This window comes from Salmo salar, chromosome 02, assembly GCF_965601325.2.
Source record: "Salmo salar chromosome 02, fSalSal1, whole genome shotgun sequence".
Taxonomy (NCBI): Eukaryota; Metazoa; Chordata; class Actinopteri; order Salmoniformes; family Salmonidae; genus Salmo; species Salmo salar.
This window is the reverse complement of record NC_138292.1, coordinates 95,544,771-95,833,128: the sequence shown is the minus strand read 5'-3', so window position 1 is coordinate 95,833,128 and position 288,358 is coordinate 95,544,771. Positions and strand designations below refer to the sequence as shown.

General features: G+C 41.5%; 9 protein-coding genes and 2 pseudogenes across 9 annotated transcripts in view; 4 read left to right on the top strand and 7 right to left on the bottom strand.

Annotated features, from left to right (window-relative positions):
• The window catches only part of LOC145863925 (uncharacterized), a 12,403-nt gene extending 3,383 nt beyond the window's left edge, over positions 1 to 9,020 (bottom strand). Inside the window, exon 1 of the mRNA XM_082968355.1 lies at positions 8,402 to 9,020. Coding sequence (XP_082824481.1) covers positions 8,402 to 8,801 — 400 coding nt within the window. The 5' untranslated portion in view covers positions 8,802 to 9,020. The remainder of the gene's footprint in view (positions 1 to 8,401) is intronic.
• Positions 9,021 to 51,317: 42,297 nt separating this feature from the next.
• On the bottom strand, positions 51,318 to 53,781 carry LOC123738878 (uncharacterized). The gene has a single exon (XM_082968350.1). It carries the CDS (start codon positions 53,368 to 53,370, stop codon positions 52,660 to 52,662), a length of 711 nt encoding a protein of 236 aa, XP_082824476.1. The 5' UTR covers positions 53,371 to 53,781; the 3' UTR covers positions 51,318 to 52,659.
• A 7,165-nt stretch (positions 53,782 to 60,946) lies between these two features.
• Positions 60,947 to 75,314, bottom strand: LOC145863737 (uncharacterized). Its single transcript, XM_082968349.1, has 2 exons — positions 74,671 to 75,314; positions 60,947 to 63,767 (listed from the first exon to the last, which is right to left on the bottom strand). Exons 1-2 carry the CDS (start codon positions 75,083 to 75,085, stop codon positions 62,809 to 62,811), a joined length of 1,374 nt encoding a protein of 457 aa, XP_082824475.1. The 5' UTR covers positions 75,086 to 75,314; the 3' UTR covers positions 60,947 to 62,808.
• Positions 75,315 to 78,854: 3,540 nt separating this feature from the next.
• On the top strand, positions 78,855 to 234,060 carry LOC123723896 (uncharacterized). The gene is made up of 6 exons (XM_082968345.1): positions 78,855 to 79,514; positions 81,452 to 81,862; positions 93,578 to 94,201; positions 99,359 to 99,367; positions 229,974 to 232,060; positions 232,125 to 234,060. Exons 2-6 carry the CDS (start codon positions 81,571 to 81,573, stop codon positions 232,455 to 232,457), a joined length of 3,345 nt encoding a protein of 1,114 aa, XP_082824471.1. The 5' UTR covers positions 78,855 to 79,514; positions 81,452 to 81,570; the 3' UTR covers positions 232,458 to 234,060.
• LOC145863705 (uncharacterized) lies at positions 185,678 to 187,775 on the bottom strand (annotated as a pseudogene).
• Positions 188,686 to 194,508, bottom strand: LOC106590910 (uncharacterized). The gene is made up of 2 exons (XM_082968346.1): positions 193,536 to 194,508; positions 188,686 to 190,162 (listed from the first exon to the last, which is right to left on the bottom strand). Exons 1-2 carry the CDS (start codon positions 193,876 to 193,878, stop codon positions 189,546 to 189,548), a joined length of 960 nt encoding a protein of 319 aa, XP_082824472.1. The 5' UTR covers positions 193,879 to 194,508; the 3' UTR covers positions 188,686 to 189,545.
• Positions 197,745 to 218,475, top strand: LOC145863673 (uncharacterized). Its single transcript, XM_082968347.1, has 2 exons — positions 197,745 to 198,367; positions 214,127 to 218,475. The coding sequence occupies exons 1-2, from the start codon at positions 197,989 to 197,991 to the stop codon at positions 214,600 to 214,602; spliced, it is 855 nt and encodes a 284-aa protein (XP_082824473.1). The 5' UTR covers positions 197,745 to 197,988; the 3' UTR covers positions 214,603 to 218,475.
• A 2,280-nt stretch (positions 234,061 to 236,340) lies between the features above and the next one.
• Positions 236,341 to 237,319, bottom strand: LOC145863721 (uncharacterized; annotated as a pseudogene).
• An 889-nt stretch (positions 237,320 to 238,208) lies between these two features.
• LOC106590909 (uncharacterized) lies at positions 238,209 to 243,876 on the bottom strand. Its single transcript, XM_045712180.2, has 2 exons — positions 242,888 to 243,876; positions 238,209 to 239,685 (listed from the first exon to the last, which is right to left on the bottom strand). Exons 1-2 carry the CDS (start codon positions 243,228 to 243,230, stop codon positions 239,069 to 239,071), a joined length of 960 nt encoding a protein of 319 aa, XP_045568136.1. The 5' UTR covers positions 243,231 to 243,876; the 3' UTR covers positions 238,209 to 239,068.
• Positions 243,877 to 246,488: 2,612 nt separating this feature from the next.
• Positions 246,489 to 267,282, top strand: LOC145863689 (uncharacterized). Its single transcript, XM_082968348.1, has 2 exons — positions 246,489 to 247,105; positions 262,930 to 267,282. Exons 1-2 carry the CDS (start codon positions 246,733 to 246,735, stop codon positions 263,403 to 263,405), a joined length of 849 nt encoding a protein of 282 aa, XP_082824474.1. The 5' UTR covers positions 246,489 to 246,732; the 3' UTR covers positions 263,406 to 267,282.
• LOC145864282 (uncharacterized) lies at positions 263,441 to 285,060 on the top strand. The gene is made up of 3 exons (XM_082969804.1): positions 263,441 to 263,724; positions 278,608 to 278,658; positions 280,085 to 285,060. The coding sequence occupies exons 1-3, from the start codon at positions 263,441 to 263,443 to the stop codon at positions 280,914 to 280,916; spliced, it is 1,167 nt and encodes a 388-aa protein (XP_082825930.1). The 3' UTR covers positions 280,917 to 285,060.
• Positions 285,061 to 288,358: the final 3,298 nt, after the last annotated feature.

Here is a 288,358-nt window from a genome sequence, read left to right as displayed (position 1 = left end):
TCTGGGAATGAGGAAACCACTAGTTATGGATGTAGTAGATCTGGGAATGAGGAAACCACTAGTTATGGATGTAGTATATCTGGGAATGAGGAAACCACTAGTTATGGATGTAGTATATCTGCCTGGAGCAAAAAATGGTGAGCAAAGATTTTAGTTTTTCACAATGTATTCTGAATATTACAGCGCAAGATCAGGAGTGCTACTCAAGGAAACTCACATTAAGCTCTGTGTCTATTCACTAATTCACCACCGTGGGGGAAACTCAGGGGAGTTCTCATAGGCTGACAGCAAATATCGCCTCCATTTTCAGGTTGATTATGATTATCATTTGTTGTTGCTTATAAGTGCATTTCACGTTACTTTTGGATTTTAATTGTAAGGCTCGCTTGAATCCCCTGCTTAATATGTTTGTGTTACTGTCGCAAATCAACTGCTTTATACTTAAACACTTCAACTACAAAAATGCTCTTTGGCTAGCTTTGCCATCAGCCTGACAATAAGGGTTTGTACACTAAGTTTTTAACCAATTGGCCCTTAACTTCACCTAACAACAACATAGACCTACTGTAGGTCCCATAACTTCACCTAACAACATAGACCTACTGTAGGACCCATAACTTCACCTAACAATAACATAGACCTACTGTAGGACCCAAAACATCACCGAACAACATAGGTGAAGTTATTGGTCCTAACAACAACATAGACCTACTGTAGAACCCATAACTTCACCTAACAACAACATAGACCTACTGTAGAACCCAAAACATCACCGAACAACATAGACCTACTGTAGGACCCATAACTTCACCTAACAATAACATAGACCTACTGTAGGACCCATAACTTCACCTAACAACAACATAGACCTACTGTAGGACCCATAACTTCACCTAACAACATAGACCTACTGTAGGACCCATAACTTCACCTAACAACATAGACCTACTGTAGGACCCATAACTTCACCTAACAACAACATAGACCTACTGTAGGACCCATAACGTCACCTAACAACAACATAGACCTACTGTAGGACCCATAACGTTACCTAACAACAACGTAGGACCCATAACTTCACCTAATAACAACATACACCTACTGTAGGACCCATAACTTCACCTAACAACAACATAGACCTAGTGTAGGACCCATAACTCCACCTAACAACAACATAGACCTACTGTAGGACCCATAACTTCACCTAACAAGTCTCCGGTCACAACTTGCAGACTTGTTACGTGCTGCTGTGCGTTTTGTTGCTAATCTTACTTTGCTACCTGACAACTTTACGGTTTTTAGCTTTTTAATTACGTTTATATTGTTAGTTTTTCCCTCACTCAACTTTTTATTTTCATTAAACTTTTTCACTCCGGACGCTTTGTCAGGACTTCCACCAGCCGAAGCTAAGTAGTAACATTAACATGATGCCTTCTAATTGCAGTCGCTGTACTCATAATATACAGGAGAACGATCGCCTTACAGCGAGGATAGCTGTGCTGCAAGCCCAGCTTCAGACGCAATCGTTAGGCAAGGGTAACTTCAGTGTAGGAAAGGATGAAACAGCGTCTGTGCCACCAGCAAGTACAGATAGTAACGTTAGTATAAACCCCCTCGCACGGTCCCCGCAGCCGGACAACTTTCTCATGGCTTCTGGAGGGAAATGCTGTAGGAATGCTCAACCGGTGTCACTTATTCAGCCGACAGAAACTTTCAACCGGTTCTCCCCATTAAGCAGCAAGTCGGAGTTAGAGGCCGAGCGGGGTCTGAGACGCCGAAACCTCCCACCATTAGCTCTGACAAATTGAAAACCCTAGTCATTGGCGACTCCATTACCCGCAGTATTAGACTTAAAACTAATCATACACTGTTTACCAGGGGGCAGGGCTACCAACGTTAAGGCTAATCTGAAGATGGTGCTGGCTAAAGCTAAAACTGGCAAGAGTAGAGAGTATAGGGATATTGTTATCCACGTCGGCACCAACGATGTTAGGATGAAACAGTCAGAGGTCACCAAGCGCAACATAGCTTCAGCTTGTAAATCAGCTAGAAAGATGTCGGCATCGAGTAATTGTCTCTGGCCCCCTCCCAGTTAGGGGGAGTGATGAGCTCTACAGCAGAGTCTCACAACTCAATCGCTGGTTGAAAACTGTTTTCTGCCCCTCCCAAAAGATAGAATTTGTAGATAATTGGACCTCTTTCTGGGACTCTGATAGAAGAATTTGTATGTTTAAGATAATGACTAAAGTATTCCACCCTGAAACCATATAATTGTATGAAATGTGTTAGAGTCATAATCCAATAATGTGTGTGACTTTTTAAAACTAGGTCATTGTGTTACTATTTTGCAATACGAGATAGTTGAGACATTCAAGGACAGCTGAACTGTCGACTTGTGATAACGGTGAAACTAATAACTGGAAAGAGGCCTCCCCAACCTAGGGAGGAGAGAAACTGTTAGAAACGGCTAGGCTTGCAGAAGATGATGAAACATATTGCAGAAGTGTGATAAACAATGTATGTGAACTGTGGAAAAATACAGTCCACCTAAAGAGAGGTGGAGTTTCTACTGATGCGAGTTCATTTGTGTGTGTGCTATAAAAAGACTGTTCTCATTTTGAAGACAGAGCGCTCTCTGAATAATGAATTGATCTATTGCAGGCTGAGACTGTCTATTTCATTGAACTGGAGATTTACAACCTTCAGGAATTAGACAGATATAAAATAGTTTAGTTAGAACATTGGGATAGAAATTTGCGTGACAGACTCACCCACAAACAGGACCAAGCCTGGCCTGTTGAGGAGTGACGGACTCCATCCTAGCTGGAGGGGTGCTTTAATCTTATCTATGAACATAGACAGGGCTCTAACTCCCCTAGCTCCACAATGAAATAGGATGCAGGCCAGAAAGCAGGCTGTTAGCCATCCTGCCAGCTTAGTGGAGTCTGCCACTAGCAGTCAGGGTAGTCAGCTCAGCTATCCCCATTGAGACCGTGTCTGTGCCTCGACCTAGGTTGGGCAAAACTAAACATGGCGGTGTTCGCCTTAGCAATCTCACTAGAATAAAGACCCCCTCCATTCCTGCCATTATTGAAAGAGATTGTGATACCTCACATCTCAAAATAGGGCTACTTAATGTTAGATCCCTCACTTCCAAGGCAGTTATAGTCAATGAACTAATCACTGATCATAATCTTAATGTGTTAATGTGATTGGCCTGACTGAAACATGGCTTAAGCCTGATGAATTCACTGTGTTAATGAGGCCTCACCTCCTGGTTACACTAATGACCATGTCATGAAATCTATGCAGCCTACTCAATCACTTTTTATAGCTACTGTTTACAGGCCTCCTGGGCCATATACAGCGTTCCTCACTGAGTTCCCTGAATTCCTATTGGACCTTGTAGTCATGGCAGATAATATTCTAATTTTTGGTGACTTTAATATTCACATGCAGGTATATCAGCAGGTACATCTCACTGGTCATCCCCAAAGCCAACACCTCCTTTGGCCGCCTTTCCTTCCAGTTCTCTGCTGCAAGTGACTGGAACGAATTGCAAAAATCGCAGAAGCTGGAGACTAACATTTCCCTCACTAACTTTAAACATCAGCTATCTGAGCAGCTTACCGATCGCTGCAGCTGTACATAGTCCATCTGTAAATAGCCCAGCCAATCTACCTACCTCATCCCCATATTGTTTTATTTACTTTCTTGCTCTTTTGCACAACAGTATCACTACTTACACACCTTCATCTGCTCATCATCATCTGCTCATCTATCCCTCCAGTGTTAAGCTGCTAAATTGTAATTACTCTGCTACTATGGCCTATTTATTGCCTTACCTCCTCATGCCATTTGCACACACTGTATATAGACTTTCCTTTTTTCTATTGTGTTATTGACTGTACGCTTGTTTATTCCATGTGTAACTCTGTGTTGTTGTTTCTGTCGCACTGCTTTGCATTATCTTGTAATAAAGTAATAAAGCCTCTCTTGAAAAAGCCAAACCTTGACCCAGAAAATATAAAAGACTATCGGCCTATATCGAATCTCCCATTCCTCTCAAAAAAAATTGAAAAAGCTGTTGTGCAGCAACTCACTGCCTTCCTGAAGACAAACAATGTATACGAAATGCTTCAGTCTGGTTTCAGACCCCATCATAGCACTGAGACTGCACTTGTGAAGGTGGTAAATGACCTTTTAATGGCGTCAGACCGAGGCTCTGCATCTGTCCTCGTGCTCCTAGATCTTAGTGCTGCTTTCGATACCATTGATCACCACATTCTTTTGGAGATTGGAAACCCAAATTGGTCTACACGGACAAGTTCCGGCCTGGTTTAGATCTTATCTGTCGGAAAGATATCAGTTTGTCTCTGTGGATGGTTTGTCCTCTGACAAATCAACTGTATATTTCGGTGTTCCTCAAGGTTCCGTTTCAGGACCACTATTGTTTTCACTATATATTTTACCTCTTGGGGGTGTCATTCGAAAACATAATGTTAACTTTCACTACTATGCGGATGACACACAGCTGTACATTTCGATGAAACATGGTGAAGCCACAAAATTGTCCTCGCTGGAAGCCTGCGTTTCAGACATAAGGAAGTGGATGGCTGCAAACTTTCTACTTTTAAACTCGGACAAAACAGAGATGCTTGTTCTAGGTCCCAAGAAACAAAGAGATCTTCTGTTGAATCTGACAATTAATCTTGATGGTTGTACAGTCGTCTCAAATAAAACTGTGAAGGACCTCGGCGTTACTCTGCACCCTGATCTCTCTTTTGACGAACATATCAAGACTGTTTCAAGGACAGCTTCTTTCCATTTATGTAACATTGCAAAAATCAGAAATGTTCTGTCCAAAAATGATAAAGAAAAATTCATCCATGCTTTTGTCACTTCTAGGTTAGACTACTGCAATGCTCTACTTTCTGGCTACCCGGATAAAGCACTAAATAAACTTCAGTTAGTGCTAAATACGGCTGCTAGAATCTTGACTAGAACCAATTTTTTTTATCATATTACTCCAGTGCTAGCCTTTCTACACTGGCTTCCTGTTAAGGCAAGGGCTGATTTCAAGGTTTTACTGCTAACCTACAAAGCATTACATGGGCTTGCTCCTACCTATCTTTTCGATTTGGTCCTGCCCTACATACCTACACGTACGCTATGGTCACAAGACGCAGGCCTCCTAATTGTCCCTAGAATTTCTAAGCAAACAGCTGGAGGCAGGGCTTTCTCCAATAGAGCTCCATTTTATGGAATGGTCTGCCTACCCATGTGAGAGACGCAGACTCGATCTCAACCTTTAAGTCTTTATTGAAGACTCAACTCTTCAGTAGGTCATACGATTGAGTGAAGTCTGGCCCAGGAGTGTGAAGGTGAACGGAAAGGCACTGGAGCAATGAACCGCCCTTGCTGTCTCTGCCTGACCGGTTCCCCTCTTTCCACTGGGATTCTCTGCCTCTATTACATTATTAATTATTATGATTAATTATTATTAATTAATCTATTATTATTATCTATTACAGGGGCTGAGTCACTGGCTTACTGGTCGTCTTCCATGCTGTCCGTAGGAGGGGTGCGTCACTTGAGTGGGTTGAGTCACTGACGTGGTCTTCCTGTCTGGGTTGGCACCCCCCCCCCCCCCCCACCCTTGGGTTGTGCCGTGGCGGAGATCTTTGTGGGCTATACTTGGCCTTGTCTCAGGATGGTAAGTTGGTGGTTGGAGACATCCCTCTAGTGGTGTGGGGGCTGTGTTTCGGCAAAGTGGGTGGGGTTATATCCTGCCTGTTTGGCCCTGTCTGGGGTATCATCGGATGGGGCCAGTGTCTCCTGTCCCCTCCTGTCTCAGCCTCCAGTATTTATGCTGCAGTAGTTTATGTGTCGGGGGGCTAGGATCATGCAGTTATATCGAGAGTAGTTACCCTGTCTTCTCCGGTGTCCTGTGTGAATTTAAGTATGCTCTCTCTAATTCTATCTTTCTTTCTCTCGGAGGAGGACCTGAGCCCTAGGACCATGCCTCAGGACTACCTGGCATGATGACTCCTTGCTGTCCCCAGTCCACCTGGCCGTGCTGCTGCTCCAGTTTCAACTGTTCTGCCTGCGGCTATGGCACCCTGACCTGTTCACCGGACGTGCAACCTGTCCCAGACCTGCTGTTTTCAACTCTCTAGAGACAGCAGGAGCGGTAGAGATACTCTCAATAATCGGCTATGAAAAGCCAACTGACATTTAATCCTGAGGTGCTGACCTGTTGCACCCTCGACAACTACTGTGATTATTATTATTTGACCCTGCTGGTCATCTATGAACATTTGAACATCTTGGCCATGTATTGTTATAATGCACAGCCAGAAGAGGACTGGCCACCCCTCATAGCCTGGTTCCTCTCTAGGTTTCTTCCTAGGTTTTTGGCCTTTCTCGGGAGTTTTTCCTAGCCACTGTGCTTCTACACCTGCATTGCTTGCTGTTTGTGGTTTTAGGCTGGGTTTCTGTACAGCACTTTGAGATATAAGCTGATGTAAGAAGGGCTACATAAAAACATTTGATTTGATTTGAAATTTGATTTGATTTAACAACAACATAGACCTACTGTAGGACCCATAACATCACCAAACAACAACATAGACCTACTGTACAACCCATAACTTCACCTAACAACAACATAGACCTACTGTAGGACCCATAACTTCACCTAACAACATAGATCTACTGTAGGACCCATAACATCACCAAACAACAACATAGACCTACTGTACAACCCATAACTTCACCTAACAACAACATAGACCTACTGTAGGACCCATAACTTCACCTAAGATAATATATAATTTAATATTTCAGGTGAAACAAGGAAACTAAAATGTCTTTGTCATGATATTTCATAACCTGATCACCAGATAATTTGGTGAATAATCCCACTAGGCTACTCTGTAATGTGTTGTCATTCTAAATGTCCTGAATAAAGGAAAATAGCTCTGTGTGTTGTACAATAGCCTATCCATCAAGGAACAGTTCTCTACACATTATGAGGTAAGTATCTCTGTGTCCAAACAGACTAACGAGTCCCTACTGTAAATCAACCAGACAATAACACATTATGAACATTGATTTGTTTGGGATGTTGGATCCAACATAGAGCACGGCATAACTGTCTTTACCAGAGTAATGAATGAAGAAGCACTTTGGTTGTTGTTGCATGTCGTGATGTTTGTCATGTGACTGTCATTCAGAAAATGATTTCCTGGATCAGCTGATGATAGTTGAACATGTGACTGTAACTAAAAAGCTACAGTATTATGTGTAATTATTGAAGAACCGCGTTAATGACAGTATCCATTTGGGTGTTGTCAATAAAGTTAAGGTGACTCTAGGTTAGAACCATTGGATTTAGCAAACTCTGAAATGATTTAGGATTTCTGTTCCCATTAAAACTATTTTCCCACCGTAACATAAGGAGACACTAAATGTTACGTAGGTAGAGAGCATTTCAGAGATCTGAATACAAAAAACTGTCCTAACAGGACAATAACCTAAACCACAAGGCTAAATCTACACTGGAGGAGCTTACCAAGATGACATTGAATGTTCCTGAGTGGCCTAGTTACAGTTTGGACTTAAATCGTCTTGAAAGTCTATGGAAAGACTAGAAAATGGCTTTCTAGCAATGATCAACAACCAACTTGACAGAACATGAATGATTTTAAAAAGAATAATGAATATTCACATGAAGATCAGTCTCCTATTGGATGACATAACGACTTCCCATCAAGCCAACTCCTTGGAGGCCTTACTATGACATCACTCACTCCGTCTAGTTTGCAGTTGTCTAAAAAAACACTATTTTGCTCAAAACATTTATTTGTTTCCTTTTAGTGTGTTTATACTTCACTGTATTTATATATCACTTTTCAACAGGAAAAGTTTTTTTTTAAATCACTGGAGGACGTCATGAACAATTCCGACAGTACAGAAACATATTCAAATGTAGAATGCCCTTTTAAAAATCACACATTAGTTCAACAACTGCAGAGTTTGTGTCCCTGTTTTATAAGATAGTACTCACTGTATTTACTGGTGTTAATCAGATCAATGTCCCTGTTTTATTAGATAGTACTCACTGTATTTACTGGTGTTAATCAGATCAATGTCCCTGTTTTATAAGATAGTACTCACTGTATTTACTGGTGTTAATCAGATCAATGTCCCTGTTTTATAAGATAGTACTCACTGTATTTACTGGTGTTAACCAGATCAATGTCCCTGTTTTATAAGATAGTACTCACTGTATTTACAGGTGTTAATCAGATCAATGTCCCTGTTTTATTAGATAGTACTCACTGTATTTACTGGTGTTAATCAGATCAATGTCCCTGTTTTATAAGATAGTACTCACTGTATTTACTGGTGTTAATCAGTTCTCCAGTCTTCTCTTCTTCGTCCTCCTCTAATGTGACAGTAATCTCCCCCTCTTCATCCTTCATTCCAAAAACGTGTTCATCTTCTTTCACTTCATCCTCCACTCCAAAAACTGCATCCTCCTCCTTTTTATTCACAGTAACATCCCCCTCATCTTTCACTCTGAATGCTTCTTTCTCTGTAACGTCTTTCTCTTCATCTTTCACTGTAACAGCTTCACCCTCTACTTGTCTTTGTAGTGTGACATCCTCCTCTTCCTCTTTCACGACAACGTTGAGCCAAAGTCCCTCTTCCTCCTCCTCTTTCACAAGAGCTTCTTCCTCCGTCCAGCAGACCTCCTCTTCTTTAACAGGAGGAGAGTGGCTTAGTGAGCTCATGGTCGGGGATAACAGCTAGTTAGCATTAGCGACTAGACTAGTGCTAACTTAACCAGCCAGCTAGTTGACTTACAACGTAAATATTAAATTAAATGGGGTAGCTAGTTGTTTCCACATAAGTATGTTTAAAATAAAGTGGTAAATAAACCACGAAATTGTCTAAAGAACTTGAATGTTCCGACTCTGTCAGCTAGCGAGCTACCGAGGTGGCTGCAGTTGTTGAAGAAGCGTTCCGTCCACTAGATTATACGTCACACTAGAAACATCGCCTGAAAGACACTTATCGCCATCTGCTGTCTGGAGGGAGGAAACGCAGTTGAGGAGGGAAAACTATTTTTATTCTTCATTGAATTATAATATTATAAAGCAGTTTAGGGAAACGTTTTTTTATCTCTATTAAATATTAATATTATATCAACACTTACAAAGAGCAACACGTGTTGTTAGATTAGTTCAGATGTTTTATGAGAATTTAAAACAAACGTAACCTCTACTCCACATCTGTATTTCTGACTCAGTCAAATAACTAGATATCAAAATAAGCACCGAGTTATTGATACCCTTGATAAAGATGAGCAAAAATTACTGTATAAAATAAATAAATAAACTTGACCCACTACCAGGATATTTTAGCCCAAAACCTGGTTACCTCTCTGCTAGGAGGCTGAAACTTGGCCATAAGTGGATCTTCCAGCAAGACACATCAACATCCACAAAGAACTTGTTCACAAAATCAACATTTTCAATGGCCATTTCAGTCTTCAGACTTGAACTCCATTGAAAACCTGTGGTTTGAATTGAACAGGGCAGTCCACAAGCGCAGACAAAATAAATCAAGGACATGGAGAGATTCTGTATGGAGGAAGGGTCTAAGATCCCACCCAATGTGTTCTCTAATCTCATAAAACATTTGAGTGTCGTTATCCTCCCAAGGGGAAGGTGCTGGAGTATTGAAAACATGGGTGGCAATAATTCAGACCCCAACGTTTTGAGAATTACATTTTAAACTAAATCTCTTTCTCTGAGCAATTGTATTAGTATAAAATAATATAATTTCCTTTTTTGTGTTGGTGTAACAATACATCATGTAGATGTATATAATGAACAGACTAGGTCTATACTGCTCCTACATGGTGTAACAATACATCATGTAGATGTATATAATGAACAGACTAGGTCTATACTGCTCCTACATGGTGTAACAATACATCATGTAGATGTATATAATGAACAGACTAGGTCTATACTGCTCCTACATGGTGTAACAATACATCATGTGGGGCTTTAAGGCGATGCTGTTGGTGTGACGTATAATCGAGTGGACGGAACGCTTCCTTCAACAGCAGCAACAGTTATTCAGCCACCTCGGTAGCTTGCTAGACAAAATAGCCGAACCAATAAAGCTCTTTAGACGCTTTAGTGTATATTAGCCACTGTGTTTTATACCCACTTCTGTCGTCTAGTTAGTTATCCGATTTAATTTCATATTTACGGTGTTGTTGTTATTAGTCAGCTAGCGGGCTGGTTAAGTTAGCATTAGCCTAGCTAGCTAACATTCCCGACCATGAGTTCACTAAGCTACTGTCCTCCTGTTAAAGAAGAAGAGGTCTGCTGGATGGAGAAAGAGGGTCTGTGGCTGAACGTTGTCGTGAAAGAGGAGGAAGAGGAGGATGTCACAATACAAAAACAAGTAGAGGGTGAGGCTGTTACAGTGAAAAATGAAGAGAAAGACGTTACAGTTAAAGAAGAGGAAGACGTGTTCAGAGTGAAAGAGGAAGAGGATGTTACTGTTAAAGAAGAGGATGAGAAAGAGGAGAATGCTCTTTTTGGGATGAAAGAGGAGGATGGGGAGATGACTGTCACATTGGAAGAAGACGAAGATGAAGAGGAGGAAACTGGATATCTGGGCCCAGTTTCCCAAAGGCATGTTAAGGCATCCAATGGTTCTAACGATGAACGGGCCCTGATTAACACTAGTAAGTACTGTCTTAAATACAGAGGCACAAACTCTGCAGTTGTTGAACTGATGTTTGGTGTTAAAGGGGAAATATGCAATAGCTACATCCATATTTAGACTTTTAAATTATTTATAGCCATTGATTCTTGAAGAATATAACACATGCCTCACGAGCTTAGTTCAACTGTTGTACCCCATCAGAACCCCACATAAGCTTTTTTTACTCCAATGTTTAGAAACAATTGAAATGATAAACAAACACTGTAAACACTCAACATGGTTAAAACTATGTTGATATCATGGATGGTCAGTCCTTGCATCCGTAGGTCTGTCTATGAATTTGAGAGTAGTTACATTTCTCCAGCCCCATCCATCATCTTATAACCAAACTAGTGGTAGAATGACAGCTTTGTTATTGTATGAACTGCAGATTGGTTGATAGATGTGCTGCTATTTTATAGGGGTAACCTAGGATTTAAATAGTAACAAAATCGGCTGCCCAGAGGCTTGGTTTGGTAAACAGCTGAGGGATGGGGGCTGGAGAAATGTAACCACTCAAATTCATAGAGAAAGCTATTGTAGCAACCGTAACCCAACACCTAGCGACCTCGTCAAGAAGTTCAGACATCTTGGCATAACAGTTATAAGGTGTTGGCTTGACAGTCGCTGGACCCAGGTTTGAGTCCAGCTCAGGACTACCCCCTGAATTGACTACACTATAAATACAAAGACTGGCAATCCATAAGGTCAAAAATGTTTAGTTTTAAACAAGATTTCAAGGCTATACAGTGCTTGTTTACAAACAGTGGCATTATACGAGCTTATGTTTTGGTTTCTGGTGGGGTAATACAGTTGAAACATTTGAGGCATTTCTAAGTTATATTCTTCAAGAATCAATGGTTATATAGTAAATGGGTCTTTCTATAACTGCCAGTGTATTCTATAGATATGGACTTGAAGTTTATGTCAATCAATGCCAGGGGGATACGTAACCTGTTGAAGAGAAAAGCTTTTTTTTTGTTTTGTAAGGACTGCAACGCAGATCTTGTATTCGTTCAAGAAACACATTCATGCAAAGAGGACTATAATTATTGGAAAAATCAGTGGGGCAGTGACATTTTTTTGGCCCACGGGACAAATTATTCAGCTGGGGTTGCAATTTTAGCACACAATTTCAAAGGGAAATTTTTGTTTACTCAAATGGACTCCAATGGACATTGGCTAGTAGCGGTCATCAACCACATGGACAGATTATTTGTGTTGTGTAATGTATATGGATACTGTTCTAGTCCTCCAAATAACTTACTTCTAGAGGAAATTGAAGAAATTCTTAAAAATCTTCTGAGAAAATATCCATCCAGTCAGATAATAGTTGGTGGAGATTTTAATATGGTTTATTCTAATGAGACTGATAGATTGCCTCATAGGCCTAACATTGGTGTGAACAAGTTGGTGAATTTCTGCCAAAGCCTGGACTTAATTGACATATGGAGAGTAAAAAACCCTGGAGAGATACAATACACATGGAGTAATAGAGATCGTTCCTTACAATCAAGAATTGATTTGTGGGTGATAACCTCTAGTCTTGTGCCCAACACTGTAGAGGTAAAAATACTGCCTGCAGTCCTGACGGATCATAAAGTCATATGGTTGATTGTAAGAATATGCAGTAATGATGGTAAGAAATACTCTGGTGGTTACTGGAAACTAAATAACTCATTGTTATTGCATGATGATTTAAAAAATGTGATTAAGAATCTAATTTCTGTTTACTGCTACATCTAATGCAGAATATGGGAAATATTGGGAACTGCTGAAATTTAAAATCCGCTCAGCCTGTATTACTTATGGAAAACGGCTTGCTTTAAGAAGGAGATGTGAGGTAGCTGAACTTTCTAAGACAATTGCCGATATCACAGATATTGAGCATTTTGATCTTAATGAGAAAGCTAAATTGAATGATTTACAGAATCAACTAGATACATTGTATGAGGAAAAGGCTAGAGGAGCTTTCATAAGATCTAGAAAACAATGGCTTGAAAAAGGTGAAAAGAACAGTAGATACTTTTTTAATTTGGAGAAGAGGAGAGGGGAACTCAACACACTTCGGAAACTTAAAATTAATGGGGTTACCACTGAGGATAGAGAGTTGTTATCAGAATTTAGCACTAAATTTTATGAGAATCTTTACTCCTTAGATAACAATTTGTGTGACTCTAAGGATCTCCTTGATTCTATAGAGAATGTTAATTCGATTAGTGAAGAACTCAATCAGTCTTGTTGCCAAGATTTATCCATTATGGACATCCAGTACGGGGTTGCTCAGTTAAAAAAGAACAAATCTCCAGGTTGTGATGGATTAACCTCTGAATTTTACAAAACCTTCTTTGAAGAAATAGCACCTTTTTTACTTGAAACCTTTAAGGAGGCTATAAAGAAGGGAGAACTACCTGCCTCTCTGAAGCAAGGGGTTATTACTCTTATACCTAAACCACACAAGGATCTCCTAAGTATTGATAATTGGCGTCCAATCACACTCCTAAATAACGACTACAAAATTATAGCCTTAATCTTTGCAAAAAGGTTAAAGTCTTGCTTAAATGATCTGATTGATGAATGTCAATCAGGGTTTATGAAAGGGCGCCATATATCTAATAATCTGAGGCTGATATTAGACTTGGTTGAGTATCGTGATCTATTAGATGACTTCCCTGTTATCCTATTTCTGGATTTTCAGAAAGCATTTGATACAGTAAGTCACAATTTTATCTTTGATTGTCTTAAGCATTTGAAATTTGGTCGTTTCTTTGTTGATGCTATTAGAACTCTGTATAATGGTGGCAATAGCTGTATCAAACTCTGTCATGGAACATCCTCAAGATTTAACATTTACAAAGGAATACGACAAGGTTGTCCAATTTCACCTTTTTTATTTTTGTTAGTTTCTCAAATGTTATGCTCATTAGTTCATAAAAGTCCATTTGAAGGCATTACATTCCAGTCCAGAGAGATCAAGATATCCCAACTGGCGGATGACACCTCACTTTTTTTGAAAAATGTATCTCAAGCTAGATTAGCATTGGATATCGTGAAGCAGTTCTCCAAAATCTCAGGCTTGACTTTAAATCTTTCCAAATGTGAGTTGTTTGTTGTGAAAGGAGCTGTCAACCCAGCAGATTGTAACATCTCTGAAAAAGATACTGTAACCTACCTCGGTGTAAAGATCACCAAAAATCTTAAGGCTATGAATGATCTTAATTTGAACCCTGTAACTGAATCTGTCCAAAAAAAATTATCCTCATGGTTAGGGAGGGATTTAAGTCTTCAAGGAAGGGTGCTTTTATCCAAAGCTGAGGGGCTATCTCGTGCATCCTATCTTTTTTCATCTATTGACATTCTCAAATCCACTTGCTGTACCTTAGATAGGCTTTTGTACAACTTCATATGGAAAAACAAGCCACATAAGATAAAAAGAGATGTTATCACCAACAGGGTTTGTGATGGCGGTCTAAATGTCTTAGATTTCACTGTCTTCAATCAGATATCAAAGGTCAACTGGATTAAAAGGTACATAAAAAATCCTCATAGCTTCTGGAATATTATACCTCATTTTGTTTTTCAGAAGTTCGGCGGGCTTAATTTTTTACTACAATGTCCATATATTGTGGGTAAAATTCCTGTGAAACTGGCGGTTTTTCACAAGCAGGCTTTAATGTGCTGGGCTTTGTTGTATAAACACAACTTTTCACCTCATAAATGTTTTATTTGGAACAATGGGTCAATATTACATAGAAATAAGATGTTATTTAACCATAAATGGTTCTCGAAAAACATTGTTCTTGTCAGCCAATTGGTTAATAACAGTGGGAATCTATTTACACGGAGAGAATTTATGGAAATATACAACTTTGAGGTTTCAAGCAAGGAATATGACACTGTTATTAAAGCTATACCTAGTGGGATAAAAACTTTACTTCAGAATAATGCATATTTTGGAATATCTCCGATTGTAAGCGATATTCAGGTGAATGGCATTGGTCTACTAGATACGAAATTCAACAATCGTTTAATAAGGGATATTTTCTACAGGAAGTCTATTCCCTCTGCGATATTTTGTTGGGCTTCATCGTTTGATGTAAACTGGCGCCGTGCTTGGCTCACTCCACACAGATTTATGGTGACCAATAAAGTAAAGGAGATCTCCTTTAAGATAATCCATAGATGCTATCTGTGTCATAGCTTGATTTCTAAATATATATTTGACGTTACCAGTGAATGCAGTTTTTTGTGAACTAGAAACTGAATCTATTGAACACTTATTCTGTAATTGTTTATATAGTGAAGTGTTTTGGACTGATGTAAAACTATATCTTAGCCGCAAATTGCATACAACCATTGATATTACTAAGTTTGACATATTATTTTACTACACTGATTCCACAATTGAACGTGAGTATGTCATAAATCTCTTTATTTTATTAGGAAAATCTTTTATCCATAAATCAAAATTTATGAAGAAAAAGCCCCTTTTCTTAATTTTTTTATCTGATTTGGAACAGTACGTAGAATCTTTAAAACGTATACAAAACAATATGTCAAAAAAATGTATTCGATATATGTCTGTATTTGATTTGATATAATAGTTTTTTTTTATTTTTCTCTAATTTCTTTGGATTCCCTCTGGCTGTTATGTTATGTTATGTTTATGTTTTGCATGTTACTGTTATTTACAGCAAGTTAAATAAAGATTTGTGCAAACTTAAAAAAAATAAAAAATAATAATAAAATAAAAATAAAAATTAAATAAAATAACTGCCAGTGTAGATTTCCTGTGGGCGTCAAATTGTTAGAGCTGTTGATAAGTCAATACTCATACTAACCCTACTATTTGTGTTGTTAACTGAGTATATAGTGTGCTTATTGGTCATAGTATGATGTAGTTAGTATGCCAAAAGTTCCCGGATGTCGTACTAAATTCGCCTTAATTTGACGTAAACACGCAGTACGTTAGGGCCCATAATGCAATTCTTCAGGAAATGGGCGTGGCTTCATATTGTTTTTAGATTGGAAGAAAATGGGGGAAAATATTCAGCCGAAGTCCAACGAGAGCCGATACAAATTCATTGTTTTAACTAATTATGACAAATGTTAAGAAAATGTTGAGCAATGTAATAAAATAATTACTTTTCAAATAAGTTACCTTACACAATATTTTGGCTGACAATTTGTTAGCATGTTATTACAGCAGTATGTACCGGTATTTAACCAGGTTCCTCACGTACATCATACTTGCCAGTATATGAACTATATTCTATCTAACTAACTACCCAACGTTTATTGACTTGATTATTCCCGTCATTCTTAGCTTAGCTAAATGGTATAGTCGTTGTGCTTTCTCAATGGACATTCGGGTGCTTTCATAAATTCACTCTGACTCTGACTATCTACTCTGATTTCAGAGCACTCTCGTCTGAGTACCAGAGAGCAGAATAATGAATTTACTAGCGCTCAACACCCGTTGAATATGTCCAGGTGTCAGTAAACGTAGGCAACAAAAACCGTAATTAAATGTTTTCCAGCAGCACAGTTACAGTCACTCTGGATAACATGAAAACTGCCTAACCAGCTCTGCTAGGGCGAGTAAAATGGTCAGAGTCTCATTTGTGTCTGGAAGTAGCTAGCAAGCTAAGGTCAGAACGGTCAAATCAACCCAACTCCTCGGCCGGAGTGGCCAGTGGCTCCGAGAGCGAAACGGTCTGAATTTACAAACAGACAATCTGACAACGGTCTGAATTTATGAAGTACTCTGGTATTCAAGATTGAATTTAAAAACACACCTGAAGTTGTAAAATGTCTAACTAGTAATGTGTTATGCTAACTAGCTAGCAAGAGGTTGCATAGCAACAGCATAAACTTCCGGTAGACAGGAGAAGAGCGCTCAACTGAAAGGAAACGGTTTGGTTACAGTTTACTACAATTAACTAATAGTATGTAGTATATACTCATTAAGTATGTAGTATACAGTATACTACAATTAACTAATAGTATGTAGTATATACTCATTAAGTATGTAGTTACAGTATACTACAATTAACGAATAGTATGTAGTATATACTCATTAAATATGTAGTATACTACAATTAACTAATAGTATGTAGTATATACTCATTAAGTATGTAGTTACAGTTTACTACAATTAACTAATAGTATGTAGTATATTCTCATTAAGTATGTAGTTACAGTTTACTACAATTAACTAATAGTATGTAGTATATACTCATTAAGTATGTAGTTACAGTATACTACAATTAACTAATAATATGTAGTATATACTCATTAAGTATGTAGTTACAGTTTACTACAATTAACTAATAGTATGTAGTATATACTCATTAAGTATGTAGTTACAGTGTACTACAATTAACTAATAGTATGTAGTATATACTCATTAAGTATGTAGTTACAGTATACTACAATTAACTAATAGTATGTAGTATATACTCATTAAGTATGTAGTATACAGTATGTTAGTATGGGTATTCAAACACAGCTATTCGCCTTTTTTCAATTTATTTTCAATGCCATTACATTAAAGGCAAAACATACCTACATTCAATAACATTTATGAATTGTTTGAAACCTTTGTTTTAAACCCTTCTTAAAGTTGGTGTCTTGCCGGATTTGTAATAAAAAATAATACAAGACTACTTGACTTTCCTTGTATTTATGGCAGTGTAGTTCCCTTAAGGGTCAGTCAACTTTGGTACAACTATGGGGAATCGCGACTTCGGTTGAAGGATCTAAAATCACACCTGAAAAGGCCAATGAAATATTACGCTGCTAAATCCAATGGTTCTTACCGAGAGTCACCTTAACTTTATTGACAACACCCAAATGGATACTGTCATTAACGCGGTTCTTCAATAATTACACATAATACTAAATACTGTAGCTGTTTAGTTACAGTCACATGTTCAACTATCATCAGCTGATCCAGGAAATCATTTTGTGAATGACAGTCACATGACAAACATCACGACATGCAACAACAACCAAAGTGCTTCTTCATTCATTACTCTGGTAAAGACAGTTATGCCGTGCTCCACGTTGGATCCAACATCCCTAACAAATTGATGTTTATAATGTGTTATTGTCTGCTTGATTTACAGTAGGGACTCGTTAGTTTGTCTGGACACAGAGCTACTTAGCTCATAATGTGTAGAGAACTGTTCCTTGATGGATAGGCTATTGTACAACACACAGAGCTATTTTCCTTTATTCAGGAAATTTAGAATGACAACACATTACAGAGTAGCCTATGGTTATGAAATGTCATGACAAAGGCATTTTAGTTTGCTTGTTCCACCTGAAATATTAAATATATAGTCCTAGGTCTATGTTGTTGTTAGGTGAAGTTATGGGTCCTACAGTAGGTCTTTGTTAATGTTAGGTGAAGTTATGGGTCCTACAGTAGGTCTATGTTGTTAGGTGAAGTTATGGGTCTTACAGTTGGTCTATGTTCTTATTAGGTGAAGTTATGGGTCCTACAGTAGGTCCATGTTGTTGTTAGGTGAAGTTATGGACCAATTTGTTAAACACTTAGTGTACAAACCCTCATTGTCAGGCTGATGGCAAAGCTAGCCATATAACATTTTACTGGTAGAAGTGTTTTTTTAAGTATAAAGCAGTTGATTTGCAACAATAAAACAAACATTTTATTAAGCAGGACATTCAAACGAGCCTTACAATTATAATCCAAAATAGTGTGAATTGCACTCATAAGCAACCTGTAAATGCATTCAGCCTATGAGAACTCCCCTGAGTTTCCCCCACGGTGGTGAATTAGTGAATAGACACAGAGCTTAATGTGAGTTTCCTTGAGAAGCACTTCTGATCTTGCACTGATGGTGCGCTGTAATATTCAGAATATATTGTGAAAAATGAAAATCTTCGCTCACCATTTTTGCTCCAGGCAGATATACTACATCCATAACTAGTGGTTTCCTCATTACCAGATATACCTCATCCGTAACTAGTGGTTTCCTCATTAGCAGATATACTACATCCATAACTAGTGGTTTCCTCATTACCAGATATACTACATCCATAACTAGTGGTTGCTAGATGTTGCTACTAATGTGAAAACAAGACAATATGACTATTGTTGCTCACTTGACTGTCTTAAACCTGTTGAGGACAGACGTTCTGCTAGCGGAACCCCTAGCCAACAGCCAATGGAATCGCATGGCGCGAAATACAAAAACAACCAAAATACCACAATTCAATTTTCTCAAACAATCAACTATTTTACACCATTTTAAAGATACACTTCTCCTTGATGTAACCACATTGTCCGATTTCAAAAGGCTTTACAGTGAAAGCAAAACATTAGATTATGTTAGGAGAGTACATAGACAAAAATAATCACGATAAAGTTCATATTTATATCCAAAAACGGCATTTTACATTGGTGCGTGATGTTCAGAAAATGTATTTCCCACCAAAAACTTCCGGTGGATTTACAAAAATACTCATCATAAACGTTGACAAAATACATAACAATTATTTTAAGAATTATAGATAGACTACTCCTTTATGCAACCGCTGTCTCAGATTTTAAAATAGCTTTACGGAGAAAGCACATTTTTCAATATTCTGAGTACATAGCTCGCCATCACAGCGAGCTATTCAGACACCCGCCAAGTTCGGGGCAACCTAAACTCAGAATTAGTATTAGAAATATTGTATTACCTTTGCTGATCTTCGTCAGAATGCACTCCCAGGACTGCTACTTCCACAAGAAATTTTGTTTTTGTTCGAAATAATCAATGTTTATGTCCAAATACCTCCGTTATGTTCGTGCGTTCAGGTCACTAGCCAAAGGCTAACGCGCAATTCGAGACACAAAAAGTCAAAATGTTCCATTACTGTACATAGAAGCATGTCAAACGCTGTTTAAAATCAATCTTTATGGTATTTTTAAGGTAGAAATGCGATAATATTCAAACCGGACAATAGCATATTCATTCAACGAGAAAAAGAAGGAACAGCGTGCTCGCGTGACCTCACATATCCAATCCCTTTGTTGCCAGGCAGGCCACTCAGTAACTGAGCTCCTATTATCTGCCCAGTGACAGGAAAAGGCTCAAACCACTTTCTGAAGGCTTTAGACAGCCAATGGAAGCCTTAGAAAGTGCAACGCAACCCCACAGATACTGTAGTTTCTAAAGGGACTAGAAAGAACTACATTTCTCAAATCCTCCACTTCCTGGTTGACTTTTTCTCATGTTATACTCACAGACACCATTCAAACTTCAGAGTGTTTTCTATCGAAATCTACTAATAATATGCATATTCTAGTTTCTGGGCAAGAGTAGTAACTAGTTTAAATCGGGTACGTTTTTTTCATCCGGCCATGAAAACACTGCCCCCTATCCACAACAGGTTTTAAGACAATTGTCAAATAATTTTAACATTCATTAAAGACTTCAGTTGTTCTACAGCATTGTGGGTACGCTCTGGGTATCACCTTTTGCAGTGGATTTCTGTTGTTGTGGGCCTTTAACCATCTGTCTGACTTTGTTGTTCACACAGGAGAGAGACGTGACTATCGTGGATCCTCTGGGGAGCCTCAACAACATCATGATGCTGACGAGGCAGAGAAGAGTCTCTCCACATCAGAACACCTCAAGAAACACCAGCGGAGACCCACAGGGAAGAAATCTCACCGCTGCTCTGACTGTGGGAAGAGATTCACCTCCTCAGCAGGCATTATTAAAATTCATCAGAGAATCCACACAGGAGAGAAATCATATAGCTGTGATCTATGTGGGAAGAGTTTTACTACATCTAGCCATCTGACTGTACACCAGAGAACGCACATAGGAGAGAAATATTTTAGCTGTGCTCAATGCGGGAAGAGTTTTACTACATCTAGTCATCTGGCTGTACACCAGAGAACACACACAGGAGAGAAACCTTTTAGCTCTAATCAGTGTGGGAAGAGATACTCTGATAAAAGAAATCTGATTACACATCAGAAAATACATTGTCAGAACAGAAATGACAAGATGATGCCATAATGCAGTTATTGCATCAGAATTGGGGGTTGTTAGATGGGTTCTTAGAACTCTCATCTGTGTGTTTAACAGGAGATTTAACACAGTGGATTTTTTTTTTTTTTACAAAAAGTGACAAACAAAAGACTTGTTACACTTATCGGGTTGGACTTGAATCAAAATGTATCTAGCTGTTTTCGACAAGTTGTCCTCTAACCAGCGATGTAAACATTATTCCCAGATTCTGTGTGGTTTTTGAGCTGTTAGTTTTAACAGGACGTGCAACCTCATCTCCTCTCGCACAATTGATTTTAGCATGATATTGATGAGTTATGACAAATAAGTGTTGTGTTCCTTTGTTTAGCGACCTCTACATTTAAATGCATCACTCCAAAATGTAGCTGACTGTCTTCTGCAGGTTGTCTTCTAACCAGTGAGGTCAAATATATCTCCCATTTCCATGTGTTTTTTTTTGTTGTGTTAGTTTCAACAGCATGTACAACCTGATTTCCCCCCTAATGGATATCAGTGATTTATTGCTACTTGTCAAAACAACAGTGTTTCTGCTGCTTGTGCAGTTTATAAGGTGCTTGTTTAAAAAATTACAAGTAATATGATTATTGTGGCAGATGTTTGTGTACATAGCACATGTTATGTTTAGGTTTTCAATTTATCACAAACTGTTTCTGCATGTTGGTTATTGATTTAGACACGTTAAAACTGTGTTTTGACATTGGGGCTATCCCACCTCGCAAAATGTCATTGAAAAGATGTTGAAAATAAGACTATGCCCGACATCCAATATACTTTATAGTTGAAAGTGAAAGTTGAAAATATGTATTTTCGGGTAGTTTTTTCAATGACCTCAAAATAACTTAATTTCAACTTCATTGCAGGTAGCCTAGTGGTTAGAGCATTGCGCCGTCATTGTAAATCAGAATTTGTTCTTAACTGACTTATTTATAATATTGACCTACCGGGGAACAGTGGGTTAACTGACTTATTTACAATGATGACCTACCGGGGAACAGAGGGTTAACTGACTTAACAATGATGACCTACCGGGGAACAGTGGGTTAACTGACTTATTAACAATGATGACCTACTGGGGAACAGTGGGTTAACTGACTTATTAACAATGATGACCTACCGGGGAACAGAGGGTTAACTGACTTAACAATGATGACCTACCGGGGAACAGTGGGTTAACTGACTTATTAACAATGATGACCTACCGGGGAACAGTGGGTTAACTGACTTATTAGCAATGATGACCTACTGGGGAACAGTGGGTTAACTGACTTATTAACAATGATGACCTACCGGGGAACAGAGGGTTAACTGACTTATTAACAATGATGACCTACTGGGGAACAGTGGGTTAACTGACTTATTAACAATGATGACCTACCGGGGAACAGTGGGTTAACTGACTTATTAACAATGATGACCTACCGGGGAACAGAGGGTTAACTGACTTATTAACAATGATGACCTACTGGGGAACAGTGGGTTAACTCCAATTTGTAAGTCGCTCTGGATAAGAGCGTCTGCTAAATGACGTAAATGTAAATGTTAACTGCCTTGTTCAGGTGCAGAACGACAGATTTTACCTTGTCAGCTCAGGGATTCAATCCAGCAACCTTTCGGTTACTATTAAATGAAGGTTAAAATAAATACACTTGGACGCAGTATAATAAATTGGTCTATAATCAATTTTATTAACAATCCTACATCACTCCAGTATTTCTTGACAACATTCAAGCGCGATTTGTCTTTATTCCACTACTGAAGAAGCATGACTCAAATCACCTCATATTTCAAACATTCAGCCTGACAAAATATACATGTTTTATTATTCCATGCCTCACCATTAAGTTAATTATTGCCAATACATATTAACAAAGGGGTGTACATTTGGTCACAATTCATTTTGACTGCACGTTTTTCCGTATTGGAGATTAGTTTTGTTTGGACTCGTTCCAAGTGGAATAGAAGCTAGTGAGTTTTAGGAAAACGATAGTTCTAGAAGCTAGTGAGTTTTAGGAAGACGAGAGTTCTAGAAGCTAGTGAGTTTTAGGAAGACGAGAGTTCTAGAAGCTAGTGAGTTTTAGGATTCTATAGAAAGAAAAAGGAGAGAAAATAAAACTATTGTATATTATTATTTAGAAATACGTGTTTTTTCTGGTTTTTAATTGTTGACAGCCAGTAGACACCATGTTTATATTGTAGAAGGTGAAGCATTGTAGTTGATTATAATGTGAAATAGAAGTTGTTTTCTGTTGGTGGCGAGCAAACTTGTCCAACAAAAATATAGGATATATTTGTTGTCTTAAGGGGGAAGGTGTTACAGGCTTTTGGTTTTTCCATTTATGTTTTGAGGTTGGATTGGTGTCGCCTGGTTAGTCAGTATGTGTTACAATTGGATGCAATAATCAACCATAACGAGATGGACAAGCCAGCACAGGTGTAACACATTGACTAACGAGGTGATGTCATTCAGTGCGTTCTACGTGCTAACGAGCTAGACGCGCTAACGAGCTAGACGCTAGACGCTCTAACGGGCTATACGTGGTAACGGGCTATACGTGCTAACGTCCAACCTCAAAACATAAATGGAAAAACCAAAGCCTGTAACACCTTCCCCTTAAGACAACAAATATATCCTATATTTTTGTTGGACAAGTTTGCTTATAATTTCTATTGAATCCTAAAACGCACTAGCTTCTAGAACTCTCGTCCCCTTGGAACAAATTAACCCAATGACCAATGACCAATCAACAAATATGTGCAAAAGCAACACATATCTTGGTATGAAAAACTGCATAAATTCAGTATTTCTTCAACTATGTCAAAATAGTGCATGGTATGTACGTTTAGTATCACTTTTCAACCAACACAGTTCATTTGTTGAAAATGAAATATGTTGAATTTAACAATACATCAAAAGGATTCAATTACTGGAAACTGAAACAAACAAATGGATCAACCAGATCAATCCCACTTTTCCAGCCTGCTGAAGGCGTGGTGGTGGTGCCCGGCTCTACCAGGGGCTTGAGGTGGTCTCCCACAGCTCTGCTTATGTCATGTTCTGTGGCCTTGCTGTTCCATTTCTTGACTGTCCCTGCAACACAGAAACACATTTAGTCATATTATATAAAACACTCAAAGTAATGGATATGGAGCATCTATGGCCTCAGTTACACCTGGCACCTAAATGTGACTTCTGTCATCTGATCACTCCAAGCTGCATTAGGTTCAGATCAACCAGGATGGGCCTTTGACATAGTCTGGATCCAGTCAGGCCACTGAATATAAAGAGATGGGGTGAATGAGTGGGGAAAAGTACATTTGACACAAATGACCTTAATAATATCAAAGAACATATGTGTGTGTCTGAGGGGAAATTAACTTTCGTTCAGCCAAAAGGGGTGAGAAATTACACCAATATCAGTGGACAGTTTGCACTAATGTAAATAAACATAGATGATGGAACATATTCCCTTTTGCTGACGTGATGAACCGCTAAGGGGACATAAATATTTACCATCTAAACCATGTGTGACCTCTCACCTCTCTGGCTGTAGAAGTGTTCTTCCTAACCAGTCCCTCAACAGCTCTCTGACTGAGCTCCACCCTCACTGGGTCTTCAGAGGAGAGGAAGGCTGAGGAGGGATGGAAGGATGAATGGATCAGTCAATAAAGTGTAGAGCTGCTGTCTATGCTGTCTGACAAAATCACTATTTTAGTAGTTTATTAAAGTAAATTAGGCTTTATGACTGCTGAATACCAACTATCAATCACTTAGATCATGTATTTTCAGGTAGAGATACATCCTTTGGACGTCCCTAGCCCGTTGAAGTTGACATTTAAAATGGTTAAGGTAGGTGTTAAGGTTAGGGTTTAGGGTAGAGATGTCCCAAGGATTCCAGATAGCATTGTGCATTATTCTGTTTCTTTTACATAGCAGGTGTAAAAGAAACACAGACAAGACAAGTAGGCACGCAGTGCATTATGGTCATTGTAGTTTAAAAAAATAGCATCTAATTATGCCAATCTGTATGTGGGGTTGTTAGAGAAGAATGTGATTGTCAGCCCTAACAATCCATTCTAGCAGCTCATCAGGCTATGAAAAAGTCTTCATTGATGACGTGTTCCATCTATTCCAGGGGACAGCAGAGGAACTTAAACGATTCCACTCCTTCATCAATACAAGCAGTCAACATCTGAAATTCACCCTCACCTTTGATACGCATGAAACAAGTTGTCTGGACATTTTGATTAAGAGGGAGGGGGGTGGTTTTAGCACAGACCTATACAGGAAGCCGACGGACAGGAATTCCCTGTTACACGGAGACAGCTTCCACCCTACACCCCTAAAAAAACAATTGTAATACTTGAGTAAAGAAAACATTTAAAATGTACATTTGTAATTTTAATCTTTTAAATTTAAAACATAACTGTTTGTACTTATAGGGAACCAGATCGTGACTACAGCTCAGTTACTAAGTCTTTAACCACACTGTGTTGTTACACTGGTGAGTAAAAACTCATGCTTCCTACACTTTAACTTGTTGTCTGAAGATAAAATGTACATTTTACTGAACTGCGTCCAGTCAGCAGATGGACTAGATGCCTCTTAGGCCGCCCATTGTGACTCCATCAAGAATTCAGCAGAGCAAGTTTGTATGAAGGTCTGGTTATTAAATGGGTACATAGTTCAATAGTAATATCCTCTAAAACACTCTGGTGACAAACTTTGCTGCCCTGTTTCCAGTTGTCCACATGGCTGGGAGAACCTATTCAAGTAAGTAAGTAAATAGATTTAGAAAATGTTTTTAAAAAAACGATGCATTATTAGCTAACTAGCTACAGTGCAGGCTAACTCAAATGAGCTGCTAAATGAGCTAGCTATCTAGCCAACTTCAAATACTGTATAGATAGATAGCTAGCTAAGTGAATTAAATATCACCAGCTACCTAACTTCATATTAGCTAGCTATCTTGATGTATTTATCACTGTAAAAAACAAACTCCTAATGCATTTGTAGGTAGCTAGCTAACAGCCATGGAGGGTGAAAGGATAGCAGCCCCAACTGTCAGTGAGAGAGGAGGCTATTCTGGATAGGGCCGGTACTTTTGTGTAGTTCCTGTCCCTAGAAGTGAGGACGGAGATAATAGTAACATAATATTCAGTGTGGTGTAATTTGACTAAAATGAAGTCTGTTTCTTGTGAGGTTTTCTGTCCTCAGATAAAGAGCGCTATGAAAGCCAGTCTACATATGAAGAGGTCCCAATGAAGAGCAGTGGTTCTCAGTCCTGGGGACTCAAAGAGGGGAACATTGTTGTTTTTGCCTTCACACTGCACAGCTGATTCAAATGATCAACTCATCATCAAGCTTCAAGTGGTATTTATGTATTCATTTGTGATGCCATCCTTGATATGATCCTGTTATTGTCACATGCTACACATGTACATATGTGTGCCCATGCATCTATCAATCCAATGTTATCATGATTTGTTATCAGGGATATTATACTTTAGTAATCCACAATGACCTGGTGATGTAACAGTCTAATAATTACATTGTCTTCCATATTCCTACAGATACCTTGTAACTGGAGATTTCTTCAAAACGATTGCCTACAGTTACCGTGTAGGGCACTGCAAGGTTGGGTGACCAGGGTCATCTGGGACTGCCTCCTGGAGGAATTCAGGTGTGTGAAGGCTACCTATGTCCTGCGTAACTTCATGAGGATGGACACGAGAACCAGGAGGGGATCTGCAGCTCGTCGCCGTGTGCCAGAGGAGGAGTCTGCTGCTCTGCAGGATGTTTCAAGGATGGGGTCCAACAACGCAGCAAGAGAGGCAATCCGTGTGCAAAAGATCTTCACCTCCTACTTCTTCAAAGAGAGTGCTGTTCCCTGACAACACCACAGACTACACTATGCACAACCAAAGGCTCTTTTAAGAGCCATTCACATTGCAATAAGAGTATTCTTCCATTTACTGAGCTATGTCAACTGCAGTTATTCAATTCAAAGTTTCTCTCCCTTTGATTTCTACTTCTTAGGTGAGGGTGCTGTGTAGGTAAGGGTGTGATGTCTGTGCAAAAACAAAACAGGCTATTTTAAATCACCCATATTGAAAAAATGTAGAACAATTAGACACCCTATAACCCACACCTACACACTCATGTATCAATCTGATTGATGGATTGTGTTGTGCAGTAAGCAGGTTCAGGTGTATAACTGTGGCTCCTTCCACCTTCAAAGAATAGGCAAGAGGGCCAACCATGGAGAATAGTAAGACACTTCATTATTTCTATAACTATGCTATAATGTTTGTCGTTGTGGGTCCGTTCATGTTTTTCAGCATAAAGTACTCTGCAGCCACTTAGTGTGGTGTGGACACCAGGTGAGGCCACACACAGATTCCTGTTGAACACTGTCGCTTTAACTACCTTATTTTCTCAATAACAGTCTCTCTCCTTCACTTCATCCCTCTCTCCCCTTCTCCCTAAATCCTCTAGGTTATATCAGCTGTGTCGGTGAACCCCTCCTGCATCTGAACTGGCTACATAGAAGGCACAGCATGATCAGAGGTGAGAGGTCACTTGGTCAGGTCAACAGGAAGTATTATTAAAGAGATGCTTTACATTGAAATACAGACAGAGATGCAGTAGTCCCAGAGTTAATGATCCCAGGTCAGTTTATATTACATTTGTCATAAGAAACTAGCTCCCTGGTATACAGAAAATACACGAGCTCTGAAGCAAGCTTCCAGAAAATTGGAACGGAAATGGCGCCACACCAAACTGGAAGTCTTCCGACTAGCTTGGAAAGACAGTACCGTGCAGTATCGAAGAGCCCTCACTGCTGCTCGATCATCCTATTTTTCCAACTTAATTGAGGAAAATAAGAACAATCCGAAATGTCTTTTTGATACTGTCGCAAAGCTAACTAAAAGGCAGCATTCGCAAATGGAGGATGGCTTTCACTTCAGCAGTAATACATTTACGAACTTCTTTGAGGAAAAGATCATGATCATTAGAAAGCAAATTACGGACTCCTCTTTAAATCTGCGTATTCCTCCAAAGCTCCATTGTCCTGAGTCTGCGCAACTCTGCCAGGACCTAGGATCAAGGGAGATACTAAAGTGTTTTAGTACTATATCTCTTGACACAATGATGAAAATAATCATGGCCTCTAAACCCTCAAGCTGCATACTGGACCCTATTCCAACTAAACTACTGAAAGAGCTGCTTCCTGTGCTCGGCCCTCCTATGTTGAACATAATAAACGGCTCTCTATCCACCGGATGTGTACCAAGCTCACTAAAAGTGGCAGTAATAAAGCCTCTCTTGAAAAAGCCGAATCTTGACCCAGAAATTATAAAAAACTATCGGCCTATATCGAATCTTCCATTCCTCTCAAAAAATTTTGAAAAAGCTGTTGCGCAGCAACTCACTGCCTTCCTGAAGACAAACAATGTATACGAAACGCTTCAGTCTGGTTTTAGACCCCATCATAGCACTGAGACTGCACTTGTGAAGGTGGTAAATGACCTTTTAATGACGTCAGACCGAGGCTCTGCATCTGTCCTCGTGCTCCTAGATCTTAGTGCTGCTTTTGATACCATCGACCACCACATTCTTTTGGAGAGATTGGAAACCCAAATTGGTCTACATGGACAAGTTCTGGCCTGGTTTAGATCTTATCTGTCGGAAAGATATCAGTTTGTCTCTGTGAATGGTTTGTCCTCTGACAAATCAATTGTACATTTCGGTGTTCCTCAAGGTTCCGTTTTAGGACCACTATTGTTTTCACTATATATTTTACCTCTTGGGGATGTCATTCGAAAACATAATGTTAAATTTCACTGCTATGCGGACGACACACAGCTGTACATTTCAATGAAACATGGTGAAGCCCCAAAACTGCCCTCGCTAGAAGCCTGTGTTTCAGACATAAAGAAGTGGATGGCTGCAAACTTTCTACTTTTAAACGCGGACAAAACAGAGATGCTTGTTCTAGGTTCCAAGAAACAAAGAGATCTTCTGTTGAATCTGACAATTAATCTGGATGGTTGTACAGTCGTCTCAAATAAAACTGTGAAGGACCTCGGCGTTACTCTGGACCCTGATCTCTCTTTTGAAGAACATATCAAGACTGTTTCAAGAACAGCTTTATTCCATCTACGTAACATTGCAAAAATCAGAAACTTTCTGTCCAAAAATGATGCAGAAAAAGTAATCCATGCTTTTGTTACTTCTAGGCTGGACTACTGCAATGCTCTACTTTCCGGCTACCCGGATAAAGCACTAAACAAACTTCAGTTAGTGCTAAATACAGCTGCTAGAATCCTGACTAGAACCAAAAAAATGGATCATATTACTCCAGTGCTAGCCTCCCTCCACTGGCTTCCTGTTAAGGCAAGGGCTGATTTCAAGGTTTTACTGCTAACCTACAAAGCATTACATGGGCTTGCTCCTACCTATCTTTACGATTTGGTCCTGCCGTACATACCTACACGTACGCTACGGTCACAAGACGCAGGCCTCCTAATTGTCCCTATAATTTCTAAGCAAACGGCTGGAGGTAGGGCTTTCTCCTATAGAGCTCCATTTTTATGGAATGGTCTGCCTACCCATGTGAGAGACGCAGACTCAGTCTCAACCTTTAAGTCTTTACTGAAGACTTATCTCTTCAGTAGGTCCTATGATTAAGTATAGTCTGGCCCAGGAGTGTGAAGGTGAACGGAAAGGCTGGAGCAACGCCCTTGCTGTCTCTGCCTTGCCGGTTCCCCTCTCTCCACTGAGATTCTCTGCCTCTAACCCGATTACAGGGGCTGAGTCACTGGCTTACTGGTGTTCTTCCATGCCGTCCATGGGAGGGGTGCGTCACTTGAGTGGGTTGAGTCACTGACGTGGTCTTCCTGTCTGGGTTGGCACCCCCCCCCCCCCCCCCCCCTTGGGATGTGCCGTGACGGAGATCTTTGTGGGCTATACTCGGCCTTGTCTTAGGACGGTAAGTTGGTGGTTGGAGACATCCCTCTAGTGGTGTGGGGGCTGTGCTTTGGCAAAGTGGGTGGGGTTATATCCTGCCTGTTTGGCCCTGTCCGGGGGTATCATCGGATGGGGCCACAGTGTCTTCTGATCCCTCCTGTCTCAGCCTTCAGTATTTATGCTGCAGTAGTTTATGTGTCGGGGGGCTAGGGTCAGTCTGTTACATCTGGAGTATTTCTCTTGTCTTATCCGGTGTCCTGTGTGAATTTAAATATGCTCTCTCTAATTCTCTCTTTCTCTCTTTCTTTCTTTCTCTCGGAGGACCTGAGCCCTAGGACCATGCCTCAGGACTACCTGGCATGATGACTCCTTGCTGTCCCCAGTCCACCTGGCCATGCTGCTGCTCCAGTTTCAACTGTTCTGCCTGCGGCTATGGAACCCTGACCTGTTCACCGGACGTGCTTGTTGCACCCTCGACAACTACTGTGATTATTATTATTTGACCATGCTGGTCATTTATGAACATTTTAACATCTTGACCATGTTCTGTTATAATATCCACCCGGCACAGCCAGAAGAGGACTGACCACCCCTCATAGCCTGGTTCCTCTCTAGGTTTCTTCCTAGGTTTTTGGCCTTTCTAGGGAGTTTTTCCTAGGGAGTTTTTCCTAGCCACCGTGCTACTTTCACATGCATTGCTTGCTGTTTGGGGTTTTAGGCTGGGTTTCTGTACAGCACTTTGAGATATCAGCTGATGTACGAAGGGCTATATAAATACATTTGATTTGATTTGATTGATATTATACAGGAAGTATTATTAAAGAGATGCTTTACATTGAAATACAGACAGAGATGCAGTAGTCACAGAGTTAATCATCCCAGGTCAGTTTTGCATTTCACCTCCTGATTGATGACTAACAATGTTAGAATAAAAAATAAAAATACAAGGTTTAAACATGCTCTCTCTCTCTCCATCTGTCTCTCGTCTGCAGATATGTTTTGATGTGAGAGGATGCCAACCCCCAGTCCCATCATCGCCACCTCACCTGCTTTTAAGAACCTTTGGGCCGACGAGAGACACTATTATGTAATTGTGATGAACTGAGAGAATATTTATGTAGCACTGTGATTCATTAATCATGTGCTGCCTTCCCTGCTCCTATGTGCTTACCTCTTTCCCTTTCTGTCTTTTACACCTCTCTCACCACCTCCTCTTTCTTCCTCTGTTTTTATAATGCACAACAGATGTGCATTGAAGTACAGAATAAACTTGTATTTATAACACTTGGATAATGAGCTTTTCAATAAAGCGTTTCACATTCTCTACTGGTTGAAAATGAAGTCTAATTTGATGAAATACTCCACCTATCCTGTGTTTATCAGATCAATGCAGATGAAGGGCATTAGATGTTGAGATGAACCAGTGTTAGAGTATTTACATGATGCATAGGAAGTGTAGTGTTCTGTTTTTTAACATTATATTTCTGTATATATGAATTAACTAGTTAAATCCTGTTTCTAGTCTATTAGTTACAATGTGTAACCATTGATGTCCCAGGACCAAGATTGGTAAACACTGTTGAAGTGTATAATTGTAATACATACATGCAGACTCAGCGTCATTCAAAGACTGGAATTTGATACTCCTGGTATTGGATATGACTGAAAAATAATCTCGAAGACATTCATACCTAAACTGCACCTTTATTTGCCAAGGTAGAGTATATGATCAGTGAATATATTTTTTTGTTTTATTTTTTTATTTCACCTTTATTTAACCAGGTAGGCAAGTTGAGAACAAGTTCTCATTTACAATTGCGACCAAGCCAGGATAAAGCAAAGCAGTTCGATAACATACAAAAACACAGAGTTACACATGGAGTAAAACAACATACAATCAATGATGCAATAGAAGAAAAAATAAAAATAAGACTATATACAATGTGAGCAAATGATGTGAGATAAGGGAGGTAAATGCAAAAAAATGCCATGGTGGCAAAGTAAATAAAGTATAGCAAGAAAAACACTGGAATGGTAGATTTGTAGTTTGAAGAAAGTTCAGAGATAAAATATAAATAATATGGTGCAAAGGAGCAAAATAAATAAAATAAATAAATACAGTAGGGGAAGAGGTAGTAGTTTGGGCTAAATTATAGATGGGCTATGTACAGGTGCAGTGATCTGTGAGCTGCTCTGACAGCTGGTGCTTAAAGCTAGTGAGGGAGATAAGTGTTTCCAGTTTCAGAGATTTTTGTAGTTCGTTCCAGTCATTGGCAGCAGAGAACTGGAAGGAGAGACGACCAAAGGAGGAGTTGGCTTTAGGGGTGACCAGAGAGATATACCTGCTGGAGCGCGTGCTACAGGTGGGTGCTGCTATGGTGACCAGTGAGCGGAGATAAGGGGGGACTTTACCTAGCAGGGTCTTGTAGATGACCTGGAGTCAATGTGTTTGGCGACGATTATGAAGCGAAGGCCAGCCAACGAGAGCGTACAGGTCGCAGTGGTGGGTAGTATATGGGGCTTTGGTGACAGATATTAAATGTACAGGCTACAATGTGGGGATCTCATGCATGGTAATAACCACATGTATATACGACTTGCATCCTTGGCACAACATGATATTATATTCTACTCAATCCATAGGCTTCATTAATGTCATTCAGGCTGTTTTGAAGTTGATACAACTGGCTATGATAGCTGAGGTTCATAGGTTCTGAACTAATATGTATACCAAACGTTTGGGTCCATACACAAATCGGCTAGATAGCTAGCTACACATCCATAGGCATACAGATATTTTAATCATCCACTGCACAATAAGCAAGAACATAGCTAGCTACGTTATTTCATCTATCTGCATGGCAAATATCAGCAAGGCAAGCTTACACAATTGTACATTCAATTTGCAGTAAATTCTTCAGCTAACTAGATTCTATACATTCACTGTTTCACAAAACGACAGCCTGGATTGCTGGTTGTTTCAGGAGTCCCTAAAACAACCAGAATGACAATTTCATACTCATGTCACAACAGCCATAAAGTTGCCCAGCTAGCTGGCTAATGTTAGCTAGTCAGCTAGCTGGTGGTTAGCAGTCGCTAGCTGGCTAATGTTAGCTAGTCAGCTAGCTGGCTAAAGTTAGCTAGTCAGCTAGCTGGCTAATGTTAGCTAGCTGACTATTGTTAGCTAGCTGACTATTGTTAGCTAGCTGACTATTGTTAGCTAGTCAGCTAGCTGGATAATGTTAGCTAGTCAGCTAGTTGGTTAACGTTAGCTAGTCAGCTAGCTGGATAATGTTAGCTAGTCAGTTAGCTGGCTAATGTTAGCTAGTCAGCTAGTTGGTTAAAGTTAGCTAGTCAGCCAGCTGGTTAATGTTAGCTAGTCAGCTAGCTGGCTAATGTTAGCTAGTCAGCTAGTTGGTTAATTTTAGCTAGTCAACTAGCTGGCTAATGTTAACTAGTCAGCTAGTTGGCTAATGTTAGCGTGTCAGCTAGCTGGCTAAATCGCGATTTTCGTAAATGAACTTTACGATAAAAAAAAGCATAATCGTTTGTCTCTACATTAACTAACATTCCTGTCAATTGTACATGTTTTTGCATGATTCGTTATGACGTTATAATCCCTTACATTTGCTTCCATCCTAGTATTTCTGTCCGCCATCTTTGATCCAGTTCAGTTCTGTGTAGGGGTACCCCTCTCTCCTAGTATTTCTGTCCGCCATCTTATATCCAGTTCAGTTCTGTGTAGTGGTACCCCTCTCTCCTAGTATTTCTGTCCACCATCTTTGATCCAGTTCAGTTCTGTGTAGGGGTACCCCTCTCTCCTAGTATTTCTGTCTGCCATCTTTGATCCAGTTCAGTTCTGTGTAGGGGTACCCCTCTCTCCTAGTATTTCTGTCCGCCATCTTTGATCCAGTTCAGTTCTGTGTAGGGGTACCCCTCTCTCCTAGTATTTCTGTCCGCCATCTTTGATCCAGTTCAGTTCTGTGTTGGGGTACCCCTCTCTCCTAGTATTTCTGTCCGCCATCTTTGATCCAGTTCAGTTCTGTGTAGGGGTACCCCTCTCTCCTAGTATTTCTGTCCTCCATCTTATATCCAGTTCAGTTCTGTGTAGGGGTACCCCTCTCTCCTAGTATTTCTGTCCGCCATCTTTGCTGAAGAAAGTCTGACAGTCACTAGTGCAGCAGCAGCCTCCCCCGGTCCTAGTGCCCGGTAAGAAGTTTTAAGATGCGATGGAACGGTTGATGAAAAAAATTAATCACAGAAAAAATATATTGACTGATATTGATTTATTTAGGGGGGGGTAATGAATATTTTAGGCCTAGCGACGTCCCTGATTCCTACCCTTTAACTTTTTGTCTGAAATTAAAATAAACATTTTACTCAACTGCGTTACCCACTCCAGTCAGCAGATGGCGGTGTGGGAGTTTAAGGTAATGCTGTTGGTGTGACGTATAATCTAGTGGACGGAACGCTTCTTTCAACAGCAGCAACAGTTAGTCAGCCACCTCGGTAGCTTGCTAGACAAATAGCCGAACCAATAAAGCTCTTTAGGCGCTTTCGTGTATATTAGTCACTGTGTTTTAAACCCACTTCTGTCGTCTAGTTAGTTATCCGATTTAATTTCATATTTACGGTGTTGTTGTTATTAGTCAGCTAGCGGGCTGGTTAAGTTAGCATTAGCCTAGCTAGCCTGTTGGGGATCTTATCCCGATATCGGGATTCATTGTCAAGAGACCACGGCGGGAAATTCAAAACTGCAAGAATCTAATAATTTCAATTCTCAACAATCAACTATTCTCACAATTTGAAAGATAAACATCTCCTAAATCCAACCACATTGTCCGATTTCAAAGAGGCTTTATGGCAAAAGCATAAAGTTAGGTTATGTTAGGAGAGTACATTGAAAATAGCTGTGTGTAATGTTTTGTCAATTCAAAGACAGGCGTCACCATAAGCGGATAACCAGCTAGAATTATGCACCAACCTTTGACAATCTTCCTCAGATGACACTCCTAAGACATTATGTTACACAATACATGCATTTTTTGTTCCATCAAGTTGATATTTATATCCAAAAACAGCATTTTACCGAAGCGGTGAAAATCAGATTTTTTTTTCTCTCAAATGCTTCCGGTTAACAACGTTACAAATCACAAAATTACTATTCGATAACATTGGTAAATTATATTATTGTCATTCAAATATTCATAGTTTAACATTTCGTAAATGCTACTGCAATGCCAGATTTCAAAATAACTTTACTGGGAAATCACAATTTGCAATAAACCGGGTGCTGTGCTAAGAACAATAGGCTAGGCTATACAGGTTAGCACCATCTGTAACCATGTAATATCAAAATTACTATTGTCAATATTCCCTTACCTTTGATTATCTTCATCCATTGGCACTTCTAGAAATCCCAGGTCCACTACAAATGTGGTTTCTTTTGACAAAGTTCATAATTGATGTCCAAATAACTCCAAGTTGTTCCATGTTGTTAGCGCGGCGGTCGGCTACTAAGAGGGGGCGGGGGGGGGGGGGGGAGTCACGGCGAAAAGTAAAAAAAATAATCTATTTACATTGTTCAAACATGTCAAACGTTGTTTAGCATCAATCTTTAGAGCCATTTTTAACGTGAAACATCAGTAATGTTTCAACCCGACCTCTCCTGTGTCTTGAAAAACGTCTTTGAAAAATGTATCGCATCACATGATTGCGCAGGTGCAGCCAATAATGAAGTGACGACATCCCAGGGAGGTCAACTTCTCTTCATTGCCATCCGGTCTCTGTTCATCATAGACGCTTCAAACAACTTTATAAAGATCGTTGACATCTAGTGGAAGCCGTAGGAGTTGCGAAATGAATCCTTTCTCACTATGGTATCTATAAAACAATGACACTAAATAGTACAGTCACAAAATTCAAATTTTTTTTTATCTATTTTTCACAGGTTTTTGCCTGCAATATGAGTTTTGTTATACTTACAGACACCATTCAAACTGTTTTAGAAAATTCAGAGTGTTTTCTATCCGAATGTGTTAATAATATGCATATCCTAGCTTCTGAGTTGGTGTAGGAGGCAGTTAAAAATGGGCACATATTTTTTTCAAAATTTCTCAATACTGCCCCCGAGCCTCAACAGGCTAGCTAACATCCCCGACCATGAGTTCACTAAGCTACTCTCCTCCTGCTAAAGAAGATGAGGACATCACAGTGAAACAAGAAGTAGAGGGTGAGGCCGTTACTGTGAAAGAAGAGGATGCAGTTTTTGGAGTGAAAGAGGAGGAGGGGGAGATGACTGTCACATCGAAGAAGGAAGAAGAGGAGGAAACTGGATATCTGGGCCCAGTTTCCCAAACGCATCTTAAGGCGTCCAATGGTTCTAACGGTGAACTTAGCCATAAGATGGTTTTGAGAAACCGTTCCCTGATTAACACTAGTAAGTACTGTCTTAAATACAGAGGCACAAACTCTGCAGTTGTTGAACTGATGTGTGGTCTTAAAGGGGAAATCTGCAATAGCTACATCCATATTTAATTTTTTTATTATTTATTTATAGCCATTGATTCTTGAAGAATATAACACATGCCTCATGAGCTTAGTTCAACTGTCATACCCCATCAGAACCCCAAATAAGCGTTTTTTACTCCCATGTTCAGAAACAATGTAAACCAACACTGTATAGCCTCAAAACATAGTTAAAACTATAATGTTGATATCATGGATGGTCAGTCCTTGCTTCCATAGGTTTGTCTATGCATTTGAGACTAGTTACATTTCTCCAGCCCCATCCATCTTATTAGCAAAACAGTGGTGGAATTACAGCTTTGTTATTGTTTCAACTGCAGATTTGTTGATTGATTGTGTGGCTTTTTTAAAGGGGGACCTAGTTTTTAAACAGAAACAAAATGGCTGCCCAGAGACTTGAGCTGTGTTAGAATACTCATACTAACCGTACTATTTTTGACGTGAATTTAGTATATAGTATGCTTATTTGTCATAGTATGTATATAGTTAGTATGCCAAAAGTTCCCGGATGTCGTACTAAATTCAACAAAATACGAGGTATACATGCAGAGGACACTTTCTGTGCTTTTAGGGCCCAAAATGCAATTCTTCAGGAAATGGGCGTGGCTTCAACTATTTTCAGATTTGAAGAAAATGGCGGAAAATATGCAGTCGAAGTCCGACTAGAGTGCGGAAACAAATGAACTGCTTTAACTAATTATGACAAATGTTGAGCAATGTAATGATTTTTCAAATAAGTTACGTTACACATTATGTTAGCTACGCTATCCTTACAAACCGCATAGCATATCTTCACAGCAGTATGTACCAGTATGTCAGCTAGCTACCTAACATTAGTTGGCTACTTTTACATCAAACTTGCCAGTATATTAACTATATTCCAACTAACTACCCAACTATTATTGACTTGATTATTCACGTCATTCTTAGCCAAGGGGTCGTGTGCATTCTCAATGGACATTGTTAATTCGGGTGCGTTCATAAATTCCTCCTGGCTCTCTACTCCGATTTCAGAAATCTAAATTGATCATGTACAGTTGAAGTCATGTTTACATACACTTAGGTTGGAGTCATTAAAACTTGTTTTTCAACCACTCCACAAATTTCTTGTTAACAAACTATAGTTTTGGCAAGTCGGTTAGGACATCTACTTTGTGTATGACACAAGTAATTTTTCCAACAATTGTTTACAGATTATTTCACTTATAATTCACTGTATCACAATTCCAGTGGGTCAGAAGTTTACATACACTAAGTTGACTGTGCCTTTAAACAGCTTGAAAAATTCCAGAAAATAATGTCATGGCTTTAAAAGCTTCTGATAGGCTAACTGAGTCAATTGGAGGTGTACCTGTGGATGTATTTCAAGGCATACCTTCAAACTTGGTGCCTCTTTGCTTGACATCATGGGAAAATCAAAAGAAATCAGCCAAGACCTCAGAAAAAATATTGTAGTTTCCATTTCCAATATTGCAATTTCCAAACGCCTGAAGGTACCACGTGTACAAACAATAGTACGCAAGTATAAACACCATGGGACCAAGCAGCCGTCATACCTCTCAGGAAGGAGACGCGTTCTGTCTCCTAGAGATGAACGTATTTTGGTGTGAAAAGTGCAAATCAATCCCAGAACAACAGCAAAGGAACTTGTGAAGATGCTGGAGGAAACAGGTACAAAAGTATCTATATCCACAGTAAAATGAGCCCTATATCGACATAACCTGAAAGGCCGCTGAGCAAGGAAGAAGCCACTGCTCCAAAACTGCCATTACAAAAGCCAGACTACGGTTTGCAACTGCACGTGGGGACAAGGATTGTACTTTTTGGAGAAATGTCATCTGGTTTGATGAAACAAAAATATAACTGTTTGGCCATAATGACCATCGTTATGTTTGGAGAAAAAGGGGGAAGCTTGCAAGCCGAAGAACACCATCCCAACCGTGAAGCACGGGGGTGGCAGCATCATGTTGTGAGGGTGCTTTGCTGCAGGAGGGACTGGTGCACTTCACAAAATAGATGGCATCATGAGGTAGGAAAATTACGTGGATATATAGAAGCAACATCTCAAGACATCAGTCAGGAAGTTAAATCTTGGTCGCAAATGGGTCTTCCAAATGGACAATGACCCCAAGCATACTTCTAAAGTTGTGGCAAAATGACTTAAGGACAACAAAGTCAAGGTATTGGAGTGGCCATCACAAAGCCCTGACCTCAATCCTATAGAAAATGTGTTGGCAGAACTGAAAAGCGTGTGCGAGCAAGGAGGCCTACAAACCTGACTGAGTTTGAATGTATTTGGTTAAGGTGTATGTAAACTTCCGACTTCAACTGTAGCTACCTAATGTTAGTTGGCTACTAATACATCAAACTTGCCAGTATAGTAACTATATTCTATCTAACTACACAATGTTTATCGACTTGATTATTCACGTCATTCTTAGCCAAGGGGTCGTGTGCGTTCTCAATGGACATTGTTAATTTGGGTGCGTTCCTAAATTCGCTCTGGCTCTCTACTCCGATTTCAGAGCACTCTCGTCTGAGTGTACAAGAGCGCAGAATAACTGATGAATTTACTAACACTCAACACCTGTTGGATATGGCCGGTGTCAGTAAACGTCGGCAAAAAAGCTCAAATTAAATTGTTGCCAGCAGCACAGTTAGTCACCAACGCTCTGGATAACCAGCTCTGCTAGGGCAAGTAAAATGGTAAGAGTGAGGTTTTCTCTCATTTGTGTCTAGCAAGCTATCCAACGCTAGCCAGTTATCTTGGGTGCTTTACTGTCGTTGTGAGGTCAGAACGCTTGGATCGATCCTACTCCTCAGCCATATAGTATTTGTTTACAAACAATGGCCTTATACAAGCTTATGTTTTGGCTTCTGATGGGGTAATACAGTTGAAACATTTGAGGCATTTATAAGTTATATTCTTTAAGAATCAATGGTTATTTTGTATATGGGTCTTTCTACAACTGCCGGTGAAGATTTTCTGTGGGGGTCAAATTTTTACAGCTGTTGATAAGTCATTGTATAATATTCTGGCAATTATTTTAATGTCATTACAGTGAAGGCGAAAGTTTGTCTTTTGTGATGTACTGGGCCATTCGCACTACCCTCTGTAGTGCCTTGCGGTCAGAGGCCGAGCAGCTGCCATACCAGGCAGTGATGCAACCAGTCAGATGCTATCGATGGTGCAGCTGTAGAACCTTTTGAGGATCTGAGGACCCATGCCAAATCTTGATCACGTTGAGGGGGAGATTGTTGTCCTTGCACCACATGGCCAGGTCTCTGACCTCCCTATAGGCTGTCTCGTCGTTGATCAGGCCTACCACTGTTGTGTCATCGGCAAACTTAATGATGGTGTTGGAGTTGTACCTGGCTGTGCAATCATGAGTGAACTGAGCACTCATCCCTTAGGGGCCCCTGTGTTGAGGATCAGCGTGGCGGGTGTGTTGTTACATACGCTTACAACATGGGAGCGGCCCGTCAGGAAGTCCAGGATCCAGTTGCAGAGGGAGGTGTATAGTCCCAGGTTCCTTAGCTTAGTGATAAGCTTTGAGGGCACTATGGTGTTGAACGCTGAGCTGTAGTCAATGAATAGCATTCTGACATAGGTTTTCCTTTTGTCCAGGTGGGAAAGGGCAGTGTGGAGTGCAATAGAGATTGCATAGCGGGATTTCTTATAAGCTTCCGGGTTAGAGTCCCGCTCCTTGAATGCGGCAGCTCTAGCCTTTAGCTCAGTGCGGATGTTGCCTGTAATCCATGGCTTCTGGTTGGGGTATGTACGTACGTTCACTGCGGGGATGACTTCATCGATGCACTGATTGATGGTGTACTCCTGAATGCCATCGGAGGAATCCCGGAACATATTCCAGTCTGTGCTAGCAAAACAGTCCTGTAGCTTAGCATCTGTTTCATCTGACCACTTTCTTATTGATTGAGTGACTGGTGCTTCCTGCTTTAATTTTAACTTGTAAGCAGGAATCAGGAGGATAGAATTATGGTCAGATTTGCCAAATAGAGGGCGAGGGAGAGCTTTGTATGTGTCTCTGTGTGTGTGGAGTAAAGGTGGTCCAGAGTTGTTTTCCCTCTGGTTGCACATTTAACCTCTTACATCTAGACGTTCCGCTAGTGGAACACCTGCTCCAATATCCAATGATGGGCGTGGCGCGAAATACAAAGTCCTCTAAAATCCGAAAACTTCCATTTTTCAAACATATGACTATTTTACAGCATTTTAAAGACAAGACTCTCGTTCATCTAACCACACTGTCCGATTTCAAAAAGGCTTTACAGCGAAAGCAAAACATTAGATTATGTCAGCAGAGTACCCAGCCAGAAATAATCAGACACCCATTTTTCAAGCTAGCATATAATGTCACAAAAAACAAAACCACAGCTAAATGCAGCACTAACCTTTGATGATCTTCATCAGACGACAACCCTAGGACATTATGTTATACAATACATGCATGTTTTGTTCAATCAAGTTCATATTTATATCAAAAACCAGCTTTTTTACATTAGCATGTGACGTTCAGAACTAGCATACCCCCCCGCAAACATCCGGTGAATTTACTAAATTACTCACGATAAACGTTCACAAAAAGCATAACAATTATTTTAAGAATTATAGATACAGAACTCTATGCACTCGATATGTCCGATTTTAAAATAGCTTTTCGGTGAAAGCACATTTTACAATATTCTCAGTAGATAGCCCAGCCATCACGGCTAGCCATTTAGACACCAACCAAGTTTAGCCCTGACCAAACTCCGATTTACTATTACAAAAGTTTGATTACCTTTGTTGTCTTCGTCAGAATGCACTCCCAGGACTGCTACTTCAATAACAAATGTTGGTTTGGTCCAAAATAATCCATCGTTATATCCAAATAGCGGCGTTTTGTTCGTGCGTTCAAGACACTATCCGAAGTGTAAATAAGGGTCACGAGCATGGCGCAATTCGTGCCAAAAGATTTCTAAATATTTCATTACCGTACTTCGAAGCATGTCAACCGCTGTTTAAAATCAATTTTTATGCCATTTTTCTCGTAAAAAAGCAATAATATTCCGACCGGGAATCTGCGTTTAGGTAAACAGACGAAAGAAAACAAAGCATGGGGTCGACGCGGGCATGCGCCTGAGTCTCACAGTACTGTAACCAGCCACTACCCAAACGCGCTACTTTTTTTCAACCAGAGCCTGCAAAGCCACGATTCAGCTTTTTGCCGCCTTCTGAGATCCCATGGGAGCCGTAGGAAGTGTCACGTAACAGCAGAGATCCTCTGTAATGGATAGAGATAATCAAGTAGGGCAAGAAATTGTCAGATAGGGCACTTCCTGCATGGAATCTTCTCAGGTTTTGGCCTGCCAAATGAGTTCTGTTATACTCAGACACCATTCAAACAGTTTTAGAAACTTTGGAGTGTTTTCTATCCAAAGCTAATAATTATATGCATATTCTAGTTTCTGGGCAGGAGTAATAACCAGATTAAATCGGGTACGTTTTTTTATCCGGCCGTGAAAATACTGCCCCCTATCCATAACAATAAGTCCCAAAATGGATGTAATAACTGCTGATTGCCCCTTTAAGAGAACATCTTGGGCTAATCTAACAGGAGATATTGAGGACTACAGTATTTCAGGCATTGTCATTGGATGCATTTGATCAATTGTTAACGTTTTGTTGATGGTCCACTCTTGATGTTCTACACGTTACAGTGTAGCTTCAGCCATTCCTACAGAACAACATTAAAGTGTAGAACCCCTTTACTGCATATTGGTTCAACGACTGCAGAGACGGTACTTACTGGTGTTAAACAGATCTCCAACCTCCTCTTCTTCCTCCAATGTGACAGTCATCTCCCCCTCCTCCTCTTTCACATCCTCCTCCTCTTTCACTCTGAACACATCCTCCTCTTCTTTCACTGAAACGTCTTTCTCTTCTTCTTTCACGGTAACAGCTTCACCCTCTACTTGTTTTTGTATTGTAACAGCCTCCTCTTCCTCCTCCTCTTTCACTAGAGTTTCTTTCTCCATCCAGCAGACCTCCTCTTCTTTAGCAGGAGGAGAGTAGCTTAGTGAACTCATGGTCGGGGATGTTAGCTAGTTAGCATTAGCGACTAGACTAGTGCTAACTTAACCAGCCAGCTAGTTGACATACAACGTAAATATTAAATTAAATGGGGTAGCTAGTTGTTTCCACATAAGTATGTTTAAATCATAGTAGCAAATAAACCACGAAATCGTATAAAGAACTTGAATGTTCCGACTCTGTCAGCTAGCGAGCTACCGAGGTGGCTGCAGTTGTTGAAGAAGCGTTCCGTCCACTAGATTATACGTCACACTAGAAACATCGCCTGAAAGACACATATCGCCATCTGCTGTCTGGAGGGAGGAAACGCAGTTGAGGAGGGAAAACTATTTTTATTCTTCATTGAATTATAATATTATAAAGCAGTTTAGGGAAACGTTTTTTTCCTCTCCATTAAATATGAATATTATATCAACACTTACAAAGAGCAACAAGTGTTGTTTGATTAGTTCAGATTTTTTATGAGAATTTAAAACAAACTCTACATCTACTCCACATCTGTATTTCTAATTCAGTCAAATAACTAGATATCAAAATAAGCACCTAGTTATTGATACCCTTGATAAAGATGAGCAAAAATTACTGTATAAAATAAATAAACTTTACCCACTACCAGGATATTTTAGCCCAAAACCTGGTTACCTCTCTGCTAGGAGGCTGAAACTTGGCCATAAGTGGATCTTCCAGCAAGACACATCAACATCCACCAAGAAATGGTTAATTGGGCACAAAATCAACATTTTCAATGGCCATCTCAGTCTTCGGACTTGAACTCCATTGAAAACCTGTGGTTTGAATTGAACAGGGCAGTCCATAAGAACAGACTAAATAAATCAAGGACCTGTAGAGATTCTGTACGGAGGAAGGGTCTAAGATCCCACCCAATGTGTTCTCTAATCTCATTAAACATTTCAGTGTCGTTATCCTCCCAAGGGGAGGGTGCTGGAGTATTGAAAACATGGGAGGCAATAATTCAGACCCCTGCCTTTTGAGAATTACATGTTAAACTAAATCTCTTTCTCTGAGCAATTGTATTACTATAAAATAATATAATTTCTTTATTTTTTACATACAATATAGCTCAGTATTTAATTATTTATTTAACCAGTTAGGGCTAGCGGGCAGTATTGACACGGCTGGATAAAAAACATACCCGATTTAATCTGGTTACCACTCCTACCCAGTAACTAGAATATGCATATACTTATTACATATGGATAGAAAACACCCTAAATGTTCTAAAACTGTTTGAATGGTGTCTGAGTATAACAGAACTCAAATGGCAGGTCAAAACCTGAGAGATTCCTTTACAGGAAGTGGCCTGTCTGACCATTTCTTGAACTTCTTTTCCATCTCTATCATTTACTAAGGATCTCTGCTCTAACGTGACACTTCCCACGTCGTCCATAGGCGCTCAGAGCCCGGGAAAAAACAGAATGTCGTCATTCCAGCCCCAGGCTGAAACACATTATCGCCTTTCTCAAGTGGCCGATCAAGGGACACTGGGCTTATGCGCGTGACCCCGACCGCCCCCGCCTTTGGGATTTTTTCCTCTGTTTGCCGAAAAGGAGATTCCCTGTCGGAATATTATCGCTTTTCTACGAGAAAAATGTCGTAAAAATGGATTTTAAACAGCGGTTGACATGCTTCGAAGTACGGTAATGGAATATTTAGAATTTTATTGTCACGAATTGCGCCATGCGCGCGACACTTCTTTACTATTTCGGATAGTGTCTGGAACGCACGAACAAAACGCCGCTATTCGGATATAACAATGGATTATTTTGGACCAAACCAACATTTGTTATTGAAGTAGCAGTCCTGGGTGTGCATTCTGACGAACACAACAAAAGGTAATCAAACTTTTATAATAGTAAATATGATTATGGTGAGTGCTAAACTTGCCGGGTGTCTAAATAGCTAGCCCGTGATGCCTGGGCTATGTACTTAGAATATTGCAAAATGTGCTTTCACCAAAAAGCTATTTTAAAATCGGACATATCGAGTGCATAGAGGAGGTCTGTATCTATAATTCTTAAAATAATTGTTATGCTTTTTGTGAACGTTTATCGTGAGTAATTTAGTAAAATGTTAGCGAATTCCCCGGAAGTTTGCGGGGGTATGCTAGTTCTGAACGTCACATGCTAATGTAAAAAGCTGGTTTTTGATATAAATATGAACTTGATTGAACAAAACATGCATGTATTGTATAACATAATGTCCTAGGGTTGTCATCTGATGAAGATCATCAAAGGTGAGTGCTGCATTTAGCTGTCTTCTGGGTTTTGGTGACATTATATGCTGGCTTGAAAAATGTGTGTCTGATTATTTCTGGCTTGGTACTCTGCTGACATAATCTAATGTTTTGCTTTCGTTGTAAAGCCTTTTTGAAATCGGACAGTGTGGTTAGATTAACGAGTCTTGTCTTTAAATGGCTGTAAAATAGTCATATGTTTGAGAAATTGAAGTAATAGGATTTTTAAGGTTTTGAAAATCGCGCCACAGGCTGGCAGTGGCTGTTACGTAGGCGTCCCACCTAGCCCATAGAGGTTAATAGAGTCGTTTATCTCATCTTTATCAAGGGTGTCAACAATTTTTGTCCCCCACTGACCTCCATACTGCTGCTACATGGTGTAACAATACATCATGTAGATGTACAGTGGGGCAAAAAAGTATTTAGTCAGCCACCAATTGTGCAAGTTCTCCCACTTAAAAAGATGAGAGGCCTGTAATTTTCATCATAGGTACACGTCAACTATGACAGACAAAATGAGAAAGAAAATCACATTGTAGGATTTTTTATGAATATATTTGCAAATTATGGTGGAAAATAAGTATTTGGTCACCTACAAACAAGCAAGATTTCTGGCTCTCACAGACCTGTAACTTCTTCTTTAAGAGGCTCCTCTGTCCTCCACACGTTACCTGTATTAATGGCACCTGTTTGAACTTGTTATCAGTATAAAAGACACCTGCCCACAACCTCAAACAGTCACACTCCAAACTCCACTATGGCCAAGACCAAAGAGCTTTCAAAGGACACCAGAAACAAAATTGTAGACCTGCACCAGGCTGGGAAGACTGAATCTGCAATAGGTAAGCAGCTTGGTTTGAAGAAATCAACTGTGGGAGCAATTATTAGGAAATGGAAGACATACAAGACCACTGATAATCTCCCTCGATCTGGGGCTCCACGCAAGATCTCACCCCGTGGGGTCAAAATGATCACAAGAACGGTGAGCAAAAATCCCAGAAGCACATGAGGGGACCTAGTGAATGACCTGCATAGAGCTGGGACCAAAGTAACAAAGCCTACCATCAGTAACACACTACGCCGCCAGGGACTCAAAACCTGCAGTGCCAGACGTGTCCCCCTGCTTAAGCCAGTACATGTCCAGGCCCGTCTGAAGTTTGCTAGAGAGCATTTGGATGATCCAGAAGAGGATTGGGAGAATGTCATATGGTCAGATGAAACCAAAATAGAACTTTTTGGTAAAAACTCAACTCGTCGTGTTTGGAGGACAAAGAATGCTGAGTTGCATCCAAAGAACACCATACCTACTGTGAAGCATGGGGGTGGAAACATGCTTTGGGGCTGTTTTTCTGCAAAGGGACCAGGACGACTGATCCGTGTAAAGGAAAGAATGAATGGGGCCATGTATCGTGAGATTGAGTGAAAACCTCCTTCCATCAGCAAGGGCATTGAAGATGAAACGTGGCTGGGTCTTTCAGCATGACAATGATCCCAAACACACCGCCCGGGCAACGAAGGAGTGGCTTCGTAAGAAGCATTTCAAGGTCAGGATTGTCCTAGCCAGTCTCCAAATCTCAACCCCATAGAAAATCTTTGGAGGGAGTTGAAAGTCCGTGTTGCCCAGCGACAGCCCCAAAACATCACTGCTCTAGAGGAGATCTGCATGGAGGAATGGGCCAAAATACCAGCAACAGTGTGTGAAAACCTTGTGAAGACTTACAGAAAACGTTTGACCTGTGTCATTGCCAACAAAGGGTATATAACAAAGTATTGAGATAAACTTTTATTATTTATCAAATACTTATTTTCCACCATAATTTGCAAATAAATTCATTAAAAATCCTACAATGTGATTTTCTGGATTTTTTTTCTCATTTTGTCTGTCATAGTTGACGTGTACCTATGATGAAAATTACAGGCCTCTCATCTTTTTAAGTGGGAGAACTTGCACAATTGGTGGCTGACTAAATACTTTTTTGCCCCACTGTATATAATGAACAGACTAGGTCTATACTGCTCCTACATGGTGTAACAATACATCATGTAGATGTATATAATGAACAGACTAGGTCTATACTGCTCCTACATGGTGTAACAATACATCATGTAGATGTATATAATGAACAGACTAGGTCTATACTGCTCCTACATGGTGTAACAATACATCATGTAGATGTATATAATGAACAGACTAGGTCTATACTGCTCCTACAGGGTGTAACAATACATCATGTAGATGTATATAATGAACAGACTAGGTCTATACTGCTCCTACATGGTGTAACAATACATCATGTAGATGTATATAATGAACAGACTAGGTCTATACTGCTCCTACATGGTGTAACAATACATCATGTAGATGTATATAATGAACAGACTAGGTATATACTGCTCCTACATGGTGTAACAATACATCATGTAGATGTATATAATGAACAGGCTTGGTCTATACTGCTCCTACAGGGTGTAACAATACATCATGTAGATGTAAACTACCGTTCAAAAGTTTGGGGTCACTTAGAAATGTCCTTGTTTTTGAAGGATTTTTTTTTTTGTAAACAGTGTGCTGGCTTTCTTGTTCTTTAATAACAAAGCTTTTGTAAACAGTGTTTTTCTATGCAGCAATTCAACCATGAAGGCCTTATTCATGCAGTCTCTGAACAGTTGATGTTGAGATGTGTCTGTTACTTGAACTCTATGAAGCATTTATTTGGACTGCAATCTGAGGTGCAGTTAACTCTAATGAACGTATCTTCTGCAGCAGAGGTAACTCTGGGTCTTCCTTTCCTGTGGCAATCCTCATGAGAGCAACCCATACCTTGTCCCAACACAACTGATTGGCTCAAATGCATTAAGAAGGAAAGAAATTCCACAAATTAACATTTAATTGAAATTAATTCCACAAATTAACATTTAATTGAAATTAATTCCAGGTGACTACCTCATGAAGCTGGTTGAGAGAATGCCAAGAGTGTGCAAAGCTGTCATCAAGGCAAAGGGTGACTGCTTTAAAATATCTCAAATATAAAATACATTTTGATTTGTTTAACCCTTTTTTGCTTACTACATGATTCCATATGTGTTATTTCATAGTTTTGATGTCTTCATTATTATTCTACAATGTAGAAAATAGTAAAAATAAAAACCCTTGAATGAGTTGGTGTGTCCAAACACTTGACTGGTACTGTATGTAAATGTGATATTTCAGTTGTTGTTTTTGTTACATTTGAAACATTTATAAAAACCTGTTTTTGCTTTGTCATTATGGGGTATTGTGATGTTATTCTGGGGGTATTGTGATGTCATTATGGGCTATTGTGTGTAGATTGAGGGTAAACTATTGATTTAATGAATTTTCGAATAACGGAGCAAAATGTGGAAAAAGTGAAGGGGTCTGAAAACTTTCCAAATGCACTGTATATATAGGGGCAGTACTTAGTGACATCACTTCCTGAAACAGGAGGTACAAATATATAACATAGGTTCACAATATCAACATTCAATGTATCAAAATATATGACCAAGCTGGAAGTGTAAATGCCAGCCCAGCCACAATACTAGAGGTTCACTGATGATCAACCTCCTCCTTCACATCTGACTCCTGATGATCAACCTCCTCCTTCACATCTGACTCCTGATGATCAACCTCCTCCTTCACATCTGACTCCTGATGATCAACCTCCTCCTTCACATCAGACTCCTGATGATCAACCTCCTCCTTCACATCTGACTCCTGATGATCAACCTCCTCCTTCACATCTGACTCCTGATGATCAACCTCCTCCTTCACATCTGACTCCTGATGATCAACCTCCTCCTTCACATCTGACTCCTGATGATCAACCTCCTCCTTCACATCTGACTCCTGATGATCAACCTCCTCCTTCACATCTGACTCCTGATGATCAACCTCCTCCTTCACATCTGACTCCTGATGATCAACCTCCTCCTTCACATCTGACTCCTGATGTTCAACCTCCTCCTTCACATCTGACTCCAGTGATCAATCCAGAGCGTCTTCTTTTTTGGAGAATCCCGATGGACGACGTCATCGAATAGGCTGTCGTCACGACTACCGCCACAAGATAATTGACATTCAGGTTATCAATGGGAAGAGCATTAGCAATATGTCCTGTCTGGTAACTTGTCTCGTTCAATGGATTTACATTGGCAGGTGCACAGGGAGAAACCCCATTAAAACACTTTTGGAAGTCTTTAACTGTATCAAAGTCTGTGGCCTGTGATGTTGGGACAGATGATAGTCCCTTATTATACCAGAGACAAAATCCCCTAATTCTACAGCACAACGGCAGAGTCATGTCTTCAGTGTAAAACTAACAATGACTTAATAATCCTTCTGGGAATGTTATGAGGTCATAAAGTTATGGGTGGAGTTAGAACGTTGGCTGTCAGAAGTACAGGATTATAATGTAAACTTACTTTTAATCCGTCTGTCTGCATATTTCAAGACATGGCATTTGAGGGTGCAGTGAGATACCCCCAGAGTTGGACGATACTTTTCTCATCAGTCATCTTAAATATTATACTTAATTAAAACCTGGAAATTAACCAATCCTCTGTTGTTAATTCAATAGAAAGGTCAAATGCTTTATTATCTAAAAGTTGAAAGTGACGGAGAGAAATAAAATGGTGCTGATGCGGGCGCTGGAGATGGGGGTGTGTTCTAGTGGGTCTGGGCAGGTGGGCTAGGTGGCACCAAATCGTCCCACCTACGTAACAGCCAGTTGAATCCTGTGGCGCGATTTTCAAATACCTTAGAAATGCTATTACTTCAATTTCTCAAACATATGACTATTTTACAGCTATTTAAAGACAAGACTCTCGTTCATCTAACCACACTGTCCGATTTCAAAAAGGCTTTACAACGAAAGCAAAACATTAGATTATGTCAGCAGAGTACCCAGCCAGAAATAATCAGACACCCATTTTTCAAGCTAGCATATAATGTCACAAAAACCCAGAAGACAGCTAAATGCAGCACTAACCTTTGATAATCTTCATCAGATGACACACCTAGGACATTATGTTATACAATGCATGCATGTTTTTGTTCAATCAAGTTCATATTTATATCAAAAACCAGCTTTTTTACATTAGCATGTGACGTTCAGAACTAGCATACCCCCCCGCAAACATCCGGTGAATTTACTAAATTACTCACGATAAACGTTCACAAAAAGCATAACAATTATTTTAAGAATTATAGATACAGAACTCCTCTATGTACTCGATATGTCCGATTTTAAAATAGCTTTTTGGTGAAAGCACATTTTGCAATATTCTAAGTACATAGCCCAGCCATCACGGGCTAGCTATTTAGACACCCAGCAAGTTTAGCCTTCACCAAAATCAGATTTACTATAACAAAAATGTTATTACCTTTGCTGTTCTTCGTCAGAATGCACTCCCAGGACTTCTACTTCAATAACAAATGTTGGTTTGGTCCCAAATAATCCATCGTTATATCCAAACAGCGGCGTTTTGTTCGTGCGTTCTAGACACTATCCGAAATGGTAAATCAGGGTTACGAGCATGGCGCATTTCGTGACAAAAAAATTCTAAATATTCCATTACCGTACTTCGAAGCATGTCAACCGCTGTTTAAAATCAATTTTTATGCAATTTATCTCGTAAAAAAGCGATAATATTCCGACCGGGAATCTGCTTTCGGTAAATAGAGGGAAAAAAAGAAAGACTGGGGCGGCCAGTGCACGAGCCTAAGCCCTTTGTACTCTGATCGGCCACTTGACAAAGGCGATAATGTGCTTCAGCCTGGGGCTGCAATGACGACATTCTGTTTTTTCCCGGGCTCTGAGAGCCTATGGGAGCCGTGGGAAGTGTCACGTTACCGCAGAGATCCTTTGTTTTGGAAAGAGATGTCAAAGAAAGCCAATAAATGGTCAGACAGGCCACTTCCTGTAAAGGAATCTCTCAGGTTTTTGCCTGCCATTTGAGTTCTGTTATACTCACAGACACCATTCAAACAGTTTTAGAAACTTTAGGGTGTTTTCTATCCATATCTAATAAGTATATGCATATTCTAGTTACTGGGTAGGAGTGGTAACCAGATTAAATCGGGTACGTTTTTTATCCGGCGGTGTAAATACTAGCCCTAACAGGTTAATGGAGATGGAGGTGTGTTCTAGTGGGTCTGGGCAAGTGTGATGTAGTTAATGGAGATGGAGGTGTGTTCTAGTGGACAGGTGTGATGTAGTTAATGGAGATGGAGGTGTGTTCTAGTGGACAGGTGTGATGTAGTTAATGGAGATGGAGGTGTGTTCTAGTGGACAGGTGTAATGTAGTTAATGGAGATGGAGGTGTGTTCTAGTGGACAGGTGTGATGTAGTTAATGGAGATGGAGGTGTGTTCTAGTGGACAGGTGTAATGTAGTTAATGGAGATGGAGGTGTGTTCTAGTGGACAGGTGTGATGTAGTTAATGGAGATGGAGGTGTGTTCTAGTGGACAGGTATGATGTAGTTAATGGAGATGGAGGTGTGTTCCAGTAGTAGTTAATGTTTGTATGATGTTGTCGTTTGTGTGTGTATGTTTTGTATTGTTTATAAAATATCAAATAAAATATGTTTAAGTCCCAATGCAAAGGTACACCTCATTGTTCTATTTTTGGAGTTATTACATAAAACCAATTAGAATTACAAAGAATGCCAAAGTCAGATGTTAAGTAATATGGAGGTCCAGCCTATGATGTAAACTACAACAGAAATAACTTCAAATGTATAACTTCATATTAAACCAATCGTTTGCACTCATGGGTTCCCACTAGATAACACAACCACACAGTACATGAAACGCATGAGGTGTGGCTAATGTTGACAAGCTGGAGCTAGCTACCGAGCTAGCATACAAACTCTGTAGCACAGAGTAGATCCTCCATATGACGTAGAGAAATAGTGCATTGTGGGTAGTTTAGAAGATATCCAGAAATAAGTTAAGAAATATGTAATAACACAAAAACATAACTGTTTGTACTTATAGGAAACCAGATCGTGACTACAACTCAGTTACTAAGTCTTTAACCACACTGTGTTGTTACACTGGTGAGTAAAAACTCATGCTTCCTACACCTTAACACTATATGATGCCCCGTCTCCTTACTAATTCAGCCACCTACTGAGATAACTAGCAAGTTAAACTTGGCGTTTATGCATAATTATGAGTTTTTCATGCAGGATAAATATGTAAAACTCGTCAGAAAAATCTGTCTGCGTTTTGTACTTGTAGAGCTAAGATGCTTGTTATTGTGATTTCTGCTTCAGACATTGTGGAGCTACTTGGTGCTGTTCTCCTGTAGACTACATTTATCAGCTAAAATGACAGATTCACTTTAAAACAAAACATTAGGAACGGTAGCTGGCTACATTCTTTCTATTAGAAAAAGTTTAGAAATATGATGATGGCCATGCATCGTTAAAAAAAAAAAAAAAGACATTGATTTTCATTGTAAACTCATTTACCTGTGTGGCTGCCAGCCAAATAGCGTTTAATTTCTGTTTGTCATCTGATGAAAATTAAGCTATTTTCTGGACAAATGTGTTGCACTAATGTATTTTCTGTGAAGGTAAAGCTTTAGTGACACTTAAGTGATCAGGCTATTGAACCAAAAAAACACTGATGACTTTCATTATATAACGTGACCCCCGTCAATACACATCTGAACTCAGCTGCTCTCGCTTTCTGTTGTTATTTACAAACAAACACATGACTGGTTCAACTGTTCTGGGGAACTACGGTTAGCTTCATAATGTAAAATAATGTGACAGGTGAAATGAAGATCGCCATCTGCTTTATCTCCTAATGTATTGCACAAGTTGACTACAGGTATTTACTGAAGTGGCTACAAATATTATAATGTATTGAAAAACCATCCTGTGGTGGCTATTTCCAAATACCCCGGTATACAGTCTTTATTGTATACCGCTAGGGCTTCTCTCCAGAGTGTATTCTCTTATGTTTGTTCAGGCTCCCAAACTGGGTAAAACTCTTTCCACACTGGGAGCAGTGGTAAGGGGTCTCTCCAGTGTGTGTTCTCTCGTGCCTTTTCAGGTACTTTAAACAACTAAAACTCTTTCCACACTGGGAGCAGTAATAGTAAGTCCTCTCCTGTCTTGTGTGTATTCTCTCATGCCCTTTGAGGGTCTGTGAATGGGTAAAACTCTTTCCACACTGGGAACATTGGAAAGGTTTTTCTCCTGTGTGCGTCCTCTCATGTTCTTTTAGGTGCCCTAACCTGGTAAAATGCTTTCCACAGTGGGAGCAGTGGTAAGGCTTCTCTCCCGTATGTATTCTTTCATGAAATTTCAAGGAACCTAAATGAGAAAAACCGGTTCCACACTCGGCGCAATGGTAAGGCTTCGCTCCAGAGTGTATTCTCTTATGTATGCTCAGGTTTCCTAACTGGGTAAAACTCCTTCCACATTGGGAGCAGTGGTAAGGCTTCTCTCCTGTATGTATTATTTTGTGTATCTTCAGGGACGCTAAACGAGAGAGAGCCTTTCCACACTGAGAGCATTGGTAAGGGGTCTCTCCAGTGTGTGTTCTCTCATGCCGTTTTAGGTCCTTTAACCAACTAAAACACTTTCCACACTGAGAGCAGTAGTAGTAAGTCCTCTCCTGTGTGTATTCTCTCATGCCCTTTTAGGTTCCGTGAATAGGTAAAACTCTTTCCACACTGGGAACATTGGAAAGGCTTTTCTCCTGTGTGTTTCCTCTCATGCTCTTTTAGGTTCCCTAACTTGATATAACGCTTTACACAGTGGGAGCAGTGGAAAGGCTTCTCTCCTGTATGTATTCTTTCGTGTATTTTCAGGAACCTTAAATGGGCAAAACCCTCTCCACACTTGGTGCATTGTTGAGGCTTCGCTCCAGAGTGTATTCTCTTATGTATGTTCAGGGTTCCTAACTGGGTAAAACTCTTTCCACATTGGGAGCAGTAGTAAGGCTTCTCTCCTGTATGTATTCTTTTATGTCTTTTCAGGGATGCTAAACGGGAAAAAACTTTTCCACACTGGGAGCAGTGGTGTCGTCTTGCTGTTTTGGACGCCTCTGCCGCTGGCCTCTGAGTTTGGTCTCTCTCCTGCCAAAGACAAAGAGGGTATTTAGTTTAACAGAGAGATCAAAACTGATAACACTGTCTTCCTGGTTACCCGCGCCCGCTCTTTCCAGAGCGACTGGGGCACAATCACCCGATCCTCAACCTGAGACAAATTTTCATCCTAAAACCTTTCATCCTTAAAAATAAACTTGGTTCAGTAAAGAGGCGCATGAACAGCAAAACTGTGATTACATGTAGAAGCCAGACAACATAGTTTAAACGAAGCCTTTAAAACTGATAGATGAATCTTTCTCCAAGCAACCGGGGGAGAGTGAGAGGTCAGTTAAATACAACAGTGAACCAATCTGTGAGTAAAGCGACGCTGAGACTCGAACCCAACAAGCCATGGATTCCCTCAGAGGAAAAGACAAAGAACAACTTGGAGATGCAAATGAGAGCAACAAACAGCTAAAGGATATCCAGGAAAGCATAGCTAAAATACTCTCAATGCTACAACACCAAAAGAAACAAACTGTAGCAATCTGTTGTTAAAAGGGTGGATTTGTTAGAAAGGAAAGTGGAATCTGTCAGATGTGCAGGGCGGGTGCGTGGACAAACAAGACAACAAAATTGGCATCACAATACCCCCATCTGGAAAAAAGGTGCAAACTTTAGATATATATATATATAAATATGATAGCAGACCTAATAACTGATGATCTACAGTCTAGATCTCCTTTAATATATAAATATATATAACATGATAGCAGACCTAATAACTGATGATCTACAGTCTAGATCTCCTTTAATATATAAATATATATAACATGATAGCAGACCTAATAACTGATGATCTACAGTCTAGATCTCCTTTAATATATAAATATATATAACATGATAGCAGACCTAATAACTGATGATCTACAGTCTAGATCTCCTTTAATATATAAATATATATAACATGATAGCAGACCTAATAACTGATGATCTACAGTCTAGATCTCCTTTAATATATAAATATATATAACATGATAGCAGACCTAATAACTGATGATCTACAGTCTAGATCTCCTTTAATATATAAATATATATAACATGATAGCAGACCTAATAACTGATGATCTACAGTCTAGATCTCCTTTAATATATAAATATATATAACATGATAGCAGACCTAATAACTGATGATCTACAGTCTAGATCTCCTTTAATATACACTACCGGTCAAAAGTTTTAGAACACTAGAAAAGTTTTAGAACACTATAACAGTAGAATATTTCTTAATGCGTTTGAGCCAATCAGTTGTGTTGTGACAAAGTAGGGTTGGTGTACAGAAGATAGCCCTATTTGCTGAAAGACCAAGTCCATATTACGGCACAAACAGCTCAAATAAGCAAAGAGAAATGACAGTCCATCACTACATTAAGGTCAGTCAATCCGTAAAATGTCAAGAACTTTGAAAGTTTCTTCAAGTGCAGTCGCAAAAACCATCAAGCACTATGAAACTGGCCCTCATGAGGACTGCCACAGGAAAGGAAAACCCAGAGTTACCTCTGCTGCAGAGGATAAGTTCATTAGAGTTAACTGCACCTCAGATTACATCCCAAATATATGCTTCACAGAGTTCAAGTACCAGACACATCTCAACATCAACTGTTCAGAGGAGACTGTGTGAATCAGGCCTTCATGGTCGTATTGCTGCAAAGAAACCACTACTAAAGGACACCAATAATAAGAAGAGACTTTCTTGGGCCAAGAAACACAAGGAATGGACATTAGACCAGGGAAATTTGTCCTTTGGTCTGATGAGTCCAAATTTGAGATCTTTGATTCTAACCGCCGTGTCTTTGTGAGACGCAGAGTATGTGAACGGATGATCTCCGCATGTGCGGTTCCCACCGTGAAACATGGAGGAGATGTGATGGTGTGGGGGTGCTTTGCTGGTGACACTGTCTGTGATTTATTTAGATTTCGAGGCACACTTAACCAGCATGGCTACCACAACATTCTGCAGCGATACGCCATCCCACCTGGTTTGTGCTTAGTGGGACTATCATTTGTTTTTCAACAGGACAATGACCCAAAACACACCTCCAGGCTGTGTAACGGCTATTTGACCATGGAGAGTGATGGAGTGCTGCATCAGTTGACCTGGCCTCCACAACCACCCGACCTCAACCCAATTGAGATGGTTTGTGATGAGTTGGACCACAGAGTGAAGGAAAAGCAGCTAACAAGTGCTCAGCATATGTGGGAACTTCTTCAAGACTGTTGGAAAATCATTCCAGCTGAAGCTGGTTGAGAGAATGCCAAGAGTGTGCAAAGCTGTCATCAAGGCAAAGGATGGCTACTTTGAAGAACCTCAAATATATTTTGATTTGTTTAACACTTTTTTGGTTACTACATGATTCCATATGTGTTATTTCATAGTTTTGATGTCTTCACTATTATTCTACAATGTAGAAAATAGTAAAAATAAAGAAAAACCCTTGAATGAGTAGTTGTGTCCAAACTTTTGACTGGTACTGTATAGTTAAATGCACTAAAGAGGAACAATGGGTACAGATTGAAGATGCACTCGCTCATCCACAGAATAATTGTACGTATCTATTTTCAAAGGATAAAATATAGAACATTAACAGCTTCATACTTAAGAACACTAGAACAATGTGGAAGAAAATTGAACGTTTCTACAAGAATCAATATGAATTCCTAAAAACACAACCTTCTGGAACAATCCATCTATAGCTTTCAGGATTCACCCATAAATTGGTCCACAAGGAAAACTAAAGGCATAGAAACTGGAAATTACTTGGCAACAGGAAATACATTTATTTCGGTGACAGAGCTATAGAGCAACTTTGGACTACAGTAGATACACTACATGACCAAAAATATGTGGACACCTGCTTGTCGAACAACTTATTCCAAAATCATGGTCATTAAAATGGAGTTGGTCCCCCCTTTGCTGGTATAACAGCCTCCACTCTTCTGGGAAGGCTTTCCACTAAATGTTGGAACATTGCTGTGCTTCCATTCAGCCACAAGAGCATTAGTGAGGTCGGGCACTGATGTTGGGCGATTAGGCCTGGCTCGCAGTTGTCGTACCAATCCATCCCAAAGGTGTTCGATGGGGTTGAGGTCGGGGGGTCTGTGCAGGCCAGTCAAGTTCTTCTACACCAATCTCGACAAACCATTTCTTTATGGACCTCGCTTTGTGCACAGGGGCATTGTCATGCTGAAACAGGAAAGGGTCTTCCCCAAATTGTTGCCACAAAGTTGGAAGCACAGAATCGTCTAGAATGTCATTGTATGCTGTAGCGTTTACACCACTCCAGCTGACGCTTGGCATTGCGCATGGTGATCTTAGGCTTGTATGTGGCTGCCATGGTAACCCATTTCATTTAGATCCTGACAAACAGTTATTGTGATGACGTTGCTTCCAGAGGCAGTTTGGAACTCGGTAGCGAGTGTTGAAACCGAGGACAGACGATTTGTACTCGTTACGCGCTTCAGCACATGGCGGTCCCGTTCTATGAGCTTGTGTGGCCCACCACTGAGCGGTTGTTGCTCCTAGATGTTACCACTTCACAATAACAGCACTTACAGTTGATTGGGGAAGCTCTAGCAAGGCAGAAATTCAACAAACTGACTTATTGGAATGATGGCATCCTATGACGGTGCCACATTGAAAGTCACTGAGCGCTTCAGTAAGGCTATTCAACTGCCAATGTTTGTCTATGGAGATTACATGGCTGTGTGCTCGATTTTATACACCTGTCGGCAACAGGTGTGGCTGAAATAGCCGAATCCACTCATTTGAAGGGGTGTCTACATACTTTTGTATAGATAGTGTATGTCATGACTGTAAACAACTTGCTTTAACAATTCAACATTTGCTAAACAGCACCATGTTAGACTACTGCAGCCTCACTCTAGCAACGATATCAAAGTCCTTTTTGAGAACGCGAAAATTAAAAGTGTGCGTCAAACGGTTTTCTTGGAATGACTTGTAGCCATGTCTCGACTATCTGTGCATGAGAGTCCATCCAACTCAGTTTCCCTACCAGAAAAAACACGTGATTCCGTAAAGTCAATTTGCGCACGCGATTTCAGGAAGAAACTGAAGAGCAAATGGACTGACCGCGTTTTGCGACTGTCTGCTCACTTGACCGCAGTTAATATTGGCTTAGGAATTGTTCTCCAGTTTAATACAATGGAATTGCAGTATTGAATGAGGGCTAGTCCATTCTGTGAGACATCTAAGTTGTGATTTTGCTGCAAATCCATTGTTAAAGTTTTGTTGTTGGCCAGCTTGTTGATGGTATTCACATCTTACAGTGTAGCTTTATCAATTCCTACATTAAAAAACGGCATTTAAGCTCAGAACTTCAGTAGAATGCCGTTTTAAAACCACGCATCAGTTAAACAACTATTTAAGACAGGACTTACTGGTGTTCAGATCTTCTGTCTCCTCCTCTTCTTCCTCCTTCAATATGACAGTTCTCTCTCCTTCCTTCACTCCAAAAAAAACATAATCTTTCTTTTCTTCTATCAATGTAACAGCCTCACCCTCAACTTCTTTTTGTACTGTGACATCCTCCTCTTCCTCTTTCACGACCACGTTCAGCCATAGACCCTCTTCCTCCTCCTCTTTCACTAGAGCTTCTTTCTCCATCCAGCAGACCTCCTCTTCTTTAGCAGGAGAGTAGCTTAGTGAGCTCATGGTCGGGAATGTTAGCCAGCTAACCTAGCTAGTTAGCGACTAGCCTAGTGATAGGCTAATTTATCAAGCCAGCTACCGTTACCTGACTAAACGGAAATATGACATTAAATGGAGAAAATAGTTATAAACCAGAATTATGTTTAAAATACAGTGACAAATATACACCGAAGCAGTCTGAACAGCTTGAATGATTCGGCTAGGAAGCTACCGAAGTGGCTGACTAGATGTTGTTGAAGAAGTGTTCCGTCCACTAGATTATACGTCATGCTGAAAGCATCGCCTGAAAGACGCACATCTCCGTCTGTTGACTGTAGGGAAACGCAGATAAATGTTGATTTTATTTCCAGACAAAAAGTGCATTTTTACATTTATTTCATTAAATAATAATATAATAGTCAGACATCTGCAGATTTGTAATAAGTAATAATAACCTACTTCCACATTCTACCAACCCAACAGATGGTAATACTACAGTGAATATTAACCAATGAGGTGGGTCTTTACACATTCTACCAACACAACAGATGTTTCTACTATAGTGAATATTAACCAATGAGGTGGTTCTTTACACATTCTATCAACACAACAGATGGTAATACTATGAAGCAACGCTTTCAGGTTAATAAAAGTTTAATTCCCAAATAGCCTCTACAGGTTTGGTCATTATCAGATATTGGAGCGTTGAAAGATGATGCACAACAACGGTTTCTTCCAGGAAACCACGACTCCAATAACCACCGCGGTCAAAATAACTGTAAAGTACTTCACTATCGAAACAACTACCGCTATAATCAACCTGTTCACAATACATGGGTATTGGGATCTGACCTCATTGATCTGTCAGTAAGCTATGTCTACATGGGTATTGGGATCTGACCTCATTGATCTGTCAGTAAGCTATGTTTACATGGGTATTGGGATCTCATTGATCTGTCAGTAAGCTATGTTTACATGGGTATTGGGATCTGACCTCATTGATCTGTCAGTAAGCTATGTCTACATGGGTATTGGGATCTAACCTCATTGATCTATGTTTACATGGGTATTGGGATCTAACCTCATTGATCTGTCAGTAAGCTATGTTTACATGGGTATTGGGATCCAACCTCATTGATCTGTCAGTAAGCTATGTTTACATGGGTATTGGGATCCAACCTCATTGATCTGTCAGTAAGCTATGTTTACATGGGTATTGGGATCTGACAGTAAGCTATGTCTACATGGGTATTGGGATCTAACCTCATTGATCTGTCAGTAAGCTATACTTACATGGGTATTGGGATATCAGCTATAGTATAATCCAGCAAAGCAGTCCTACCAGCTAGCAGTGTAATGAACCTTGTCTGATAGCCAATCAACCGTGTCCTAATTAACTACAATGACCATAATCCATAATGCCTACTTGTCTTGTCTGTTTATTTTACACTTGCTATGTAAATGATACAGAAGAATGTATGATGGTCAATGCTATCTGGGATCCTTGGGACATCTCTACCCTAAACCCTAACCTTAACCCCTACCTTAACCATTTTAAATGTCAACTTCAACGGGCTAGGGACGTCCCAAGGATGTATCTCTACCTGAAAATACATGATCTAAGTGATTGATAGTTGGTATTCAGCAGTCATAAAGCCTAATTTACTTTAATAAACTACTAAAATAGTGATTTTGTCAGACAGCATAGACAGCAGCTCTACACTTTATTGACTGATCCATTCATCCTTCCATCCCTCCTCAGCCTTCCTCTCCTCTGAAGACCCAGTGAGGGTGGAGCTCAGTCAGAGAGCTGTTGAGGAACTGGTTAGGAAGAACACTTCTACAGCCAGAGAGGTGAGAGGTCACACATGGTTTAATGGTAAATATTTATGTCCCCTTAGCGGTTCATCACGTCAGCAAAAGGGAATATGTTCCATCATCTATGTTTATTTACATTAGTGCAAACTGTCCACTGATATTGGTGTAATTTCTCACCCCTTTTGGCTGAACGAAAGTTAATTTCCCCTCAGACACACACATATGTTCTTTGATATTATGAAGGTGATTTGTGTCAAATGTACTTTTCCCCACTCATTCACCCCATCTCTTTATATTCAGTGGCCTGACTGGATCCAGACTATGTCAAAGGCCCTTCCTGGTCGATCTGAACCTAATGCAGCTTGGAGTGATCAGATGACAGAAGTCACATTTAGGTGCCAGGTGTAACTGAGGCCATAGATGCTCCATATCCATTACTTTGAGTGTTATATATAATATGACTAAATGTGTTTCTGTGTTGCAGGGGCAGTCAAGAAATGGAACAGCAAGTCCACAGAACATGACATAAGCAGAGCTGTGGGAGACCACCTCAAGCCCCTGGTAGAGCCGGGGGTGGTGTTTACCACTCCACCACGCCTTCAGCAGGCTGGAAAAGTGGGATTGATCCATTTGTTTGTTTCGGTTTGCAGCAGTTGAATCCTTTGACGTATTGTTGAATTAAACATTTATCTTCAACAAATGCACTGGGTTGGTTGAAAAGTGATACTAAATGTACATACCAGCACTGTTTTAACATAGTGGGAGATTTACTGAATTTATACTAAGATGGACCAAGATACGTATTGGTTTTGCAAGAGACTGTTGATTGTCAGTCATTGGGTTAATTTCTTTTGCAATATGTCCAAATCAAGCTTTATTTATACAACACATTTCAGACATGGATGCTTCACAGGAAAAAAAATTGAAATATTTACCACAACAAACATAAGATTAACAACTGAAAGACGAATTAGCATTCTAAGGAAAATCCATTGATTAAAATATTAATTGGATGCAACATCCAACCCAAAATATAAGCATGTTTTTAGGAGGGGCTCTGAAAGACACTATGGGGGTGTCCACTGAAAGTTGACTAGTAACAACAACTGGGACATAAAAGACACCCACCATGAGACCCACTAAATCTGCCCAAGAAGAGGCAAACAAAAGAAAAACCCACACCAAACTTAAAGACAGGAAGCAAACCAAAAAGGTGGAGCAACTAAAGGTGTTGACTCTCCACATGTATCAAGACAACTGGAGCACTGGGCCAGACACTCTTATATAGAACCTGGACCAGCTCAGGTGAAACACCTTCCCACTAACGAGATGGACAAGCCAGCACAGGTGTAACACATACTGACTAACGAGGTGACACCAATCAATGCGTCCTACGTGCTAACGAGCTATACGTGCTAACGAGCTAGACGTGCTAAAGTCCAACCTCAAAACATAAATGGAAAAACCAAAGCCTGTAACACCTTAAGACAACAAATATATCCTATATTTTTGTTGGAAAAGTTTGCTCACCACCAACAGAAAACAACTTCCATTTCACATTATAATCAACTACAATGATTCACCTTCACCAATATAAACATGGTGTCTACTGGATGTCAACAATTAAAAACACGTATTTCTAAATAATAATATACAATAGTATTATTTGTTACAACTTTTTCTTTCTATAGAATCCTAAATCCCACTAGCTTCTAGAACACTCGTCTTCCTAAAACTCACTAGATTCTAGAACTCTCCTCTTTCTAAATCCCACTAGCTTCTAGAACTCTCGTCTCCTTGGAACGAGCCCAAACAAAACTAATCTCCGATACGGAAAAACGTGCAGTCAAAATAAATAAAGATCCATAGCAACGCACTAGCTAAACGCAAAACACAAATCTTATATCCATTTGGGGGGAAATCAGGTTGAACCTGCTCTTGAAACTAACACAACAAAACAAAAAACACATGGAAATGGAGATATCTTTTACCTCACTGGTTAGAGGACAACCTGCAGAAGACAGTCAACTACATTTTGGAGTGATGCATTTAAATTTAGGGGTCCCTAAACAAAGGAACACAACACTTATTTGTCATAACTCATCGATATCATGTTGAAATCAATTGTGCCGAGAGGAGGGAGATGAGGTTGCACGTCCTGTTAAAACTAACAGCTCAAAAACCACACGGAATCTGGGGATAATGTGTACATCACTGGTTAGAGGACAATTTGTAGAAAACAGCCAGATACATTTTGATTCAAGTGCATAACCAACATGGTAAGTGCAACACAACTCTTTTTTTGTTAGTCACTTTTTGTTAAATCACATAAATAGTACTCTTCCATTTCAGAGCCTGGATTTTCCCCCTGAGGCTAATATCCATATCATGTTGAAATCAATAGAACAGGGGGCAAACGTTTAGGGTTCTACATTGTGACACTATTAAAATACTCCTACTACAATGTTAAAACATTCTACATTGTGACATTATATCATTGATATCATGAAACAACTCATTCATGTATTTTCTGATGTTTGATCAGATGTCTTTTACCGGAGAATCTCTTGTCACACTGATCACAGCTATAAGGTTTCTCTCCTGTGTGTGTTCTCTGGTGTCGAGTCAGACAGCCAGATGTAGTAAAACTCTTCCCACATTGACCACAGCTATAAGGTTTCTCTCCTGTGTGTCTTCTCTGGTGTCGAGTCAGAGAGCAGGATGCAGCAAAACTCTTCCCACATTGACCACAGCTATAAGGTTTCTCTCCTGTGTGTCTTCTCTGGTGTCGAGTCAGAGAGCCAAATGCAGCAAAACTCTTCCCACATTGATCACAGCTATAAAGTTTGTCTCCTGTGTGTGTTCTTTGGTGTAGAGTAAGATAGCCAGATGTAGTAAAACTCTTCCCACATTGATGACAGCTATAAGGTTTCTCTCCTGTGTGTCTTCTCTGGTGTCGAGTCAGAGAGCCAGATGCAGCAAAACTCTTCCCACATTGATCACAGCTATAAGGTTTCTCTCCTGTGTGTGTTCTCTGGTGTAGAGTCAGATGGCTAGATGAAGTAAAAGTCTTCCCACATTGAGTACAGCTGTACGGTTTCTCTCCTGTGTGTATTCTCTGGTGTAGAGTCAGAGAGAAAGATGTAGTAAAACTCCTCCCACATTGATCACAGCTGTAAGGTTTCTCTCCAGTGTGAATTCTCAGGTGTACTTTTAGTGCTTTTAATCTTAAGTAACTCTTCCCACAATCAAAACAGTGGTGAGATTTCTCTCCTGTGTGTGTTCGCTGGTGTATTTTAAGTTCTGATGAAGATTTGCAATGTTTTCCACAGTCAGAGCAGCAGATAGATTTCTTCCCTGTGGGTCTCTGTTGGTGTTTCTTGAGGTGATAGAATCTGGACAGACTCTTCTCTGACTCGTTAGCATCATGATGTTGAGGCTCCCCAGAGAATCCATGATAGTCACGTCTCTCTCCTGTGTGAACAAGTCAGACAGATAGTTAAAGGCTCACAACAGCAGAAATCCACTGAAAAAGGTGATGCCAACAGCGTAGCCATGATACTGTACAACAATTGACGTCTGTAATGAATGTTAGTATTACTTGACAATTGTCTTAAGACAGTCAAGTGAGCAACAATAGTCATATTTAGTCTTGTTTTCACATTAGTAGTAACTAGAAATAAGTAAAAGGTGTTGAACTCCTAAGCAGTGTGCCAGGCGACTTTTGTTCTCAAATATAGGCACCTTTCTGTGTTTGCTAAAATTGCGACAAGGGCGATGCGCACACAATTTGATTGCAGAAACACCTCCCTGCTAATGCAGAAACCGCTAGTTATGGATGTAGTATATCTGCCTGGAGCAAAAATGGTGAGCAAGTGGCCTAAGCTGTGCCATTAGAGATTCTGGGTTCGAGTCCAAGCTCTGTTGCAGCCGGCCGCGACCGGGAGGCCCATGGGGCGACGCACAATTGGCCCACCGTCGTCCGGGTTAGGGGAGGGTTTGGCCGGCAGGGATATCCTTGTCTCATCGAGCACTAGCGACTCCTGTGGCGGGCCGGGCGCAGTGCACGCTGACCAGGTCACCAGGTGTACGGTGTTTCCTCCGACACATTGGTGCTGCTGGCTTCCGGGTTGGATGGGCATTGTGTCAAGAAGCATCGCGGCTAGGTTGGGTTGTGTTTCAGAGGACGCATGGCTCTCGACCTTCGCCTCTCCTGAGTCCGTACGGGAGTTGCAGCGATGAGACAAGACTGTAAGTACTAATTGGGGAGAAAAAAGGGGTCAAAAAAATATATATATTTAAAAAATGGTGAGCAAAGATTAGTTTTCACAATGTATTCTGAATATTACAGCACTAGATCAGGAGTGCTTCTCAAGGAAACTCACATTAAGCTCTGTGTCTATTCACTACTTCACCACCGTGGGGGAAAACTCAGGGGAGTTCTCATAGGCTGACAGCAAATAAAGCCTCCTTTCCAGGTTGATTATGATTATTATTATTATCATTTGACACTACTTTGGATTATAATTGTAAGGCTCGTTTGAATGTCCTGATTTAATATAATGTTTGTGTTATTGTCGAAAATGTACTACTTTATATTTAAAAACGACTTCAACCAGTAAAATGATCATTGGCTAGTTTTCCATCAGCCTGACAATGAGATTTTGTCCACTAAGTGTATGCCAAAATGGTCTATAATCTCACCTAACAATAACATAGACCTACTGTAGGACCCATAACTTCACCTAACAACAACATAGACCTAGGACTATAAATCATTTAATATTTTAGGTGAAACAAGGAGACTAAAATGTCTTTGTCATGACAATTCATAACCTGATCACCAGATAATTTTGTGAATAATCCCACTAGGCTACTCTGTAATGTGTTGTCATTCTAAATGTCCTGAATAAAGGAAAATAGCTCTGTGTGTTGAACAATAGCCTATCCATCAAGGAACAGTTCTCTACACATTATGAGCAAAGTATCTCTGTGTCCAAACAGACTAACGAGACCCTACAGTAAATCAAGTAGACAATAACACATAAATATCGATTTGTTTGGGATGTTGGATCCAACGTGGAGCACGGCATAACTGTCTTTACCGGTGTAATGAATGAAGAACTACATTTGACTGGCATGCAGAAAATGATTTCCTGGATCAGCTGATGATAGTTGAACATGTGACTGTAACTAAACAGCTATAGTATTAAGTATTATGCGTAATTATTTAAGAACCGCATTAATGACAGTATCCATTTGGGAGTTGTCAATAAAGTTAAGGTGACTCTCGGTTAGAACCATTGGATTTAGTAAACTGAAATGATTTAGGATTTCTGTGCCCATGAAAACTGTTTTCCCAGCGTAACATAAGGAGACAATAAATATTACGTAGTTAGAGAACATTTCAGAGATCTGAATACAAAAAAACTGTCCGACAGCAAGATCCAGTATTTAAGTTAAAGTTCATCATATGACAAGCTTAACGTTATGACTATAATTACTGTTCCCTGAAGGAGGGAAACTAGGTACAACATACTATTAAATCCACATGTTATGACTATAACTACTGTTCCCTGAAGGAGGGAAACTAGGTACAACATATTATTAAATCCACATGTTATGACTATAACTACTGTTCCCTGAAGGAGGGAAACTAGGTACAACATACTATTAAATCCACATGTTATGACTATAACTACTGTTCCCTGAAGGAGGGAAACTAGGTACAACATACTATTAAATCCGCACCTCGCTGGAAGCCCCGCATTCCACAGGTGATGAGCGTGAGACTCGGATATATTCCTTAAATGATTTAATCCTTAAATTTAATACCTCACTTCCCCGACCCAGGAAGTGGCGGAGCCAAACAGGTGTTGTAACTCGTTCATAACTGGCACGCAGATCGGTAGAAATGGTAAGATAAATTGGCACTTCAAAAGGAAATGGAAAAAGTTTGCCTATTTTACCGGAAACTTCAGGAGCATAACGTCAGAATTAACGAAGGCCAGCAGCAGGTGGGGAATTGGTTATTTTCTTCTGGTTATATTGACCTCTGGCTTCCTCAAGTCATTTGTGTGTGTTAATTATTTTATCAAACGCTTGAAGCATCAGTTCAGTTCAAGTTCTGCACATACAGAGGATTTTATTAAACACATGGGGTGTGTCTATATGGAAAAATACACTTCATAACATTTCTACCAATCAATTGTTTTTTTTTTTTAATCTGCCCTAGAACATACAACATACATGCATTCAGACCCCTTCCCTTTTTACACATTTGGTTATTATTAAATAGATTTTTTTCTTCCAATTATCAATTTTCAGACAATACCTCATAAAGACATCACAATACCCCATAAAAGTGAGAAAAAAAGTTTAGAAATGCTTGTATATATATATATATATATATATATATATATATACACACACACACACACACACACACACATATATATATATATCTAGGTCATGCCAGTAGGCTACAGTAGGTTGTAACTCTCTAGGACACGCCAGTAGGTTACAGTAGGTTGTATCTCTCTAGGTCATGCCAGTAGGTTATAGTAGGTTGTAACTCTCTAGGTCATGCCAGTAGGCTACAGTAGGTTGTATCTCTCTAGGTCATGCCAGTAGGCTACAGTAGGTTGTATCTATCTAGGTCATGCCAGTAGGTTACAGTAGGCTGTAACTCTCTAGGTCATGCCAGTAGGTTACAGTAGGTTGTAACTCTCTAGGTCATGCCAGTAGGTTACAGTAGGTTGTATCTCTCTAGGTCATGCCAGTAGGTTACAGTAGGTTGTATCTCTCTAGGTCATGCCAGTAGGTTACAGTAGGTTGTATCTCTGTAGGTCATGCCAGTAGGCTACAGTAGATTGTATCTCTCTAGGTCATGCCAGTAGGCTACAGTAGGTTGTAACTCTCTAGGTCATGCCAGTAGGTTACAGTAGGTTGGATCTCTCTAGGTCATGCCAGTAGGTTACAGTAGGTTCTATCTCTCTAGGTCATGCCAGTAGGTTACAGCAGGTTGTATCTCTCTAGGTCATGCCAGTAGGTTACAGCAAGTTGTAACTCTGTAGGTCATGCCAGTAGGTTACAGTAGGTTGTAACTCTCTAGGTCATGCCAGTAGGTTACAGTAGGTTGTATCTCTCTAGGTCATGCCAGTAGGTTACAGTAGGTTGTATCTCTCTAGGTCATGCCAGTAGGTTACAGTAGGTTGTATCTCTCTAGGTCATGCCAGTAGGTTACAGTAGGTTGTATCTCTCTAGGTCATGCCAGTAGGTTACAGTAGGTTGTAACTCCCTAGGTCATGCCAGTAGGTTACAGTAGGTTGTATCTCTCTAGGTCATGCCAGTAGGTTACAGTAGGTTGTATCTCTCTAGGTCATGCCAGTAGGTTACAGTAGGTTGTATCTCTCTAGGTCATGCCAGTAGGTTACAGTAGGTTGTATCTCTCTAGGTCATGCCAGTAGGTTACAGTAGGTTGTATCTCTCTAGGTCATGCCAGTAGGTTACAGTTGGTTGTATCCAAGTGGAAACAATTATCAACCCAATGTGGAAAGTGTTGAATTTGGTCAACAACAAAATGAATGGCTTATTTCCTACATGAGGTTCACTTGATCTAACAGAAGTTTCGTAATGATTAAGTTGTTATGTGGACATGTGACATACCGACAACTTTGATAAAAACACTATAGGAGTTGTCTCCAGATCGCTATGCATATTCATGCTAGTAGCTTAGCATCTCTCTCCATTGAATACAGTCGGTTGACGTCAACAACCCTCATAGAATATAAACAATAGATTACAATAATAAGATGTATCCACCAATAAAAAGACAGGATAGGTGGGAGATAGACAACCCACAGTGCAGCTTTGCGGACAACGACTCCCCTTGTTAGGACGGAGAGACATCTTGTCAGTATATCCATAATCTTTGGTGTAGCCAACCCAACTCTCACATGGCTCTATTGGGGGGAACGGTGTGTAGTAAAACATCACTACATTAAAATCACTACATGCCGTGGCCCCCAGTCTGCGGTCAGCAGATAGACCCTTCTCAAGTCACTTTTTGGAAACGGAACGGAGAAAACAAGGGGTAGCTTGTTCTCTACATATCAGTCATCATCCCAGGGCCCTCCGTTGAAGAGGTATTGACGAGCCAACTCCGAATATCCAAAGTTAAAAACTAATTGAAGGCGGTACTTACTGGTGTTAATCAGATCTCCTTTCTCCTCCTCTTCATCTTCCAATGTGACAGTAATCTCTCCTTCCTTCTTCACTCCAAAAACAGCATCATCCTCTTCTTCCTCTTGTTTAACTGAAACGTCTTTCTCTTCATCTTTCACTGTAACAGCCTCACCCTCTACTTCTTGTTTTACTGTAACATCCTCCTCTTCCTTCTCATCTTTCACGACAATGTTCAGCCCCAGAGCTTCTTTCTCCGTCCAGCAGACCTCCTCTTCTTTAACAGGAGGGGAGTAGTTTAGGGAGCTCATGTTCGGGGATGTTAGCTAGCTAGCTATCATTAGCGACTAGGCTAATGCTAACTTAACCAGCCAGCTACTATAGCTGACTAATAAAAATAACGTAATATTAAATTAAATAGGTTAACAAGTAGATACGATAGAAGTGTGTCTAAAACACAGTAGCTAATATAGACCGAAAGCGTATAAATAGGTTGAATCTTTCGGCTATGTTGGCTAGCAAGCTACCGAGGTGGTTGACGAGCTGTTTATGAAGAACCGTCCACTAGATTATACGTCACGCTGCAGCATCGCCTGAAAGACGCACATCGCCGTCTGCTGACTGGAGGGAAACGCAGTTGAGGATCACATTTTATTTTCAGACAAAGATTATTTTACATGAATTTAATTAACTTTTTTTAAATGTAGTTTATAGCGTATTCGGAAAGTATTCAAACGCTTTACTTTCTCCACATTTTGTTACGCTTTATTCTAAAATGGATTTAGGAGAAAATGTTCCTCATCAATCTACACAAGATACCCCATAATGACAAAGCGAAAGCAGGTTTTTAGAAATGATCAGAAATGTATTACAAATAAAAAACTAAAATACCTTATTTACATAAGTATTCAGACCCTTTGCTATGAGACATATTACAGACATATTCAATCTCTCCCTATCCCAGTCTACTGTCCCCACATGCTTCAAGATGTCCACCATTGTTCCTGTACCCAATATATATTTATTTTATTTAACTCAGCAAGTCAGTTAAGAACAAATTCTTTATTTACAATGATAGCCTGGCCAAACCCGGACAACGCAGTGACTCCCAATCACAGCCGGATGTGATTCAGCCTGGATTCAAACCAGGGACTGTAGTGACGCCTCTTGCACTGAGATGCAGTGCTGTAAACCGTTGCACCACTCGGGAGCCCAGAAAGCAAAGGTAACTGATCTAAATGACTATCGCCCCGTAGCACTCACTTCCATCATCATGAAGTGCTTTGAGAGACTAGTCAAGGATCATATCACCTCCACCTTACCTGATACCCTAGACCCACTCCAATTTGCTTACCGCCTCAATAGATCCACAGATGATGCAATCACACTGCACACTGCCCTATCCCATCTGGACAAGAAGAATACCTATGTAAGAATGCTGTTCATTGACTATAGCTCAGCATTCAACACCATAGTACCGTCCAAGCTCTTCATTAAGCTTGAGGCCCTGGGTCTGAACCCCGCCCTGTGTAACTGGGTCCTGGACTTCCTGACGGGCCACCCTCAGGTGGTGAAGATAGGAGAAAATACCTCCACTTCACTGATATCCACAAGGAAGGGTGCTCAGCCCCTCCTGTACTTCCTGTTCACCATGACTGCGTGGCCACGTACGCCTCAATCATCAAGTTTGCAGACGACACAACAGTAGTAGGCCTGATTACCAGCAATGATGAGAGCCTACAGGAAGGAAGTGAGGGCCCTGGGAGTGTGGTGCCAGGAAAATAACCTCTCGCCAAACGTCAACAAAACAAAGGAGATGATCGTGGACTTCAACAACCACCCGAGCCACTGCCAGTTCACCCCGCTATCATCCAGAAGGTGAGGTCAGTACAGGTGCATCAAAGCTGGGACCGAGAGACTGAAAAACAGCTTCTGTCTCAAGGCCAACAGACTGTTAAACAGCCATCACTAACATTGAGTGGCTGCTGCCAACATACTGACTCAAATCTCTAGCCACTTTAATAATAAAAAATTGGATGTGATAAATGTATCACTAGTCACTTTAAACAATGCCACTTTATATAATGTTTACATATCCTACATTACTCATCTCATATGTATATACTGTACTCTATACCATCTACTGCATCTTGCCTATGCCGTTCGGCCATCGCTCATCCATATATGTACGGGGTATCCTGGAATGTTGACCTCATCCCATCAGTAGATGATGCCTGGCTATTCTTTAAAAGTGCCTTCCTCACCATCTTAAATAAGCATGCCCCACTCAAAAAATGTAGAACTAGGAATAGATATAGTCCTTGGTTCACTCCAGACCTGTCTGCCCTTGACCAGCACAAAAACATCCTGTGGCGTTCTGAATTAGCATCGAATAGCCCCCGTGATATGCAACTTTTCAGGGAAGTTAGGAACAAATATACACAGGCAGTTAGAAAAGCTAAGGCTAACTTTTTCAAACAGAAATTTGCATCCTGTAGTACTAACTCAAAAAAGTTCTGGGACACTAAAAAGTCCATGAAGAATAAAAGCACCTCCTCCCAGCTGCCCACTGCTCTGAGGCTAGGAAACACTGTTACCACCGATAAATCCACTATAATTGAGAATTTCAATAAGCATTTCTCTACGGTTTGACACACTGAACTCTACGGCTGCATTTCTCTACGGCTGGCCATGCTTTCCACCTGGCTACCCCTACCCCGGTCAACTGCCCGGCACCCTCCACAGCAACCCGCCAAAGCCCCCACCATTTCTCCTTCACCCAAATCCAGATAGCTGATGTTCTGAAAGAGCTGCAAAATCTGGATCCATACAAATCAGCCGGGCTAGACAATCTAGACCCTCTCTTTCTAAAATTATCTGCCGAAATTGTTGCAACCCCTATTACTAGCCTGTTCAACCTCTCTTTCGTATCGTCTGAGATTCCAAAAGATTGGAAAGCTGCCGCGGTCATCCCCCTCTTCAAAGGGGGTGCCACACTAGACCCAAACTGCTACAGACCTACATCTATCCTACCCTGTCTTTCTAAGGTCTTCGAAAGCCAAGTTAACAAAACAGATTACCGACCATTTCGAATCCCACCGTACCTTCCCCGCTATGCAATCTGGTTTCAGAGCTGGTCATGGGTGCATCTCAGCCACGCTCACGGTCCTAAACGACATCATAACCGCCATCGATAAGAGACAATACTGTGCAGCCGTATTCATCGACCTGGCCAAGGCTTTCGACTCTGTCAATCACCACATTCTTATTGGCAGACTCGACAGCCTTGGTTTCTCAAATGACTGCCTCGCCTGGTTTACCAACTACTTCTCTGATAGAGTTCAGTGTGTCAAGTCGGAGGGCCTGTTGTCTGGACCTCTGGCAGTCTCTATGGGTGTGCCACAGGGTTCAATACTCGGGCCGACTCTCTTCTCTGTATACATCAATGATGTTGCTCTTGCTGCTGGTGATTCTCTGATCCACCTCTACGCAGACGATACCATTCTGTATACTTCTGGCCCCTCTTTGGACACTGTGTTAACTAACCTCCAGATGAGCTTCAATGCCATACAACTCTCCTTCCGTGGCCTCCAACTGCTCTTAAACGCAGGTAAAACTAAATGCATGCTATTCAATCGATCACTGCCCGCACCTGCTCGCCCGTCCAGCATCACTACTCTGGACGGCTCTGACTTAGAATACGTGGACAACTACAAATACCTGGGTGTCTGGTTAGACTGTAAACTCTCCTTCCAGACTCACATTAAGCATCTCCAATCCAAAATTAAATCTAGAATCGGCGTCCTATATCGCAACAAAGCATCCTTCACTCATGCTGCCAAACACACCCTCGTAAAACTGACCATCCTACTGATGCTCGACTTCGGTGATGTCATCTATAAAATAGTCTCCAACACTCTACTCAACAAACTGGATGCAGTCTATCACAGAGCCATCCGTTTGGTCACCAAAGCCCCGTACACTACCCACCATTGCGACCTGTACGCTCTCGTTGATTGGCCCTCGCTTCATACTCGTCGCCAAACCCACTGGCTACAGGTTATCTACAAGTCTCTGCTAGGTAAAGCCCCGCCTTTTCTCAGCTCACTGGTCACCATAGCAGCACCCACTCATAGCACGCGCTCCAGCAGGTATATCTCACTGGTCACCCCCAAAGCCAATTCCTCCTTTGGTCGTCTTTCCTTCCAGTTGTCTGCTGCCATTGACTGGAGCGAACTGCAAAAATCTCTGAAGCTGGAGACTCATATCTCCCTCACTAGCTTTAAGCACCAGCTGTCAGAGCAGCTCACAGATCACTGCACCTGTACATAGCCCATCTGTAAACAGCCCATCTATCTACCTACCTCATCCCCATACTGTATTTATTTATTCATCTTGCTCCTTTGCACCCCAGTATCTCTCCTTGCACATTCATCTTCTGCACATCTACCATTCCAGTGTTTAATTGCTATATTGTAATTACTTCGCCACCATGGCCTATTTATTGCCTTAACTTACCTCATTTGCACTCACTGTATATAGACTTTTTATTTTATTTTGTTGTACTGTATTATTGACTGCATGTTTTGTTTATTCTATGTGTAACTCTGTGTTGTTGTATGTGTCGAATTGCTATGCTTTATCTTGGCCAGGTCGCAGTTGCAAATGAAAACTTGTTCTCAACTAGCCTACCTGGTTAAATAAAGGTGAAATGTAAAAAAAAAAGTAAAAAATTAAAAACGTCACAAATAGTAGGGTTAGTATGAGTATTCTAACACACCTAATGACTTATCAACAGCTCTAACAATTTGACCCCCACAGGAAATCTACACTGGCAGTTATATAAAGACCCATTTACTATATAACCATTGATTCATGAAGAATATAACTTATAAATGCCTCAAATGTTGCAACTTTATTACCCCACCAGAAACCAAAACATAAGCTCGTATAACGCCACTGTTTGTAAACAAGCACTGGATAGCCTTGAAATCTTGTTTAAAACAATAATTTTGACCTTATGGATGGCCAGTGCTTGTATTTATAGTGTAGTCAATTCAGGGGGTAGTCCTGAGCTGAACTCAAACCTGGGTCCAGCAACTGTCAAGTCAACACCTTACAACTGTTACGCCAAGATGTCTGAACTTCTTGAAGAGGTCGCTAGGTGTTGGGTTACGGTTGCTACAATAGCTTTCTCTATGAATTTGAGTGGTTACATTTCTCCTTCCCCCATTCCTCAGATGTTTACCAAACCAAGCCTCTGGGCTGACAATTGTTTGCTATTTAAATCCTAGGTTACCCCTATAAAATAGCCACACATCTATCAACCAATCTGCAGTTCATACAATAACAAAGCTGTCATTCCACCACTAGTTTGGTTATAAGATAAATAGCACTCCTAAAGAAGATGCAGTGTGGATGAATGATCAGGATAAAAATAGCACTCCTAAAGAAGATGCAGTGAGGATGAATGATCAGGATATAAATAGCACTCCTATAGAAGATGCAGTGTGGATGAATGATCAGGATATAAATAGCACTCCTAAAGAAGATGTAGTGTGGATGAATGATCAGGATATAAATAGCACTCCTAAAGAAGATGCAGTGTGGATGAATGATCAGTAGTGACAGGATATAAATAGCACTCCTATAGAAGATGCAGTATGGATGAATGATCAGGATATAAATAGCACTCCTAAAGAAGATGCAGTGTGGATGAATGATCAGGATATAAATAGCACTCCTAAAGAAGATGCAGTGTGGATGAATGATCAGTAGTGACAGGATATAAATAGCACTCCTAAAGAAGATGCAGTGTGGATGAATGATCAGGATATAAATAGGGGGTTGGAGAAATGTAACTAGTCTCAAATTCATAGACAGACCTACGGATGCAAGGACTGACCATCCATGATATCAACATTATAGTTTTAACCATGTTGAGGCTATACAGTGTTGATTTACATTGTTTCTAAACATTGGAGTAAAAAAAGCTTATTTAGGGTTATGATGGGGTACAACAGTTGAACTAAGCTCATGAGGCATGTGTTATATTCTTCAAGAATCAATGGCTATAAATAAATAATTTTAAAAGTCTAAATATAGATGTAGCTATTGCATATTTCCCCTTTAACACCAAACATCAGTTCAACAACTGCAGAGTTTGTGCCTCTGTATTTAAGACAGTACTTACTAGTGTTAATCAGGGAACGGTTTCTCAAAACCATCTTATGGCTAAGTTCATCATTAGAACCATTGGACGCCTTAAGATGCGTTTGGGAAACCGGGCCCAGATATCCTGTTTCCTCCTCTTCATCCTCGTCTTCTTCCAATGTGACAGTAATCTCCTCCTCTTTCACCCCAAAAACTGCATCCTCCTCTTTTACTGTAACACCCTTCTCCTCTTTCACTCTGAACGCGACTTCCTCTTCTTTCACTGTAACGTCTTTCTCTTCTTCTTTCACGGTAACAGCTTCACCCTCCACTTGTTTTTGTATTGTGACATCCTCTTCCTTCTCCTCTTTCACGACAACGTTCAGCCACACTCCCTCTTTCTCCGTCCAGCAGACCTCTTCTTTAGCAGGAGGAGAGTAGCTTAGTGAACTCATGGTTGGGAATGTTAGCTAGCTAGTCTAATGCTAACTTAACCAGCCCGCTAGCTGACTAATAACAACAACACCGTAAATATGGAATAAAATCTGATAACTAACAAGACGACAGAAGTGGGTTTAAAACACAGTGGCTAATATACACTAAAGTGTCTAAAGAGCTTTATTGGTTCGGCTACTTTGGTTAGCAAGCTACCGAGGAGGCTGAATCACTGTTGCTACTTTTGAAAGAAGCGTTCCGTCCACTACATTATACGTCACACCAACAGCATTACCTTAAATTCACACACCGCCATCTGCTGACTGGAGTGGGTAACGCAGTTGATTAAAATGTATACTTTATTTTCAGACAAGTTTGATTGTAGGAAGCTTTTTTTACTCACCAGTGTAACAACACAGTGTGGTTAAAGACTTAGTAACTGAGTTGTAGTCACGATCTGGTTCCCTATAAGTACAAACAGTTATGTTTTTGCGTTATTACAAATGTATTGTAATGAAACAGCAGGGAGCAGGTCTCGAACCCTCGACCTGCAAGCCCGAAGTCCAGCGCGCTATCGACTGTGCCGCAAAAGCTCGAACGGCAGAGTCAATATCCGCGCTTATAAACCCAGGGTCGTTACAGTATTAACTTATTTAGGGAAATCTTCTAAACTACCCACAATTCACTATTTTACAACGTCATATGTATTATCAACTCTATGCTACCGGGTTTGTATGCCAGTGTAACGGTGTAATGAAGTTACATTTAAAACAATTATATAATCTTTATTTAACCAGGCAAACCAGCTAAGGACAAATTCTTATTTACAATAACGGACCCGTGTCTGTAGTTTTGAACCAGGGTCTGTAGTGACGCCTCTAGCACTGAGATGCAGGACCTTAGACTGCTGCTTGTGTGTTTACATTACATTCCGTGATAAAGGTATGGGATTCTGGGTAATCCACAGCAGATTTATGGAGAATTTGAAAATTGGGTGGTCCTGGGATAGAAATGTATAAAGTTGACATTAGATCATAAAATCCACCTTTTAAATCATACATTAGCAATTTATGTTTTAGTAACTACTGTTGTTGGTTTGGCCTCTCTTTATATGTTATTTGCCGAATCTCAGTTTTCCATGTGGGTTTTATGCTGAAGTTCCCTCTTTGAAGTTGGTAACAAACTGGAAAATGCATCTTCTTTAGGAGTGCTATTTATATCCTGATCATTCATCCACACTGCATCTTCTTTAGGAGTGCTATTTATATCCTGATCATTCATCCACACTGCATCTTCTTTAGGAGTGCTATTTATATTCTGATCATTCATCCACACTACATCTTCTTTAGGAGTGCTATTTATATTCTGATCATTCATCCACACTACATCTTCTTTGGGAGTGCTATTTATATCCTGCTGCTATGGTGTGGGATGTCATCTATAATAATGACATAAAGGCTATGCTGCTACGGTGTGGGATGTCATCTATAATAATGACATAAAGGCTATGCTGCTACGGTGTGGGATGTCATCTATAATAATGACATAAAGGCTATGCTGCTACGGTGTGGGACGTCATCTATAATAATGACATAAAGGCTATGCTGCTACGGTGTGGGACGTCATCTATAATAATGACATAAAGGCTATGCTGCTACGGTGTGGGATGTCATCTATAATAATGACATAAAGGCTATGCTGCTACGGTGTGGGACGTCATCTATAATAATGACATAAAGGCTATGCTGCTACGGTGTGAGACGTCATCTATAATAATGACATAAAGGCTATGCTGCTACGGTGTGGGACGTCATCTATAATAATGACATAAAGGCTATGCTGCTACGGTGTGGGATGTCATCTATAATAATGACATAAAGGCTATGCTGCTACGGTGTGGGACGTCATCTATAATAATGACATAAAGGCTATGCTGCTACGGTGTGGGACGTCATCTATAATAATGACATAAAGGCTATGCTGCTACGGTGTGGGATGTCATCTATAATAATGTGGCTGTTCTAAATTCTGTGTTGCTCAAAGATTTGAGTAATGAACATATTTTTGAGACAATTGGCTGGAAGGCGTCAATGCTTCAGGAAGCTTTGTTTCCCCATCATGGAATCTATCTATTTTGGATGCTGTGATTTTCCCTGCCATCATTCTGTATGTCTCTGCTCTTCTGATCTGCAGTCATGTTTTAGTTGGGTTTTGTTAGTTGGGTTCTAACTGGTCTCCATTAGTTGGACTCCAGCTCACTGACCATAGTGTCATGAACCGGCTCGAAGACCGTAACAAAAAGTGAGACAACATGGAGATAAAAAATAACAAAATATATTTATTAACTGAAGTAAAGTAAATACAATGAACAATGGTGTGTGTTTAGTCAGTAGTGTAAGTGAGTGGTCGCGTGTATACATGTGATAATGAGGGGTGTTGAAAGGTGCCAACGCAGACACCCAAAATCTGTCTGTGTCTGCATGGAGAGAGTCTCCTCAATGAACGGGGAAGAGGTGCATTTATCCTGGGACACACCCGAGCCCAGGTGTGTCCCATTTCACTGACGACCCTCCCGGCCTCCTGGGGATGTAGTTAGGTTTGTATGTAGTCTGGTGATATACCAGGGACTGGGGATGCAGTTAGGTTTGTATGCAGTCTGATGATATACCAGGGACTGGGGATGTAGTTAGGTTTGTATACAGTCTGATGATATACCAGGGACTGGGGATGTAGTTAGGTTTGTATACAGTCTGATGATATACCAGGGACTGGGGATGCCGTTAGGTTTGTATGCAGTCTGGTGATATACCAGGGACTGGGGATGCAGTTAGGTTTGTACAGTCTGGTGATATACCAGGGACTGGGGATGTAGTTAGGTTTGTATGCAGTCTGATGATATACCAGGGACTGGGGATGTAGTTAGGTTTGTACAGTCTGATGATATACCAGGGCCTGGGGATGCCGTTAGGTTTGTACAGTCTGGTGATATACCAGGGACTGGGGATGTAGTTAGGTTTGTACAGTCTGATGATATACCAGGGACTGGGGATGCAGTTAGGTTTGTACAGTCTGGTGATATACCAGGGACTGGGGATGTAGTTAGGTTTGTACAGTCTGGTGATATACCAGGGCCTGGGGATGCCGTTAGGTTTGTACAGTCTGGTGATATACCAGGGACTGGGGATGTAGTTAGGTTTGTACAGTCTGATGATATACCAGGGACTGGGGATGCAGTTAGGTTTGTACAGTCTGGTGATATACCAGGGACTGGGGATGTAGTTAGGTTTGTACAGTCTGGTGATATACCAGGGACTGGGGATGTAGTTAGGTTTGTACAGTCTGATGATATACCAGGGACTGGGGATGTAGTTAGGTTTGTACAGTCTGATGATATACCAGGGACTGGGGATGCCGTTAGGTTTGTTTTCCTCTAGCTATTCTCCAGTTTGCTCCCAGCAGCGTTCATAGAACATAGATCCCTGTTCAACTAGGCTGCAGAGTTCCTAGTTTGACAGATAATTCAACCAGTGTGACCAGTGGGTTTCTTTAAATGAATGAATATGAAACTGCCTTAAATACAGATGTGAAGCACAGTATGTTTTAAATTCTCACTCAAAATATGCACTGCTCTATTTGAACGTCTCAATATAATATTATTATTTAATGAAAGGAATAAAAATACATTTGTATGCAAATAAAAAAGTATCTTAACTGCGTTTCCCTCCAGTCAGCAGACGGCGATGTGCGTCTTTAAGGCGATGCTGCAGCGTGACGTATAATCTAGTGGACGGAACGGATCAACAACAACGAGTCAGCCACCTTGGTAGCCAACAGCCGAAACATTTAGACTGTTTCTGTGCATATTTGCCTCTGTGTTTTAAATATACTTCTGACATCTAGTTAATAGACACCATTTAAATGTTATAGGTACATTGTTAGTCAACTAGCTGGCTTGATAAGTTAGCCTAGCACTAAACTAGTCGCTCATGCTAACTAGCTAGCTAGCTAACATCCCCGACCATGAACTCACTGATGTATTCCTCGCCTGCTAAAGAAGAGGTCTGAACATGAGCTCCCTAAACTACTCCCCTCCTGTTAAAGAAGAGGAGGTCTGCTGGACGGAGAAAGAAGCTCTGGGGCTGAACATTGTCGTGAAAGAGGAGAAGGAAGAGGAGGATGTCACAGTAAAACAAGAAGTAGAGGGTGAGACTGTTACTGTGAAAGAAGAAGAGAAAGACGTTTCAGTGAAAGAAGAGGAAGACACGTTCAGAGTGAAAGAGGAGGAAGATGTTACTGTAAAAGAAGAGGAGGAAGAGAAAGAGGAGGATGTTACAGTAAAAGAAGAGGAGGAAGAGAAAGAGGAGGATGTAGTTTTTGGAGTGAAGGAGGAGAAAGAGGGAGAGATAACGGTCATATTGACAGAGTAGTCAGGAGATCTGATTACCATCAGTAAGTACTGTCTTAAAAACGGGCTCTAACTCTCCAAAGGTTTTGAACGAACGTGTTGTTTTAAAGCAGCATGCTACTGAAATTCTATACTTGAAGATGTTGTTCTGTACTATAGGAATTCATGTTATAATATAATGTTAAAGCTACATTTTAAAATGGATGATTAAAGCCCTGAATGCTGATTGGCTGACAGCCGTGGTATATCAGGCCGTATACCACGGGTATGTCATGTATTTTTACTGTTCTAATTATGTTGGTAACATGTTTATAATAGCAATAAGACACCTCAGGGGTTTGTGATAGATGGCCAATATACCACGGCTAAGTTCTGTATCCGGGCACTCTGTGTTGAGTCGTGCTTAAGAACAGTCTTTAACCGTGCTATATTGGCCATATACCACACTTCCTCTGGCCTTATTACTTAACTGTAACATGTGTATACCATCAGAGTCCCCCCACCACAAAATCACAACTTAATTGTCTCACAGAATGGCAAACATGTTATAAATGAAATTTTTGACGTGTGTCCATTGTAGGCCTTGCGTAGAGTGTGTATACCCGCAAAAAGCAGATTTCTAAATAATGTTGGAGAAATACATAAAATAAGTGTCACGTCCTGACCATAGTAACTGGTTATTTTCTATGGTAGAGTAGGTCAGGGTGTGACAGGTGGTGTTTTGTGTTTTTCTATGTTTTCTATTTCTATGTGTTAGTTCTAGGTTTTCTATTTCTATGTTTTTTGGGGGGGTTGATCTCCAATTGGAGGCAGCTGGTCCTCGTTGCCTCTGATTGGAGATCATATTTAAGTAGGGGTTTTTCTTCCTGGGTTTTTGTGGGCAGTTGCATTCTGTTTAGTCTCTGTACCTGACAGAACTGTAAGTTGATAATTTCCTTTTGTTATTTTGTCATTAGTGTTTTGAGTAAATAAATATAATAATGAACACTCAACACGCTGCGTTTTGGTCCCCTCTATACGACGCCCGTTACAATAAGAAGCATTATTGAAATGAAATGGACACGTGTTATGGGGAGACTGAACATATTAGCAAAAGGACAAGCGTTTTGGGGAGACTGAAAATATTAGCAAAAGGACAAGTGTTTTGGGGAGACTGAACATAATAGCAAAAGGACAGTTTGTAAGTCTTCAAAATAACAATTTTGAAGGAAAGGTGTGGCTAAACAAAAACATATAATTTAGAGAGATAGTAATGTCCATTATTACTTTAGAGATGAAGTGGGACACCAACAAAACGTTATTAACAATGGATCAACTGCAGCCTATAACACTGACTGGAATAGTAATATATATTATTATAGAGCTCTGATCAGCCTATAAACATGACATTATCTATTATTATAGAGCTCTGTTCAGCCTATAAACATGACATTATCTATTATTATAGAGCTCTGCTCAGCCTATAAACATGACATTATCTATTATTATAGAGCTCTGATCAGCCTGTAAACATGACATTATCTATTATTATAGAGCTCTGCTCAGCCTATAAACATGACATTATCTATTATTATAGAGCTGCTCAGCCTATAAACATGACATTATCTATTATTATAGAGCTCTGCTCAGCCTATAAACATGACATTATCTATTATTATAGAGCTCTGCTCAGCCTATAAACATGACATTATCTATTATTATAGAGCTCTGATCAGCCTATAAACATGACATTATGTATTATTATAGAGCTCTGATCAGCCTATAAACATGACATTCCCTGAGAGATTAGATTTGGAGCTCTTCATCATTTGTTTTTAAATCTCACCGTCACCAAGTTTATTATTAATGATGTAATGTTGTGAAGACTGACCTCAGGGTATTGAGGGATCTAGTCTAGATTAAACCTCATAGGAAAACAATTTTATTGAATGGAGGTTTCATTCAGGACTCTCTGTTTAACTAAATAATCTGTCTTTTGCAGGAGAGAGACCAGACTCTGACAGCAGGAAGAGTTCCTCAGAGGAAACAGACCCAGAGACACCTAACCATTACCACTGCTCCCACTGTGGAAAGAGTTTTAGGTGGTTAGGGAGCCTGAAAATGCATGAGAGAATACATACAGGAGAAAAGCCCTACCACTGTTCCCACTGTGGAAAGAATTTTACTCAGTTAGGAGCCCTGGTTGGGCATGAGAGAACACACACGGGAGAGAAGCCTTATCACTGTTCCCACTGTGGAAAGAGTTTTAGGTGGTTATGGGTCCTGAAAAAGCATGAGAGAATACACACGGGAGAGAAACCTTATCACTGTTCTCACTGTGGAAACAGTTTTAGGTGGTTAGTGAGCCTGAAAACGCATGAGAGAATACACACAGGAGAAAAGCCTTTCCAATGTTCCCAGTGTGAAAAGAGTTTTAGGTGGTCGGGGAGTCTGAAAAAGCATGCGAGAAAACACACAGGAGAAAAGCCTTTCCAACATACTAATACACAGGAGGAGAAGACATACCACTGTTCTCATTGTGAAAAGACATTTTCCCAGTCAGAGGACCTGAAATCACACGAGAGAATAGAGAGGCTGTGTTCTGACTTGTGTTTCTGACTGAGAATTTGTCCACGGCCAGGATTCATATGGCCAGGGTGTCCGCTATGGACACCTGGAAAAAATCAGCAGCGGACATTTCTGAACGTTTATCCAACAGACCTGTACATCCATGAATGGATCTCTATAATGTGTAACTATTTCTGATGTATGTGTTGTGATGTATTGTTTAATAGATGTACTATGTTAGGTATATTTATCTGTGGTTTAATTTCAACAGATTTTACTGATGCTATTAGATTGCTGTGTGGGGGGAGTTTTATATATACAGTGCCTTCAGAAAGTATTCACACCCCTTGACTTGTCCCACATTTCATTGTGTTACAGCCTAAATTTAAAAATTATTTTTATTTATTTTTATTTCACCTTTATTTAACCAGGTAGGCTAGTTGATAACAAGTTCTCATTTGCAACTGCGACCTGGCCAAGATAAAGCAAAGCAGTTCGACACATACAACAACACAGAGTTACACATGGAATAAACAAACATACAATCAATTATACAGTAGAAAAATCTATATACAGCATGTGTAAATGAGGTAGGATAAGAGAGGTTAGGCAATAAATAGGCCATGGTGGCGAAGTAATTACAATATAGCAATTAAACATTGGAATGGTAGGATGTGCAGAAGATGAATGTGCAAGTAGAGATACTGGGGTTAAAAGGATTCAATACCCCATAATGTCAAAGTGGAATTATGTTTTTGGAAATGTTTACACATTTAATTAAAAGCCTAAATAAGTTCAGGAGTAAAGATTTTGCTTAACAAGTCACATAAGTTGCATGGACTCACTGTGTGCAATAATAGTGTTTAACATGATATTTGAATGAATACCTCATCTCTGTTCCCCACACATACAATTATCTGTATTGTCTCTCAGTTGAGCAGTGAATTTCAAACACAGATTCAACCACAAAGACCAGGGAGGTTTTCCAACGCCTCGCAAAGAAGGGCATGTATTGGTGGATGGGTAAAAAAAAGCAGACATTGAATATCCCTTTGAGCATGGTGAAGTTATTAATTACACTTTAGATGGTGTATCAATATACCCAGTCACTAACTCAGTTGCTGGAGAGGAAGGAAACCTCTCAGAGATTTCACCATGAGGCTAATGGTGACTTTAAAATAGTTACAGTGTTTAATGGTTGTGATATGAGAAAACTGCGGATGGATCAACAACATTGTAGTTACTCCACAATACTAACCTAAATGACAGAGTGAAAAGAAGGAAGCATTCCCAGTCAGAGGACCTGAAATCACATGAGAGAATAGAGAGGCTGTTGGCACTAAAGTAATACTACAAAAGAATGTGGCAAAGAAATTAACTTTATGTCCTGAATACAAAGCGTTATGTTTGGGGAGGGTTTGGAGGGTTTGGCTGGCCGGGACGTCCTTGTCCCATTGTGCTCTAGCGACTCCTTGTGGTGGTCAGCATGCACGCTGACTTCGGTCGCCAGCTGGACAGTGTTTCCTCCGACACATTGGTGTGGCTGTCTTCCGGGTTAAACGAGCAGTGTGTCAAGATGTGCAGTGCGGCTTGGCAGGGTCGTGTTTCAGAGGACACATGGCTCGACCTTCGCCTCTCCCCGGAGTCCGTAGGGGAGTTGCAATTGGATATCATGAAATTGGTGAGAAAAAGGTGTAAAAGTACCAAAAAATAAATAAAAATATATATATATATACACTCGTACTGAAATTTGATTTTTCGATGAGCTGGCAGATGTGAAAACCATGTAAACACCTGCAAGACTTCGGTTAGAAGTGAATCACCTGCCTGGACATCCTAAGAACCACACAGAGACCTGCATTTTGAAGTCGGTTTAATAATACTTGTGAAAACTGACTTCAGGTGATTGAGGGATCTAGTCGAGATTAAACATCATAGGAAGTTTTATCATGTGGAGGTTTCATTCAGGTCTCTGTTTAATTAATTATATAATCTGTTTGTCTTTGACAGGAGAGAGACCAGACTCTCCTTCTGACAGCAGGAAGAGTTCTTCAGAGGAACCAGACCCTGAGATGTCCAAACCAGCAGGACGACATCACTGCTCCCAGTGTGAAAAGAGTTTTACTCAGTTAGGGAGCCTGAGAACACATAAGAGAATACACACTGGAGAGAAGCCTTACCACTGCTCCTTGTGCGGAAAGAGTTTTAGGTGGTTAGGGAGCGTGGAAAGGCATGAGAGAACACACACAGGAGAAAAGCCTTTCCAATGTTCCCATTGTGGAAAGAGTTGTACACAGTTAGGGAGCATGAGAGAATACACACAGGAGAAAAGCCTTACCAATGTTCCCATTGTGGAAAGCATTTTGCCCAGTTAGGAAACCTGAACCAGCATGAGAGGATACACACAGGAAAAAAGACGCACCACTGCTCCCACTGTGGAAAGAGATTTACCCGGTTAAGGTACCTGAAAGAGCATGAAAGAATACATACAAATACACAAGAGGAGAAGACATACCACTGCTCTCATTGTGGAAAGACATTTTCCCAGTCAGAGGACCTGAAATCACATGAGAGAATAGAGAGGCTGTGTTCTGACTTGTGTTTTTGACTGAGAATTTGTGATTTTGTTTGGACTGTCAGACTTGAGTTCACTTTGTGTAATGTTAGTGCACAATTTTTTTATTGCGATTAATCCATTGTCTGAAAGCGTTGAAAATACACTGAAAACATCCAAAATACATCCTGTATACTGCTAAAATCTACAATGCCATGTAAAAACAAGATGACATTTAGGTTAAATAAAGGGTGCTTTACCAATGTAACATATTTTGACACGTCCACTGTGGGGCTCTGCAGAGTCATAATATCCATAACAACTACAGGTCAAACAGGGAAATGGTTCACATCGTTTTTCCACCATTCATTTTCCCCTTAGGGCTGTGTTTTGTTTAGGCTCACAGTGGTGTGACGTTTTGATAACCATGTAAATCTCTCTAGGTCACGGTGACTGATGACACACAGTGTGTTGTGAATTTATTGTAATGTTTTTAAAATGGTATAACTGCTTTTATTTTAGCTGGACCCCAGGAAAAGTAACTGCTGCCTTGGCAGGAACTAATGGGGATCCATAATAAACCCCAGGAAGAGTAGCTGCTGCCTTGGCAGGAACTAATGGGGATCCATAATAAACCCCAGGAAGAGTAGAAGCTGCCTATATTTTTCTCTCTTTACTCTCGGATTCTAAAATGCTAATTAGCGTCAAAGTAGACGACATGCAAGACTACAAATCTCTGCAAGCTCCTGCATGTCATCTCTAGTGTGCTGCAGAGATGGTTGTCCTAGAAGGTTCTCCCATCTCCACAGAGGAACTCTGGAGCTCTGTCAGAGTGAACATCGGGTTCTTGTTTACCTCCTGACCAAGGCCCTTCTCCCCCGATTTCTTAGTTTGTCCAGGCGGCCAGCTCTAGGAAGAGTCTTGGTGGTTCCAAACTTCTTCCATTTAAGAATGATGGAGGCCTCTTTGTTCTTGGGGACCTTCAGTGCTGCAGACATTCTTTGGAACCCTTCCCCAGAGCTGTGCCTCGACACAATCCTGTCTCAGAGCTCTATGGACAATTCCTTTGGACCTCATGGCTTGGTTTTTTGCTCTGACATGCACTGTCAACTGTGGGACCTTAAAAAGACAGATGTCTGCCTTTCAAACCATGTCCAATCAATTGCATTTACCACAAGTGGACTCCAATCAAGTTGTAGAAACATCTCAAGGATAATCAATGGAATCAGGATGCATATGAGCTCAATTTTGAGTCTCATAGCAAAGGTCTGAATACCTAAGTAAATACATTTGCAAAAATCTCTAAAAACCAGTTTTCACTTTGTCATTATGGGGTATTGTGATGTCATTATGGGGCATTGTGATGTCATTATGGGGTATTGTGATGTCATTATGGGGTATTGTGTGTAGATTGATGAGGGGGGGAAGTACATTTTAGAATAAGGCTGTAACAAAATGTGGAAAATGTGAAGGGGTCTGAATACTTTACTTTTCTACCGCAGTTTTGTACATGATCAAATCAAAGTTTATACACTGTCATGTGATACGTGATATAGAAATGTCCAATCTTAGGAGAGCACATGGGAGGCACTATACTGTGTGTCTGCAGGTGTCTATCTTGTCAAAACCACTGATACAGGTGCCCCTCCACCCTCTGGTGGGATTGATCATGTCTACAGAGAAACCTAGATTCAAATACTTACATTTGTGTTTATTAGGTATATGTTGTGAAATTGTTAGATATTACTTGTTAGATATTACTGTACTGTCAGAGCTAGAAACACAAGCATTTCGCTACACCGGCAATAATATCTGCTAAACATGTGTATGATAAAATGTGATTTGATTTTTATTTGAAATAAACGTCCTATTTATCAAAGGTGCTTTTGGCTGGGGTCAAAATGACTCCAAAGGATTTGAATTTGTTAAAAGTCCATATTGATACAGAAACACTAAACCATGATTTAGATTTATTAAGAACAAGTTGATTGACAAAGTCATGAAAAATGTAATAGAATTGAATAAACCACATTTTGGCTATGATAAACCACATTTTGGCTATGATAAAAGATATGCCTCTGGGGTCAAAATGAACTATGTCAGAAGTATGGTTCAATGCAAATATGTAGTGGGTGTAAAGTTTGTTTTAAATTCTCACTCATTAAACACGAATCAATCCACACATGCTTCTCTTTGAACGACTTAATATAATATTAAACCTTCCTGAAATAAATGAAAAATAAACGTTTGGTTCCTCAACTGCGTTTCCCACTCCAGTCAGCAGATGGCGATGTGCGTCTTTTAGGTTCAGGCGATGCTGCCAGTGTGACGTATAATCTAGTGGACGGGACGCTCCTTCAACAACAACAGCTAGTCAGACACCTCGGTAGCTTTCTAGCAAACATAGCTACAACATTCACGCTCTTTACACTGTTTTGGTGTATATTAGTCGCTGTGTATTAAACACACTTCTGTCGTATGTACTTGTTGGCCCATTTAATTATATATTTACGTTGTTTGTCAGCTAGCTGGTTTGCTAAGTTAGCTTAGAACTAGGCTAGTCGCTAATGCTAGCTAGCTAACATCTCCGACCATGAGTTCACTAAGCTACTCTCCTCCTGTTAAAGAAGAGGTCTGCTGGACGGAAAAAGAAGTTCTCGTCAAAGAGGAGGAGGAGGAAGAGAAGGATGTTACAATACAAAAACAAGTAGAGGGTGAGGCTGTTAGCGTGAAAGAAGAAGAGAAAGACGTAACTGTGAAAGAAGAGAAAGAGGAGTATACAGTTTTTGGAGTGAAAAAGGAGGAAGAAGAGGAGGAAACTGGATATCTGGGCCCGGTTTCCCAAACGCATGTTAAGGCGTCCAATGGTTCTAACGATGAACGGGCCCTGATTAACACTAGTAAGTACTGTCTTAAATACAGAGGCACAAACTCTGCAGTTGTTGATCTGATGTTTGGTGTTAAAGGGGAAATCTGCAATTGCTACATCAATATTTTGACTTTTAAATTATTTATTTATAGCCATTGATTCTTGAAGAATATAACACATGAGCATAGTTCAACTGTTGTACCGCATCAGATGCCTCATGTTTTAAATGTTTTTTATTTCATCTTTATTTAACCAGGTAGGCCAGTTGAGAACAAGTTCTCATTTACAACTACGACCTGGCCAAGATAAAGCAAAGCAGTGCGACACAAACAACAACACAGAGTTACACATGGAATAAACAAATGTACAGTTAATAACACAATAGAAAAAGTCTATATACAGTGTACAGTGTGTGCAAATGGCCTCATGAGCTTAGTTCAACTGTTGTACCCCATCAGAATCCCAAATAAGCTTTTTTTATGGATGGTCAGTCCTTGAATCCATAGGTCTGTCTATGAATTTGAGAGTAGTTACATTTCTCCAGCCCCATCATCATCTTATAACCAAACTAGTGTTGGAATGACAGCTTTGTTATTGTTTCAACTGCAGATGTGACTTGGCTTTTTGATGTGATGTGGCTTTTTTTAAAGGGACAACCTAGGGTTTAAACAACAACAAAATGGCTGCCCAGAGACTTGGTTTGGTAAACAGCTGAGGAATGGGGGCTGGAGAAATGTTACCATTCTCAAATTCATAGAAAAAGCTATTGTAGCAACCGTAACCCAAAACCTAGCGACCTCCTCAAGAAGTTCAGACATCTTGGCATAACAGTTATAAGGTGTTGGCTTGACTTTCAGTGGACCCAGGTTTGAGTTCAGCTCAGGGCTACCCCCTGAATTCACTACACTATGAATACAAAGACTGGCCATCCATGATGTTATAATGATAGTTTAACCAGGTTTCTAGGCTATATAGTATATTCTAGAATTCATCCATGATGTCATAATAATAGTTTAACCAGGTTTCTAGGCTATATAGTATATTCTAGAATTCATCCATGATGTCATAATGATAGTTTAACCAGGTTTCTAGGATATATAGTATATTCTATAACTGCCAGTGTAGATTTCCTGTGGAGGCAAATTGTTAGAGCTGTTGATAAGTCATTGTATAATATTCAGCCAATTGTTTTTCATGCCATTACATTAAAGGCAAGACATACCTAGATTAAATTACATTCATGAATTGGTTTGAAACCTTTGTTTTAAACCCTTCTCAAAATTGGTGCCTTGCCGGATTTGTAAAAAATGGTTTGTCATGAAACTATTTTTTAAATGTATTTAAATGTAACCTTTATTTAACTAGACAAGTCAGTTAAGAACAAATTCTTATTTACAATGACTGCCTACCCCGGACAACGCTGGGCCAATTGTGCGCCGCCCTATGGAACTCCCAATCACGGCCGGTTGTGATACAGCCTGGATTTGAACCAGGGTGTCTGTAGTGAAGCCTCAAGCACTGAGATGCAGTGTCCGCTGCGCCACTCGGGAGCCCCAAAATCATGTTCTAGTGCTGTCCCCAACTAAAATAAATCTTGGTCAACCAAGAGTCATCTTTTCTTTCTACAAATCGCCCCATGTGTTTTTATAAAATCTATATGTACTGAAATTGTCTGATGCTTTAAGCATGCTATTTCATTAAATAATTAAAACACACAAATGACTGGAGGGAGCCAGTCATCACTATAACCTGACTAGAGGGAGCCAGTCATCACTATAACCTGACTGGAGGGAGCCAGTCGTCAATATAACCTGACTAGAGGGAGCCAGTTGTCAACATAACCTGACTAGAGGGAGCCAGTCATCACTATAGCCTGACTAGAGGGAGCCAGTCATCACTATAGCCTGACTAGAGGGAGCCAGTCATCACTATAACCTGACTAGAGGGAGCCAGTCATCACTATAACCTGACTAGAGGGAGCCAGTCATCACTATAACCTGACTAGAGGGAGCCAGTCATCACTATAGCCTGACTAGAGGGAGCCAGTCATCACTATAACCTGACTAGAGGGAGCCAGTCATCACTATAACCTGACTAGAGGGAGGGAGCCAGTCATCACTATAACCTGACTAGAGGGAGCCAGTCATCACTATAACCTGACCTAGAGGGAGCCAGTCATCACTATAACCTGACCTAGAGGGAGCCAGTCATCACTATAACCTGACTAGAGGGAGCCAGTCATCACTATAACCTGACTAGAGGGAGCCAGTCATCACTATAACCTGACTAGAGGGAGCCAGTCATCACTATAACCTGACTAGAGGGAGCCAGTCATCACTATAACCTGACTGGAGGGAGCCCTTAGTCAACATAACCTAACTGGAGGGAGCCGACCAGTTCTGAAAGCCTTTTGCCGTACCCTCATCCTACTCCTCTGGTGATGTAGAGGTTATCCCAGGCCCTGTGTGTCCCCAGGCGCTCTCATTTGTTGACTTCTGTAACCGTAAAAGCCTTGGTTTCATGCATGTTAACATCAGAAGCCTCCTCCCTAAGTTTGTTTTACTCACTGCTTTAGCACACTCCGCCAACCTTGATGTCCTTGCCGTCTGAATCCTGGCTTTGGAAGGTAACCAAAAATTCTGAAATTTCCATCCCCAACTACAACATTTTCCATCAAAATGAGAGGAGTTGCAATCTACTGCAGAGATGGCCTGCAATGTTCTATCATACTTTCCAGGTCTAAGCCCAAACAGTTCGAGCTTTTAATTAAAAAAATGAATCTCTCCAGAAATAAGTCTCTCACTGTTGCCGCCTGTTACAGACCCCCCTCAGCTCCCAGCTGCCCTGGACACCATATGTGAATTGATTGGCCCCCATCTATCTTCAGAGTTTGTTCTGTTAGGTGACCGAAACTGGGATATGCTTAACCTCTCTAGGGGGTGTGGGATGCTACCGTCCCACATGGCCAACATCCAGTCAAATTGCAGAGCACCAAATTCAAAAACAGAAATACTCACTATAAGAATTCATAAAACATACAAGTGTTATACATCGGTTTAAAGATTAACTTCTTGTTAATCAAACCACGGTGTCAGATTTCAAAAAGGCTTTACCGTGAAAGCATACCATGCGATTATCTGAGAACAGCGCCCAGCAGACAAATCATTACAAACAGTTACCAGCCAAGTGGAGGAGTTACACAAGTCAGAAATAGCGATAAAATGAATCACTTACTTTTGATGATCTTCATATCGTTGCAACTCACAAGACTCCCATTTACTCAATTAATGTTCGCTTTGTTCGATAAAGTCTCTCTTTATATCCAAAAACCTCCGTTTTGTTCATGCGTTTTGTTCAGTAATCCACAGGCTCAAAGGCAATCACAACAGCCAGACGAAAAATCAGAAAAGTATCAGTAAAGTTCGTAGAAACATGTCAAACGATGTTTATAATCAATCCTCAGGTTGTTTTTAGCCTAAATAATATATAACATTTCAACCGGACAATAACGTCGTCAATATAAAAGGTAAACAAGAAAGGTGCGCTCTCGGTCTCGCGCATGAAAAATCTCTGAGATACTGAATGGTCCACTCATTCAGAGTGGTCTTACACTCTCATTTTTCAGGATGCAAGCCTGAAACTATTTCTAAAGACTGTTGACATCTAGTGGAAGCCATAGGAAGTGCAATTTGAGACCTAAGTCAATGGAATCTGTATAGGCAGTCAATGGAAAACTACAACAACAACAAAAAATCCCACTTCCTGGATGTATTATTCTCAGGTTTTTGCCTGTCATATCAGTTCTGTTATACTCACAGACATTATTTTAACAGTTTTGGAAACTTTAGAGTGTTTTCTATCCAAATCTACGTTTACTTTCCAAGTTTACTTTGGCACGCTTTTCATCCGGAGGTGAAAACAGTGCCCCCTACCCTAGTGAGGTTAACACCCCGGCCGTCCTACAATTCAAGCTAGATGCCCTCAATCTCACACAAATTATCAAGGAACCCACCAGGTACAACCCCTAAATCTGTAAACATGGGTACCCTCATAGATATTATCCTGACCAACTTGCCCTCCAAATACACCTCTGCTGTTTTCAATCAGGATCTCAGCGATCACTGCCTCATCGCCTGCATCCGTTATGGGTTTGCGGTCAAACGGCCACCCCTCATCACTGTCAAATGCTCCCTAGAACACTTCTGCGAGCAGGCCTTTCTAATCGACCTGGTATACATATTCGTCGCCAAACCCACTGGCTCCAGGTCATCTATAAGTCTTTGCTAGGCCGACTTCACTCAGCTCACTGGTCACCATAGTAACACCCACCCATAGCACGCGCTCCAGGAGGTATATCTCACTGGTCATCCCCAAAGCCAACACCTCCTTTGGCCGCCTTTCCTTCCAGTTCTCTGCTGCCAATGACTGCAACGAATTGCAAAAATCGCTGAAGTTGGAGACATATATCTCCCTCACTAACTTCAAGCATCAGCTATCTGAGCAGCTTACCGATCGCTGCAGCTGTACACAGCCCATCTGTAAATTGCCCATCTGTAAATAGCCTATCCAACTGCCTACCTCATCCCCATGTTTTTATTTACGTTTTTTTGCTCTTTTGCACACCAGTATTTCTACTTGAACATCTATCACTCCAGTGTTAAATTGTAATTACTTCACTACTATGGCCTATTTATTGCCTTACCTCCGTACTCCATTTGCACACACTGTATATAGATTTTTCTATTGTGTTATTGACTGTTCGTTTGTTTATCCAACGTGTAACTCTGTTTTTTTTTTGTCGCACTGCTTTGCTTTATCTTGGCCAGGTTGCAGTTGTAAATGAGAACTTGTTCTCAACTGGCCTACCTGGTTAAATAAAGGTGAAATACATTTTTTTTTTTTTAAATCTTAGCTTTATTGACAACACTCAAATGGATAGTGTCATTAACGCAGTTCTTCAATAATTACACATAATTCTTAATACTGTAGATGTTTAGTTACAGTCACATGATCAACTATCAGAAGATCCAGGAAATACTTTTCTGAATGCCAGTCAAATTACAAACATCACGACATGCAACAACAACCAAAGTGCTTCTTCATTCATTACTCTGGTAAAGACAGTTATGCCGTGCTCCACGTTGGATCCAACATCCCTAACAAATCTATGTTTATAATGTGTTATTGTCGGCTTGATTTACTGTAGGGTCTCGTTAGTCTGTTTGGACACAGAGATACTTAGCTCATAATGTGTAGAGAACTGTTCCTTGATGGATAGGCTATTGTACAACACACAGAGCTATTTTCCTATATTTGTTGTTAGGTGAAGTTATGGGTCCTACAGTAGGTCTATGTTATTGTTATGTGAAGTTATGGGTCCTACAGTAGGTCTATGTTATTGTTAGGTGAAGTTATGGGTCCTACAGTAGGTCTATGTTATTGTTAGGTGAAGTTATGGGCCAATTTGGCAAACAGTGTACAAACCCTCATTGTCAGGCTGATGAAAAAGCCAAAGAGCATTTTACTGGTTGAAGTGTTTTTTAAGTACAAAGCGGTTGATTTGCGATGATGACACAAACATATTAAGCAGGAGATTCAAGCGAGCCTGACAATTATAATCCAAAGTAGTGTGAAATGAACTCATAAGCAACTTGGTAATGGAGGTTACTCCCCTGAGCAAAAATCTTTTCTCACCAGCAAACATAGAAAAGGGCCTCCAATCTTAGATGTTACTACTAATGTGAAATCAAGACAAAATATGACTATTGTTGCTCATTTTAAGACAAATGTCAAGTAATCATTACATTCATTACAGATGTCAATTGTTGTTCAACATCATGGCTACGCTGTTGGCATGACCTTTTACAGTGGATTTCTGCTGTTGTGGGCCTTTAACCATCTGTATGACTTTGTCATTCACACAGGAGAGAGACGTGACTATCGTGGATCCTCTGGGGAGCCTCAACAACCTCATGATGCTGACAAGGCAGAGAAGAGTCTCTCCAGATCAGAACTCCTCAAGAAACACCTGCAGAGATCCACAGGGAAGAAAACTCACTGCTGCTCTGACTGTGGGAAGAGATTCACCTCATCAGCAGGCATTAGAATTCATCGGAGAAGCCACACAGTAGAGAAAGCTTATTGCTGTACTCAATGTGGGAAGAGTTTTGATACATCTAGCCATCTTATTGTACACCAAAGAACACACACAGGAGAGAAATCTTATAGCTGTGATGAATGTGGGAAGAGTTTTACTCGTTCAACCAGCCTGAAATTACACCAGAGAACACACACAGGAGAGAAACCTTTTAGCTGTGATCAATGTGGGAAGAGTTTTACTCAGCTAATCAACCTGATAACACACCAGAGAACACACACAGGAGAGAAACCATATAGCTGTGATGAATGTGGGAAGAGTTTTACTCAATCAACCAGCCTGAAATTCCACCAGAGAACACGCACAGGAGAGAAACCTTTTAGCTGTGATCAATGTGGGAAGAGTTTTACTCATCGAAGCAGCCTGATATCACACCAGAGAATACACACAGGAGAGAAACCATATAGCTGTGATGAATGTGGGAAGAGTTTTACTCATTCAACCAGCCTGAAATTACACCAGAGAACACGCACAGGAGAGAAACCTTTTAGCTGTGATCAATGTGGGAAGAGTTTTACTCATCGAAGCAGCCTGATATCACACCAGAGAATACACACAGGAGAGAAACCGTATATCTGTGATGAGTGTGGGAAGAGTTTTACTTGCTTGCGCAATCTGACTCTTCACCAGAGAACACACACAGGAGAGAAACCCTGTAGCTGTACTCGATGTGGGAAGTTTTTTTAAAAATCTAACCATCTGAAGATACACCAAAGGAGACACACAGGAGAGAAACCCTATAGCTGTACTCAATGTGGGAAGAGTTTTGTTCAATCTGGCGAACTGAAGACACACCAGAGAAGACACACAGGAGAGAAACCTTATAGCTGTACTCGATGTGGCAAGAGTTTTGTTCAATCTGGCGAACTGAAGATACACCAGAGAAGACACACAGGAGAGAAACCCTATAGCTGTACTCAATGTGGGAAGAGTTTTGTTCAATCTGGCCAGCTGACATCACACCAGAGAACACACACAGGAGAGAAATCTCATGGCTGTGGTCAATGTGGGAAGAGTTTTACTACTTCTAGCCATCTGACATCACACCAAAGAACACACACGGGAGAAAAACCTTATAGCTGTGGTCAATGTAACAAGAGATACTCCGATAAAAGACATCTGATCAAACATCAGAAAATACATGAATGAGTTGTTTCATGATATCAATGAATTAATGTCACAATGTAGAATGTTTTAACATTGTAGTAGGAGTATTTTAATAGAAGAGTACTATTTATGAGATTTAATAAAAAGTGACGAACACAAAAATAGTTGTTTTACATTTACCATGTTGGTGACCCACTGGAATCAAAATGGAACACTTCAAAATGTAGCTAGCTGTTTTCTACAAATTGTCCTCTAACCAGGGATGTACACATTACTCCCAGATTGCATGTGGATTTTGAGCTGTTAGTTTAACAGGACGTGCATCCTCATCTCCCTCCTCTCACACAATTGATTTCAACATGATATCGATGAGTGATGACATAAATGTTGTGTTCCTTTGTTTAGCGACCCCTACATATAAATTCATCACTCCAAAATGTAGCTGACTGTCTTCTTCAGGTTGTCCTCTAACCAGTGAGGTAAAATATATCTCCCATTTCCATGTGTTTTTTTGTTGTTGTGTTAGTTTCAACATCACGTACAACCTGATTTCCCCCCTAATCGATATCAGTGATTTATTGCTAAACTGTTTCTGCATTTAGACTATTGATTTGGACCCGTTTAAACTGTGACATTGGGGATATCTCACCTAGCAAAATGTCGTTGAAAATAAGACTATGCCCGACATACAATATAAGTTTGGTTTTAGTTGAAAGTGAAAGTTGAAAAGAAAACAATTTAATTTCAACATACTTGCAGCCTATACACATAGTCGCATTACAATAAATTGGTCTATAATCAATTATATGAACAATCCTACATCACTCCAGTATTTATTTACAACATTCATGTGCTAAATGTCTTTATTCCACTACTGAAGTAGCAGGTCTCAAATCACCTCATATTTCAAACATCCAGCCTGACAAAATATACATTTTATGCCTCACCATTTAGTGAATTTTTGCTAATACATATTAACAAAGGGGTGTACATTTGGTTTTTATATTTCATGTTTAATATTCATGTAAGATTTAGTAATCATAATTATTTATGCAACCAACTGACATTCTTTGGGTACAATTATATTGACATTGTTACGCTGCTTTTAGAATATCAGGGTTCATTCTCAGATGTGCCAAACCAAATGTACTAGAGCATGACATTGGGGACTGGGCCCCGATCCAACAACATGCCTATTGGGTGAACCCTGAAAAGAGAGAGAATCTCCACAGTGAGGTGGAAAGTTACTACGGATATTGCAGGAGTTTCCTCTTGAAATCAGACATGTCCGTGTTAAGGACAACTTGGTTTCTGATTGTCTCAAGGCTGGGCAGTCAAAAAGATGTGTTTTGTGTTTAGCCAGTGCGTTACCATGGATCACAATTTATTTTGACTGCACGTATTGGAGATTAGTTTTGTTTGGGCACGTTCCAAGGGGACAAGAGTTCTAGAAGCTAGTGGGTTTTTGGAACACGAGAGTTCTAGAAGCTAGTGAGTTTTAGGAAGACGAGAGTTCTAGAAGCTAGTGAGTTTTAGGATTCTATAGTTAGAAGAGAAAAAGGATAAAAAAATATTTCAATTGTATATTATTATTTCGAAATAAGTGTGTTTTTCTTGTTTTTAATTGTTGACAGGAGGTGAAGCATTGTAGTTGATTATCATGTGAAATGGAAGTTGTTTTCTGTTGGTGGTGAGCAAACTTGTCCAACAAAAATATAGGATATATTTGTTGTCTTAAGGGGGAAGGTGTTACAGGCTTTGGTTTTTCCATTTATGTTTGATGTTGGACTTTAGCTCGTTAGCACTGTGAGGGAAATTTCTATTAAACCTTACTAATGCTGGTGTAGTAAAATATAATTGTTTAAGCCGAGGCATTGGGCTTGAGATTGGTAAAGAACCTAACTCCTATAACATAGAAAAGTGTGTTGATAGAGGCCTGTTCTAACTGTTCTGGGTGTGTAGAATGAACCCATGATGTTCGGACTGTCAGCCAAGAATATGACAGAAACTGACTGGTTCCTCTTGATCCTCCACAGAGTAAAGGTTATATCCTGCACACCAGTAACACAGCTATTGTTCTGGAGCCTGTTTCTGGGGTAAGATTGTGGTGGAGAAATCAGAATTAGCTAAGTAACATAGATAATTAAGAAGTCTTATCTGCAGAATATGCTGATATGAACTATTGACCTCTTGCTATTAGAATGTCTCCTTTCTGACTCTGGTGTTGGCAGCTGCACTTCCTCCCTCAAATGGGCCTCAGTCACCTTGGGTCCAGAGAGGGGAGAAGTCAGGCTTATCGATCACATGTCCCTGTTGCTAGGCAGAATATCAGACATGTCTGTGGTAAGGACAACTTGGTTTCTGATTGTCTCAAGGGTGGGCAGTCAAAAAGATTTGTGTTTTGCGTTTAGTCAGTGCGTTGCCATGGATCACAATTTATTTTGACTGCATGTTTTTCCGTGTTGGAGATGAGTTTTGTTTGGACTCGTTCCAAGGGGACGAGAGTTCTAGAAGCTAGTGAGTTTTAGGAAGACGAGAGTTCTAGAAGCTAGTGAGTTTTAGGAAGACGAGAGTTCTAGAAGCTAGTGAGTTTTAGGAAGACGAGAGTTCTAGAAGCTAGTGAGTTTTAGGAAGGATTCTATGGAAAGAAAAAGGACAAAAGATACTATTGTATATTATTATTTAGAAATACGTGTTTTTTTCTTCTTTTTAATAGTTGACAGCCAGTAGACACCATGTTTATATTGGTGAAGGTGAAGCATTGTAGTTGATTATATTGGGAAATTAAGTTGTTTTCTGTTGGTGGTAGGCAAACTTGTCCTAAAGAAATGTAGGATATATTTGTTGTCTTAAGGGGGAAGGTGTTACAGGCTTTGGTTTTTCCATTTATGTTTTGAGGTTGGACTTTAGCACGTGTAGCTCGTTAGCACGTGTAGCTCGTTAGCACGTGTAGCTCGTTAGCACGTAGGACGCACTGATTGGTGTCACCTCGTTAGTCAGTATGTGTTACACCTGTGCTGGCTTGTCCATCTCGTTAGTGGGAAGGTGTTTCACCTGAGCTGGTCCAGGTTCTATTTAAGAGTGTCTGGCCCAGTGCTCCAGTTGTCTTGATACATGTGGAGAGTCAACACCTTTAGTTGCTCCACCTTTTTGGTTTGCTTCCTGTGTTTAAGTTTGGTGTGGGTTTTTCTTTTGTTTGTCTCTTCTTGGGCAGATTTAGTGGTTCTCATGGTGGGTGTCTTTTATGTCCCAGTTGTTGTTACTAGTCAACTTTCAGTGGACACTGAGAGCAAAATTGCAAGATTATGTTATAATACTTTTATTGCATCAAATGGTTGTTTTATGCAACATAATAGAGGGTTCTTAGAACTATTGTGTATGTGTGTTCTACTAAGGAAGGGCCTCTGGGAGAAAACACTGACAGGATATTTACAATGTCTTTTGGGTGATTAAACCTAAAGAGACCGCATTCCAGAGCATGAGTTAATGTTTCTGTTCTATATGGTACCAGGGAGAGATGACCCCAGGGCCAGACCCTGGTCTCTACACAAAGAGTACTGTTTTTACAGCAGATACTGTCTGCTGAGAATTATAAGGATCTTTCATACAAATCTTAACCTTGTGACCCGTTCTATACATCTGTTGTTGGTCATGCAGGTTGAAAGGGGTGTATCTTGGCTGTAAAATACCTTTGTACTTTTGTCTCGTGGCTCTCAACGAATCATCTGGGGGTGATTCGTCGACCAGCCATCATTTATCGTAGAGCACTCAATTGATTCACTTTATATGTGTACGTTGTATTGACCTGCTCCCTTATAAGTGAATAAAGATTGATTTTAAGAATAACTCTGACTTGTGTCATAAGTTTGTCTCCTCATTTGATATTAAAGAAATTAAGAACCACATTTGGCGATGGGAATGTGAATCTTGACTTGGTGACCGCTCCTGACGACCTGGGTAAATGGTGCACGAGGGATCCCTCTAACTTGGTAGACCACACTTCGGGAACGGCGCAGATGGACCCACCTTTGATCTGAGTGGATACCACATCTCGAACGTAGTTTTTAAAAAAGAATGAGGTGAGTGAAACACACAATGTGTAGTTTCTAGAAAAGCCTCGTAGGCTCTGAGTGTGTTTTCCTGTGTGAGGGGGGGACCTTGGAGTTCCTCACAGAGATCTATAGTTCCTCCTAGAGATCTATAGTTCCTCCTAGAGATCTATAGTTCCTCATAGAGATCTATAGTTCCTCATAGAGATCTATAGTTCCTCCTAGAGATCTATAGTTCCTCAAAGAGATCTATAGTTCCTCGCAGAGATCTATAGTTCCTCACAGAGATCTGTAGTTCCTCACAGAGATCTGTAGTTCCTCACAGAGATCTGTAGTTCCTCACAGAGATCTGTAGTTCCTCACAGAGATCTATAGTTCCTCACAGAGATCTATAGTTCCTCCTAGAGATCTATAGTTCCTCCTAGAGATCTATAGTTCCTCACAGAGGTCTGTAGTTCCGTCTGTAGTTCCTCACAGAGGTCTGTAGTTCCTCACAGAGGTCTGTAGTTCCTCACAGAGGTCTATAGTTCCTCCTAGAGATCTATAGTTCCTCTCAGAGATCTATAGTTCCTCTCAGAGATCTATAGAAACTTCCGGGTTTGGAGCGAGTAGTCGTGCTGCACTTCGCTCCGCAGGTAATATTACATTTCACTACATTACAACGGTTTGATTTGTTTGATCTGAGCAATTTTAGCTAGCTACATAGCTGTCTTTGTATCAAAGATAGTGGTGTAGTTTAGAGAAATTATCGAGGTTAGCTAGCCAGCTATTTTCGTCCGCCGCGACGCCGTTTTCCAAACCTAGTCATCACCACAGCTAGCTAGCCTACTTTACCAATAGCAGCACTGTAGCACTGTAGAAACTAAATACATTACAACGGAACGATTTGATTAGTGTAGTGTTAGCTAGCTACATAGTTGTCTTTGCTGTCTTTGTATCAAAGATAATTGTGTAGTTTACCGCCAACTTTAGAGAAATTATCGAGGTTAGCTAGCCAGCTTGCAGCGGCGCCGTTTTCCTAACAGTCAACTCCACAGCCGCCGCTAGTTAGCCAACTTTACCAATAGCAGCACTGTAGCACTGCAGAAACTAATACATTACAACGGAACGATTTGATTAGTGTAGTGTTAGCTAGCTACATAGTTGTCTTTGCTGTCTTTGTGTAGTTTAGAGTCATTTTCGAGGTTAGCTAGCCAGCTATTTTCGTCCGCCGCGACGCTGTTTTGTAAACCTAGTCAAACTTAGTCAACACCACTGCTAGCTAGCCAACTTTACCGACTAGCAGCACTGTAGAAACTCAATACATTACAAAGGAACGTCTTGATTAGTGTTATGTTAGCTAGCTACATAGTTGCCTTTGTATCATGATAAAAGTGTAGTACAGATAAACTATTGAGGTTACCTAGCCAACTATACTTTCAAACAAAGTCAACGCAGCCACTGCTAGCTACCCAACTTTACCAGCTAGCAGTACTGTATCATTTTAGTCAATAAGATTTTTGCAACGTAAGCTTAACTTTCTGAACATTCGAGACGTGTAGTCCACTTGTCATTCCAATCTCCTTTGCATTAGCGTAGCCTCTTCTGTAGCCTGTCTACTATGCGTCTGTCTATCCCTGTTCTCTCCCCTCTGCACAGACCATACAAACGCTTCACACCGCGTGGCTGCTGCCACTCTAACCAGGTGGTCCCTGCGCGCACAACCCACATGGAGTTCCAGGTCTCCGGCAGCCTCTGGAACTGCCGGTCTGCGGCCAACAAGGCAGAGTTCATCTCAGCCTATGCTACCCTCCAGTCCCTCGACTTCTTGGCGCTGACGGAAACATGGATTACCACAGATGACACTGCTACTCCTACTGCTCTCTCCTCGTCTACCCACGTGTTCTCGCATACCCTGAGAGCATCTGGCCAGCGGGGTGGTGGCACTGGAATCCTCATCTCTCCCAAGTGGACATTCTCTCTTTCTCCCCTGACCCATCTGTCTATCGCCTCATTTGAATTCCATGCTGTCACAGTTACCAGCCCTTTCAAGCTTAACATCCTTATCATTTATCGCCCTCCAGGTTCCCTTGGAGAGTTCATCAATGAGCTTGATGCCTTGATAAGTTCCTTTCCTGAGGATGGCTCACCTCTCACAGTTCTGGGTGACTTTAACCTCCCCACGTCTACCTTTGACTCATTCCTCTCTGCCTCCTTCTTTCCACTCCTCTCCTCTTTTGACCTCACCCTCTCACCTTCCCCCCCTACTCACAAGGCAGGCAATACGCTTGACCTCATCTTTACTAGATGCTGTTCTTCCACTAATCTCATTGCAACTCCCCTCCAAGTCTCCGACCACTACCTTGTATCCTTTTCCCTCTCGCTCTCATCCAACACTTCTCCCTCTGCCCCTACTCGGATGGTATTGCGCTGTCGCAACCTTCGCTCTCTCTCTCCCGCTACTCTCTCCTCTTCCATCCTATCATCTCTTCCCTCTGCTCAAACCTTCTCCAACCTATCTCCTGATTCTGCCTCCTCTCCTCCCTTTCTGCATCCTTTGACTCTCTATGTCCCCTATCCTCCAGGCCGGCTCGGTCCTCCCCTCCTGCTCCGTGGCTTGACGACTCATTGCGAGCTCACAGAACAGGGCTCCGGGCAGCCGAGCGGAAATGGAGGAAAACTCGCCTCCCTGCGGACCTGGCATCCTTTCACTCCCTCCTCTCTACATTTTCCTCTTCTGTCTCTGCTGCTAAAGCCACTTTCTACCACTCTAAATTCCAAGCATCTGCCTCCAACCCTAGGAAGCTCTTTGCCACCTTCTCCTCCCTCCTGAATCCTCCTCCCCCTCCCCCCTCCCTCTCTGCTGATGACTTCGTCAACCATTTTGAAAAGAAGGTCGACGACATCCGATCCTCGTTTGCTAAGTCAAACGACACCGCTGGTCCTGCTCACACTGCCCTACCCTGTGCTTTGACCTCTTTCTCCCCTCTCTCTCCAGATGAAATCTCGCGTCTTGTGACGGCCGGCCGCCCAACAACCTGCCCGCTTGACCCTATCCCCTCCTCTCTTCTCCAGACCATTTCCGGAGACCTTCTCCCTTACCTCACCTCGCTCATCAACTCATCCTTGACCGCTGGCTACGTCCCTTCCGTCTTCAAGAGAGCGAGAGTTGCACCCCTTCTGAAAAAACCTACACTCGATCCCTCCGATGTCAACAACTACAGACCAGTATCCCTTCTTTCTTTTCTCTCCAAAACTCTTGAACGTGGCGTCCTTGGCCAGCTCTCCTGCTATCTCTCTCAGAATGACCTTCTTGATCCAAATCAGTCAGGTTTCAAAACTGGTCATTCAACTGAGACTGCTCTTCTCTGTGTCACGGAGGCTCTCCGCACTGCTAAAGCTAACTCTCTCTCCTCTGCTCTCATCCTTCTAGACCTATCTGCTGCCTTTGATACTGTGAACCATCAGATCCTCCTCTCCACCCTCTCCGAGTTGGGCATCTCCGGCGCGGCCCATGCTTGGATTGCGTCCTACCTGACAGGTCGCTCCTACCAGGTGGCGTGGCGAGAATCTGTCTCCACACCACGTTCTCTCACCACTGGTGTCCCCCAGGGCTCTGTTCTAGGCCCTCTCCCATTCTCGCTATACACCAAGTCACTTGGCTCTGTCATATCCTCACATGGTCTCTCCTATCGTTGCTATGCAGACGACACACAATTAATTTTCTCCTTTCCCCCTTCTGATAACCAGGTGGCGAATCGCATCTCTGCATGTCTGGCAGACATATCAGTGTGGATGACGGATCACCACCTCAAGCTGAACCTCGGCAAGACGGAGCTGCTCTTCCTCCCGGGGAAGGACTGCCCGTTCCATGATCTCGCCATCACGGTTGACAACTCCATTGTGTCCTCCTCCTAGAGTGCTAAGAACCTTGGCGTGACCCTGGACAACACCCTGTCGTTCTCCACGAACATCAAGGCAGTGACCCGATCCTGTAGGTTCATTCTCTACAACATTCGCAGAGTACGACCCTGCCTCTCACAGGAAGCGGCGCAGGTCCTAATCCAGGCACTTGTCATCTCCCGTCTGGATTACTGCAACTCGCTGTTGGCTGGGCTCCCTGCCTGTGCCATTAAACCCCTACAACTCATCCAGAACGCCGCAGCCCGTCTGGTGTTCAACCTTCCCAAGTTCTCTCACGTCACCCCGCTCCTCCGCTCTCTCCACTGGCTTCCAGTTGAAGCTCGCATCCGCTACAGGACCATGGTGCTTGCCTACGGAGCTGTGAGGGGAACGGCACCTCCGTACCTTCAGGTTCTGATCAGGCCCTACACCCAAACAAGGGCACTGCGTTCATCCACCTCTGGCCTGCTGGCCCCCCTACCTCTGAGGAAGCACAGTTCCCGCTCAGCCCAGTCAAAACTGTTTGCTGCTCTGGCACCCCTATGGTGGAACAAGCTCCCTCACGATGCCAGGACAGCGGAGTCAATCACCACCTTCCGGAGACACCTGAAACCCCACCTCTTTAAGGAATACCTGGGATAGGACATAGTAATCCTTCTACCACCCCCCCCCCCCCCAAAAAAAGATATTGATGTACTATCGTAAAGTGGTTGTTCCACTGGATATCATAAGGTGAATGCACCAATTTGTAAGTCGCTCTGGATAAGAGCGTCTGCTAAATGACTTAAATGTAAATGTAAATGTAAGCAATGTGCAGGTGAATGGCATTGGTCTACTAGATACGAAATTCAACAATCGTTTATTAAGGGATATTTTCTACAGGAAGTCTAATCCCTCTGCGATATTTTGTTGGGCTTCATCGTTTGATGTAAACTGATTTATGGTGACCAATAAAGTGAAGGAGATCTCCTTTAAGATAATCCATAGATTCTATCTGTGTAATAGTTTGATGTCTAAATACATACTTGATGTTACCAGTGAATGCAGTTTTTGTGAACTAGAAACTGAATATATTGAACACTTATTCTGTAATTGTTTATATAGTGAAGTGTTCTGGACTGATGTAAAACTATATATTGGCCTCAAATTGTATACAACCATTGAAATTTCTAAGTTTGACATATTTTTTTACTACACTGATTCCACAATTGAACGTGAGTATGTCATAAATCTCTTTATTTTATTAGGAAAAATGTTTCATACACAAATCAAAATTTATGAAGAAAAAGCCCCTTTTCTTATCTGATGTGGAAAACTATTTAGAGTCTTTAAAACGTATACAAAACAAAATGTCATTTTTTTCTCATTTCTTTGGAATCCCTCTGGCTGTTATGTTTATGTTTTGCATGTTACTGTTAATAAAAAAAAGACTAATAATAATAATAAAATAAAAAAAAACTCTCTCCTAGTATTTCTGTCCGCCATCCTTGCTGAAGAAAGTCTAACAGTCACTAGTGCAGCAGCAGCCTCCCCCGGTCCTAGTGCCGCCCGGAAAGAAGTTTAAGATGCGATGGAACGGTTGACGAAAATAAGAAATCACAGAAAAAATATATTGGCAAATATTGATTTATTTAGGGGGGGGTAATGAATATTTTAGGCCTAGCGACGTCCCTGATTCCTACCCTTTAACTTTTTGTCAGAAAATTAAATATACATTTTACTCAACTGCGTTACCCTCTCCAGTCAACAGATGGCGGTGTGGGAATTTAAGGCGATGCTGCTAGTGTGACGTATAATCTAGTGGACGGAATGCTTCTTTCAACAGTAGCAACAGTTATTCAGCCACCTCCGTAGCTTGCTAACCAAAATAGCCGAACCAATAAAGCTCTTTAGACGCTTTAGTGTATGTTAGCAACTGTGTTTTAAAACCACTTCTGTCGTCTAGTTAGTTATCCGATTTAATTTCATATTTACGGTGTTGTTGTTATTAGTCAGTTAGCGGGCTGGTTAAGTTAGCATTAGCCTAGCTAGCTAACATCCCCGACCATGCGGTCACTGAGCTACTCTCCTGCTCAAGAAGATGATATCACAGTAAAACAAGAAGTAGAGGGTGTTACTGTGAAAGAAGAAAAAGATGCGTTCAGAGTGAAAGAGGAAGATGATGTTACAGTAAAAGGAGAGGAGGAAGAGAAAGAGGATGCAGTTTTTGGAGTGAAAGAGGAGGGGGAGATGACTGTTACGTCGAGAAAGGAGGAGGAAGAAGAGGAGGAAACTGGATATCTGGGCCCGGTTTCCCAAAGGCATCTTAAGGCTTGTTCTAACGGTGAACTTAGCCATAAGATGGTTTTGAGAAACCGTTCCCTGATTAACACTAGTAAGTACTGCCTTAAAAACAGAGGCACAAACTCTGCAGTTGTTGAACTGATGTGTGGTCTTAAAGCTGAAATCTGCAATTGCTACATCCATATTGTGACTTTTATTATTTATTTATAGCCATTGATTCTTGAAGAATATAACACATGCCTCATGAGCTTAGTTCAACTGTTGTACCCCATCAGAACTCCAAATAAGCTTTTTTTTACTCCAATGTTTAGAAACAATGTAAACCAACACTGTATAGCCTCAACATGGTTAAAACTAAAATGTTGATATAATGGATGGCCAGTCCTTGCATCCATGTCTATGATTTTTTTTCTCCAACCCCATAATCATCTTATTACCAATACAGTGGTGGAATGACAGATTTGTTATTGTTTCAACTGCAGATTGCTGGGTTGTGTGGGTTTTTTAAACAGCAACAAAATGGCTGCCCAGAGGCTTGGTTTGGTAAACAGCTGAGGGATGGGGGAAGGAGAAATGTAACCACTCTCAAATTCATAGAGAAAGCTATTGTAGCAACCGTAACCCAACACCTAGCGACCTCTTCAAGAAGTTCAGACATCTTGGCGTAACAGTTATAAAGTGTTGGCTGGACACAGGTTTGAGTTCAGCTCACGGCAACCCCCTGAATTCACTACACTATGAATACAAAGACTGGCCATCCATGATGTCATAATGATAGTTTAACCAGGTTTCTAGGCTATATAGTATATTCTAGAATTCATCCATGATGTCATAATGATAGTTTAACCAGGTTTCTAGGCTATATAGTATATTCTAGAATTCATCCATGAGGTCAAAATTATTGTTTTAAACAGATTTTGAGGCTATATAGTATATTATATATTCTAATATATATTTCATTACTTTCATGAATTGGTTTGAAACCTTCGTTTTAAACCCTTCTCAAAGTTGGTGCCTTGACGGATTTGTAAAAAATGGTTTGTCATAAAACACATTTATTTATTTAAATGTAACCTTTATTTAACAAGGCAAGTCAGTTAAGAACAATTTCTTATTTACAATGACTGCCTACCCCGGACGACGCTGGGCCAATTGTGCGCCGCCCTATGGAACTCCCAATCACGGCCGGTTGTGATACAGCCTGGATTTGAACCAGGGTGTCTGTAGTGACGCCTCAAGCACTGAGATGCAGTGACCGCTGCACCACTCGGGAGCCCCAAAATCATGTTCTAGTGCTGTCCCCAACTAAAATACATCTTGGTCAACCAAGAGTCATCTGTTCTTTCTACCAATCGCTCCATGTGTTTTTATAAAAATCTATATGTAATGAACTTGTCTGATGCTTTAAGCACGTTGTTTGATTAAATAATTAAGACACACAAATGACTAGAGGGAGCCAGTCATCACTATAACCTGACTAGAGGGAGCCAGTCATCACTATAACCTGACTAGAGGGAGCCAGTCATCACTATAACCTGACTAGAGGGAGCCAGTCATCACTATAACCTGACTAGAGGGAGCCAGTCATCACTATAACCTGACTAGAGGGAGCCAGTCATCAATATAACCTGACTAGAGGGATCCAGTCATCACTATAACCTGACTAGAGGGAGCCAGTCGTCAACATAACCTGACCGGAGGGAGCCAGTCATCACTATAACCTGACTGGAGGGAGCCAGTCATCACTATAACCTGACTGGAGGGAGCCAGTCATCACTATAACCTGACTAGAGGGAGCCAGTCATCACTATAACCTGACTAGAGGGAGCCAGTCATCACTATAACCTGACTGGAGGGAGCCAGTCGTCATCATAACATGACTGGAGGGAGCCGACCAGTTCTGAAAGCCTTTAGCCGTACCCTCATCCTACTCCTCTGTCCCTGATGTAGATGTTATCCCAGGCGCTCTCATTTGTTGATTTCTGTAACCGTAAAAGCCTTGGTTTCATGCATGTTAACATCAGAAGCCTCCTCCCTCAGTTTGTTTTACTCACTGCTTTAGCACACTCCGCCAACCTTGATGTCTTTGCCGTCTCTGAATCCTGGCTTTGGAAGGTCACCAAAAATTCTGAAATTTCCATCCCCAACTACAACATTTTCCGTCAAGATAGAACTGCCAAAGGGGGAGGAGTTGCAATCTACTGCGGAGATGGCCTTAAAGTTCTATCATACTTTCCAGGTCTAAGCCCAAACAGTTCGAGCTTCTAATTTTAAAAATTAATCTCTCCAGAAATTAGTCTCTCACTGTTGCCGCCTGTTACAGACCCCCCCTCAGCTCCCAGCTGTGCCCTGGACACCATAATGTGAATTGATTGCCCCCCATCTATCTTCAGAGTTCATTCTGTTAGGTGATCTAAACTGGGATATGCTTAACACCCTGGCCGTCCAACAATCCAAGCTAGATGCCCTCAATCTCACACAAATTATCAAGGAACCCACCCACCAGGTACAATCCTAAACCCGTGAACATGGGCACCCTCATAGATATTATCCTGACCAACTGGCCCTCCAAATACACCTCTGCTGTTTTCAATCAGGATCTCAGCGATCACTGCCTCATTGCCTGCATCCGTTATGGGTCCGCGGTCAAACGACCATCCCTCATCACTGTCAAACGCTCCCTAAAACACTTCTGCAAGCAGGCATTTCTAATCGACCTGGCCTGAGTCTCCTGGAAGGATATTGACCTCATCCCGTCAGTAGAGGATGCCTGGTTGTTCTTTAATTATAATTTCCTCACCACCTTAAAAAAGCATGCCCCTTTAAAAAAATGTAGAACTAAGAACAGATATAGCCCTTGATTCACTCCAGACCTGACTGTCCTCGACCAGCACAAAAACATCCTGTGGTGTACTGCACTAACAGCTCCCCACCCCCCGAAGCTACTTCCCCAAGCCTCCCCAGCTTCTCCTTCACCCAAATCCAGATAGCTGATGTTCTGAAAGAGTTGCAAAACCTGGATCCGTACAAATCAGCTGGGCTTGACAATCTAGACCCTCTCTTTTTTTAAATTATCCGCCGCCATTGTGGAAACCCCTATTACTAGTCTGTTCAACTTCTCTTTCGTATCGTCTGAGATTCCTAAAGATTGGAACGCTTCCGCGGTCATCCCCCTCTTCAAAGGGGGTGACACTCTAGACCCAAACTGTTACAGACCTATATCCATCCTGCCCTGCCTTTCTAAAGTCTTCGAAAGTGAAGTTAACAGATCACTGACAATTTTTAATCCCACCGTACCTTCTCCGCTGTGCAATCCAGTTTCCGAGCTGGTCACGGGTGCACCTCAGCCACGCTCAACGCACTAAACGTACAGTGAGGGAAAAAAGTATTTGATCCCCTGCTGATTTTGTACGTTTGCCCACTGACAGTCTATAATTTTAATGGTACGTTTATTTGAACAGTGAGAGACAGAATAACAACAAAAAAATCTGGAAAAACGCATTATAAATTGATTTGCATTTTATTGAGGGAAATAAGTATTTGACCCCTCTGCAAAACATGACTTAGTACTTGGTGGCAAAACCCTTGTTGGCAATCAGAGGTCAGACGTTTCTTGTAGTTGGCCACCAGGTTTGCACACATCTCAAGAGGGATTTTCTCCCACTCCTCTTTGCAGATCTTCTCCAAGTCATTAAGGTTTCGAGGCTGACATTTGTCAACTCGAACCTTCAGCTCCCTCCACAGATTTTCTATGGGATTAAGGTCTGGTGACTGGCTAGGCCACTCCAGGACCTTAATGTGCTTCTTCTTGAGCCACTCCTTTGTTGCCTTGGCCGTGTGTTTTGGGTCATTGTCATGCTGGAATTCCCAGCCACGACCCATTTTCAATGCCCTGGCTGAGGGAAGGAGGTTCTCACCCAAGATTTGACGGTACATGGCCCCGTCCATCGTCCCTTTGATGCGGTGAAGTTGTCCTGTCCCCTTAGCAGAAAAACACCCCCAAAGCATAATGTTTCCACCTCCATGTTTGACAGTGGGGATGGTATTCTTGGGGTCATAGACAGCATTCCTCCTCCTCCAAACACGGCGAGTTGATGCCAAAGAGCTCCATTTTGGTCTCATCTGACCACAACACTTTCACCAGTTGTCCTCTGAATCATTCAGATGTTCACTGGCAAACTTCAGATGGGCATGTATATGTGCTTTCTTGAGCAGGGGGACCTTGCGGGCACTGCAGGATTTCAGTCCTTCACAGCGTAGTGTGTTACCAATTGTTTTCTTGGTGATTATGGTCCCAGCTTTCTTGAGATCATTGACAAGATCCTCCCGTGTAGTTCTGGGCTGATTCCTCACCGTTCTCATGATCATTGCAACTCCACGAGGTGAGATCTTGCATGGAGCCCCAGGCCGAGGGAGATTGACAGTTCTTTTGTGTTACTTCCATTTGCGAATAATTGCACCATCTGTTGTCACCTTCTCACCAAGCTGCTTGGCGATGGTCTTGTAGCCCATTCCAGCCTTGTGTAGGTCTACAATCTTGTCCCTGACATCCTTGGAGAGCTCTTTGGTCTTGGCCATGGTGGAGAGTTTGGAATCTGATTGATTGCTTCTGTGGACAGGTGTCTTTTATACAGGTAACAAGCAGAGATTAGGAGCACTCCCTTTAACCTGTTATGGATAGGGGGCAGTATTTTCACGGCCGGATACAAAACGTACCCGATTTAATCTGATTATTACTCCTGCCCAGAAACTAGAATATGCATATATTTATTAGCTTTGGATAGAAAACACTCCAAAGTTTCTAAAACTGTTTGAATGGTGTCTGTGAGTATAACAGAACTCATTTGGCAGGCCAAAACCTGAGAAGATTCCAAACAGGATGCGCCCTCTCTGACCATTTCTTGGCCTTATTGATCATCTCTATCCAAAACAGGGGATCTCTGCTGTAAAGTGACACTTCCAACGGCTCCCATAGGCTCTCAGAAGGTGGGAAAAAGCTGAATGATGTCTTTGCAGGCCCTGGCTGAAAAACATTAGCGCATTTGGATAGTGGTCAATCTGAGAACAGAGACTGGAGGCACGTGCACGAGGCGACAACATGTTTTTATTCTTTCGTCTTTGAACGAAAACACCGACTCCCGGTCGGAATATTATCGCTTTTTTACGAGAAAAATAGCATAAAAGTAGATTTTCAACAGCGGTTGACATGCTTCGAAGTACGGTAATGGAATATTTAGAATTTTTTTGTCACGAATCGCGTCGGGCGCGTAACGCTTATTTACCCTTCGGATAGTGTCTTGAACGCACGAACAAAACGCCGCCATTTGGATATAACTATGGATTATGTGGGACCAAACCAACATTTGTTATTGAAGTAGAAGTCCTGGGAGTGCATTCTGACGAAGAACAGCAAAGGTAATCAAATTTTTCTTATAGTAAATCGGAGTTTGGTGAAGGCTAAACTTGGTGGGTGTCTAAATAGCTAGCCCGTGATGGCTGGGCTATCTACTCAGAATATTGCAAAATGTGCTTTCACCGAAAAGCTATTTTAAAATCGGACATAGCGATTGCATAAAGGAGTTCTGTATCTATTATTCTTAAAATAATTATGTTTTTTGTGAACGTTTATCTTGAGTAATTTAGTAAATAGTTTTCCACATCAGATAAAAAATTTAAGAAAAGGGGCTTGTTCTTCATAAATTTTGATTTGTGTATGAAACATTTTCCTAATAAAATAAAGAGATTTATGACATACTCACGTTCAATTGTGGAATCAGTGTAGTAAAAAAATATGTCAAACATAGAAATTTCAATGGTTGTATGCAATTTGAGGCCAAGATATAGTTTTACATCAGTCCAGAACACTTCACTATATAAACAATTACAGAATAAGTGTTCAATAGATTCCGTTTCTAGTTCACAAAAACTGCATTCACTGGTAACATCAAGTATGTATTTAGACATCAAACTATTACACAGATAGAATCTATGGATTATCTTAAAGGAGATCTCCTTCACTTTATTGGTCACCATAAATTTGTGTGGAGTGAGCCAAGCACGGCGCCAGTTTACATCAAACGATGAAGCCCAACAAAATATCGCAGAGGGATTAGACTTCCTGTAGAAAATATCCCTTAATAAACGATTGTTGAATTTCGTATCTAGTAGACCAATGCCATTCACCTGCACATTGCTTACATTTACATTTACATTTAAGTCATTTAAGTCATTTAGCAGACGCGAGAGCGACTTACAAATTGGTGCATTCACCTTATGATATCCAGTGGAACAACCACTTTACCATAGTACATCAATATCTTTTTTTTTGGGGGGGGGGGGGGGGGGGTTAGAAGGATTACTATGTCCTATCCCAGGTATTCCTTAAAGAGGTGGGGTTTCAGGTGTCTCCGGAAGGTGGTGATTGACTCCGCTGTCCTGGCGTCGTGAGGGAGCTTGTTCCACCATAGGGGTGCCAGAGCAGCAAACAGTTTTGACTGGGCTGAGCGGGAACTGTGCTTCCTCAGAGGTAGGGGGGCCAGCAGGCCAGAGGTGGATGAACGCAGTGCCCTTGTTTGGGTGTAGGGCCTGATCAGAGCCTGAAGGTACGGAGGTGCCGTTCCCCTCACAGCTCCGTAGGCAAGCACCATGGTCTTGTAGCGGATGCAAGCTTCAACTGGAAGCCAGTGGAGAGAGCGGAGGAGCGGGGTGACGTGAGAGAACTTGGGAAGGTTGAACACCAGACGGGCTGTGGCGTTCTGGATGAGTTGTAGGGGTTTAATGGCACAGGCAGGGAGCCCAGCCAACAGCGAGTTGCAGTAATCCAGACGGGAGATGACAAGTGCCTGGATTAGGACCTGCGCCGCTTCCTGTGAGAGGCAGGGTCGTACTCTGCGAATGTTGTAGAGAATGAACCTACAGGATCGGGTCACTGCCTTGATGTTCATGGAGAACGACAGAGTGTTGTCCAGGGTCACGCCAAGGTTCTTAGCACTCTAGGAGGAGGACACAATGGAGTTGTCAACCGTGATGGCGAGATCATGGAACGGGCAGTCCTTCCCCGGGAGGAAGAGCAGCTCCGTCTTGCCGAGGTTCAGCTTGAGGTGATGATCCGTCATCCACACCGATATGTCTGCCAGACATGCAGAGATGCGATTCGCCACCTGGTTATCAGAAGGGGGAAAGGAGAAAATTAATTGTGTGTCGTCTGCATAGCAATGATAGGAGAGACCATGTGAGGATATGACAGAGCCAAGTGACTTGGTGTATAGCGAGAATAGGAGAGGGCCTAGAACAGAGCCCTGGGGGACACCAGTGGTGAGAGAACGTGGTGTGGAGACAGATTCTCTCCACGCCACCTGGTAGGAGCGACCTGTCAGGTAGGACGCAATCCAAGCGTGGGCCGCGCCGGAGATGCCCAACTCGGAGAGGGTGGAGAGGAGGATCTGATGGTTCACAGTATCAAAGGCAGCAGATAGGTCTAGAAGGATGAGAGCAGAGGAGAGAGAGTTAGCTTTAGCAGTGCGGAGAGCCTCCGTGACACAGAGAAGAGCAGTCTCAGTTGAATGACCAGTTTTGAAACCTGACTGATTTGGATCAAGAAGGTCATTCTGAGAGAGATAGCAGGAGAGCTGGCCAAGGACGGCACGTTCAAGAGTTTTGGAGAGAAAAGAAAGAAGGGATACTGGTCTGTAGTTGTTGACATCGGAGGGATCGAGTGTAGGTTTTTTCAGAAGGGGTGCAACTCTCGCTCTCTTGAAGACGGAAGGGACGTAGCCAGCGGTCAAGGATGAGTTGATGAGCGAGGTGAGGTAAGGGAGAAGGTCTCCGGAAATGGTCTGGAGAAGAGAGGAGGGGATAGGGTCAAGCGGGCAGGTTGTTGGGCGGCCGGCCGTCACAAGACGCGAGATTTCATCTGGAGAGAGAGGGGAGAAAGATGTCAAAGCACAGGGTAGGACAGTGTGAGCAGGACCTGCGGTGTCGTTTGACTTAGCAAACGAGGATCGGATGTCGTCGACCTTCTTTTCAAAATGGTTGACGAAGTCATCCGCAGAGAGAGAGGGGGGGGGGAGGAGGATTCAGGAGGGAGGAGAAGGTGGCAAAGAGCTTCCTAGGGTTGGAGGCAGATGCTTGGAATTTAGAGTGGTAGAAAGTGGCTTTAGCAGCAGAGACAGAAGAGGAAAATGTAGAGAGGAGGGAGTGAAAGGATGCCAGGTCCGCAGGGAGGCGAGTTTTCCTCCATTTCCGCTCGGCTGCCCGGAGCCCTGTTCTGTGAGCTCGCAATGAGTCGTCAAGCCACGGAGCAGGAGGGGAGGACCGAGCCGGCCTGGAGGATAGGGGACATAGAGAGTCAAAGGATGCAGAAAGGGAGGAGAGGAGGGTTGAGGAGGCAGAATCAGGAGATAGGTTGGAGAAGGTTTGAGCAGAGGGAAGAGATGATAGGATGGAAGAGGAGAGAGTAGCGGGAGAGAGAGAGCGAAGGTTGCGACAGTGCAATACCATCCGAGTAGGGGCAGAGTGAGAAGTGTTGGATGAGAGCGAGAGGGAAAAGGATACAAGGTAGTGGTCGGAGACTTGGAGGGGAGTTGCAATGAGATTAGTGGAAGAACAGCATCTAGTAAAGATGAGGTCAAGCGTATTGCCTGCCTTGTGAGTAGGGGGGGAAGGTGAGAGGGTGAGGTCAAAAGAGGAGAGGAGTGGAAAGAAGGAGGCAGAGAGGAATGAGTCAAAGGTAGACGTGGGGAGGTTAACCTCTTGGGGCTAGGTGGGACGCTAGCGTGCCACCCGTGGTGCACTCCATCAACAGCAGGTGCATTTCAAGAGCGGCAAATTTGAATCCAAATAAATGTCAAAATTCAAATTTTTCAAAAATACAACTATGTTACACCATTTGAAAGATAAACATCTCCTTAATCTAACCACGTTTTACGATTTCAAAAAGGTTTTACGGCGAAAGCATAAATTTAGAGTATGTTAGGACAGTACATTTACAAGAGTTGTGTGTAATGTTTTGTCAAGTCAAAGACAGGGTCACCAAAACCATAAAACCAGCTAAAATGATACACTAACCTTTTACAATCTCCATCAGATGACACTCCTAGGACATTATGTTAGACAATGCATGCATTTTTAGTTCTATCAAGTTGATATTTATATCCAAAAACAGCGTTTTACTATGGCATTGATGTTGAGGAAATCGTTTCCCTCCAATAACCGGCAGTCAAGTCAGCGTCACAAATTAAATAATTAAAATTAGAAAACATTGGTAAAATATTATATTGTCATTTAAAGAATTATAGATTTACATCTTTTGAACGCAATCAACTTGCCAGATTTAAAAATAACCTTACTGGGAAATCACACTTTGCAATAATCTGAGCACTGTGCCCAGAAAAATACGCGTTGCGATACAGACTAGACGTCATGTTGGGGAGATCTAAAATCGAAAATACTATGTAAATAATCCATTACCTTTGATTCTCTTCATCAGATGTCACTTCCAGGTATCACAGGTCCATAACGAATGTAGTTTTGTTCAAAAAAGCTCATCATTTATGTCCAAAAATCTCCGTCTCGTTAGCACATGATGTAAGCCAGCCGGACTTCTCGTCATGAACGAGGGGAAAAAATATATTTCCGTTCGTTCAAACATGTCAAACGTTGTATAGCATAAATCATTAGGGCCTTTTTTAACCAGAACATGAATAATATTCAAGGTGGACGAATGCATAGTCTTTTATAACGTATTGGAACGAGGGTACCCAACATGAAGTAGCGCGCCAGGTGTCTAATGGGACATCACCGTTCCATGGCTCTTGTTCGGTCAGATCTCCCTCCAGAAGACTCAAAACACTTTGTAAAGGCTGGTGACATCTAGTGGAAGCAATAGGAAGTGCCAAAATATTCCTAAACCCCTGTGTTTTTCAATGGGATAGGTTTAAAGTCAATACAACACATCAGGTATCCACTTCCTGTCAGAAAATGTCTCAGGGTTTTGCCTGCCAAATGAGTTCTGTTATACTCACAGACACCATTCAAACAGTTTTGGAAACTTTAGAGTGTTTTCTATCCATATATAATAAGTATATGCATATTCTAGTTACTGGGTAGGATTAGTAACCAGATTAAATCGGGTACATTTTTTTTATCCAGACGTGCAAATGCTGCCCCCTAGACCCAACAGGTTAAAGTCACCCAGAACTGTGAGAGGTGAGCCATCCTCAGGAAAGGAACTTATCAAGGCGTCAAGCTCATTGATGAACTCTCCAAGGGAACCTGGAGGGCGATAAATGATAAGGATGTTAAGCTTGAAAGGGCTGGTAACTGTGACAGCATGGAATTCAAATGAGGCGATAGACAGATGGGTCATGGGAGAAAGAGAGAATGTCCACTTGGGAGAGATGAGGATTCCAGTGCCACCACCCCGCTGGCCAGATGCTCTCAGGGTATGCGAGAACACGTGGGTAGACGAGGAGAGAGCAGTAGGAGTAGCAGTGTCATCTGTGGTTATCCATGTTTCCGTCAGCGCCAAGAAGTCGAGGGACTGGAGGGTAGCATAGGCTGAGATGAACTCTGCCTTGTTGGCCGCAGACCGGCAGTTCCAGAGGCTGCCGGAGACCTGGAACTCCATGCAGGTTGTGTGCGCAGGGACCACCAGGTTAGAGTGGCAGCACCCACGCGGTGTGAAGCGTTTGTATGGTCTGTGCAGAGGGGAGAGAACAGGGATAGACAGACGCATAGTAGACAGGCTACAGAAGAGGCTACGCTAATGCAAAGGAGATTGGAATGACAAGTGGACTACACGTCTCGAATGTTCAGAAAGTTAAGCTTACGTTGCAAAAATCTTATTGACTAAAATGATACAGTACTGCTAGCTGGTAAAGTTGGGTAGCTAGCAGTGGCTGCGTTGACTTTGTTTGAAAGTATAGTTGGCTAGGTAACCTCAATAGTTTATCTGTACTACACTTTTATCATGATACAAAGGCAACTATGTAGCTAGCTAACATAACACTAATCAAGACGTTCCTTTGTAATGTATTGAGTTTCTACAGTGCTGCTAGTCGGTAAAGTTGGCTAGCTAGCAGTGGTGTTGACTAAGTTTGACTAGGTTTACAAAACAGCGTCGCGGCGGACGAAAATAGCTGGCTAGCTAACCTCGAAAATTACTCTAAACTACACAAGGACAGCAAAGACAACTATTTAGCTAGCTAACACTACACTAATCAAATCGTTCCGTTGTAATGTATTAGTTTCTGCAGTGCTACAGTGCTGCTATTGGTAAAGTTGGCTAACTAGCGGCGGCTGTGGAGTTGACTGTTAGGAAAACGGCGCCGCTGCAAGCTGGCTAGCTAACCTCGATAATTTCTCTAAAGTTGGCGGTAAACTACACAATTATCTTTGATACAAAGACAGCAAAGACAACTATGTAGCTAGCTAACACTACACTAATCAAATCGTTCCGTTGTAATGTATTTAGTTTCTACAGTTCTACAGTGCTGCTATTGGTAAAGTAGGCTAGCTAGCAGTGGCTGTGGTGATGACTAGGTTTGGAAAACGGCATCGCGGCGGACGAAAATAGCTGGCTAGCTAACCTTGATAATTTCTCTAAACTACACCACTATCTCAGATCAAACAAGGAACTTTAGATCTCTGTGAGGAACTATAGATCTCTGTGAGGAACTATAGATCTCTAGGAGGAACTATAGATCTCTAGGAGGAACTATAGATCTCTAGGAGGAACTATAGATCTCTAGGATCTCTAGGAGGAACTATAGATCTCTGTGAGGAACTATACATCTCTAGGAGGAACTATAGAGCTCTGTGAGGAACTATAGATCTCTAGGAGGAACTATAGACCTCTAGAAGGAACTATAGATCTCCGTGAGGAACTACAGATCTCTGTGAGGAACTACAGACCTCTGTGAGGAACTATAGACCTCTAAGAGGAACTACAGATCTCTGTGAGGAACTACAGACCTCTGTGAGGAACTGTAGATCTCTGTGAGGAACTTTAGATCTCTGTGAGGAACTTTAGATCTCTGTGAGGAACTACAGATCTCTGTGAGGAACTATAGATCTCTAGGAGGAACTATAGATCTCTAGGAGGAACTATAGATCTCTAGGATCTCTAGGAGGAACTATAGATCTCTAGGAGGAACTATAGATCTCCGTGAGGAACTATAGATCTCTAGGAGGAACTACAGATCTCTGTGAGGAACTATAGATCTCTAGGAGGAACTATAGATCTCTGTGAGGAACTATAGACCTCTAGGAGGAACTATAGACCTCTAGGAGGAACTATAGACCTCTAGGAGGAACTATAGACCTCTAGGAGGAACTATATACCTCTAGGAGGAACTAAAGATCTCTGTGAGGAACTATACATCTCTAGGAGGAAAAATAGATCTCTGTGAGGAACTATAGATCTCTAAGAGGAACTATAGACCTCTAGGAGGAACTATAGATCTCTGTGAGGAACTACAGATCTCTGTGAGGAACTACAGACCTCTGTGAGGAACTATAGATCTCTGTGAGGAACTTTAGATCTCTGTGAGGAACTTTAGATCTCTGTGAGGAACTTTAGATCTCTATGAGGAACTATAGATCTCTGTGAGGAACTATAGATCTCTAGGAGGAACTATAGATCTCTGTGAGGAACTATAGATCTCTAGGAGGAACTATAGACCTCTAGAAGGAACTATAGATCTCTGTGAGGAACTACAGATCTCTGTGAGGAACTACAGACCTCTGTGAGGAACTATAGATCTCTGTGAGGAACTTTAGATCTCTGTGAGGAACTTTAGATCTCTGTGAGGAACTATAGATCTCTAGGAGGAACTATAGATCTCTAGGAGGAACTATAGATCTCTAGGATCTCTAGGAGGAACTATAGATCTCTAGTAGGAACTATAGATCTCCGTGAGGAACTATAGATCTCCGTGAGGAACTATAGATCTCTAGGAGGAACTACAGATCTCTGTGAGGAACTATAGATCTCTGTGAGGAACTATAGACCTCTAGGAGGAACTATAGACCTCTTGGAGGAACTATAGACCTCTAGGAGGAACTATAGACCTCTAGGAGGAACTATAGACCTCTAGGAGGAACTATAGACCTCTAGGAGGAACTATAGACCTCTAGGAGGAACTATAGACCTCTATAGACCTCTAGGAGGAACTATAGACCTCTAGGAGGAACTATAGACCTCTAGGAGGAACTATAGACCTCTAGGAGGAAGTATAGATCTCTAGGAGGAACTATAGATCTCTTGTATGATCTATAGATCTCTAGGAGGAACTATAGATCTCTAGGAGGAACTATAGATCTCTGTGAGGAACTATAGATCTCTAGGAGGAACTATAGATCTCTATGAGGAACTATAGATCTCTAGGAGGAACTATAGATCTCTAGGAGGAACTATAGATCTCTAGGAGGAACTATAGATCTCTAGGAGGAACTATAGATCTCTAGGAGGAACTATAGATCTCTGTGAGGAACTACAGACCTCTAGGAGGAACTACAGATCTCTGTGAGGAACTATAGATCTCTGTGAGGAACTATAAATCTCTGTGAGGAACTATAGATCTCTAGGAGGAACTATAGATCTCTAGGAGGAACTATAGATCTCTGTGAGGAACTATAGATCTCTAGGAGGAACTATAGATCTCTAGGAGGAACTATAGATCTCTAGGAGGAACTATAGACCTCTAGGAGGAACTACAGATCTCTGTGAGGAACTATAGATCTCTAGGAGGAACTATAGATCTCTAGGAGGAACTATAGACCTCTAGGAGGAACTATAGACCTCTAGGAGGAACTATAGATCTCTGTGAGGAACTACAGATCTCTGTGAGGAACTATAGACCTCTAGGAGGAACTATAGATCTCTAGGAGGAACTACAGATCTCTGTGAGGAACTACAGATCTCTGTGAGGAACTATAGATCTCTGTGAGGAACTTTAGATCTCTGTGAGGAACTTTAGATCTCTGTGAGGAACTATAGATCTCTGTGAGGAACTATAGATCTCTAGGAGGAACTATAGATCTCTAGGAGGAACTATAGATCTCTAGGAGGAACTATAGATCTCTAGGAGGAACTATAGATCTCTAGGAGGAACTATAGATCTCTAGGAGGAACTATAGATATCTGTGAGGAACTACAGACCTCTAGGAGGAACTACAGATCTCTGTGAGGAACTATAGATCGTCTGTGAGGAACTATAGATCTCTGTGAGGAACTATAGATCTCTGTGAGGAACTATAGATCTCTGAGAGGAACTATAGATCTCTGTGAGGAACTATAGATCTCTAGGAGGAACTATAGATCTCTAGGAGGAACTATAGATCTCTAGGAGGAACTATAGATCTCTAGGAGGAACTATAGATCTCTAGGAGGAACTATAGATCTCTAGGAGGAACTATAGATCTCTGTGAGGAACTATAGATCTCTAGGAGGAACTATAGATCTCTGTGAGGAACTATAGATCTCTGTGAGGAACTTTAGATCTCTGTGAGGAACTTTAGATCTCTGTGAGGAACTATAGATCTCTGTGAGGAACTATAGATCTCTGTGAGGAACTATAGACCTCTGTGAGGAACTATAGACCTCTAGGAGGAACTATAGACCTCTAGGAGGAACTATAGACCTCTAGGAGGAACTATAGACCTCTGGAGGAACTATAGACCTGCCTCTAGGAGGAACTATAGACCTCTAGGAGGAACTATAGACCTCTAGGAGGAACTATAGACCTCTAGGAGGAACTATAGACCTCTAGGAGGAACTATATACCTCTAGGAGGAACTATATACATCTAGGAGGAACTATATACATCTAGGAGGAACTATAGATCTCTAGGAGGAACTATAGATCTCTAGGAGGAACTATAGATCTCTAGGAGGAACTATAGATCTCTAGGAGGAACTATAGATCTCTGTGAGGAACTATAGATCTCTAGGAGGAACGATAGATCTCTGTGAGGAACTATACATCTCTAGGAGGAACTATAGACCTCTGTGAGGAACTATAGATCTCTAGGAGGAACTATAGACCTCTAGAAGGAACTATAGATCTCTGTGAGGAACTACAGATCTCTGTGAGGAACTACAGACCTCTAGGAGGAACTATAGACCTCTAGGAGGAACTATAGATCTCTAGGAGGAACTACAGACCTCTGTGAGGAACTATAGACCTCTAGGAGGAACTATAGATCTCTGTGAGGAACTATAGATCTCTGTGAGGAACTATAGATCTCTAGGAGGAACTATAGATCTCTAGGAGGAACTATAGATCTCTAGGATCTCTAGGAGGAACTATAGATCTCTGTGAGGAACTATAGATCTCCGTGAGGAACTATAGATCTCTAGGAGGAACTACAGATCTCTAGTGAGGAACTATAGATCTCTAGGAGGAACTACAGATCTCTAGGAGGAACTATAGATCTTTGTGAGGAGAGATCTATAGTTCCTCCTAGAGATCTATAGTTCCTCCTAGAGATCTATAGATCCTACCAGAGATCTATAGTTCCTCCTAGAGATCTATACTTCCTCCTAGAGGTCTATAGTTCCTCCTAGAGGTCTATAGTTCCTCCTAGAGGTCTATAGTTCCTCGTAGAGGTCTATAGTTCCTCCTAGAGGTCTATAGTTCCTCCTAGAGGTCTATAGAGGTCTATAGTTCCTCCTAGAGGTCTATAGTTCCTCCTAGAGGTCTATAGTTCCTCCTAGAGGTCTATAGTTCCTCCTAGAGGTCTGTAGTTCCTCACAGATATCTATAGTTCCTCCTAGAGATCTATAGTTCCTCCTAGAGATCTATAGTTCCTCCTAGAGATCTATAGTTCCTCACAGAGATCTATAGTTCCTCCTAGAGATCTATAGTTCCTCCTAGAGATCTATAGTTCCTCCTAGAGATCTATAGTTCCTCACAGAGATCTATAGATCCTCACAGAGATCTATAGTTCCTCACAGAGATCTGTAGTTCCTCCTAGAGGTCTATAGTTCCTCACAGAGGTCTGTAGTTCCTCACAGAGATATGTAGTTCCTCACAGAGATCTATAGTTCCTCCTAGAGATCTATAGATCCTACCAGAGATCTATAGTTCCTCCTAGAGATCTATACTTCCTCCTAGAGGTCTATAGTTCCTCCTAGAGGTCTATAGTTCCTCCTAGAGGTCTATAGTTCCTCGTAGAGGTCTATAGTTCCTCCTAGAGGTCTATAGTTCCTCCTAGAGGTCTATAGAGGTCTATAGTTCCTCCTAGAGGTCTATAGTTCCTCCTAGAGGTCTATAGTTCCTCCTAGAGGTCTATAGTTCCTCCTAGAGGTCTGTAGTTCCTCACAGATATCTATAGTTCCTCCTAGAGATCTATAGTTCCTCCTAGAGATCTATAGTTCCTCCTAGAGATCTATAGTTCCTCACAGAGATCTATAGTTCCTCCTAGAGATCTATAGTTCCTCCTAGAGATCTATAGTTCCTCCTAGAGATCTATAGTTCCTCACAGAGATCTATAGATCCTCACAGAGATCTATAGTTCCTCACAGAGATCTGTAGTTCCTCCTAGAGGTCTATAGTTCCTCACAGAGGTCTGTAGTTCCTCACAGAGATATGTAGTTCCTCACAGAGATCTATAGTTCCTTCTAGAGGTCTATAGTTCCTCCTAGAGATCTATAGTTCCTCACAGAGATCTATAGTTCCTCTTAGAGATCTATAGTTCCTCCTAGAGATCCTAGAGATCTATAGTTCCTCCTAGAGATCTATAGTTCCTCCTAGAGATCTATAGTTCCTCCTAGAGATCTATAGTTCCTCACAGAGATCTATAGTTCCTCACAGAGATCTAAAGTTCCTCACAGAGGTCTGTAGTTCCTCACAGAGATCTGTAGGAGGAACTATAGATCTCTGCGAGGAACTATAGATCTCTAGGAGGAACGATAGATCTCTGTGAGGAACTATACATCTCTAGGAGGAACTATAGATCTCTGTGAGGAACTATAGATCTCTAGGAGGAACTATAGACCTCTAGAAGGAACTATAGATCTCTGTGAGGAACTACAGATCTCTGTGAGGAACTACAGACCTCTGTGAGGAACTATAGACCTCTAGGAGGAACTACAGATCTCTGTGAGGAACTACAGACCTCTGTGAGGAACTATAGATCTCTGTGAGGAACTTTAGATCTCTGTGAGGAACTTTAGATCTCTGTGAGGAACTATAGATCTCTGTGAAGGAACTATAGATCTCTAGGAGGAACTATAGATCTCTAGGATCTCTAGGAGGAACTATAGATCTCTAGGATCTCTAGGAGGAACTATAGATCTCTAGGAGGAACTATAGATCTCCGTGAGGAACTATAGATCTCTAGGAGGAACTACAGATCTCTAGGAGGAACTACAGATCTCTGTGAGGAACTATAGATCTCTGTGAGGAACTATAGACCTCTAGGAGGAACTATAGACCTCTAGGAGGAACTATAGACCTCTAGGAGGAACTATAGACCTCTAGGAGGAACTATAGACCTCTAGGAGGAAGCTATAGACCTCTAGGAGGAACTACAGACCTCTAGTGAGGAACTATAGACCTTTGTGAGGAACTATAGATCTCTAGTGAGGAACTATAGATCTCTTGGAGGATCTATAGATCTCTAGTGAGGAACTACAGACCTCTGAGGAGGAACTATAGATCTCTGTGAGGAACTATAGATCTCTGTGAGGAACTATAGATCTCTGTGCGGAACTATACATCTCTAGGAGGAACTATAGATCTCTGTGAGGAACTATAGATCTCTAGGAGGAACTACAGATCTCTGTGAGGAACTATAGATCTCTGTGAGGAACTATAGACCTCTGGAGGAACTACAGATCTCTGGAGGAACTATAGACCTCTAGGAGGAACTATAGACCTCTAGGAGGAACTATAGACCTCTAGGAGGAACTATAGACCTCTAGGAAGAACTATAGACCTCTAGGAGGAACTATAGACCTCTAGGAGGAACTATAGACCTCTAGGAGGAACTATAGACCTCTAGGAGGAACTATAGACCTCTAGGAGGAACTATAGACCTCTAGGAGGAACTATAGACCTCTAGGAGGAACTATAGACCTCTAGGAGGAACTATAGATCTCTAGGAGGAACTATAGATCTCTAGGAGGAACTATAGATCTCTGTGAGGAACGATAGATCTCTAGGAGGAACGATAGATCTCTAGGAGGAACTATACATCTCTAGGAGGAACTATAGATCTCTGTGAGGAACTATAGATCTCTAGGAGGAACTATAGACCTCTAGAAGGAACTATAGATCTCTGTGAGGAACTACAGATCTCTGTGAGGAACTACAGACCTCTGTGAGGAACTATAGACCTCTAGGAGGAACTACAGATCTCTGTGAGGAACTACAGACCTCTGTGAGGAACTGTAGATCTCTGTGAGGAACTTTAGATCTCTGTGAGGAACTTTAGATCTCTGTGAGGAACTACAGATCTCTGTGAGGAACTATAGATCTCTAGGAGGAACTATAGATCTCTAGGAGGAACTATAGATCTCTAGGATCTCTAGGAGGAACTATAGATCTCTAGGAGGAACTATAGATCTCCGTGAGGAACTATAGATCTCTAGGAGGAACTACAGATCTCTGTGAGGAACTATAGATCTCTAGGAGGAACTACAGATCTCTGTGAGGAACTATAGATCTCTGTGAGGAACTATAGACCTCTAGGAGGAACTATAGACCTCTAGGAGGAACTATAGACCTCTAGGAGGAACTATAGACCTCTAGGAGGAACTATAGATCTCTAGGAGGAACTATAGATCTCTAGGAGGAACTATAGATCTCTAGGAGGAACTATAGATCTCTAGGAGGAACTATACATCTCTAGGAGGAACTATAGATCTCTGTGAGGAACTATAGATCTCTAGGAGGAACTATAGATCTCTAGGAGGAACTATAGATCTCTAGGAGGAACTATAGATATCTGTTAGGAACTACAGACCTCTAGGAGGAACTACAGATCTCTGTGAGGAACTATAGATCTCTGTGAGGAACTTTAGATCTCTGTGAGGAACTATAGATCTCTGTGAGGAACTATAGACCTCTAGGAGGAACTATAGACCTCTAGGAGGAACTATAGATCTCTAGGAGGAACTATAGATCTCTAGGAGGAACTATAGATCTCTAGGAGGAACTATAGATCTCTAGGAGGAACTATAGATCTCTAGGAGGAACTATAGATCTCTAGGAGGAACTATAAATATCTGTGAGGAACTACAGACCTCTAGGAGGAACTACAGATCTCTGTGAGGTACTATAGATCTCTGTGAGGAACTATAGATCTCTGTGAGGAACTATAGATCTCTGTGAGGAACTATAGATCTCTAGGAGGAACTATAGATCTCTGTGAGGAACTATAGATCTCTAGGAGGAACTATAGATCTCTAGGAGGAACTATAGATCTCTGTGAGGAACTATAGATCTCTGAGAGGAACTATAGATCTCTAGGAGGAACTATAGATCTCTAGGAGGAACTATAGATCTCTAGGAGGAACTATAGATCTCTGTGAGGAACTATAGATCTCTAGGAGGAACTATAGACCTCTCTAGACCTCTAGGAGGAACTACAGACCTCTAGTGAGGAACTATAGACCTCTAGGAGGAACTATAGACCTCTAGGAGGAAGTATAGATCTCTAGGAAAAACTATAGATCTCTGTGTAGGATCTTTAGATCTCTAGTGAGGAACTATAGATCTCTAGTGAGGAACTATAGACCTCTAGTGAGGAACTATAGACCTCTAGGAGGAACTATAGACCTCTAGGAGGAACTATAGACCTCTAGGAGGAACTATACACCTCTAGGAGGAACTATAGATCTCTGTGAGGAACTATAGATCTCTGTGAGGAACTACAGACCTCTGTGAGGAACTACAGATCTCTGTGAGGAACTATAGACCTCTTGGAGGAACTATAGACCTCTTGGAGGAACTATAGACCTCTGTGGAGGAACTACAGACCTCTAGTGAGGAACTACAGACCTCTAGTGAGGAACTATAGACCTCTAGTGAGGAACTTTAGACCTCTAGGAGGAACTATAGACCTCTAGGAGGAACTATAGACCTCTAGGAGGAACTATAGATCTCTGGAGGAACTATAGATCTCTGTGAGGAACTATAGATCTCTAGGAGGAACTATAGATCTCTGTGAGGAACTATAGATCTCTAGGAGGAACTATAGACCTCTAGGAGGAACTATAGATCTCTGTGAGGAACTACAGATCTCTGTGAGGAACTACAGACTCTGGAGGAACTATAGACTCTGAGGAACTATAGATCTCTGTGAGGAACTTTAGATCTCTGTGAGGAACTATAGATCTCTGTGAGGAACTATAGACTCTAGGAGGAACTAAGATCTCTGTGAGGAACTAAGACTCTGTAGGAACTATAGATCTCTGTGAGGAACTATAGATCTCTGTGAGGAACTATAGATCTCTAGGAGGAACTATAGATCTCTGTGAGGAACTATAGATCTCTAGGAGGAACTATAGACCTCTAGAAGGAACTATAGATCTCTGTGAGGAACTACAGATCTCTGTGAGGAACTACAGACCTCTGTGAGGAACTATAGATCTCTGTGAGGAACTTTAGATCTCTGTGAGGAACTTTAGATCTCTGTGAGGAACTATAGATCTCTAGGAGGAACTATAGATCTCTAGGAGGAACTATAGATCTCTAGGATCTCTAGGAGGAACTATAGATCTCTAGTAGGAACTATAGATCTCCGTGAGGAACTATAGATCTCCGTGAGGAACTATAGATCTCTAGGAGGAACTACAGATCTCTGTGAGGAACTATAGATCTCTGTGAGGAACTATAGACCTCTAGGAGGAACTATAGACCTCTAGGAGGAACTATAGACCTCTAGGAGGAACTATAGACCTCTAGGAGGAACTATAGACCTCTAGGAGGAAGTATAGATCTCTAGGAAGAACTACAGATCTCTGTGAGGAACTATAGATCTTTGTGAGGAACTATAGATCTCTGTGAGGAACTATAGATCTCTAGGAGGAACTATAGATCTCTGTGAGGAACTACAGACCTCTGAGAGGAACTATAGATCTCTAGGAGGAACTATAGATCTCTAGGAGGAACTATAGATCTCTAGGAGGAACTATAGATCTCTGTGAGGAACTATAGATCTCTAGGAGGAACTATAGATCTCTGTGAGGAACTATAGATCTCTGTGAGGAACTACAGACCTCTGTGAGGAACTACAGATCTCTGTGAGGAACTATAGACCTCTTGGAGGAACTATAGACCTCTTGGAGGAACTATAGACCTCTAGGAGGAACTATAGACCTCTAGGAGGAACTATAGACCTCTAGGAGGAACTATAGACCTCTAGGAGGAACTATAGACCTCTAGGAGGAACTATAGACCTCTAGGAGGAACTATATACCTCTAGGAGGAACTATATACATCTAGGAGGAACTATAGATCTCTAGGAGGAACTATAGATCTCTTGTAGGAACTATAGATCTCTAGGAGGAACTATAGATCTCTAGGAGGAACTATAGATCTCTGTGAGGAACTATAGATCTCTAGGAGGAACGATAGATCTCTGTGAGGAACTATACATCTCTAGGAGGAACTATAGATCTCTGTGAGGAACTATAGATCTCTAGGAGGAACTATAGACCTCTAGAAGGAACTATAGATCTCTGTGAGGAACTACAGATCTCTGTGAGGAACTACAGACCTCTGTGAGGAACTATAGACCTCTAGGAGGAACTACAGATCTCTGTGAGGAACTACAGACCTCTGTGAGGAACTATAGATCTCTGTGAGGAACTTTAGATCTCTGTGAGGAACTTTAGATCTCTGTGAGGAACTTTAGATCTCTGTGAGGAACTATAGATCTCTGTGAGGAACTATAGATCTCTAGGAGGAACTATAGATCTCTAGAAGGAACTATAGATCTCTAGGAGGAACTATAGATCTCTAGGATCTCTAGGAGGAACTATAGATCTCTAGGAGGAACTATAGATCTCTGTGAGGAACTATAGATCTCTAGAAGGAACTATAGATCTCTAGAAGGAACTATAGATCTCTAGGAGGAACTATAGATCTCTAGGATCTCTAGGAGGAACTATAGATCTCTAGGAGGAACTATAGATCTCCGTGAGGAACTATAGATCTCTAGGAGGAACTACAGATCTCTGTGAGGAACTATAGATCTCTAGGAGGAACTACAGATCTCTAGGAGGAACTACAGATCTCTTTTAGGAACTATAGACCTCTAGGAGGAACTATAGACCTCTAGGAGGAACTATAGACCTCTAGGAGGAACTATAGACCTCTATAGACCTCTAGGAGGAACTATAGACCTCTAGGAGGAACTATAGACCTCTAGGAGGAACTATAGACCTCTAGGAGGAAGTATAGATCTCTAGGAAAAACTATAGATCTCTTGTAGGATCTATAGATCTCTAGGAGGAACTATATATCTCTAGGAGGAACTATAGATCTCTGTGAGGAACTATAGATTTCTAGGAGGAACTATAGATCTCTAGGAGGAACTATACATCTATAGGAGGAACTATACATCTCTAGGAGGAACTATAGATCTCTGTGAGGAACTATAGATCTCTGTGAGGAACTACAGACCTCTGTGAGGAACTACAGATCTCTGTGAGGAACTATAGACCTCTTGGAGGAACTATAGACCTCTTGGAGGAACTATAGACCTCTAAGAGGAACTATAGACCTCTAGGAGGAACTATAGACCTCTAGGAGGAACTATAGACCTCTAGGAGGAACTATAGACCTCTAGGAGGAACTATATACCTCTAGAAGGAACTATAGACCTCTAGGAGGAAGTATAGATCTCTAGGAAAAACTATAGATCTCTTGTAGGATCTATAGATCTCTAGGAGGAACTATATATCTCTAGGAGGAACTATAGATCTCTGTGAGGAACTATAGATTTCTAGGAGGAACTATAGATCTCTAGGAGGAACTATACATCTATAGGAGGAACTATACATCTCTAGGAGGAACTATAGATCTCTAGGAGGAACTATAGATCTCTTGTAGGAACTATAGATCTCTAGGAGGAACTATAGATCTCTAGGAGGAACTATAGATCTCTGTGAGGAACTATAGATCTCTAGGAGGAACGATAGATCTCTAGGAGGAACTATACATCTCTAGGAGGAACTATAGATCTCTGTGAGGAACTATAGATCTCTAGGAGGAACTATAGACCTCTAGAAGGAACTATAGATCTCTGTGAGGAACTACAGATCTCTGTGAGGAACTACAGACCTCTGTGAGGAACTATAGACCTCTAGGAGGAACTACAGATCTCTGTGAGGAACTACAGACCTCTGTGAGGAACTGTAGATCTCTGTGAGGAACTTTAGATCTCTGTGAGGAACTTTAGATCTCTGTGAGGAACTACAGATCTCTGTGAGGAACTATAGATCTCTAGGAGGAACTATAGATCTCTAGGAGGAACTATAGATCTCTAGGATCTCTAGGAGGAACTATAGATCTCTAGGAGGAACTATAGAACTCCGTGAGGAACTATAGATCTCTAGGAGGAACTACAGATCTCTGTGAGGAACTATAGATCTCTAGGAGGAACTACAGATCTCTAGTGAGGAACTATAGATCTCTGTGAGGAACTATAGACCTCTAGGAGGAACTATAGACCTCTAGGAGGAACTATAGACCTCTAGGAGGAACTATAGACCTCTAGGAGGAAGTATAGATCTCTAGGAAAAACTATAGATCTCTTGTAGGATCTATAGATCTCTAGGAGGAACTATATATCTCTAGGAGGAACTATAGATCTCTCTGAGGAACTACAGACCTCTAGGAGGAACTACAGATCTCTGTGAGGAACTATAGATCTCTGTGAGGAACTTTAGATCTCTGTGAGGAACTATAGATCTCTGTGAGGAACTTTAGATCTCTGTGAGGAACTACAGATCTCTGTGAGGAACTATAGATCTCTAGGAGGAACTATAGATCTCTAGGAGGAACTATAGATCTCTAGGATCTCTAGGAGGAACTATAGATCTCTAGGAGGAACTATAGATCTCCGTGAGGAACTATAGATCTCTAGGAGGAACTACAGATCTCTGTGAGGAACTATAGATCTCTAGGAGGAACTACAGATCTCTGTGAGGAACTATAGATCTCTGTGAGGAACTATAGACCTCTAGGAGGAACTATAGACCTCTAGGAGGAACTATAGACCTCTAGGAGGAACTATAGACCTCTATAGACCTCTAGGAGGAACTATAGACCTCTAGGAGGAACTATAGACCTCTAGGAGGAACTATAGACCTCTAGGAGGAACTATAGACCTCTAGGAGGAACTATAGACCTCTAGGAGGAAGTATAGATCTCTAGGAAGAACTATAGATCTCTTGTAGGATCTAAAGATCTCTAGGAGGAACTATATATCTCTAGGAGGAACTATAGATCTCTGTGAGGAACTATAGATCTCTAGGAGGAACTATAGATCTCTAGGAGGAACTATAGATCTCTAGGAGGAACTATAGATATCTGTTAGGAACTACAGACCTCTAGGAGGAACTACAGATCTCTGTGAGGAACTATAGATCTCTGTGAGGAACTTTAGATCTCTGTGAGGAACTATAGATCTCTGTGAGGAACTATAGACCTCTAGGAGGAACTATAGACCTCTAGGAGGAACTATAGATCTCTAGGAGGAACTATAGATGTCTGTGAGGAACTATAGATCTCTAGGAGGAACTATAGATCTCTAGGAGGAACTATAGATCTCTAGGAGGAACTATAGATCTCTAGGAGGAACTATAGATCTCTAGGAGGAACTATACATCTCTAGGAGGAACTATAGATCTCTGTGAGGAACTATAGATCTCTAGGAGGAACTATAGATCTCTAGGAGGAACTATAAATCTCTAGGAGGAACTATAGATATCTGTTAGGAACTACAGACCTCTAGGAGGAACTACAGATCTCTGTGAGGAACTATAGATCTCTGTGAGGAACTTTAGATCTCTGTGAGGAACTATAGATCTCTGTGAGGAACTATAGACCTCTAGGAGGAACTATAGACCTCTAGGAGGAACTATAGATCTCTAGGAGGAACTATAGATCTCTAGGAGGAACTATAGATCTCTAGGAGGAACTATAGATCTCTAGGAGGAACTATAGATCTCTAGGAGGAACTATAGATCTCTAGGAGGAACTATAGATCTCTAGGAGGAACTATAGATCTCTAGGAGGAACTATAAATATCTGTGAGGAACTACAGACCTCTAGGAGGAACTACAGATCTCTGTGAGGAACTATAGATCTCTGTGAGGAACTATAGATCTCTGTGAGGAACTATAGATCTCTGTGAGGAACTATAGATCTCTGTGAGGAACTATAGATCTCTAGGAGGAACTATAGATCTCTAGGAGGAACTATAGATCTCTGTGAGGAACTATAGATCTCTGAGAGGAACTATAGATCTCTAGGAGGAACTATAGATCTCTAGGAGGAACTATAGATCTCTAGGAGGAACTATAGATCTCTGTGAGGAACTATAGATCTCTAGGAGGAACTATAGATCTCTGTGAGGAACTACAGACCTCTGTGAGGAACTATAGATCTCTGTGAGGAACTTTAGATCTCTGTGAGGAACTTTAGATCTCTGTGAGGAACTATAGATCTCTGTGAGGAACTATAGACCTCTAGGAGGAACTATAGACCTCTAGGAGGAACTATAGACCTCTTGGAGGAACTATAGACCTCTAGGAGGAACTATAGACCTCTAGGAGGAACTATATACCTCTAGGAGGAACTAAAGATCTCTGTGAGGAACTATACATCTCTAGGAGGAACTATAGATCTCTGTGAGGAACTATAGATCTCTAAGAGGAACTATAGACCTCTAGGAGGAACTATAGATCTCTGTGAGGAACTACAGATCTCTGTGAGGAACTACAGACCTCTGTGAGGAACTATAGATCTCTGTGAGGAACTTTAGATCTCTGTGAGGAACTTTAGATCTCTGTGAGGAACTTTAGATCTCTGTGAGGAACTTTAGATCTCTGTGAGGAACTATAGATCTCTGTGAGGAACTATAGATCTCTAGGAGGAACTATAGATCTCTGTGAGGAACTATAGATCTCTAGGAGGAACTATAGACCTCTAGAAGGAACTATAGATCTCTGTGAGGAACTACAGATCTCTGTGAGGAACTACAGACCTCTGTGAGGAACTATAGATCTCTGTGAGGAACTTTAGATCTCTGTGAGGAACTTTAGATCTCTGTGAGGAACTATAGATCTCTAGGAGGAACTATAGATCTCTAGGATCTCTAGGAGGAACTATAGATCTCTAGTAGGAACTATAGATCTCCGTGAGGAACTATAGATCTCCGTGAGGAACTATAGATCTCTAGGAGGAACTACAGATCTCTGTGAGGAACTATAGATCTCTGTGAGGAACTATAGACCTCTAGGAGGAACTATAGACCTCTAGGAGGAACTATAGACCTCTAGGAGGAACTATAGACCTCTAGGAGGAACTATAGACCTCTAGGAGGAACTATAGACCTCTAGGAGGAAGTATAGATCTCTAGGAAGAACTACAGATCTCTGTGAGGAACTATAGATCTTTGTGAGGAACTATAGATCTCTGTGAGGAACTATAGATCTCTAGGAGGAACTATAGATCTCTGTGAGGAACTACAGACCTCTGAGAGGAACTATAGATCTCTAGGAGGAACTATAGATCTCTAGGAGGAACTATAGATCTCTAGGAGGAACTATAGATCTCTGTGAGGAACTATAGATCTCTAGGAGGAACTATAGATCTCTGTGAGGAACTATAGATCTCTGTGAGGAACTACAGACCTCTGTGAGGAACTACAGATCTCTGTGAGGAACTATAGACCTCTTGGAGGAACTATAGACCTCTTGGAGGAACTATAGACCTCTAGGAGGAACTATAGACCTCTAGGAGGAACTATAGACCTCTAGGAGGAACTATAGACCTCTAGGAGGAACTATAGACCTCTAGGAGGAACTATAGACCTCTAGGAGGAACTATAGACCTCTAGGAGGAACTATATACCTCTAGGAGGAACTATATACATCTAGGAGGAACTATAGATCTCTAGGAGGAACTATAGATCTCTTGTAGGAACTATAGATCTCTAGGAGGAACTATAGATCTCTAGGAGGAACTATAGATCTCTGTGAGGAACTATAGATCTCTAGGAGGAACGATAGATCTCTGTGAGGAACTATACATCTCTAGGAGGAACTATAGATCTCTGTGAGGAACTATAGATCTCTAGGAGGAACTATATACCTCTAGGAGGAACTAAAGATCTCTGTGAGGAACTATACATCTCTAGGAGGAACTATAGATCTCTGTGAGGAACTATAGATCTCTAAGAGGAACTATAGACCTCTAGGAGGAACTATAGATCTCTGTGAGGAACTACAGATCTCTGTGAGGAACTACAGACCTCTGTGAGGAACTATAGATCTCTGTGAGGAACTTTAGATCTCTGTGAGGAACTTTAGATCTCTGTGAGGAACTTTAGATCTCTGTGAGGAACTTTAGATCTCTGTGAGGAACTATAGATCTCTGTGAGGAACTATAGATCTCTAGGAGGAACTATAGATCTCTGTGAGGAACTATAGATCTCTGTGAGGAACTTTAGATCTCTGTGAGGAACTATAGATCTCTGTGAGGAACTATAGATCTCTAGGAGGAACTATAGATCTCTGTGAGGAACTATAGATCTCTAGGAGGAACTATAGACCTCTAGAAGGAACTATAGATCTCTGTGAGGAACTACAGATCTCTGTGAGGAACTACAGACCTCTGTGAGGAACTTTAGATCTCTGTGAGGAACTTTAGATCTCTGTGAGGAACTATAGATCTCTAGGAGGAACTATAGATCTCTAGGAGGAACTATAGATCTCTAGGATCTCTAGGAGGAACTATAGATCTCTAGTAGGAACTATAGATCTCCGTGAGGAACTATAGATCTCCGTGAGGAACTATAGATCTCTAGGAGGAACTACAGATCTCTGTGAGGAACTATAGATCTCTGTGAGGAACTATAGACCTCTAGGAGGAACTATAGACCTCTAGGAGGAACTATAGACCTCTAGGAGGAACTATAGACCTCTAGGAGGAACTATAGACCTCTAGGAGGAAGTATAGATCTCTAGGAAGAACTACAGATCTCTGTGAGGAACTATAGATCTTTGTGAGGAACTATAGATCTCTGTGAGGAACTATAGATCTCTAGGAGGAACTATAGATCTCTGTGAGGAACTACAGACCTCTGAGAGGAACTATAGATCTCTAGGAGGAACTATAGATCTCTAGGAGGAACTATAGATCTCTAGGAGGAACTATAGATCTCTGTGAGGAACTATAGATCTCTAGGAGGAACTATAGATCTCTGTGAGGAACTACAGATCTCTGTGAGGAACTATAGACCTCTTGGAGGAACTATAGACCTCTTGGAGGAACTATAGACCTCTAGGAGGAACTATAGACCTCTAGGAGGAACTATAGACCTCTAGGAGGAACTATAGACCTCTAGGAGGAACTATAGACCTCTAGGAGGAACTATATACCTCTAGGAGGAACTATATACATCTAGGAGGAACTATAGATCTCTAGGAGGAACTATAGATCTCTTGTGAGGAACTATAGATCTCTAGGAGGAACTATAGATCTCTAGGAGGAACTATAGATCTCTGTGAGGAACTATAGACCTCTAGGAGGAACTATAGATCTCTGTGAGGAACTATACATCTCTAGGAGGAACTATAGACCTCTGTGAGGAACTATAGATCTCTAGGAGGAACTATAGACCTCTAGAAGGAACTATAGATCTCTGTGAGGAACTACAGATCTCTGTGAGGAACTACAGACCTCTGTGAGGAACTATAGACCTCTAGGAGGAACTACAGATCTCTGTGAGGAACTACAGACCTCTGTGAGGAACTATAGATCTCTGTGAGGAACTTTAGATCTCTGTGAGGAACGATAGATCTCTGTGAGGAACTATACATCTCTGTGAGGAACTATAGATCTCTGTGAGGAACTATAGATCTCTAGGAGGAACTATAGATCTCTAGAAGGAACTATAGATCTCTAGTGAGGAACTATAGATCTCTGGAGGAACTACAGACCTCTGTGAGGAACTATAGATCTCTAGGAGGAACTACAGATCTCTGTGAGGAACTATAGATCTCTAGGAGGAACTATAGATCTCTGTGAGGAACTATAGATCTCTAGGAGGAACTATAGATCTCTAGGAGGAACTATAGATCTCTGTGAGGAACTATAGACCTCTAGGAGGAACTATAGACCTCTAGGAGGAACTATAGATCTCTAGGATCTCTAGGAGGAACTATAGATCTCTAGGAGGAACTATAGATCTCTGTGAGGAACTATAGATCTCTAGGAGGAACTATAGATCTCTAGGAGGAACTATAGATCTCTAGGAGGAACTATAGATCTCTAGGAGGAACTATAGACCTCTAGGAGGAACTATAGATCTCTGTGAGGAACTATAGATTTCTAGGAGGAACTATAGATCTCTAGGAGGAACTATAGATCTCTAAGAGGAACTATAGATCTCTAGGAGGAACTATAGATCTCTGTGAGGAACTACAGATCTCTGTGAGGAACTACAGACCTCTGTGAGGAACTATAGACCTCTAAGAGGAACTATAGACCTCTAAGAGGAACTACAAATCTCTGTGAGGAACTACAGACCTCTGTGAGGAACTATAGATCTCTGTGAGGAACTTTAGATCTCTGTGAGGAACTTTAGATCTCTGTGAGGAACTTTAGATCTCTAGTGAGGAACTTTAGATCTCTAGTGAGGATCTATAGATCTCTAGTGAGGAACTATAGATCTCTAGGAGGAACTATAGATCTCTAGGAGGAACTATAGATCTCTGTGAGGAACTATAGATCTCTAGGAGGAACTATAGATCTCTAGGAGGAACTATAGATCTCTAGGAGGAACTATAGATCTCTGTGAGGAACTACAGACCTCTAGGAGGAACTACAGATCTCTGTGAGGAACTATAGATCTCTAGTGAGGAACTATAGATCTCTAGTGAGGAACTATAGATCTCTGTGAGGAACTATAGATCTCTAGGAGGAACTATAGACCTCTGTGAGGAACTACAGACCTCTGAGAGGAACTATAGATCTCTAGGAGGAACTATAGATCTCTGTGAGGAACTATAGATCTCTAGGAGGAACTATAGATCTCTGTGAGGAACTATAGATCTCTGTGAGGAACTACAGACCTCTGTGAGGAACTATAGATCTCTGTGAGGAACTTTAGATCTCTGTGAGGAACTTTAGATCTCTGTGAGGAACTATAGATCTCTAGGAGGAACTATAGACCTCTAGGAGGAACTATAGACCTCTAGGAGGAACTATAGACCTCTAGGAGGAACTATAGAACTCTAGGAGGAACTATAGACCTCTAGGAGGAACTATAGACCTCTAGGAGGAACTATAGACCTCTAGTGAGGAACTATAGACCTCTAGGAGGAACTATAGACCTCTAGGAGGAACTATAGACCTCTAGGAGGAACTATAGATCTCTGTGAGGAACTATAGATCTCTAGGAGGAACTATAGATCTCTAGGAGGAACTATAGACCTCTAGGAGGAACTATAGACCTCTAGGAGGAACTATAGATCTCTGTGAGGAACTACAGATCTCTAGTGAGGAACTACAGACCTCTGTGAGGAACTATAGACCTCTAGGAGGAACTATAGACCTCTAAGAGGAACTACAGATCTCTGTGAGGAACTACAGACCTCTGTGAGGAACTATAGATCTCTGTGAGGAACTTTAGATCTCTGTGAGGAACTTTAGATCTCTGTGAGGAACTTTAGATCTCTGTGAGGAACTTTAGATCTCTGTGAGGATCTATAGATCTCTGTGAGGAACTATAGATCTCTAGGAGGAACTATAGATCTCTAGGAGGAACTATACATCTCTGTGAGGATCTATAGATCTCTGTGAGGAACTATAGATCTCTAGGAGGAACTATAGATCTCTAGGAGGAACTATACATCTCTAGGAGGAACTATAGATCTCTGTGAGGAACTATAGATCTCTGTGAGGAACTATAGATCTCTAGGAGGAACTATAGATCTCTAGGAGGAACTATAGATATCTGTGAGGAACTACAGACCTCTAGGAGGAACTACAGATCTCTGTGAGGAACTATAGATCTCTGTGAGGAACTATAGATCTCTGTGAGGAACTATAGATCTCTAGGAGGAACTATAGATCTCTAGGAGGAACTATAGATCTCTGTGAGGAACTATAGATCTCTGTGAGGAACTACAGATCTCTGTGAGGAACTACAGACCTCTGTGAGGAACTATAGACCTCTAGGAGGAACTACAGATCTCTGTGAGGAACTACAGACCTCTGTGAGGAACTATAGATCTCTGTGAGGAACTTTAGATCTCTGTGAGGAACTTTAGATCTCTGTGAGGATGTATAGATCTCTGTGAGGAACTATAGATCTCTAGGAGGAACTATAGATCTCTAGGAGGAACTATAGATCTCTAGGAGGAACTATAGACCTCTAGGAGGAACTATAGACCTCTTGGAGGAACTATAGAACTCTAGGAGGAACTATAGACCTCTAGGAGGAACTATAGATCTCTGTGAGGAACTATAGATCTCTGTGAGGAACTACAGACCTCTAGGAGGAACTATAGATCTCTGTGAGGAACTATAGATCTCTAGGAGGAACTATAGATCTCTAGAAGGAACTATAGATCTCTAGGAGGAACTATAGATCTCTAGGATCTCTAGGAGGAACTATAGATCTCTAGGAGGAACTATTGATCTCCGTGAGGAACTATAGATCTCTAGGAGGAACTACAGATCTCTGTGAGGAACTATAGATCTCTAAGAGGAACTACAGATCTCTAGGAGGAACTACAGATCTCTTTTAGGAACTATAGACCTCTTTTAGGAACTATAGACCTCTAGGAGGAACTATAGACCTCTAGGAGGAACTATAGACCTCTAGGAGGAACTATAGACCTCTAGGAGGAACTATAGACCTCTATAGACCTCTAGGAGGAACTATAGACCTCTAGGAGGAACTATAGACCTCTAGGAGGAAGTATAGATCTCTAGGAAAAACTATAGATCTCTTGTAGGATCTATAGATCTCTAGGAGGAACTATATATCTCTAGGAGGAACTATAGATCTCTGTGAGGAACTATAGATTTCTAGGAGGAACTATAGATCTCTAGGAGGAACTATACATCTCTAGGAGGAACTATAGATCTCTAGGAGGAACTATAGATCTCTAGGAGGAACTATAGATCTCTAGGAGGAAATATAGATATCTGTGAGGAACTACAGACCTCTAGGAGGAACTACAGATCTCTGTGAGGAACTATAGATCTCTGTGAGGAACTATAGATCTCTGTGAGGAACTATAGATCTCTAGGAGGAACTATAGATCTCTGTGAGGAACTACAGACCTCTGAGAGGAACTATAGATCTCTAGGAGGAACTATAGATCTCTAGGAGGAACTATAGATCTCTAGGAGGAACTATAGATCTCTAGGAGGAACTATAGATCTCTGTGAGGAACTATAGATCTCTAGGAGGAACTATAGATCTCTGTGAGGAACTATAGATCTCTGTGAGGAACTATAGATCTCTGTGAGGAACTTTAGATCTCTGTGAGGAACTTTAGATCTCTGTGAGGAACTTTAGATCTCTGTGAGGAACTTTAGATCTCTGTGAGGAACTTTAGATCTCTGTGAGGAACTATAGATCTCTAGGAGGAACTATAGACCTCTAGGAGGAACTATAGACCTCTAGGAGGAACTATAGACCTCTAGGAGGAACTATAGACCTCTAGGAGGAACTATAGACCTCTAGGAGGAACTATAGACCTCTAGGAGGAACTATAGACCTCTAGGAGGAACTATAGACCTCTAGGAGGAACTATAGATCTCTGTGAGGAACTATACATCTCTAGGAGGAACTATAGATCTCTGTGAGGAACTATAGATCTCTAAGAGGAACTATAGACCTCTAGGAGGAACGATAGATCTCTGTGAGTAACTACAGATCTCTGTGAGGAACTACAGACCTCTGTGAGGAACTATAGACCTCTAAGAGGAACTATAGACCTCTAAGAGGAACTACAGATCTCTGTGAGGAACTACAGACCTCTGTGAGGAACTATAGATCTCTGTGAGGAACTTTAGATCTCTGTGAGGAACTTTAGATCTCTGTGAGGAACTTTAGATCTCTGTGAGGAACTTTAGATCTCTGTGAGGATCTATAGATATCTAGGAGGAACTATAGATCTCTAGGAGGAACTATAGATCTCTAGGAGGAACTATACATCTCTGTGAGGATCTATAGATCTCTGTGAGGAACTATAGATCTCTCGGAGGAACTATAGATCTCTAGGAGGAACTATACATCTCTATGAGGAACTATAGATCTCTGTGAGGAACTATAGATCTCTGTGAGGAACTATAGATCTCTAGGAGGAACTATAGATATCTGTGAGGAACTACAGACCTCTAGGAGGAACTACAGATCTCTGTGAGGAACTATAGATCTCTGTGAGGAACTACAGATCTCTGTGAGGATCTACAGACCTCTGTGAGGAACTATAGACCTCTAGGAGGAACTACAGATCTCTGTGAGGAACTACAGACCTCTGTGAGGAACTATAGATCTCTGTGAGGAACTTTAGATCTCTGTGAGGAACTTTAGATCTCTGTGAGGAACTTTAGATCTCTGTGAGGAACTATAGATCTCTGTGAGGAACTATAGATCTCTAGGAGGAACTATAGATCTCTAGAAGGAACTATAGATCTCTAGGAGGAACTATAGATCTCTAGGATCTCTAGGAGGAACTATAGATCTCTAGGAGGAACTATAGATCTCCGTGAGGAACTATAGATCTCTAGGAGGAACTACAGATCTCTGTGAGGAACTATAGATCTCTAGGAGGAACTACAGATCTCTAGGAGGAACTACAGATCTCTTTTAGGAACTATAGACCTCTAGGAGGAACTATAGACCTCTAGGAGGAACTATAGACCTCTAGGAGGAACTATAGACCTCTATAGACCTCTAGGAGGAACTATAGACCTCTAGGAGGAACTATAGACCTCTAGGAGGAACTATAGACCTCTAGGAGGAAGTATAGATCTCTAGGAAAAACTATAGATCTCTTGTAGGATCTATAGATCTCTAGGAGGAACTATATATCTCTAGGAGGAACTATAGATCTCTGTGAGGAACTATAGATTTCTAGGAGGAACTATAGATCTCTAGGAGGAACTATACATCTATAGGAGGAACTATACATCTCTAGGAGGAACTATAGATCTCTGTGAGGAACTATAGATCTCTGTGAGGAACTACAGACCTCTGTGAGGAACTACAGATCTCTGTGAGGAACTATAGACCTCTTGGAGGAACTATAGACCTCTTGGAGGAACTATAGACCTCTTGGAGGAACTATAGACCTCTAGGAGGAACTATAGACCTCTAGGAGGAACTATAGACCTCTAGGAGGAACTATAGACCTCTAGGAGGAACTATAGACCTCTAGGAGGAACTATATACCTCTAGGAGGAACTATAGATCTCTTGTAGGAACTATAGATCTCTAGGAGGAACTATAGATCTCTAGGAGGAACTATAGATCTCTGTGAGGAACTATAGATCTCTAGGAGGAACGATAGATCTCTGTGAGGAACTATACATCTCTAGGAGGAACTATAGATCTCTGTGAGGAACTATAGATCTCTAGGAGGAACTATAGATCTCTGTGAGGAACTACAGATCTCTGTGAGGAACTACAGACCTCTGTGAGGAACTATAGACCTCTAGGAGGAACTACAGATCTCTGTGAGGAACTACAGACCTCTGTGAGGAACTATAGATCTCTGTGAGGAACTATAGATCTCTGTGAGGAACTTTAGATCTCTGTGAGGAACTTTAGATCTCTGTGAGGAACTATAGTTCTCTAGGAGGAACTATAGATCTCTAGGAGGAACTATAGATCTCTAGGATCTCTAGGAGGAACTATAGATCTCTAGGAGGAACTATAGATCTCCGTGAGGAACTATAGATCTCTGTGAGGAACTATAGATCTCTAGGAGGAACTATAGACCTCTAGGAGGAACTATAGACCTCTAGGAGGAACTATAGACCTCTAGGAGGAACTATAGATCTCTGTGAGGAACAATACATTTCTAGGAGGAACTATAGATCTCTAAGAGGAACTATAGATCTCTAAGAGGAACTATAGACCTCTAGGAGGAACTATAGATCTCTGTGAGGAACTACAGATCTCTGTGAGGAACTACAGACCTCTGTGAGGAACTATAGACCTCTAAGAGGAACTATAGACCTCTAAGAGGAACTACAAATCTCTGTGAGGAACTACAGACCTCTGTGAGGAACTATAGATCTCTGTGAGGAACTTTAGATCTCTGTGAGGAACTTTAGATCTCTGTGAGGAACTTTAGATCTCTGTGAGGAACTTTAGATCTCTGTGAGGATCTATAGATCTCTGTGAGGAACTATAGATCTCTAGGAGGAACTATAGATCTCTAGGAGGAACTATAGATCTCTGTGAGGAACTATAGATCTCTAGGAGGAACTATAGATCTCTAGGAGGAACTATAGATCTCTAGGAGGAAATATAGATATCTGTGAGGAACTACAGACCTCTAGGAGGAACTACAGATCTCTGTGAGGAACTATAGATCTCTGTGAGGAACTATAGATCTCTGTGAGGAACTATAGATCTCTGTGAGGAACTATAGATCTCTAGGAGGAACTATAGATCTCTGTGAGGAACTACAGACCTCTGAGAGGAACTATAGATCTCTAGGAGGAACTATAGATCTCTGTGAGGAACTATAGATCTCTAGGAGGAACTATAGATCTCTGTGAGGAACTATAGATCTCTGTGAGGAACTACAGACCTCTGTGAGGAACTATAGATCTCTGTGAGGAACTTTAGATCTCTGTGAGGAACTTTAGATCTCTGTGAGGAACTATAGATCTCTAGGAGGAACTATAGACCTCTAGGAGGAACTATAGACCTCTAGGAGGAACTATAGACCTCTAGGAGGAACTATAGAACTCTAGGAGGAACTATAGACCTCTAGGAGGAACTATAGACCTCTAGGAGGAACTATAGACCTCTAGGAGGAACTATAGACCTCTAGGAGGAACTATAGACCTCTAGGAGGAACTATAGACCTCTAGGAGGAACTATAGATCTCTGTGAGGAACAATACATTTCTAGGAGGAACTATAGATCTCTAGGAGGAACTATAGATCTCTAAGAGGAACTATAGACCTCTAGGAGGAACTATAGATCTCTGTGAGGAACTACAGATCTCTGTGAGGAACTACAGACCTCTGTGAGGAACTATAGACCTCTAAGAGGAACTATAGACCTCTAAGAGGAACTACAGATCTCTGTGAGGAACTACAGACCTCTGTGAGGAACTATAGATCTCTGTGAGGAACTTTAGATCTCTGTGAGGAACTTTAGATCTCTGTGAGGAACTTTAGATCTCTGTGAGGAACTTTAGATCTCTGTGAGGATCTATAGATCTCTGTGAGGAACTATAGATCTCTAGGAGGAACTATAGATCTCTAGGAGGAACTATACATCTCTGTGAGGATCTATAGATCTCTGTGAGGAACTATAGATCTCTAGGAGGAACTATACATCTCTAGGAGGAACTATACATCTCTAGGAGGAACTATAGATCTCTGTGAGGAACTATAGATCTCTGTGAGGAACTATAGATCTCTAGGAGGAACTATAGATCTCTAGGAGGAACTATAGATATCTGTGAGGAACTACAGACCTCTAGGAGGAACTACAGATCTCTGTGAGGAACTATAGATCTCTGTGAGGAACTATAGATCTCTGTGAGGAACTATAGATCTCTAGGAGGAACTATAGATCTCTAGGAGGAACTATAGATCTCTGTGAGGAACTATAGATCTCTGTGAGGAACTACAGATCTCTGTGAGGAACTACAGACCTCTGTGAGGAACTATAGACCTCTAGGAGGAACTACAGATCTCTGTGAGGAACTACAGACCTCTGTGAGGAACTATAGATCTCTGTGAGGAACTTTAGATCTCTGTGAGGAACTTTAGATCTCTGTGAGGATGTATAGATCTCTGTGAGGAACTATAGATCTCTAGGAGGAACTATAGATCTCTAGGAGGAACTATAGATCTCTAGGAGGAACTATAGACCTCTAGGAGGAACTATAGACCTCTTGGAGGAACTATAGAACTCTAGGAGGAACTATAGACCTCTAGGAGGAACTATAGATCTCTGTGAGGAACTATAGATCTCTGTGAGGAACTACAGACCTCTAGGAGGAACTATAGATCTCTGTGAGGAACTATAGATCTCTAGGAGGAACTATAGATCTCTAGAAGGAACTATAGATCTCTAGGAGGAACTATAGATCTCTAGGATCTCTAGGAGGAACTATAGATCTCTAGGAGGAACTATTGATCTCCGTGAGGAACTATAGATCTCTAGGAGGAACTACAGATCTCTGTGAGGAACTATAGATCTCTAAGAGGAACTACAGATCTCTAGGAGGAACTACAGATCTCTTTTAGGAACTATAGACCTCTTTTAGGAACTATAGACCTCTAGGAGGAACTATAGACCTCTAGGAGGAACTATAGACCTCTAGGAGGAACTATAGACCTCTAGGAGGAACTATAGACCTCTATAGACCTCTAGGAGGAACTATAGACCTCTAGGAGGAACTATAGACCTCTAGGAGGAAGTATAGATCTCTAGGAAAAACTCTAGATCTCTTGTAGGATCTATAGATCTCTAGGAGGAACTATATATCTCTAGGAGGAACTATAGATCTCTGTGAGGAACTATAGATTTCTAGGAGGAACTATAGATCTCTAGGAGGAACTATACATCTCTAGGAGGAACTATAGATCTCTAGGAGGAACTATAGATCTCTAGGAGGAACTATAGATCTCTAGGAGGAAATATAGATATCTGTGAGGAACTACAGACCTCTAGGAGGAACTACAGATCTCTGTGAGGAACTATAGATCTCTGTGAGGAACTATAGATCTCTGTGAGGAACTATAGATCTCTAGGAGGAACTATAGATCTCTGTGAGGAACTACAGACCTCTGAGAGGAACTATAGATCTCTAGGAGGAACTATAGATCTCTAGGAGGAACTATAGATCTCTAGGAGGAACTATAGATCTCTAGGAGGAACTATAGATCTCTGTGAGGAACTATAGATCTCTAGGAGGAACTATAGATCTCTGTGAGGAACTATAGATCTCTGTGAGGAACTATAGATCTCTGTGAGGAACTTTAGATCTCTGTGAGGAACTTTAGATCTCTGTGAGGAACTTTAGATCTCTGTGAGGAACTTTAGATCTCTGTGAGGAACTTTAGATCTCTGTGAGGAACTATAGATCTCTAGGAGGAACTATAGACCTCTAGGAGGAACTATAGACCTCTAGGAGGAACTATAGACCTCTAGGAGGAACTATAGACCTCTAGGAGGAACTATAGACCTCTAGGAGGAACTATAGACCTCTAGGAGGAACTATAGACCTCTAGGAGGAACTATAGACCTCTAGGAGGAACTATAGACCTCTAGGAGGAACTATAGATCTCTGTGAGGAACTATACATCTCTAGGAGGAACTATAGATCTCTGTGAGGAACTATAGATCTCTAAGAGGAACTATAGACCTCTAGGAGGAACGATAGATCTCTGTGAGTAACTACAGATCTCTGTGAGGAACTACAGACCTCTGTGAGGAACTATAGACCTCTAAGAGGAACTATAGACCTCTAAGAGGAACTACAGATCTCTGTGAGGAACTACAGACCTCTGTGAGGAACTATAGATCTCTGTGAGGAACTTTAGATCTCTGTGAGGAACTTTAGATCTCTGTGAGGAACTTTAGATCTCTGTGAGGAACTTTAGATCTCTGTGAGGATCTATAGATATCTAGGAGGAACTATAGATCTCTAGGAGGAACTATAGATCTCTAGGAGGAACTATACATCTCTGTGAGGATCTATAGATCTCTGTGAGGAACTATAGATCTCTCGGAGGAACTATAGATCTCTAGGAGGAACTATACATCTCTATGAGGAACTATAGATCTCTGTGAGGAACTATAGATCTCTGTGAGGAACTATAGATCTCTAGGAGGAACTATAGATATCTGTGAGGAACTACAGACCTCTAGGAGGAACTACAGATCTCTGTGAGGAACTATAGATCTCTGTGAGGAACTACAGATCTCTGTGAGGATCTACAGACCTCTGTGAGGAACTATAGACCTCTAGGAGGAACTACAGATCTCTGTGAGGAACTACAGACCTCTGTGAGGAACTATAGATCTCTGTGAGGAACTTTAGATCTCTGTGAGGAACTTTAGATCTCTGTGAGGATGTATAGATCTCTGTGAGGAACTATAGATCTCTAGGAGGAACTATAGATCTCTAGGAGGAACTATAGACCTCTAGGAGGAACTATAGAACTCTAGGAGGAACTATAGAACTCTAGGAGGAACTATAGACCTCTAGGAGGAACTATAGATCTCTGTGAGGAACTATAGATCTCTGTGAGGAACTACAGACCTCTAGGAGGAACTACAGATCTCTGTGAGGAACTACAGATCTCTAGGAGGAACTACAGATCTCTGTGAGGAACTATAGATCTCTGTGAGGAACTATAGACCTCTAGGAGGAACTATAGACCTCTAGGAGGAACTATAGACCTCTAGGAGGAACTATAGACCTCTAGGAGGAACCATAGACCTCTAGGAGGAACCATATACCTCTAGGAGGAACTATAGATCTCTAGGAGGAACTATAGATCTCTTGTAGGAACTATAGATCTCTAGGAGGAACTATAGATCTCTAGGAGGAACTATAGATCTCTGTGAGGAACTATAGATCTCTAGGAGGAACTATAGATCTCTGTGAGGAACTATACATCTCTAGGAGGAACTACAGACCTCTGTGAGGAACTATAGATCTCTAGGAGTAACTACAGATCTCTGTGAGGAACTACAGACCTCTGTGAGGAACTATAGATCTCTGTGAGGAACTTTTTATCTCTGTGAGGAACTTTTTATCTCTGTGAGGAACTTTAGATCTCTGTGAGGATCTATAGATCTCTGTGAGGAACTATAGATCTCTAGGAGGAACTATAGATCTCTAGGAGGAACTATAGATCTCTAGGAGGAACTATAGATCTCTAGGAGGAACTATAGATCTCTGTGAGGAACTATAGATCTCTAGGAGGAACTATAGATCTCTGTGAGGAACTATACATCTCTAGGAGGAACTATAGACCTCTAGAAGGAACTATAGATCTCTGTGAGGAACTACATATCTCTGTGAGGAACTACATTCCTCTGTGAGGAACTATAGACCTATAGGAGGAACTACAGATCTCTGTGAGGAACTACAGACCTCTGTGAGGAACTATAGATCTCTGTGAGGAACTTTTTATCTCTGTGAGGAACTTTAGATCTCTGTGAGGAACTATAGATCTCTAGGAGGAACTATAGATCTCTAGGAGGAACTATAGATCTCTAGGAGGAACTATAGATCTCTAGGAGGAACTATAGATCTCTAGGATCTCTAGGAGGAACTATAGATCTCTAGGAGGAACTATAGATCTCCGTGAGGAACTATAGATCTCTAGGAGGAACTACAGATCTCTGTGAGGAACTATAGATCTCTAGGAGGAACTACAGATCTCTGTGAGGAACTATAGATCTCTGTGAGGAACTATAGACCTCTAGGAGGAACTATAGACCTCTAGGAGGAACTATAGACCTCTATAGACCTCTAGGAGGAACTATAGACCTCTAGAACTATAGACCTCTAGGAGGAAGTATAGATCTCTAGGAGGAACTATAGATCTCTAGGAGGAACTATAGATCTCTAGGAGGAACTATAGATCTCTAGGAGGAACTATAGATCTCTGTGAGGAACTATAGATCTCTGTGAGGAACTATACATCTCTAGGAGGAACTATAGATCTCTGTGAGGAACTATAGATCTCTAGGAGGAACTACAGATCTCTGTGAGGAACTATAGATCTCTGTGAGGAACTATAGACCTCTAGGAGGAACTATAGACCTCTAGGAGGAACTATAGACCTCTAGGAGGAACTATAGACCTCTAGGAGGAACTATAGACCTCTAGGAGGAACTATAGACCTCTAGGAGGAACTATAGACCTCTAGGAGGAACTATATACCTCTAGGAGGAACTATATACCTCTAGGAGGAACTATAGATCTCTAGGAGGAACTATAGATCTCTTGTAGGAACTATAGATCTCTAGGAGGAACTATAGATCTCTGTGAGGAACTATAGATCTCTGTGAGGAACTATAGATCTCTAGGAGGAACGATAGATCTCTGTGAGGAACTATACATCTCTAGGAGGAACTATAGATCTCTATAGACCTCTAGGAGGAACTATAGACCTCTAGAACTATAGACCTCTAGGAGGAAGTATAGATCTCTAGGAGGAACTATAGATCTCTAGGAGGAACTATAGATCTCTAGGAGGAACTATAGATCTCTAGGAGGAACTATAGATCTCTGTGAGGAACTATAGATCTCTGTGAGGAACTATACATCTCTAGGAGGAACTATAGATCTCTGTGAGGAACTATAGATCTCTAGGAGGAACTACAGATCTCTGTGAGGAACTATAGACCTCTAGGAGGAACTATAGACCTCTAGGAGGAACTATAGACCTCTAGGAGGAACTATAGACCTCTAGGAGGAACTATAGACCTCTAGGAGGAACTATAGACCTCTAGGAGGAACTATAGACCTCTAGGAGGAACTATAGACCTCTAGGAGGAACTATAGATCTCTAGGAGGAACTATAGATCTCTAGGAGGAACTATAGATCTCTTGTAGGAACTATAGATCTCTAGGAGGAACTATAGATCTCTGTGAGGAACTATAGATCTCTGTGAGGAACTATAGATCTCTAGGAGGAACGATAGATCTCTGTGAGGAACTATACATCTCTAGGAGGAACTATAGATCTCTGTGAGGAACTATAGATCTCTAGGAGGAACTATAGACCTCTAGAAGGAACTATAGATCTTTGTGAGGAACTACAGACCTCTGTGAGGAACTACAGACCTCTGTGAGGAACTATAGATCTCTGTGAGGAACTTTAGATCTCTGTGAGGAACTTTAGATCTCTGTGAGGAACTATAGATCTCTGTGAGGAACTATAGATCTCTAGGAGGAACTATAGATCTCTAGAAGGAACTATAGATCTCTAGGAGGAACTACAGATCTCTGTGAGGAACTATAGATCTCTGTGAGGAACTACAGATCTCTGTGAGGATCTACAGACCTCTGTGAGGAACTATAGACCTCTAGGAGGAACTACAGATCTCTGTGAGGAACTACAGACCTCTGTGAGGAACTATAGATCTCTGTAAGGAACTTTAGATCTCTGTGAGGAACTTTAGATCTCTGTGAGGATGTATAGATCTCTGTGAGGAACTATAGATCTCTAGGAGGAACTATAGATCTCTAGGAGGAACTATAGACCTCTAGGAGGAACTATAGAACTCTAGGAGGAACTATAGAACTCTAGGAGGAACTATAGACCTCTAGGAGGAACTATAGATCTCTGTGAGGAACTATAGATCTCTGTGAGGAACTACAGACCTCTAGGAGGAACTACAGATCTCTGTGAGGAACTACAGATCTCTAGGAGGAACTACAGATCTCTGTGAGGAACTATAGATCTCTGTGAGGAACTATAGACCTCTAGGAGGAACTATAGACCTCTAGGAGGAACTATAGACCTCTAGGAGGAACTATAGACCTCTAGGAGGAACTATAGACCTCTAGGAGGAACCATAGACCTCTAGGAGGAACCATATACCTCTAGGAGGAACTATAGATCTCTAGGAGGAACTATAGATCTCTTGTAGGAACTATAGATCTCTAGGAGGAACTATAGATCTCTAGGAGGAACTATAGATCTCTGTGAGGAACTATAGATCTCTAGGAGGAACTATAGATCTCTGTGAGGAACTATACATCTCTAGGAGGAACTATAGATCTCTGTGAGGAACTATAGATCTCTAGGAGGAACTATAGACCTCTAGAAGGAACTATAGAGCTCTGTGAGGAACTACATATCTCTGTGAGGAACTACAGACCTCTGTGAGGAACTATAGATCTCTAGGAGTAACTACAGATCTCTGTGAGGAACTACAGACCTCTGTGAGGAACTATAGATCTCTGTGAGGAACTTTTTATCTCTGTGAGGAACTTTTTATCTCTGTGAGGAACTTTAGATCTCTGTGAGGATCTATAGATCTCTGTGAGGAACTATAGATCTCTAGGAGGAACTATAGATCTCTAGGAGGAACTATAGATCTCTAGGAGGAACTATAGATCTCTAGGAGGAACTATAGATCTCTGTGAGGAACTATAGATCTCTAGGAGGAACTATAGATCTCTGTGAGGAACTATACATCTCTAGGAGGAACTATAGACCTCTAGAAGGAACTATAGATCTCTGTGAGGAACTACATATCTCTGTGAGGAACTACATTCCTCTGTGAGGAACTATACATCTCTAGGAGGAACTATAGATCTCTGTGAGGAACTATAGATCTCTAGGAGGAACTACAGATCTCTGTGAGGAACTATAGATCTCTGTGAGGAACTATAGACCTCTTGGTAGGAACTATAGACCTCTAGGAGGAACTATAGACCTCTAGGAGGAACTATAGACCTCTAGGAGGAACTATAGACCTCTAGAAGGAACTATAGACCTCTAGGAGGAACTATATACCTCTAGGAGGAACTATATACCTCTAGGAGGAACTATATACCTCTAGGAGGAACTATAGATCTCTAGGAGGAACTATAGATCTCTTGTAGGAACTATAGATCTCTAGGAGGAACTATAGATCTCTGTGAGGAACTATAGATCTCTGTGAGGAACTATAGATCTCTAGGAGGAACGATAGATCTCTGTGAGGAACTATACATCTCTAGGAGGAACTATAGATCTCTATAGACCTCTAGGAGGAACTATAGACCTCTAGAACTATAGACCTCTAGGAGGAAGTATAGATCTCTAGGAGGAACTATAGATCTCTAGGAGGAACTATAGATCTCTAGGAGGAACTATAGATCTCTAGGAGGAACTATAGATCTCTGTGAGGAACTATAGATCTCTGTGAGGAACTATAGATCTCTAGGAGGAACTATAGATCTCTAGGAGGAACTATAGATCTCTAGGAGGAACTACAGATCTCTGTGAGGAACTATAGATCTCTGTGAGGAACTATAGACCTCTAGGAGGAACTATAGACCTCTAGGAGGAACTATAGACCTCTAGGAGGAACTATAGACCTCTAGGAGGAACTATAGACCTCTAGGAGGAACTATAGACCTCTAGGAGGAACTATAGACCTCTAGGAGGAACTATAGACCTCTAGGAGGAACTATAGACCTCTAGGAGGAACTATAGAGCTCTAGGAGGAACTATAGATCTCTAGGAGGAACTATAGATCTCTAGGAGGAACTATAGATCTCTTGTAGGAACTATAGATCTCTAGGAGGAACTATAGATCTCTGTGAGGAACTATAGATCTCTGTGAGGAACTATAGATCTCTAGGAGGAACGATAGATCTCTGTGAGGAACTATAGATCTCTAGGAGGAACTATAGATCTCTGTGAGGAACTATACATCTCTAGGAGGAACTATAGATCTCTGTGAGGAACTATAGATCTCTAGGAGGAACTATAGACCTCTAGAAGGAACTATAGAGCTCTGTGAGGAACTACATATCTCTGTGAGGAACTACAGACCTCTGTGAGGAACTATAGATCTCTAGGAGTAACTACAGATCTCTGTGAGGAACTACAGACCTCTGTGAGGAACTATAGATCTCTGTGAGGAACTTTTTATCTCTGTGAGGAACTTTTTATCTCTGTGAGGAACTTTAGATCTCTGTGAGGATCTATAGATCTCTGTGAGGAACTATAGATCTCTAGGAGGAACTATAGATCTCTAGGAGGAACTATAGATCTCTAGGAGGAACTATAGATCTCTAGGAGGAACTATAGATCTCTGTGAGGAACTATAGATCTCTAGGAGGAACTATAGATCTCTGTGAGGAACTATACATCTCTAGGAGGAACTATAGACCTCTAGAAGGAACTATAGATCTCTGTGAGGAACTACATATCTCTGTGAGGAACTACATTCCTCTGTGAGGAACTATACATCTCTAGGAGGAACTATAGATCTCTGTGAGGAACTATAGATCTCTAGGAGGAACTACAGATCTCTGTGAGGAACTATAGATCTCTGTGAGGAACTATAGACCTCTTGGTAGGAACTATAGACCTCTAGGAGGAACTATAGACCTCTAGGAGGAACTATAGACCTCTAGGAGGAACTATAGACCTCTAGGAGGAACTATAGACCTCTAGGAGGAACTATATACCTCTAGGAGGAACTATATACCTCTAGGAGGAACTATATACCTCTAGGAGGAACTATAGATCTCTAGGAGGAACTATAGATCTCTTGTAGGAACTATAGATCTCTAGGAGGAACTATAGATCTCTGTGAGGAACTATAGATCTCTGTGAGGAACTATAGATCTCTAGGAGGAACGATAGATCTCTGTGAGGAACTATACATCTCTAGGAGGAACTATAGATCTCTATAGACCTCTAGGAGGAACTATAGACCTCTAGAACTATAGACCTCTAGGAGGAAGTATAGATCTCTAGGAGGAACTATAGATCTCTAGGAGGAACTATAGATCTCTAGGAGGAACTATAGATCTCTAGGAGGAACTATAGATCTCTGTGAGGAACTATAGATCTCTGTGAGGAACTATAGATCTCTAGGAGGAACTATAGATCTCTAGGAGGAACTATAGATCTCTAGGAGGAACTACAGATCTCTGTGAGGAACTATAGATCTCTGTGAGGAACTATAGACCTCTAGGAGGAACTATAGACCTCTAGGAGGAACTATAGACCTCTAGGAGGAACTATAGACCTCTAGGAGGAACTATAGACCTCTAGGAGGAACTATAGACCTCTAGGAGGAACTATAGACCTCTAGGAGGAACTATAGACCTCTAGGAGGAACTATAGAGCTCTAGGAGGAACTATAGATCTCTAGGAGGAACTATAGATCTCTAGGAGGAACTATAGATCTCTTGTAGGAACTATAGATCTCTAGGAGGAACTATAGATCTCTGTGAGGAACTATAGATCTCTGTGAGGAACTATAGATCTCTAGGAGGAACGATAGATCTCTGTGAGGAACTATACATCTCTAGGAGGAACTATAGATCTCTGTGAGAAACTATAGATCTCTAGGAGGAACTATAGACCTCTAGAAGGAACTATAGATCTTTGTGAGGAACTACAGACCTCTGTGAGGAACTACAGACCTCTGTGAGGAACTATAGATCTCTGTGAGGAACTTTAGATCTCTGTGAGGAACTTTAGATCTCTGTGAGGAACTATAGATCTCTGTGAGGAACTATAGATCTCTAGGAGGAACTATAGATCTCTAGGAGGAACTACAGATCTCTGTGAGGAACTATAGATCTCTAGGAGGAACTATAGATCTCTAGGAGGAACTATAGATCTCTAGAAGGAACTATAGATCTCTAGGATCTCTAGGAGGAACTATAGATCTCTAGGAGGAACTATAGATCTCCGTGAGGAACTATAGATCTCTAGGAGGAACTACAGATCTCTGTGAGGAACTATAGATGTCTAGGAGGAACTACAGATCTCTGTGAGGAACTATAGATCTCTGTGAGGAACTATAGACCTCTAGGAGGAACTATAGACCTCTAGGAGGAACTATAGACCTCTAGGAGGAACTATAGACCTCTAGGAGGAACTATAGACCTCTAGTAGGAACTATAGACCTCTATAGACCTCTAGGAGGAACTATAGACCTCTAGGAGGAACTATAGACCTCTAGGAGGAACTATAGACCTCTAGGAGGAACTATAGACCTCTAGGAGGAAGTATAGATCTCTAGGAAGAACTATAGATCTCTAGGAAGAAGTATAGATCTCTTGTAGGATCTATAGATCTCTAGGAGGAACTATAGATCTCTGTGAGGAACTATAGATCTCTAGGAGTAACTATAGATCTCTAGGAGGAACTATAGATCTCTAGGAGGAACTATAGATCTCTAGGAGGAACTATACATCTCTAGGAGGAACTATACATCTCTAGGAGGAACTATAGATCTCTGTGAGGAACTATAGATCTCTAGGAGGAACTATAGATCTCTAGGAGGAACTATAGATCTCTAGGAGGAACTATAGATATCTGTGAGGAACTACAGACCTCTAGGAGGAACTACAGATCTCAGTGAGGAACTATAGATCTCTAGGAGGAACTACAGATCTCTGTGAGGAACTATAGATCTCTGTGAGGAACTATAGATCTCTGTGAGGAACTATAGATCTCTGTGAGGAACTATAGATCTATGTGAGGAACTATAGACCTCTGTGAGGAACTATAGACCTCTAGGAGGAACTATAGACCTCTAGGAGGAACTATAGACCTCTAGGAGGAACTATAGACCTCTAGGAGGAACTATAGACCTCTAGGAGGAACTATAGACCTCTATAGACCTCTAGGAGGAACTATAGACCTCTATAGACCTCTAGGAGGAACTATAGACCTCTATAGAGCTCTAGGAGGAACTATAGACCTCTATAGACCTCTAGGAGGAACTATAGACCTCTAGGAGGAACTATAGACCTCTAGGAGGAACTATAGACCTCTAGGAGGAACTATAGACCTCTAGGAGGAAGTATAGATCTCTAAGAGGAACTATAGATCTCTGTGAGGAACTATAGATCTCTAGGAGGAACTATAGATCTCTAGGAGGAACTATACATCTCTAGGAGGAACTATAGATCTCTGTGAGGAACTATAGATCTCTAGGAGGAACTATAGATCTCTAGGAGGAACTATAGATCTCTAGGAGGAACTATAGATCTCTGTGAGGAACTATAGATCTCTGAGAGGAACTATAGATCTCTAGGAGGAACTATAGATCTCTAGGAGGAACTATAGATCTCTAGGAGGAACTATAGATCTCTGTGAGGAACTATAGATCTCTAGGAGGAACTATAGATCTCTGTGAGGAACTACAGACCTCTGTGAGGAACTATAGACCTCTAGGAGGAACTACAGATCTCTGTGAGGAACTACAGACCTCTGTGAGGAACTACAGACCTCTGTGAGGAACTATAGATCTCTGTGAGGAACTATAGATCTCTAGGAGGAACTACAGATCTCTGTGAGGAACTATAGATCTCTGTGAGGAACTATAGACCTCTAGGAGGAACTATAGACCTCTAGGAGGAACTATAGACCTCTAGGAGGAACTATATACCTCTAGGAGGAACTATATACCTCTAGGAGGAACTATAGATCTCTAGGAGGAACTATAGATCTCTTGTAGGAACTATAGATCTCTAGGAGGAACTATAGATCTCTGTGAGGAACAATACATCTCTAGGAGGAACTATAGATCTCTGTGAGGAACTATCGACCTCTAGGAGGAACTATAGATCTCTGTGAGGAACTACAGACCTCTGTGAGGAACTATAGACCTCTGTGAGGAACTATAGACCTCTGTGAGGAACTTTAGATCTCTGTGAGGAAATTTAGATCTCTGTGAGGAACTATAGATCTCTGTGAGGAACTATAGATCTCTAGGAGGAACTATAGATCTCTAGGAGGAACTATAGATCTCTATGAAGAACTATAGATCTCTAGGATGTCTAGGAGGAACTATAGATCTCTATGAAGAACTATAGATCTCTAGGATGTCTAGGAGGAACTATAGATCTCTAGGAGGAACTATAGATCTCCGTGAGGAACTATAGATCTCTAGGAGGAACTACAGATCTCTGTGAGGAACTATAGACCTCTAGGAGGAACTATAGACCTCTAGGAGGAAGTATAGATCTCTAGGAGGAACTATAGATCTCTGTGAGGAACTATAGATCTCTAGGAGGAACTATAGATCTCTAGGAGGAACTATAGATCTCTAGGAGGAACTATAGATCTCTAGGAGGAACTATAGATCTCTAGGAGGAACTATAGATCTCTAGGAGGAACTATAGATCTCTAGGAGGAACTATAGATCTCTAGGAGGAACTATAGATCTCTAGGAGGAACTATAGATCTCTAGGAGGAACTACAGATCTCTAGGAGGAACTACAGATCTCTGTGAGGAACTAAACATCTCTGTGAGGAACTATAGATCTCTAGGAGGAACTATAGATCTCTAGGAGGAACTATAGATCTCTAGGAGGAACTATAGATCTCTAGGAGGAACTATAGATCTCTAGGAGGAACTATAGATCTCTAGGAGGAACTATAGATCTCTAGGAGGAACTACAGACCTCTAGGAGGAACTACAGATCTCTGTGAGGAACTATAGATCTCTGTGAGGAACTATAGATCTCTGTGAGGAACTATAGATCTCTGTGAGGAACTATAGATCTCTAGGAGGAACTATAGATCTCTAGGAGGAACTATAGATCTCTGTGAGTAACTATAGAACTCTGAGAGGAACTATAGATCTCTAGGAGGAACTATAGATCTCTAGGAGGAACTATAGACCTCTGTGAGGAACTACAGACCTCTAGGAGGAACTACAGATCTCTGTGAGGAACTATAGATCTCTTGGAGGAACTATAGATCTCTAGGAGGAACTATAGATCTCTAGGAGGAACTATAGACCTCTGTGAGGAACTATAGACCTCTGTGAGGAACTACAGACCTCTAGGAGGAACTACAGATCTCTGTGAGGAACTTTAGATCTCTGTGAGGAACTATAGATCTCTGTGAGGAACTATAGATCTCTAGGAGGAACTATAGATCTCTGTGAGGAACTATAGATCTCTGAGAGGAACTATAGATCTCTAGGAGGAACTATAGATCTCTAGGAGGAACTATAGATCTCTAGGAGGAACTATAGATCTCTAGGAGGAACTATAGATCTCTAGGAGGAACTATAGACCTCTAGGAGGAACTATAGATCTCTAGGAGGAACTATAGATCTCTGTGAGGAACTATAGATCTCTAGGAGGAACTATAGACCTCTAGGAGGAACTATAGACCTCTGTGAGGAACTATAGATCTCTGTGAGGAACTATAGATCTCTGTGAGGAACTACAGATCTCTGTGAGGAACTACAGACCTCTGTGAGGAACTATAGACCTCTAGGAGGAACTACAGATCTCTGTGAGGAACTACAGACCTCTGTGAGGAACTATAGATCTCTGTGAGGAACTTTAGATCTCTGTGAGGAACTTTAAATCTCTGTGAGGAGCTATAGATCTCTGTGAGGAACTATAGATCTCTAGGAGGAACTATAGATCTCTAGGAGGAACTATAGATCTTTAGGAGGAACTATAGATCTCTAGGAGGAACTACAGACCTCTAGGAGGAACTGCAGATCTCTGTGAGGAACTATAGAGCTCTGTGAGGAACTATAGATGTCTGTGAGGAACTATAGATCTCTAGGAGGAACTATAGGTCTCTGTGAGGAACTATAGATCTCTGTGAGGTACTATAGATCTTTAGGAGGAACTATAGATCTCTATGTTACTATCCAAACATCAGATTAAGACTCAGTCACACAACTCTCATCACAGTCACACAACTCTCATATCACAGTCACACAATGCTATTCCCAAACATACCTAATCAATTAGTTGTTTTTCAACAATATTTTAACCTGCAGGAATATCTTCACATTTCTATCTCATGGTTAGTTCCTAGGATAATGTAACTCATACATGTACATATTTCAATACTTCTAAAATGGGGTCCAGGTTTAAACAATTACAGGTGCACCTTACTAGCTTATACTATATCATAAATGGTCTTAACTAGTAAACACAGATTCTAGTTTTCATCCAGTTCACACAGATAGCTGACTCAGCCTCAGAGCCTACTGCCTCGGCCCTGTTTACACCTCCAAGGTCCCCCCCTCACACAGGAAAACACACTCAGAGCCTACGAGGCTTTTCTAGAAACTACACTTTGTGTGTTTCACTCACCTCATTCTTTTTTAAAAACTACATTCGAGATGTGGTATCCACTCAGATCAAAAGTGGGTCCATCTGCGCCGTTCCCGAAGTGTGGTCTACCAAGTTAGAGGGATCCCTCGTGCACCATTTACCCAGGTCGTCAGGAGCGGTCACCAAGTCAAGATTCACATTCCCATCGCCAAATGTGGTTCTTAATTTCTTTAATATCAAATGAGGAGACAAACTTATGACACAAGTCAGAGTTATTCTTAAAATCAATCTTTATTCACTTATAAGGTGAATAAATTGTTCCGGAACTCCAATTTGAGCAGCAGCAGCTGAAAAATGAGCTCCTACAAATATTGAAATTTACATGGATTTTAGAGTGAAGTACATCGGAAAAAAGCAAAAGAAAACTGCAAGACTGAATAGGAGAAAAAACAAGCAACAAACAAAGAAGATAGGCTTTTGAAAAATAACAATTTTTCATAAAATTGTAGTTATCTTAGCTAGCTGAATTGTTTACCAGTTGCTAAGCAGTTGCTAGGGACTCTTTTGGAAGAAGCTAGCTAGCTAACGAAGAACAACAAAGAATATCTAGTTAACAGAAAAAAAGAAAGAGAAAATCAGGACAGAAGAAAAAGGATATCAAAGTGAAACAGTTCTCTAAAGACACAGGAGACAATAATACAAGAAACAACACTTCTGTAGCTTGTCAACTATGCCTCTGTCTATCCCTGTTCTCTCCTCTCTGCACAGGCCATACAAACGCTTCACACCGCATGGCCGCTGCCACTCCAACCTGGTGGTCCCAGCGCGCACGACCCACGTGGAGTTCCAGGTCTCCGGCAGCCTCTGGAACTGCCGGTCTGCAGCCAACAAGGCTGAGTTCATCTCAGCCTATGCTACCCTCCAGTCCCTAGACTTCCTGGCGCTGACGGAAACATGGATTACCACAGATAACACTGCTACTCCTACTGCTCTCTCTTCGTCTGCCCACGTGTTCTCGCATACCCCTAGAGCATCGAGCCAGCGGGGTGGTGGCAATGTAATCCTCATCTCTCCCAAGTGGACATTCTCTCTTTCTCCCCTGACCCATCTGTCTATCTCCTCATTTGAATTCCATGCTGTCACAGTTACCAGCCCTTTCAAGCTTAACATCCTTATCATTTATCGCCCTCCAGGTTCCCTTGGAGAGTTCATCAATGAGCTTGACGCCTTGATAAGTTCCTTTCCTGAGGATGGCTCACCTCTCACAGTTCTGGGTGACTTTAACCTCCCCACGTCTACCTTTGACTCATTCCTCTCTGCCTCCTTCTTTCCACTCCTCTCCTCTTTTGACCTCACCCTCTCACCTTCCCCCCCTACTCACAAGGCAGGCAATACGCTTGACCTCATCTTTACTAGATGCTGTTCTTCCACTAATCTCATTGCAACTCCCCTCCAAATCTCCGACCACTACCTTGTATCCTTTTCCCTCTTGCTCTCATCCAACACTTCTCACTCTGCCCCTACTCGGATGGTATTGCGCCGTCCCAACCTTCGCTCTCTCTCTCCCGCTACTCTCTCCTCTTCCATCCTATCATCTCTTCCCTCTGCTCAAACCTTCTCCAACCTATCTCCTGATTCTGCCTCCTCAACCCTCCTCTCCTCCCTTTCTGCATCCTTTGATTTTCTCTGTCCCCTATCCTCCCGGCCGGCTCGGTCCTCCCCTCCTGCTCCGTGGCTCGACGACTCACTACGAGCTCACAGAACAAGGCTCCGGGCAGCCGAGCGGAAATGGAGGAAAACTCGCCTCCCTGCGGACCTGGCATCCTTTCACTCACTCCTCTCTACATTCTCCTCTTCTGTCTCTGCTGCTAAAGCCACTTTCTACCACTCTAAATTCCAAGCATCTGCCTCTAACCCTAGGAAGCTCTTTGCTACCTTCTCCTCCCTCCTGAATCCTCCTCCCCCTCCCCCCCCCTCCTCCCTCTCTGCGGATGACTTCGTCAACCATTTTGAAAAGAAGGTTGACGATATCCGATCCTCGTTTGCTAAGTCAAACGACACCGCTGGTCCTGCTCACACTGCCCTACCCTGTGCTTTGACCTCTTTCTCCCCTCTCTCTCCAGATGAAATCTCGCGTCTTGTGACGGCCGGCCGCCCAACAACCTGCCCAATTGACCCTATCCCCTCCTCTCTTCTCCAGACCATTTCCGGAGACCTTCTCCCCTTCCTCACCTCGCTCATCAACTCATCCTTGACCGCTGGCTACGTCCCTTCCGTCTTCAAGAGAGCGAGAGTTGCACCCCTTCTGAAAAAACCTACACTCGATCCCTCCGATGTCAACAACTACAGACCAGTATCCCTTCTTTCTTTTCTCTCCAAAACTCTTGAACGTGCCGTCCTTGGCCAGCTCTCCTGCTATCTCTCTCAGAATGACCTTCTTGATCCTAATCAGTCAGGTTTCAAGACTGGGCATTCAACTGAGACTGCTCTTCTCTGTGTCACGGAGGCTCTCCGCACTGCTAAAGCTAACTCTCTCTCCTCTGCTCTCATACTTCTAGACCTATCTGCTGCCTTTGATACTGTGAACCATCAGATCCTCCTCTCCACCCTCTCCGAGTTGGGCATCTCCGGCGCGGCCCACGCTTGGATTGCGTCCTACCTGACAGGTCGCTCCTACCAGGTGGCGTGGCGAGAATCTGTCTCCGCACCATGCGCTCTCACCACTGGTGTCCCCCAGGGCTCTGTTCTAGGCCCTCTCCTATTCTCGCTATACACCAAGTCACTTGGCTCTGTCATATCCTCACATGGTCTCTCCTATCATTGCTATGCAGACGACACACAATTAATCTTCTCCTTTCCCCCATCTGATAACCAGGCGGCGAATCGCATCTCTGCATGTCTGTCAGACATATCAGTGTGGATGACGGATCACCAGCTCAAGCTGAACATCGGCAAGACGGAGCTGCTCTTCCTCCCGGGGAAGGACTGCCCGTTCCATGATCTCGCCATCACGGTTGACAACTCCCTTGTGTCCTCCTCCCAGAGTGCTAAGAACCTTGGCGTGATCCTGGACAACACCCTGTCGTTCTCCACTAACATCAAGGCGGTGACCCGATCCTGTAGGTTCATGCTCTACAACATTCGCAGAGTACGACCCTGCCTCACACAGGAAGCGGCGCAGGTCCTAATCCAGGCACTTGTCATCTCCCGTCTGGATTACTGCAACTCGCTGTTGGCTGGGCTCCCTGCCTGTGCCATTAAACCCCTACAAGTCATCCAGAACGCCGCAGCCCGTCTGGTGTTCAACCTTCCCAAGTTCTCTCACGTCACCCCGCTCCTCCGCTCTCTCCACTGGCTTCCAGTTGAAGCTCGCATCCGCTACAAGACCATGGTGATTGCCTACGGAGCTGTGAAGGGAACGGCACCTCCATACCTTCAGGCTCTGATCAGGCCCTACACCCAAACAAGGGCACTGCGTTCATCCACCACTGGCCTGCTGGCCCCCCTACCTCTGAGGAAGCACAGTTCCCGCTCAGCCCAGTCAAAACTGTTCGCTGCTCTGGCACCCCAATGGTGGAACAAGCTCCCTCACGACGCCAGGACAGCGGAGTCAATCACCACCTTCCGGAGACACCTGAAACCCCACCTCTTTAAGGAATACCTAGGATAGGATAAAGTAATCCTTCTAACCCCCCCCCCCCCCCTTAAAATATTTAGATGCACTATTGTAAAGTGGTTGTTCCACTGGATATCATAAGGTGAATGTACCATTTTGTAAGTCGCTCTGGATAAGAGCGTCTGCTAAATGACTTAAATGTAAATGTAAATGTAAATAAGGGAGCAGGTCAATACAACGTACACATATAAAGTGAATCAATTGAGTGCTCTACGATAAATGATGGCTGGTCGACGAATCACCCCCAGATGATTCGTTAAGAGATGAATCACCCCCAGATGATTCGTTGAGAGCCACGAGACAAAAGTACAAAGGTATTTTACAGCCAAGATACACCCCTTTCATCCTGCATGACCAACAACAGATGTATAGAACGGGTCACAAGGTTAAGATTTGTATGAAAGATACTTATAATTCTCAGCAGACAGTATCTGCTGTAAAAACAGTACTCTTTGTGTAGAGACCAGGGTCTGGCCCTGGGGTCATCTCTCCCTGGTACCATATAGAACAGAAACATTAACTCATGCTCTGGAATGCGGTCTCTTTAGGTTTTATCACCCAAAAGACATTGTAAATCTCCTGTCAGTGTTTTCTCCCAGAGGCCCATCCTCAGTAGAACACACAGACACAATAGTTCTAAGAACCCTCTATTATGTTGCATGAAACAACCATTTGATGCAATAAAAGTATTATAACATAATCTTGCAATTTTGCTCTCAGTGTCCACTGAAAGTTGACTAGTAACAACAACTGGGACATAAAAGACACCCACCATGAGAACCACTAAATCTGCCCAAGAAGAGACAAACAAAAGAAAAACCCACACCAAACTTAAAGACAGGAAGCAAACCAAAAAGGTGGAGCAACTAAAGGTGTTGACTCTCCACATGTATCAAGACAACTGGAGCACTGGGCCAGACACTCTTAAATAGAACCTGGACCAGCTCAGGTGAAACACCTTCCCACTAACGAGATGGACAAGCCAGCACAGGTGTAACACATACTGACTAACGAGGTGACACCAATCAGTGCGTCCTACGTGCTAACGAGCTAGACGTGCTAACGAGCTAGACGTGCTAACGAGCTACACGTGCTAACGAGCTACACGTGCTAATGAGCTACACGTGCTAATGAGCTACACGTGCTAAAGTCCAACCTCAAAACATAAATGGAAAAACCAAAGCCTGTAACACCTTCCCCCTTAAGACAACAAATATATCCTACATTTCTTTAGGACAAGTTTGCCTACCACCAACAGAAAACAACTTAATTTCCCAATATAATCAACTACAATGCTTCACCTTCACCAATATAAACATGGTGTCTACTGGCTGTCAACTATTAAAAAGAAGAAAAAAACACGTATTTCTAAATAATAATATACAATAGTATCTTTTGTCCTTTTTCTTTCCATAGAATCCTTCCTAAAACTCACTAGCTTCTAGAACTCTCGTCTTCCTAAAACTCACTAGCTTCTAGAACTCTCGTCTTCCTAAAACTCACTAGCTTCTAGAACTGAACGCACTGACTAAACGCAAAACACAAATCTTTTTGACTGCCCACCCTTGAGACAATCAGAAACCAAGTTGTCCTTACCACAGACATGTCTGATATTCTGCCTAGCAACAGGGACATGTGATCGATAAGCCTGACTTCTCCCCTCTCTGGACCCAAGGTGATTGAGGCCCATTTGAGGGAGGAAGTGCAGCTGCCAACACCAGAGTCAGAAAGGAGACGTTCTAATAGCAAGAGGTCAATAGTTCATATCAGCATATTCTGCAGATAAGACTTCTTAATTATCTATGTTACTTAGCTAATTCTGATTTCTCCACCACAATCTTACCCCAGAAACAGGCTCCAGAACAATAGCTGTGTTACTGGTGTGCAGGATATAACCTTTACTCTGTGGAGGATCAAGAGGAACCAGTCAGTTTCTGTCATATTCTTGGCTGACAGTCCGAACACCATGGGTTCATTCTACACACACAGAACAGTTAGAACAGGCCTCTATCAACACACTTTTCTATGTTATAGGAGTTAGGTTCTTTACCAATCTCAAGCCCAATGCCTCGGCTTAAACAATTATATTTTACTACACCAGCATTAGTAAGGTTTAATAGAAATTTCCCTCACAGTGCTAACGAGCTAGACGTGCTAACGAGCTAGACGTGCTAACGAGCTAGACGTGCTAAAGTCCAACCTCAAACATAAATGGAAAAACCAAAGCCTGTAACACCTTCCCCCTTAAGACAACAAATATATCCTATATTTTTGTTGGACAAGTTTGCTCACCAGCAACAGAAAACAACTTCCATTTCACATGATAATCAACTACAATGCTTCACCTCCTGTCAACAATTAAAAACAAGAAAAACACACTTATTTCGAAATAATAATATACAATTGAAATATTTTTTTCTCTTCTAACTATAGAATCCTAAAACTCACTAGCTTCTAGAACTCTCGTCTTCCTAAAACTCACTAGCTTCTAGAACTCTCGTGTTCCAAAAACCCACTAGCTTCTAGAACTCTTGTCCCCTTGGAACGAGCCCAAACAAAACTAATCTCCAATACGTGCAGTCAAAATAAATTGTGATCCATGGTAACGCACTGGTTAAACACAAAACACATCTTTTTGCCTGCCCAGCCTTGAGACAATCAGAAACCAAGTTGTCCTTAACACGGACATGTCTGATTTCAAGAGGAAACTCCTGCAATATCCGTAGTAACTTTCCATCTCACTGTGGAGCTTCTCTCTCTTTTCAGGGTTCACCCAATAGGCATGTTGTTGGATCGGGGCCCAGTCCCCAATGTCATGCTCTAGTACATTTGGTTTGGCACATCTGAGAATGAACCCTGATATTCTAAAAGCAGCGTAACAATGTCAATATAATTGTACCCAAAGAATGTCAGTTGGTTGCATAAATAATTATGATTACTAAATCTTACATGAATATTAAACATGAAATATAAAAACGAAATGTACACCCCTTTGTTAATATGTATTAGCAAAAATTCACTAAATGGTGAGGCATAAAATGTATATTTTGTCAGGCTGGATGTTTGAAATATGAGGTGATTTGAGACCTGCTACTTCAGTAGTGGAATAAAGACATTTAGCACATGAATGTTGTAAATAAATACTGGAGTGATGTAGGATTGTTCATATAATTGATTATAGACCAATTTATTGTAATGCGACTATGTGTATAGGCTGCAAGTATGTTGAAATTAAATTGTTTTCTTTTCAACTTTCACTTTCAACTAAAACCAAACTTATATTGTACATCGGGCATAGTCTTATTTTCAACGACATTTTGCTAGGTGAGATATCCCCAATGTCACAGTTTAAACGGGTCCAAATCAATAGTCTAAATGCAGAAACAGTTTAGCAATAAATCACTGATATCGATTAGGGGGGAAATCAGGTTGTACGTGATGTTGAAACTAACACAACAACAAAAAAACACATGGAAATGGGAGATATATTTTACCTCACTGGTTAGAGGACAAACTGAAGAAGACAGTCAGCTACATTTTGGAGTGATGAATTTATATGTAGGGGTCGCTAAACAAAGGAACACAACATTTATGTCATCACTCATCGATATCATGTTGAAATCAATTGTGTGAGAGGAGGGAGATGAGGATGCACGTCCTGTTAAACTAACAGCTCAAAATCCACATGGAATCTGGGAGTAATGTGTACATCCCTGGTTAGAGGACAATTTGTAGAAAACAGCTAGCTACATTTTGAAGTGTTGCATTTTGATTCCAGTGGGTCACCAACATGGTAAATGTAAAACAACTATTTTTGTGTTCGTCACTTTTTATTAAATCTCATAAATAGTACTCTTCCATTTCAGAGCCTGGATTTTCCCCCTGAGGCTAATATCCACATCATGTTGAAATCAATAGAACAGGGGACAAACGTTTAGTGTTCTACATTGTGACATTAAAATACTGCTACTACAATGTTAAAACATTCTACATTGTGACATTAATTCATTGATATCATGAAACAACTCCTTCATGTATTTTCTGATGTTTGATCAGATGTCTTTTATCGGAGTATCTCTTGTTACATTGACCACAGGTATAAGGTTTTTCTCCTGTGTGTCTTCTCTGGTGTATCTTCAGTTCGCCAGATTGAACAAAACTCTTCCCACATTGAGTACAGCTATAGGGTTTCTCTCCTGTGTGTCTCCTTTGGTGTATCTTCAGATGGTTAGATTTTTTAATAAACTTCCCACATCGAGTACAGCTATAGGGTTTCTCTCCTGTGTGTGTTCTCTGGTGAAGAGTCAGATTGCGCAAGCAAGTAAAACTCTTCCCACACTCATCACAGATATACGGTTTCTCTCCTGTGTGTATTCTCTGGTGTGATATCAGGCTGCTTCGATGAGTAAAACTCTTCCCACATTCATCACAGCTAGATAGTTTCTCTGGTGTGATATCAGGCTGCTTCGATGAGTAAAACTCTTCCCACATTGATCACAGCTAAAAGGTTTCTCTCCTGTGCGTGTTCTCTGGTGGAATTTCAGGCTGGTTGATTGAGTAAAACTCTTCCCACATTCATCACAGCTATATGGATTCTCTCCTGTGTGTGTTCTCTGGTGTGTTATCAGGTTGATTAGCTGAGTAAAACTCTTCCCACATTGATCACAGCTAAAAGGTTTCTCTCCTGTGTGTGTTCTCTGGTGTAATTTCAGGCTGGTTGAACGAGTAAAACTCTTCCCACATTCATCACAGCTATAAGATTTCTCTCCTGTGTGTGTTCTTTGGTGTACAATAAGATGGCTAGATGTATCAAAACTCTTCGCACATTGAGTACAGCAATAAGCTTTCTCTACTGTGTGGCTTCTCCGATGAATTCTAATGCCTGCTGATGAGGTGAATCTCTTCCCACAGTCAGAGCAGCAGTGAGTTTTCTTCCCTGTGGATCTCTGCAGGTGTTTCTTGAGGAGTTCTGATCTGGAGAGACTCTTCTCTGCCTTGTCAGCATCATGAGGTTGTTGAGGCTCCCCAGAGGATCCACGATAGTCACGTCTCTCTCCTGTGTGAATGACAAAGTCATACAGATGGTTAAAGGCCCACAACAGCAGAAATCCACTGTAAAAGGTCATGCCAACAGCGTAGCCATGATGTTGAACAACAATTGACATCTGTAATGAATGTAATGAAATGTAAAATGCTCTTTGGCTTTTTCATCAGCCTGACAATGAGGGTTTGTACACTGTTTGCCAAATTGGCCCATAACTTCACCTAACAACAACATAGACCTACTGTTGGACCCATAACTTCACCTAACAACAAATATAGGAAAATAGCTCTGTGTGTTGTACAACAGCCTATCCATCAAGGAACAGTTCTCTACACATTATGAGCTAAGTATCTCTGTGTCCAAACAGACTAACGAGACCCTACAGTAAATCAAGCCGACAATAACACATTATAAACATCGATTTGTTAGGGATGTTGGATCCAACGTGGAGCACGGCATAACTGTCTTTACCAGAGTAATGAATGAAGAAGCACTTTGGTTGTTGTTGCATGTCGTGATGTTTGTAATTTGACTGGCATTCAGAAAAGTATTTCCTGGATCTTCTGATAGTTGATCATGTGACTGTAACTAAACATCTACAGTATTAAGAATTATGTGTAATTATTGAAGAACTGCGTTAATGACAGTATCCATTTGAGTGTTGTCAATAAAGCTAAGATAAAAAAAAAAAAAATGTATTTCACCTTTATTTAACCAGGTAGGCTAGTTGAGAACAAGTTCTCATTTACAACTGCAACCTGGCCAAGATAAAGCAAAGCAGTGCGACAAAAAAACCCAGAGTTACACGTTGGATAAACAAACGAACAGTCAATAACACAATAGAAAAATCTATATACAGTGTGTGCAAATGGAGTACGGAGGTACGGCAATAAATAGGCCATAGTAGTGAAGTAATTACAATTTAACACTGGAGTGATAGATGTTCAAGTAGAAATACTGGTGTGCAAAAGAGCAAAAAAACGTAAATAAAAACATGGGGATGAGGTAGGCAGTTGGATGGGCTATTTACAGATGGGCAATTTACAGATGGGCTGTGTACAGCTGCAGCGATCGGTAAGCTGCTCAGATAGCTGATGCTTGAAGTTAGTGAAGGAGATATATGTCTCCAACTTCAGCGATTTTTGCAATTCGTTGCAGTCATTGGCAGCAGAGAACTGGAAGGAAAGGCGGCCAAAGGAGGTGTTGGCTTTGGGGATGACCAGTGAGATATACCTCCTGGAGCGCGTGCTATGGGTGGGTGTTGCTATGGTGACCAGTGAGCTGAGTGAAGTCGGCCTAGCAAAGACTTATAGATGACCTGGAGCCAGTGGGTTTGGCGACGAATATGTATACCAGGTCGATTAGAAAGGCCTGCTCGCAGAAGTGTTCTAGGGAGCATTTGACAGTGATGAGGGGTGGCCGTTTGACCGCAAACCCATAACGGATGCAGGCGATGAGGCAGTGATCGCTGAGATCCTGATTGAAAACAGCAGAGGTGTATTTGGAGGGCAAGTTGGTCAGGATAATATCTATGAGGGTACCCATGTTTACAGATTTAGGGGTTGTACCTGGAGGGTTCCTTGATAATTTGTGTGAGATTGAGGGCATCTAGCTTGAATTGTAGGACGGCCGGGGTGTTAACCTCACTAGGGTAGGGGGCACTGTTTTCACCTCCGGATGAAAAGCGTGCCAAAGTAAACTTGGAAAGTAAACGTAGATTTGGATAGAAAACACTCTAAAGTTTCCAAAACTGTTAAAATAATGTCTGTGAGTATAACAGAACTGATATGACAGGCAAAAACCTGAGAATAATACATCCAGGAAGTGGGATTTTTTGTTGTTGTTGTAGTTTTCCATTGACTGCCTATACAGATTCCATTGACTTAGGTCTCAAATTGCACTTCCTATGGCTTCCACTAGATGTCAACAGTCTTTAGAAATAGTTTCAGGCTTGCATCCTGAAAAATGAGAGTGTAAGACCACTCTGAATGAGTGGACCATTCAGTATCTCAGAGATTTTTCATGCGCGAGACCGAGAGCGCACCTTTCTTGTTTACCTTTTATATTGACGACGTTATTGTCCGGTTGAAATGTTATATATTATTTAGGCTAAAAACAACCTGAGGATTGATTATAAACATCGTTTGACATGTTTCTACGAACTTTACTGATACTTTTCTGATTTTTCGTCTGGCTGTTGTGATTGCCTTTGAGCCTGTGGATTACTGAACAAAACGCATGAACAAAACGGAGGTTTTTGGATATAAAGAGAGACTTTATCGAACAAAACGAACATTAATTGAGTAAATGGGAGTCTTGTGAGTTACAACGATATGAAGATCATCAAAAGTAAGTGATTCATTTTATCGCTATTTCTGACTTGTGTAACTCCTCTACTTGGCTGGTAACTGTTTGTAATGATTTGTCTGCTGGGCGCTGTTCTCAGATAATCGCATGGTATGCTTTCACGGTAAAGCCTTTTTGAAATCTGACACCGTGGTTTGATTAACCTGTTGGGGCTACAGGTTAGCAATGAACCCCGAGCCGGGATTGCTAACAAGGCTGGAAATTCAAAACATCAAAAATCTAATAATTTCAATTTCTCAAACAATCAACTATTTTACACAATTTAAAAGATAAACATCTCCTTAATCTAACCACATTGTTCGATTTTCAAAGAGGCTTTACGGCAAAAGCATAAAGTTAGATTATGTTAGGACAGTACATAGCCACAAAAGTACAAACATCCATTTTCAATTCAAGGTCAGGCGTCACCAAAAGCAGAAACCAGCTAGAATTATGCACTAACCTTTGTCAATCTCCATCAGATGACACTCCTAGGACATTATGTTATACAATACATGCATTTTTTGTTCCATCAAGTTCATATTTATATCCAAAAACAGCATTTTACAGTAGCGTGAAATTCAGATTTTTTTCTTCTCTGAAATGCTTCCGGTGAACATAACAAAATTACTATTCGAAAACATTGGTAAATTATAATATTGTCATTGAAAGAATAATATATTATCATCTCGTAATTGCTACCGAATGGCCAGATCTCAAAATAACTTTACTGGGAAATCACATTTTGCAATAAACGGGGTGCTATGCTAAGAACAACAGGCTATGCTATACAGTTAGCATCATCTAAAATCGATAATAACATTGTAAATACCCCCTTACCTTTGATTATCTCCATCAGAAGGCAGGATCCCAGGTCCGGAAGGCATTCCAGGTCCGGAACAAATGTGGTTTCTTTTGACAAAGTTCATAATTTATGTCCAAATAACACCAAGTACTTAGCGTTCATTATGCTCCCACAAAACGTGGTTGGGGGCTGGTAAAATCACGCCGAAAAGCTAAAAAAACCTAGTAAATAATCTATTTATGTTCGTTCAAACATGTCAAATGTTGTTTAGCATTAATCTTTTGGTCCATTTTTAACGTTAAACATCAGTAATATTTTCACACAACCTATCCTATGTCTAGATAAAAAATGATGACAAACTCACGTTTCTCAGATTTATGCGCAGGCGCAAAAAAATGAAGTGATGACATGTCAACTTCCTTGGATTCTAATTTGCTCTCTGTTTATCATAGACGCTTCAAACAACTTTATAAAGATCGTTGACATCTAGTGGAAGCCGTAGGTGTTGCGAAATGAATCCTTTCTCACTATGGTATCTATAAAACAATGACACTAAATAGTACAGTCACAAAACAAAAACAAAACATTTTTTTGGATCTATTTTTCACAGGTTTTTGCCTGCAATATGAGTTTTGTTATACTTACAGACACCATTCAAACTGTTTTAGAAAATTCTGAGTGTTTTCTATCCGAATGTGTTAATAATATGCATATGGTAGCTTCTGAGTTGGTGTAGGAGGCAGTTCAAAATGGGCACATATTTTTTTCAAAATGTCTCAATACTGCCCCCGAGCCCCAACAGGTTAACAAGAAGTTAATCTTTAAACCGATGTATAACACTTGTATGTTTTATGAATTCTTATAGTGAGTATTTCTGTTTTTGAATTTGGTGCTCTGCAATTTCACTGGATGTTGGCCATGTGGGACGGTAGCGTCCCACACCCCCTAGAGAGGTTAAGCATATCCCAGTTTAGGTCACCTAACAGAACAAACTCTGAAGATAGATGGGGGCCAATCAATTCACATATGGTGTCCAGGGCACTGCTGGGAGCTGAGGGGGGTCTGTAACAGGCGGCAACAGTGAGAGACTTATTTCTGGAGAGATTCATTTTTTTTATTAAAAGCTCGAACTGTTTGGGCTTAGACCTGGAAAGTATGATAGAACATTGCAGGCCATCTCTGCAGTAGATTGCAACTCCTCTCATTTTGATGGAAAATGTTGTATTTGGGGATGGAAATTTCAGAATTTTTGGTGACCTTCCAAAGCCAGGATTCAGATGGCAAGGACATCAAGGTTGGCGGAGTGTGCTAAAGCAGTGAGTAAAACAAACTTAGGGAGGAGGCTTCTGATGTTAACATGCATGAAACCAAGGCTTTTACGGTTACAGAAGTCAACAAATGAGAGCGCCTGGGGACACACAGGGCCTGGGATAACCTCTACATCACCAGAGGAGTAGGATGAGGGTACGGAAAAAGGCTTTCAGAACTGGTCGGCTCCCTCCAGTCAGGTTATGTTGACTAAGGGCTCCCTCCAGTCAGGTTATAGTGATGACTGGCTCCCTCTAGTCAGGTTATAGTGAATACTGGCTCCCTCTAGTCAGGTTATAGTGATGACTGGCTCCCTCTAGTCAGGTTATAGTGATGACTGGCTCCCTCTAGTCAGGTTATAGTGATGACTGGCTCCCTCTAGTCAGGTTATAGTGATGACTGGCTCCCTCTAGTCAGGTTATAGTGATGACTGGCTCCCTCTAGTCAGGTTATAGTGATGACTGGCTCCCTCTAGTCAGGTTATAGTGATGAATGGCTCCCTCTAGTCAGGTTATAGTGATGACTGGCTCCCTCTAGTCAGGTTATAGTGATGACTGGCTCCCTCCAGTCATTTGTGTGTTTTAATTATTTAATGAAATAGCATGCTTAAAGCATCAGACAAGTTCAGTACATATAGTTGATTTTATAAAAAGACATGGGGCGATTGGTAGAAAGAACAGATGACTCTTGGTTGACCAAGAGATATTTTAGGTGGGGACAGCACTAGAACATGATTTTGGGGCTCCCGAGTGGCGCAGCGGTCACTGCATCTCAGTGCTTGAGGCTTCACTACAGACACCCTGGTTCAAATCCAGGCTGTATCACAACCGGCCGTGATTGGGAGTTCCATAGGGCGGCGCACAATTGGCCCAGCGTTGTCCGGGGTAGGCAGTCATTGTAAATAAGAATTTGTTCTTAACTGACTTGTCTAGTTAAATAAAGGTTACATTTAAATATATTTAAAAAATAGAGTTTCATGACAAACCATTTTTTACAAATCCGGCAAGGCACCAATTTTGAGAAGGGTTTAAAACAAAGGTTTCAAACCAATTCATGAATGTAATTTAATCTAGGTATGTCTTGCCTTTAATGTAATGGCATGAAAAACAATTGGCTGAATATTATACAATGACTTATCAACAGCTCTAATAATTTGCCTCCACAGGAAATCTACACTGGCAGTTATAGAATATACTATATATCCTAGAAACCTGGTTAAACTATCATTATGACATCATGGATGAATTCTAGAATATACTATATATCCTAGAAACCTGGTTAAACTATCATTATGACATCATGGATGAATTCTAGAATATACTATATATCCTAGAAACCTGGTTAAACTATCATTATGACATCATGGATGAATTCTAGAATATACTATATATCCTAGAAACCTGGTTAAACTATCATTATGACATCATGGATGAATTCTAGAATATACTATATAGCCTAGAAACCTGGTTAAACTATCATTATGATATCATGGATGAATTCTAGAATATACTATATATCCTAGAAACCTGGTTAAACTATCATTATGACATCATGGATGAATAATTTTGAGTGGTTACACTCCTCCTTCCCCCATCCCTCAGCTGTTTACCAAACCAAGCCTCTGGGCAGCCATTTTGTTACTGTTGAAAAAAACCACACAACCCAGCAATCTGCAGTTCATACAACAACAAAGCTGTCATTCCACCAACTACTTTCAAACTCATAGACAGACCAATGGATGCAAGGACTGACCATCCATGATATCAACATTATAGTTTTAACTATGTTGAGGCTATACAGTGTTGGTTTACATTTCTAAACATTGGAGTAAAAAAAAGCTTATTTGGGGTTCTGATGGGGTACAACAGTTGAACTAAGCTCATGAAGCATGTGTTATATTCTTCAAGAATCAATGGCTATAAATTAATAATTTAAAAGTCACAATATGTTTGTAGCTATTGCATATTTCCGCTTTAACACCACACATCAGTTCAACAACTGCAGAGTTTGTGCCTCTGTATTTAAGACAGTACTTACTAGTGTTAATCAGGGAACGGTTTCTCAAAACCATCTTATGGCTAAGTTCACCGTTAGAAACATTGGACGCCTTAAGATGCGTTTGGGAAACCGGGCCCAGATGTCCAGTTTCCTCCTCTATCGATGTAAGTCATCTCCCCCTCTTCCTCTTTCACTCCATAAACTGCATCCTCCTCTTCTTTTACTGTAACATCCTCCTCCTCTTTCACTCTGAACGCGTATTTCTCTTCTTTCACAGTAACGGCCTCACCCTCTACTTCTTGTTTTACTGTGATGTCCTCTTCTTTAGCAGGAGGAGAGTAGCTCAGTGACCGCATGGTCGGAGATGTTAGCTAGCTAGGCTAATGCTAACTTAACCAGCCCGCTAGCTGAATAATAACAACAACAACGTAAATATGAAATTAAATCTGATAACTAACTAGACGACAGTAGTGGGTTTAAAACACAGTGGCTAATATACACTAACACGTCTAAAGAGCTTTATCAGTTCGGCTATTTTGTCTAGCAAGCTACGGTGGTGTCTGACTAACTGTTGTTGCTGTTGAAAGAAGCGTTCCGTCCACTACATTATACGTCACACCAACAGCATCGCCTGAAATTCCCAGACCGCCATCTGCTGACTGGAGTGGGTAACGCAGTTGAGTAAAATGTTAATTTTGTCAGACAAAAAGTTAAAGGGTAGGAATAAGGAACATCGCTGGTCCTAAAATATTCATTAGCCCCCCCCCCCCCCCCCCCTAAATAAATCAATATCAGTCAATATATTTTTCTGTGATTTTTTTTTCGTCAACCGTTCCATCACATCTTAAACTTCTTACCAGGCCGGCACTAGGACCGGGGGAGGCTGCTGCTGCACTAGTGACTGTTAGACTTTCTTCAGCAATACTCGGAGAGAGGGGTACCCCTACACAGAACTGAACTGGATCTAAGATGGCGGACAGAAATACTAGGAGAGAGGGGTACCCCTACACAGAACTGAACCGGATCAAAGATGGAGGACAGAAATACTAGGAGAGAGGGGTACCCCTACACAGAACTGAACTGGATTAAAGATGGTGGACAGAAATACTAGGAGAGAGGGGTACCCCTACACAGAACTGAACTGGATCTAAGATGGCGGACAGAAATACTAGGAGAGAGAGGTACCCCTACACAGAACTGAAATGGATCAAAGATGGCGGACAGAAATACTAGGAGAGAGGGGTACCCCTACACAGAACTGAACTGGATCTAAGATGGCGGACAGAAATACTAGGAGAGAGGGGTACCCCTACACAGAACTGAACTGGATCAAATATGGCAGACAGAAATACTAGGAGAGAGGGGTACCCCTACACAGAACTGAACTGGATCTAAGATGGAGGACAGAAATACTAGGAGAGAGGGGTACCCCTACACAGAACTGAACTGGATCAAAGATGGCAGACAGAAATACTAGGATGGAAGCAAATGTAATGGATTATAACATCATAACGAATCATGCAAAAACATGTACATTTGACAGGAATGTTAGTTAATGTAGAGACAAACGATTATGCATTTTTTTTATCGTAAAGTTAATTTACGAAAATTGCGATTTAGCCAGCTAGCTGACTAGCTAACATTAACATTAACCAGCTAGCTGACTAGCTAACATTAACCAGCTAGCTGACTAGCTAACATTAACCAGCTAGCTGACTAGCTAACATTAACCAGCTAGCTGACTAGCTAACATTAGCCAGCTAGCTGACTAGCTTTATGGGTGTTGTGACATGAGTATGAAATTGTCATTCTGGCTGTTTTAGGGACTCCTGAAACAACCAGCAATCCAGGCTGTCGTTTTGTGAAACAGTGGATCTATAGAATCTAGCCAGCTGAAGAATTTACTGTAAATTGAATGTACAATTTCGTAAGCTTGCCTTGCTGATATTTGCCATGCAGATAGATGAAATAACGTAGCTAGCTATGTTCTTGCTTATTGTGCAGTGGATGATTATATTACCTGTATGCCTATGGATGTGTAGTTAGCTATCTAGCCGATCTGTGTATGGACCCAAACGTTTGGTATACATATTAGTTCAGAACCTAGCTATGAACCTCAGCTATCATAGCCAGTTGTATCAACTTCAAAACAGCCTGAATGACATTAATGAAGCCTATGGATTGAGTAGAATATAATATAACTTTGTGCCAAGGATGCAAGTTGTATATACATGTAGTTATTACCATGCATGAGATCCCCACATTGTAGCCTGTACATTTAATATATTCACTGATCATGTACTCTACCTTGGCAAATAAAGGTGCAGTTTAGGTATGAATGTCTTTGAGATTATTTTTCTGTCATGTCCAATACCAGGAGTATCAAATTCCAGTCTTTGAATGACGCTGTGTCTGCATGCATGTATTACAATTATACACGTCAACAGTGTTTACCAATCTTGGTCCTGGGACATCAATGGTTACACATTGTAACTAATAGACTAGAAACAGGATTTAACTAGTTAATTCATATATACAGAAATATAATGTTAAAAAACAGAACACTACACTTCCTATGCATCATGTAAATACTCTAACACTGGTTCATCTCAACATCTAATGCCCTTCATCTGCATTGATCTGATAAACACAGGATAGGTGGAGTATTTCATCAAATTACACTTCATTTCAACCAGTAGAGAATGTGAAATGCTTTATTGAAAAGCTCATTATCCAAGTGTTATAAATACAAGTTTATTCTGTACTTCAATGCACATCTGTTGTGCATTATAAAAACAGAGAAAGAAAGAGGAGGTGGTGAGAGAGGTGTAAAAGACAGAAAGGGAAAGAGGTAAGCACATAGGAGCAGGGAAGGCAGCACATGATTAATGAATCACAGTGCTACATAAATATTCTCTCAGTTCATCACAATTACATAATAGTATCTCTCGTCGGCCCAAAGGTTCTTAAAAGCAGGTGAGGTGGCGATGACAGGACTGGGGGTTGGCCTCCTCTCACATCAAAACATATCTGCAGACGAGAGACAGATGGAGAGAGCATGTTTAAACCTTGTGTTTTTATTTTTTATTCTAACATTGTTAGTCATCAATCAGGAGGTGAAATAAAAAACTGACCTTGGATCATTAACTCTGGGACTATTGCATCTCTAATTCAATGTAAAGCATCTCTTTAATAATACTTCCTGTATAATATAAACTGACCTGGGATCATTAACTCTGGGACTACTGCATCTCTATCTGTATTTCAATGTAAAGCATCTCTTTAATAATACTTCCTGTTGACCTGACCAAGTGACCTCTCACCTCTGTTCATGCTGTGCCCTCTATGTAGCCAGTTCAGATGGAGGAGGGGTTCACCGACACAGCTGATATAACCTAGAGGATTTAGGGAGAAGAGGAGAGAGGGATGAAGTGAAGGAGAGAGACTGTTATTGAGAAAATAAGGTAGTTAAAGCGACAGTGTTCACAGGAATCTGTGTGTGGCCTCACCTGGTGTCCACACCACACTAAGTGACTGCAGAGTACTTTATGCTGAAAAACATGAACGGACACACGAGGACAAACAATACAGCGTAGTTATAGAAATAATTAAGTGTCTTACTATTCTCCATGGTTGGCCCTCTTGCCTATTCTTTGAAGGTGGAAGGAGCCACAGTTATATACGCCTGAACCTGCTTACTGCACAACACAATCCATAAATCAGATTGATTCATGAGTGTGTAGGTGTGGGTTATAGGGTGTCTAATTGTTCTACATTTTTTCAATATGGGTGATTTAAAATAGCCTGTTTTGTTTTTGCACAGACATCACACCCTTACCTAAACAGCACCCTCACCTGAGAAGTAGAAATCAAAGGGAGAGAAACTGTGAATTGAATAACTGCAGTTGACATAGCTCAGTAAATGGAAGAATACTCTTATTGCAATGTGAATGGCTCTTAAAAGAGCCTTTGGTTGTGCATAGTGTAGTCTATGGTGTTGCCAGGGAACAGCACCCTCTTTGAAGAAGTAGGAGGTGAAGATCTCCTGCACACGGATTGCCTCTCTTGCTGCGTTGTTGGACCCCATCCTTGAAACATCCTGCAGAGCAGCAGACTCCTCCTCTGGCACACGGCGACGAGCTGCAGATCCCCTCCTGGTCCTCGTGTCCATCCTCATGAAGTTACGCAGGACACAGGTAGCCTTCATGTAACAGTTGTTAAAGTACTGTGTGAATTTCCCCAAGTTCATATATTAATATGGCATGTTGATTTGTTATTATGCATGTCTGCATCCTGGGAGTAGGGGAGTGTGTACTTACGTTTTGCCCTGCGTGCTCGTGCTCAAATCATTTTGATGCACTATGAGAGGTAGGCACGCTTTTTCTGTCATCTTCAGAAAAGTTTGATTATTTTAAGCACAAAGTCATACACACTGTTTTGTTCATGAATAATGTTGTATATTTAGAGGTTACTCATAAGTGGATGGTATTGTTAAGATGCTCTTGTAATTGTACTTTTTAGGATGATATCAACATTCTGAATTCAACATGTGGTTAATAGCTAAGGTATTAGCAGGCTATTGTATGTGTGCTCCTCGAATGATCCCAGTCCCTTGTATTGTGCATCTGTTGTAGAAAGAGGCGACGATTCGCAGAACATATCTGCTCTACAAATGTTTTCTTTTCTTTTGGATGCAGAGAGTGAATTCTGCTTAATTAAAACGCCCTGATCTCCAAAGTCCACGTCTATCAACCACACACAACGCAGTTACAGAGGTGCAGTACAGCACCGGTTACACTATTTACACACAAACATCTGCCACAATAGTAATCATATAAACTGCACAAGCACCAGAAACGCTGTTGTTTTGACAAGTAGCAATAAATCACGGATATCAATTAGGGGTGAAATCCGGTTGTACGTGCTGTTGAAACTAATACAACTAAACAAACACATGGAAATGGGAGATATATTTTACCTCATTGGTTAGAGGACAACCTGCAGAAGACAGTTAGCTACTGTTAGGGTTGCGTCAATTCGAATCTGGTATCAGAACAAAAATAGTCAGCACGGAGTAACTTCTGATTTCTTTGTACTTTATTAATGCAAACACTTGAATGGTAAATATGATGTTCGTATATACGGGCTCACTGAAACACCACGCAGGTGTTTCATTCAGATCTAGGTTGTGTTGTTTAAATGTTCCCTTTATTTTTTTTAGCAGTATATGTTGCTCCATCTATGTTAATACAATATAAACCTCTTATGTTTAGCATTAGTATTCATAAGCTATGCACCACAACTAGTTTAAGAAAATATAACCCAACACTACATTTTGGAGTGATGCATTTAAATGTAGGGGTCGCTAAACAAAGGAACGCAACACTTATTTGTCATAACTCATCGATATCATGTTGAAATCAATTGTGCCGAGAGGAGGGAGATGAGGTTGCACATCCTGTTAAAACTAACAGCTCAAAAATCACACGGAATCTGGGAATAATGTGTACATCCCTGGTTAGAGGACAACTTGTATAAAACAGCTAGATACATTTGAGTGTTGCATTTTGATTCATTTACATTTACATTTAAGTCATTTTGGTGGTGTCATGGAAATTCAGTAGAGAGAGAGACTTGGTCAAACAATCACCTTTATTTAATATTGATTAATTATTGCAATAATGAAACCATCAGCCCAACAGTCTTAACTGACTGTTAGGCTGAGAGTCTACCCTTTACAGACAATACACAGTTTATATAGCTTATACCCAGAATGCTTGGATCCACCCCTCCCATCTAGATTGGGGGGCACCATAAGCCACTTTGGGCTCATCCTGTCTTCATCTGCACCTGGTGTTATATTAACCCCGGACCATGGCCTAATTTCCCAGATGCCAGGATGTCTACGGACCATTGAGACCTTTGTTCTACTCCTCTCTATCCCAGCTAAACATAGACCATATCTTGTCTATGGAATGCAGGCTCAATCAGACCGGAGACATATGTCTCACCTGCACCACTAATCATAGAATGGAATGTGGCCGTTTGGTTTTTAATCACGAGACATTAATGAATTGTCAGCTTCAAGCCATCTCTAGTGAAACCCATGTCCTCGACACCCAGACTAGCTGCAGGAAGCTAGAGTGGACACCATAAAACTCAGAATTAGCAGGACAGAAATATCTTACTGTTTGTTAAGTAAATAATTGTTGAATACCCACCAAATGAGGTAAATTGTGACATCATTAAAATACTCCTACTACAATGTTAAAACATTCTACATTGTGACATAATTTCATTGATATCATGAAACAACTCGTTCATGTATTTTCTGATGTTTGATCAGAGATCTTTTATCAGAGTATCTCTTGTCACATTCACCACAGCTATAAGGTTTCTCTCCTGTGTGAGTTCTCCGGTGTGATATTAGGGTGCTTGGGTGACTAAAACTCTTCCCACATTGAGTACAACTAAAAGGTTTCTCTCTTGTGTGTGTTCTATGGTGTGAAGTCAGCTGGCGAGATGTAGTAAAACTCTTCCCACATTGATCACAGCTATAAGGTTTCTCTCCTGTGTGTGTTCTCTGGTGTGAAGTCAGCTGGCTAGATATAGTAAAACTCTTCCCACATTGATCACAGCTATAAGGTTTCTCTCCTGTGTGCATTCTCTGGTGTGAAGTCAGCTGGCTAGATGTAGTAAAACGCTTCACACATTGATCACAGCCATAAGATTTCTCTCCTGTGTGTGTACGCTGGTGTACTATCAGGTTGTTTAGCTGAGTAAAACTCTTCCCACATTGACCACAGCTATAAGGTTTCTCTCCTGTGTGTGTTCTCTGGTGTATAGTTAGATAGCTAGATGTTGAAAAACTTCGCCCACATTGATTACAGCTATACGTTTTTTCTCCTGTATGTCCCCGCTGGTGTACTATCAGGCTGTTTAGCTGAGTAAAACTCTTCCCACATTGATCACAGCCAAAAGGTTTCTCTCCAGTGTGTATTCTCTGGTGTGATTTCAGGGTTTGTAGCTGAATAAAACTCTTCCCACATTCATCACAGCCATAAGGTTTCTCTCCAGTGTGAATTCTTTGATGTATTTTAAGGTCTCCTGAAGAGTTGAATCTCTTCCCACAGTCAGAGCAGAAATTAGATTTCTTCCCTGTGGTTCTCCGCTGGTGTTTATTGAGGTGTTCTAATGTGGAGAGACTCTTCTCTGCCTCGTCAGCATGATGTTGTTGAGGCTCCCCAGAGGATCCACGATAGTCCCGCCTCTCTCCTGTGTGAATGGCAAAGTCAGACAGATGGTTAAAGGCCCACAACAGCAGAAATCCACTGTTTATTTGAGGTAAAAGGTGATGCCCAGAGCATACCCATGAAGTTCTACAACAATTGACGTCTGTTAAATGATTTGACAATAAAGACAGACAAGTTAGCAACAAGTCATATTTTGTCTTGTTTTCACATTAGTGTTAACTAGAAATAAGTTATTAATGCCGGCGACCCAAAACAAAAAACGACCCAAAACAACGGCGCCGCAGAAGGGGCAGACGGAGCGGTCTTCTGGTCAGGCTCTGTAGACGGGCACATCGCGCACCGCTCCCGAGTTTACTACTCGCCAATGTCCAGTCTCTTGACAACAAGGTAGACGAAATCCGAGCAAGGATTGCCTTCCAGAGAGACATCAGAGATTGTAACGTTCTTTGTTTCACGGAAACATGGCTCACTCGGGATACGTTATCAGAGTCGGTACAGCCACCTGGTTTCTTCACGCATCGCGCCGACAGAAACAAACATCTCTCTGGTAAGAAGAAGGGCGGGGGTGTATGCCTTATGATTAACGAGACGTGGTGTGATCATAACAACATACAGGAACTCAAGTCCTTTTGGTCACTTGACCTAGAATTCCTTACAATCAAATGCCGACCGCATTATCTACCAAGAGAATTCTCTTCGATCATAATCACAGTCGTGTATATCCCGCCCCAAGCATACACATAGACGGCCCTGAAAAAACTTAATTGGACTCTATGTAAATTGGAAACCACATATCCTGAGGCTACATTTATTGTAGCTGGGGGATTTTAACAGGGCTAATCTGAAAACAAGGCTCCCCAAATTCTATCAGCATATCGATTGCGCAACCATGGCTGGCAAAAACCCTAGATCATTGTTATTCTAACTTCCGCGACACATACAAAGCCCTCCCCCGCCCTCCTTTCGGAAAATCTGACCATAACTCCATTTTGTTGCTCCCAGCCTATAGACAGAAACTAGAACAGGAAACGCTCAGGTCTGTTCAACGCTGATCCGACCAATCGGAGTCCACGCTTCAAGATTGCTTCGATCACGTGGACTGGGATATGTTCCGCATAGCGTCGGACAATAACATTGATGAATACGCTGATTCGGTGAGCGAGTTTATTAGCAAGTGCATCGGTGATGTTGTACCTACAGCGACTATTAAAACCTTCCCCAACCAGAAACTGTGGATTGATGGCAGCATTCGCGCAAAACTGAAAGTGCGAACCACTGCTTTTAATCAGGGCAAGGCAACTGGAAACATGACCGAATACAAACAGTGTAGCTATTCCCTCCGGAAGGCAATCAAACAAGCTAAGCGTCAGTATAGAGACAAAGTAGAGTCGCAATTTACGGCTCAGACACGAGAGGTATGTGGCAGGGTCTACAGTCAATCATGGACTACAAAAAGATAACCAGCCCCGTCGCGGACCACGATGTCTTGTTCCCAGACAAACTAAACAACTTCTTTGCTCGCTTTGAGGACAATACAGTGCCACCGACACAGCCCGCTACCAAAACCTGTGGGCTCTCCTTCACTGCAGCCAACGTAAGTAAAACATTTAAACGTGTTAACGCTCGCAAGGCTGCCGGCCCAGACGACATCCTTAGCCGCGTCCTCAGAGCATGCGCAGACCAGCTGGCTGGTGTGTTTACGGACATATTCAATCCATCCTTATGACAGTCTGCTGTTCCCACATGCTTCAAGAGGGCCACCATTGTTCCTGTTCCCAAGAAAGGTAAGGTAACTGAGCTAAATGACTATCGCCCCGTAGCACTCACTTCCGTCATCATGAAGTGCTTTGAGAGACTAGTCAAGGACCATATCACCTCCACCCTACCTGACACCCTAGACCCACTCCAATTTGCTTACCACCCCAATAGGTCCACAGACGACGCAATCACACTGCCCTAACCCATCTGGACAAGAGGAATACCTATGTAAGAATGCTGTTCATCGACTACAGATCTGCATTTAACACCCTAGTACCCTCCAAACTCATCATTAAGCTCGAGACCCTGGGTCTCGACCCCGCCCTGTGCAACTGGGTACAGAACTTCCTGACTGGCCGCCCCCAGGTGGTGAGGGTAGGAAACAACATCTCCACCCCGCTGATCCTCAACACTGGGGTCCCACAAGGGTGTGTTCTCAGCCCTCTCCTGTACTCCCTGTTCACCCATGACTGCGTGGCCATGCACGCCCCCAACTCAATCATCAAATTTGCAGATGACACTACAGTGGTAGGCTTGATTACCAAAAACAACGACGGGCCCTCGGAGTGTGGTGTCAGGAATTTTTGTTTAAATATTTGTTTTAACCTTTATTTAACTAGGCAAGTCAGTTAAGAACAAATTCTTATTTTCAATGACAGCCTAGGTTAAGTGCCTTGTTCAGTGGCAGAACAACAAGTTTTTACCTTGTCAGCTCGGGGATTCGAACTTGCAACCTTTCGGTTACTAGCCCAACGCTCTAACCACTAGGCTACCCTGCCGCCCCGGTATAGAGTACAGTATATACATATGAGATGAGTAATGTAGAGTATGTAAACATTATATAAAGTGGCTAGTGATACATTTTATTACATCAAATGTTTTATTATTAATGTGGCTAGAGATGAGTCAGTATGTTGGCAGCAGCCACTCAATGTTAATGATGGCTGTTTAACAGTCTGATGGCCTTGAGATAGAAGCTGTTTTTCAGTCTCTTGGTCCCAGCTTTGATGCACCTGTACTGACCTCGCCTTCTGGATGATAGCGGGGTGAACAGGCAGTGGCTCGGGTGGTTGTTGTCCTTGATGATCTTTCTGGCCTTCCTGTGACATTGGGTGGTGTAGGTGTCCTGGAGGGCAGGTAGTTTGCCCCCGGTGATGCGTTGTGCAGACCTCACTACCCTCTGGAGATCCTTACGGTTGTGGGCGGAGCAGGCTGTGATACAGCCCGACAGGATGCTCTCGATTGTGCATCTATAAAAGTTTGTGAGTGTTTTTGGTAACAAGCCAAATTTCTTCAGCCTCCTGAGGTTGCCTAGTTAAATAAAGGTCAAATAAATTTTTTAAAATCCTGCATTTTGCCTATGCCGGTCGGCCATCCATATATTTATATATACATATTCTTATTCATTCCTTTACACTTAAGGTAGTTGTTGTGAAATGTTAGATTATGTGTTAGATATTACTGCATGGTCAGAACTAGAAGCACAAGCATTTCGCTACACTCGCATTAACATCTGCTAACCATGTGTATGTGACAAATAAAATGAAATGTTATTATATATATATTATATATAGCGCAACATAAGGAGACACTAAGTGTGACGTAGTTAGAGAGCATTTCAGAATACAAAAAAACGGTCTAACTTACATAACACTCCCCTTTATGTAAAGGATTAATACCCTTTAGCCTTGGCCACCCTTCTCTTTTTGCTTAGTTTCCATTCTCTGATTGGCTCAGACATTAGGGCATAGATTCTATTGGTGGCGTGACCATTGCAATGACACAAAAATAAACAGACATGCACACTCCTATTGCAGGTGCCTATAACTGATTAACTAATGTTCCTGTCCAATGGCCTTCACAAGTCCAAGCCTATGGTGCTTACAAATGATTAACCAATGTTCCTGTCCAAAGGCCTTCACAAGACCCACAATGACCAGGTGTGTTGATCCAGCTTTGCACAATCGCATGGATTCTGCTTCCATATGTCTAATGGTTAACCCTATATTGATTTTGCTTACTACTTCTAAGAAAACAGTATAGATACTGGAAAATGTCCAATAAACTCCAGAAATGTAAAATAGGAATGGGGTTGCCCTAACGCCGGGGGAACACGAGTAAGCATAATTCACTGGAAGGGGAACACATTGCATGCCAGCCAATGTTAGTCAATGTTGGGCTCCCGAGTGGCACAATGGTCTACGGCACTACATCTCACTGCTTGAGGCGTCACTACAGACACCCTGGTTCAATTCCAGGCTGTATCACAACCGGCAGTGATTGGGAGTCACATAGGGCGTCGCAAATTGGCCCAGCATCGTCCGGGTTTGGCTGGGGTAGGCCATTATTGTAAATAAGAATTTGTTCTTAACTGACTTGTCTAGTTAAATAAAGGTTCAATTTTAAACAAATTAAAATAGTGTTTTATGATAAACCGTTTTTTACAAAACCGTCAAGGCACCAACTTTGAGAAGGTTTTAAAACAAACGTTTCAAACCAATTCATGGAATTAAACAAAGAATGAATGTTAATGAATCTAGGTATGTTTCGCCTTTAATGTAAATGGTATTAATAAATTTGGCTGAATATTATATAATGACTTATCAACAGATCTAACAATTTGACCCCAACAGAAAATCTACACTGGTAATTCTAGAATATACTATATAGCCTACAAACCTGGTTAAACTATCATTATGACATCATGGATGAATTCTAGAATATACTATACATCCTAGAAACCTGGTTAAACTATCATTATGACATCATGGATGAATTCTAGAATATACTATATAGCCTAGAAACCTGGTTAAACTATCATTATGACATCATGGATGAATTCTAGAATATACTATATAGCCTAGAAACCTGGTTAAACTATCATTATAACATCATGGATGGCCAGTCTTTGTATTCATAGTGTAGTGAATTCAGGGGGTAGCCCTGAGCTGAACTCAAACCTGGGTCCACTGAAAGTCAAGCCAACACCTTATAACTGTTATGCCAAGATGTCTGAACTTCTTGAGGAGGTCGCTAGGTTTTGGGTTACGGTTGCTACAATAGCTTTTTCTATGAATTTGAGAATGGTAACATTTCTCCAGCCCCCAATCCTCAGCTGTTTACCAAACCAAGTCTATGGGCAGCCATTTTGTTGTTGTTTAAACCCTAGGTTGTCCCTTTAAAAAAGCCACATCACATCAAAAAGCCAAGTCACATCTGCAGTTGAAACAATAACAAAGCTGTCATTCCACCACTAGTTTGGTTATAAGATGATGATGGGGCTGGAGAAATGTAACTACTCTCAAATTCATAGACAGACCTATGGATTCAAGGACTGACCATCCATAAAAAAAGCTTATTTGGGATTCTGATGGGGTACAACAGTTGAACTAAGCTCATGAGGCCATTTGCACACACTGTACACTGTATATAGACTTTTTCTATTGTGTTATTAACTGTACATTTGTTTATTCCATGTGTAACTCTGTGTTGTTGTTTGTGTCGCACTGCTTTGCTTTATCTTGGCCAGGTCGTAGTTGTAAATGAGAACTTGTTCTCAACTGGCCTACCTGGTTAAATAAAGATGAAATAAAAAACATTTAAAACATGAGGCATCTGATGGGGTACAACAGTTGAACTAAGCTCATGTGTTATATTCTTCAAGAATCAATGGCTATAAATAAATAATTTAAAAGTCAAAATATTGATGTAGCAATTGCAGATTTCCCCTTTAACACCAAACATCAGATCAACAACTGCAGAGTTTGTGCCTCTGTATTTAAGACAGTACTTACTAGTGTTAATCAGGGCCCGTTCATCGTTAGAAACATTGGACGCCTTAACATGCGTTTGGGAAACCGGGCCCAGATATCCAGTTTCCTCCTCTTCTTCCTCCTTTTTCACTCCAAAAACTGTATACTCCTCTTTCTCTTCTTTCACAGTTACGTCTTTCTCTTCTTCTTTCACGCTAACAGCCTCACCCTCTACTTGTTTTTGTATTGTAACATCCTTCTCTTCCTCCTCCTCTTTGACGAGAACTTATTTTTCCGTCCAGCAGACCTCTTCTTTAACAGGAGGAGAGTAGCTTAGTGAACTCATGGTCGGAGATGTTAGCTAGCTAGCATTAGCGACTAGCCTAGTTCTAAGCTAACTTAGCAAACCAGCTAGCTGACAAACAACGTAAATATATAATTAAATGGGCCAACAAGTACATACGACAGAAGTGTGTTTAATACACAGCGACTAATATACACCAAAACAGTGTAAAGAGCGTGAATGTTGTAGCTATGTTTGCTAGAAAGCTACCGAGGTGTCTGACTAGCTGTTGTTGTTGAAGGAGCGTCCCGTCCACTAGATTATACGTCACACTGGCAGCATCGCCTGAACCTAAAAGACGCACATCGCCATCTGCTGACTGGAGTGGGAAACGCAGTTGAGGAACCAAACGTTTATTTTTCATTTATTTCAGGAAGGTTTAATATTATATTAAGTCGTTCAAAGAGAAGCATGTGTGGATTGATTCGTGTTTAATGAGTGAGAATTTAAAACAAACTTTACACCCACTACATATTTGCATTGAACCATACTTCTGACATAGTTCATTTTGACCCCAGAGGCATATCTTTTATCATAGCCAAAATGTGGTTTATCATAGCCAAAATGTGGTTTATTCAATTCTATTAAATTTTTCATGACTTTGTCAATCAACTTGTTCTTAATAAATCTAAATCATGGTTTAGTGTTTCTGTATCAATATGGACTTTTAACAAATTCAAATCCTTTGGAGTCATTTTGACCCCAGCCAAAAGCACCTTTGATAAATAGGACGTTTATTTCAAATAAAAATCAAATCACATTTTATCATACACATGTTTAGCAGATATTATTGCCGGTGTAGCGAAATGCTTGTGTTTCTAGCTCTGACAGTACAGTAATATCTAACAAGTAATATCTAACAATTTCACAACATATACCTAATAAACACAAATGTAAGTATTTGAATCTAGGTTTCTCTGTAGACATGATCAATCCCACCAGAGGGTGGAGGGGCACCTGTATCAGTGGTTTTGACCAGATAGACACCTGCAGACACACAGTATAGTGCCTCCCATGTGCTCTCCTAAGATTGGACATTTCTATATCACGTATCACATGACAGTGTATAAACTTTGATTTGATCATGTACAAAACTGCGGTAGAAAAGTAAAGTATTCAGACCCCTTCACATTTTCCACATTTTGTTACAGCCTTATTCTAAAATGTACTTCCCCCCCCCCCTCATCAATCTACACACAATACCCCATAATGACATCACAATACCCCATAATGACATCACAATGCCCCATAATGACATCACAATATCCCATAATGACAAAGTGAAAACAGGTTTTTAGAGATTTTTGCAAATATATTTACTTAGGTATTCAGACCTTTTGCTATGAGACTCAAAATTGAGCTCATATGCATCCTGATTCCATTGATTATCCTTGAGATGTTTCTACAACTTGATTGGAGTCCACTTGTGGTAAATGCAATTGATTGGACATGGTTTGAAAGGCAGACATCTGTCTTTTTAAGGTCCCACAGTTGACAGTGCATGTCAGAGCAAAAAACCAAGCCATGAGGTCCAAAGGAATTGTCCATAGAGCTCTGAGACAGGATTGTGTCGAGGCACAGATCTGGGGAAGGGTTCCAAAAAATGTCTGCAGCACTGAAGGTCCCCAAGAACAAAGAGGCCTCCATCATTCTTAAATGGAAGAAGTTTGGAACCACCAAGACTCTTCCTAGAGCTGGCCGCCTGGACAAACTAAGAAATCGGGGGAGAAGGGCCTTGGTCAGGAGGTAAACAAGAACCCGATGTTCACTCTGACAGAGCTCCAGAGTTCCTCTGTGGAGATGGGAGAACCTTCTAGGACAACCATCTCTGCAGCACACTAGAGATGACATGCAGGAGCTTGCAGAGATTTGTAGTCTTGCATGTCGTCTACTTTGACGCTAATTAGCATTTTAGAATCCGAGAGTAAAGAGAGACAAATATAGGCAGCTTCTACACTTCCTGAGGTTTATTATGGATCCCCATTAGTTCCTGCCAAGGCAGCAGCTACTCTTCCTGGGGTTTATTATGGATCCCCATTAGTTCCTGCCAAGGCAGCAGCTACTCTTCCTGGGGTTTATTATGGATCCCCATTAGTTCCTGCCAAGGCAGCAGCTACTCTTCCTGGGGTCCAGCTAAAATAAAAGCAGTTATACCATTTTAAAAACATTACAATAAATTCACAACACACTGTGTGTCCTCAGTCACCGTGACCTAGAGAGATTTACATGGTTATCAAAACGTCACACCACGGTGAGCCTAAACAAAACACAGCCATATGGGGAAAATGAATGGTGGAAAAACGATGCGAACCATTTCCCTGTTTGACCTGTAGTTGTTATGGATATTATGACTCTGCAGAGCCCCACAGTGGACGTGTCAAAATATGTTACATTGGTAAAGCACCCTTTATTTAACCTAAATGTCATCTTGTTTTTACATGGCATTGTAGATTTTAGCAGTATACAGGATGTATTTTGGATGTTTTCAGTGTATTTTCAACGCTTTCAGACAATGGATTAATCGCAATAAAAAAATTGTGCACTAACATTACACAAAGTGAACTCAAGTCTGACAGTCCAAACAAAATCACAAATTCTCAGTCAAAAACACAAGTCAGAACACAGCCTCTCTATTCTCTCATGTGATTTCAGGTCCTCTGACTGGGAAAATGTCTTTCCACAATGAGAGCAGTGGTATGTCTTCTCCTCTTGTGTATTTGTATGTATTCTTTCATGCTCTTTCAGGTACCTTAACCGGGTAAATCTCTTTCCGCAGTGGGAGCAGTGGTGCGTCTTTTTTCCTGTGTGTATCCTCTCATGCTGGTTCAGGTTTCCTAACTGGGCAAAATGCTTTCCACAATGGGAACATTGGTAAGGCTTTTCTCCTGTGTGTATTCTCTCATGCTCCCTAACTGTGTACAACTCTTTCCACAATGGGAACATTGGAAAGGCTTTTCTCCTGTGTGTGTCCTCTCATGCCTTTCCACGCTCCCTAACCACCTAAAACTCTTTCCGCACAAGGAGCAGTGGTAAGGCTTCTCTCCAGTGTGTATTCTCTTATGTGTTCTCAGGCTCCCTAACTGAGTAAAACTCTTTCCACACTGGGAGCAGTGATGTCGTCCTGCTGGTTTGGACATCTCAGGGTCTGGTTCCTCTGAAGAACTCTTCCTGCTGTCAGAAGGAGAGTCTGGTCTCTCTCCTGTCAAAGACAAACAGATTATATAATTAATTAAACAGAGACCTGAATGAAACCTCCACATGATAAAACTTCCTATGATGTTTAATCTCGACTAGATCCCTCAATCACCTGAAGTCAGTTTTCACAAGTATTATTAAACCCACTTCAAAATGCAGGTCTCTGTGTGGTTCTTAGGATGTCCAGGCAGGTGATTCACTTCTAACCGAAGTCTTGCAGGTGTTTACATGGTTTTCACATCTGCCAGATCATCGAAAAATCAAATTTCAGTACGAGTGTATATATATATATATATTTTTTTGTTGTACTTTTACACCTTTTTCTCACCAATTTCATGATATCCAATTGCAACTCCCCTACGGACTCCGGGGAGAGGCGAAGGTCGAGCCATGTGTCCTCTGAAACACGACCCTGCCAAGCCGCACTGCACATCTTGAAACACTGCTCGTTTAACCCGGAAGACAGCCACACCAATGTGTCGGAGGAAACACTGTCCAGCTGGCGACCGAAGTCAGCGTGCATGCTGACCACCACAAGGAGTCGCTAGAGCACAATGGGACAAGGACGTCCCGGCCAGCCAAACCCTCCCCAAACATAACGCTTTGTATTCAGGACATAAAGTTAATTTCTTTGCCACATTCTTTTGTAGTATTACTTTAGTGCCAACAGTCTCTCTATTCTCTCATGTGATTTCAGGTCCTCTGACTGGGAATGCTTCCTTCTTTTCACTCTGTCATTTAGGTTAGTATTGTGGAGTAACTACAATGTTGTTGATCCATCCGCAGTTTTCTCATATCACAACCATTAAACACTAACTATTTTAAAGTCACCATTAGCCTCATGGTGAAATCTCTGAGAGGTTTCCTTCCTCTCCAGCAACTGAGTTAGTGACTGGGTATATTGATACACCATCTAAAGTGTAATTAATAACTTCACCATGCTCAAAGGGATATTCAATGTCTGCTTTTTTTTACCCATCCACCAATACATGCCCTTCTTTGCGAGGCGTTGGAAAACCTCCCTGGTCTTTGTGGTTGAATCTGTGTTTGAAATTCACTGCTCAACTGAGAGACAATACAGATAATTGTATGTGTGGGGAACAGAGATGAGGTATTCATTCAAATATCATGTTAAACACTATTATTGCACACAGTGAGTCCATGCAACTTATGTGACTTGTTAAGCAAAATCTTTACTCCTGAACTTATTTAGGCTTTTAATTAAATGTGTAAACATTTCCAAAAACATAATTCCACTTTGACATTATGGGGTATTGAATCCTTTTAACCCCAGTATCTCTACTTGCACATTCATCTTCTGCACATCCTACCATTCCAATGTTTAATTGCTATATTGTAATTACTTCGCCACCATGGCCTATTTATTGCCTAACCTCTCTTATCCTACCTCATTTACACATGCTGTATATAGATTTTTCTACTGTATAATTGATTGTGTTTGTTTATTCCATGTGTAACTCTGTGTTGTTGTATGTGTCGAACTGCTTTGCTTTATCTTGGCCAGGTCGCAGTTGCAAATGAGAACTTGTTATCAACTAGCCTACCTGGTTAAATAAAGGTGAAATAAAAATAAATAAAAATAATTTTTAAATTTAGGCTGTAACACAACGAAATGTGGGACAAGTCAAGGGGTGTGAATACTTTCTGAAGGCACTGTATATATAAAACTCCCCCCACACAGCAATCTAATAGCATCAGTAAAATCTGTTGAAATTAAACCACAGATAAATATACCTAACATAGTACATCTATTAAACAATACATCACAACACATACATCAGAAATAGTTACACATTATAGAGATCCATTCATGGATGTACAGGTCTGTTGGATAAACGTTCAGAAATGTCCACTGCTGATTTTTTCCAGGTGTCCATAGCGGACACCCTGGCCATATGAATCCTGGCCGTGGACAAATTCTCAGTCAGAAACACAAGTCAGAACACAGCCTCTCTATTCTCTCGTGTGATTTCAGGTCCTCTGACTGGGAAAATGTCTTTTCACAATGAGAACAGTGGTATGTCTTCTCCTCCTGTGTATTAGTATGTTGGAAAGGCTTTTCTCCTGTGTGTTTTCTCGCATGCTTTTTCAGACTCCCCGACCACCTAAAACTCTTTTCACACTGGGAACATTGGAAAGGCTTTTCTCCTGTGTGTATTCTCTCATGCGTTTTCAGGCTCACTAACCACCTAAAACTGTTTCCACAGTGAGAACAGTGATAAGGCTTCTCTCCAGTATGTATTCTCTCATGCTTTTTCAGGACCCATAACCACCTAAAACTCTTTCCACAGTGGGAACAGTGATAAGGCTTCTCTCCCGTGTGTGTTCTCTCATGCCCAACCAGGGCTCCTAACTGAGTAAAATCCTTTCCACAGTGGGAACAGTGGTAGGGCTTTTCTCCTGTATGTGTTCTCTCATGCATTTTCAGGCTCCCTAACCACCTAAAACTCTTTCCACAGTGGGAGCAGTGGTGTTGGTTAGGCGTCTCTGGGTCTGTTTCCTCTGAGGAACTCTTCCTGCTGTCAGAGTCTGGTCTCTCTCCTGCAAAAGACAGATTATTTAGTTAAACAGAGAGTCCTGAATGAAACCTCCATTCAATAAAATTGTTTTCCTATGAGGTTTAATCTAGACTAGATCCCTCAATACCCTGAGGTCAGTTTTTACAACATTACATCATTAAAAATAAACTTGGTGACGGTGAGATTTAAAAACAAATGATGAAGAGCTCCAAATCTAATCTCTCAGGGAATGTCATGATGTCATAATGATAGATAATGTCATGTTTACAGGCTGAGCAGAGCTCTATAATAATAGATAATGTCATGTTTATAGGCTGATCAGAGCTCCATAATAATAGATAATGTCATGTTTATAGGCTGAGCAGAGCTCTATAATGATAGATAATGTCATGTTTATAGGCTGAGCAGAGCTCTATAATAATAGATAATGTCATGTTTATAGGCTGATCAGAGCGCCATAATAATAGATAATGTCATGTTTATAGGCTGAGCAGAGCTCTATAATGATAGATAATGTCATGTTTACAGGCTGAGCAGAGCTCTATAATAATAGATAATGTCATGTTTATAGGCTGATCAAAGATCTATAATAATAGATAATGTCATGTTTACAGGCTGAACAGAGCTCTATAATAATAGATAATGTCATGTTTATAGGCTGAGCAGAGCTCTATAATAATAGATAATGTTTATAGGCTGAGCAGAGCTCAATAATAATAGATAATGTCATGTTTATAGGCTGAGCAGAGCTCTATAATAATAGATAATGTCATGTTTATAGGCTGAGCAGAGCTCTAGAATAATAGATAATGTCATGTTATAGGCTGATCAGAGCTCTATAATAATAGATAATGTCATGTTTATAGGCTGATCAGAGCTCTATAATAATAGATAATGTCATGTTTATAGGCTGATCAGAGCTCTACAATAATAGATAATGTCATGTTTATAGGCTGATCAGAGCTCTATAATAATAGATAATGTCATGTTTATAGGCTGATCAGAGCTCTATAATAATATATATTACTATTCCAGTCAATGTTATAGGCTGCATTTGATCCATTGTTAATAACGTTTTGTTGGTGTCCCACTTCATCTCTAAAGTAATAATTACCATATTTTCTAAATGATAATTCTTTAGTTTAGCCTTTCCTTTTGCTACTATGTTCAGTCTCCCCAAAACGCTTGTCCTTTTGCTAATATGTTCAGTCTCCCCAAAACGCTTGTCCTTTTGCTAATATGTTCAGTCTCCCCAAAACGCTTGTCCTTTTGCTAATATGTTCAGTCTCCCCAAAACGCTTGTCCTTTTGCTAATATGTTCAGTCTCCCCAAAACACTTGTCCTTTTGCTAATATGTTCAGTCTCCCCAAAACACTTGTCCTTTTGCTAATATGTTCAGTCTCCCCAAAACGCTTGTCCTTTTGCTAATATGTTCAGTCTCCCCAAAACGCTTGTCCTTTTGCTAATATGTTCAGTCTCCCCAAAACTCTTGTCCTTTTGCTAATATGTTCAGTCTCCCCAAAACGCTTGTCCTTTTGCTAATATGTTCAGTCTCCCCAAAATGCTTGTCCTTTTGCTAACATGTTCAGTCTCCCCATAACACATGTCCTTTTCATGTCAATAATGCTTCTGAAAAAACCTACACTCGATCCCTCCGATGTCAACAACTACAGACCAGTATCCCTTCTTTCTTTTCTCTCCAAAACTCTTGAACGTGCCGTCCTTGGCCAGCTCTCTTGCTATCTCTCTCAGAATGACCTTCTTGATCCTAATCAGTCAGGTTTCAAGACTGGGCATTCAACTGAGACTGCTCTTCTCTGTGTCACGGAGGCTCTCCGCACTGCTAAAGCTAACTCTCTCTCCTCTGCTCTCATCCTTCTAGACCTATCTGCTGCCTTTGATACTGTGAACCATCAGATCCTCCTCTCCACCCTCTCCGAGCTGGGCATCTCCGGCAAGACGGAGCTGCTCTTCCTCCCGGGGAAGGACTGCCCGTTCCATGATCTCGCCATCACGGTTGACAACTCCCTTGTGTCCTCCTCCCAGAGTGCTAAGAGCCTCGGCGTGACCCTGGACAACACCCTGTCGTTCTCCACTAACATCAAGGCGGTGACCCGATCCTGTAGGTTCATGCTCTACAACATTCGCAGAGTACGACCCTGCCTCACACAGGAAGCGGCGCAGGTCCTAATCCAGGCACTTGTCATCTCCCGCCTGGATTACTGCAACTCGCTGTTGGCTGGGCTCCCTGCCTGTGCCACTAAACCCCTACAACTCATCCAGAACGCCGCAGCCCGTCTGGTGTTCAACCTTCCCAAGTTCTCTCACGTCACCCCGCTCCTCCGCTCTCTCCACTGGCTTCCAGTTGAAGCTCGCACCCGCTACAAGACCATGGTGCTTGCCTACGGAGCTGTGAGGGGAACGGCACCTCCGTACCTTCAGGCTCTGATCAGGCCCTACACCCAAACAAGGGCACTGCGTTCATCCACCTCTGGCCTGCTCGCCTCCCTACCTCTGAGGAAGCACAGTTCCCGCTCAGCCCAGTCAAAACTGTTAGCTGCACTGGCACCCCAATGGTGGAACAAGCTCCCTCACGACGCCAGGACAGCGGAGTCAATCACCACCTTCCGGAGACACCTGAAACCCCACCTCTTTAAGGAATACCTGGGATAGGATAAAGTAATCCTTCTAACCCCCCCCCCCCCTTAAAAGATTTAGATGCACTATTGTAAAGTGGTTGTTCCACTGGATATTATAAGGTGAATGCACCAATTTGTAAGTCGCTCTGGATAAGAGCGTCTGCTAAATGTCTTAAATGTAAATGTTATTTTATGTATTTCTCCAACATTTAGAAATCTGAGTTTTGCGGGTATACACACTCTACGCAAGGCCTACAATAGACACACGTCAAAAGTTTCATTTATAACTTGTTTGCCATTCTGTGAGACAATTAAGATGTGATTTTGTGGTGGGGGGACTCTGATGGTATACACATGTTACAGTTAAGCAATAAGACCAGAGGAAGTGTGGTATATGGCCAATATAGCATGGGTAAAGACTGACCCTTATGCACAACACAACACAGAGTGCCTGGATACAGCCCTTAGCCGTGGTATATTGGCCATATATCACTGAGGCGTCTTATTGCTATTATAAACTGGTTACCAATGTAATCAGAACAGTAAAAATACATAGCCTGATATACCACGGCTGTCAGCCAATCAGCATTCAGGGCTTTAATCACCCATTTTAAAATGTAGCTTTAACATTATAACATAAACTCCTAGAGTACAGAACAACATTTTCAAGTATAGAATTTCAATATGCTGCTTTAAAACAACACATTCGTTCAAAACCTTTGGACAGTTAGAGCCCGTTTTTAAGACAGTACTTACTGATGGTAATCAGATCTCCAGACTCCTCTGTCAATATGACCGTTATCTCTCCCTGTTTCTCCTCCTTCACTCCAAAAACTGCATCCTCCTCTTTCTCTTCCTCCTCTTCTTTTACTGTAACATCTTCCTCCTCTTTCACTCTGAACGTGTCTTCCTCTTCTTTAACTGTAACGTCTTTCTCTTCTTCTTTCACTGTAACAGCCTCACCCTCTACTTTTTGTTTTACTGTAACATCCTCCTCTTCCTTCTCCTCTTTCACGACAATGTTCAGCCCCAGAGTTTCTTTCTCCGTCCAGCAGACCTCCTCTTCTTTAACAGGAGGGGAGTAGTTTAGGGAGCTCATGTTCGGGGATGTTAGCTAGCTAGCTAGTTAGCATGACCGACTAGTTTAGTGCTAGGCTAACTTATCAAGCCAGCTAGTTGACTAACAATGTACCTATAACATTTAAATGGGGGCAATTAACTAGACGTCAGAAGTATATTTAAAACACAGAGGCAAATATGCACAGAAACAGTCTAAATGTTTCGGCTGTTGGCTACCAAGGTGGCTGACTCGTTGTTGTTGATCCGTTTCGTCCACTAGATTATACGTCACGCTGCAGCATCGCCTGAAAGACGCACATCGCCGTCTGCTGACTGGAGGGAAACGCAGTTATGATACTTTTTTTTTTCAGACAAAAGACATATTTTTATTCCTTTCATTAAATAATAAATGTATATTGAGACGTTCAAATAGAGCAGTGCATATTTTGAGTGAGAATTTAAAACATACTGTCCTTCACATCTGCATTCAAGGCAGTTTCATATTCATTCATTTAAAGAAACCCACTGGTCACACACTGGTTGAATTATCTGTCAAACTAGGAACTCTGCAGCCTAGTTGAACAGGGATCTATGTTCTATGAACGCTGCTGGGAGCAAACTGGAGAATAGCTAGAGGAAAACAAACCTAACTGCATCCCCAGGCACAGGTATATCATCAGACTGTACAAACCTAACTACATCCCCAGTCCCTGGTATATCATCAGACTACAAACCTAACTACATCCCCAGTCCCTGGTATATCACCAGACTGTACAAACCTAACTACATCCCCAGTCCCTGGTATATCATCAGACTGTATACAAACCTAACTACATCCCCAGTCCCTGGTATATCATCAGACTGCATACAAACCTAACTACATCCCCAGTCCCTGGTATATCATCAGACTGCATACAAACCTAACTACATCCCCAGTCCCTGGTATATCACCAGACTGTACAAACCTAACTGCATCCCCAGTCCCTGGTATATCACCAGACTGCATACAAACCTAACGGCATCCCCAGTCCCTGGTATATCATCAGACTGTATACAAACCTAACTACATCCCCAGTCCCTGGTATATCATCAGACTGTATACAAACCTAACTACATCCCCAGTCCCTGGTATATCATCAGACTGCATACAAACCTAACTGCATCCCCAGTCCCTGGTATATCACCAGACTACATACAAACCTAACGGCATCCCCAGTCCCTGGTATATCATCAGACTGTATACAAACCTAACTACATCCCCAGTCCCTGGTATATCACCAGACTACATACAAACCTAACTACATCCCCAGGAGGCCGGGAGGGTCGTCAGTGAAATGGGACACACCTGGGCTGGGTGTGTCCCAGGATAAATGCACCTCTTCCCCGTTCATTGAGGAGACTCTCTCCATGCAGACACAGACAGATTTTGGGTGTCTGCGTTGGCACCTTTCAACACCCCTCATTATCACATGTATACACGCGACCACTCACTTACACTACTGACTAAACACACACCATTGTTCATTGTATTTACTTTACTTCAGTTAATAAATATATTTTGTTATTTTTTATCTCCATGTTGTCTCACTTTTTGTTACGGTCTTCGAGCCGGTTCATGACACTATGGTCAGTGAGCTGGAGTCCAACTAATGGAGACCAGTTAGAACTCAACTAACAAAACCCAACTAAAACATGACTGCAGATCAGAAGAGCAGAGACATACAGAATGATGGCAGGGAAAATCACAGCATCCAAAATAGATAGATTCCATGATGGGGAAACAAAGCTTCCTGAAGCATTGACGCCTTCCAGCCAATTGTCTCAAAAATATGTTCATTACTCAAATCTTTGAGCAACACAGAATTTAGAACAGCCACATTATTATAGATGACATCCCACACCGTAGCAGCATAGCCTTTATGTCATTATTATAGATGACATCCCACACCGTAGCAGCATAGCCTTTATGTCATTATTATAGATGATGTCCCACACCGTAGCAGCACAGCCTTTATGTCATTATTATAGATGACACACCGTAGCAGCATAGCCTTTATGTCATTATTATAGATGACATCCCACACCGTAGCAGCATAGCCTTTATGTCATTATTATAGATGACATCCCACACCGTAGCAGCATAGCCTTTATGTCATTATTATAGATGGTATCCCACACCGTAGCAGCATAGCCTTTATGTCATTATTATAGATGACATCCCACACCGTAGCAGCATAGCCTTTATGTCATTATTATAGATGACGTCCCACACCGTAGCAGCATAGCCTTTATGTCATTATTATAGATGACATCCCACACCGTAGCAGCGTAGCCTTTATGTCATTATTATAGATGGTATCCCACACCGTAGCAGCATAGCCTTTATGTCATTATTATAGATGACATCCCACACCGTAGCAGCATAGCCTTTATGTCATTATTATAGATGACATCCCACACCGTAGCAGCGTAGCCTTTATGTCATTATTATAGATGACATCCCACACCGTAGCAGCATAGCCTTTATGTCATTATTATAGATGACATCCCACACCGTAGCAGCATAGCCTTTATGTCATTATTATAGATGGTATCCCACACCGTAGCAGCATAGCCTTTATGTCATTATTATAGATGACATCCCACACCGTAGCAGCATAGCCTTTATGTCATGATTATATATGACATCCCACACCGTAGCACGTAGCAGCATAGCCTTTATGTCATTATTATAGATGACATCCCACACCGTAGCAACATAGCCTTTATGTCATTATTATAGATGACGTCCCACACCGTAGCAGCATAGCCTTTATGTCATTATTATAGATGGTATCCCACACCGTAGCAGCATAGCCTTTATGTCATTATTATAGATGACGTCCCACACCGTAGCAGCATAGCCTTTATGTCATTATTATAGATGGTATACCACACCGTAGCAGCATAGCCTTTATGTCATTATTATAGATGACATCCCACACCGTAGCAGCATAGCCTTTATGTCATTATTATAGATGACATCCCACACCGTAGCAGCATAGCCTTTATGTCATTATTATAGATGACGTTCCACACCGTAGCAGCATAGCCTTTATGTCATTATTATAGATGACATCCCACACCGTAGTCTTTATGTCATCTACTAAACCACTCACCATGCTCGAGAGCATGAAATCCATGCTGCATTGTTGGTGACTGATGGTGACTGATTTATTTATAATAATAAGTAGTTATTTATGATGTAAGGTGATTTGTAGATCAGTCAGTTGGCAGTCGCCTGCAGTGTCGAACAAGCCCAATACCAAACCAATCAGGTGGTTGTTTGACGAAATGAAGCTTCAGACGCCATTGATGACGTGCTGCTGATAAAGTGATACAGGCATCGGTACACTGCTTTGAAGTTTACTGCTTAGCGATTTGGACGCAGGCCTCGTAGCTCCGGTATCAAAAGTAACATCCCTTTTGACAACAAGGCAGCAGAGTCTACCGTGCTAATGCGTTCCCACTAGATATCACAACCACACAGTTTATGAAAGCATGAGGTGTGACTGACAAGCTGGAGCTAGATACCGAGCTAGCATACAAACTCTGTAGCACATAGTGCATTGTGGGTAGTTTAGAAGATATCCGGAAATAAGTTAAGAAATATGTAACAACGCAAAAACATAACTGTTTGTCCTTATAGGGAACCAGATTGTGACTACAACTAAGTTACTAAGTCTTTAACCACACTGTGTTGTTACACTGGTGAGTAAAAACTCATGCTTCCTACACTTGAACTTTTTGTCTGAAACTAAAATAAACATTTTATTCAACTGCGTTACCCACTCCAGTCAGCAGATGGCGGTCTGTGAATTTAACGCAATGCTGTTGGTGTGACGTATAATGTAGTGGACGGAACGCTTCTTTCAACAGCACCAACAGTGATTCAGCCTCCTCGGTAGCTTGCTAGACAAAATAGCCGAACCAATAAAGCTCTTTAGACGCTTTAGTGTATATTAGCCACTGTGTTTAAAACCCACTACTGTCGTCTAGTTAGTTATCCGATTTAATTTCATATTTACTGTGTTGTTGTTATTAGTCAGCTAGCGGGCTGGTTAAGTTAGCATTAGCCTAGCTAGCTAACTGTTAGCTAACATTCCCGACCATGAGTTCACTAAGCTACTCTCCTCCTGCTAAAGAAGAGGTCTTCTGGACGGAGAAAGAAGCTCCCGTCAAAGAGGAGGAGGAAAAAGAGGATGTTACAATACAAAAACAAGTAGAGGGTGAGGCTGTTACAGTGAAAGAAGAAGAGAAAGACGTTTCAGTGAAAGAAGAAGAGAAAGACGTTTCAGTGAAAGACGAGGAAGACCCGTTCAGAGTGAAGGAGGAGGAGGATGCAGTTTTTGGAGTGAAAGAGGAGGAGGAGATGACTGTCACATCGAAGAAGGAAGAAGAGGAAGAAACTGGATATCTGGGCCCGGTTTCCCAAGGGCATCATAAGGCGTCCAATGGTTCTAACGATGAACGGGCCCTGATTAACACTCGTAAGTATTGTTTTAAAAACAGAGGCACAAACTCTACACTTGTTAAACTGAGGTGTTAAAGGGGAAATATCCAATAGCTACATCCATATTTGAACTTTTAAATTATTTATTTATAGCCATTGATTCTTGAAGAATATAACACATGTCTCATGAGCTTAGTTCAACTGTTGTACCCCATCAGATCCCCAAATAAGCTTTTTTTACTCCAATGTTTAGAAACAATGTAAATCAACACTGTATAGCCTCAACATGGTTAAAACTGTAATGTTGATATCATGGATGGTCAGTCCTTGCATCCATAGGTCTGTCTATGAATTTGAGAGTAGTTACATTTCTCCAACCCCATAATCATCTTATAACCAAAACAGTGGTGGAATTACAGCTTTGTTATTGTATGAACTGCAGATTGGTTGATTGATTGTGTGGCTTTTTTTAAAGGGGCAACCTAGTTTTAAAACAGAAACAAAATGGCTGCCCAGAGACTTGAGCTGTGTTCGAATACTCATACTAACCATACTATATATTATGCTTATTTGTCATAGTATGGATATAGTTAGTATGCCAAAAGTTCCTGGATGTGGTACTACAGTCGCCAAAATACGAAGTATATATGCAGAGGACACTCTTTCTGTATTTTTAGGGCCCATAATGCAATTCTTCAGGAAATGGGCGGGGCTTCAACTATTTTCAGGTTTGAAAAAAATTGTGGAAAATATGCAGCCAAAGTACGACGAGAGAGTGGATACAAATGAACTGCTTCAACTAATTATGACAAATGTTAAGAGAATGTTGAGCAATGTAACGATATGTTGGCTACGTTATCCTTACAAACCGCATAGCATATCTTTACAGCAGTATGTACCAGTATGTCAGCTACAGTTGAAGTCAGAAGTTTACATACACTTAGGTTAGAGTCATCAAAACTTGTTTTTCAATCACTCCACAAATTGTTTGTTAACAAACTATAGTTTTGACAAGTCGGTTAGGACATCTACTTTGTGCATGACACAAGTAGTTTTTCCAACAATTGTTTACAGATTATTTCACTTATAATTCACTGTATCACAATTCCAGTGGGTCACAAGTTTACATACACTAAGTTGACTGTGCCTTTAAACAGCTTGGAAAATTCCAGAAAATAATGTCATGGCTTTAGAAGCTTCTGATAGGCTTATTGACATCATTTTAGTCAATTGGAGGTGTACCTGTGGATGTATTTCAAGGCCTACCTTCAAACTCAGTGCCTCTTTGCTTGACATCATGGGAAAATCAAAAGAAATCAGCCAAGACCTCAGGAAAAAAATGGTGGACCTTCACAAGTCTGGTTCATGTTCATCTGTACAAACAATAGTACACAAGTATGAACACCATGGGACCACGCAGCCGTCATACCGCTCAGGAAGAGATGAATATACTTTGGTGCGAAAAGTGCAAATAAATCCCAGAACAACAGCAAAGGACCTTGTGAAGATGCTGGAGGAAACGGGTACAAAAGTATCTATGTCCACAGTAAAATGACCCCCCAATATCAACATAACCTGAAAGGCCGCTCAGCAAGGAAGAAGCCACTGCTCCAAAACCGCCATAAAAAAGTCAGACTATGGTTTGCAACTGCACGTGGGGACTTGTACTTTTTGGAGAGATGTCATCTGGTCTGATGAAACAAAAATAGAACTGTTTGGCCATAATGACCATTGTTATGTTTCGAGGAAAAGGGGGAGGCTTGCAAACCGAAGAACACCATCCCAACCGTGAAGCGCGGGGGTGGCAGCATCATGTTGTGGGGGTGCTTTGCTGCAGGAGGGACTGGTGCACTTCACAAATATATATTGAAGCAACATCTCAAGACATCAGTCAGGAGGTTAAAGCTTGGTCGCAAATGGGTCTTCCAAATGGACAATGACCCCAAGCATACTTCCAAAGTTGTGGCAAAATGGCTTAAGGACAACAAAGTCAAAGTCTTGGAGTGGCCATCACAAAGCCCTGACCTCAATCCCATAGAAAATGTGTGGGCAGAACTGAAAAGCGTGTGTGAGCAAGGAGGCCTGCAAAACTGTCTCCGTTACACCAGCTCTGTCAGGAGGAATGGGCCAAAATTCACCCAACTTATTGTGGGAAGCTTGTGGAAGGCTACCAGAAACGTTTGACCCAAGTTAAACCATTTAAAGGCAATGTTACCAAATACTAATTGAGTGTATGTAAACTTCTGACCCACTGGGAATGTGATGAAAGAAATATAAGCTGAAATAAATCATTCTCTCTACTATTATTCTGACATTTCACATTCTTAAAATAAAGTGGTGATCCTAACTGACCTAAGACATGGAATTTTTACTAGGATTAAATGTCAGGAATTGTGAAAAACTGAGTTTAAATGTATTTGGCTAAAGTGTATGTAAACTTCCGACTTCAACTGTAGCTACCTAACGTTAGTTGGCTACTTATACATCAAACTTACCAGTATATTAACTATATTCTAACTAACTACCCAACGTTTATTGACTTGATTATTCACATCATTCTTAGCCAAGGGGTCGTGTGCTTTCTCAGTGGACATTGTTAATTCGGGTGCGTTCCTAAATTCGCTCTGGCTCTCTACTCCGATTTCAGAGCACTCTCGTCTGAGTGTACCGGAGCTTAGAATAACTGAAGAATTTACTAGCGCTCAACACCCGTTGAATATGTCCAGGTGTCAGTAAACGTTAAAAAAAAGCTCAAATTAAATTGTTGCGAGCAGCACAGTTAGTCACCAACGCTCTGGATAACATGAAAACAGCCTAACCAGCTCTGCTAGGGCAAGTAAAATGGTAAGAGTGAGGTTTTTCTCATTTGTGTCTAGCAAGCTATCCAACGGTAGCCAGTTCGCTTAGTCTTTGCTTTACTGTCTTTGTGAGGTCAGAACGCTTGGATCGACCCTACTCCTCAGCCATATAGTATTGGTTTACAAACAGTGGCCTTATACGAGCTCATGTTTTTCTTTCTGATGGGGTAATACAGTTGAATCATTTGAGGCATTTATAAGTTATATTCTTCAAGAATCAATGGCTAGATGGTAAATGGGTCTTTCTGTAACTGCCAGTGAAGATTTCCTGTGGGGGTCAAATTATTAGAGCTGTTGATAAGTCATTGTATAATATTCTGGCAATTATTTTCATGCCATTACATTGAAGGCGAAACATTTGTCTTTTCTTAGCAAGGTGTTGCTAAAATAATGTTAGCCGCTAATGCTAATCGCTAGCTAGCTTGCTAAATGTATTAAGAGTCAAACGTAGCTGGCTAATACTGCCTGGTGCCAGTGCTGGTGTAGGCATAGATAAGATACCGCTGCACAAACATGCTTATCAGAGAGGAATAAGAAGTTTGAATATGTTGGCTAGCTAGCCGGCTACATGAAGTAAGAAAACATGTAATGTAACATCTAATTAGGGTCATCTGGAAACACTGACCAACACTTTGGTTCTTACCATGTCTTCTTCGCTGAGGTTTATTGTCAGACTACACTCATCAGGTGTATTTCTGCCACCTACTGTATGGGGTTGGAAAAAAATACCCCCCCCCCCCCCCCATTTTTTTTTTTTGAAAGAACAAATCATTCTAATTAAAATTATAGAATACAAAATAAACAGTTTGACTAGTGCAATTTCTCACTTGCGCTATAAACACAACTCAGTCCACCTTCTACACTATTAGTGTGTTGGGATCCTTCTCCTGCATGGCTTCACTGCAGACTGTGGGACATCCACTACCTTCTCTCTACTCACTCCTTCAGCTATTTTCACTGCCTGCACATAGGACACCTGCTGGATGGGCCTGATCCTAGCTACTGTGACATCCTTCATCCGTACAGGGCACTCCAGGATCTTGGGAACATGATTCCCATCACAATTACAACAACATGCTTCATCTGACTCTTCAACTACGACATATTTATTCCTTGGACAAACACTTGCCACGTGTCCAAACTTTTACAATTGTAACACCGCAGCGGCTTCTGTACATAGGGTCTCACCGCATATCTCACATACCCAGGTTATACATAAGATGGGAGAATCAGTTCACCAAACGACAGTAAAACCTTCCTGCTATCATTCATTTTATTGACGTGCGTCTACCTGGAATGTTTTCCCTAAACCACCCAGCCTCTATGTCCAACGCAACACCAGAGATGACACTTTTAACCGGTGCCCTACTCTGAAAGTCATAGCCTTCCACATCGTACGTCCACATCTTGTTGAGTCACAGAGCTTCTCCTTTTGTGCTGTTGACACACAATCAGCATCATACCGCTCCTGGTCACTCAAACCGATTCCACTTTACCCAATTCATCCTTCACCATCTTTGAGACCTCTAACGGGTCACCCAAAAAAACATCCTTGCTGATGATTCCCACTCCAACCATAAACTGCTGTTCATTACCAACTTTAGCCCCTTTCACTCCACTGTTCTTCACCATCGTCCACTCAGTCTCAACAACTGTACAGAGTCACTGTTCTTCACCATCGTCCACTCAGTCTCACCAACTGTACAGAGTCACTGTTCTTCACCATCGTCCACTCAGTCTGCACAACTGTACAGAGTCACTGTTCTTCACCATCGTCCACTCAGTCTCACCAACTGTACAGAGTCACTGTTCTTCACCATCGTCCACTCAGTCTGCACAACTGTACAGAGTCACTGTTCTTCACCATCGTCCACTCAGTCTGCACAACTGTACTCACACCAAGAGAATCCCACAATGCTTCCTCCATTGCTCCTCCAGTGATCCCCTGGACTCCCTGCTCTTTGCTGTGAAAGATGAGAGTTTGTGTTCTCGAAGTAGCATCTATATTGTTCTCATTCCAGTACAGTTGCTGCTTCACCAACTTTTTGAATAAAAAAATAGTGAACATTTTGTCCATATTGCCCAGCCCTACCTAGCCTAGATAGACTAAAGAGCCTCCTGACTAACGTTGGCTAGCATGCATAACTTCTGGTGAATGAAGCTTACTTGTGTTCCCCGGGCTTTTAAAAGAGATTTTGTGACAATTAGCTTAGGAACTGTGTGTCACAGCATCACAATGTGAAATGCGATTGGTCGACAGTCTCTTGGACGGGCATTATACGTTTTGACATTTTCTGGAAAAGTTTTTCTTTGGAAACTTTTGTTTACTAGCCTGCCTATTGAATTTGGAATGCACTGTAGTGCTCATCTCTGAAACTCACTTAGATAATTCCTTTGATACAGCAGTAGCAATACAGGAATATAACAACTACAGAAAAGACAGGAATGCCTATGGGGGAGGTGTTGCTGTATACAGTGCATTCGGAAAGTATTCAGACCCCTCTGTCAGGTTGGATGGGGAACATCACTGCACAGCTATTTTCAGGTTTCTCCAGAGATGTTAGATCAGGTTCCAGTCCGGGCTCTGGCTGGGCCACTCAAGGACATAGAGACTTATCCCGAAGCCACTCCTGCGTTGTCTTGGCTGTGTGCTTAAGGTCGTTGTCCTGTTGGACGGTGAACCTTCACCCCAGTCTGAGGTCCTGAGCACTCTGGAGCAGGTCTTTCATCAAGGATCTCTCTGCACTTTGCTCTGTTAATATTTCCCTCGATCTGACTAGTCTCCCAGTCCCTGCTGCTGAAAAACATCCCCACATCATGATACTGCCACCACCATGCTTCACCGTAGGGATGGTGCCAGGTTTCCTCCAGACATGACTCTTGGCAGTCAGGCCAAAGAGTTCAATCTTTGTTTCATCAAGACAGAGAATCTTGTTTCTCATAGTCTTAGAGTCTTAAGGTGCCTTTTGTCAAACTCCAAGCAGGCTATCATGTGCCTTTTACTGAGGAGTGGCTTCTGTCTGGCCACTACCATAAAGGTCTGATTGGTGGAGTGCTGCAGAGATGGTTGTCCTTCTGGAAGGTTCTCCCATCTCCTCAGAGCAACAAAGCCTCCTTCACTCACGCCGCCAAACATACCCTCCTAAAACTGACTATCCTACTGATCCTCGACTTCGGCGATGTCATTTACAAAATAGCTTCCAACACTACTCAGCAAACTGGATGCAGTCTATCACAGTGCCATCCGTTTTGTCACCAAAGCCCCATATACCACCCACCACTGCGACCTGTATGCTCTCGTCGGCTGACCCTCGCTACATATTCGTCGCGAGACCCATTTGCTCCAGGTCATCTATATGTCTTTGCTAGTAAAAGCTCCACCTTATCTCAGCTCACTGGTCACCATAGCAACACCCACCCATAGCACGCGCTCCAGCAGGTATATCTCACTGGTCATCCCCAAAGCCAACACCTCCTTTGGCCGCCTTTCCTTCCAGTTCTCTGCTGCCAGTGACTGGAACGAATTGCAAAAATTGCTGAAGCTGGAGACTTATATTTCCCTCACTAACTTTAAACATCAGCTATCTGAGCAGCTTACCGATCACTGCAGCTGTACATAGCCCATCTGTAAATAGCCCATCCAACTACCTACCATATCCCCATATTGTTTTTATTTATATTTTTGCTCTTTTGCACACCAGTATTTCTACTTGCACATCATCTGCACATCTATCACTCCAGTGTTAATTTGCAAAATTGTAATTACTTCACTACTATGGCCTATTTATTGCCTTACCTCCTTACTCCATTTGAAAACACACTGTATATAGATTTTTCTATTGTTATTGACTATTGTTTATCCCATGTGTTGTTGTTTTTTTGTCGCACTGCCTTGCTTTATCTTGGCCAGGTCGCAGTTGTAAATGAGAACTTGTTCTCAACTAGCCTACCTGGTTAAATAAAGGTGAAATAAAAAAATTTACCAAAGTGCTTCTTCATTCATTACTCTGGTAAAGACAGTTATGCCGTGCTCCATGTTGGATCCAACATCCCTAACAAATTGATGTTTATAATGTGTTATTGTCTGGTTGATTTACAGTAGGGTCTCGTTAGTCTGTTTGCACACAGAGATACTTAGCTCATAATGTGTAGAGAACTGTTCCTTGATGGATAGGCTATTGTACAACACACAGAGCTATTTTCCTTTATTCAGGACATTTAGAATGACAACACATTACTGAGTAGCCTAGTGGGATTATTCACAAAATTATCTGGTGATCAGGTTATGAAATGTCACGACAAAGACATTTTAGTGTCCATGTTTCACCTGAAATATTAAATGATTTAAAGTTCTAGGTCTATGTTGTTGTTGTTGTTAGGTGAAGTTATGGGTCCTACAGTAGGTCTATGTTGTTGTTAGGTGAAGTTATGGGTCCTACAGTAGGTCTATGATATTGCTAGGTGAAGTTATGGGTCCTACAGTAGGTCTATGATATTGTTAGGTGAAGTTATGGGTCCTACAGTAGGTCTATGTTGTTGTTAGGTGAAGTTATGGGTCCTACAGTAGGTCTATGATATTGCTAGGTGAAGTTATGGGTCCTACAGTAGGTCTATGTTGTTGTTAGGTGAAGTTATGGGTCCTACAGTAGGTCTATGATATTGCTAGGTGAAGTTATGGGTCCTACAGTAGGTCTATGTTGTTGTTAGGTGAAGTTATGGGTCCTACAGCAGGTCTATGTTGTTGCTAGGTGAAGTTATGGGCCAACTTGTTAAACACTTAATGTACAAACCCTCAGTTTCAGGCTGATGAGTGAAAGTTTCTCTAGGCTGAGGAGGTATATCCAAGCGAGCCAGAAGTGTGGAGCAAGAAGAAGAAATAGTGTGTGTGTGTGTGTGCGCTATTTTGGGACATAGGAGGAACTGTGAGGCGCTGTGACAGCCGCTTGATATATGATATAGGAGGGAGAGTGGGGTTAAACTCTCGTTGGGGAAAAGGCGACAAAACCAATAGATAACGGATAAGGAAAGCTATATGTAAAAATAGAACATTGATATAATAAAGTATGTTGAACTGATAAAACTGGGAAATACATAGGATACAATAAAAAGCAGTAAACGCATACACATAGTGTGTAGGCAGGAAAGGAAAAACATACGAATAAAATATAAACTACAGAGAGTAGTTAAATAAAGCCAAGTTATTTTATTCTAGCTAAGATAAAACACCCAACCGCGATATAAAGTTATAGCATAGCGCAGTAGAAACACTAGTAAAGAATAAAATACCATAGAGCTGCTGGTTCCCTAGGGGGCCGCAGCCTAGGGAAAAAGGATCAGATTACGATAACTAGGAGAGACAGAGAGGAGCTGGAAAAACCCTGAAAAATAGGAACCAGGACTAAGATAGACAGAATAAAATAGGAACGAAGCAATAAGAAGCAATAAATATAAAAAGAAAAGAATAGACATTAGAAGGGGGAAAAAAAGGATTGAATAAAGTAAAGCTGAGGTATAGATAACCCTCAAAATGAATAGGACGCCAGTAGAAACCTTGGGGGCCAGACACCCCTTAAGTAAAGATGAAATAAAGAAAACGTCTGAAAAATGGGAAAAACGCACCAGAAAATTGAACACTAAGTGGCCTGCAGTGGGGACATTGGATGTCTCTGTGTGTGAGGAAATGGAGATTTTAATAAAGAACTATAAACCAAACGACAAAAGACAGAAAAGAAAGGACAAACGGGAAAGAGAAAATGAAATATTAAAAATGTTTAAAGAAGAAGGAATGGGCCTATTACGAAGCATGAAAACGGCAAGAGAAATGCTGAAGAAAAATTACAAGGAAAATGAGGAAAAGGGGGATTGGGAGAACAAACCCCCACCTTACTCCCATGGACAGTTTCCCATGATAACTGGAAACATGGAAATAAGAGGAACGGTAGAAGTAACGGAGGAAGAGGGGGCCTGCACACCTGGAGCAGTATGCGCACCCTCTCACTCAACACGAAGAGGCCCAACAAAAACAAAGAGACACACAAGAATTGAAGAAGAAGGTTTCAATTGCTATGGTGGATTGATGAAAGCCCTAAAAGCAATGGAAACAGAAATAGGGAAAAAGGAAACATTGAAACAACACACAAAAGAAGGAAGAAAAGAAAAGGACCAGAAGAAAGAGCAACCAAGGAAGCCCTTTTAAACACCAGAGGAATCCCAAATAGGGGACAGTCTTGGTGAAGAATCTGAAGAAGAGGAAGAAAGTGGTAGACTTGGTATAAATCAACTAGAAAGAAGAAGTAAACTATTAACACAACAGATACAAGAGGAGTATGAACGAGCACAGGAAGAATATGTACAAGAGCAAGAAAGACAAGATGAGGCGATAGCTCGCAACCTACAGGAGAGCCTGAGATATGAGCCCACAGAAACAGATCGCAGAGTACTCAGAGAAGGGGCAAAGAAGAAAGCAGGACACTAGTCTAGTTCCGAATAAACAATGTCCAATCCTGATTAAAGGAAATCAAGGACACTACATACCATGGGCTACGCAGGACCTGGAAGGGTTGGTTGCCCGGTTGCCGGACCTCCATTAGGGAGCTGGAAAGTGGATCAGGACCTTTGAAGAATTTACAATGTGGAAATTGCTGGCGGTAGGCGACATAAGGGCATTGTTGGCATGGGTAACGAGCGTGCAGAGAATGGGAGAAATCATGCAGGAGGGAGGAATCAACGGCACAGAGTGGGAAGTGTCAAGGGATGGACTGATGTTTGACAGGTATAGGCCTGCCGTCTGGAGGGCCCTAAGGGCAGCATACCCAACAAAAGTGGACCCCAAGGCACTAAGGGGAGAGGCCATTGGAGCTACAGAAAACCCGGCTGCATACCTGCATGGACAATTGAAAAGATGGAGAATGGAAACAGAGCAGGACCCGGAGGAAAATGAACTGATGACAACAATGTTCCAGACCTCAGTGGTGGAAGCCATGCCCCAGCCAGTAAGGAACCAACTGGAGGACGTAGTGGGACTTACTTCAAAACCTTACAAAGAATTTCTGTGACTATGTAATTCACGCTGTGGAGAAACATAGAAAGGAAGAGCAGAAACAAGCTGAACAAGGAAAGGAAATCCAGAGAAGGTTGGCCCAGTTGCAGCTGGAAGAACTGACCAAGGGAAAGAAGAAAATCCAGGCCTCGGTAACCACTCCTGTGCCCGAGATAGGAACAATGGCTGCTGTTTCCCCAGGAGGGCCGCAACCGTTAACCCCCGGCCGGACCCAAGTGCCTGCCCCATTGCCAGTAGCAAATGTGTATGCACAGCCCCCGAATTGGAATGGTGGGAATAGACAACAGAAAAACATACAGGTGGATCAAGGGAGAGGGCCCAGGACCCCGCGGGGGCCGCCTGGTGTGTGTTGGGGTTGCTACCAACCAGGACACACCAGACGTGAATGTCCCGCAAACCCGTGGCAGGATCGGACTGGGGATAACACCTACAATAGGCGTCCACCAACAAACAACAGCTCCGGTGGCTGGCGGCCACCTGCTGGTGGAAACCAGAATGGCTGGGGCCCTACTGGGGGATGGCAGGGCAGCCAAAACCCACCCCCGGGCCCTGTGAACCCATGGTCAGGACCCAATCAGACGTACTAGGGGTGCCCAGAGAATCCTAAAGGGGAGGGTCAGTTCCCAATTCTAACCACAAGAGCTGACCAAGAACCTGTGTTGCAGGTTCAAATAGAGAATAAAGACATACCCATGATGATAGATACTGGAGCCACTTACACATGTGTGAGTTCAAATTATGCCTCTCATCTCCCCATGTCTGGTAAATATGCCAAAACAATAGGATTCTCGGGAAATACGCAGCTAATTCCAATGACCGCTCCAGTTCATCTTACTGCCAATGGTAAGTCAGCCACAATCCCAATACTGGTATCAGATCAAACACCGGTTAATCTTTTAGGAAGAGATGCCCTATGCAAAATGGGTATACAAATTAAATGTTCCCCCGACGGGGTGATAATAGAAAAAATAGGACTACAATCACCAGTGGTAAGCACAGGAGTCATGGCCAACGTATATTGGTTAGGAGGAATTGAGACAGATGTAGACAGAACAGCGAGGAGATGGGGTAAATTTATTCAGGCCCAAATACCTAAAGCCGTTAGAGCAAAATCTGAATATCACTGCACAATGCAATTTGACCCTCATTAGGACCCATTATTAGAACAGCTCTGGGTTATGGGGGCAAATGGTAGGAAAGCACCAATTATGTCCCAATATATAATCATTGGAGAACAGGGAGCAGCCATGGATGTGATGGACGAAGATGGATCTGAATTTGTACAAAAAATGGTTCAATGTTTCTGACTCTATCCCTCACATCACATTGCTGGTGAATCAATGTTTCACATCAAAAGATCTAGGACCCATGATGAGGAAAGCTAAAAAGACAATATGGGACAAAACAGACAATCCATTGATCTTCCATTCCGAAGATAAAGCATTTATCAAGATAGTAACCACTACAATGATGATTGGCGATCCTAGGGAGATAGAGGTCAGTGCAGGCCAACAAGTAGTGTTAGGTGAAGGGATAGGGCTACTTAGTGAGCTTAGAGAAGAAATGGGAAAAAACCATACCATCAGAAGTATGGTCACAACATGACACCGACGTGGGGCTTGTCAAATCAGCAAGTCCGATCAACATAAAAGTAAAACCAGACGCCAAACTCCCCTGGAAAGCCCAGTATCCTATGAAGCCTGAAGCTGAAGAAGGAATAAATTCAACAATTGAAGGATTGATCAAGACAGGAGTATTGATTGAGATGCCAAGTGTTTGCAATACACCTTTGCTACCTGTGCTTAAAGCCGATGGTAAAAAATGGAGATTGGTACATGACTTAAGGGCTATTAATGATATAGCACAAGATTGTCCAGCGGAAGTTCCCAATCCTCACACGCTGTTGACTAACGTTCCCCCAGATGCCAAATACTTCACCGTGATTGATCTATGTGGAGCATTTTTTAGTGTCCCCCTGGCGGAGGAATGTAGGTACTTGTTTGCATTTAGGTACAGAGGAAAAAGTCTGTCTTACTCTCGTCTCCCCCAAGGATTTAAAAATAGCCCGCACTTGTTCAATCAAATATTGAGAGCAGATCTAGAAGAATTAATGCTTGACGGCACTCTGATCCAATATGTAGATGACCTGTTAATCTGTGCCTCCACAGTAGAACAGTGCCACTCAGACTCACTAAAAGTACTGCAGCGGTTAGCAGACGGAGGACACAAGGTCTCTAAAACAAAATTACAGTACTGTCAACCCCAGGTTGAGTACTTAGGCAGAACAATAGCCCATGGAACCAAAGCCATAGCTCCAGGACAGCTAGAGGGAATTAGAAAAGCACCATTACCACAAACGGTAGCGCAAATGATGACCTTTTTAGGAATGACAGGACTTAACCTGACTGGACAAAGGAGTATGTAGTCAAGACAGCTCCTCTGAGAGAAATAATGAAGGAAGCAGGACAGCTTAATCTAAGAGCACCGCTGGAGTGGAACGCGGATGCTGTAGTTGCGTTTGAAACACTTAACCTCTATGGGCTAGGTGGGACGCTAGCGTCCCCCCCGTGGTGCACTCCATCAACAGCAGGTGCATTTCAAGAGCGGCAAATTTGAATCCAAATAAATGTCAAAATTCAAATTTTTCAAACATACAACTATTTTACACCCTTTGAAAGATAAACATCTCCTTAATCTAACCACGTTTTACGATTTCAAAAAGGTTTTACGGCGAAAGCATAAATTTAGAGTATGTTAGGACAGTACATTTACAAGAGTTGTGTGTAATGTTTTGTCAATTCAAAGACAGGGTCACCAAAACCATAAAACCAGCTAAAATGATGCACTAACCTTTTACAATCTCCATCAGATGACACTCCTAGGACATTATGTTAGACAATGCATGCATTTTTAGTTCTATCAAGTTCATATTTATATCCAAAAACAGCGTTTTACTATGGCATTGATGTTGAGGAAATCGTTTCCCTCCAATAACCGGCAGTCAAGTCAACACCACAAATTAAATAATTAAAATTAGAAAACATTGGTAAAATATTATATTGTCATTTAAAGAATTATAGATTTACATCTCTTGAACGCAATCAACTTGCCAGATTTAAAAATAACCTTACTGGGAAATCACACTTTGCAATAATCTGAGCACTGCGCCCAGAAAAATACGCGTTGCGATACAGACTAGACGTCATGTTGGGGAGATCTAAAATCGAAAATACTATGTAAATAATCCATTACCTTTGATTCTCTTCATCAGATGTCACTTCCAGGTATCACAGGTCCATAACGAATGTAGTTTTGTTCAAAAAAGCTCATAATTTATGTCCAAAAATCTCCGTCTTGTTAGCACATGATCTAAGCCAGCCGGACTTCTCGTCATGAACGAGGGGAAAAAATATATTTACGTTCGTTCAAACATGTCAAACGTTGTATAGCATAAATCATTAGGGCCTTTTTTAACCAGAACATGAATAATATTCAAGGTGGACGAATGCATACTCTTTTATAACGTATTGGAACGAGGGTACCCAACATGAACTCGCGCGCCAGGTGTCTAATGGGCCATCATCGTTCCATGGCTCTTGTTCGGTCAGATCTCCCTCCAGAAGACTCAAAACACTTTGTAAAGGCTGGTGACATCTAGTGGAAGCAATAGGAAGTGCCAAAATATTCCTCAGCCCCTGTGTTTTTCAATGGGATAGGTTTAAAGGTAATACAACACATCAGGTATCCACTTCCTGTCAGAAAATGTCTCAGGGTTTTGCCTGCCAAATGAGTTCTGTTATACTCACAGACACCATTCAAACAGTTTTAGAAACTTTAGAGTGTTTTCTATCCATATATAATAAGTATATGCATATTCTAGTTACTGGGTAGGATTAGTAACCAGATTAAATCGGGTACATTTTTTTATCCAGCCGTGCAAATACTGCCCCCTAGCCCTAACAGGTTAAAAAAGAGATGCAGACAGCACCGGCCCTAGCGGCCCCCGACTACACTAAACCATTTTTGTTATACATAGCAAATAGGTGTGACAACTATGCGGCTGCTATTCTCATGCAGGAAACATGTAGTGGTAGGAAGAAACAGCCTATTGCGTGCTACAGTACTAAATTAGATCCAGTAGCCCAAGGCTACCCACCCTGTTATCAGGGATTGGCAGCCTTGCATTAAAGATTTGCCTATCCACAGGGCTTAACCTGTTATGGCTAGGGGGCAGTATTTTCACGGCTGGATAAAAAACGTACCCGATTTAATCTGGTTACTACTCCTGCCCAGTAACTAGAATATGCATATAATTATTGGCTTTGGATAGAAAACACTCCAAAGTTTCTAAAACTGTTTGAATGATGTCTATGAGTATAACAGAACTCAAATGGCAGGTCAAAACCTAAAATTCCTTTACAGGAAGTGGCCTGTCTGACCATTTCTTGAACTTCTTTGCCATCTCTATCTTTTACAAAGGATCTTTGCTCTAACGTGACACTTCCATGGGCGCTCAGAGCCCGGGAAAAACCTGAATGTCGTCATCCCAGCCCCAGGCTGAAACACATTATCGCCTTTCTCAAGTGGCCGATCAAGGGACTGTGGGCTTAGGCACGTGCCCTGGCCGCCCCCGTCTTTGTGATTTTTCCTCTGTTTGCCGAAAAGGAGATTCCCGGTCGGAATATTATCGCTTTTTTTACGAGATAAATTGCATAAAAATTGATTTTAAACAGCGGTTGACATGCTTCGAAGTACGGTAATGGAATATTTAGAATTTTTTTGTCACGAATTGCGCCATGCGCGCGACCCTGATTTACCATTTCGGATAGTGTCTGGGACGCACGAACAAAACGCCGCTATTCGGATATAACGATGGATTATTTTGGACCAAACCAACATTTGTTATTGAAGTAGCAGTCCTGGGAGTGCATTCTGACGAAGACAACAAAAGGTAATCAAACTTTTATAATAGTAAATCTGATTTTGGTGAAGGCTAAACTTGCCGGGTGTCTAAATAGCTAGCCCGTGATGGCTGGGCTATGTACTTAGAATATTGCAAAATGTGCTTTCACCAAAAAGCTATTTTAAAATCGGACATATCGAGTGCATAGAGTTCTGTATCTATAATTCTTAAAATAATTGTTATGCTTTTTGTGAACGTTTATCGTGAGTAATTTAGTAAATTGTTAGCAAATTCCCCGGAAGTTTGCGGGGGGTATGCTAGTTCTGAACATCACATGCTAATGTAAAAAGCTGTTTTTTGATATAAATATGAACTTGATTGAACAAAACATGCATGTATTGTATAACATAATGTCCTAGGTGTGTCATCTGATGAAGATCATCAAAGGTTAGTGCTGCATTTAGCTGTGGTTTTGTTTTTTGTGACATTATATGCTAGCTTGAAAAATGGGTGTCTGATTATTTCTGGCTGGGTACTCTGCTGACATAATCTAATGTTTTGCTTTCGCTGTAAAGCCTTTTTGAAATCGGACAGTGTGGTTAGATAAAGGAGAGTCTTGTCTTTAAAATGCTGTGAAATAGTCATATGTTTGAAAAATTGAAGTTTTTGTATTTTTGAGGAATTTGTAATTCGCGCCACGCTTATCATTGGATATTGGAGCAGGTGTTCCGCTAGCGGAACGTCTAGATGTAAGAGGTTAACTGGGTAGATGCTTTGCTGCTTGCACTAATGAGCAGTCGCATGGAAACTAACAGAAACACGCACTTGTCACCGCATGAAATGCTTACGGGTCGACCCATGCCTGTGCCATCACTAGGGGGACTGTACAAAGGTCCCTCTTTAGACATACTAGAAACAGAACTAAAATCATATGTAAAGCACCTAACCAAGATACATGAAGTTATATATTCACAGGAGAAAAAGAAGGAACCGGAGTAGAGACCAGAGGGGCCACGCCAGGTAATACCAGGGGACCTGGTCTACATTCGGTGTTCCGGAGAAAGTGGGATCAACCAAGGAGAGAAGGACCCTACGAGGTGGCCGAAGCAACATCAACAGCCGTCCAGGTGAAAGGAAGCAAGACGTGGTATCATCTCAACCACTGCACCAGAGTCCCAACAGAAAGGAAGAAACAACCGGATAGAAAAGAGGATGCTGATACACCAAACGGGGGCGCGACAGGAGAAGAAGCAGCGGAAGAAATTGTGGCTCCAAAAGGAAGCCAGGAAGCTAACAGGCCAAGTGGAAGCCAAGAAACAACTGATACACCACCAACTGCTCTCAGAAGAAGTAAACGAAGAAACAGGGCGGGAGAAGAAACCTGCCAACCAACAATATTCAAACCTGTGGGACCAGAGACTCCAAGGGGAGGGGGGGAACGATATGCCTGACACTCCTGGTGATATGCCTGCTGTGGCAGATATCTATGGCGAAGGCCCAATACAATGGGACCCAGAAGTACACCCCAGAGAATGGGAACAATTCTTCCCTGGAATTAATGACTACCCAGATGGGGAGCCAGGTGGGTCAGAGGAGGGAGATCCACAAGCTAAAGAAGGAAATACCCCTACAGGAGCCACTGAAGAAGGAAATATCCCAACAGAAGCTACTGAAGGAGAGACGAGCCCAACAGGAGCTGCCGAAGGAGAAACTACTCAAACAGCAGGAGGAGAAACTTCCCAATGGAGAAAAGAGGGAGACGTTCGAAGGGCAAGGGACTTTTCCCACAATTGACTTCTCGACACTCACCGGTCCCCTTGATGAACAATTGAATAGGAAAAAAAGAGAGGAACCTGCCGAACAACCGGGTAGGACAAACAAGGTTAGCATTCCAGTCCCACCTCAGATCATAACGGAAACAGGAGAACAAAGATCGGTCACGATATACAGGGTAAAACCCCTACCTGATGTCGCGTACTGTGGATGGACTCATCATCAGACGAAGGGAGAAGTGATTTGGGATCCGAAAGGATGTGACTTAACAATAACCAAAGAAGAAAATGAATGGGTGCTCAGCATAAATAACATTGAACCCGTTGAAGGAGAAGAATTTATAGTTGAACTGGCACGTACAGGACTGACTGAAGGGAGCAGTTCAACCACCATGAAAATCGAATTCACACCGGCACCCAATCTAGAGGTGCTTACAACGACTAGAACCACGACGACTGTGGCAGCTGCTGTACACACCACAGTGGTCACCACCAGAGTACCAACTACTACTCTGGGTGAAAAATCCACTATACCTACAACAAAACCAAAAGCATCAGAAACAGCAGGGTTCTTTACTGACATTTGGAACTTGTTGACAAAACCCAACAGTCCACCTCAAGAGGACGACGCGGATGAAACAGCAAGTATGTTAGAACCAGAACCGCTCAAGGACAAAACATTGGAAGAAGCGGTAAAGAATGATTGGTATAAATGGGCTAGGTATACGGCGGACAGACATAGAATGGACGATTGTATCTTGTGCAGCAAATCACCCTTGTCTGAAGTGTTAATAGTACCTGAACATGCATCATTTGACAGTTGTGCTAATTGGAAAAATGCAAATTGTAAACCGGGAAAGTACCATATTCCTTTGTGACATTGAATGCAGAATGGCCTTGGGTAGTACTAGGGGTAAAACTATGTTAAATGAGACTGTACTGGCTAATAAGGAATGTGCTGCATACAACATTAAAACTGATTTAACTAGACCTCAGATAGAAAAAAGTACTGTGGTTAAGGGAAAATATGAATGTTTCTATAACTATGGTATTGGTGGGATTAACGTAGGAAACACAACTGTTAAATGTGACACTATCTGGGTGTTAGAGATTGCGGGGATTCGCAAATTTGATGAGAAAGGATTAACTACCAATAGGAGGGGTTCGTGTGGCCACATCACTCAGGTTGCACCGTCTCTTACTATGTTAAAAACCCAAGATAGAGGTATTGCTGATAGCTTTTGGATGTGTGGGAAAAACAAACTTCTGAATGTTCTTCCTGAAGAATGGACTGGATTATGTGCTTTAGTCAGAGCAGTCCAACAGGTTACCATCATCAAAACACCACAGGAGGAGCATGTTAAAACAAGAACTAGGAGGGAGTATGAATCAGATCCTAGAGTGTACCTTGATTCAATTGGACAACCCAGAGGTGTGCCCAACGAGTTTAAGGCCAGAGATGAGATTAAATCTGGATTTGAATCTATATTTTTGTGGGTAACACCCAATAAGAATTTAGAGTGGATTAATTATATATACTATAACCAACAAAGATGTATTAATTATACTGACTCTGCCTTGACAGCCTTAGGAGAACAGGTAAAGGCCACAAGCCAGATGACATGGCAGAATAGGGAAGCTCTCAACTGGCTATTGGCAGAAAAGGGGGGAGTTTGTGTAATGTATGGAGATGCTTGTTGTACTTTTATTCCCAACAACACTGCACCTAATGGAACATTTTCCCTAGCTATGAATAAACTTAAAGGGTTAAGAGCAGAAGTAAAGGCGAATGCGGGGTTTGATTCTCATGCCTGGGATTGGTTGGACCTGGCTTTGGGAAAATGGGGTGCTATGTTTACTAGGCTGGCCATTATGATGGGTGGAGGTCTAGTAGCATTGGGCATTGTATTTTGCTGTGTGGTGCCTTTGGTTAAATCACTTGTGGTCAAAACCACTGTTAAAAACAGATGGCAGTACATGGAGCAGACCCTAGACATAAGAGGGGGTCAAGAAAGAAGTTTAAGGAACATATACTGGATCCACCTCTCATAATCAATCCTGTCCCTGGTAACCCTGGACATTATACGGACAAGTATGGAAAACCTTGCAATGCTGTTGGAGGACCCCTTGATTGCCCTTTTGGTAATCCTAACTGTCGTCATGGGGTAATTCTTGGGGGAGGTTATGAGTGCCATGATTGGCGTCCTGGTGGGTTTCCTGTGTATGCCAAAGACCCCGATTCGGATGAGATAGTGCTTGTCCATGTACACAAAAAATGTCTGCAACCCAGGCGTTGCAAGTGGTGCTCCCAAGAGGACAATGATGGACATTACCATCATCCTGAACCCTTATTCTGTGCAATGTGTCAAAGAGAGGATTGCCCTATATGTGGAAATAAGGAATGTGCCCCTATGACGTAAATTCTGGTATGACTTTGAACAAACCTTAAGTGTATGTCGTATTTTATGTTTGTTTTATGGTTTTCATACATATATAAATGTATGCATTTTCTTTAAAATTTAAGCCAGTTTTGCCTTCCTAAAATGAGGATCATTTATTACACGCTAGGTAACAGAAGGTATTCCGGTTACAAGTGTCTACGGACCATGCCCTTAATCTTCTAGCAGTAATGAGTGATGTATGCTTAATTTCTGTTAGAAAGGGGTCCGCGAGGAAGACTCGTGTTAGTGTCTCAATTTGGAATGTTGTCTGTAACTTTTATTTTTGCTCACTCAGGCCTTGTTCAGATTCATAGTAAGAATATTAACTTTAATTAGGTCTATTATGTTTATTATTCTTTTAAATTCTTGTTATATTCTATACTCTACATAACTGAGATAACCTCAGGCAAGGCTATGTACTACATGCTCATGCTTCTTCATAGTATACTAATTTGTTATGTGTATCCTCATTTACTATTTTAAGCCTGACTGGATCTTTTACTCCTACCCATGTTATTGGATTGGAGATGTTTGGTCCAGTATATGATTGTTTTATCTGTTCACATTTCGTTCAACACACTTACTATTCTATGTATCTATTATTTTGCTTCCATCCTTATTGTCTCTAGTTTAATCAGGTTTGATGTGGGACTAATTAGTCCCAGAGGAGGGATTTATGTGGGAGACTGCTGAGGGAAAGAAATATAAATACATTAGCTAGCGAAAGAGGAGACTGGCAGCTGACCCTGAGTGGAGATAACAGGTGGCCATACATCCCCAAGTAGGAACCACGCAACGGCCAGGCAAGCTGAATGTATGGCCATGACTAAATATATGCCAAGCGTAAGCATGCAAAGCATGCCTTATTTTCATATCCATATGAGGAGAATCTAGCCACCAAAATGTTAGAGCTAAAAGCAGATGAGGGCGTTATCCATTGGGTTGAAAGAAAATGGTGGCAGAACGCATGGTTTTACTTCATTTACATAAAGGGTGGACCTATGTATTGTATGTGCATAAAAGCAGAGCCGGGGCCTAAGGAAGGGAGTCGTTGTTCCGCGGACCGGCTCGGCTTTACTGCTCTGTATTAAAGTCTGTATTAAATTTACAAGTTCTTGTAAGAAGTGTTATTCTTAAGACAATTTTCCACCACACTAGCAGGCTGGTTAAGTTAGCATTAGCCTAGCTAACTTCTCCGACCATGCGGTCACTGAGCTACTCTCCTACTAAAGAAGATGAGGACATCACAGTGAAACAATATGTAGAGGGTGAGGCCGTTACTGTGAAAGAAGAAAAAGACGCGTTCAGAGTGAAAGAGGAGGAGGATGTCACAGTAAAACAAGAAGTAGAGGGTGAGGCCGTTACTGTGAAAGAAGAAAAAGACTCGTTCAGAGTGAAAGAGGAGGAGGATGCAGTTTATGGAGTGAAAGATGAGGAGGAGATGACTGTTATGTCGATAAAGGAGGAGGAAGAAACTGAATTTCTGGGCCCGGTTTTCCAAACGCAACTTAAGGCATCCAATGGTTCTAACGGTGAACTTAGCCATAAGATGGTTTTGAGAAACCGTTCCCCGATTAACACTAGTAAGTACTGTCTTAACAGAGGCACAAACTCTGCAGTTGTTGAACTGATGTTTGGTGTTAAAGGGGAAATATACAATCTCTACATCCATATTTGGACTTTTAAATTATTTATATATAGCCATTGATTCTTGAAGAATATAACACATGCCTCATGAGCTTAGTTTACCCCATCAGATCCCCAAATAAGCTTTTTTTTACTCCAACATCTAGAAACAATGTAAATCAACACTGTACAGCCTCAACATGGTTAAAACTGTAATGTTGATATCATGGATGGTCAGTCATTGCATCCATAGGTCTGTCTATGCATTTGAAAGTAGTTACATTTCTCCAAACCCATCATCTTATTACCAAAACAGTGTTTGAACCGCAGATTGGTTGAGTGATTGCTGTGTGAGTTTTTTTAAACAGCAACAAAATGGCTGCCTAGAGACTTGGTTTGGTAAACAGCTGAGGGATGGGGGAAGGAGAAATGTAATCACTCTCAAATTGAAAGAGAAAGCTATTGTAGCAACCTTCAGGCTATCCCCTGAATTCACTACACTATGAATACAAAGACTGGCTGTCCATGATGTCATAATGATAGTTTAACCAGGTTTCTAGGCTAAATAGTATATTCTAGAATTCATCCATGATGTCATAATGATAGTTTAACCCGGTTTCTAGGCTTTATAGTATATTCTAGAATTCATCCATGATGTCATAATGATAGTTTAACCAGGTTTCTAGACTATATAGTATATTCTAGAATTACCAGTGTAGATTTCCTGTGGGGGTGAAATTATTACAGCTGTTGATAAGTCATTGTATAATATTCAGCCAATTTTTTCATGCCATTACATAAAAGGCGAAACATTCCTAGATTCAATTACATTCATGAATTGGTTTGAAACCTTTGTTTTAAACCCTTCTCAAAGTTGGTGCCTTGACGGATTTGTGAAAAACGGTTTGTCAAAAAACACTTATTTATATGTTACCTTTATTTAACCTGTCTGGGCAACGTGGGACATTTGCGTCCCACCCTAGTCAACAGCCAGTGGAATCGTGTCGCGCGAAATACAAATACCTCATAAATGCTATCACTTCAATTTCTCAAATATATGACTACTTTACACCATTTTATAGATACAACTCTCCTGAATCGAACCACGTTGTCCGATTTCAAAAAGGCTTTACAGCAAAAGCAAAACAGATTATGTTAGGAGAGTACCCTGCCAAAAATAATCACACTGCCATTTTCAAAGCAACTAGCATGCATCACAAATACCCCAAAACACAGCTAAATGCAGCGCTAACCTTTGACAATCTTCATCAGATGACACTCCTAGGACATCATGTTACACAATATATGCATATTTTGTTCGATAAAGTTCATATTTATATATAAAAACAGCATTTTACATCGGCGCATGACGTTCAGAAAATATTTTCCCTCAAATGCTTCCGGTGAATCAAATATAATATTGTCATTCAAAGAATTATAGATTAACATCTCGTGAATGCAACCGCATTGCCAGATTTAAAAATAACTTTACTGGGAAATCACACTTTGCAATAAACGAGGTGCTATGCTCAGAGAAATAGGCTAGGCGATACAGGTTAGCGCCATCTTGGACTCATCTAAAATCAAATATACTATTGTAAATATTCACTTACCTTTGATTATCTTCATCAGAAGGCACTTCCAGAAATCCCAGGTCCATAACAAATGTAGTTTTGTTCGAAAAAGTTGATAATTTATGTCCCAATAGCTCCTTCTTGTTAGCGCGTTCCGAAGGCTACTCATAATTTACGAAGCGCGCGGGACTTGTCCTCACGAATGTGCAAAAAAAAATGTATTTACGTTCGTTCAAACATGTCAAACGTTGTATAACATAAATCTTTAGGGCCTTTTTCAATCAGAACTTCAAAAATATTCAAGGCGGACGATTGCATTGTCTTACTAAACGTTTCGGAGCGAGAGAGTACCCACGGGCACGCGCATCATAGTAGTAATGGCCCTCCCTCTATGACAAAATTTCCAGGCCTCTCGTTCGGTCAGTTTTTACCGGAGAAGACTCAAACCACTTTGTAAAGACTGTTGACATCTAGTGGAAGCCTTAGGAAGTGCTAAATGAATCCTAACTCACGGTGTGTTTCATAGGCAAAGGGTTGAAAGTGATTCCACAAATCAGATTTCCACTTCCTGTTAGGGTTTGTCTCAGGGTTTTGACTGCCATATGAGTTCTGTTATACTCACAGACACCATTCAAACAGTTTTAGAAACTTCTGTGTTTTCTATCCAAATCTACTAATTATCTGCATATTCTTGTTTGTGGGTAAGAGTAGTAACCAGTTTAAATCGGGTACGTTTTTTATCCGGCCGTGAAAATACTGCCCCCTATCCCCAACAAGTTAACTGGGCAAGTCAGTTAAGAACAAATTCTTATTTCCAATGATGGCCTACCCCGGACAACGCTGGGCCAATTGTGCACCACCCTATGGGACTCCCAATCACGGCCGGTTGTGATACAGCCTGTAGTGACGCCTCAAGCACTGAGATGCAGTGTCTTAGACCGCTGTGCCACTCGGGAGCCCCAAAATCATGTTCTAGTGTTGTCCCCAACTAAAATATCTCTTGGTCAACCAAGAGTAATCTGTTCTTTCTACCAATCGCTCCATGTGTTTTAATAAAATCAACTATATGTACGTAACTTGTCTGATGCTGTAAGCATGCTGTTTGATTAAATAATTACAGATACACAAGTTACTCGAGGGAGCCAGTCACCAATTTAACCAAGAAAAACTCTTCCCTCCTCCTCCCCCCGCTGCTGCTGGACTTCGTAAATTCTGCCGTTTTGCTCCTGAAGATTTTTCAGTAATTGACTACACCAGAGGTCGTAAAACTTTTCCATTTAGAGTGACAATGTATCTTACCATTTCTACCGATCTGCGTGCCAGTTATGATTTTCATATGCATATTTTACTGGAACAGTTTAATTTAATTCATAATAGTATCTCAAAATCATTGTCTGTGATTAATCTACATTCTATCTTAATCTAAATGAAAATTATACAAATCTAAAAGTAACTTTTATTGCCATTGCCAACTATGTAAAAATAAACTTGAAACATTGTATCAACTATCAACTGGGTCCTCCGAAACTTGTGATAGCAAGCTTGCAACATTGTATAAAATATTCTCGGCCCTCAGTTTCCCGGCGCCAGTGAGTTCAGGACAGACACAGCTGTCGGCTATTTGTGCAAAGGAAAAGAAGTAATCAGGTATTTTATGACATTTCCACTGGATCAGAGCATAACATTTTTCCCTTTCATGCCGAGTGGAAATATTTTACGAAAATACTTTGAGGAACTATTGTCGTACGCAATTGATTTTGATTAGACTTTGTTTACTTGCTGTTTGAGGTGAAGGAAAAATTACTTTGAGAAGCTCCACAACTCATTAGTGGTGGTGCATTAAGACAATCAGAAATACTATCAGACATCCCCAAATGGGCACATTTATAGGCCTACATTTGCGTGCAGGCCAGGTAGACTAGTCCTACTTCTATATGCGTAATTAGGTGTGCGTCCTTACTCAACATTGACAGGAGTGTTTCAAGCAAAGACAATTAATAAATTGCGAGGTCGGGTCTGGGTGGTCTGCCAGGGGCCGTTTCATTTAGTGTCCGTTTGGGTCGGCATGGGAATTGATTGTCTATAGTATGTTGTACCGAAGTTGACCGACTGAAAGGGAACAGTAGTTATAGTCATAACGTTACGCTTGTCATATGATGAACTTCAACTTAAATACTGGATCTTGCTGTCGGACAGTTTTTTAAAAATTCTGAAATGCACTCGAATTATGTATCATTTAGTGGCTCCTTATGTTATGCTGGGAAAACAGTTTTCGTGGGCACAGAAATACTGAATAATTTCAGAGTTTGCTAAATCCAATGGTTTTTAACTGAGATTCATCTTGTAATCCTAGATGGCGTGTTGTAAATGTTATGTTTTTTTCGTCTTTTTTAAAATATATTGCAATATATTTAAATCTTTTTTTCCATTTTTAAATTAAATATACCTTCCGGCAACCCGCCTCACCCATTATGATACCGATCTGCTATTTTTTAGGCCTTATAGCTAGAACCTCCATCAGCAGCTAACCAGCTAATTAGCTGGCAGCTATTTAGTCATTGTTAACCACTGCTAGATGTCTTTACCTTTTTAGCTCAGACACCAGCTGCTTTTAGCCTGGATAATACCTGCCAGTCTGCACAGCGCGATATCAACCCTGAGCATATCGAACTGTTTTTCTCCACTACATCACCGTATTCCTGCCGTAAGCTCTGGACCATTACACCGGATAATCGCAGCTAGCTAGCTGCTACCGAGTGACCTAGCCTCAAAGCTAGCCTTGAGCCCGGCCCATCTCCCGGCCTGCTCAGTGGACTCTAGGATCACTCAGCTACACAGCTGACGCCTCCCGGACTCTTCACTAAGACGACTAGAAGCCACTACATCACCGGATTCCTGCCGTAAGCTCTGGACCTTTGCACCGGAGTGGCTATAGTGGCTAACGCCCTTGTCCCGAAGCTAGCACCAGTTAGCCTCGAGCCGGGTGTATCTCCCGGCTAGCAAACAAAATTACTCCAGCTACAATACCTCTTTTGCCAATTGGCCTGGACCCTTTGTAAACATGGAGCCCCGCCGATCCATCACGACTGGTCTGTCGACGCAATTCCGTCTGATGTGCCTTCGGTGATGCCCTTGTCCCGAAGCTAGCACCAGTTAGCCTCGAGCCAGGCGCATCTCCCGGCTAGCGTAGTAACGGCTACCTAACGGCTTCCCTGGTTCATATATTCCTGTTCACTGGACCCTATGATCACTTGGCTACATAGCTGATGCCTGCTGGACTGTTCATTAATCACGGTACTCTGTTTTGTTTATCTGTTGGCCCCAGCCTCGAACTCAGGCCCTGTGTGTAGTTAACTGACCCTCTGCCCATTCATCACCATTTTACCTGTTGTTGTTGTCTTAGCTGATTAACTGTTGTCTTACCCGTTGTTGTCTTAGCTAGCTCTCCCAATCAACACCTGTGATTGCTTTTTGCCTCGCTTTATGTCTCTCTAATGTCAATATGCCTTGTATACTGTTGTTTAGGGTAGTTATCATTGTTTTATTTTACTGCGGAGCCCCTAGTCCCACTCAACATGCCTCAGAGAACTCTTTTGTCCCACCTCCCACACATGCGGTGACCTCACCTAGCATAACTGGTGCCTCCAGAGATGCAACCTCTCTTATCGTCACTCAACGCCTAGGTTTACCTCCACTGTACCCGCACCCTACCATACCCCTGTCTGTACATTAGGCCTTGAATCTATACTACCCAGAATTCTGCTCCTTTTATTTTCTGTTCACAACGCACTAGACGAGCAGTTCTGATATCCTTTAGCCGTACCCTCATCCTACTCCTCTGTTCCTCGGGTGATGTAGAGGTTAACCCAGGCCCTGTGTGTCCCCAGGCGCTCTCATTTGTTGAGTTCTGTAACCGTAAAAGCCTTGGTTTCATGCATGTTAACATCAGAAGCCTCCTCCCTAAGTTTGTTTGACTCACTGCTTTAGCACACTCCGCCAACCTTGATGTCCTTGCCGTGTCTGAATCCTGGCTTTGGAAGGCCACCAAAATTCTGAAATTTCCATCCCCAACTACAACATTTTCCGTCAAGATAGAACTGCCAAAGGGGGAGGAGTTGCAATCTACTGCAGAGATGGCTTGCAAAGTTCTGTCATACTTTCCAGGTCTATGCCCAAACAGTTCGAGCTTCTAATTTTAAAAATGAATCACTCCAGAAACAAGTCTCTCACTGTTGCCAGCTGTTATAGACCCACCTCAGCTCCCAGCTGTGCCCTGGACACCATATGTGAATCGATTGCCCCCCATCTATCTTCAGAGTTCGTTCTGTTAGGTGACCTAAACTGGGATATGCTTAACACCCCGGCCATCCTACAATCCAAGCTAGATGGGCACCCTCATAGATATTATCCTGACCAACTTGCCCTCCAAATACACCTCTGCTGTTTTCAATCAGGATCTCAGCGATCACTGCCTCATTGCCTGCATCTGTTATGTGTTCGTGGTCAAACGACCACCCCTCATCACTGTTAAACACTCCTGCGAGCAGGCCTTTCTAATCGACCTTGCCCGGGTATCCTGGAAGGACATTGACCTCATCCCGTCAGTATAGGATGCCTGGTTGTTCTTTAAAAGTAATTTCCTAAATAAGGATTTTCTTAAATTAGCATGCCCCTTTAAAAAATGTATAACTAAGAACAGATATAGCCCTTGGTTCACTCCAGACCTGACTGCCCTCGACCATTACAAAAACATCCTCTGGCGTACTGCACTAGCATCGAATAGTCCCCGCGATATGCAACTTTTCAGAGAAGTCCGGAACCAATACACACAGTCAGTTAGGAAAGCAAAGGCTTTTTCAAACAGAAATGTGCATCCCGTAGCTCTAACTCCAAAAAGTTTTGGGACACTGTAAAGTCCATGGAGACTAAGAGCACCTCCTCCCAGCTGCCAATCTGCACTGAGGCTAGGAAACACTGTCACCACCGAAAAATCCACAATAATGGAGAATTTCAATAAGCTTTTCTCTACGGCTGGAGATGCTTTCCTCCTGGCTACCCCAACCCCGGCCAACAGCTCCGCACCCCCCGAAGCTACTTGCCCAAGCCTCCCCAGCTTCTCCTTCATCAAAATCCAGATAGGTGATGTTCTGAAAGAGCTGTAAAACCTGGACCCGTACAAATCAGCTGGGCTAGACAAGCTGGACCCTCTTTCTAAAATTATCTGCCGCCATTGTTGCAACCCCTATTACTAGACTGTTCAACCTTTCTTTCGTATAGTTCGAGATTCCTAAAAATCAGAAAGCTTCCGTGGTCAACCCCCTCTTCAAAGGGGGTGACACTCTAGACCCAAACTGTTACAGACCTATATCCATCCTGTCCTGCCTTTCTAAAGTCTTCGAAGCCAAGTTAATAAACAGATCACTGATTATTTCGAATCCCACCGTACCTTCTCCGCTGTGCAATCCGGTTTCCGAACTGATCATTGTTGCACCTCATCCACGCTCAAGGTACTAAACGATATCATAACCGCGATCGTTAAAAGACAGTACTGTGCAGCCGTCTTCATTGACCTGGCCTGTTGTCCGAACCTCTGGCAGTCTCTATGGGGGTACCACAGGATTCAAATCTCGGGCCGACTCTTTTCTCTGCATATATCAGCGATGTCGCTCTTGCTGCGTGTGATTCCTTGATTCACCTCTCCGCAGACGACACCATTCTGTATACATCTGGCCCTTCTTTGGAGACTGTGTTAACCTCTTGCTTCGAGATAGGATCCCGTTAACGGGATTGTTTGACAAAATAGCATGGTGTGAAATTTTAAAACAACAAAATTCTAATAATTTCAATTTTTTAAAACATACAACTATTTTACACCATTTTAAAGATACACTTCTCGTTAATGCAACCACAGTGTTCGATTTCAAAAAGGCTTTACAGCGAAAGCAATACATTACATTATGATAGGACACCACCAAAACAAGAAAAGCCACACAGCCATTTTCCTAGCAAGGAGATGCGTCACAAAAACCCGAAATACAGCTAAAATTAAGCACTAACCTTTGACGATCTTCATCAGATGACACTCATAGGACATCATGTTACAAAATACATGTATGTTTTGTTCGATCAAGTTCATATTTATATCCAAAAACAGCATTTTACATTGGCCCGTGATGTTCAGAAAATGTTCACACACAATGTGCACACATATTACAGAAATACTCGTCATAAACGTTGACAAATTACATAACAATTATTTAAAGAATTATAGATATACTACTTTTAATGCAACCGCTGTGTCAGATTTCAAAACAACTTTACGGGGAAAGCACATTGTTCAATATTCTGAGTACAGAGCTCAGCCATCAAAGCAAGCTATACAGTTACCCGCCAAGTCATGGCGTCTGCAAAACTCCAAAATAGTGTTATAAATCTTTCCTTACCTTTGCTGATCTTCGGCAGAATGCACTCGAAGGATTCCCACTTCCACAAGAAATGTTCATTTGTTCGATAAAGTCCATAATTTATGTCCAAATACCTCCGTTTTTTTGGCGCGTCCAGAACACTATTCCAAAGGCACGAGACGGGGGCGCAAATAAATAGACGAAAAGCTCAAAAGTTCCATTACAGTTTGTAGAAACATGTCAAACGATGTTTACAATCAATCTTTGGGGTATTTTTAATGTAAAAATGCGATAATTTTCCAACCGGACAATAGCGTATTCATTCCAGAAGGAAAAGAACGAAAGGCGCGCCTCACCAAGTCCCATGTCCTCAGACAGGCCACTCATTGACTGAGCTCCTGTTTTCTGCCTAGTAACAGGAGAAGGATGAAACCCCCATGTGGCTCAGTTGGTAGAGCATGGTGTTTGCAATGCCAGCATGGTGTGTGCAACGCCAGGGTTGTGGGTTCGATTCCCACGGGGGGCCAGTACAAAAAAAATGTATGTATTCACTACTGTAAGTCGCTCTGGATAAGAGCGTCTGCTAAATGACTAAAATGTAAATGTAAATGTAAACCAGTTTCTAAAGACTGTTGACAGCCAATGGAAGCCTTAGGAAGTGCAACATGACCCCTTAGACACTGTAGTTTTGATAGGAATTCAAAAGAAAAACTACAATTCTCAGATTTCCCACCTCCTGTTTGAATTTTTCTCAGGTTTTAGTAGATACAGTATGTAGATACAGTATGAGTTCTGTTATACTCACAGACATCATTCAAACAGTTTTAGAAACTTCAGAGTGTTTTCTATCCAAATCTACTAATAGTATGCATATCCTACCTTCTGAGTCTGAGTAGGAGGCAGTTTAATTTGGGTACGTTTTTCATCCGAACGTGAAAATACTGCCCCCTATCCCTAAGAGGTTTTAACAAACCTCCAAACGAGCTTCAATGCAATACAGCACTCTTTCGGTGGCCTCCAACTGCTATTAAATGCTAGTAAAACAAAATGCATGCTCTTCAACCGATCGCTGCCCGTACCAACCCGCCCGACTAGCATCACTACTCTGGACGGTTCTGACCTAGAATATGTGGACAACTACAAATACCTAGGTGTCTGGTTAGACTGTAAACTCTCCTTCCAGACTCATATTAAGCATCTCCAATCCAAAATTAAATCTAGAATCGGCTTCCTATTTCACAACAAACCCTCCTTCACTCACGCTGCCAAACATACCCTTGTAAAACTGACTATCCTACCCATCCTTGACTTCGGTGATGTCAGTTTCAAAATAGCCTCCAACACTCCAATCAGCAAACTGGATGCAGTCTATCACAGTGCCAACCGTTTTGTCACCAAAGCCCCATATAGCACCCACCACTGCGACCTGTATGCTCTCGTCGGCTGGCCCTCGCTACATATTCGTCGCCAAACCCACTGGCTCCAGGTCATCTACAAGTCTTTGCTAAGGTCGCCTTAACTCAGCTCACTGGTCACCATAGCAACACCCATCCATAGCATGCACTCCAGGAGGTATATCTCACTGGTCATCCCCAAAGCCAACACCTATTTTGGCTGACTTTCCTTCCAGTTCTCTGCTGCCAATCACTGGAACGAATTGCAAAAATTGCTGACTTTGGAGACTTATATCTCCCTCACTAACTTCAAGCATCAGCTATCTGAGCAGCTTACCGATCGCTGCAGCTGTACACAGCCCATCTGTAAATAGCCCATCCAACTGCCTACCTCATCCCCATGTTTTTATATACTTCTTTTGCTATTTTGCATCCCAGTATCTCTACTTGCACATCATCATCTGCACATCCATCACTCCAGTGTTAATTTGCTACATTGTAATTACTTTGCTACTATGGCCTATTTATTGCCTTACCTCCTTACTCCATTTGCACACACTGTATATAGATTTTTCTGTTGTGTTATTGACTGTACATTTGTTTATCCCACGTGTAACTCTGTGTTTGTGTCGCACTGCTTTGCTTTATCTTGGCCAGGTCACAGTTGTAAATGAGAACTTGTTCTCTACTGGCCTACCTGGTTAAGTAAATAACTAAAATCTTAACTTTATTGACAACACCCAAATGGATACTGTCATTAACGCGGTTCTTCAATAATTACACATAATTCTTAATGCTTTAGGAAACATATTAAACAGGAGATTCAAATATCCTTACAATTATAATCCAAAGTAGTGTGAAATGTACTCATAAGCAACCTGGAAATGGAGGTTACTCCCCTGAATTTCCCCCATTCACATTCAGAATACATTGTGAAAAACTAAAATCTTTGCTCACCATTTTTGCTCCAGGCAGATATAGTACATCCATAACTATCGCTTTCCTCATTAGCAGGGAGGAGTTTCTGCAATCAAATTGCCCTCGTGCTGCAATTTTAGCAAATACAGAAAGGGGCCTATATTGGAGACCAAAAGTTGTCTGGCACACTGCTTAGAGTTTCAACAACATGAATATCTTATTTCTAGCCTACAATCATCGATGTTACTACTAATGTGAAAACAAGACAAAATATGACTATTCTTGCTCATTTTAAGGCAAATGTCAAATTTTTACATTCATTACAGATGTCAGTTGTTGTACAACATCATGGCTACGCTGTTGGCATCACCTTTTACAGTGGATTACCGCTGTTGTGGGCCTTTAATCATCTGTCTGACTTTGTTGTTCACACAGGAGTGAGACGGACCTACCGTGGGTCCTCTGGGGAGCCTCAACAACCTCATGATGCTGACAAGGCAGAGAAGAGTCTCTCCACATTAGAACACCTCAAGAAACACCCGCAGAGATCCACAGGGAAGAGAACTCACTGCTGCTCTGACTGTGGGAAGAGGTTTGTTTCTCCAGGACATTTAAAATCACACGAGAGAATACACACGGGGGAGAAACCTTATAGCTGTGCTCAATGTGGGAAGAGATGCACCCAGTCAACAGACCTTAAAAAACATGAGAGAATACATACAGGAGAGAAACCTTATAGGTGTGATCATTGTGGGAAGAGTTTTGTTCATTCTGGGAAGCTGACTGTACACATGAGAATACACACAGGAGAGAAGCCTTATACCTGTGATCAGTGTGGGAAGACATTTGTTCAATCTCACCAGCTGACATTACACCAGAGAATACACACAGGAGAGAAACCCTATTGCTGTGATCAATGTGGGAAGAGTTTTACAAGATCTTGCGAACTGACATTACACCAGAGAATACACACAGGAGAGAAATCTTATAGCTGTGATCAATGTGGGAAGAGTTTTGCTGCATCTAGCAATCTGACTGTACACCAGAGAAGACACACAGGAGAGAAACCTTATAGCTGTGATCAATGTGGGAAGAGTTTTACAGGATCTGGCAATCTGACAAGACACCAGAGAATACACACAGGAGAGAAGCCTTATAGCTGTGATCATTGTGTGAAGAGTTTTACTGCATCTAGCAATCTGACTCTACACCAGAGAATACACACAGGAGAGAAACCCTATAGCTGTGATCAATGTGGGAAGAGTTTTGGTCAATTTGGGCAGCTGACTGTACACCAGAGAACACACACAGGAGAGAAACCTTATAGCTGTGGTGAATGTGGGAAGACATTTGTTCAATCTCACCAGCTGACATTACACCAGAGAACACACACAGGAGAGAAACCTTTTAGCTGTGATCAATGTGGGAAACGTTTTGCTTCATCTAGCAATCTGACTCTACACCAGAGAATACACACAGGAAAGAAACCCTTTATCTGTGATCAATGTGGGAAGAGTTTTGCTGCATCTAGCAATCTGACACTACACCAGAGAATACACACAGGAGAGAAACCCTATTGCTGTGATCAATGTGGGAAGAGTTTTACAAGATCTAGCAAACTGACATTACACCAGAGAATACACACAGGAGAGAAACCTTTTAGCTGTGATCAATGTGGGAAGAGTTTTGCTGCATCTAGCAATCTGACTCTACACCAGAGAATACACACAGGAGAGAAATCTTTTAGCTGTGATCAATGTGGGAAGAGTTTTGGTCGATTTGGGCAGCTGACTGTACACCAGCGAACACACACAGGAGAGAAACCTTATAGCTGTGATCAATGTGGGAAGACATTTGTTCAATCTCACCAGCTGACATTACACCAGAGAACACACACAGGAGAGAAACCTTTTATCTGTGATCAATGTGGGAAGAGTTTTGCTGCATCTAGCAATCTGACTCTACACCAGAGAATACACACAGGAGAGAAATCCTATAGCTGTGATCAATGTGGGAAGAGTTTTGGTCAATTTGGGCAGCTGACTGTACACCAGAGAATACACACAGGAGAGAAGCCTTATAGCTGTGATCAATGTGGGAAGAGTTTTGCTGCATCTAGCAATCTGACTCTACACCAGAGAATACACACAGGAGAGAAACCTTATAGCTGTGATCAATGTGGGAAGAGTTTTACAGAATCTGGCAGTCTGACAAGACACCAGAGAATACACACAGGAGAGAAGCCTTATAGCTGTGATCAATGTGGGAAGAGTTTTTCTGCATCTAGCAATCTGACTCAACACCAGAGAATACACACAGGAGAGAAATCCTATAGCTGTGATCAATGTGGGAAGAGTTTTGGTCAATTTGGGCAGCTGACTGTACACCAGAGAATACACACAGGAGAGAAGCCTTATAGCTGTGATCAATGTGGGAAGAGTTTTGCTGTATCTAGCAATCTGACTCTACACCAGAGAATACACACAGGAGAGAAACCTTATAGCTGTGATCAATGTGGGAAGAGTTTTACAGAATCTGGCAATCTGACAAGACACCAGAGAATACACACAGGAGAGAAGCCTTATAGCTGTGATCAATGTGGGAAGAGTTTTTCTGCATCTAGCAATCTGACTCAACACCAGAGAATACACACAGGAGAGAAATCCTATTGCTGTGATCAATGTGGGAAGAGTTTTATAAGATCTAGCAAACTGACATTACACCAGAGACTACACACAGGAGAGAAACCTTTTAGCTGTGATCAATGTGGGAAGAGTTTTGTTCATTCTGGGAGTCTGACTGTACACAGGAGAGAACCCCTATTGCTGTGATCAATGTGGGAAGAGTTTTATAAGATCTAGCAAACTGACATTACACCAGAGAATACACACAGGGGAGAAGCCTTATACATGTGATCAGTGTGGGAAGAGTTTTGCTGCATCTAGCAATCTGACTCTACACCAGAGAATACACACAGGAGAGAAACCTTATAGCTGTGATCAATGTGGGAAGAGTTTTGTTCATTCTGGGAATGTGACTGTACACCAGAGAATACACACAGGAGAGAAATCTTATAGCTGTGATCAATGTGGGAAGAGTTTTGTTCATTCTGGGAATCTGACTGTACACAAGAGAACACATAGAGGAGAGAAACCTCTTAGCTCTGCCCAGAGATAATCTGATAAAAGATCTCTGATCAAATATCAGAAAATACATGGAGTTGTTTCATGATATCAATAAATAAACTTCACAATGTAGAATGTTAACACATTGTAGTAGGACAATGTAGACACCTAAACGTTTGCCCCTTCATCAATTGATTTCAACATGATATGGATATTAGCCTTGGGGAAAATCCAGGCTCTGAAAGGGTTGTTACACTTACCACGTTGGTGACCCACTTGAATCAAAATGCAACACTTCAAAATGTAGCTAGCTGTTTTCTACAAGTTGTCCTCTAACAAGTGATGTACACATTGTTCCCAGATTCCGTGTGGTTTTTGAGCTGTTAGTTTTAACAGGACGTGCAACTTCATCTCCCTCCTGTCACACAAATGATTTTAGCATGATATCGATGAATAAGTGTTGTGTTCCTTTGTTTAGCGACCCCTACATTTAAATGCGTCACTCCAAAATGTAGCTGACTGTCTTCTGCAGGTTGTCCTCTAACCAGTGAGGTAAAAATATATCTCCCATTTCCATGTGTTTTTTTATTTGTGTTAGTTTCAACAACAGTACAACCTGATTTCCCCCCTGACTATATCAGTGATTTATTGCTACTTGTCAAAACAAGTGTTTTTGCTGCTTGTGCAGTTTATAAGAAGCTTGTTTAATAAAAATACAAGTAATATGATTATTGTGGCAGATGTTTGTGTATATTGTACATTTTATGTTTAGGTTTTCAATATATCACAAACTGTTTCTGCATTTTGGTTTTTGATTTGGACACCCCACCAGACATTATTTCCTAAAGGACTTAATGATGAAATGCCTATGTATTTTATGTTGTGATTCTGAACTTGAATTATTTCCCTATTTAAGATAATTCTGATGCTTTTCGTACGATGTACCCAATGATTAATGAAAACTTGTCCTCATTGTTGTTTTATTTAATGCGTCTTATTTATACACTGTAGTGTTTGTGAAATGCTTGTTATGTTTGGTAGCACTTATTTATTTGTCCTTTGCCTCCAACCCCTTTCCATGCATGGAAAATATCCCACCTAGCAACATTTAATTGAAAAGATGTTGAAAATAAGACTATGCCCAACATCCAATACACATTCAGTTTTAGTTGAAAGTGAAAGTTGAGAAGATGTCGTTTTTTCATTGACTTGAAAACAACTTAAATTCAACGTACTTGCAGCCTATACACATGGACTCAGTATAATAAATTGGTCTATAATCAATTGTATTAACAATCCTACATCACTCCAGCATTTATTGACAACATTCAAGTGCTAATTGTCTTTATTCCACTACTGAAGAAGCAGGACTCAAATCACCTCATATTTCAAACATTCAGCCTGACAAAAGATACATGTTTTATTATTTTATGCCTCACCATTAAGTTAATTATTGCCAATACATATTAACAAAGGGGTGTACATTTGGTTTGATATTTCATATTTACAATTAATGTAGCATTTAGTAATCAATGATTTATGCAACCAACTGACCATTTTTGGGTACAATTATATTGACGTAATATCAGGGATCATTTTATAATGTCATTTTAGAATATCTGTGTTCATTCTCAGATGTGCCAACCCAAATGTACTAGAGCATGACATTGGGGACTGGGCCCCGATCCAACAACAAGTGTAAAGAGCGTGAATGTTGTAGCTATGTTTGCTAGAAAGCTACCGAGGTGTCTGACTAGCTGTTGTTGTTGAAGGAGCGTCCCGTCCACTAGATTATACGTCACACTGGCAGCATCGCCTGAACCTAAAAGACGCACATCGCCATCTGCTGACTGGAGTGGGAAACGCAGTTGAGGAACCAAACGTTTATTTTTCATTTATTTCAGGAAGGTTTAATATTATATTAAGTCGTTCAAAGAGAAGCATGTGTGGATTGATTCGTGTTTAATGAGTGAGAATTTAAAACAAACTTTACACCCACTACATATTTGCATTGAACCATACTTCTGACATAGTTCATTTTGACCCCAGAGGCATATCTTTTATCATAGCCAAAATGTGGTTTATCATTAGCCAAAATGTGGTTTATTCAATTCTATTAAATTTTTCATGACTTTGTCAATCAACTTGTTCTTAATAAATCTAAATCATGGTTTAGTGTTTCTGTATCAATATGGACTTTTAACAAATTCAAATCCTTTGGAGTCATTTTGACCCCAGCCAAAAGCACCTTTGATAAATAGGACGTTTATTTCAAATAAAAATCAAATCACATTTTATCATACACATGTTTAGCAGATATTATTGCCGGTGTAGCGAAATGCTTGTGTTTCTAGCTCTGACAGTACAGTAATATCTAACAAGTAATATCTAACAATTTCACAACATATACCTAATAAACACAAATGTAAGTATTTGAATCTAGGTTTCTCTGTAGACATGATCAATCCCACCAGAGGGTGGAGGGGCACCTGTATCAGTGGTTTTGACCAGATAGACACCTGCAGACACACAGTATAGTGCCTCCCATGTGCTCTCCTAAGATTGGACATTTCTATATCACGTATCACATGACAGTGTATAAACTTTGATTTGATCATGTACAAAACTGCGGTAGAAAAGTAAAGTATTCAGACCCCTTCACATTTTCCACATTTTGTTACAGCCTTATTCTAAAATGTACTTCCCCCCCCCCCTCATCAATCTACACACAATACCCCATAATGACATCACAATACCCCATAATGACATCACAATGCCCCATAATGACATCACAATATCCCATAATGACAAAGTGAAAACAGGTTTTTAGAGATTTTTGCAAATATATTTACTTAGGTATTCAGACCTTTTGCTATGAGACTCAAAATTGAGCTCATATGCATCCTGATTCCATTGATTATCCTTGAGATGTTTCTACAACTTGATTGGAGTCCACTTGTGGTAAATGCAATTGATTGGACATGGTTTGAAAGGCAGACATCTGTCTTTTTAAGGTCCCACAGTTGACAGTGCATGTCAGAGCAAAAAACCAAGCCATGAGGTCCAAAGGAATTGTCCATAGAGCTCTGAGACAGGATTGTGTCGAGGCACAGATCTGGGGAAGGGTTCCAAAAAATGTCTGCAGCACTGAAGGTCCCCAAGAACAAAGAGGCCTCCATCATTCTTAAATGGAAGAAGTTTGGAACCACCAAGACTCTTCCTAGAGCTGGCCGCCTGGACAAACTAAGAAATCGGGGGAGAAGGGCCTTGGTCAGGAGGTAAACAAGAACCCGATGTTCACTCTGACAGAGCTCCAGAGTTCCTCTGTGGAGATGGGAGAACCTTCTAGGACAACCATCTCTGCAGCACACTAGAGATGACATGCAGGAGCTTGCAGAGATTTGTAGTCTTGCATGTCGTCTACTTTGACGCTAATTAGCATTTTAGAATCCGAGAGTAAAGAGAGACAAATATAGGCAGCTTCTACACTTCCTGAGGTTTATTATGGATCCCCATTAGTTCCTGCCAAGGCAGCAGCTACTCTTCCTGGGGTTTATTATGGATCCCCATTAGTTCCTGCCAAGGCAGCAGCTACTCTTCCTGGGGTTTATTATGGATCCCCATTAGTTCCTGCCAAGGCAGCAGCTACTCTTCCTGGGGTCCAGCTAAAATAAAAGCAGTTATACCATTTTAAAAACATTACAATAAATTCACAACACACTGTGTGTCCTCAGTCACCGTGACCTAGAGAGATTTACATGGTTATCAAAACGTCACACCACGGTGAGCCTAAACAAAACACAGCCATATGGGGAAAATGAATGGTGGAAAAACGATGCGAACCATTTCCCTGTTTGACCTGTAGTTGTTATGGATATTATGACTCTGCAGAGCCCCACAGTGGACGTGTCAAAATATGTTACATTGGTAAAGCACCCTTTATTTAACCTAAATGTCATCTTGTTTTTACATGGCATTGTAGATTTTAGCAGTATACAGGATGTATTTTGGATGTTTTCAGTGTATTTTCAACGCTTTCAGACAATGGATTAATCGCAATAAAAAAATTGTGCACTAACATTACACAAAGTGAACTCAAGTCTGACAGTCCAAACAAAATCACAAATTCTCAGTCAAAAACACAAGTCAGAACACAGCCTCTCTATTCTCTCATGTGATTTCAGGTCCTCTGACTGGGAAAATGTCTTTCCACAATGAGAGCAGTGGTATGTCTTCTCCTCTTGTGTATTTGTATGTATTCTTTCATGCTCTTTCAGGTACCTTAACCGGGTAAATCTCTTTCCGCAGTGGGAGCAGTGGTGCGTCTTTTTTCCTGTGTGTATCCTCTCATGCTGGTTCAGGTTTCCTAACTGGGCAAAATGCTTTCCACAATGGGAACATTGGTAAGGCTTTTCTCCTGTGTGTATTCTCTCATGCTCCCTAACTGTGTACAACTCTTTCCACAATGGGAACATTGGAAAGGCTTTTCTCCTGTGTGTGTCCTCTCATGCCTTTCCACGCTCCCTAACCACCTAAAACTCTTTCCGCACAAGGAGCAGTGGTAAGGCTTCTCTCCAGTGTGTATTCTCTTATGTGTTCTCAGGCTCCCTAACTGAGTAAAACTCTTTCCACACTGGGAGCAGTGATGTCGTCCTGCTGGTTTGGACATCTCAGGGTCTGGTTCCTCTGAAGAACTCTTCCTGCTGTCAGAAGGAGAGTCTGGTCTCTCTCCTGTCAAAGACAAACAGATTATATAATTAATTAAACAGAGACCTGAATGAAACCTCCACATGATAAAACTTCCTATGATGTTTAATCTCGACTAGATCCCTCAATCACCTGAAGTCAGTTTTCACAAGTATTATTAAACCCACTTCAAAATGCAGGTCTCTGTGTGGTTCTTAGGATGTCCAGGCAGGTGATTCACTTCTAACCGAAGTCTTGCAGGTGTTTACATGGTTTTCACATCTGCCAGATCATCGAAAAATCAAATTTCAGTACGAGTGTATATATATATATTTTTTTTTTTGTTGTACTTTTTCTCACCAATTTCATGATATCCAATTGCAACTCCCCTACGGACTCCGGGGAGAGGCGAAGGTCGAGCCATGTGTCCTCTGAAACACGACCCTGCCAAGCCGCACTGCACATCTTGAAACACTGCTCGTTTAACCCGGAAGACAGCCACACCAATGTGTCGGAGGAAACACTGTCCAGCTGGCGACCGAAGTCAGCGTGCATGCTGACCACCACAAGGAGTCGCTAGAGCACAATGGGACAAGGACGTCCCGGCCAGCCAAACCCTCCCCAAACATAACGCTTTGTATTCAGGACATAAAGTTAATTTCTTTGCCACATTCTTTTGTAGTATTACTTTAGTGCCAACAGTCTCTCTATTCTCTCATGTGATTTCAGGTCCTCTGACTGGGAATGCTTCCTTCTTTTCACTCTGTCATTTAGGTTAGTATTGTGGAGTAACTACAATGTTGTTGATCCATCCGCAGTTTTCTCATATCACAACCATTAAACACTAACTATTTTAAAGTCACCATTAGCCTCATGGTGAAATCTCTGAGAGGTTTCCTTCCTCTCCAGCAACTGAGTTAGTGACTGGGTATATTGATACACCATCTAAAGTGTAATTAATAACTTCACCATGCTCAAAGGGATATTCAATGTCTGCTTTTTTTTACCCATCCACCAATACATGCCCTTCTTTGCGAGGCGTTGGAAAACCTCCCTGGTCTTTGTGGTTGAATCTGTGTTTGAAATTCACTGCTCAACTGAGAGACAATACAGATAATTGTATGTGTGGGGAACAGAGATGAGGTATTCATTCAAATATCATGTTAAACACTATTATTGCACACAGTGAGTCCATGCAACTTATGTGACTTGTTAAGCAAAATCTTTACTCCTGAACTTATTTAGGCTTTTAATTAAATGTGTAAACATTTCCAAAAACATAATTCCACTTTGACATTATGGGGTATTGAATCCTTTTAACCCCAGTATCTCTACTTGCACATTCATCTTCTGCACATCCTACCATTCCAATGTTTAATTGCTATATTGTAATTACTTCGCCACCATGGCCTATTTATTGCCTAACCTCTCTTATCCTACCTCATTTACACATGCTGTATATAGATTTTTCTACTGTATAATTGATTGTGTTTGTTTATTCCATGTGTAACTCTGTGTTGTTGTATGTGTCGAACTGCTTTGCTTTATCTTGGCCAGGTCGCAGTTGCAAATGAGAACTTGTTATCAACTAGCCTACCTGGTTAAATAAAGGTGAAATAAAAATAAATAAAAATAATTTTTAAATTTAGGCTGTAACACAACGAAATGTGGGACAAGTCAAGGGGTGTGAATACTTTCTGAAGGCACTGTATATATAAAACTCCCCCCACACAGCAATCTAATAGCATCAGTAAAATCTGTTGAAATTAAACCACAGATAAATATACCTAACATAGTACATCTATTAAACAATACATCACAACACATACATCAGAAATAGTTACACATTATAGAGATCCATTCATGGATGTACAGGTCTGTTGGATAAACGTTCAGAAATGTCCACTGCTGATTTTTTCCAGGCGTCCATAGCGGACACCCTGGCCATATGAATCCTGGCCGTGGACAAATTCTCAGTCAGAAACACAAGTCAGAACACAGCCTCTCTATTCTCTCGTGTGATTTCAGGTCCTCTGACTGGGAAAATGTCTTTTCACAATGAGAACAGTGGTATGTCTTCTCCTCCTGTGTATTAGTATGTTGGAAAGGCTTTTCTCCTGTGTGTTTTCTCGCATGCTTTTTCAGACTCCCCGACCACCTAAAACTCTTTTCACACTGGGAACATTGGAAAGGCTTTTCTCCTGTGTGTATTCTCTCATGCGTTTTCAGGCTCACTAACCACCTAAAACTGTTTCCACAGTGAGAACAGTGATAAGGCTTCTCTCCAGTATGTATTCTCTCATGCTTTTTCAGGACCCATAACCACCTAAAACTCTTTCCACAGTGGGAACAGTGATAAGGCTTCTCTCCCGTGTGTGTTCTCTCATGCCCAACCAGGGCTCCTAACTGAGTAAAATCCTTTCCACAGTGGGAACAGTGGTAGGGCTTTTCTCCTGTATGTGTTCTCTCATGCATTTTCAGGCTCCCTAACCACCTAAAACTCTTTCCACAGTGGGAGCAGTGGTGTTGGTTAGGCGTCTCTGGGTCTGTTTCCTCTGAGGAACTCTTCCTGCTGTCAGAGTCTGGTCTCTCTCCTGCAAAAGACAGATTATTTAGTTAAACAGAGAGTCCTGAATGAAACCTCCATTCAATAAAATTGTTTTCCTATGAGGTTTAATCTAGACTAGATCCCTCAATACCCTGAGGTCAGTTTTTACAACATTACATCATTAAAAATAAACTTGGTGACGGTGAGATTTAAAAACAAATGATGAAGAGCTCCAAATCTAATCTCTCAGGGAATGTCATGATGTCATAATGATAGATAATGTCATGTTTACAGGCTGAGCAGAGCTCTATAATAATAGATAATGTCATGTTTATAGGCTGATCAGAGCTCCATAATAATAGATAATGTCATGTTTATAGGCTGAGCAGAGCTCTATAATGATAGATAATGTCATGTTTATAGGCTGAGCAGAGCTCTATAATAATAGATAATGTCATGTTTATAGGCTGATCAGAGCGCCATAATAATAGATAATGTCATGTTTATAGGCTGAGCAGAGCTCTATAATGATAGATAATGTCATGTTTACAGGCTGAGCAGAGCTCTATAATAATAGATAATGTCATGTTTATAGGCTGATCAAAGATCTATAATAATAGATAATGTCATGTTTACAGGCTGAACAGAGCTCTATAATAATAGATAATGTCATGTTTATAGGCTGAGCAGAGCTCTATAATAATAGATAATGTTTATAGGCTGAGCAGAGCTCAATAATAATAGATAATGTCATGTTTATAGGCTGAGCAGAGCTCTATAATAATAGATAATGTCATGTTTATAGGCTGAGCAGAGCTCTAGAATAATAGATAATGTCATGTTTATAGGCTGATCAGAGCTCTATAATAATATATATTACTATTCCAGTCAGTGTTATAGGCTGTAGTTGATCCATTGTTAATAACGTTTTGTTGGTGTCCCACTTCATCTCTAAAGTAATAATTACCATATTTTCTAAATGATAATTCTTTAGTTTAGCCTTTCCTTTTGCTACTATGTTCAGTCTCCCCAAAACGCTTGTCCTTTTGCTAATATGTTCAGTCTCCCCAAAACGCTTGTCCTTTTGCTAATATGTTCAGTCTCCCCAAAACGCTTGTCCTTTTGCTAATATGTTCAGTCTCCCCAAAACGCTTGTCCTTTTGCTAATATGTTCAGTCTCCCCAAAACACTTGTCCTTTTGCTAATATGTTCAGTCTCCCCAAAACACTTGTCCTTTTGCTAATATGTTCAGTCTCCCCAAAACGCTTGTCCTTTTGCTAATATGTTCAGTCTCCCCAAAACGCTTGTCCTTTTGCTAATATGTTCAGTCTCCCCAAAACTCTTGTCCTTTTGCTAATATGTTCAGTCTCCCCAAAACGCTTGTCCTTTTGCTAATATGTTCAGTCTCCCCAAAATGCTTGTCCTTTTGCTAACATGTTCAGTCTCCCCATAACACATGTCCTTTTCATGTCAATAATGCTTCTGAAAAAACCTACACTCGATCCCTCCGATGTCAACAACTACAGACCAGTATCCCTTCTTTCTTTTCTCTCCAAAACTCTTGAACGTGCCGTCCTTGGCCAGCTCTCTTGCTATCTCTCTCAGAATGACCTTCTTGATCCTAATCAGTCAGGTTTCAAGACTGGGCATTCAACTGAGACTGCTCTTCTCTGTGTCACGGAGGCTCTCCGCACTGCTAAAGCTAACTCTCTCTCCTCTGCTCTCATCCTTCTAGACCTATCTGCTGCCTTTGATACTGTGAACCATCAGATCCTCCTCTCCACCCTCTCCGAGCTGGGCATCTCCGGCAAGACGGAGCTGCTCTTCCTCCCGGGGAAGGACTGCCCGTTCCATGATCTCGCCATCACGGTTGACAACTCCCTTGTGTCCTCCTCCCAGAGTGCTAAGAGCCTCGGCGTGACCCTGGACAACACCCTGTCGTTCTCCACTAACATCAAGGCGGTGACCCGATCCTGTAGGTTCATGCTCTACAACATTCGCAGAGTACGACCCTGCCTCACACAGGAAGCGGCGCAGGTCCTAATCCAGGCACTTGTCATCTCCCGCCTGGATTACTGCAACTCGCTGTTGGCTGGGCTCCCTGCCTGTGCCACTAAACCCCTACAACTCATCCAGAACGCCGCAGCCCGTCTGGTGTTCAACCTTCCCAAGTTCTCTCACGTCACCCCGCTCCTCCGCTCTCTCCACTGGCTTCCAGTTGAAGCTCGCACCCGCTACAAGACCATGGTGCTTGCCTACGGAGCTGTGAGGGGAACGGCACCTCCGTACCTTCAGGCTCTGATCAGGCCCTACACCCAAACAAGGGCACTGCGTTCATCCACCTCTGGCCTGCTCGCCTCCCTACCTCTGAGGAAGCACAGTTCCCGCTCAGCCCAGTCAAAACTGTTAGCTGCACTGGCACCCCAATGGTGGAACAAGCTCCCTCACGACGCCAGGACAGCGGAGTCAATCACCACCTTCCGGAGACACCTGAAACCCCACCTCTTTAAGGAATACCTGGGATAGGATAAAGTAATCCTTCTAACCCCCCCCCCCCCTTAAAAGATTTAGATGCACTATTGTAAAGTGGTTGTTCCACTGGATATTATAAGGTGAATGCACCAATTTGTAAGTCGCTCTGGATAAGAGCGTCTGCTAAATGTCTTAAATGTAAATGTTATTTTATGTATTTCTCCAACATTTAGAAATCTGAGTTTTGCGGGTATACACACTCTACGCAAGGCCTACAATAGACACACGTCAAAAGTTTCATTTATAACTTGTTTGCCATTCTGTGAGACAATTAAGATGTGATTTTGTGGTGGGGGGACTCTGATGGTATACACATGTTACAGTTAAGCAATAAGACCAGAGGAAGTGTGGTATATGGCCAATATAGCATGGGTAAAGACTGACCCTTATGCACAACACAACACAGAGTGCCTGGATACAGCCCTTAGCCGTGGTATATTGGCCATATATCACTGAGGCGTCTTATTGCTATTATAAACTGGTTACCAATGTAATCAGAACAGTAAAAATACATAGCCTGATATACCACGGCTGTCAGCCAATCAGCATTCAGGGCTTTAATCACCCATTTTAAAATGTAGCTTTAACATTATAACATAAACTCCTAGAGTACAGAACAACATTTTCAAGTATAGAATTTCAATATGCTGCTTTAAAACAACACATTCGTTCAAAACCTTTGGACAGTTAGAGCCCGTTTTTAAGACAGTACTTACTGATGGTAATCAGATCTCCAGACTCCTCTGTCAATATGACCGTTATCTCTCCCTGTTTCTCCTCCTTCACTCCAAAAACTGCATCCTCCTCTTTCTCTTCCTCCTCTTCTTTTACTGTAACATCTTCCTCCTCTTTCACTCTGAACCCGTCTTCCTCTTCTTTAACTGTAACGTCTTTCTCTTCTTCTTTCACTGTAACAGCCTCACCCTCTACTTTTTGTTTTACTGTAACATCCTCCTCTTCCTTCTCCTCTTTCACGACAATGTTCAGCCCCAGAGTTTCTTTCTCCGTCCAGCAGACCTCCTCTTCTTTAACAGGAGGGGAGTAGTTTAGGGAGCTCATGTTCGGGGATGTTAGCTAGCTAGCTAGTTAGCATGACCGACTAGTTTAGTGCTAGGCTAACTTATCAAGCCAGCTAGTTGACTAACAATGTACCTATAACATTTAAATGGGGGCAATTAACTAGACGTCAGAAGTATATTTAAAACACAGAGGCAAATATGCACAGAAACAGTCTAAATGTTTCGGCTGTTGGCTACCAAGGTGGCTGACTCGTTGTTGTTGATCCGTTTCGTCCACTAGATTATACGTCACGCTGCAGCATCGCCTGAAAGACGCACATCGCCGTCTGCTGACTGGAGGGAAACGCAGTTATGATACTTTTTTTTTTCAGACAAAAGACATATTTTTATTCCTTTCATTAAATAATAAATGTATATTGAGACGTTCAAATAGAGCAGTGCATATTTTGAGTGAGAATTTAAAACATACTGTCCTTCACATCTGCATTCAAGGCAGTTTCATATTCATTCATTTAAAGAAACCCACTGGTCACACACTGGTTGAATTATCTGTCAAACTAGGAACTCTGCAGCCTAGTTGAACAGGGATCTATGTTCTATGAACGCTGCTGGGAGCAAACTGGAGAATAGCTAGAGGAAAACAAACCTAACTGCATCCCCAGGCACAGGTATATCATCAGACTGTACAAACCTAACTACATCCCCAGTCCCTGGTATATCATCAGACTACAAACCTAACTACATCCCCAGTCCCTGGTATATCACCAGACTGTACAAACCTAACTACATCCCCAGTCCCTGGTATATCATCAGACTGTATACAAACCTAACTACATCCCCAGTCCCTGGTATATCATCAGACTGCATACAAACCTAACTGCATCCCCAGTCCCTGGTATATCACCAGACTACATACAAACCTAACTACATCCCCAGGAGGCCGGGAGGGTCGTCAGTGAAATGGGACACACCTGGGCTCGGGTGTGTCCCAGGATAAATGCACCTCTTCCCCGTTCATTGAGGAGACTCTCTCCATGCAGACACAGACAGATTTTGGGTGTCTGCGTTGGCACCTTTCAACACCCCTCATTATCACATGTATACACGCGACCACTCACTTACACTACTGACTAAACACACACCATTGTTCATTGTATTTACTTTACTTCAGTTAATAAATATATTTTGTTATTTTTTATCTCCATGTTGTCTCACTTTTTGTTACGGTCTTCGAGCCGGTTCATGACACTATGGTCAGTGAGCTGGAGTCCAACTAATGGAGACCAGTTAGAACTCAACTAACAAAACCCAACTAAAACATGACTGCAGATCAGAAGAGCAGAGACATACAGAATGATGGCAGGGAAAATCACAGCATCCAAAATAGATAGATTCCATGATGGGGAAACAAAGCTTCCTGAAGCATTGACGCCTTCCAGCCAATTGTCTCAAAAATATGTTCATTACTCAAATCTTTGAGCAACACAGAATTTAGAACAGCCACATTATTATAGATGACATCCCACACCGTAGCAGCATAGCCTTTATGTCATTATTATAGATGACATCCCACACCGTAGCAGCATAGCCTTTATGTCATTATTATAGATGATGTCCCACACCGTAGCAGCACAGCCTTTATGTCATTATTATAGATGACACACCGTAGCAGCATAGCCTTTATGTCATTATTATAGATGACGTCCCACACCGTAGCAGCATAGCCTTTATGTCATTATTATAGATGACATCCCACACCGTAGCAGCATAGCCTTTATGTCATTATTATAGATGACATCCCACACCGTAGCAGCGTAGCCTTTATGTCATTATTATAGATGACATCCCACACCGTAGCAGCGTAGCCTTTATGTCATTATTATAGATGATGTCCCACACCGTAGCAGCATAGCCTTTATGTCATTATTATAGATGACATCCCACACCGTAGCAGCATAGCCTTTATGTCATTATTATAGATGACGTCCCACACCGTAGCAGCATAGCCTTTATGTCATTATTATAGATGACGTCCCACACCGTAGCAGCATAGCCTTTATGTCATTATTATAGATGACATCCCACACCGTAGCACGTAGCAGCATAGCCTTTATGTCATTATTATAGATGACATCCCACACCGTAGCAACATAGCCTTTATGTCATTATTATAGATGACATCCCACACCGTAGCAACATAGCCTTTATGTCATTATTATAGATGACATCCCACACCGTAGCAGCATAGCCTTTATGTCATTATTATAGATGACCTCCCACACCGTAGCAGCATAGCCTTTATGTCATTATTATAGATGACATCCCACACCGTAGCAACATAGCCTTTATGTCATTATTATAGATGACGTCCCACACCGTAGCAGCATAGCCTTTATGTCATTATTATAGATGACATCCCACACCGTAGCAGCATAGCCTTTATGTCATTATTATAGATGACGTTCCACACCGTAGCAGCATAGCCTTTATGTCATTATTATAGATGACATCCCACACCGTAGTCTTTATGTCATCTACTAAACCACTCACCATGCTCGAGAGCATGAAATCCATGCTGCATTGTTGGTGACTGATGGTGACTGATTTATTTATAATAATAAGTAGTTATTTATGATGTAAGGTGATTTGTAGATCAGTCAGTTGGCAGTCGCCTGCAGTGTCGAACAAGCCCAATACCAAACCAATCAGGTGGTTGTTTGACGAAATGAAGCTTCAGACGCCATTGATGACGTGCTGCTGATAAAGTGATACAGGCATCGGTACACTGCTTTGAAGTTTACTGCTTAGCGATTTGGACGCAGGCCTCGTAGCTCCGGTATCAAAAGTAACATCCCTTTTGACAACAAGGCAGCAGAGTCTACCGTGCTAATGCGTTCCCACTAGATATCACAACCACACAGTTTATGAAAGCATGAGGTGTGACTGACAAGCTGGAGCTAGATACCGAGCTAGCATACAAACTCTGTAGCACATAGTGCATTGTGGGTAGTTTAGAAGATATCCGGAAATAAGTTAAGAAATATGTAACAACGCAAAAACATAACTGTTTGTCCTTATAGGGAACCAGATTGTGACTACAACTAAGTTACTAAGTCTTTAACCACACTGTGTTGTTACACTGGTGAGTAAAAACTCATGCTTCCTACACTTGAACTTTTTGTCTGAAACTAAAATAAACATTTTATTCAACTGCGTTACCCACTCCAGTCAGCAGATGGCGGTCTGTGAATTTAACGCAATGCTGTTGGTGTGACGTATAATGTAGTGGACGGAACGCTTCTTTCAACAGCACCAACAGTGATTCAGCCTCCTCGGTAGCTTGCTAGACAAAATAGCCGAACCAATAAAGCTCTTTAGACGCTTTAGTGTATATTAGCCACTGTGTTTAAAACCCACTACTGTCGTCTAGTTAGTTATCCGATTTAATTTCATATTTACTGTGTTGTTGTTATTAGTCAGCTAGCGGGCTGGTTAAGTTAGCATTAGCCTAGCTAGCTAACTGTTAGCTAACATTCCCGACCATGAGTTCACTAAGCTACTCTCCTCCTGCTAAAGAAGAGGTCTTCTGGACGGAGAAAGAAGCTCCCGTCAAAGAGGAGGAGGAAAAAGAGGATGTTACAATACAAAAACAAGTAGAGGGTGAGGCTGTTACAGTGAAAGAAGAAGAGAAAGACGTTTCAGTGAAAGAAGAAGAGAAAGACGTTTCAGTGAAAGACGAGGAAGACCCGTTCAGAGTGAAGGAGGAGGAGGATGCAGTTTTTGGAGTGAAAGAGGAGATGACTGTCACATCGAAGAAGGAAGAAGAGGAAGAAACTGGATATCTGGGCCCGGTTTCCCAAGGGCATCATAAGGCGTCCAATGGTTCTAACGATGAACGGGCCCTGATTAACACTCGTAAGTATTGTTTTAAAAACAGAGGCACAAACTCTACACTTGTTAAACTGAGGTGTTAAAGGGGAAATATCCAATAGCTACATCCATATTTGAACTTTTAAATTATTTATTTATAGCCATTGATTCTTGAAGAATATAACACATGTCTCATGAGCTTAGTTCAACTGTTGTACCCCATCAGATCCCCAAATAAGCTTTTTTTACTCCAATGTTTAGAAACAATGTAAACCAACACTGTATAGCCTCAACATAGTTAAAACTATAATGTTGATATCATGGATGGTCAGTCCTTGCATCCATAGGTCTGTCTATGAATTTGAAAGTAGTTACATTTCTCCAACCCCATAATCATCTTATAACCAAAACAGTGGTGGAATGACAGCTTTGTTATTGTATGAACTGCAGATTGGTTGATTGATTGTGTGGCTTTTTTTAAAGGGGCAACCTAGTTTTAAAACAGAAACAAAATGGCTGCCCTGAGACTTGAGCTGTGTTCGAATACTCATACTAACCATACTATATATTATGCTTATTTGTCATAGTATGGATATAGTTAGTATGCCAAAAGTTCCTGGATGTGGTACTACAGTCGCCAAAATACGAAGTATATATGCAGAGGACACTCTTTCTGTGCTTTTAGGGCCCATAATGCAATTCTTCAGGAAATGGGCGGGGCTTCAACTATTTTCAGGTTTGAAAAAAATTGTGGAAAATATGCAGCCAAAGTACGACGAGAGAGTGGATACAAATGAACTGCTTCAACTAATTATGACAAATGTTAAGAGAATGTTGAGCAATGTAACGATATGTTGGCTACGTTATCCTTACAAACCGCATAGCATATCTTTACAGCAGTATGTACCAGTATGTCAGCTACAGTTGAAGTCAGAAGTTTACATACACTTAGGTTAGAGTCATCAAAACTTGTTTTTCAATCACTCCACAAATTGTTTGTTAACAAACTATAGTTTTGACAAGTCGGTTAGGACATCTACTTTGTGCATGACACAAGTAGTTTTTCCAACAATTGTTTACAGATTATTTCACTTATAATTCACTGTATCACAATTCCAGTGGGTCACAAGTTTACATACACTAAGTTGACTGTGCCTTTAAACAGCTTGGAAAATTCCAGAAAATAATGTCATGGCTTTAGAAGCTTCTGATAGGCTTATTGACATCATTTTAGTCAATTGGAGGTGTACCTGTGGATGTATTTCAAGGCCTACCTTCAAACTCAGTGCCTCTTTGCTTGACATCATGGGAAAATCAAAAGAAATCAGCCAAGACCTCAGGAAAAAAATGGTGGACCTTCACAAGTCTGGTTCATGTTCATCTGTACAAACAATATGAACACCATGGGACCACGCAGCCGTCATACCGCTCAGGAAGAGATGAATATACTTTGGTGCGAAAAGTGCAAATAAATCCCAGAACAACAGCAAAGGACCTTGTGAAGATGCTGGAGGAAACGGGTACAAAAGTATCTATGTCCACAGTAAAATGACCCCCCAATATCAACATAACCTGAAAGGCCGCTCAGCAAGGAAGAAGCCACTGCTCCAAAACCGCCATAAAAAAGTCAGACTATGGTTTGCAACTGCACGTGGGGACTTGTACTTTTTGGAGAGATGTCATCTGGTCTGATGAAACAAAAATAGAACTGTTTGGCCATAATGACCATCGTTATGTTTCGAGGAAAAGGGGGAGGCTTGCAAACCGAAGAACACCATCCCAACCGTGAAGCGCGGGGGTGGCAGCATCATGTTGTGGGGGTGCTTTGCTGCAGGAGGGACTGGTGCACTTCACAAATATATATTGAAGCAACATCTCAAGACATCAGTCAGGAGGTTAAAGCTTGGTCGCAAATGGGTCTTCCAAATGGACAATGACCCCAAGCATACTTCCAAAGTTGTGGCAAAATGGCTTAAGGACAACAAAGTCAAAGTCTTGGAGTGGCCATCACAAAGCCCTGACCTCAATCCCATAGAAAATGTGTGGGCAGAACTGAAAAGCGTGTGTGAGCAAGGAGGCCTGCAAAACTGTCTCCGTTACACCAGCTCTGTCAGGAGGAATGGGCCAAAATTCACCCAACTTATTGTGGGAAGCTTGTGGAAGGCTACCAGAAACGTTTGACCCAAGTTAAACCATTTAAAGGCAATGTTACCAAATACTAATTGAGTGTATGTAAACTTCTGACCCACTGGGAATGTGATGAAAGAAATATAAGCTGAAATAAATCATTCTCTCTACTATTATTCTGACATTTCACATTCTTAAAATAAAGTGGTGATCCTAACTGACCTAAGACATGGAATTTTTACTAGGATTAAATGTCAGGAATTGTGAAAAACTGAGTTTAAATGTATTTGGCTAAAGTGTATGTAAACTTCCGACTTCAACTGTAGCTACCTAACGTTAGTTGGCTACTTATACATCAAACTTACCAGTATATTAACTATATTCTAACTAACTACCCAACGTTTATTGACTTGATTATTCACATCATTCTTAGCCAAGGGGTCGTGTGCTTTCTCAGTGGACATTGTTAATTCGGGTGCGTTCCTAAATTCGCTCTGGCTCTCTACTCCGATTTCAGAGCACTCTCGTCTGAGTGTACCGGAGCTTAGAATAACTGAAGAATTTACTAGCGCTCAACACCCGTTGAATATGTCCAGGTGTCAGTAAACGTTAAAAAAAAGCTCAAATTAAATAGTTGCGAGCAGCACAGTTAGTCACCAACGCTCTGGATAACATGAAAACAGCCTAACCAGCTCTGCTAGGGCAAGTAAAATGGTAAGAGTGAGGTTTTTCTCATTTGTGTCTAGCAAGCTATCCAACGGTAGCCAGTTCGCTTAGTCTTTGCTTTACTGTCTTTGTGAGGTCAGAACGCTTGGATCGACCCTACTCCTCAGCCATATAGTATTGGTTTACAAACAGTGGCCTTATACGAGCTCATGTTTTTCTTTCTGATGGGGTAATACAGTTGAATCATTTGAGGCATTTATAAGTTATATTCTTCAAGAATCAATGGCTAGATGGTAAATGGGTCTTTCTGTAACTGCCAGTGAAGATTTCCTGTGGGGGTCAAATTATTAGAGCTGTTGATAAGTCATTGTATAATATTCTGGCAATTATTTTCATGCCATTACATTGAAGGCGAAACATTTGTCTTTTCTTAGCAAGGTGTTGCTAAAATAATGTTAGCCGCTAATGCTAATCGCTAGCTAGCTTGCTAAATGTATTAAGAGTCAAACGTAGCTGGCTAATACTGCCTGGTGCCAGTGCTGGTGTAGGCATAGATAAGATACCGCTGCACAAACATGCTTATCAGAGAGGAATAAGAAGTTTGAATATGTTGGCTAGCTAGCCGGCTACATGAAGTAAGAAAACATGTAATGTAACATCTAATTAGGGTCATCTGGAAACACTGACCAACACTTTGGTTCTTACCATGTCTTCTTCGCTGAGGTTTATTGTCAGACTACACTCATCAGGTGTATTTCTGCCACCTACTGTATGGGGTTGGAAAAAAATACCCCCCCCCCCCCCCCCCATTTTTTTTTTTTTTAAAGAACAAATCATTCTAATTAAAATTATAGAATACAAAATAAACAGTTTGACTAGTGCAATTTCTCACTTGCGCTATAAACACAACTCAGTCCACCTTCTACACTATTGGTGTGTTGGGATCCTTCTCCTGCATGGCTTCACTGCAGACTGTGGGACATCCACTACCTTCTCTCTACTCACTCCTTCAGCTATTTTCACTGCCTGCACATAGGACACCTGCTGGATGGGCCTGATCCTAGCTACTGTGACATCCTTCATCCGTACAGGGCACTCCAGGATCTTGGGAACATGATTCCCATCACAATTACAACAACATGCTTCATCTGACTCTTCAACTACGACATATTTATTCCTTGGACAAACACTTGCCACGTGTCCAAACTTTTACAATTGTAACACCGCAGCGGCTTCTGTACATAGGGTCTCACATACCCAGGTTTTACATAAGATGGGAGAATCAGTTCACCAAACGACAGTAAAACCTTCCTGCTATCATTCATTTTATTGACGTGCGTATACCTGGAATGTTTTCCCTAAACCACCCAGCCTCTATGTCCAACGCAACACCAGAGATGACACTTTTAACCGGTGCCCTACTCTGAAAGTCATAGCCTTCCACATCGTACGTCCACATCTTGTTGAGTCACAGAGCTTCTCCTTTTGTGCTGTTGACACACAATCAGCATCATACCGCTCCTGGTCACTCAAACCGATTCCACTTTACCCAATTCATCCTTCACCATCTTTGAGACCTCTAACGGGTCACCCAAAAAAACATCCTTGCTGATGATTCCCACTCCAACCATAAACTGCTGTTCATTGCCAACTTTAGCCCCTTTCACTCCACTGTTATTCACCATCGTCCACTCAGTCTCACCAACTGTACAGAGTCACTGTTCTTCACCATCGTCCACTCAGTCTGCACAACTGTACAGAGTCACTGTTCTTTACCATCATCCACTCAGTCTCAACAACTGTACAGAGTCACTGTTCTTCACCATCGTCCACTCAGTCTGCACAACTGTACAGAGTCACTGTTCTTCACCATCATCCACTCAGTCTAAACAACTGTACAGAGTCACTGTTCTTCACCATCGTCCACTCAGTCTCACCAACTGTACAGAGTCACTGTTCTTCACCATCGTCCACTCAGTCTGCACAACTGTACTCACACCAATAGAATCCCACAATGCTTCCTCCATTGCTCCTCCAGTGATCCCCTGGACTCCCTGCTCTTTGCTGTGAAAGATGAGAGTTTGTGTTCTCGAAGTAGCATCTATATTGTTCTCATTCCAGTACAGTTGCTGCTTCACCAACTTTTTGAATAAAAAAATAGTGAACATTTTGTCCATATTGCCCAGCCCTACCTAGCCTAGATAGACTAAAGAGCCTCCTGACTAACGTTGGCTAGCATGCATAACTTCTGGTGAATGAAGCTTACTTGTGTTCCCCGGGCTTTTAAAAGAGATTTTGTGACAATTAGCTTAGGAACTGTGTGTCACAGCATCACAATGTGAAATGCGATTGGTCGACAGTCTCTTGGACGGGCATTATACGTTTTGACATTTTCTGGAAAAGTTTTTCTTTGGAAACTTTTGTTTACTAGCCTGCCTATTGAATTTGGAATGCGCTGTAGTGCTCATCTCTGAAACTCACTTAGATAATTCCTTTGATACAGCAGTAGCAATACAGGAATATAACAACTACAGAAAAGACAGGAATGCCTATGGGGGAGGTGTTGCTGTATACAGTGCATTCGGAAAGTATTCAGACCCCTCTGTCAGGTTGGATGGGGAACATCACTGCACAGCTATTTTCAGGTTTCTCCAGAGATGTTAGATCAGGTTCCAGTCCGGGCTCTGGCTGGGCCACTCAAGGACATAGAGACTTATCCCGAAGCCACTCCTGCGTTGTCTTGGCTGTGTGCTTAAGGTCGTTGTCCTGTTGGACGGTGAACCTTCACCCCAGTCTGAGGTCCTGAGCACTCTGGAGCAGGTCTTTCATCAAGGATCTCTCTGCACTTTGCTCTGTTAATATTTCCCTCGATCTGACTAGTCTCCCAGTCCCTGCTGCTGAAAAACATCCCCACATCATGATGCTGCCACCACCATGCTTCACCGTAGGGATGGTGCCAGGTTTCCTCCAGACATGACTCTTGGCAGTCAGGCCAAAGAGTTCAATCTTTGTTTCATCAAGACAGAGAATCTTGTTTCTCATAGTCTTAGAGTCTTAAGGTGCCTTTTGTCAAACTCCAAGCAGGCTATCATGTGCCTTTTACTGAGGAGTGGCTTCTGTCTGGCCACTACCATAAAGGTCTGATTGGTGGAGTGCTGCAGAGATGGTTGTCCTTCTGGAAGGTTCTCCCATCTCCTCAGAGCAACAAAGCCTCCTTCACTCACGCCGCCAAACATACCCTCCTAAAACTGACTATCCTACTGATCCTCGACTTCGGCGATGTCATTTACAAAATAGCTTCCAACACTACTCAGCAAACTGGATGCAGTCTATCACAGTGCCATCCGTTTTGTCACCAAAGCCCCATATACCACCCACCACTGCGACCTGTATGCTCTCGTCGGCTGACCCTCGCTACATATTCGTCGCGAGACCCATTTGCTCCAGGTCATCTATATGTCTTTGCTAGTAAAAGCTCCACCTTATCTCAGCTCACTGGTCACCATAGCAACACCCACCCATAGCACGCGCTCCAGCAGGTATATCTCACTGGTCATCCCCAAAGCCAACACCTCCTTTGGCCGCCTTTCCTTCCAGTTCTCTGCTGCCAGTGACTGGAACGAATTGCAAAAATTGCTGAAGCTGGAGACTTATATTTCCCTCACTAACTTTAAACATCAGCTATCTGAGCAGCTTACCGATCACTGCAGCTGTACATAGCCCATCTGTAAATAGCCCATCCAACTACCTACCATATCCCCATATTGTTTTTATTTATATTTTTGCTCTTTTGCACACCAGTATTTCTACTTGCACATCATCTGCACATCTATCACTCCAGTGTTAATTTGCAAAATTGTAATTACTTCACTACTATGGCCTATTTATTGCCTTACCTCCTTACTCCATTTGAAAACACACTGTATATAGATTTTTCTATTGTTATTGACTATTGTTTATCCCATGTGTTGTTGTTTTTTTGTCGCACTGCCTTGCTTTATCTTGGCCAGGTCGCAGTTGTAAATGAGAACTTGTTCTCAACTAGCCTACCTGGTTAAATAAAGGTGAAATAAAAAAATTTACCAAAGTGCTTCTTCATTCATTACTCTGGTAAAGACAGTTATGCCGTGCTCCATGTTGGATCCAACATCCCTAACAAATTGATATTTATAATGTGTTATTGTCTGGTTGATTTACAGTAGGGTCTCGTTAGTCTGTTTGCACACAGAGATACTTAGCTCATAATGTGTAGAGAACTGTTCCTTGATGGATAGGCTATTGTACAACACACAGAGCTATTTTCCTTTATTCAGGACATTTAGAATGACAACACATTACTGAGTAGCCTAGTGGGATTATTCACAAAATTATCTGGTGATCAGGTTATGAAATGTCACGACAAAGACATTTTAGTGTCCATGTTTCACCTGAAATATTAAATGATTTAAAGTTCTAGGTCTATGTTGTTGTTGTTGTTGTTAGGTGAAGTTATGGGTCCTACAGTAGGTCTATGTTGTTGTTAGGTGAAGTTATGGGTCCTACAGTAGGTCTATGATATTGCTAGGTGAAGTTATGGGTCCTACAGTAGGTCTATGATATTGTTAGGTGAAGTTATGGGTCCTACAGTAGGTCTATGTTGTTGTTAGGTGAAGTTATGGGTCCTACAGTAGGTCTATGATATTGCTAGGTGAAGTTATGGGTCCTACAGTAGGTCTATGTTGTTGTTAGGTGAAGTTATGGGTCCTACAGTAGGTCTATGATATTGCTAGGTGAAGTTATGGGTCCTACAGTAGGTCTATGTTGTTGTTAGGTGAAGTTATGGGTCCTACAGCAGGTCTATGTTGTTGCTAGGTGAAGTTATGGGCCAACTTGTTAAACACTTAATGTACAAACCCTCAGTTTCAGGCTGATGAGTGAAAGTTTCTCTAGGCTGAGGAGGTATATCCAAGCGAGCCAGAAGTGTGGAGCAAGAAGAAGAAATAGTGTGTGTGTGTGTGCGCTATTTTGGGACATAGGAGGAACTGTGAGGCGCTGTGACAGCCGCTTGATATATGATATAGGAGGGAGAGTGGGGTTAAACTCTCGTTGGGGAAAAGGCGACAAAACCAATAGATAACGGATAAGGAAAGCTATATGTAAAAATAGAACATTGATATAATAAAGTATGTTGAACTGATAAAACTGGGAAATACATAGGATACAATAAAAAGCAGTAAACGCATACACATAGTGTGTAGGCAGGAAAGGAAAAACATACGAATAAAATATAAACTACAGAGAGTAGTTAAATAAAGCCAAGTTATTTTATTCTAGCTAAGATAAAACACCCAACCGCGATATAAAGTTATAGCATAGCGCAGTAGAAACACTAGTAAAGAATAAAATACCATAGAGCTGCTGGTTCCCTAGGGGGCCGCAGCCTAGGGAAAAAGGATCAGATTACGATAACTAGGAGAGACAGAGAGGAGCTGGAAAAACCCTGAAAAATAGGAACCAGGACTAAGATAGACAGAATAAAATAAACAGACAGAATAATAAAATAGACAGAATAAAATAGGAACGAAGCAATAAGAAGCAATAAATATAAAAAGAAAAGAATAGACATTAGAAGGGGGAAAAAATATGATTGAATAAAGTAAAGCTGAGGTATAGATAACCCTCAAAATGAATAGGACGCCAGTAGAAACCTTGGGGGCCAGACACCCCTTAAGTAAAGATGAAATAAAGAAAACGTCTGAAAAATGGGAAAAACGCACCAGAAAATTGAACACTAAGTGGCCTGCAGTGGGGACATTGGATGTCTCTGTGTGTGAGGAAATGGAGATTTTAATAAAGAACTATAAACCAAACGACAAAAGACAGAAAAGAAAGGACAAACGGGAAAGAGAAAATGAAATATTAAAAATGTTTAAAGAAGAAGGAATGGGCCTATTACGAAGCATGAAAACGGCAAGAGAAATGCTGAAGAAAAATTACAAGGAAAATGAGGAAAAGGGGGATTGGGAGAACAAACCCCCACCTTACTCCCATGGACAGTTTCCCATGATAACTGGAAACATGGAAATAAGAGGAACGGTAGAAGTAACGGAGGAAGAGGGGGCCTGCACACCTGGAGCAGTATGCGCACCCTCTCACTCAACAGGAAGAGGCCCAACAAAAACAAAGAGACACACAAGAATTGAAGAAGAAGGTTTCAATTGCTATGGTGGATTGATGAAAGCCCTAAAAGCAATGGAAACAGAAATAGGGAAAAAGGAAACATTGAAACAAGACACAAAAGAAGGAAGAAAAGAAAAGGACCAGAAGAAAGAGCAACCAAGGAAGCCCTTTTAAACACCAGAGGAATCCCAAATAGGGGACAGTCTTGGTGAAGAATCTGAAGAAGAGGAAGAAAGTGGTAGACTTGGTATAAATCAACTAGAAAGAAGAAGTAAACTATTAACACAACAGATACAAGAGGAGTATGAACGAGCACAGGAAGAATATGTACAAGAGCAAGAAAGACAAGATGAGGCGATAGCTCGCAACCTACAGGAGAGCCTGAGATATGAGCCCACAGAAACAGATCGCAGAGTACTCAGAGAAGGGGCAAAGAAGAAAGCAGGACACTAGTCTAGTTCCGAATAAACAATGTCCAATCCTGATTAAAGGAAATCAAGGACACTACATACCATGGGCTACGCAGGACCTGGAAGGGTTGGTTGCCCGGTTGCCGGACCTCCATTAGGGAGCTGGAAAGTGGATCAGGACCTTTGAAGAATTTACAATGTGGAAATTGCTGGCGGTAGGCGACATAAGGGCATTGTTGGCATGGGTAACGAGCGTGCAGAGAATGGGAGAAATCATGCAGGAGGGAGGAATCAACGGCACAGAGTGGGAAGTGTCAAGGGATGGACTGATGTTTGACAGGTATAGGCCTGCCGTCTGGAGGGCCCTAAGGGCAGCATACCCAACAAAAGTGGACCCCAAGGCACTAAGGGGAGAGGCCATTGGAGCTACAGAAAACCCGGCTGCATACCTGCATGGACAATTGAAAAGATGGAGAATGGAAACAGAGCAGGACCCGGAGGAAAATGAACTGATGACAACAATGTTCCAGACCTCAGTGGTGGAAGCCATGCCCCAGCCAGTAAGGAACCAACTGGAGGACGTAGTGGGACTTACTTCAAAACCTTACAAAGAATTTCTGTGACTATGTAATTCACGCTGTGGAGAAACATAGAAAGGAAGAGCAGAAACAAGCTGAACAAGGAAAGGAAATCCAGAGAAGGTTGGCCCAGTTGCAGCTGGAAGAACTGACCAAGGGAAAGAAGAAAATCCAGGCCTCGGTAACCACTCCTGTGCCCGAGATAGGAACAATGGCTGCTGTTTCCCCAGGAGGGCCACAACCGTTAACCCCCGGCCGGACCCAAGTGCCTGCCCCATTGCCAGTAGCAAATGTGTATGCACAGCCCCCGAATTGGAATGGTGGGAATAGACAACAGAAAAACATACAGGTGGATCAAGGGAGAGGGCCCAGGACCCCGCGGGGGCCGCCTGGTGTGTGTTGGGGTTGCTACCAACCAGGACACACCAGACGTGAATGTCCCGCAAACCCGTGGCAGGATCGGACTGGGGATAACACCTACAATAGGCGTCCACCAACAAACAACAGCTCCGGTGGCTGGCGGCCACCTGCTGGTGGAAACCAGAATGGCTGGGGCCCTACTGGGGGATGGCAGGGCAGCCAAAACCCACCCCCGGGCCCTGTGAACCCATGGTCAGGACCCAATCAGACGTACTAGGGGTGCCCAGAGAATCCTAAAGGGGAGGGTCAGTTCCCAATTCTAACCACAAGAGCTGACCAAGAACCTGTGTTGCAGGTTCAAATAGAGAATAAAGACATACCCATGATGATAGATACTGGAGCCACTTACACATGTGTGAGTTCAAATTATGCCTCTCATCTCCCCATGTCTGGTAAATATGCCAAAACAATAGGATTCTCGGGAAATACGCAGCTAATTCCAATGACCGCTCCAGTTCATCTTACTGCCAATGGTAAGTCAGCCACAATCCCAATACTGGTATCAGATCAAACACCGGTTAATCTTTTAGGAAGAGATGCCCTATGCAAAATGGGTATACAAATTAAATGTTCCCCCGACGGGGTGATAATAGAAAAAATAGGACTACAATCACCAGTGGTAAGCACAGGAGTCATGGCCAACGTATATTGGTTAGGAGGAATTGAGACAGATGTAGACAGAACAGCGAGGAGATGGGGTAAATTTATTCAGGCCCAAATACCTAAAGCCGTTAGAGCAAAATCTGAATATCACTGCACAATGCAATTTGACCCTCATCAGGACCCATTATTAGAACAGCTCTGGGTTATGGGGGCAAATGGTAGGAAAGCACCAATTATGTCCCAATATATAATCATTGGAGAACAGGGAGCAGCCATGGATGTGATGGACGAAGATGGATCTGAATTTGTACAAAAAATGGTTCAATGTTTCTGACTCTATCCCTCACATCACATTGCTGGTGAATCAAGGTTTCACATCAAAAGATCTAGGACCCATGATGAGGAAAGCTAAAAAGACAATATGGGACAAAACAGACAATCCATTGATCTTCCATTCCGAAGATAAAGCATTTATCAAGATAGTAACCACTACAATGATGATTGGCGATCCTAGGGAGATAGAGGTCAGTGCAGGCCAACAAGTAGTGTTAGGTGAAGGGATAGGGCTACTTAGTGAGCTTAGAGAAGAAATGGGAAAAAACCATACCATCAGAAGTATGGTCACAACATGACACCGACGTGGGGCTTGTCAAATCAGCAAGTCCGATCAACATAAAAGTAAAACCAGACGCCAAACTCCCCTGGAAAGCCCAGTATCCTATGAAGCCTGAAGCTGAAGAAGGAATAAATTCAACAATTGAAGGATTGATCAAGACAGGAGTATTGATTGAGATGCCAAGTGTTTGCAATACACCTTTGTACCTGTGCTTAAAGCCGATGGTAAAAAATGGAGATTGGTACATGACTTAAGGGCTATTAATGATATAGCACAAGATTGTCCAGCGGAAGTTCCCAATCCTCACACGCTGTTGACTAACGTTCCCCCAGATGCCAAATACTTCACCGTGATTGATCTATGTGGAGCATTTTTTAGTGTCCCCCTGGCGGAGGAATGTAGGTACTTGTTTGCATTTAGGTACAGAGGAAAAAGTCTGTCTTACTCTCGTCTCCCCCAAGGATTTAAAAATAGCCCGCACTTGTTCAATCAAATATTGAGAGCAGATCTAGAAGAATTAATGCTTGACGGCACTCTGATCCAATATGTAGATGACCTGTTAATCTGTGCCTCCACAGTAGAACAGTGCCACTCAGACTCACTAAAAGTACTGCAGCGGTTAGCAGACAGAGGACACAAGGTCTCTAAAACAAAATTACAGTACTGTCAACCCCAGGTTGAGTACTTAGGCAGAACAATAGCCCATGGAACCAAAGCCATAGCTCCAGGACAGCTAGAGGGAATTAGCAAAGCACCATTACCACAAACGGTAGCGCAAATGATGACCTTTTTAGGAATGACAGGACTTAACCTGACTGGACAAAGGAGTATGTAGTCAAGACAGCTCCTCTGAGAGAAATAATGAAGGAAGCAGGACAGCTTAATCTAAGAGCACCGCTGGAGTGGAACGCGGATGCTGTAGTTGCGTTTGAAACACTTAACCTCTATGGGCTAGGTGGGACGCTAGCGTCCCCCCCGTGGTGCACTCCATCAACAGCAGGTGCATTTCAAGAGCGGCAAATTTGAATCCAAATAAATGTCAAAATTCAAATTTTTCAAACATACAACTATTTTACACCCTTTGAAAGATAAACATCTCCTTAATCTAACCACGTTTTACGATTTCAAAAAGGTTTTACGGCGAAAGCATAAATTTAGAGTATGTTAGGACAGTACATTTACAAGAGTTGTGTGTAATGTTTTGTCAATTCAAAGACAGGGTCACCAAAACCATAAAACCAGCTAAAATGATGCACTAACCTTTTACAATCTCCATCAGATGACACTCCTAGGACATTATGTTAGACAATGCATGCATTTTTAGTTCTATCAAGTTCATATTTATATCCAAAAACAGCGTTTTACTATGGCATTGATGTTGAGGAAATCGTTTCCCTCCAATAACCGGCAGTCAAGTCAACACCACAAATTAAATAATTAAAATTAGAAAACATTGGTAAAATATTATATTGTCATTTAAAGAATTATAGATTTACATCTCTTGAACGCAATCAACTTGCCAGATTTAAAAATAACCTTACTGGGAAATCACACTTTGCAATAATCTGAGCACTGCGCCCAGAAAAATACGCGTTGCGATACAGACTAGACGTCATGTTGGGGAGATCTAAAATCGAAAATACTATGTAAATAATCCATTACCTTTGATTCTCTTCATCAGATGTCACTTCCAGGTATCACAGGTCCATAACGAATGTAGTTTTGTTCAAAAAAGCTCATAATTTATGTCCAAAAATCTCCGTCTTGTTAGCACATGATCTAAGCCAGCCGGACTTCTCGTCATGAACGAGGGGAAAAAATATATTTACGTTCGTTCAAACATGTCAAACGTTGTATAGCATAAATCATTAGGGCCTTTTTTAACCAGAACATGAATAATATTCAAGGTGGACGAATGCATACTCTTTTATAACGTATTGGAACGAGGGTACCCAACATGAACTCGCGCGCCAGGTGTCTAATGGGCCATCATCGTTCCATGGCTCTTGTTCGGTCAGATCTCCCTCCAGAAGACTCAAAACACTTTGTAAAGGCTGGTGACATCTAGTGGAAGCAATAGGAAGTGCCAAAATATTCCTCAGCCCCTGTGTTTTTCAATGGGATAGGTTTAAAGGTAATACAACACATCAGGTATCCACTTCCTGTCAGAAAATGTCTCAGGGTTTTGCCTGCCAAATGAGTTCTGTTATACTCACAGACACCATTCAAACAGTTTTAGAAACTTTAGAGTGTTTTCTATCCATATATAATAAGTATATGCATATTCTAGTTACTGGGTAGGATTAGTAACCAGATTAAATCGGGTACATTTTTTTATCCAGCCGTGCAAATACTGCCCCCTAGCCCTAACAGGTTAAAAAAGAGATGCAGACAGCACCGGCCCTAGCGGCCCCCGACTACACTAAACCATTTTTTTGTTATACATAGCAAATAGGTGTGACAACTATGCGGCTGCTATTCTCATGCAGGAAACATGTAGTGGTAGGAAGAAACAGCCTATTGCGTGCTACAGTACTAAATTAGATCCAGTAGCCCAAGGCTACCCACCCTGTTATCAGGGATTGGCAGCCTTGCATTAAAGATTTGCCTATCCACAGGGCTTAACCTGTTATGGCTAGGGGGCAGTATTTTCACGGCTGGATAAAAAACGTACCCGATTTAATCTGGTTACTACTCCTGCCCAGTAACTAGAATATGCATATAATTATTGGCTTTGGATAGAAAACACTCCAAAGTTTCTAAAACTGTTTGAATGATGTCTATGAGTATAACAGAACTCAAATGGCAGGTCAAAACCTAAAATTCCTTTACAGGAAGTGGCCTGTCTGACCATTTCTTGAACTTCTTTGCCATCTCTATCTTTTACAAAGGATCTTTGCTCTAACGTGACACTTCCATGGGCGCTCAGAGCCCGGGAAAAACCTGAATGTCGTCATCCCAGCCCCAGGCTGAAACACATTATCGCCTTTCTCAAGTGGCCGATCAAGGGACTGTGGGCTTAGGCACGTGCCCTGGCCGCCCCCGTCTTTGTGATTTTTCCTCTGTTTGCCGAAAAGGAGATTCCCGGTCGGAATATTATCGCTTTTTTTACGAGATAAATTGCATAAAAATTGATTTTAAACAGCGGTTGACATGCTTCGAAGTACGGTAATGGAATATTTAGAATTTTTTTGTCACGAATTGCGCCATGCGCGCGACCCTGATTTACCATTTCGGATAGTGTCTGGGACGCACGAACAAAACGCCGCTATTCGGATATAACGATGGATTATTTTGGACCAAACCAACATTTGTTATTGAAGTAGCAGTCCTGGGAGTGCATTCTGACGAAGACAACAAAAGGTAATCAAACTTTTATAATAGTAAATCTGATTTTGGTGAAGGCTAAACTTGCCGGGTGTCTAAATAGCTAGCCCGTGATGGCTGGGCTATGTACTTAGAATATTGCAAAATGTGCTTTCACCAAAAAGCTATTTTAAAATCGGACATATCGAGTGCATAGAGTTCTGTATCTATAATTCTTAAAATAATTGTTATGCTTTTTGTGAACGTTTATCGTGAGTAATTTAGTAAATTGTTAGCAAATTCCCCGGAAGTTTGCGGGGGGTATGCTAGTTCTGAACATCACATGCTAATGTAAAAAGCTGTTTTTTGATATAAATATGAACTTGATTGAACAAAACATGCATGTATTGTATAACATAATGTCCTAGGTGTGTCATCTGATGAAGATCATCAAAGGTTAGTGCTGCATTTAGCTGTGGTTTTGTTTTTTGTGACATTATATGCTAGCTTGAAAAATGGGTGTCTGATTATTTCTGGCTTGGTACTCTGCTGACATAATCTAATGTTTTGCTTTCGCTGTAAAGCCTTTTTGAAATCGGACAGTGTGGTTAGATAAAGGAGAGTCTTGTCTTTAAAATGCTGTGAAATAGTCATATGTTTGAAAAATTGAAGTTTTTGTATTTTTGAGGAATTTGTAATTCGCGCCACGCTTATCATTGGATATTGGAGCAGGTGTTCCGCTAGCGGAACGTCTAGATGTAAGAGGTTAACTGGGTAGATGCTTTGCTGCTTGCACTAATGAGCAGTCGCATGGAAACTAACAGAAACACGCACTTGTCACCGCATGAAATGCTTACGGGTCGACCCATGCCTGTGCCATCACTAGGGGGACTGTACAAAGGTCCCTCTTTAGACATACTAGAAACAGAACTAAAATCATATGTAAAGCACCTAACCAAGATACATGAAGTTATATATTCACAGGAGAAAAAGAAGGAACCGGAGTAGAGACCAGAGGGGCCACGCCAGGTAATACCAGGGGACCTGGTCTACATTCGGTGTTCCGGAGAAAGTGGGATCAACCAAGGAGAGAAGGACCCTACGAGGTGGCCGAAGCAACATCAACAGCCGTCCAGGTGAAAGGAAGCAAGACGTGGTATCATCTCAACCACTGCACCAGAGTCCCAACAGAAAGGAAGAAACAACCGGATAGAAAAGAGGATGCTGATACACCAAACGGGGGCGCGACAGGAGAAGAAGCAGCGGAAGAAATTGTGGCTCCAAAAGGAAGCCAGGAAGCTAACAGGCCAAGTGGAAGCCAAGAAACAACTGATACACCACCAACTGCTCTCAGAAGAAGTAAACGAAGAAACAGGGCGGGAGAAGAAACCTGCCAACCAACAATATTCAAACCTGTGGGACCAGAGACTCCAAGGGGAGGGGGGGAACGATATGCCTGACACTCCTGGTGATATGCCTGCTGTGGCAGATATCTATGGCGAAGGCCCAATACAATGGGACCCAGAAGTACACCCCAGAGAATGGGAACAATTCTTCCCTGGAATTAATGACTACCCAGATGGGGAGCCAGGTGGGTCAGAGGAGGGAGATCCACAAGCTAAAGAAGGAAATACCCCTACAGGAGCCACTGAAGAAGGAAATATCCCAACAGAAGCTACTGAAGGAGAGACGAGCCCAACAGGAGCTGCCGAAGGAGAAACTACTCAAACAGCAGGAGGAGAAACTTCCCAATGGAGAAAAGAGGGAGACGTTCGAAGGGCAAGGGACTTTTCCCACAATTGACTTCTCGACACTCACCGGTCCCCTTGATGAACAATTGAATAGGAAAAAAAGAGAGGAACCTGCCGAACAACCGGGTAGGACAAACAAGGTTAGCATTCCAGTCCCACCTCAGATCATAACGGAAACAGGAGAACAAAGATCGGTCACGATATACAGGGTAAAACCCCTACCTGATGTCGCGTACTGTGGATGGACTCATCATCAGACGAAGGGAGAAGTGATTTGGGATCCGAAAGGATGTGACTTAACAATAACCAAAGAAGAAAATGAATGGGTGCTCAGCATAAATAACATTGAACCCGTTGAAGGAGAAGAATTTATAGTTGAACTGGCACGTACAGGACTGACTGAAGGGAGCAGTTCAACCACCATGAAAATCGAATTCACACCGGCACCCAATCTAGAGGTGCTTACAACGACTAGAACCACGACGACTGTGGCAGCTGCTGTACACACCACAGTGGTCACCACCAGAGTACCAACTACTACTCTGGGTGAAAAATCCACTATACCTACAACAAAACCAAAAGCATCAGAAACAGCAGGGTTCTTTACTGACATTTGGAACTTGTTGACAAAACCCAACAGTCCACCTCAAGAGGACGACGCGGATGAAACAGCAAGTATGTTAGAACCAGAACCGCTCAAGGACAAAACATTGGAAGAAGCGGTAAAGAATGATTGGTATAAATGGGCTAGGTATACGGCGGACAGACATAGAATGGACGATTGTATCTTGTGCAGCAAATCACCCTTGTCTGAAGTGTTAATAGTACCTGAACATGCATCATTTGACAGTTGTGCTAATTGGAAAAATGCAAATTGTAAACCGGGAAAGTACCATATTCCTTTGTGACATTGAATGCAGAATGGCCTTGGGTAGTACTAGGGGTAAAACTATGTTAAATGAGACTGTACTGGCTAATAAGGAATGTGCTGCATACAACATTAAAACTGATTTAACTAGACCTCAGATAGAAAAAAGTACTGTGGTTAAGGGAAAATATGAATGTTTCTATAACTATGGTATTGGTGGGATTAACGTAGGAAACACAACTGTTAAATGTGACACTATCTGGGTGTTAGAGATTGCGGGGATTCGCAAATTTGATGAGAAAGGATTAATTACCAATAGGAGGGGTTCGTGTGGCCACATCACTCAGGTTGCACCGTCTCTTACTATGTTAAAAACCCAAGATAGAGGTATTGCTGATAGCTTTTGGATGTGTGGGAAAAACAAACTTCTGAATGTTCTTCCTGAAGAATGGACTGGATTATGTGCTTTAGTCAGAGCAGTCCAACAGGTTACCATCATCAAAACACCACAGGAGGAGCATGTTAAAACTAGAACTAGGAGGGAGTATGAATCAGATCCTAGAGTGTACCTTGATTCAATTGGACAACCCAGAGGTGTGCCCAACGAGTTTAAGGCCAGAGATGAGATTATATCTGGATTTGAATCTATATTTTTGTGGGTAACACCCAATAAGAATTTAGAGTGGATTAATTATATATACTATAACCAACAAAGATGTATTAATTATACTGACTCTGCCTTGACAGCCTTAGGAGAACAGGTAAAGGCCACAAGCCAGATGACATGGCAGAATAGGGAAGCTCTCAACTGGCTATTGGCAGAAAAGGGGGGAGTTTGTGTAATGTATGGAGATGCTTGTTGTACTTTTATTCCCAACAACACTGCACCTAATGGAACATTTTCCCTAGCTATGAATAAACTTAAAGGGTTAAGAGCAGAAGTAAAGGCGAATGCGGGGTTTGATTCTCATGCCTGGGATTGGTTGGACCTGGCTTTGGGAAAATGGGGTGCTATGTTTACTAGGCTGGCCATTATGATGGGTGGAGGTCTAGTAGCATTGGGCATTGTATTTTGCTGTGTGGTGCCTTTGGTTAAATCACTTGTGGTCAAAACCACTGTTAAAAACAGATGGCAGTACATGGAGCAGACCCTAGACATAAGAGGGGGTCAAGAAAGAAGTTTAAGGAACATATACTGGATCCACATCTCATAATCAATCCTGTCCCTGGTAACCCTGGACATTATACGGACAAGTATGGAAAACCTTGCAATGCTGTTGGAGGACCCCTTGATTGCCCTTTTGGTAATCCTAACTGTCGTCATGGGGTAATTCTTGGGGGAGGTTATGAGTGCCATGATTGGCGTCCTGGTGGGTTTCCTGTGTATGCCAAAGACCCCGATTCGGATGAGATAGTGCTTGTCCATGTACACAAAAAATGTCTGCAACCCAGGCGTTGCAAGTGGTGCTCCCAAGAGGACAATGATGGACATTACCATCATCCTGAACCCTTATTCTGTGCAATGTGTCAAAGAGAGGATTGCCCTATATGTGGAAATAAGGAATGTGCCCCTATGACGTAAATTCTGGTATGACTTTGAACAAACCTTAAGTGTATGTCGTATTTTATGTTTGTTTTATGGTTTTCATACATATATAAATGTATGCATTTTCTTTTAAATTTAAGCCAGTTTTGCCTTCCTAAAATGAGGATCATTTATTACACGCTAGGTAACAGAAGGTATTCCGGTTACAAGTGTCTACGGACCATGCCCTTAATCTTCTAGCAGTAATGAGTGATGTATGCTTAATTTCTGTTAGAAAGGGGTCCGCGAGGAAGAATCGTGTTAGAGTGTCTCAATTTGGAATGTTGTCTGTAACTTTTATTTTTGCTCACTCAGGCCTTGTTCAGATTCATAGTAAGAATATTAACTTTAATTAGGTCTATTATGTTTATTATTCTTTTAAATTCTTGTTATATTCTATACTCTACATAACTGAGATAACCTCAGGCAAGGCTATGTACTACATGCTCATGCTTCTTCATAGTATACTAATTTGTTATGTGTATCCTCATTTACTATTTTAAGCCTGACTGGATCTTTTACTCCTACCCATGTTATTGGATTGGAGATGTTTGGTCCAGTATATGATTATGTTTTATCTGTTCACATTTCGTTCAACACACTTACTATTCTATGTATCTATTATTTTGCTTCCATCCTTATTGTCTCTAGTTTAATCAGGTTTGATGTGGGACTAATTAGTCCCAGAGGAGGGATTTATGTGGGAGACTGCTGAGGGAAAGAAATATAAATACATTAGCTAGCGAAAGAGGAGACTGGCAGCTGACCCTGAGTGGAGATAACAGGTGGCCATACATCCCCAAGTAGGAACCACGCAACGGCCAGGCAAGCTGAATGTATGGCCATGACTAAATATATGCCAAGCGTAAGCATGCAAAGCATGCCTTATTTTCATATCCATATGAGGAGAATCTAGCCACCAAAATGTTAGAGCTAAAAGCAGATGAGGGCGTTATCCATTGGGTTGAAAGAAAATGGTGGCAGAACGCATGGTTTTACTTCATTTACATAAAGGGTGGACCTATGTATTGTATGTGCATAAAAGCAGAGCCGGGGCCTAAGGAAGGGAGTCGTTGTTCCGCGGACCGGCTCGGCTTTACTGCTCTGTATTAAAGTCTGTATTAAATTTACAAGTTCTTGTAAGAAGTGTTATTCTTAAGACAATTTTCCACCACACTAGCAGGCTGGTTAAGTTAGCATTAGCCTAGCTAACTTCTCCGACCATGCGGTCACTGAGCTACTCTCCTACTAAAGAAGATGAGGACATCACAGTGAAACAATATGTAGAGGGTGAGGCCGTTACTGTGAAAGAAGAAAAAGACGCGTTCAGAGTGAAAGAGGAGGAGGATGTCACAGTAAAACAAGAAGTAGAGGGTGAGGCCGTTACTGTGAAAGAAGAAAAAGACTCGTTCAGAGTGAAAGAGGAGGAGGATGCAGTTTATGGAGTGAAAGATGAGGAGGAGATGACTGTTATGTCGATAAAGGAGGAGGAAGAAACTGAATTTCTGGGCCCGGTTTTCCAAACGCAACTTAAGGCATCCAATGGTTCTAACGGTGAACTTAGCCATAAGATGGTTTTGAGAAACCGTTCCCCGATTAACACTAGTAAGTACTGTCTTAACAGAGGCACAAACTCTGCAGTTGTTGAACTGATGTTTGGTGTTAAAGGGGAAATATACAATCTCTACATCCATATTTGGACTTTTAAATTATTTATATATAGCCATTGATTCTTGAAGAATATAACACATGCCTCATGAGCTTAGTTTACCCCATCAGATCCCCAAATAAGCTTTTTTTTACTCCAACATCTAGAAACAATGTAAATCAACACTGTACAGCCTCAACATGGTTAAAACTGTAATGTTGATATCATGGATGGTCAGTCATTGCATCCATAGGTCTGTCTGCATTTGAAAGTAGTTACATTTCTCCAAACCCATCATCTTATTACCAAAACAGTGTTTGAACCGCAGATTGGTTGAGTGATTGCTGTGTGAGTTTTTTTAAACAGCAACAAAATGGCTGCCTAGAGACTTGGTTTGGTAAACAGCTGAGGGATGGGGGAAGGAGAAATGTAATCACTCTCAAATTGAAAGAGAAAGCTATTGTAGCAACCTTCAGGCTATCCCCTGAATTCACTACACTATGAATACAAAGACTGGCTGTCCATGATGTCATAATGATAGTTTAACCAGGTTTCTAGGCTAAATAGTATATTCTAGAATTCATCCATGATGTCATAATGATAGTTTAACCCGGTTTCTAGGCTTTATAGTATATTCTAGAATTCATCCATGATGTCATAATGATAGTTTAACCAGGTTTCTAGACTATATAGTATATTCTAGAATTACCAGTGTAGATTTCCTGTGGGGGTGAAATTATTACAGCTGTTGATAAGTCATTGTATAATATTCAGCCAATTTTTTCATGCCATTACATAAAAGGCGAAACATTCCTAGATTCAATTACATTCATGAATTGGTTTGAAACCTTTGTTTTAAACCCTTCTCAAAGTTGGTGCCTTGACGGATTTGTGAAAAACGGTTTGTCAAAAAACACTTATTTATATGTTACCTTTATTTAACCTGTCTGGGCAACGTGGGACATTTGCGTCCCACCCTAGTCAACAGCCAGTGGAATCGTGTCGCGCGAAATACAAATACCTCATAAATGCTATCACTTCAATTTCTCAAATATATGACTACTTTACACCATTTTATAGATACAACTCTCCTGAATCGAACCACGTTGTCCGATTTCAAAAAGGCTTTACAGCAAAAGCAAAACAGATTATGTTAGGAGAGTACCCTGCCAAAAATAATCACACTGCCATTTTCAAAGCAACTAGCATGCATCACAAATACCCCAAAACACAGCTAAATGCAGCGCTAACCTTTGACAATCTTCATCAGATGACACTCCTAGGACATCATGTTACACAATATATGCATATTTTGTTCGATAAAGTTCATATTTATATATAAAAACAGCATTTTACATCGGCGCATGACGTTCAGAAAATATTTTCCCTCAAATGCTTCCGGTGAATCAAATATAATATTGTCATTCAAAGAATTATAGATTAACATCTCGTGAATGCAACCGCATTGCCAGATTTAAAAATAACTTTACTGGGAAATCACACTTTGCAATAAACGAGGTGCTATGCTCAGAAAAATAGGCTAGGCGATACAGGTTAGCGCCATCTTGGACTCATCTAAAATCAAATATACTATTGTAAATATTCACTTACCTTTGATTATCTTCATCAGAAGGCACTTCCAGAAATCCCAGGTCCACAACAAATGTAGTTTTGTTCGAAAAAGTTGATAATTTATGTCCCAATAGCTCCTTCTTGTTAGCGCGTTCCGAAGGCTACTCATAATTTACGAAGCGCGCGGGACTTGTCCTCACGAATGTGCAAAAAAAAATGTATTTACGTTCGTTCAAACATGTCAAACGTTGTATAACATAAATCTTTAGGGCCTTTTTCAATCAGAACTTCAAAAATATTCAAGGCGGACGATTGCATTGTCTTACTAAACGTTTCGGAGCGAGAGAGTACCCACGGGCACGCGCATCATAGTAGTAATGGCCCTCCCTCTATGACAAAATTTCCAGGCCTCTCGTTCGGTCAATTTTTACCGGAGAAGACTCAAACCACTTTGTAAAGACTGTTGACATCTAGTGGAAGCCTTAGGAAGTGCTAAATGAATCCTAACTCACGGTGTGTTTCATAGGCAAAGGGTTGAAAGTGATTCCACAAATCAGATTTCCACTTCCTGTTAGGGTTTGTCTCAGGGTTTTGACTGCCATATGAGTTCTGTTATACTCACAGACACCATTCAAACAGTTTTAGAAACTTCTGTGTTTTCTATCCAAATCTACTAATTATCTGCATATTCTTGTTTGTGGGTAAGAGTAGTAACCAGTTTAAATCGGGTACGTTTTTTATCCGGCCGTGAAAATACTGCCCCCTATCCCCAACAAGTTAACTGGGCAAGTCAGTTAAGAACAAATTCTTATTTCCAATGATGGCCTACCCCGGACAACGCTGGGCCAATTGTGCACCACCCTATGGGACTCCCAATCACGGCCGGTTGTGATACAGCCTGTAGTGACGCCTCAAGCACTGAGATGCAGTGTCTTAGACCGCTGTGCCACTCGGGAGCCCCAAAATCATGTTCTAGTGTTGTCCCCAACTAAAATATCTCTTGGTCAACCAAGAGTAATCTGTTCTTTCTACCAATCGCTCCATGTGTTTTAATAAAATCAACTATATGTACGTAACTTGTCTGATGCTGTAAGCATGCTGTTTGATTAAATAATTACAGATACACAAGTTACTCGAGGGAGCCAGTCACCAATTTAACCAAGAAAAACTCTTCCCTCCTCCTCCCCCCGCTGCTGCTGGACTTCGTAAATTCTGCCGTTTTGCTCCTGAAGATTTTTCAGTAATTGACTACACCAGAGGTCGTAAAACTTTTCCATTTAGAGTGACAATGTATCTTACCATTTCTACCGATCTGCGTGCCAGTTATGATTTTCATATGCATATTTTACTGGAACAGTTTAATTTAATTCATAATAGTATCTCAAAATCATTGTCTGTGATTAATCTACATTCTATCTTAATCTAAATGAAAATTATACAAATCTAAAAGTAACTTTTATTGCCATTGCCAACTATGTAAAAATAAACTTGAAACATTGTATCAACTATCAACTGGGTCCTCCGAAACTTGTGATAGCAAGCTTGCAACATTGTATAAAATATTCTCGGCCCTCAGTTTCCCGGCGCCAGTGAGTTCAGGACAGACACAGCTGTCGGCTATTTGTGCAAAGGAAAAGAAGTAATCAGGTATTTTATGACATTTCCACTGGATCAGAGCATAACATTTTTCCCTTTCATGCCGAGTGGAAATATTTTACGAAAATACTTTGAGGAACTATTGTCGTACGCAATTGATTTTGATTAGACTTTGTTTACTTGCTGTTTGAGGTGAAGGAAAAATTACTTTGAGAAGCTCCACAACTCATTAGTGGTGGTGCATTAAGACAATCAGAAATACTATCAGACATCCCCAAATGGGCACATTTATAGGCCTACATTTGCACACAGGCAAGGAAGACTAGTCCTACTTCTATATGCGTAATTAGGTGTGCGTCCTTACTCAACATTGACAGGAGTGTTTCAAGCAAAGACAATTAATAAATTGCGAGGTCGGGTCTGGGTGGTCTGCCAGGGGCCGTTTCATTTAGTGTCCGTTTGGGTCGGCATGGGAATTGATTGTCTATAGTATGTTGTACCGAAGTTGACCGACTGAAAGGGAACAGTAGTTATAGTCATAACGTTACGCTTGTCATATGATGAACTTCAACTTAAATACTGGATCTTGCTGTCGGACAGTTTTTTAAAAATTCTGAAATGCACTCGAATTATGTATCATTTAGTGGCTCCTTATGTTATGCTGGGAAAACAGTTTTCGTGGGCACAGAAATACTGAATAATTTCAGAGTTTGCTAAATCCAATGGTTTTTAACTGAGATTCATCTTGTAATCCTAGATGGCGTGTTGTAAATGTTATGTTTTTTTCGTCTTTTTTAAAATATATTGCAATATATTTAAATCTTTTTTTCCGTTTTTAAATTAAATATACCTTCCGGCAACCCGCCTCACCCATTATGATACCGATCTGCTATTTTTTAGGCCTTATAGCTAGAACCTCCATCAGCAGCTAACCAGCTAATTAGCTGGCAGCTATTTAGTCATTGTTAACCACTGCTAGATGTCTTTACCTTTTTAGCTCAGACACCAGCTGCTTTTAGCCTGGATAATACCTGCCAGTCTGCACAGCGCGATATCAACCCTGAGCATATCGAACTGTTTTTCTCCACTACATCACCGTATTCCTGCCGTAAGCTCTGGACCATTACACCGGATAATCGCAGCTAGCTAGCTGCTACCGAGTGACCTAGCCTCAAAGCTAGCCTTGAGCCCGGCCCATCTCCCGGCCTGCTCAGTGGACTCTAGGATCACTCAGCTACACAGCTGACGCCTCCCGGACTCTTCACTAAGACGACTAGAAGCCACTACATCACCGGATTCCTGCCGTAAGCTCTGGACCTTTGCACCGGAGTGGCTATAGTGGCTAACGCCCTTGTCCCGAAGCTAGCACCAGTTAGCCTCGAGCCGGGTGTATCTCCCGGCTAGCAAACAAAATTACTCCAGCTACAATACCTCTTTTGCCAATTGGCCTGGACCCTTTGTAAACATGGAGCCCCGCCGATCCATCACGACTGGTCTGTCGACGCAATTCCGTCTGATGTGCCTTCGGTGATGCCCTTGTCCCGAAGCTAGCACCAGTTAGCCTCGAGCCAGGCGCATCTCCCAGCTAGCGTAGTAACGGCTACCTAACGGCTTCCCTGGTTCATATATTCCTGTTCACTGGACCCTATGATCACTTGGCTACATAGCTGATGCCTGCTGGACTGTTCATTAATCACGGTACTCTGTTTTGTTTATCTGTTGGCCCCAGCCTCGAACTCAGGCCCTGTGTGTAGTTAACTGACCCTCTGCCCATTCATCACCATTTTACCTGTTGTTGTTGTCTTAGCTGATTAACTGTTGTCTTACCCGTTGTTGTCTTAGCTAGCTCTCCCAATCAACACCTGTGATTGCTTTTTGCCTCGCTTTATGTCTCTCTAATGTCAATATGCCTTGTATACTGTTGTTTAGGGTAGTTATCATTGTTTTATTTTACTGCGGAGCCCCTAGTCCCACTCAACATGCCTCAGAGAACTCTTTTGTCCCACCTCCCACACATGCGGTGACCTCACCTAGCATAACTGGTGCCTCCAGAGATGCAACCTCTCTTATCGTCACTCAACGCCTAGGTTTACCTCCACTGTACCCGCACCCTACCATACCCCTGTCTGTACATTAGGCCTTGAATCTATACTACCCAGAATTCTGCTCCTTTTATTTTCTGTTCACAACGCACTAGACGAGCAGTTCTGATATCCTTTAGCCGTACCCTCATCCTACTCCTCTGTTCCTCGGGTGATGTAGAGGTTAACCCAGGCCCTGTGTGTCCCCAGGCGCTCTCATTTGTTGACTTCTGTAACCGTAAAAGCCTTGGTTTCATGCATGTTAACATCAGAAGCCTCCTCCCTAAGTTTGTTTGACTCACTGCTTTAGCACACTCCGCCAACCTTGATGTCCTTGCCGTGTCTGAATCCTGGCTTTGGAAGGCCACCAAAATTCTGAAATTTCCATCCCCAACTACAACATTTTCCGTCAAGATAGAACTGCCAAAGGGGGAGGAGTTGCAATCTACTGCAGAGATGGCTTGCAAAGTTCTGTCATACTTTCCAGGTCTATGCCCAAACAGTTCGAGCTTCTAATTTTAAAAATGAATCACTCCAGAAACAAGTCTCTCACTGTTGCCAGCTGTTATAGACCCACCTCAGCTCCCAGCTGTGCCCTGGACACCATATGTGAATCGATTGCCCCCCATCTATCTTCAGAGTTCGTTCTGTTAGGTGACCTAAACTGGGATATGCTTAACACCCCGGCCATCCTACAATCCAAGCTAGATGGGCACCCTCATAGATATTATCCTGACCAACTTGCCCTCCAAATACACCTCTGCTGTTTTCAATCAGGATCTCAGCGATCACTGCCTCATTGCCTGCATCTGTTATGTGTTCGTGGTCAAACGACCACCCCTCATCACTGTTAAACACTCCTGCGAGCAGGCCTTTCTAATCGACCTTGCCCGGGTATCCTGGAAGGACATTGACCTCATCCCGTCAGTATAGGATGCCTGGTTGTTCTTTAAAAGTAATTTCCTAAATAAGGATTTTCTTAAATTAGCATGCCCCTTTAAAAAATGTATAACTAAGAACAGATATAGCCCTTGGTTCACTCCAGACCTGACTGCCCTCGACCATTACAAAAACATCCTCTGGCGTACTGCACTAGCATCGAATAGTCCCCGCGATATGCAACTTTTCAGAGAAGTCCGGAACCAATACACACAGTCAGTTAGGAAAGCAAAGGCTTTCTCAAACAGAAATGTGCATCCCGTAGCTCTAACTCCAAAAAGTTTTGGGACACTGTAAAGTCCATGGAGACTAAGAGCACCTCCTCCCAGCTGCCAATCTGCACTGAGGCTAGGAAACACTGTCACCACCGATAAATCCACAATAATGGAGAATTTCAATAAGCTTTTCTCTACGGCTGGAGATGCTTTCCTCCTGGCTACCCCAACCCCGGCCAACAGCTCCGCACCCCCCGAAGCTACTTGCCCAAGCCTCCCCAGCTTCTCCTTCATCAAAATCCAGATAGGTGATGTTCTGAAAGAGCTGTAAAACCTGGACCCGTACAAATCAGCTGGGCTAGACAAGCTGGACCCTCTTTCTAAAATTATCTGCCGCCATTGTTGCAACCCCTATTACTAGACTGTTCAACCTTTCTTTCGTATAGTTCGAGATTCCTAAAAATCAGAAAGCTTCCGTGGTCAACCCCCTCTTCAAAGGGGGTGACACTCTAGACCCAAACTGTTACAGACCTATATCCATCCTGTCCTGCCTTTCTAAAGTCTTCGAAGCCAAGTTAATAAACAGATCACTGATTATTTCGAATCCCACCGTACCTTCTCCGCTGTGCAATCCGGTTTCCGAACTGATCATTGTTGCACCTCATCCACGCTCAAGGTACTAAACGATATCATAACCGCGATCGTTAAAAGACAGTACTGTGCAGCCGTCTTCATTGACCTGGCCTGTTGTCCGAACCTCTGGCAGTCTCTATGGGGGTACCACAGGATTCAAATCTCGGGCCGACTCTTTTCTCTGCATATATCAGCGATGTCGCTCTTGCTGCGTGTGATTCCTTGATTCACCTCTCCGCAGACGACACCATTCTGTATACATCTGGCCCTTCTTTGGAGACTGTGTTAACCTCTTGCTTCGAGATAGGATCCCGTTAACGGGATTGTTTGACAAAATAGCATGGTGTGAAATTTTAAAACAACAAAATTCTAATAATTTCAATTTTTTAAAACATACAACTATTTTACACCATTTTAAAGATACACTTCTCGTTAATGCAACCACAGTGTTCGATTTCAAAAAGGCTTTACAGCGAAAGCAATACATTACATTATGATAGGACACCACCAAAACAAGAAAAGCCACACAGCCATTTTCCTAGCAAGGAGATGCGTCACAAAAACCCGAAATACAGCTAAAATTAAGCACTAACCTTTGACGATCTTCATCAGATGACACTCATAGGACATCATGTTACAAAATACATGTATGTTTTGTTCGATCAAGTTCATATTTATATCCAAAAACAGCATTTTACATTGGCCCGTGATGTTCAGAAAATGTTCACACACAATGTGCACACATATTACAGAAATACTCGTCATAAACGTTGACAAATTACATAACAATTATTTAAAGAATTATAGATATACTACTTTTAATGCAACCGCTGTGTCAGATTTCAAAACAACTTTACGGGGAAAGCACATTGTTCAATATTCTGAGTACAGAGCTCAGCCATCAAAGCAAGCTATACAGTTACCCGCCAAGTCATGGCGTCTGCAAAACTCCAAAATAGTGTTATAAATCTTTCCTTACCTTTGCTGATCTTCGGCAGAATGCACTCGAAGGATTCCCACTTCCACAAGAAATGTTCATTTGTTCGATAAAGTCCATAATTTATGTCCAAATACCTCCGTTTTTTTGGCGCGTCCAGAACACTATTCCAAAGGCACGAGACGGGGGCGCAAATAAATAGACGAAAAGCTCAAAAGTTCCATTACAGTTTGTAGAAACATGTCAAACGATGTTTACAATCAATCTTTGGGGTATTTTTAATGTAAAAATGCGATAATTTTCCAACCGGACAATAGCGTATTCATTCCAGAAGGAAAAGAACGAAAGGCGCGCCTCACCAAGTCCCATGTCCTCAGACAGGCCACTCATTGACTGAGCTCCTGTTTTCTGCCTAGTAACAGGAGAAGGATGAAACCCCCATGTGGCTCAGTTGGTAGAGCATGGTGTTTGCAATGCCAGCATGGTGTGTGCAACGCCAGGGTTGTGGGTTCGATTCCCACGGGGGGCCAGTACAAAAAAAATGTATGTATTCACTACTGTAAGTCGCTCTGGATAAGAGCGTCTGCTAAATGACTAAAATGTAAATGTAAATGTAAACCAGTTTCTAAAGACTGTTGACAGCCAATGGAAGCCTTAGGAAGTGCAACATGACCCCTTAGACACTGTAGTTTTGATAGGAATTCAAAAGAAAAACTACAATTCTCAGATTTCCCACCTCCTGTTTGAATTTTTCTCAGGTTTTAGTAGATACAGTATGTAGATACAGTATGAGTTCTGTTATACTCACAGACATCATTCAAACAGTTTTAGAAACTTCAGAGTGTTTTCTATCCAAATCTACTAATAGTATGCATATCCTACCTTCTGAGTCTGAGTAGGAGGCAGTTTAATTTGGGTACGTTTTTCATCCGAACGTGAAAATACTGCCCCCTATCCCTAAGAGGTTTTAACAAACCTCCAAACGAGCTTCAATGCAATACAGCACTCTTTCGGTGGCCTCCAACTGCTATTAAATGCTAGTAAAACAAAATGCATGCTCTTCAACCGATCGCTGCCCGTACCAACCCGCCCGACTAGCATCACTACTCTGGACGGTTCTGACCTAGAATATGTGGACAACTACAAATACCTAGGTGTCTGGTTAGACTGTAAACTCTCCTTCCAGACTCATATTAAGCATCTCCAATCCAAAATTAAATCTAGAATCGGCTTCCTATTTCACAACAAACCCTCCTTCACTCACGCTGCCAAACATACCCTTGTAAAACTGACTATCCTACCCATCCTTGACTTCGGTGATGTCAGTTTCAAAATAGCCTCCAACACTCCAATCAGCAAACTGGATGCAGTCTATCACAGTGCCAACCGTTTTGTCACCAAAGCCCCATATAGCACCCACCACTGCGACCTGTATGCTCTCGTCGGCTGGCCCTCGCTACATATTCGTCGCCAAACCCACTGGCTCCAGGTCATCTACAAGTCTTTGCTAAGGTCGCCTTAACTCAGCTCACTGGTCACCATAGCAACACCCATCCATAGCATGCACTCCAGGAGGTATATCTCACTGGTCATCCCCAAAGCCAACACCTATTTTGGCTGACTTTCCTTCCAGTTCTCTGCTGCCAATCACTGGAACGAATTGCAAAAATTGCTGACTTTGGAGACTTATATCTCCCTCACTAACTTCAAGCATCAGCTATCTGAGCAGCTTACCGATCGCTGCAGCTGTACACAGCCCATCTGTAAATAGCCCATCCAACTGCCTACCTCATCCCCATGTTTTTATATACTTCTTTTGCTCTTTTGCATCCCAGTATCTCTACTTGCACATCATCATCTGCACATCCATCACTCCAGTGTTAATTTGCTACATTGTAATTACTTTGCTACTATGGCCTATTTATTGCCTTACCTCCTTACTCCATTTGCACACACTGTATATAGATTTTTCTGTTGTGTTATTGACTGTACATTTGTTTATCCCACGTGTAACTCTGTGTTTGTGTCGCACTGCTTTGCTTTATCTTGGCCAGGTCACAGTTGTAAATGAGAACTTGTTCTCTACTGGCCTACCTGGTTAAGTAAATAACTAAAATCTTAACTTTATTGACAACACCCAAATGGATACTGTCATTAACGCGGTTCTTCAATAATTACACATAATTCTTAATGCTTTAGGAAACATATTAAACAGGAGATTCAAATATCCTTACAATTATAATCCAAGGTAGTGTGAAATGTACTCATAAGCAACCTGGAAATGGATGTTACTCCCCTGAATTTCCCCCATTCACATTCAGAATACATTGTGAAAAACTAAAATCTTTGCTCACCATTTTTGCTCCAGGCAGATATAGTACATCCATAACTATCGCTTTCCTCATTAGCAGGGAGGAGTTTCTGCAATCAAATTGCCCTCGTGCTGCAATTTTAGCAAATACAGAAAGGGGCCTATATTGGAGACCAAAAGTTGTCTGGCACACTGCTTAGAGTTTCAACAACATGAATATCTTATTTCTAGCCTACAATCATCGATGTTACTAGTAATGTGAAAACAAGACAAAATATGACTATTCTTGCTCATTTTAAGGCAAATGTCAAATTTTTACATTCATTACAGATGTCAGTTGTTGTACAACATCATGGCTACGCTGTTGGCATCACCTTTTACAGTGGATTACCGCTGTTGTGGGCCTTTAATCATCTGTCTGACTTTGTTGTTCACACAGGAGTGAGACGGACCTACCGTGGGTCCTCTGGGGAGCCTCAACAACCTCATGATGCTGACAAGGCAGAGAAGAGTCTCTCCACATTAGAACACCTCAAGAAACACCCGCAGAGATCCACAGGGAAGAGAACTCACTGCTGCTCTGACTGTGGGAAGAGGTTTGTTTCTCCAGGACATTTAAAATCACACGAGAGAATACACACGGGGGAGAAACCTTATAGCTGTGCTCAATGTGGGAAGAGATGCACCCAGTCAACAGACTTTAAAAAACATGAGAGAATACATACAGGAGAGAAACCTTATAGGTGTGATCATTGTGGGAAGAGTTTTGTTCAATCTGGGAAGCTGACTGTACACATGAGAATACACACAGGAGAGAAGCCTTATACCTGTGATCAGTGTGGGAAGACATTTGTTCAATCTCACCAGCTGACATTACACCAGAGAATACACACAGGAGAGAAACCCTATTGCTGTGATCAATGTGGGAAGAGTTTTACAAGATCTTGCGAACTGACATTACACCAGAGAATACACACAGGAGAGAAATCTTATAGCTGTGATCAATGTGGGAAGAGTTTTGCTGCATCTAGCAATCTGACTGTACACCAGAGAAGACACACAGGAGAGAAACCTTATAGCTGTGATCAATGTGGGAAGAGTTTTACAGGATCTGGCAATCTGACAAGACACCAGAGAATACACACAGGAGAGAAGCCTTATAGCTGTGATCATTGTGTGAAGAGTTTTACTGCATCTAGCAATCTGACTCTACACCAGAGAATACACACAGGAGAGAAACCCTATAGCTGTGATCAATGTGGGAAGAGTTTTGGTCAATTTGGGCAGCTGACTGTACACCAGAGAACACACACAGGAGAGAAACCTTATAGCTGTGGTGAATGTGGGAAGACATTTGTTCAATCTCACCAGCTGACATTACACCAGAGAACACACACAGGAGAGAAACCTTTTAGCTGTGATCAATGTGGGAAACGTTTTGCTTCATCTAGCAATCTGACTCTACACCAGAGAATACACACAGGAAAGAAACCCTTTATCTGTGATCAATGTGGGAAGAGTTTTGCTGCATCTAGCAATCTGACACTACACCAGAGAATACACACAGGAGAGAAACCCTATTGCTGTGATCAATGTGGGAAGAGTTTTACAAGATCTAGCAAACTGACATTACACCAGAGAATACACACAGGAGAGAAACCTTTTAGCTGTGATCAATGTGGGAAGAGTTTTGCTGCATCTAGCAATCTGACTCTACACCAGAGAATACACACAGGAGAGAAATCTTTTAGCTGTGATCAATGTGGGAAGAGTTTTGGTCGATTTGGGCAGCTGACTGTACACCAGCGAACACACACAGGAGAGAAACCTTATAGCTGTGATCAATGTGGGAAGACATTTGTTCAATCTCACCAGCTGACATTACACCAGAGAACACACACAGGAGAGAAACCTTTTATCTGTGATCAATGTGGGAAGAGTTTTGCTGCATCTAGCAATCTGACTCTACACCAGAGAATACACACAGGAGAGAAATCCTATAGCTGTGATCAATGTGGGAAGAGTTTTGGTCAATTTGGGCAGCTGACTGTACACCAGAGAATACACACAGGAGAGAAGCCTTATAGCTGTGATCAATGTGGGAAGAGTTTTGCTGCATCTAGCAATCTGACTCTACACCAGAGAATACACACAGGAGAGAAACCTTATAGCTGTGATCAATGTGGGAAGAGTTTTACAGAATCTGGCAGTCTGACAAGACACCAGAGAATACACACAGGAGAGAAGCCTTATAGCTGTGATCAATGTGGGAAGAGTTTTTCTGCATCTAGCAATCTGACTCAACACCAGAGAATACACACAGGAGAGAAACCCTATAGCTGTGATCAATGTGGGAAGAGTTTTGGTCAATTTGGGCAGCTGACTGTACACCAGAGAATACACACAGGAGAGAAGCCTTATAGCTGTGATCAATGTGGGAAGAGTTTTGCTGTATCTAGCAATCTGACTCTACACCAGAGAATACACACAGGAGAGAAACCTTATAGCTGTGATCAATGTGGGAAGAGTTTTACAGAATCTGGCAATCTGACAAGACACCAGAGAATACACACAGGAGAGAAGCCTTATAGCTGTGATCAATGTGGGAAGAGTTTTTCTGCATCTAGCAATCTGACTCAACACCAGAGAATACACACAGGAGAGAAATCCTATTGCTGTGATCAATGTGGGAAGAGTTTTATAAGATCTAGCAAACTGACATTACACCAGAGACTACACACAGGAGAGAAACCTTTTAGCTGTGATCAATGTGGGAAGAGTTTTGTTCATTCTGGGAGTCTGACTGTACACAGGAGAGAACCCCTATTGCTGTGATCAATGTGGGAAGAGTTTTATAAGATCTAGCAAACTGACATTACACCAGAGAATACACACAGGGGAGAAGTCTTATACATGTGATCAGTGTGGGAAGAGTTTTGCTGCATCTAGCAATCTGACTCTACACCAGAGAATACACACAGGAGAGAAACCTTATAGCTGTGATCAATGTGGGAAGAGTTTTGTTCATTCTGGGAATGTGACTGTACACCAGAGAATACACACAGGAGAGAAATCTTATAGCTGTGATCAATGTGGGAAGAGTTTTGTTCATTCTGGGAATCTGACTGTACACAAGAGAACACATAGAGGAGAGAAACCTCTTAGCTCTGCCCAGAGATAATCTGATAAAAGATCTCTGATCAAATATCAGAAAATACATGGAGTTGTTTCATGATATCAATAAATAAACTTCACAATGTAGAATGTTAACACATTGTAGTAGGACAATGTAGACACCTAAACGTTTGCCCCTTCATCAATTGATTTCAACATGATATGGATATTAGCCTTGGGGAAAATCCAGGCTCTGAAAGGGTTGTTACACTTACCACGTTGGTGACCCACTTGAATCAAAATGCAACACTTCAAAATGTAGCTAGCTGTTTTCTACAAGTTGTCCTCTAACAAGTGATGTACACATTGTTCCCAGATTCCGTGTGGTTTTTGAGCTGTTAGTTTTAACAGGACGTGCAACTTCATCTCCCTCCTGTCACACAAATGATTTTAGCATGATATCGATGAATAAGTGTTGTGTTCCTTTGTTTAGCGACCCCTACATTTAAATGCGTCACTCCAAAATGTAGCTGACTGTCTTCTGCAGGTTGTCCTCTAACCAGTGAGGTAAAAATATATCTCCCATTTCCATGTGTTTTTTTATTTGTGTTAGTTTCAACAACAGTACAACCTGATTTCCCCCCTGACTATATCAGTGATTTATTGCTACTTGTCAAAACAAGTGTTTTTGCTGCTTGTGCAGTTTATAAGAAGCTTGTTTAATAAAAATACAAGTAATATGATTATTGTGGCAGATGTTTGTGTATATTGTACATTTTATGTTTAGGTTTTCAATATATCACAAACTGTTTCTGCATTTTGGTTTTTGATTTGGACACCCCACCAGACATTATTTCCTAAAGGACTTAATGATGAAATGCCTATGTATTTTATGTTGTGATTCTGAACTTGAATTATTTCCCTATTTAAGATAATTCTGATGCTTTTCGTACGATGTACCCAATGATTAATGAAAACTTGTCCTCATTGTGGTTTTATTTAATGCGTCTTATTTATACACTGTAGTGTTTGTGAAATGCTTGTTATGTTTGGTAGCACTTATTTATTTGTCCTTTGCCTCCAACCCCTTTCCATGCATGGAAAATATCCCACCTAGCAACATTTAATTGAAAAGATGTTGAAAATAAGACTATGCCCAACATCCAATACACATTCAGTTTTAGTTGAAAGTGAAAGTTGAGAAGATGTCGTTTTTTCATTGACTTGAAAACAACTTAAATTCAACGTACTTGCAGCCTATACACATGGACTCAGTATAATAAATTGGTCTATAATCAATTGTATTAACAATCCTACATCACTCCAGCATTTATTGACAACATTCAAGTGCTAATTGTCTTTATTCCACTACTGAAGAAGCAGGACTCAAATCACCTCATATTTCAAACATTCAGCCTGACAAAAGATACATGTTTTATTATTTTATGCCTCACCATTAAGTTAATTATTGCCAATACATATTAACAAAGGGGTGTACATTTGGTTTGATATTTCATATTTACAATTAATGTAGCATTTAGTAATCAATGATTTATGCAACCAACTGACCATTTTTGGGTACAATTATATTGACGTAATATCAGGGATCATTTTATAATGTCATTTTAGAATATCTGTGTTCATTCTCAGATGTGCCAACCCAAATGTACTAGAGCATGACATTGGGGACTGGGCCCCGATCCAACAACATGCCTATCTAGTGAACCCTGAAAAGGTAGAGAAGCTGAGGTGGAAAGTTACTACGGATATTGCCAGAGTTTCCTCTTGAAATCAGAAATGTCCGTTTTAAGGGCAACTTGGTTGCTGATTGTCTCAGGGGTGGGCAGTCAAAAATGTTTTGTGTTTAGCCATTGCGTTGCCATGGATCCCAATTTATTTTGACTGCACGTTTTTCCGTATTGGAGATGAGTTTTGTTTGGGCTCGTTCCAAGTGGACGAGAGTTCTAGAAGCTAGTGAGTTTTAGGAAGACGAGAGTTCTAGAAGCTAGTGGGTTTTAGGAAGACGAGAGTTCTAGAAGCTAGTGAGTTTTAGGAAGACGAGAGTTCTAGAAGCTAGTGAGTTTTAGGAAGACGAGAGTTCTAGAAGCTAGTGGGTTTTAGGAAGACGACAGTTCTAGAAGCTAGTGGGTTTTAGGAAGACGAGAGTTCTAGAAGCTAGTGAGTTTTAGGAAGACGAGAGTTCTAGAAGCTAGTGAGTTTTAGGAAGACGAGAGTTCTAGAAGCTAGTAAGTTTTAGGAAGACGAGAGTTCTAGAAGCTAGTGGGTTTTAGGAAGACGAGAGTTCTAGAAGCTAGTGAGTTTTAGGAAGACGAGAGTTCTAGAAGCTAGAATTTTAGGATTCTATAGAAAGAAAAAGGATAAAAAAAATCATTCGTGTAATAAATAAATATTATTTTGTTTTCTTGTTTTTATTTGTTGATTGTATATTATTATTTAGAAATGTGTTTTTTCTTGTTTTTAATTGTTGACAGCCAGTAGACACCATGTTTATATTCGTGAAGGTGAAGCTTTGTAGATGATTATAATGTGAAATGGAAGTTGTAGAGATACTCTGAATGATTGGCTATGAAAAGCCAACTGACATTTACTCCTGAGGTGCTGACTTTTTGCACCCTCGACAACCACTGTGATTATTATTATTTGACCCTGCTGGTCATCTATGAACATTTAAACATCTTGGCCATGTTCTGTTCTAATCTCCACCCGGCACAGCCAGAAGAGGACTGGCCACCCCTCATAGCCTGGTTCCTCTCTAGGTTTCTTCCTAGGTTTTGGCCTTTCTAGGGAGTTTTTCCTAGGGAGTTTTTCCTAGCCACCGTGCTTCTACACCTGCATTGTTTGTTGTTTGGGGTTTTAGGCTGGGTTTCTGTACAGTACTTTGAGATATCAGCTGATGTAAGAAGGGCTATATAAATACATTTGATCTGAATTGATTGATTGTACAACTGAATGCATTCAACTGAAATGTGTCTTGGGTACATATTGGTGTCGCCTGGTTAGTCAGTATGTGTTACACCTGTGCTGGCTTGTCCATCTCGTTAGTGCGAAGGTGTTTCACCTGAGCTGGTCCAGGTTCTATTTAAGAGTGTCTGGCCCAGTGCTCCAGTTTTCTTGATAGATGTGGAGAGTCAACACCTTTAGTTGCTCCACCTTTTTGGTTTGCTTCCTGTCTTTAAGTTTGGTGTGGGTTTTTCTTTTGTTTTCCTCTTCTTGGGCAGATTTAGTGGGTCTCATGATGGGTGTCTTTTAGGTCCCAGTTGTTGTTACTAGTCAACTTTCAGTGGACACTGAGAGCAAAACTACAAGATTATGTTATAATACTTTTATTGCATCAAATGGTTGTTTAATGCAACAGAATAGAGGGTTCTTAGAACTATTGTGTCTGTGTGTTCTACTGAGGATGGGCCTCTGGGATAAAACACTGACAGGATATTTACAATGTCTTTTGGGTGATAAAACCTAAAGAGACCACATTCCACAGCATGAGTTAATGTTTCTGTTCTATATGGTACCAGGGAGAGATGACCCCAGGGCCAGACCCTGGTCTCTACACAAAGAGTACTGTTTTTACAGCAGATACTTATTATTCTCAGCAGACAGTATCTTTCATACAAATCTTAACCTTGTTACCCGTTCTATACATCTGTTGTTCGTCATGTAGATTGAAAGGGGTGTATCTTGGCAGTAAAAGACCTTTGTACTTTTGTCTCGGGGCTCTCAATGAATCATCTGGTGGTGATTCGTCGACCAGCCATCATTATCGTAGAGCACTCAATTGATATGTGTGTGTTGTATTGACCTGCTGCCTTATTAATATGTGAATAAAGATTTAGTTTCAGAATAACTCTGACTTGTGTGACAAGTTTGTCTCTTCATTTGTTATGAAAGAAATTAACCACATTTGTGGATGTTAAAACCGCTCCTGATGACCTGGGTAAGTGGTCTCCAGGGATCCCTCAAACTTGTTCTCAGGGAGACCACACTTTGGGAATGGAGCAGATAGACCCACCTTTGACCTGAGAGACAGCGAGCTGAGTGGATACATCTCAAACCTAGTAAAAAAAAAAAGAGGTTAGAGAAACACGCAAAGTGTAGTTTTTAGAAAAGCCTCGTAGGCTCTGAGTGTGTATTCCTGTGTGGAGGTATAAACAGGGCCCAGTCAGGAGGCTCTGAGTGTGTATTCCTGTGTAGAGGTGTAAACAGGGAGGCTCTGAGGCTGAGTCAGCTATCTGTGTGAACTGGATGAAAACTAGAATCTGTGTTTACTAGTTAAGACCATTTATGATATAGTATAAGATAGTAAGGTGCACCTAAAATTGTTTTATATCTGGACCCCATTTTAGAATTATTGAAAGATGTAAATGTATGAGTTACATTATCCTAGGAACTAACCATGACATAGAAATGTGAAAATATTCCTGCAGGTTAAAATATTGTTGAAAAACAACTAATTGATTAGGTATGTTTGAGAATAGCATTGTGTGACTGTGATCTGGGAGTTGTGTGACTGTGATCTGGGAGTTGTGTGACTGTGATATGGGAGTTGTGTGACTGTGATATGGGAGTTGTGTGACTGTGATATGGGAGTTGTGTGAATGTGGAAATGAGTCTTAATCTGTCGTCTGGATAGTAACATATAGAAATATGCTGAATCAGATGATTGAAATGTGGATAATAAGCGGGATGATATTTTAGAAAGCAGCAGAAGGTCTATAGTTCCTGGGAGGCTTGATTTTGCCGTGGTCTCTGGGAGGTTAGAGAACCATTGAGGATCCCATGGTCATTGTCTGGGAAACAAAAGTTTATTTTTTGTTCTGCTGGGAGTATGTTTGGAGAGCTGCTTCGTAGCTGTGGAAAGTCCTTGAAAAAGCAAATTGAATGGTTGTCATGACTACCTGAGAATTTCTTACGTTTTATATGGATTCTGTGAATATATTAAAATATGATGAATTGTATGTGTGTATAATATATATATGCCCTGGTAACTTCACCCCAACTTCTCTTATCTCCAGAACACATTAACTAAAGAACATAAGTGTTTTTCTGAAATTTTGGGGAAATTTAAGGGAAAATAAAAATACAGCCGTAGCAGAGCCCCAAGTCCCACGGGGACGTCCTCGAGGGCCTGAATGTTCTCCCCATCAAAGGCCAGCGGGATTTCACTCTCATGGTGAAATGGGTTTCCACCGATGTGCAGTAAAGCAGTGAAGAGCGGTGAAATCTGTGTCAACAAAAGTAAGAAAAGATTAATATACATACAATTAACAAAGAACAGAACAAATGTTCAGCTGTAGTTTTATATAAGCATGCACACCTATGTTTATGAAGAAACAGATGATTGGTGCATAGGCATACCTTGTCACGGACATAAAGGCCACTCGGGTCCTCATTGAAGAGGTAGGGCAAGAGCAGAATCGCTGCTGTGGTCTCCAGTCCTAATAAAGTAAAGCATTGATCTCACTACACTTGCTCATTTTATTACAAAATACATTAGAGAAAGGGAAGGAATAAGAGCTGTTGTTGGCTTTATGGAAACGATATACAATATATGGTAAAGAATATAGTTGAGGAAATAATCCCAACCTAGTTGTGCCTAGTTAGGACATAACGTTAGCTAGCTAGCTAACGGTACTGTACTGTAGCTCATACAACGCCGACGGTCAAACCCGGCTTTCTAATATTTACGTTCATTAACTATAGTAACGTTATGGAAGATATTCACAGAAAACCATCATTGTCTTCGTTATTCATTATTAGTATGTTATATTATTATAATAAATTATTTCGAGACATATTCAGAGTCAAACATCAACCCAACTTAACCTTTTTAACTGTTGTCGCATCCAAACTTGTCACCATCGTTTTCAGTTGTAATTGCGAAGTTCCCGGAAGAAGTCCAGCAACAACGGAGGTTCCTCGATGAACCCACCTTCTAACAAGTTCTTTGAAGAACATTTTGGGGCTGTTTTTCATTGACCAAGAACCCTACGGTTCTTAGGGGATCTGAGAACAACTCCAGTTGAACCCTTCATTTTTAGAGTTGTAATCGGCTCTATTTACTCTCAGATTCAAACATGATGATTAGCATCAACGATCAAGTCAGCTGCTGCTGCTCCAATACAGTATGTGGTGAGACGGTGAACTGATGTTGAACCGGGCAGTCAGCTGCTGCTGCTCCAATACAGTATGAGGTGAGACGGTGAACTGGGCAGTCAGCTGCTGCTGCTCCAATACAGTATGAGGTGAGACGGTGAACCGGGCAGTCAGCTGCTGCTGCTCCAATACAGTATGGGGTGAGACGGTGAACTGGGCAGTCAGCTGCTGCTGCTCCAATACAGTATGAGGTGAGACGGTGAACTGATGTTGAACCGGGCAGTCAGCTGCTGCTGCTCCAATACAGTATGAGGTGAGACGGTGAACTGGTTAGTCAGCTGCTGCTGCTCCAATACAGTATGAGGTGAGACGGTGAACTGATGTTGAACTGGGCAGTCAGCTGCTGCTGCTCCAATACAGTATGAGGTGAGACGGTGAACTGATGTTGAACTGGGCAGTCAGCTGCTGCTGCTCCAATACAGTATGAGGTGAGACGGTGAACTGATGTTGAACTGGGCAGTCACTCATTCATTCTGTACTATGAGTCTATCAAATCAAATTGAATTTTACCTTACAGTGAAATGCTTATTTACAAGCCGCTAACCAACAATGCAGTTTTAAAAAGTACAAATAAGAATAATAAATAAAAGGAACAAGTAATTAAAGAGCAGAAGTTAAATAACAATAGCTAGACTATATACAGGGGGTACCGGTACAGAGTCAATGTGTGGGGGCACCGGTTAGTCGAGGTAATATGTACATGTAGGTAGAGTTATTAAAGTGACTATGCATAGATGATAACAGAGTGTGTGTGTGGGGGGGCTTCCTCTGACACCGCCTGGTAAAGAGGTCCTGTATGGCAGGAATCTTGGCCCCAGTGATGTACTGGGCTGTATGCACTACCCTCTGTAGTGCCTTGTGGTCGGAGGCAGAGCAGTTGCCATACCAGGCAGGGATGCAACCAGTCAGAATGCTCTCGATTGTGCAGCTGTAGAAACTTTTGAGGATCTGAGGACCCATGCTAAATCTTTTCAGTCTCCTGAGGGGGA

Bases quoted from the DNA above. Each gene is read 5' to 3' on its own strand.
- LOC145863689 (XM_082968348.1), top strand. From the start codon at position 246,733: ATGAGTTCACTAAGCTACTCTCCTCCTGCTAAAGAAGAGGTCTTCTGG. The intron at 247,106-262,929 runs GTAAGTATTGTT...ATATATTCACAG, and splicing joins ACGGGCCCTGATTAACACTC to GAGAAAAAGAAGGAACCGGA.
- LOC145863673 (XM_082968347.1), top strand. From the start codon at position 197,989: ATGAGTTCACTAAGCTACTCTCCTCCTGCTAAAGAAGAGGTCTTCTGG. The intron at 198,368-214,126 runs GTAAGTATTGTT...ATATATTCACAG, and splicing joins ACGGGCCCTGATTAACACTC to GAGAAAAAGAAGGAACCGGA.
- LOC145864282 (XM_082969804.1), top strand. From the start codon at position 263,441: ATGGCGAAGGCCCAATACAATGGGACCCAGAAGTACACCCCAGAGAAT. The intron at 263,725-278,607 runs GCAAGGGACTTT...TCTCCACATTAG, and splicing joins AAGAGGGAGACGTTCGAAGG to AACACCTCAAGAAACACCCG. The intron at 278,659-280,084 runs GCTCTGACTGTG...GAAATCCTATAG, and splicing joins AGGGAAGAGAACTCACTGCT to CTGTGATCAATGTGGGAAGA.
- LOC123723896 (XM_082968345.1), top strand. From the start codon at position 81,571: ATGCATGAGAGAATACATACAGGAGAAAAGCCCTACCACTGTTCCCAC. The intron at 81,863-93,577 runs GTTCCCAGTGTG...CAGTAGAGAAAG, and splicing joins AGGAGAAAAGCCTTTCCAAT to CTTATTGCTGTACTCAATGT. The intron at 232,061-232,124 runs GTTCATTCTGGG...CAATGTGGGAAG, and splicing joins ATCAATGTGGGAAGAGTTTT to AGTTTTATAAGATCTAGCAA.
- LOC145863737 (XM_082968349.1), bottom strand. From the start codon at position 75,085: ATGAGTTCACTAAGCTACTCTCCTCCTGCTAAAGAAGAGGTCTGCTGG. The intron at 63,768-74,670 runs GTAAGTACTGTC...TTGTTCACACAG, and splicing joins CCGTTCCCTGATTAACACTA to GAGAGAGACGTGACTATCAT.
- LOC106590909 (XM_045712180.2), bottom strand. From the start codon at position 243,230: ATGAGCTCCCTAAACTACTCCCCTCCTGTTAAAGAAGAGGAGGTCTGC. The intron at 239,686-242,887 runs GTAAGTACTGTC...TGTCTTTTGCAG, and splicing joins TGGAGATCTGATTACCATCA to GAGAGAGACCAGACTCTGAC.
- LOC123738878 (XM_082968350.1), bottom strand. From the start codon at position 53,370: ATGAGAGAATACACACAGGAGAGGACTTACTACTACTGCTCTCAGTGT.
- LOC106590910 (XM_082968346.1), bottom strand. From the start codon at position 193,878: ATGAGCTCCCTAAACTACTCCCCTCCTGTTAAAGAAGAGGAGGTCTGC. The intron at 190,163-193,535 runs GTAAGTACTGTC...TGTCTTTTGCAG, and splicing joins TGGAGATCTGATTACCATCA to GAGAGAGACCAGACTCTGAC.